The following is a 288,358-nucleotide window of genomic DNA, read 5'->3' on the forward strand; positions in this document are numbered from 1 at the left end:
GTCATCGAACTGGTAGTTGTGCATCAGTTTCCAAGTTTGAATTTTAAAAGCTGCTTTGGCCAGTGGGATGATTAAATAAATAAATAAATTAATGATGTTTGATGACAATAATATAAATGACAACTGTTCATCTATTTATGAATGAAATATGTGTGAATGCAATCTGTCTGCCCGCGCCCGATCAAATTCACCAAAATGGCGTCCGTCGAAATATGTCTGTATGATATGTAGGGAAGACGAACATTTCATGAAAAATGTCGATACGTGAAAATGGGGATTACTGTACTGTGGTGAAAATAAATCAATAATGTCATCGATTGATCGACTTCGACTCAGATGTCACCACATTATTATTGTGGACAAATATTTGGTTGTTCAAGCCCAGTTATTAAAGGTTTGATGATGACGATGACAGTCGTTCAATAGGACTTAAAACAATTTGATTGAAAAAATTGTATTCAAACTCATGCACTCGCAGCCATTTTCACTGAAGCAACCCACTTCGCTCCCGGCTATTTTTTACTGGATTTTGACTGATTTTGCCAGGCCCACAGAAAATTGTGTTCTGTTGCTATAAAAACATGGAACCTACCAAAAGAAAGATTAGCTTCTTCTTCCATCAGGAAAAAAATATATTTCTATTTGTTTCTGTTTTGCAGCAGTTAGCATTAGAATATAGCTAAATTTCATCATTATTCATAAATCCATTTAAAACAGTGGGGGAAAGAGCTTTTTTTCAACATGGCCCTGGTTAATCTCTTATACTCTGCTGCCACCTGCTGGCCGTTTTTGTAATAACTACCATTGCTTCATCCATTCTCTTCAGTTCAGAGGCTAATGGAGGCATAAAAACATATAAATACATTTTTGGGACACTGGTAATATTTAAAATAGAACATATTAGTTTTTTTTCGTATATGTTTTTGGGAGCATGGTAATATTTAAAATATAACATATTTATACATTTTTGGGAGCAAATGAGTGATCATGTTGCACATGCAAATGAAGGAGAACAAATTTGATCTGATTCTCCACAACGGTAAGAAAAATGCTGGCGCCGCGCCAAAATTGGAATGAAATGAACTTGTGTGGAAATTGATGAAGTCGTTTTTTTTGGCGTTCCTGCTCACACGTACACCGCTTCGTATTCTTCATCCATGCTGACAACAGAATTCAAATATTCAGGACTTTTTTTTTCTGTTTACAAGACATTGAATAAAACATTCTCCCGCCTACGGAATATATGAGCGTCGCATTTTAATGTGTAACAATTTGTGAGATTAAAACATTTTAAGAGTGGATCAGTGGAGCTTCGTTAGACTCTCGGAAGATGTGGGAATACCTCTGAAGAAGAAAGAAAAAAAAAAAAGTCATGCTAGGGTCAATTAAGGTTTTTCGTTGTTAATGAGGTTCTTTCTTCTCGGGGGTCTTATTCCACTTTGGAAGAAGCTCGCAAACTTAGCGTCTGTTTGGAATTGAAAATGACTGGCATGTCCGTCTGTGCAATTAGGTTGCTTTTGTTACAGCGTGTGCGGGGGGGGAGGCTGTATTTCCGACCGCACCCGCACGAGGAGACAAATTATTTATTGCGGAAAACGTTCGCTGAAACTTGCGAAATCAACACGACATGTCATGCCAGTTATTCAAATGAAGTGTAAATCAGGAGCGTGCAGTGATGCAACGAGTCAATAAATGTGGCGAAATGGCATTTTTCTTTTTTACATTCCAAACCACACACGCAGCACTATACTAATGAATTAGCAAAGTCGGTTGCAGAACGGCATCCTGGCGCAATCCATATTCCTGGCTTGCACTTCCAGGAGATGGATTCCCATATTAACAAATGCTCAAAGTGATTTTTGTTTAGGGGATGGCACTTCCTTTGGCAGCATGAAGGCTAATCCTTTAATGGCTGCCACATTACTATGAAGAGGTAGTAGCTCCAGCAGATCCTGTTAGTTTCAATTTTCTTCCTGCTGCTGAGCCAGCACACTGAACTGAATGATAAGGGGCCGCAATGGAGCCTAATCCCTCGAACCCCCCCCCCTCATTCACCATCACCCCCCCCCCCCCCCCCCCGGCTACGGGGAGGATGCCAATAAAACCTTCTTGTGGGCATCATGTCTTTGACATGAGATTTGGCCACAATCTCGTCTTCTATTCAAGGGAAAGCGCTCGGCTGCCAGCAAACACGTTGACCTTTTTCAAGCTTTCCCTTGCTGTGTGACATTATGCACGGGGATGGTCGGGTTCGAGAACAGAACAGCAAAATAAGACCCCAGTCACCGGCGTGTCATCCTCGTTAAGACTGCCGGTGAACGGTAATGCGATGTCACTGATGTAACAGATGAGCAAAAATGTACGGAGGAGGATTAGGGCAAGTGAAGAGAAAAAAAAAAGTTGGCAGGATGCGGACTTTACTCAATTTAAATTCAGAATTTCGACTTAAAAGTGAGAAAATTCGGACTTTGTGAGAATTCTGAGAATAAAGCCAGAATTCTCACTTTAAAGTCAGAATTCTGAAAATAAAGTCAGAATTCTCAAAAGTGAGAATTCTGAGAATAAAGCCAGAATTCTGACTTTAAAGTCATAATTCTCTAAAGTCAGAATTCTGAGAATAAAGCCAGAATTCTCACTTTAAAGTCATAATTCTGAAAATAAAGTCAGAATTCTCAAAAGTGAGATTTCTGAGAATAAAGCCAGAATTCTCACTTTAAAGTCATAATTCTCTAAAGTCATAATTCTCTAAAGTCAGAATTCTGAGAATAAAGCCAGAATTCTCACTTTAAAGTCATAATTCTCTAAAGTCAGAATTCTGAGAATAAAGCCAGAATTCTCACTTTAAAGTCAGAATTCTGAAAATAAAGTCAGAATTCTCAAAAGTGAGAATTCTGAGAATAAAGCCAGAATTCTCACTTTAAAGTCAGAATTCTGAGATTAAAGTCAGAATACTGATTTTTTTTTTAGAGTGTGTGCGTCCATGTTTGTACCGCAGGAAGCAACGCAGCTTATTTTTTAAGACCAGTTTCCCAAGTCTTTGAACGGACAAAATTGTCGTGCTATATTCTAAAAAGCATTTGTACAAATAAAAGGCGACACGGTGCACCTACTGGGTAGCACCAATGCCTCACAGTGCTGAAGTTCTCGGTTCAAATCTCAGGTTGGCCTTCCAGTGCGGAGTCCCTAAAAAAAAAGCATATTATTATGAAATGTAATTGCTAACGAGCATTTATTCATTTTATGGTTCATCACCGTTTCAAGTCCACGACAGCGTCTCTCTTTGCACTCGCACGGAACTTCTTGTTCCTCCGACTTCTAAACATACTCGGATGCATGCCGAGAAGCTCTCGCATTGTGCGTGAGCGAGTATGTCATCATCATCAACTCTTTGGCCGCGCTGTCACCAAACAAGGCACAAGGCGCTCGCTGCTGCGACAACAACAACGCTCCTTCTGTTTTTGGCTCTCCTGTGAACATTTTCTACTTGTGTGCGCCGGCGCTGCGTTTGAAGGCTGTCAGGAGTCGTTTCATGTGCATCGCCACCATCAGCAGCGGCGGTAAGCTTCTGTTGTGACGGAGCACCTCTGAGTGAACCTCAAACTGCGGGGGGCGACCCAGAAAGGAAACGCGTGCACGATATTTCATCAAGTGGCGGGCCTTTTATTTGGTGGATGGACCTGAAATAATTGCATGCACCTGTGCCACGTGGTGCCACGTGGTGCCACCTGTGGTCGCGAGGGCTGGGGATCAAATACACAATACACTAGTTGGGAGACAATCATGCTACCGCTGAGCCATGCCACCCCAGTAATTCATACACTAGGGGTGTCAGGAGATTCCAATTTTTAATAGTAATTAATTTCACGATTTTTTGGGTGTAAAGCACTTTGAGTTGTTTCCTTACATGATAAGGTGCTATATAATTAAAATTGGCTTGACTTCAAAAGTGAACTCAGGATTAATCGAAAATTTGAAAGTTTTCACACTCTTGTTCTTTTAGTCGTTGATACAATAATGTTATAATAATGTATACAATTTAGTTTAAATTAAAAAGATGTAGTGTACTGTAAAAAAAAAAAAAAAAAAAAGGACTGTGATATTGATTTGTGGTGAGGTCATTTTTCTGCCACTAGATGGCATAATTGCATTTGTAAGACCTTGGTGACAGCTCAGTGCATTTTTCTTTTCATATTAAGAGCTTTCTAATTTTTAACATGCAGCAACTTGTGAAATTCTGCACAGTTTTAAAATTGTAAAATACAATTTGACCCCAGTCTCCACAAATACATGCATCATTATTAAATTTATTATGGCTAAATTTTGACGTGGATGTGTCTGCTGCCCCCAGTACAGGCTTTCCAAGTAAGGGGCGGTCATTAACTCATTCAAACCCAAAAACGTATAAATACGTTTTTAATGGGTTTTATTTTTATGCTAGAGCATACAGAAGGCTTTGCTACAGCTTCTGACCTGAAGAGGTCGCTGAAAGCAATGGTAATTATTACAAAAAACAGCCATCAGGTGGCAGCAGAGTATAAGAGATCAACCAGGGCCATGTTGCAACAAGCTCTTTTTGCCAGTATTTTCAACAGGTTTGTGAATAATAATCTAATGCTAATTGCTGCGAAACGGAAACAGATATAAATATACCCCCCCCCCCCCCCCCCCCGATTAAAGAAGAGACTCTAATCTTTCTTTTGGTAGGTTCCATGTTTTTTTTTTATAGCAATAGAACACAATATTCCGTGGGCCTTGTAAAATTAAAAAAATCAATATCCAGTAAAACAGCCGGGAGCAAAGGGGGTTGCTTCAGTGCAAATGGTTGGGAGTGAATGAGTTAATTGCAAAAATTAAAGTCTCTTTAAATTAACTCAAAATGAACGCACTAATTGTGCCAACTTTTTTTTTCTGGGTTTCTTCCATTGCTTTTTCTAGGTGCGCCGTTTAATTACAAAATAGATCATCGGCGGTTCAAATGGGAACGGTTGAAACGCACACCACGATAATGCACATGCATTATGCAGCGGCTATTGGCTATAATCCGCCCAATGGGGATGATAATATCATGGCTGTGGCGAGCTAGCGAGAGGGGATGTGAAGCATCTCGCGGTGGACTTCTCAGCAGATGCTTGTCTGCATGCTAGCGGTAGCGCGCTGCCCCCCCCCCCCCCCCCCCGCTGACCCCGATGTCATCCGTCATCCTCCCCCAGCGTGGAGGGCAGCTGAAGGCCAGCGATTTTTCATGGCGACGCATCCCCTTGGACTGGCTTGTAAGGAATGCCTTCACGTGTGCTTTATTGCACCCGGGTTGTACTTGAGCCTTTAAAATCCCTTCAAAACACATCCCGGCTCCACACTTGGCTTTTATCGCCATTAATTCGTCCGCACCCTTGTTTTTACCTCTTTATTGCATCATGAATGCGCTGCCTTCTTTGATGAGATTTATCGAAATGGTTGAATAAGTTAGGTGGACGCCCCGCGTTATTTAAGAGAATGATTTGTGGGAGACAATATAGATGTGAGTGATGGCCTAATAATATGCCGTAGCGACGCGAATGTAGAAAAAGGAAGGATCAAATATTCATGAAGTGTTTGGAGGGAGCAAATCCCATCATGTATTCGTCTGTGCAATTTCCTCGCAGAGAGCGAAAGAGGAGGGCGCGCGCTCGCTCGCTCGCTCGGCGTTGTTCACTCCAGAGACGCCTGTAGACAAACACCAAACTTTAGTGATTGATGTGACACGCGAGTGACGGGGAGTGCAAAGTGCAGGCAAGGGAGGGGGAAAAAAAAAAGAGAACCTCTCTACTGACACCTACAGGCCTGGGAATATCAAATATTCAAAGTGGCTCCAAATTATTGAAGATGACTTCTACACATGCAAAGTGGCCTCCTCTCAACAGCAGGGCTCCACTAAATTATTCCATCGGGTTTGACCCACTCCTTTTATTTATTTACAACACAATATCCTCGCTATAAATAATAAGCATCCTCTTTGCGCTTCAAAACATCATTTTTGGGGTCGCTTTGACATATCGCAACTCTATTTACATCCGTATTTGTTAAAAAAAAAAAAAAGTTAATATTTTGTCCAGAATGAATTTGCTACCTTCATTGTTTTTCATGTACAATTAATACCTTTAAATACACATTTTTCTACTTGCCGTCGACTGAAGATGACGTCACCTGTGGTGAGGAAATAGGTAACAACCAATCATGGCTCAGTTTGGTGACGACCGAACCCAGAAAACAGTTGAGCCATGATTGGTCGTTAGTCATTAGCTACTTCCAAAATATACAGTATATAAAAAAATAATAATTATTGCTGAAAATGGCTCAATGAGTCAAGTATCCCTTTAAAAAGAAAGATGACACCTACTACTAATGATAATAATAATAATAATAATAATAATAATAATAACATGCACATCTACTCACAGTTCAAAGGTCATGGGTTCAAATACGACCTCTGTTGGAAGTAGCAACATGACAGGAGACACTGTGGCAGCCATCTTGGTGGAATTTTCTAAAAACAAAAACAAAACATGGAATGAGCACTCCGGGTGCCTTTAAAATCCTTCTTAACAAATACATTTATGAAAAAAAAAAAACCTCCTTAAGTGCATGACTTATCGTACTGCCGACATTGCTCCTCAAAAATAATCTTACATTTGTGCTATTAAAACGAGGAAGTCAAGTCAAAGCATTTTCTTTACAGTAATAATCAGCGGGGGCGGCCATTTTGCCACTTAATGTCGACTGGAAATGACATCACAGTGCCAAAGGGCTCAACTTGCAAACATCACATGACCAAGCCTAGAAACCAATGTGAGCCGTCTTTGGTCGTCACCCGAGCCCTGCAACTGTGATGACATTTTCAGTAGACGGTGAGTGACAAAATGGCCGCCCTCACTGATTGATAAAAACAGGCGGATTTTGCTGCTTAATTCATTATCCACAAATGCAATATTAATCAGAATGTCATGTTTAGGCTAATGCGGGCGCATAGAAAATATTATTGTAAAGAAAAAAAGTGTCAACCGTTTTAGACCTCATGGTAATTCTGACCCTTAGACAACTAATCATTTCTATCTTCAGTTGCATATTTGCTATACATATTTATAAGAACCTTGAGGACTTGCCTGGTCTTTGAATCAAAGTTTTAAGTCTAAAACAGAGGCGAAAATTCGACAGAGCGTCAACATGGTCTGCGAGTGAGTGTTTTTTTTTTCTTTCTCTCCAGCTTTTGAAGGTGAATTATTCAACACTTCCCTCCCTCCCTCATAACAACCCCACCACACACCCACCTTCAAAAAAACAGCATGGAAGCTCACTGTGCTGCTTCATCTTCTCCTCTAATTCCCACAGAGAGTGTCAGGAGTTTAAAAACTGCTGTTGAACATTAATTGCAATGTGCACGTCTGGAGCCGAGAAGAAAGGCGATGTAGGACAAATATCACCTCCGCTGCTAACGGAGCAACGCAGCGATCAGCGGGATGATTGCAATCATCTGCTCTTTGTTCGTTTTACTTTCTGCATGCCTAGTGAGGAAGCAGCCTGACTTAGTATGCGGTTGCATCGCATTCGAATGCACAAGTAGCCTTTAAACAATTGATTGAAAGCAATTAGGAAAATCTTCGGTGGATTACTTCCTGAAAGGTGCAAGGTCAGAAATGTTAATACGAAGGTATAGGGGGAAAAAACGACTATCATAAAGCTCTGCAGGTGATCAAATCTACAACATTTCTAGGAAAATCACAATATCATATCACTGTTGAGCCTTTTTTATTTTAAATAAACAGTCTTGTGGGCAACTCGTGTTACCCTTGGGGGCCACCTGTTCGCGTTACTGGTGGCCCCGATAGACTATTCTGAGTTTTTGCTGCTGTTCTCGTCCACTTCCGGCTATACAGTTTTATATAGGCTACGAGATTATGATACCAACAAAATAAAAAAATAAAAAACTGACCTCTAAATGGAATAAATTAGCGTTAGAAAAGGTAAGTAATAGAAAATAGTAATCACATTTTAATTACGAGTTCATGTTATTATAAACATGTAGAATAAAATTTGGGAAAACTACTACATATATATTATATATATTCACGGAAATAAACATATACAAGCTATTAACAAAATGCATTACATGAGCAACGTTGCATCATGACATACTAAAGAGAAGGAGAAAAATATTGCATCAGTTTTCCGGGTGACGTCATCATCCGTCACAGCCGCCCGGCGCTCGTCGTGACAGTTTGGAGCTCGCTAACCCGTGAACAAGTCGCTCAAAGTGGGGCAGTTTGCCACACGTTATGACTGAACACACCGTCGTGGAGAAAATGAGCCAACTCAACGTGGGCGAAGGTCAAAAGGTAACGTTTCGCCTTCATTTCAAGCAACGCTGATTCAATGTAGCCGGTTAGCTTAGCCTAGCCGCCGCTACGTTCACGTTCACGACAACTAGCAATGCTTTGCTAACGTACTCACTTTCGGGAAGAACGGATAAGCTCACATTTCTGATGCTAAAATGCTGCATGTACAATTATGGCACCCTTTTAGACCAACTTATCTTAACGTCCTTCTTTATCTGCACGTTTGACTTGAAACTGAAAGTGGCAAGAACTGCTTGAAGTTGGACTGTAATTTTTTTTTGTAATCACAAATAAAAGTAAAAAGTTGTAGCGTATTATTTGGGCTTAGCATTTCCCCGTGTACTTCTAATAAACTGCTTTCAGTCTCACAACTTTGTAATATACCATCAAGTAAGTCCATTTTATTCAATAGGGACTTGTTCTGTATTGTAATGTAATTATGTGGAATATACTGCGTGGCATCGAGTAAACTCGTCCTGTGTGATTATTTGGACAGGGAGGAGCATTGAATGGTAAAGAGGGAGGAAAGAAGAAGGTGAAGAATAATGCTGGAGATGCTGGAGGCAGAGCGGAGGTGAGCAACACAACCATTCCATTTAGTTGACATACTTAGCACATTTGTTTTCTTCCGCTAGCTTTCACCAGCACCCGAGTACATCGACAAGCGGCTGACGTTGTACACCAAGCTCAAAGCTGAGCACGATGCCCTCACGGCAGAGCGAGCCGCCAAGGATTCCCGCGCCATTAAAGTCACCTTACCCGACGGGAAGGTGGTCGACGCGGAGTCTTGGAAGACCACGCCCTACCAAGTGGCTTGCGGAATCAGGTTATTTGCTGTTGTTGCATATTTTACTTACGTAGAGAAATGTTCCCCGCGGCGCTGCCAAACACGATGATAAGCATTGTTAAATGAGCTACCGCTTAAAACGGACCTTAAAACATTACCTTTGAATGAGGTGTCTGATAAGTCATCGATCGGGAAATAATGGCATTATAGCCAATCACAGATTTTGCATAATATCAGATGATCACATTGGTGTAAAGTTTATCTCCCATATAAATTTACTACCATTTTCCCACCCCTCTCTCAGTGCTGTGAAACTTCCTCATTATTATGCTGTGCTTCGCTGTAGTATATTTTGCACAATGCCAGGGCACTTTTGAACTACACTCGTCTCTTTAAAGTGGACCTGTCAGCATAACTCAACGTCTGGGCGTGAATTGGATGAATATGTCTCGCTCTGCCATCCAGCCAAGGCCTAGCTGACAACACCGTGATTGCCAAGGTGAACAAGGACGTGTGGGATCTGGACCGGCCTTTGGAGGACGACTGCAGCCTCGAGTTGCTCAAGTTTGACGATGACGAAGCTCAGGCTGTAAGTACATAAAAGCCAAGACTGAAAAACACAACAATTCTGAACACAAATTCTACTGGAGGTATATTGTCAAGGTTAACTGTTGAATTTTTTTAATATACTGCTCAAATAAATCAAAACAATTAAGGCAACACTTCGTTCCTTTAATTTTTTTTAGCAGAATATTAATGTAAGATATAAACTGCTTCAAAATATTTGTTATTCTAAGTTAAAAAAAAAAAATTGTTTAGTTTTCTTTTCACTCAGTATTTTGTGCACGAGTGCGATTCTCAAATTCACAGAGGACGCAAATTCAGCTTCCAATAAAATATCTGTGCTAGCAATACTAAGCTAGCATTAGCACTGTAAACAAGATGAATTTAGCCACGGCTGCTATGTTGTTAGCATGATTTATTTGTCATGCAGAGTTGCTTACCACTAAAATGTTATCAGTTTGTAGCTCTATTGTGTTTTTTTGGAGGGAACTTTTAAAATCAATTAAAAAAATAAAAAAAATTGATAAGTGAGCTGTCAAGCAGCTAGTCAACTAGTTGTTTGGGACACAAGATGGGACCAGATGGGTTGTTTAAAAAAATAAAAATAAAAACATCTTCACAGATTCTTTTTGCTAGGCCATACAGACAGTTTTGACAAATTTAACAAAAAAAAGTCATTCAAATAAATAGAAAACACTATCATTAATGCGCCGGTTTAAAACCTTTTACAATTTGGTAAATTTCATACTTTTGCCACAAACTATACTATTGGTCAGTCCACAGGTGTGGGTGTTCTTTTTTTATTTTATTAATATATATATTTTTTTAATTATTATTATTATTATTTTTTTTTACAAATTATTGACCCATCTAAAGTGTTCAATGACTTGCTGTCTTTGATGATGCAATGTTAATGGTAGGACTAATATGCTGTTGTGCGGGTCTCCTGAAAAGTGCTGATTTTGGAGGTGCGAGAACTAAGTGCATCTCAATAAATCAATAAATCGAGATCAAAGATGACATTTTCGTCTGTTGCCTTGATTGGTCAAACAAACGTGCAAAGATGCCGCATCGTCCAATCAGCTCGAAGAATTGTACCGCAAGTCCCTCCTTTCCCGAACGGATCTGCAGAATGAACTCCTTTGAGGGAATCCCAATTATCAACCTGGCTTGTGAGATTATGTTTCTAATACATTCTTCTAATTTCTTGAGATGGATATTCGGAGGATTTTGATGTCGTAGCCTATGCTTTGACGAAGACGTGACCTTTGGCAGTATACGCACGCCATTTCCATTGTATTAGTCTGTCACAAGGCAAGTTATAGCAAGGAGGGAAAAGCTTCCATGGGGGGTAAAAAATCAATTCTAACCAATGCAGTAAAAAAAAAAAAAACGTGCTTGACACACATTGTTATGGAAGCTGAAAAAAATCAATAAAACAATTTCATAAAAAAAAAAAAACCTTTCGGTAGCACTATTATGGAAGAGAAAAAATCCATTTAAGAGACCTTGTTTGAGAAACCGCGATGGAAGTGTGAACAAAAAGCTCATTTTCTCTATCCTTGAAGGTTTACTGGCACTCGAGTGCGCACATCCTGGGTGAAGCCATGGAGCGAGTGTACGGGGGTTGCCTGTGCTACGGCCCGCCCATTGAGAACGGCTTCTACTACGACATGTTCCTCGACGGCAACGAGTGAGTGGCCTCGCCTCGCCTTTTTTCCAAACGGTCATCCACGAGCTGCACTGGAGATGAACCTCTTTCTTTACAAACAGCCTTTTCCCAGATGCGTTCCCTGCGTGCTGCAGGAGAGGAGAGTGCTGTCGAATTAATTCCATAACCCTTTTAATGAAGTCATGTTATGCAAATGGCATCCCGTACTGGCTGATTCGTACCAAGGAGCTTTTGACATTGCAGGACCCTTCCAGCCAATTACTCTTGACTATTAGTCCAGCTTTCTCAAAGGTTCCTCTCTAATCACAACGGGGCTGACACTTAACTCTTTGACTGCCAGACGTTTTCAGAAAAGGGATGCCGTGGGTGCCAGCCGATTTAAGCATTTTGACTGATCTTTCAAGGTCCACGGAAAATTATGTGTTTGGACTATGGAAACACACATTCTACCAAATGAAAGATTGGACTCTCATCTTTCATCAGAAAAAAAAAGTTTGTTTCTACCTTATTCCGTTTTTGAGTAATCAACAATAGAAAATGGTTAGTTTCACCTCTGTTTTGAAACAAACGTCTTTTAACGTCTTTGGCACTCCTCCATAGGATTTTACTAAACGTTATTTAACGTTTTTGGCAGTCAAAGAGTTAAGATGCCCTTTAAACACCAGCGTGCTAAATTTAGCAGCGTCTTAAAGGTAGTTTGAATATCAATGCCAGATCCAAAAATCGGCCTTTCTCTTTGTGGAATTTGTGTGCAAAGGGGCGTGTCGAGCAACGACTTCACTTGTCTGGAGGGCTTGTGCAAGAAAATCATCAAGGAGAAGCAGCCTTTCGAGAGGCTGGAGATCAAAAAGGAAACTCTGCTGGAGATGTTCAAGGTAGGCCGCGGAAGAAACAATGTCACATCGCATGAGTAACTCCAAGTCAATTCAACTGAGCCGTGCTGCGAAAAAAAGCTGAAATCGGTGAATAATTGATGCAGAAGAGGGTGTAATTGCTTATGATGCCACAAGATGGCGGCAAAGCACTTAAAAAGAAGAGGATTAAAAAAAAATACATGCATCTAGCATGCACACATTGATGTATCCATGGTACATAAACGACAATATTTAGTAGTTGGATTATGCAATGAGGCTCATCAATAGTGTTAGCTAACACGTTAGTCATTAAACTCACTTACGGACATTTACACACACCAATAAATGTTAGTTAAAGGGGAAGTCAACCCCCCCAATTTTTTTGGGACAATATGTTCTATGCAGTCTAAATATGCTATTCTGGTTGATATTGTCTTAGTGGAATATGAATAGCAAAATCCAGCTGTTTTTAATCCATCTCAAAATGGCCGCCCCCGCTGGATTTTTGCTCCATAACTCATATTCCACAAATGTAATATTACTCAGAATGTCATGTTTAGACCCGTGAGGTCACATATAGCATATTAATGTCAAGAAATGTTTAAGGTTGACTTTCCACTTTTTAAGTTTCAGTCTGGACAGTGCATGAGGTGCATTCAAGGACCGCCAACAAAACAAGGAATATCAAACCCCAAGTGAAGAAAAAAAAAAAACACCATCAGAGAATTAACCCTTCACGTCTTCCTCTTGACAGTACAACAAGTTCAAGTGTCGCATATTGAACGAGAAGGTCACCACAGCCACTACAACCGTTTACAGGTGAGAGAATGTTGTCACGGTAACCGCCGTTGGCGTGCCTTGTTGATTTCAAACGCCCTCCACAATCTCACACGTTTCAGGTGTGGCCCTTTAATTGATTTGTGTCGGGGTCCGCACGTGAGGCACACAGGAAAAATCAAGGCACTTAAGATCCACAAGGTGAGCCGTAATTACGGGTGATGTCATTTGCAAGCATTTTCCTCTTCTCTAATCTGAAATTGTTTAAATAATCCTAACTTCATGGTTTTTGATTGTGAAAGGCCGGTGGATTTCCCGGCCAAAACCGTGAACGTTTTTATATTTTTTTTACTGCCCAGAACTCCTCCACATACTGGGAGGGAAAAGCAGACATGGAGACCCTCCAGAGGATTTATGGAATCTCCTTCCCAGACTCCAAAATGCTGAAAGAGTGGGAGAAGTTTCAGGAAGAGGCCAAGAACAGAGATCATCGCAAACTGGGCCGGGTATGAACTCAAGGAGGTGGTGAGCTCACAAAGTAGACCAACTATCAGCGCTTCTTTTTTTCGACCAGGAAAAATGACCGTTATCAGCTTTGAGTCATGATAAATTGGCCAACTCTGGTTTCTGAGGCCGATTGAGTTAATTGGGTCTAAATTGCTAGAAAGTGAGCTTAGAACAACAAATCCGCATTCCAGCACGGGATGAGCCGCTTGAAATGAAAAGCGCTTTGACCTAAATGCAAATGTCTTCCTGTATCCTCAGGAGCAGGACCTGTTCTTCTTCCACGACCTGAGTCCAGGGAGCTGCTTCTTTCTGCCCAAAGGCGCCTTCATCTACAACACCCTGATTGAGTTCATCAGAGTAAGTCGCAGTCATAATTGGACAAAATGTCAACTGAGGAGACTAGAAAAAAGGGAGTTTTGGTGGACGCCGGCCGGTATCATACTGAGAGCTGCTTCGAATATTTCACACTTCTAGTGTGGCGAAATTAGAAAAATCATGAGAGAACTCTCGTTATGATTATGCACAGTTTTCCACCTAGACAAACTATAACGATCCAGTATGTGTTCAGTCAATGCAAATTATGTCGCATCTACAGCGCCTTGCCAAATTATTAGCCCCCCCCCCCTTGAATTTTTATTAGCTTTTGCCAATTTTATAAAATTAGATTTTTGTGTGTGAATATTTAAAAAAATAAAAAATACATTGTGTAAATGTTTAATATTATATAATTAATATTTGTTTGAAACTTGAAATGTGGTTAATAATACTTTTGCAAGGCACTGTTTGTTTAAGCCAGATAAGCACATTCAAAATACAAATTTCCAAATACCAAGTATAATTTGCAGTCATGGCTTACGAATCCACCTGGAGTTAATAGCAGCAATCAAGTAGTTCCAACTAAACATTTGCTCCCAAAATGTATAAATACGTTCTATTTTGTGTCCCAAAGACGTATTTATGTGTTTTTTTTTATGCTAGCGCATACAAAAGGGTTTGAAGCCTTTGAACTATAAAGAACGGGTAAAGCAATGGTAATAGTAACAAAAAACGGCCAGCAGGTGAAAGCAGAGTATAAGAGATCAACCAGGGCAATGTTGCAAACAAGCTCATTTACCCACAGTTCTAAAAAGATTTGTGAATGATGATGGAACTTAGCTATATTCTAATGCGAATTCTTGCAAAACGGATACAAATATACTTTTTTTTTTCCCTGATGAAAGAAGGGACTCTAATCTTTCTTTTGGTAGGTTCCATGTTTTTATAGCAATAAAACACAATATTTTGTGGGCCTCGCAAAATCAGTCAAAACAGCCGGGAGCGAAGGAGGTTGCTTCAATGAAAATGGCCGAATTAATGAGGTTATACAAACATTTTGATTTGTTTCCTCTGGCAGAGTGAGTACAGGAAAAGGGGCTTCCAGGAGGTGGTGACCCCCAACATCTACAACAGCAAACTGTGGCAGACCTCCGGCCACTGGCAGCACTACAGCGAAAACATGTTCTCCTTCGAGGTGGAGAAGGAAACGTTCGCCCTCAAACCTATGAACTGTCCCGGCCACTGGTGAGGCCTCTTCTTCTTCTTTGGTACTTTTTTTTTTTTTTTTTCCAATTTGAATAAAAAATTGCCAATGAAATTTCAGTCTAATGTTCGACCACCGGCCACGCTCGTGGCGAGAGCTGCCCCTGCGCATGGCCGACTTTGGCGTCCTGCACCGCAACGAGCTTTCGGGAGCCCTCAGCGGCCTCACCCGCGTGCGCCGCTTCCAGCAGGACGACGCTCACATCTTCTGCTCCATGGATCAGGCGAGACAAACCGCAACTGCTGAAACGCAATCAATTTGTCAACATGCACCGGGCCCGCCGAATTTCTGAAGCGCGTCGATTATTTTTGCGCTCAGATCGAGGACGAGATCAAGGGCTGCCTGGACTTCCTGCGCACCGTGTACGCCGTGTTCGGCTTCTCTTTCAAGCTAAACCTCTCCACGAGACCCGAGAAATTCCTGGGGGAACCCGCCGTCTGGGAGCAAGCAGAAAAGGTAATCAAAGCGCCTCCTTGTTTTTCTTGCTTAGCTGAAAATGTCAAGCGCTCGCACAAAGTCCCCGGAGAACAAAAGATGGCCGAGCTGCGATGTTATCGAGATAGAAATTGAAGAGGCTGGGCGCAAATGGATCGTGCTTCTCCCAAGACAAAGAACATCTATATTTAAAAAGAATGTGCAGCGTTGTGCACATCTGCTGTCAGCTAAAAATGCGCTCTGTTCTCCTGAGGCTTTACCCCACCACGGAGATTTTTCAACATTTGTCAGCTCACTAATAGAGATGAGAAAAATACTGGATGTAGTTTAGGAATCCACAACAAAATTGAACATTGTCTTTACAATAATATAGAGCTGCTCGATTATGGAAAAAATTATAATCACGCGGTTCACTTTTCATGGCCTCGCTGTTTTGCGGATTTTTGTGTGCAATTCTGCATTCTTTTTTTTTTTCTACAGTAATGTACCTATTTTATAAAATTTATGAAGGTTTGAACATTGAGAATGTTTAAACGAGAGAAATGTGAGAAACGAAAATGCCTCGATGGGAAAAGTGTAGTGAGGGGTTTTAGAGCCTTAACAGATTTATAATAAATGTAAAACATAAAAGTTAACTACTTTGCGGATTTCATTTATTGTGCGTATTTTTTTTAACCTAACCCCAGCTGTATTCTGGCAATAATTAAAATCACAATTATTTATTTTTTGGTACAAAACAAGAAAATGTTTAAGCATTTAAAAATTATAGTAAGACCAATTAGATGTATGGGAAAAAATATATAAACACTGTAATTATGTAAGTTCCTTTTGGACTAAGCAATTTATCATAACATGTATTTATTTATTTAGGCAAAAACATGCAACTTGTGCACTGTGCATTAGGATGATTATTTTATTTAAAAATATTAAGACAAATTAAAAAAATAGAAACACTATAATTTATGTAAGCTCCTTTACAGAATTTATAATAATATATATTTATAATATTTATTTATTTATTTATGTTGGCAAAAACTTGAGGTTGGAGTGCAGCACGACGCTCATTTATTTTTTGGTACAAAACAAGAAAATGTTTTAAACGTAAAAAAACAAATATTAAGACAAATACAATTCTTTGAAACTTTTGGATGAAACAAAAGATATAAAATTTGTTATTTTAAAATTTTAAAAAGGTGCAAATATATAAATTCATTCACTTCCAGCCCGGTTAAAAAGGATCTTTGACGTCATTGGCACTGAATGTGTTAAACTGAAAAATGTGTATTAATAATCTTTTTTTATGATCATGCAGATGTTTTTAATTGTAGCGTGTAATAATTGAAATTGTAATTGAATTTTGATTATATTGCCCACGCGAACCTTGTGGGCAGTCACGAAAATGGATGCATGTATTAATTGCGCAGCCCTACAATAATGTTGCGTGTCTCAACTGCCTCCGTTTGGCAGCAACTGGAGAACAGCTTGAATGACTTTGGGGAGAAATGGATTCTCAACCCGGGCGATGGAGCTTTCTACGGGCCAAAGGTGAACCGGCTAACAACGCCATTAACGGCCAGTCAGCGGGCGGGGGATGCGCGCCTTCGATTAACCTCTCATCTGCGCACAGATCGACATCCAGATCAAGGACGCCATCGGCCGATACCATCAGTGCGCCACCATCCAGCTGGACTTCCAGCTACCCATCCGCTTCAATCTCTCCTTTGTTAGGTGCTTAATCCTGCTCGCTGGCTCACATTCACCTTGAAGAAAATCTATTAAAAAAAAAATCTCTTTGATGGATGCTTTGTAGTGCTGTAATGTGCAAGTCTTTTTCCAGAGACCATTACAAAGAGGAGGGGTGGGGAATTTAAAATGGAGGGTTTGGGAGAAATTAGCAAGTGCATATTTCATTTCTTGCCCTCGTTTACAGCCATGATGGAGACGACAAGAAGCGACCGGTGATCATCCACAGAGCCATCCTGGGATCAGTAGAGCGCATGATCGCCATCCTGACCGAAAACTACGGAGGCAAATGGTTCGTTTACCATCCGTGATTTATTGATGATAGTTGATATCGCAAGAAATGAGCACTAACAAAATGTCCTCCAGGCCGCTGTGGCTGTCACCTCGCCAAGTTATGGTCGTACCTGTGGGGCCAACCTGTGACGAGTACGCTCAGAAGGTAAATACAGTATATTTTATCTAGCCATCAAAAGTTCCTTTTGTACTGTAATAAAATCTTTGAAAAGTGTAAATATTACGTAAATGTTGTGTACATCAGCAAGCTTTTAAATCCAGCATGTATGCATCAGCAAGAAAGCAAGATAATATATGCTGCCTAATGAGGAAGTAAAAGCAACATCAGAGAGAAAAGTAGATGAGGTCAGCCCTATCAGCTGGGAGGTGCATTACTGCCACCAAGTGGACTGGAGACTCATCGCAAGCACATTCACCAGCAAGGAGCCGTGTGAAATGACACTGCACAAGTTGTCTATTTCAACACTTTTTACAGTGTATTTTTTTATTTTTTAACTGTCCAGGTTCAACAAGACTTCCACAACGCCGGCTTCATGAGCGACGTGGATCTGGATCCCGGATGCACTCTGAACAAGAAGATCCGAAACGCTCAGCTGGCACAGCACAACTTCATCCTGGGTCAGTCAGTGACTTCATCACTCCTCCCTCCTCTTCTTTCACCTCCTCAACTTGCCTAATGTCTTTTTTTCTACATATCCCCCCCTCATGAAACAGTGGTGGGAGAGAAGGAGAAGACGAGTAACACGGTGAACGTGCGCACCCGGGATAACAAAGTTCATGGCGAGCGCGGCGTGGACGAGTGCATCCAGCGTCTCAAAGAGCTCAAATCGTGCAAAAGTCGGAACGCAGAGGAAGACTTCTGAGCTCTTTGGTTTCATCTCAGCAGCATATGAGTCAATTAACGTTAAAAGGGGCTTTGCCTTTTTGTTTGTTTTGTTTAAATCAAAAGAACCAAATTGGTCAACTGTAGTTTTTCAAAATGCAGGATGTTATTGATCATGTCCATCTCTATTACAACTGTAATTTCTTTCAAAGTATCTTGGGTGATTTATTTTTGCTATATTTTCAGGGAATTGTACATGAGTTGCAATTTTGGTAATTAAACAGTCTATTCTTAGTTTTTGTGTGTACGAGTGGATGTTTTTAAATTATCTTGACCTTTTTTTTCCAAAATGATCTTCATGATTCAAAGAACAGCATCTATGGTATAGAGGGAAAAACTGTTTAATGAAAAGGATAATGCAACTGAACATTTCATATCGCCACTTTTTTTTTTTTAAGCATGTCAAAATGTAATGTAGTCAACTTAATTTTCAATATTTTAGCAAAACGCCTTCAGTTGATATAATCTAAATATATCCTCATAGGGTTGCAAATGAGCTTACATTCACACCTGTGAGGCAGACGGGCTAACCACTAGGGTACGGTATACTAAGCGTATCATTAAATAAAATCGTCAAAGCCCCAACAAGTTCCAGGTATTGAATTTATGACTTCCGCTCACTCAATATCCATCCTTCAATCCATCCATTTTTGGTATTTGCTCCAACCACTAGTGGGCGCCCTTTCTCTGCACTTGCACAGCTGGAACGCATTAGAAGAGCTTTTGGCTGACGGGGAAGCGACCCTGCACAGACGTGCTTTCAGGTGGAGGAAAGAAAACAACATGCAAAGCCCAAACCAAAATGTAGCCGTAACCTTTTTGCAAAACGACTCGAGCGCTCAATTTACCGCCGCTGATATTCACAAGACTCTGCCGTAAACACGTAAATGTGTAATTAAACATCTGTTCTGCCGCCGGCTACATGATGTGGCCCCTGTTTTATTTGGAAACGTCCCCTTTAAGTCAATCAAATGTAGCCCCATTACCTTTAAGTGGGAACATTAAGTACAAGTTGGAGTAAAATAGATTTTCACATTTGTGATAAGTGAGCGCTGGGCCAACGCAAACATTAATTTTGGCTGCTCTGACACTTACAGGTGATTAAAAATTAAGAGAGGCTGACAGAGGTGCTGGCCTCTAGGAAGTTTTCAGCACCAAATAAAGTCAGTTTGGTTTCTGTGGACTGAACTTTATGGGTGCAAAAAAAAACACACACAAAAAAACAGGCCTTTTCACATGCTAATGCTCAACATTAATTCATGCTGAATGTTTAGTTTTTTACTACAGGGCAATGATTTGAAGTCATTCCTTCAAGTCAACTTCTATTAAATATTTATGAATTCTTTTATGTTTTGTATTCCATAAATCGTTGGCTGCTGGTGTACACCCCCCCACCCCCACACACACTCAACTGCAAATTTATCACTGTTAGCAGTATAAACAATGTTAGCAGCATATTCCAATTGATGTTAAATGAAACTAGTTTAGAACCAAAATAACTTTCTATTATATGCGCCAAGTCCCCCTAATTTAATTTTAGTGTTACTTTAACTACCGCAACAGAGTTGCAAATAATGCTAATACTGTACATTTTGTTGTGGCGTTAGCTGCTATGCTAACTGGTCATGAATATGCTACTTATATAAATGTATAACTAAAAAAAAAAAAAAAGAATAAAAACTTTGATATTAATGCCTTTTTTAAATTAACTAACTAACTTTAATTAGCTTTAGTGGGTGTGACGTCAAAAAACATCAGCCCATTGTCAGAGCAATTAGCTTGATGATGTCATTTGTGCTAGCGTTTTTTTCTCTTCTAGTCTAGATGGTGAAAAAGCTCGTAAAAATGTGTGGATTTTGGAAAAACAACTTCAGAGCACAATTATTATTGTTCAAACTATGTCTGTGATTAAACAAAAATGTTTAAACAATTACAAGGAAGAAATCAATAAAATCATGCTTAAAAAAAAGCTGATTTAAAAATGACTTGGCTATATTTGATGCATAAGTTGGTCATCAAGACGGAGTGACAAGTGATTTTTTTGGGGGGTATTTTAAATAATATTTAGAAACCTCGTCTTGTCATGGATTATTGGATTATTAGAAATTTCATGAAGGACAGAAAATGTCCTCCAATTCAGGAAATGACCCCAGCCCGCCATACTGTATCAAATCCCACCACAAGGGGGAACAACAGAACCAGGCAGCAAAAAAAGGGTTCCATGAGTGAAGGGTGGGAGTTAAAAAGAAGAAGTTAAAAAAAAAACAACAAAAAAAACAATTGGATTAGGGGTTAATGAAAGAGTCAGTGGAGTCGGAGCGTCAACAGACGGAGCGGAGCGGGTCGGGGCGGCATATGTGGAGTCGGGAATCCCTGCTGGATGCTTCAATGGCAGTCTGGCCTCCAACTCGAAGGGTCACAACGCTTCAGTGAGCTGAGCAAACCTCTCCTTCTCGTCACACACGTGCATTTATTTGCTAAGTACCACACGCTCAAGTGGTCCCTCTGCAGCAGCCTGCCATTTGGGGATGACGCTGCGGCGAGACTCCGCTGATGCCTTTTATACAATCGCATACTTACTCACGCTTTACTACTGAAGACCTTCAGCCAGTAAATTACTGGAGAAAGTCAATGAGGACCTCTCCTGGGCTTTTACTTTTTTTTTTTTTTTTTTTTCCTCCTGGGCTTTTACTGTATATACTGTACATTGTACCGGCGATCAAAATGTGATAAGCGGGCACTCTCTAGTGGTACACAAAAGAACTACTGATTTTATACAATTTACATTTAAATACAGTACAAATCTGCATATTGGAATGAAAAGATGACAAAATATATACAGCACAATAATAAATACGAGAAAATTTAAAAGACTTAATCTACTCTAAAATGTCCCCCAATATGTAGCTAATGTTTAAAAGTTAAAAAAACTACTAGCACAAGATGATATGACCACCTTTTCAAGCAGTCGTTCAACCTTTCAAGAAGTAGGCCTATTTACCGTTTGTGCCGTAGAAAGAATACAAATCTTAATTTTACATAAAATAAGCCGTTAATGACAAAACAACGACAAAATGCAAACAAAGGTAATTAGTCCAATGAAAAGCTCATAGCTAAGGCAATTACTTTTCATGTTTACACACGTTTTGAAATTCCCACCCGTTTTTAGTTGTTATCCTTTGCTAAGCTAACTAGCGACCGGTTGTTACTGCATATGGAATTTGTTCAATGACTGTGACTATATTTTAATTATATTTTAAGTTAATCCACTGGAAAGAAAGAAAATGAGGACATTTACACAAATTTAAAGTATTCCCCCCCCCCCCCACACCAAAGGCTATTGCAAGCTAATGCTAGCTATCTTAAACATTTGGCTTGATCAAATCCAACTTTTAGAACGGTAGGAGCAGTTTATTGATTTGTTTTAACGCACAGAGTGAAATCACGCCAATTTAAACAAGTCTATAAATGCTCTATATATATATATATATGAGTACCTTAATTTAATCAGCAATAAGAACATCTAGAAGGCTTAAAATGAAATAATATTAGGCCGACCTAATTCCTACAGTTTCCAGAATGTGTCCACAACATCCATCTACCAATGTGACACTTCATTTGGTCATTTGGTTTAAAAACAACAACAACGATAACAAATTTCGGTTTCTTCACAGATGCTAGTTAACTTCTGAATGGTTCTAATCTCAAACCAATATGAGGCAATAAGTTAACCGTTCATCCGTTTTCTAAAGTGATTGTCCTCTTTAAGGTCGCAGGTGAGATGGAAGCGCATCCCAGCGAACTTTGGGGGCGAGAACAGACAAACAACCGTTGACACTCACATTGCTGGACTATCTGGAGAAAACCTGCATTATTATCAGCATGGGGAGAACAACTCCACGCACAAAAGCTGGAGCAGAGATTCGAACCCTGAACTTCAACTGCGGAGCAGACGTGTTAACCACTCAATTCAACTATTATCAAATTAACAAAAAAAAAAAAAGTTCCGACTATGGCAGACAAGACTATTTTAACAACTTGCGTATGCTAAGCTAATTAGCATGTGGTTCTCACTCCATATTTACACAAAAATGTGAGTTTTCTCTCATAATTGCCGAGCAGGGAGAAGATAATTGCATTTTCCGAGATGCAAACTATTCCTGTAAATCTCAACAGCTTTTTCAGTTGAGATTTGTCAGCCTTCATTTTCCGCTGCGGTTTACAGACGGTTGTTGCGCGTCTTGTTTTCTTTGTCACCATCGCAACCGCTTGGATAGTCACTGTGTGTGCAATGTGGGCCAATACTGCATTTTAAAAAAAAAAATCACACACACTGGCATCCAAAAGCCTCCGCTGACAAACTAGCGACTCCGCCCCGTTCATGCCGGACTCATGTTGCTTCTGGACTCCAGAAATGCATTTTTGAATTGCTACCAACCATTTGCAATTCACAACACATGAATGCACGCACAGTCTCCCTCACCTACAACCCTGTGCGTGAGTGCAACCGAACCCTAAATTATGGGTCAGCTTAGATTGGGCGAACCGAGCTGCCATCTTTATTATCGTTATGTCGCCAAATTATACGCTTCTAATTGGGACTCGTTTGATCAGACGTTCCACGATATCGAAGAGAGGATTTTGTTTTGTTTCATTTCACGTCAAAATATGATGTGTGCTCGTGCATAAATTAGGCAAACCACTTCACACTCCTGCAGTCGCACCCCGCGCGAGGCCAACACCAACATTTCCCGCTAGCGCGGACGATGATGTAGGTCTGGAGGAGCGACAAACACAATACAGCTGCATCATGTCAACGCACAACCCAACAACAGCGCTCAAGAGTCAGCAATAAAACTTGTAAAAGGCACAAGAGGAAAGTAGCGTGTTCTTTTGAAGGTGAAATGGATAGCATGGTTACAGTAGAGCTGATGTTAGCTAGCAGGCTAGCAATTTATGTTTGGCTAATTACTTAAAGGTGATCCAACCAAACACAACAAATTTATGTCCACATTTTCACTTCAGGTCAGTGAGTTGGCAGTAGTCAATCACTTTCTGCTAGCGCTAACGCGAGGCTAAGCTAGCGCATATACTAGCTGACTTTAGATGGGAAAGCACGGGTACACCTTGGGCTGGTAACCAGCTAATCCCAGAGCATGTACAGTGTAGACTGTCTTTAAAATATGATGTGTGCTAAAATTAGCTAGCAGGCTAGCAATTTATGTTTTGCTGAATTACTCAAAAATGACCCAACCAAACACAACAAATGTATGTCCACATTTTCACTTCAGGTCAGTGAGTTAGCAGTAGTCAATCACTTTCTGCTAGCGCTAACGTGAGTGTGAGCTAGCGCATATAACTGTCTTCAAAATATGATGTGCGCTAAAATTAGCTAGCAGGCTAGCAATTTATGTTTTGCTGAATTACTCAAAAATGACCCAACCAAACACAACACATTTATGTCCACATTTTAACTTCAGGTCAGTGAGTTAGCAGTAGTCAATCACTTTCTGCTAGCGCTAACGTGAGTGTGAGCTAGCGCATATAACTGTCTTCAAAATATGATGTGTGCTAAAATTAGCTAGCAGGCTAGCAATTTATGTTTTGCTGAATTACTCAAAAATGACCCAACCAAACACAACAAATTTATGTCCACATTTTCACTTCAGGTCAGTGAGTTAGCAGTAGTCAATCACTTTCTGCTAGCGCTAACGTGAGTGTGAGCTAGCGCATATAACTGTCTTCAAAATATGATGTGTGCTAAAATTAGCTAGCAGGCTAGCAATTTATGTTTTGCTGAATTACTCAAAAATGACCCAAACAAACACAACAAATTTATGTCCACATTTTCTCTTCAGGCCAGTGAGTTAGCAGTACTCAGTAAAATACACACACAAAAAAACAAAAAACAAAACAAACAAAAAAAATATAATATATATATATACTGTATAAAAAAGGAGAGCAATGATGATGACATGTGAAATCGGTAAAATTACCGAATGAACAATACTGAGCTCTCCAGAAAAAAAAAAAAAGCAGTACTCAGTAACTTTCAACAGTCCACAACAATTTCCAAAGCTTGAAGTGAACTCACTGCTAACTGCTAATCACATATTTAGTCTTTGCCATTTTTGATTCTGCTCGCCTGCTGCCGTCGCTAGACTGCAACGCTCATAGGGTCATTGCCGCTTCTGGCAGGGCCACCTGAAAGTTAATGATGTCATTGATTGATGAATCAACTTCAACTTCATATTGTAGTGGACGACAACGCTTAGTTGAGCTGTACCGGAAATATAGCGGATCTTCCACGGAGCAGCTATCGAAAGCACTGAAAGGTGCGCGTCTTCCGACAGAGCAGGTCGCCCGTTACTGCTTCATGAATGACTTCTTTCTCACCTTGCTTCAAGTCAAACAGCGTCTTCCTTGCGTGCAGCTGGCCAGATGTTTAGACTGGACGCTCTCCACAGAGCGCCGCTTGTTATTTATCCAAATTGTATTTGTCTCCGCTACAGTCCTCCCGCCCCGCCAGGCGCTCCGCTCTCAGGGGTGGCTCACGATGACCTTCAAATGGGAGGCGCTTTGGCGAGAGGGCCTCGCCAGCGTACCCACAATTCACCGCTGGCTGACAGGGCTGATGAAGTTGAAGCTGACAGCTGCATAAATCACCGGCTCACGGTGCTAATAGGGGGCAGTATGAAATCAAGCGTGGACCACCCAGGCTGCGGGGCGGGAACGGGAGCATCGAGTCATATCTAGCGTGCAGCACTGTAAAGCCAGCTGAAGTGCTTAACCCCCCCCACCCCCACACCGTTGCCACCCGGCCGGTTCGAGTGCAAGGGGCTCTCTTAGCAACACAGGAAAAGCCTGTCTGGCATCCACGGAGCACTGATTCATATTTGGCACTTTCATAAAAGTTCCAAGCTGCTTGACTTGTTTGGGGGCAAAACAAAACGAAAAAAAAAAAAAAAACGCCAATAAACTTTTCAAGGCCTTTAATTGAACAGAAGCCTGCACTTTCTCCTCTTTCATATGGACCACTCAATACTTGCTCTGCTCCTTACAGTCGCGAGAAAGAGCTGCCCACTCGCCATTCATCGGTTTTGTAGCGTGTGTGGTATATTTTCCCGCATGTGAAAGGAAAGGGCTCGAGTTGACTGAGTGGCGCTGCAAAGAGAGGTGTGAAGGTCGCCTCTTTCTTTGTCAAAATGCACATACAAACACAAGCGGAGCAAGAGGGGGGGGGGGGGCGGGGCATCTGCCCCCACAAAAGCCCGGCGATTTGTTCAATAACAACGCTTGGACCCCCACGCTAAATTGGGGTTGAACATACATGTGGGGCCGCTAATCTTCACCCCGCCTTCACCTTGTTTTCATGCATGACCTCTGCCATGTTCTGACCGTTGAAGAAGGTACATGTTATCAATGGCGGCTGGCCAATAGAGGATGCTCGGGTGCCCTCCCACCACTGATGGTGGTCACCAAATGACTTTCCTTCAAGACAAAAAAAATAATAATTTTTTTTTTAACAAAACAAAACAAAACAAATATATTTCTAACTAGACTAAATGCAATTTCTGCAGAAATTGTGTGGGAATGCTGAAAGCTGAATGCTAATAGCTGAATTCCAAGGTGAATGCTGATAGCTGAATAAGTTCATTGAAAGATAAATTATGTGAAAGTTACAAAGTATTAATTGTAGTTGAAAGATAAATGAATAAAAAGAACAGTTGAACCCGAAAGGTCGTGAATTTTTGAAGCAAGATGGAAAACTGGAACTAATGCTTCCAGCATTCCCACAATAAATAATGTTGAATGTCACTGAATGATTTGAAATCATTAAATGATAATGAACAATATAGAATGACCTTGATTGGTAGTGGTAAAAATACATGCATTGAATGATGTGCAATGATAATGAATGATATTTAATTATATGTGATTAGGTGATTTTGATATTGATGTCGGTGAAAATGTGCAATATGTGAGTGAATAATGTGGAATTGTTATGTGGGAATGCTGAAAATGGCTCCTAAGGTGAACTGAATGGAGCTGAACATTTTGAATATGGAATGGAAAAAGGTTTTGCACATGTGAAATAGATTTCATAGCGAGGTGAATTGAATGAGCTGAAAATAGAATTTTGAATATGATACTGAATTTTGAGTAGAAACGAGACGAGCCCTAACACAAACCCATACCCTCGAAATGAAGTGGGCATTTTTTTGGTGAAAATGTGCAATATGCAGGAGAAAAATGCAAAAAAAAAAATGATGTGGGAATGCTGAAAATGGTTCCTAAGGTGAATTGAATGAGGTAAACATTTTGAATTTCGAATTGTTGAAAGTCTCATTGGAAATTGACAGGTATTTTTGGGGCAAATGTTAAATTGTGGGAAAACTACGAAAGTTTGGAATGAGAAAAATAATAGCCCGCAAAGTGTGAATTTTTGGAACACGTTGAAGTCGGAATGGTTTGAATCGGTTGAGAAATATCGAAGTAGTTGAAGGGCGAAACGTGGCGGAATAAGAAACAGTTTAATAATGTGTGGGTCCTTTCAGCATTCACACAATAATGAGTGACGTTGTGTTAATCATTTCTCTATTGTCAGTTTTTAAGATGTGACATCACAAAAATCTTTATCCGTTGACTCTCGTTAAAAGTTTCTATTTATTCATTTATTTATTTCAAGTTTTACATCTCATCTTACCTCTGCAATATTCAAGACAAGGTTGCTAACGTTGGTTGCTAGCTTGCTGTCATGCTAAACTTGTGTGACGCTCACAACGTGCAAGTGCGTGTTATTGCTCATTCTCCTATCTCGATATCTTCAGCACATCGCTCTGGCAGTGCTTCGCAATTATTTTTTGTTACGCCCCCCCCACGCCAGGAAGAAAAATTTTTGCACCCCCCCAACTCTCTGCGGCGACTAGCATCATTTGTTTAGAAAGCGGTTGTAAACACACCACTGCAGAGTAGCTAATACACCCTTGCTAGCTCTCTGACAATGAGAGCTCCAGAAAAAAAATAAAAAAATAAAATAAAATAAAGAGAGCGCCAGTGCCACCTACTGTAGTGGATATGCAATTACACTTTATTCTAGCATCTATATTCCCGTGTGGAATTCAACAAGTATTTGAAAGCATCGCAGCAGGCAAACACATCCCACTACTTACGGCTACATTCTTGACCTGCGCCTTGGACCTTTTGCGCCGATGCACTCAAACCTCAACGGGGTCTTTACAGCCTATAAATGGCCCCAGGGTCATCTCTCATTAAACTAGTGTAACAAAATACCTTGCGCCCGTATGGGCCCCAGAGTGTTTATGACAACTGCAGAAATGCTCTTAAGAGACATTTTTTTTACCTCAACCAAGGAAGTGATGGTTTCATGTCTGTATATTTGTTGGTTAGTTTGGTGGATTACGCCAAAAAAAAAAACGACTTCAGCAAACCTTCTGTAAACTTTGTGGTGGTGGGAATAAATATTGATGTAGATCACTTTTCTAATAAGGGAAAAATAGCACTCCTTAATATAAAAACATACAGTAATGATATAATTAAATGGAATAAAAAATGTAATTAAATTTTTGTCACACTGCATCGATTGAATGGCCGTTGTGCTGCTCCTTCTGGTGTGCCTGTCGTGGCCACCTGGGGGCAGCATAAGGCCAGACAGAAGGATATATTATTGTGGGAACGCTTGTTATTGTGATTTTTATTCTCTACACTTTTGCCGTGTAACAACTCCCAAATAATACTTCCGATTTACACCGTTGAAATTTCAACTTGATTCAAAAAAATTTACCGGTTCATTTTGAATGAAGTCCCACTTTCATACATCCAACGTATCATCATTACCTGCCTGGTACTGGTACTGCTCGGTGGCGCAGTTGGTAAAGTGGATTGTCCAGTAACTTGTTCAAACCCCGCTTGGGCCACATTTGATTACTTGAGTCATTTATCTTTCAATTTACTTCATAAGCACATGCATTCAAATCTTAGCATTCAGATTTTCAGCATTCCCGCCACAATTTCTGCAGAAATGGCACTTTATCTAATTCATTGAGACATCCTAACTTCTCTTTTCAGCTCATCCTTATGGCCCTAATATAGGTTTTCTTCGCAGAGGATAAAGAACGTATGAATGTGTTTTATTGTCTGTCTGCATTTTTGTCCCAGGCATTTTAGAACCTTTGGACTGATGTTTCAAAGACAACAGAACTGTGTGTTCTATTATTATACATACACTGAATTCACGTAATGAAATAATTTACAGTTTGATTCTACTTTTCTTCTGCTCTTTAGTAATGAACAAAAGAACATATGTTGGTTTAAAAAAAAAAAATCTCCCAGGAACTGGCGAAAAACAGCTTTATGTGAAAAGAAACATCAAGCAGTGACTGACGCTAATAATGTTTTTGAGCTACGTCGTCATCGTCCTGTTAGCAACACAAATGCTAACCAGCGCTTAGGCGACATACACACTCTATTCAATGAGCCATTTCCTTCCTTATGGTCTGGTGTACTCACAAGATGGACTGATCTAATATCTGAAGTGCTACATCGCAACACAGATGCTATTAAGGGGACTATAAAAACTCAATTTTTCCGTCCTTTTCAAACCGACTTACTACAAAGAGTACATTGGAAAAGAGCATCCGGCGCATTGCTGATGAGCTCAGTCGTACGCCGTCCACATGGCGGCAATCTGCCGCCGCCAGAAAAACACCTGACGCGCCCACAGTGGGCCTCGCCTGTTCATGTTTACATTCCGGCTGTTGGCAAAATATCCAGTTGCTACGTTGGACTGAGCCATCTCCTGTTTGGGAATGAACGCGGTGCGACTTAATTGGCCGGCAGTCCACACGACGCCTCCCCCCCCTAAATGCACCCTGACGTGATGTCACACCCTAAAGTGACATCATGCCTTGAGATCATTTTGCCAACGACTTGGCTGCAGCTTTTGAATGGAGTCATGGGAGAGGCCAGTGCATTTACTGCGGCCAAATAATAGAGCCTTTTGTAGCGCACCCCAGGCACGCCCCCCCCCCCCCCTCCCATCCGCACATCTGTCCGGAATCGCTTCCCCTAATTACCCGAGTTAGTCTTTGGGATTGTCAGCGTAAATGTTAAACTGTCAAACGTCTGCGTGATGGCGACACGCTCCAACATGACTCATTGACTGTCGAGCTGGAAGGAAAACAAGGCTTCTAAATTCTGAGGTGAAAACCTTCGTGTTCAGTCCTCTCTCATAATCACATTCGCACTTTCTGTATTGTAGATAGAAAGAAAATGTTGCACACTAATTAGGACTGGGTATCGGTTCTAATTTCTTGAATGGATTCAATTTAGATTCACAAGAGTTCAGTTTGATTCGATTTCGATGATTCCCGATTCGCTTTAATCCGATATCAATTAATTATGGAACATAAATTCTTCTTAACTATCAAGGACATGATAAAAACGCCACAAACATTAAATTCCAAATTAAATTTTGCACTAACTGGTTAAATGATTTAGTTTATTAATGAAAATGTAATCACTTCCGTGTTACACAACCGGATGAGATGAAAATATTTTCATAATTTTAACTCAATAATTGTAAACATAAATACAAAAAAAGATTCAGAATTCTCTTAAAGTGCAATAAGTCAGATACTTTCACAAATGTAAGAAAATACTTTTAAATTCATGTGAAGAGTAAGAAAACAGTAAGATACAAAAAGATTCAAATTCTATTTTCTTATGAATTTATGAGAAAAATAAATATTAAAAGATTAATTCATGGTTTTATGAATCAATATCAGGCTCGAAAAGGAAAATCAATCAATTGTTTAACCGCAGCCCTAAAACTAAAATTTATATATTTCCTACTAGGGGTGTTAGAAAAAAATCGATTCGGCAATATATCGCGATAATACAGCGCGCAATTCTCGAATCGATTCGATATGCGGCCAAATCGATTTTCAAACATCAATTTTTTTATGGGAATATTCAACAAAACGTCTTATTTAGAGTTAGGATTCATACATTAAGCATAGAATAATGTTAATATTTTTATTTCAGCGCCGTTCAAACGTCAACAACCTGAATTTTCAAAAAAACAACAACAACATTTTCACACAAATCTTACCGTGTACATGTACAAGTTTACTGATTAGTATTTTCTAAATTTGAGTAAAAAAAAATTTGGGGCCGCAATATTCAATTTATAGATTTCAATTCTCGAATCGATTCGATATGCGGCCAAATCGATTTTTAAACATCAATTTTTTTTATGGGAATATTCAACAAAACGTCTTATTTAGAGTTAGGATTCATACATTAAGCATAGAATAATGTTAATATTTTTATTTCAGTGCCGTTCAAACATCAACAACCTGAATTTTCAAAAAACGACAACAACATTTTCATACAAATCTTACAGTGTACATGTACAAGTTTACTGATCAGTATTTTCTAAATTTGAGTAAAAAAATTTGGGGGCCGCAATATTCAATTTATAGATTTGTATCAGGATTAATCGGTATCGAATCGAATAGTGACTTATGAATCATGATACGAATTGAATCGCCAGGTACGAGGCAATTCACACCCCTATTTCCTACCTTGTTAAATCCATCCATGATTCAATCATTGCTTATAAAAAAAAAAAAAATCATTAACATGACAAAACGTTTTTGCACCCTCTTGAGCACAGCAGGTGTTAAAAGAAGAGCAAATTTACAGACTCGCAGCGACAGAAGCGCGTTTTCTTTGCAGCCGCTCATGTTGGCCTTAATCATTTTCCCAACAAAAGGCGAGCGATGGCGGCTGAGGAAACGTTCTGGCTGGGGATCTCTCAGCGACAACCTTTTGAGACGCGGCTGATACTTTGAGAGGGAGCGAGGCAAGCGTATTGACGGCTATCAAAGCGAAACAAACTACGCTGACAAGACGGAGAGCTGTGCAAACACAAGATTAGAGAGCAGATGAAAGGAAGAGGAAACGCGCCGAGTCGGGTCGCTGCCAGCGCTCGCTGGCTTTTCTTCCGCTGCCGTTCGCAAGCTCACCTCACTGAATAACATTGACAGAAGAATTGAATCTGGGCATGCCCTTTTGGTTTGGTGGACGTTTATTTCTACGAAGGCCGCGTTAGAGGGCAAATATTGACTCATTCGCTGCCATTGACGGCTATAGACGTCAAAAATTCATTTGAACTATTTCTATTAGTTTAACATTTTTTCCACTTGTGTTAACAAGAGTATCAAAACCTAAAATTTTTGTTATTGTACATTTAGAACAAGTAAAATTTGTGATTAATCGTGAGTTAACTAGTGAAGTCATGCGAATAATTACAATTTCAATGTGGAATTTCTATGCCTCCTTCATCTTTCATTACATAAACAATATATATATATATATATATATATATATATATATATTTAAAAAAATCTATGTTGGGTTTAGTAAAAACTTTTTAAGATGTGCCCTGCGATTGGCTGGCGGGATTGTGGCGCTCTAACTCTGTTCAAGGTGGTCTCTCCAACTGATGGTTCACAATTTTTATTAAACCGTCCTTGTGTGAACACACCGTAAGAGCTACAATACAAGTAAATAGAAAATGCCATTAATAACTCAAACTATGAATGAATTGCCTTAAATGATTACGTTTTAGAGCTTTGACAATATCTTCTTTGAGTACAATGGACATTGTATGTAAACATTTTAAAACTTGCCCTTTGCCTTTGTAAATATATCACAACTAAAATAAACCACACAGAAAATAGATTTATAGTAAACAAAACCGAATCCTAAACAATAGCGTTGCTAAATATTTACCAAGGTGCGTTAGCACCCTCCAGTGGATGAAAACGGTAACGTTTTTACTTGGCAGTAAATGACACAAACACCGTGAAATATCCAACGCGAACCTCGTTACCTTCTCAACCAGGTGCTAAAGAATCGTTTGGTGAATTACTTGAAAAAGTTGACTTTTCTCAGTTTTTCTGTGGCGCACACACGTCATCTCAGCACTTGGAAGATGGCGCTTCCTGTGGCACTACGTCGGTTACTTGCGTCAGTTTCTACCGGTTTATGAGACCTTTTCCTGTATCCTCCAAAATAAAAGCTTCGACTATATTAGAATAGCACAATCAAACTAAGCAATTCTGCAATACAAAAATTCAATAACAAAAACAATAGCAGGCTCATTTCCTTGGCTGACAAAAAAAAGTGTTTACAATTCTGATAAATGAGAATTGAAGCAGATTGCAGCGACACCGCTGTCCACTCCGACTGCGCTTTGCGTGCACACTCGATCTTCCCATTACGGGGTGCCTTGAAAGGACACATGGTGTGGTCTCCTGGCCGCTCCTCCTTTTTCACCGCGGCGACAAAAGCAGCCGTCGTGTTGTTTGGTTAGCGTCGCTGTAACCCGCCAAAGCGACGCTCCATCACACGGCCGGCAAGCGCAAAACAACAAACGCTGACAGCCAGCGCGGGTTGCTAAACAACCAAGCTAGGCATGTTTGGAGATGCGCGCTCTCCAGCGACCCCTCACTGCGCTGGGGGGGGGGGGGGGGGGATTGGTTGGCCGCATCTTGCTTGCCGAGAAGTGTGACAGAGGGACCTGACAGCTCTGATGCCTTGCCCGAGGACACGGTGTCACGGGGGCACAATGGGAGACGACTGAGTGGCCCCGGGTCCTGAACAACAGCGCGGCCCCTGCTGGACGCTCAGAAAGGCCTCGCGACAAAAGAGCCGCTAACAAAAGGGCCATGTTAAATTAGGCATTCAGGCCACAAGGGCAGGAAGAAATCATAAAAAGATATGAAACGGACAAGTGCAATTATAGCCGATGAGCAGGAGCGAGCGGGCCGGCGAGGGTCCATCAGGCGACGACAAAAGAGCTTCACGTGTACGCTTAGTGTATGTCAGTGAGACGGGAGAATCAGATTAAAAGTGCTAGCCTGTTGTAACTTGTCATCAGCAAAGCAAGTGTCACGTTACACTGGCCTACTCCTGCTACGTACGCCATTGATTTGTGATACACTGTAAGCAGAAGTGGAAAAAGTACTTACACACTGTATTTAAGAAGTACAAAAAAAAAAGTACAAGTATTGATTCAACTGAGCGCTAGCTAGCATTGCCTTGATTGGCTTTAATGCTATCAAAACAATAGCTTCGCTCACAATGTGAGGTAACAAAAAAAAAGCTAAATTGCTGGTAGCTAACAGTAACAAGTGAACCCCCCCTCATAATTTACCAGTTAATGTTTCTCTAGAGTTGCCTAACATCTTTCACATTAATGGCTAATCCTGGATTTGAGTATGCTAACCGCTAGGCTAACCATGTGTCGCGTTACACTGGCCTACTCCTGCTACGTACGTCATTGATTTGTGGTACACTGTAGGCAGAAGTGGAAAAAGTACTTACACGCTGTATTTAAGAAGTATTGATTCAACTGAGCGCTAGCTAGCATTGACTTGATTGGCTTTAATGCTATCAAAACAATAGCTTCGCTCACAATGTGAGGTAACAAAAAAAAAGCTAAATTGCTGGTAGCTAACAGTAACAAGTGAACCCCCCCGATACGTTTTTAACTTCCTCCTACTCCTTTTAAACATATAAACTCTTTTCTTTCTTCCTATTCTTGTTTTTCTTTTTTTACTTCAACTTGTATTTTATACTTATAATGTGTTTAGTGTTTTCTTTATGTTTATATGTTCAATAAAACCGTAAACCAAACCAAACCAAATCCTAGATAAGACTATGCTAACCGCTAGGCTAAACTTCCACTCTATAGGAATCAACTTCTAGAATCTAGAATTCTTGAATGAAGTCACAAGAGTACAAGAATTAAGTGTATATTGAAGGATAAATGAGTTACATTGTCATAATTCTACAGAAAATAACCCTTTCTTGTATTATTACTAATTTGTATGGCAATAAAGTTAAAAGATTGTTTTTCCTACAAAAACAAAAAAAATCACACTTCACAAGAATCACCTGTAACTGCCTCACGTTGAGGACTTAAATTTTAGTATACATATCAATAGTGTGCTAAAGTTACATAATTCATGCCTTTGAATCATAAAACGTGGTTAAAAAAGATTTAAAACAGGGCTAAGAACACATAACCCCAATGCCGCATGATTATGATTTTTTTTTTTTAAATGATGATAGTGGAGTGAATGAGCTGAGTTTTATTATTTGTTGTGTTCTAATCGTTTGCCGTAGAAAATTAAAAAGAAGATGGACTATGAACTTTTGGAGCAAAGAGGTTGCAAAATCTGCTGGAACGGTGAGTGCGGGTGGTGGTATGCATGGTGAGCAGAGAACAAAAATAGGTTTGGGTCTTACCAATGAAAGATTTTTTTTGTGTTGTTAAAAAACAAATATCAGTGTGTCCATTTTTGGGGGAAGAATACAAGATTTTAGCCAACAAATTAAAATAACTTTTTTCACGTGTACCTATTAAAATAACCTAAGTGTAATTTCTCAAGTTTCCTCATGTGATTGAATGTCTTTTTTTTTTTCTTGCAGTATTTGCTTTATGATTTAATTACAAGTGCAAAGCTGCGAGATATAGCGAAGGGTTGAAGGGGGGCTGATGTCGCTGCGCTCGAGGATAATTACAGGGAGGGGGAAAAACCTCGTCAGAGTCAGAGGAATTCACTGGGATTTATTCGAGAGTGAAAGGATTCCTTGTGCGCCTTAAATAAATTTTAATTGCAGTAAGCTGTCCAATACAAGAGACTCCCCTCCTCCCACCAACCCTGATGAGTGCAAAAAAAAAAAGAAGAAAAAAAAAAAAGACTGAGGCGGGTATTAAGAACCACAGGGATTCATACATTCACACACAAAAAGTCCAATTATAAATGGGAAAGACGTCACCCCTGCACTCACATAACACATACTGTATTTCCATAAATGTCATTAAAAGAAAAAAAAAATGACGATCATGTCAATGTTGGCTTCCCTTAAATGAGAAGCCAAACTGTAATCAACAGACTTTGGAATGCGCCGTTCCGATATCCTTTGGCAAAACAGCCCGGTTGCCCTCGTGTCTCGCTTGTCAAAGCATGTTGTGGTATTTATAGGGATCATTTTCAGCTTTTCGCTTCCACTTGATCCTTTTGACACCTGCGAGTTCACGCATCATGGTGTCTTTCGGGAGGCATTTTTGTTGCTAAAGTCTTATATCGTTCCTAATATATATATATAGGCAATGAAACTTTACAAACAGGTACAAGTTTATTCTGAAAACTTGATGAGTGAATGCTGATATGCCAAAACATTGACGAGCTCATCGTTTGTGAAACTTAAAAACTTGACATTATATATAATAAATATATTACTATTCACGGAATTCTTATACATGTATTATTATTTTTTCTCATAGTACAACTTTATTCTCATTAGGTATTAACTTTTCAATTTGATTCATGTGTGAGATCAAGACTATTCTTGTCTATTCAACTTTTTTCTTTTCATCCAGAACTACTATAAAATACCATGAATAATACTATTTTTTTTGGCAAATGAATAAATGAATAAATACTTTAAAAAAAAAATCAAAGGGGGTACTATAGAGCTGAATATTACTACTATAAAATTCGAGGAATAATACTTATTTTTTTGCAAATAAGTAAACAAATAATTTTTAAAAAAATCAAAGAGGGTACTATAGAGCTAAATGTACTATAAAATCCCATTAATAATACTGTACTATTCTTTTTCGCCAAATAAATAAATAAATAAATAAATAAATAAATAAATAAAATAAAGAAATACTTTTAAAAAATCAAAGGGGGTACTATAGAGCTGAATATTACTACTATAAAATTTGAGGAATAATACTTATTTTTTTGCAAATAAATAAACAAACAAATAATTTAAAAAAATCAAAGAGGGTACTATAAAGCGAAATGTACTATAAAATCCCATGAATAATACTATTCTTTTTCGCCAAATAAATAAATAAATCAAACGACGTACTATACAGGGGGCTAATAAAAAAGAAAAGAAAAATGTACACATTAAAAAAAAAAGAGAATCACTGATTTATAGCACATTCCATACACAGCCTAACAATATGCTTCGCATTCTGTAATAAAAGTACATTTAAAAGCAATTACAAACAAAATTAAAGAGATCTAAAAAGCAAAGTAGAGAAGTAAAAAAGATAGCTTGCTAAAATTTAACTAAAAGAGAATACAGTGCAAGAACAAGATGTTTAAAAATGTGATTTTTAAAACACTTTAAATCTAGGTATGAGAAAAGAGTGTAGTTGTTAACCTGGATTTAAAAATATTCTCAGTTAATTGGTATGCTATGAATCTTCATTCATATTATTCACTCTGATGAAGGTCAGCAAATCGTGGCACCGTATTATATATAAAAACTAGAAAAATTCCCGCGGAAATTTTGAATGGGACTGCTGACTCTTGCAAAGAATGAAGAGGAAAAAAATGCTTTCTGAGGGTGATTTTGAGGTAAAAAAAAAAATGGCTCCGTTTAATATCGCAACAGCAAAACTTCTCTATTCTATACTTCTTCATCGCCTTCTGGGTCAAGTGAAAGGTCAAGTTTCCTTAAAATGAAAAAAAACAAAACAAAAACGTCCGATCAGTGGCAATCTTCCAAACGGGGGATGAGAACAGACGGAACTCAACCTTCTGGGTTTTCAGCACCGAGAAGATAAGCGCTTCGCTCTGTACGCTGCTGCCTGCCTGCATGAGGGCGCCTTGGAAAAAGTGGGCGAGTAAAAGTTATAAACGAGCAGAAGACAGGTGTCTGCAGTCTTTGAGGTCAGACGGATCCGTCTGCAGCGTTCAACCCTAACCCCAGAAAATGACAGGAGGGAAGAGTGTGGGCGGACACGGAGACAGATAGAGATGGATGGACATCGAGAGAAGGAAGGCCAAGACTTCACCACATCTCTTCTTCTTTTTTTTCAAGCAGTGAAAGTATTATTTGATATATATAGAACGGTTTAAAGCTGCAGCAATGATTGGTTTGCAATACCACAGAAGAACTCAGACTTACCGGCAAAGTCATTTACTGACTGTCAAGAGCGGAGGAGTGAAAAATGTCATTTGTTTCCGACAAATGTCCTTGTCTTTGGCTCAATTCGCGTTTCAACCCCCCCCCCCCCCGAACAAGCTGAAGCCTGCCGCTGGGAACCTCGGGAGTGCAAAGGCCCATAAATGGACTGCAAGGGAAGGAGGGGAGTCACATTCCCGCAATTAGTCCGATACAAAGCTCTGGTTGATTCGCCTCACGGTGCAATCTCATTGAAATCTTAAGCGTACTCATTTTTATTTCCTTTGTTTTCGTCTGTCAAGCAGCGGCAGTAGAATATGGATCACTTGAACCGCATATCTTTTCTTGACAATAATATGTTATATGTGACGTCACTAAACATCTCTAAACATGACATTTGTGGAACAAGAGTTATGAAGAGCAAAATCCAGCCATTTTTATGTCATCTCAGGGGGCGGCCTTTTTGCCACTTGCTGTCGACTGAAGATGACATCACAGGTGCTCAGGGCTCAGGCAACGGCCAATCACAGCTTACCTGTTTTCTGAAGCTGATGGATAAAAACGGCAAGATTTTGCTGCTTAACTCATATTCCACTAACGCAATATTAACCAGAATACCACATTTAGACCAGTGGGACTGCATAGATATGAAGGACCAAAACTGCCAACATTTAAAGTAAATAAATGACTAGATAAATAAATAAATGAATAAAAGTGAAAATAAAAATGGATATAAAAAGTCAAAAATTAAATACAATTTATATATATATATATACACACATACACATATATATCCCTAAATAAATAATAAAATATATATAATATAATATAATATAATATAATATATAATATATATATATATAAATAAATACAAAAATAAATGTATGAATAGAATCAAATATCAACCAATAAATAAAAATGCTATAATATTTATTTCATGCTGCAAACGCTCTGTCAGGTCAAAATGTTTTTTATTTATGCATTTATATATATATATATATATATATATATATATATATATATATATATATATATATATATATATATATATATATATATATATATATATTTGTGTTTTTAATTGATCTATTTATGTTTATTTTTTGGTATTTAATTTTTGAATTATATTTTTTATATTTCTTTTTTCCCCCCACTTTTATTCATCGATTTATTTATTTATTTTCAATTTTTTGGTCGCCCATACTTAGAGCATATTATTTATTATTATCAACCCAAAAAATTGGGGGTTGACTTCTCCTTTATTCGAAGGTCTGGAACAAAGTTGAGGATCAACAGAATGCGAGGGTCATAAGGCCTCATGGTGAGGCTGCCGTGCATAAGAGACAAGGATTCAATTTGGGAAGAAAAACTCTCATTTACACTGTGACCTCCGGGGGTCAAGGTAGGAAGACGCGAGTGGAAATGGCCCTTGGGGCTGCGGCGGTTGGCCGATTGATCTGAGCCTGTCAGAAGTCTTCAGAGAGATGGAGAGAGAGTCTTGTGAAGGCTCAGCAGTTTACCACAACAGACGGCTCATTTTGCCTGCGCCTGCGGGGGTCGCAACCTGCACGGGACAAAAAACAGCCTGCGGGCCCTGCGATCACACAGCTGCCGTTAACATAAAAAAAAAAAATAATAATATTTTTTTTTACATTGATCTAATCCAGGAGTGTCGTTTTCATTGTGGGCCACATCGTAGTTATGATTGCCCTTGAGGTGTAACTGTATGCAAAATATCACTGTTTGCTACAACTTGTTTTTTTTAAAATGGAGCCAAAATGTGTTTTTGTAAGAATATGTTGTATGCGCCACTACAAGTCTAAACACGGTATTCTGATTAATAATTCATCAACCCAACAATGTCGTCATGTCGTCAACACGTAGGTACGCTGCTTATTGCGTTATAGGTTCGCTAATCTGCTGGTCGCGTGGCATTCGTAACGCAAGAGTTGTAACGTCCAGTCAACAGCAGAGGGCGATATTGCCAAACATGGCGGCCCCTGAAATGAATGTAAATCGATGACTTCAATTTACGATATTCATCAGACATGAGCGAACGAAATAACCAAAACTGAAAATACATTTTACGAAATCAAAATCAACTTGCTTTTAAGAAAACAAAAACCAACTGAAGATACGTCTTATGTTCTAATATATAGCGAAAATATCCTCTGTTTTTGTTTTTGTCAATTAAATATCATACATGAGCTTTCGGGGTTGATTTTAAATCTATTTACATATTGCTGTCATTTAAGAATTGTAGTTTACTGCAATTCACAATACTTAACGACCTTTTTTTTCCCCCAAAAAAAATCTTGCACTCGATATATACTCATATTTAAAACTAAAACTCCTTATATTTAAAACTTAAACTAATACTAAAACCATTAAAACCTGAACAAAAACAGCATTTTTAATATTTTTTTTTTCTTCTGGAGAGCAAAAACAACAAAACAAACAAAAACAGCATTTTTGAAAAAATAAAAACTTATTCAGTAAAATCTAACAAACCTTCTCAAAAAAACAAATTAAAACTAAATCAATGTAAAAAGCAAAACTCAAAATGAAACAAAAAAATAACCATAATGAAAAATCCAAAACTATTCTAACCGTGATATGTATTCTTGTAAATACATTATTTCCGTTTAGAACAGATACTTAAAATGAAACATCAACTATTTAAATCTTTGCTCTTTTAGAAAGTGTAAATTCTATAAAACTATTAACCATGGCAATTGTTATTTCTTTTTTTTTTTAATAAGTGGGTGCACTGCACTGTGTTTGTTTACGGAATAAATGTGGATTGAGCACGGGGCAATTGCCCATTGGTTGATAACGACAGTCGAACTGAGCACAAGTCAAAGAAAAACCTCTGAAAGTTTTGGCCCGCGTAACCTCCGCGCCTCGAGTTTGAAACCCTCCTAACGAGCCGAGTCGTCTTCAAAACGGACGTTTTTGCCCTCAGGAGCTTTGCTCGCCGTTTTAGCAGGCAGCTGCGAGCGAGGGGATACATTCATAGCTCAGCGAGCTGTCAGAGAGGTCAGCGTCTTGACAGCTTCACTCACGCTGAGCATGTGCAGGTAAAAAGGCCAGCGCAACCTCCCCGTTGATACGTACAAGGACTTGGACTATGATGACGAGTCCATGGGAGCAACGGGACCAGGACAGCCACTTTCACTTTTGCTATCTTTGCCCATGCAAAATGGTACTGGTGTTGTCATCCATCATAAACAAGAAAGCCTACTAAAAAAGCACACAAAAAAAGATCAATTCTCTCAGACCCTCCATATCCTGGTCATCACCTCTTGCAGCTCCTGACATTCCAATAGCTTCTTCCCTCTTAGCATCAATTCCCTAAAGAGTTGACTCAAAATTTCCATAGTGGCACTTTGCAAATGTTTGCCAATTTTGTACACCCCCGATGTGACCGTATAACTGTATTGACACTTTTGCTGCATACTGAAGTTGACGTAAATTAACTCATTCACGCCCAGCCATTTTCACTGAAGCAACCCCCTTCGCTCCCGGTTGTTTTAGTGGATTTTGACTGATTTTGCAAGGCCCACAGAATATTCTGTTCTATTGTTATAAAAGCATGGAGCCTACCAAAAGAAAGATTAGAGTCTCTTCTTTGACCAGTAAAAAGAAAATTTATCTGTTTCCGTTTTGCAACAATTAGTATTAGATAATAACTACCATTGCTTTTAGTGACCTATTCAGGTCAGAAGCTGCGTCAAAGCCTTCTGTATGTTCTAGCATAATAATAAAAAAATAAAAATAAAAAAAAATAAAAAACGTATAAAAACGTTTTTGGGAACATGGCAATATTTAAGAGAGCGTTTATAAATTTTTGGGAGCAAATAAGTTAAACATACCATTTTGAGAAATCATCGGCAGATGGATCAGTGGGTGTCACAGAATCTGGGTTGCTCGGGCATATATACCGATTTCCAGCTACTGCTAGTCCCAAACTTGGAAAAAAATGTGTTGGTTGCATCAAGATATATAAATATATCTTTTTTGGGCGATCCCTGACAGGTGAACGTTGCTTCGTCTTCTATGAAAATGCTCGTTTTTAAATTAGTATTATCTTTAACCACATCAACTGTTACCCTGGTGACCCATTTCTTGGTAGCTTTCACTAACCCGTGTGGGTAGTTTGTATCCTTTGTTGGATCAAAAAATTTGGACCCATTATCATGAGTCAAAACTCAAAGCAAAATCCAGCCGTTTTTATCCATCTCAGGGAGCGGCCATTTTGCCACTTGCTGTCGATTTAAGATGACATCACAGTCGCTCAAGGCTCAGGCAATGACCAATCACAGCTCACCTGTTTTCAAATTATTGTCTTTTTTTTGGAGGGGGCGGGGGGGGGCATGCGCGGAATTCACGAACTGGGGTCGTTTTCACTGAAAAGAGTCGCAAACAAAATGTCTATCTTTCCCTGTCTTCATCTAATAAAATAAGACAAAAACTTCCGCTTGTCCCGAGGCTAATTCTTCTCCTCACAAAAGCAAGTTGTTCCGTGAGAGGCACAATTAAAGAGGGGGAGTCAGGAAGATTATACACACGCTTTATAGGCTCCTCCAAATGACTCAAGAGCTGACTATTCACCAGCTGCAAAAATGATCCACCATTGTCACGAAATCTCTCATCTCCTTTCGCATTGCTTCACCTTTGTCTGATTATTATCATTTTTTTTTAAGTGCAAGTTGGATTGAAAATAGTTCTGACACTCGGTCTGCTCGCTGTCAGAACAGATCAAGTCACCACCGTCCCCAGACGTCGGGGGAGCAGCGGGCCAGATTTGTGGCGAGGAATTGGGTAATAACTTCAAACATGTGACACTGTCCCACTTTCCATCACGTACGGAGCTTCAAAGTGGGGGAAATATGGCATTTATTGATGGAGCCGTAATTCAGTTCTCCTCTAAAGCCGCTCAGGTTTCATTAGACAGGGCAGGGAGAATGAAAACCAGATGACACCGGCCGGGCCTGACTCCGGCTGACTTTTCACTTGAAACCCGCGGGTTGCCGGCTCCAATCCTGATAGGTTCGTGTTCCCTTCCTGCCCCGTCCAAACTCTTGAAAGACTTTGATTGAAAATGTATTTCACCCCCCCGAAAGCAGTAACTCAAAACAAGATCATTTCTGGCATCGCTCGGCTTGTTTATGCCGTAAAGAAAGGCGGAATTGTGTGTCGCCCCGCCACACACACACACGCACACACGCGCGCGCACGTCCAACTGAAAACACGAAGGGAGTCCTCCGTCTCCTCTCGCACTGCCAACGCCAACGGGATTTCCACAGAGCAAACACTGGTTAGCCTCGAAAATTTTGTGTGGAGAGCCACCGCAGTCGGCGAACTCGCTTCCAGACTTCTCATGAGGCAGCACGGTGCGTGTGCGTGTGTGCGTGCGCGCGCGCGTGTAATCCATATGATTCCATGTCGGCCCAGATAGTTACAGCAATGACTAATTTGCTGGCAGCGTTCCAAACTGGATGAGGTTTGACTTTGCTGGAGATTTTTGGATCGGGGGGGGGGGGGGGGGGGGGTGGAGGTTCGGGTATCAATTACAGAGGTAACTAACAATCTGAGCTCCTCACTCATCATCTGCGCTACGCCTGCACGCTCCACTGCTATTCATGCTCCCTTGCCGTAATCACAGACAGGAGAAGAAAAAAAAAAGAAAAGAAGGTGTGTTCCGCTGCCTGCATGCTGTCAGCTCTTCTGCGTTGTTTACAGCATCATTGATCAGCTGTGAAATTTCAGGTAGCCGTCCAAATTAGCGATATGAATGTTCTCTTGTTCAGCTGTTTGCGATGCGGTACTTTTTCCCAGGCATTAAAAAACAATGCCAGGATGTCATGCGGCCGAAATTACAGCCCCCTTTTCCGATTTAGCAATCGCATCCATCTGGATGAAGTTGGAAGCTTTTTGGTCACGTCTGAACGAAGGTCTACACGACTACCTGTCTCCATAGTTTTCCAAAATAAAAGAGTTAAGCCATTCAGTCTGCTATTGTATTGCAGATGATGACGATTTCTTGATGATGTTTTTAATTGTGATGGCAATTTAAATTGAAACATGGCTTCGACTATTCAAGTTCCAGTCGGGAAAAAAAGTTAGCCACCAGGCTACAACGTTCTGCCAAGAACAATTCATGTCTGTGTTTTACTCTATTTGGGAAGACTTTATTTTGAAGTTGGCAGCATGTTACCATTAGCATCGCTAAGGCTAGCGCGACTGTCTTCCCAACCCTTACAACAACAAATAGTAGAAAATTCCGTTTTTGATTTCAGGAATTTATCACCCATCCCTCTGGGAAGAAAAGCCAAGTTGTTACACAAAATCTATCAGCCGTGTTGTGTTGTTCTTTTAATTGAGCCGCCTCATATACGGCCGTCCTTCATTGGAGAGCAAAGAGTGACTAACCCTGCAATGACGTTCAGCGCTCGACGAAACAGTCATTCACGGCCCATCCTTTGAATACTCGCTGGACAAATTTATATGCAAAGAATACGAGCAAGGCCTGCCTGCACACACGCACACGGGCCTCTTATTGTGGAGCTCAGCCATCTGTCTCTCAGCGGTGGGTCCTTGTTACCTGTTGTAGGCTTTCTTAGCGAGCTCATTCACACACACGCACGCACACGCACACACACACACACACACACACCATCTCCGTGCCAGCAGAGCATTTCGCCAATGTGCTCTCGAAAGGGCTCCCAAACAAGAATTCATTCCACAACTTTAACCGAGTCAAAAAATAGGAGAAAGTTAAACGGCACTCATGAGACAGCGGACGTCCATCAAGGCCAAACTGTCCTTATTTGGATCAGCACTTAACTCATTCACTGCCATTGACGGCTATTGACGTCAAAAATTCATTTGAACAATTTTTTCCACTTTTGTTAACGAGTATAAAAATCTAGAATTTTTTTTATTGTACATTTAGAACAGATAGAAAATGTATAATTAATCGTGAGTTAACTATTGAAGTAATGCGATTAATTCCAATTAAAAATTTTAATTGCCTGACGCGATTAAAGAAATGAAAAGATTATTAAAAATTAGGAGCGTCAGGCGATTCCATTTTTTAATCGTAATTAATTGCATGACTTCACGAGTTAACTCACGATTAATCACTAATTTTATATCTGTTCTAAATGTACAATATTTTTTTTCTAGGTTTTCATACTCTTGTTAACAAAAGTGGAAAAAAAATGTTAAACTAATAGAAATAGTTCAAATGTATTTTTGTCAGTTTTTTGTTTTTTTTATGCATCAAATGTACTAGTGGTATCGGTACTTGGTATCGGTATCGTGACTACTCAAGAGTTGAGTACTATGGTATCGAACATCTCTAGCATTTTGCCACTAAAGAAAATTAATTAATTTGACTTGATAAATGTAATAAAATGTAAAAAAAAAATGTGAATAGGTAGGATTTTCTTTGAATAAAGGGAGATAGAGAAAATAATCTGGTAAATAGCAAATATGTGGGGATCCACTGCATATGCACACCAAACGGGACAGAGGCTTCAGATGCTAAGTTTATACAGCGCCACTCGGCTTCAGCCTTAGAAGTTCGTGGGATGACGGCAGCCGGTGCACATGGACTTGGTTAGCAACAGAGCAGCGGCCCTCGGGCCTTTTCTGTCTCATATACGTACTCGAGCAGCAGCGAGCCGTCGTCTCAGTCAGACATTTTCCATTCGCTGCAGGCCGAGTCCAGCTTCAAAGATTTCGGTCAAAGTTTATGATTTCATTTGGAGCCGAGAACAAAACCTTCGTGAGAGGGTGTATCAAAGAAAGATGGGAGTCCATAAGCAAGGCTGATTTTAATATTTGCGTTTAATCCTGCTTTGCTGACAAAAGCAGATGTGTGGATGCAACGTTTCTTAATGACCCTGAGTTAACTTAATGTGGTCATTTTCATTGAATAACAGGAAGTTCATTTTCCTGTTCCTAAACTAGCCAACCTCTTCTGACCAATGACCTCTCCGAATAAGAGGTCAGGGCCAATTATAAGCTGGCTTCTAATAGAGCTTTAGTGAGTCCAGATGTTGTTAGCTTTAGCCCACGTAATAAATGACTCAAAAACAAAGACAATCTGTCCGCTGTCTGGCGAGAAACAAGTTTGTTGTACCAAAACACACCTAATTGAATCATGTCCTGTAGCCCAACTTTACACTGACAACATAAACATGTTATTGTACGCTAATTATTCGGTGCCTTTACTAAGTATGTGTGAGCCACAGCGCATAGTACAAGTATTGTGCGAGAAGAAAGCTTTAAAAGGTATCACATGTTGCCAATTTGGAACTTGAGCGAAGATTTACATGACTTTACTACTAACGCTTGGAACTTTATTCATTTAAGACAATGGTTCGATATTCATTTGCCGAGAGAGCTCATCAGTGGGAAAAGTTCATTTGATTGGCTCGAAAAATCATTATTTATTCACTACAAATGTATCTTTGTTCATCTCGTATTTATTTATGCCAGTGACATGTAGTGACAGGCAGAAGGATTAAATGCTCTTAAGCTAGCTATCGCTAGGTTCCTCCACCCGTTGCCTTTCAACTCAAGACATGCTAACAAACAAAACTCCATAGAGGGAGAATCGGTTCAAGAAACAGATCTTCGGTTAAACTCACAGTTTAAGTTGACTGTTAATCAGTTAAATAAACATGAAAAAAAACACAGAATGTTGTGTGTTTAAAAGAAGCACATAGCTTTGCCTTAGAGCTATATGCTAACGGTGTAAAACGACATGCTAACGGTTAGCATTGATTGTTGCAGTTAAAGAACAATTTGGATATTTGAACACAAACAGTGGACAACATATGTACACAGATTATATCATCATTTCATATAAGCATTTTTCCAGCTCAGAGGGACATTTTGTTTATTTTTGTGTGGCATAAAACCAGAAATAGAACTTAGAAAGCAACACTTCAGTGTCAGCTGTGTTAACTGCGAATGTGAAGACATTTGAAAGTTTAATTATCAATGGACTCCTTTTCGCGTGGCTCAAGATTCAAGTAAATTCAAAAACATATTTCACATACAATAAGCTAACTTCATTTTGCAAATGACTGCTTAACTCATTCACTCCAAGCTATTTTCGCTGAAGCAACCCCCTTCGCTCCTGACTGTTTTATTGGATTTTGACAAATTTTACAAAGCCCACAGAATATTGTCTTCTATTGCTATAAAAACATAGAACCTACCAAAAGAAAGTTTAGTCTCTTCTTTCATTAAAAAGTATATTTCTATCTGTTTCCGTTTTGCAGCAATTAGCATTAGAATATAGCTAAGTTCCATCATTATTGTTCACAAATATGTTTACAACAGTGGGGGAAAGAGCTTTTTGCAACACGGCCCTGGTTGATCTCTTATACTTTGCTGCCACCTGCTGTCCGTTTTTGTAATAACTACCATTGCTCCATCCATTCTCTTCAGATCAGAGGCTGCATCAAAGCCTTATGTATACGTGCATATTAAAAAAAAAAAAACAACAACAACGTATTTATACGTCTTTGGGAGCAAATGAGTTAATAATTTTAAACATTGCCTCTCCGGTTAACAAATGTTTAAATTGAGATACTGACAGTTTGATTATGGAATGAATTTGTATTATACCATACTGGAAAAGTCAGACATTTAACAGTGAAGGTTTTACTGGAATAGTAATTGTTAGGAAAAAGGAGGATTACGCTGTAAAAAATGTCCACCTGTGCTCAGTGGCCAGTTTTGGGAAAGGGCACAGGGAAAGTTGGGGTCTCGCACAGGGTGCTACTTCAACATACCACTAATACTACAAGGTTGTTTTGTTTTTAGCGTTCTTAAATGGCCGGTTTGTTTTTATCATTTTTTGGCTGATACAGAATCACATCAATTGAAATGTTGGCATGGTAACATACTGTCTCTGTCAAGAAAAAACTCACCAGTACATTTTGTTCCTTCAGGGTCTTCCCCCTTTGTTGAATGAGCTACAGGCTACAAATAACTTCAAATTGTACAGTATGATATACTCATGGAACTATATGTCAAGTCAGATCGCTTTGGTTACCAAATAGTAGCTCCATTTTAGACGAACAACCGAAAAAGAAATGGTGCTCATTATAATTGTGTGATCCAAATGACGTCCCGCAGAACCGCTTTTAGGCTTTTGGTTTTCGAGGCTAGTTCATGAACCATTTATGTGCTTTTTTGTTTGTTTACTGCGGTTTGCCTCTCATAAAAATAAAGTCAGCTGAAGGATTGGTTCTCCGTCTTGGCGGGCTGTCAGAACCCTCCGAGCCATGTGGAGCGTCACGCCCGCCGGCGGAAATTGAGTGAGCGAAAGAAAAAAGAAAAGAAAAAAAACCAGCCGCACTGTATTGTACAAATACATCAACAGGTCGTCACTTGTGACAGACGAGTTGCCTCCTCCGAATGATGAGAAGTGACACGGGTTAAATGGTACGCTGCAGAGTGGAATTTACATGAGATCACTGACATCTTGGATTGGGGCTGGTTAACAATAGCCTCTTTCACATAGATGTCGCAAAATTAACACCGCAGAAGTTAAAAATGTTTGAATTTTTTTTTTCTCTTGCCACTACCACCATATACTTGAAAAACTGAAAGTTGATCCTACATTAACTTTTGTGTTACTAACTAGTTGGATTGTGATGTTACCAGCAAACCTCCTTGTTCAATACTAGCTGTGAAATCAGCTGAATGAGAACGTGACGCAAAGAAATTGGTCTGAATCGGTGATCCATTGGAACGGAATTAAACTGAAGCTGGCGGCGCGGCTCGGAAACCGATGCAACAAGTTGTATTTAGCGCCGTCGACATAACTAGCAGTTGCGACGTTTCCAGTGCGGTTTGGGAGGGAAAAACTGACACTGGGTGGAATCACAATTCCGCTTGCGGTTTCCACGATCAAAATGTTCACTTTGACGTTCCTTAAAGGCGCCTCGGAGAAAACCGCTGAAAGTTCCCGTAAAGGTAAAATAAATGTCTTCCTAATTTGACACACCACAACGAAGAGTGTTAACATGCTAAATTTAAATGACTTTCAAAGATATCAAATGAGGCTTCAAAATCAAAATGTTTGAGGTACCGTAAGACATCCGATGCAAAGAGAGGCAAACTGCAGAAATTTCCCGGAAAGTTAAAATAAATGTCTTCCTAATTTGACTTTCAGTCTTTTCATGTTTTCAGTAAATAAAAAACGTGTACGGTGTATTTACAACCCCCCCCACAGCTGAATCCACTTAATAGTGTCTTGACAGATTTTAAATCGCATGCGAATGCGACGCCGTTAAGACAGCGCCATCAGCGCGGCACATCTCCGGCATTATGTTTAGCACATGGAGACTTTCGTTGAAGGAAATTGAAAAAAATTGCAGACAGAGGAAATTAAAATCACCAAGTCAGGCATTTTAGAGGCCCACATTCAGAACATGAAGGAAGGCCTTTTTTTTGCCGGGAGACTTTTTTTTAATAACCGACTGTACAGTACGTGCTCGGCTGGGGGACGCGTTATGAAAAGCAGCTGGCAAACGCTCCCCGAGGCAGAACATGTTTGAAACGGGCCGTGTCAGCTTTCTACATCTCACTTTTGACTTTGACCTCGCTTTTGGTTTCCCAACATCTGTTTTTATCACAATAAAATAGCGCATGTGGCGCAACTATGTCCACTTTGGTTTGGCGAGCGCAGCACGGACGGACGGACGCACTCCGTTCCATTTAAAAAAAAAAAAAAAAAGAAGATGAACACCACCAACGTTTTGTTTACAGACTCTAAATGATGAAGTGCGGAGAGGGACAACATGCATGTCATGACAGTCTCGTCTTATCTGACTTATCTCACGCTGCCGCTATCTTCCACTTGTGGCAAAGAATGTCTGCTGCTGAGTCAGGGAAGAAGCGGGATGAGCAAGCAAGCAGAGGGAAAAAAAACGAGGCGACATAAAACAGACTCGGGTCTTTGGACGTTCACAAGTTCACACTGAGTTTAAATGCGTTTTTTTGCACCCCCCCCCCCCCCCCCCCCCAAAAAAAGAAGAAAAGAAATGAAACTAAAATGCAGCTGTTAAATGAAGATGTATTGTGCAACATTTTTCTTTGGTCTACATAAACGCCACGGTTATTGGTTACGACACCAGCTGGTTGTACTAAATTGAAGTTGGCTGGTGACCTTCTGACGTCATGTAGCGAAAAGTACCGAGTCAAAGATGGCGGGCCTCGGTCACATAAAGTCTTTATAACCGCACATAAAGAGTCAGCATGCTGCCTCTCAAGTATCGTTTCTTTTATAGCGCTCACCAAAAGAGTTGACAAGTCTTGCCAATGCAAAGGCCAATCATCGCATGGGAAATCTGGTGTCTGGGCACAAACAATGATCAGGATCAATTCAAGTAATGAAAGTCGACTAATCACTGTCAGTGGTTGAGGGATGGTGGACCCAAATGCGGGGGGGAAAAAAGGCAGTGAGACAGGAATGAAGTGCAGGATGAGGAACTTTAATGAAACATAGGGAGCAGACAATCATGACTGGAACGGGACGAGACTGGACTGGACTGGTCTCCATGACTGGAACGAGCGTGACGTGACAGGACCTGATTTGCCTTGACTAGCTGTGGAGTGACTTGACTTGGCTGGAGCTATGACTTTTTGGCTGTGACGAGGACGGCTTGTTTAGCTGTGACGAGGACGATTTTGTTAGCTGTGGCGAGGACGGCTTGGTTAGCTGTGACGTGGACGGCTTGTTTAGCTGTGACGAGGACAGTTTGGTTAGCTTGTGACGAGGACGGCTTTGTTAGCTGTGACGAGGACGGCTTGGTTAGCTGTGGCGAGGACGGCTTGGTTAGCTGTGACATAGACGGCTTGTTTAGCTGTGACGTGGACAGTTTGGTTAGCTGTGACGAGGACGACTTTGCTAGCTGTGACGAGGACGACTTTGTTAGCCGTGATGAGGACGACTTGGTTAACTGTGGCAAGGACGGTTTGTTTAGCTGTGACGATGACGGCTTTGTTAGCTGTGACGAGGACGGCTTGGTTAGCTGTGGCGAGGACGGCTTGTTTAGCTGTGACGTGGACAGTTTGGTTAGCTGTGACGAGGACGACTTTGCTAGCTGTGACGAGGATGACTTTGTTAGCCGTGATGAAGACGACTTGGTTAACTGTGGCAAGGACGGTTTGTTTAGCTGTGACGATGACGGCTTTGTTAGCTGTGGCGAGGGCGGCTTGGTTAGCTGTGACATAGACGGCTTGTTTAGCTGTGACGTGGACAGTTTGGTTAGCTGTGACGAGGACGACTTTGCTAGCTGTGACGAGGACGACTTTGTTAGCCGTGATGAGGACGACTTGGTTAACTGTGGCAAGGACGGTTTGTTTAGCTGTGACGATGACGGCTTTGTTAGCTGTGACGAGGACGGCTTGGTTAGCTGTGGCGAGGACGGCTTGTTTAGCTGTGACGTGGACAGTTTGGTTAGCTGTGACGAGGACGACTTTGCTAGCTGTGACGAGGATGACTTTGTTAGCCGTGATGAAGACGACTTGGTTAACTGTGGCAAGGACGGTTTGTTTAGCTGTGACGATGACGGCTTTGTTAGCTGTGGCGAGGGCGGCTTGGTTAGCTGTGGCGAGGACGGCTTGTTTAGCTGCGACGTGGACAGTTTGGTTAGCTGTGACGAGGACGACTTTGCTAGCTGTGACGAGGACGACTTGGTTAACTGTGGCAAGGACGGTTTGTTTAGCTGTGGCGAGGACGACTTTGTTAGCTGTGGCGAGGGCGGCTTGGTTAGCTGTGGCGAGGACGGCTTGTTTAGCTGCGACGTGGACAGTTTGGTTAGCTGTGACGAGGACGACTTTGCTAGCTGTGACGAGGACGACTTGGTTAACTGTGGCAAGGACGGTTTGTTTAGCTGTGGCGAGGACGACTTTGTTAGCTGTGGCGAGGACGACTTGGTTAGCTGTGGCGAGGATGGCTTGGTTAGCTGTGACGAGGACGGCTTGTTTAGCTGTGACGTGGACAGTTTGGTTAGCTGTGACGAGGATGACTTTGTTAGCTGTGATGAGGACGACTTGGTTAACTGTGGCAAGGACGGTTTGTTTAGCTGTGACGATGACGGCTTTGTTAGCTGTGGCGAGGACGACTTGGTTAGCTGTGGCGAGGACGACTTGGTTAGCTGCGGCGAGGACGGCTTGGTTAGCTGTGACATGGACGGCTTGTTTAGCTGTGACGTGGACAGTTTGGTTAGCTGTGACGAGGATGACTTTGTTAGCTGTGACGAAGGTGGCTTGGTTAGCTGTGATGAGGACGACTTGGTTAGCTGTGACGAAGACGGCTTGATTAGCTGTGACGATGACGACTTGGTTGCAAAATCTGATCAAAAGGTGAAAATTTTTACAAAGACTTTAAGACTATGAAAAAAATGGCTATTTCTTTTCTTTTTAGCCCCATTTTACAATTGACACATTAATAATACATTAATTAATAACACATTAATACCATGTTAATACCATAAAAATGCAAAACCCCTTTCACAAACTTTTCATACTAATTGAAACTGCTTGGACTTGGACTGCTATGAGGCCTAACCTGGAAGAAAGACCCGTGCGTGTTCTCAGATATCACAAAAAGCAGATTTGACTCGGAGACTACATTCATCAGGAAATATTTGTGTGTATTTATTGGAGGACTACTCTTTCCTTGGAACCCGCCACAAGATAACAGAGGCGACTAAGGGCAGGAGACAAGCTAATGGGAGGGAGATTTGGCCGACCAAACGACTCACAGCTGGCCATCTGCAAAAAAAAAACAAAAAACGAAAAACTACAAAGCGGCAAAACGTGCATCATCACTTGAAGGCTAACTTGGGATGCGCACATCAGTTTGCGTTACTGTGTGAAGTGGCCTCTGTAAAAAAAAAAAAAAAAAAAAGTTTGTTTTTTAAACACTTGCTTCAGGTAGTAAACAAAAAAAAAGTTAAGAATTCAGTTTTATATTTGACCACTATATTCAATAAAAAATATTTTTTACACATCCATCCATCCATTATCTAAATTTGAAGGCATTTTTTTGTATAAAATTCCATCCCCCAAAAAATGATTGGCAAGATTTTCCAGGTTTCAAAGCCCCAGTAAGGCGATTTGTGAACGACACAACATGCCGGTAAGTAACTCAAATAAAAAGGTTGCTCTGTTTTAATCGCTGTATTGAGCTTTGTGTGCCTGCAGGTGATTTTCCAACACACGAGCTAATCCCACATGGAAAAAGAAAAAAAATCCACTTTGAGTACCCGCTAATCGTAAATTTGTAATTAGGTTGTTCTTCCAAAGCGGGCCATAGTAACACATCAAAGCCCCCTAAAAACATCTCCACATGCAATTAGAATTAAAACACTTATTAGAGTGAGTTTTAGTGCAGAAAAAAAAAAAACGTGTACGGGCACATTTAATCACACACACACACACAGACAGCCGCTTCCAAAGAAACCGCTGCAAAGTCTGTGGTCAGCAAGAGGAAAAATGTCCTTAAACACGAGTGCGGGTTTGCCTTGGCCGGCGTCTTTCTCTCGTCTGTGGTGAGCTAATCTTTTTGGCCTGGCTGCTCTCCATCTGGAATCAGGATGGACCGCTCATCGGTGAAGGTGAACACGGAGATTGTCAAAAGAAGTTTTGGTCTGTTTCGAAGAAACCGCCTCCCATCGGCAAATGAATCCCAATCTGTTTGCAGTAGATGTTGATCGAATGTCGGTGGGTCTACAAGGAGGTGTCATGAGCGAACGTGAGTGGATGAGGGGTGGTGGACCCAAAATGCAGGGGAACAGGAATCAAGTGCAATGCGTGGTACTTTTAATAACTATAGTGAGAAAGGTGAGCAGACTATCATGACTGGACTATACGGTATAAAACGGAAAACAATCTCAATTCAGTGCAACAAACAACAACAATGGAGAACAATTCCAATTCATTGTGCTGCTGTGCCCACCTTGGCCACCGAGAGGCAGTATAATATAGTCATGCAACTAATAAACAAGAAGAAGAGTACTTCCACTGCGAGTGACTCAGCTGTAATATTTGCTGTTTTTCATAGAAGAAAATTAATATACGTCTATTGTTAAAGTGCATGTATTTAAATAAATGAGAAAAAAATAACAAAATAAAATTCACAAAATATTGTTAATGAAATAAATAAAAAATTTAAACGCTTTAATTTTTTTTAAAAAAAAGTACCTGCATTGGATTGTTTTCCAAATGTTTATAAATAATACTTGTTGAATTTTCACGACACAATTCTTACCGTGATGTTTATTGGGTTTAGGGTATTCCGGATCTACTACAACCCTGATTGCTACACTGTTTGTGCTCAAATATCCGTGACTTTGATGCAAACTCTTAGCATGTCAATGACGTTTTCTATGATATGCTAGCATTAAGCTAAAAAGACATTTTTAACTCTTTGACTGCCAAAAACGTTAAATAACGTTTAGTAAAATCATATGGAGGAGTGCCAAAGACGTTAAAAGACGTTTGTTTCAAAACAGAGGTGAAACTAACCATTTTCTATTGTTGATTACTCAAAAACGGAATGAGGTAGAAACAAACTTTTTTTTTCTGATGAAAGATGACAGTCCAATCTTTCATTTGGTAGTATGTGTGTTTCCATAGTCCAAACACATAATTTTCTGTGGACCTTGAAAGATCAGTCAAAATGCTTAAATCGGCTGGCACCCACGGCATCCCTTTTCTGAAAACGTCTGGCAGTCAAAGAGTTAAGGTAGTGTTGTTTTGTTGTTTCGAATACACAATATGTATTTCTCTTTGTTCTACGGTTAAGTTTGGCAGCAGACTTTAACCGCGAGCTGGAATATTGTACCTTCTTTTACCAAATGTTACTGGACGTGCAGGGGGGAGTTCGAATATGTCTTTTTTGAAACGTTCCCACCTTCTGTCTTGGTATGATTTTGTGGCGCTCGCCTGTCAGCAAAAAGACTTCAGGCAGCCCAGCAGGATTTGGAGTCCATTTCCTGTGGTGCGGCATCATGCGACATGATTGGCTTTCACGGGACTCTCCCCTCCAAGAATCTGAGAGTTCTAAATCGGGCCACATCGGACTTGTCCTCTGTTTTCACTTAAGTGTGTGTTCGCACACTGTTTCACCTCCTTCGTGCATGCTAAGCGCTCCCTGATATTTACGTAGCGTACACCTCTTGTCTCTCTTGACTCCAAAGTGGCTTTTCAACACTTTCCTCACTTTAGTGCTCAAATTGATTTTTTTTTTTGGCGTTTGCTTAAACAAAAACAACATAAACTTGCTGAAGACTACAAAGCCAAACACACCTGGTTACAATTTCTCCGCCGCTTTTCCTACACTAACAAACCTACCAGGGCGACCTGCAGCGTAATCTTTTCTTTCTTTATAAGCCAGCTTTGGATAATTACTTATCTTTTACAGTGCAGTTCCCATTGAAAATAGCTTTTCAAACAAAGAGCTTTGCAGGGATTTTGCCAGGCTGGTACACTGTATGTGCTGCTTGCTTTCAAGGTGCAAGACGAGGCAGTTTACTTTGGCGGCCGCTGAGTAAAGCTCAGTTGTGAGGGGATTTAGGAGGAGATCCGAACGTTTTATTTTACGGTCGCCACCTTTGATTGCTCTTAATTCCTCGAACACGCTTCGCTTTGTTGACATACTGTGAGGTGAAACCAAAGTTTGCTCGTTAGATGAAAGTGACAGCATTAGGAAGGCATTTGCTAATAAATAAATAAATAAATAAATAAATAAATAAATAAATAAATAAATAATAATAATAATAATAATAATAATAATAATAATAAGTCTCCCACAGGCGGGGAAAAATAATAAACAAATAAAGGAACAAATGGAGTTTTCTGACGGGGTCCAAGATTATAAAGCAAAAGGTTAGAGAGATAAAAGAGTCCGTGTGACCGCAGCTCCTCTCATTAATTTGATAACTTCATTCTTTTTCATGAACAATCAATACCATTAAAAACTAATTTTTTCCACTTGCTCTCAACTGACGATAACATCACCTTGTGCTGAGGAAGTAGGTAACGACCAATCATGGCTCACCTGTTTTCCGGGTTTTATCAGCAAACTGAGCCATGATTGGTCATTACCTACTTCCTCAGCACAGGCGATGTCATCGTTAGTCGACATCAAGTGGACATTTTTTTTCTTAAAAGTAACAATTGTATATGAAAAATAATGAAGTTATCAAATTCATTCTGGATAAAATCTAAACTTTTTACTGCTGAAAATGGCTCAATGAGTCAAGTATCCCTTTAAAACAACCAAACCATGTTGACTTCAACCGCCGGCTAATAGTGGAGCCCGGGTGTTTGAAGCAAACATGGTGAAACAGCATATAGCTGTTATGCTACACGCAAATGGAATAAGCCGTGTGTATTTTTTCGAGGCTTTGCGTCATAAAGTGCTCGCCGAAAATGCGGACACACTTGCCGAAAGGTGGGCATCCGTCAATGACGGGCCGATAAAACGATGGTTTTGCACACCTCTGGTAATTAACTCATTTGCTCTCAAAACGTAGAAATACATTCTATTTTAAATAGTACCATGCTCCCAAAGACATTCTTTGGGATATGTTTGTTTTTTTTATGCTAGAGCAAACAGAAGGCTTTGATGCAGCCTCTGAACTGAAGAGAATGGTAACGGCAATGGTAGTTATAAAAAAAAACGGCCAGCAGGTGGCAGCAGAGTATAAGAGATCAACCAGGGCCATGTTGCAACAAGCTCTTTTCCCCAGTTTTAAACAGATTTGTGAATAATGATGAAACTTTTTTTTTTTAATGCTAATTGCTGCAAAACGGAAACAGATAGAAATATACTTTTTTTTTCCTGATGAAAGAAGAGACTTTTAATCTTTCTTTTGGTAGGTTCCTTGTTTTTTAGCAATAGAACACAATATTCTGTGGGCCTTGCAAATTCAGTCAAAATCCAGTAAAACAGCCTGGAGCGAAGGGGGTTGCTTCAGTGAAAATGGCTGGGAGTGAATGAGTTAAGAATAATCCGCTCAAACTGGTAAATTCAAAAATATGATTAAAAATCCTGAATGTTTCAAATAAAGATGATAGGAAACAAGTTTCATTTGTTTTGTTCGACAGAAGGAAGAAAGCTTTCAGCAGAGTCTCGCTGCTGAATGACTCAAGTGAATTCACAAGATCTTTCTTAAAGGATGTTTCACACCATCAAACAGATATCAACAGCTCCTGTTCACCTGCTACAAGTGTGAAAACTAAACATTGTGGTTTTCTCAGCAAATGACAGAACTTGCAACACTAGCACTCTACAATTAGCTCGTATTGTACAATAATAATGATTATCCCTGAGGGCCCTTCAACTACACGATAAATGTATCCTCTAACCACATGAAGAAAAAAAAAAAAAAACATTGTGACTGCAGTCTACTGTCAGAGAAAGCCAGACTCAGATCTTCACAGCGTCTCCTGTCACAGCCAAACCACAAACAAAAACATCACATTTCGCAGTTACAGCAGAGTTACCACAGGCTATTGTCTTGGACAATTAAATATGGCGGCATCGCTCATCCCTCGGCTGCCTTCTCGGCTTCGTTTGTCTGCACGACCCCGCCGATTCATCACACTGACAAGAAACGACGGATGAACTGTGCCAATCGGCTTCTGTGGCTTGTGGCTTCCAATGGGTTTACCCACTTAAGGGTGTCAAAGAGAGAGAAAATATTTGGAGGAATTAAGATCAAATTAAAGCTACTAAATAGAGCAGAGAGAACGTTTACCATTAAGATGATTTTTTTATTTTATTTTTTGGACTACGAGGTGTCTTTCGGCAAAAGTATAATTAGTAACCCATTCAAATTGATTTGATCAGTGTTTAAATGGTAAACAAAATGCAAATGTGGATTTGGTGTACGAATCCAGGCACTAACCATTAGAAACATTCTTAAGGAGGTATCAATCATTTGTGTTTTTTTTTCCCCCTCAAAATAGTGATTAGTTTATTTCTTCATGATAAAAAATTAGTCAGGTTTCCATCCAAATTGTTTCAAAATTTTTAAGCAAATTTACTGAAAATGCGCAAAACGGACTTATGCCCGTTTCCATCCGTTCTTCTTTTGCGAATATTGAGAAAGGACTCCGTCGCTGTAGGTGGCGCTATACACCATCATGGAGATGTGATCCACCAGTAATTTAAAAGAAGAAGAAAAACAGGAAGCGACTGCGCCGTGCGATGACATCATACGAGTTTGCTTTTGTAATTCTTTCTAAACCGTAGCGTTTCTTTGCTGTTTTCATCTAAAATTGCTTTCATATTTGCTAATTTAATTAATTCCCCCCAAAATTTGGTTTGGTCGTCCAACCCCAAACATTCCTTTACTTTATCGTCTGACATTGCTTTGTGACTACAAACGTACGTGTGACTTGATATCCGGTCTTGTGAGTGTTTATTTGCAAAACCTATTTCCATCGCCAAAATCTTCCTTTTTCCGATACGCTTCAAGCGTAAAAACTTTTTTTTTGCAAATTTTGTACCCTTTATTCGAATTTCTCGCGTTTTCATTCAGTTTTATTTCCACATTTCTTGAAAACTCGAATAAAACATGGGTGGATGGAAACCCCACTAGTAACTGCGAAGAGTAAGACACAGCAACATTTTGTTTCTTTGATTTCATTTTTTTCCCGTCAAATCTCATTTCCAGGGGCTTTAACATGTAACAGAGTGCCGACGTGAGATCTGCTCCGCAGAGACAAGAAGGCCACCTGTTGAAGGGGCCCGCCGAGAGGGCGGCCGGCCAAATATCCAGCAACATGTCGGATTCTCTGATTAACATTCCTGGCCGGGACTCATTTAGCAAATCTGTCAGCAGGTGGACGGAGGGGAAGCAGGAGGCTCCTTGGCACAATAATTGGAAGAGAATTCTGACTGTGTCCTTCATCGCCGCTCATAATGAAACAGGTGAACTTGGGAGAACGACTCGGGAGTTGACCTCGCCTGCTTGTATAAGTGAGAGAGCGACGCTGGACAAAAAGCTCCGCTGGTAGTGCTGGTTCGTTGGCAAAAAGGAGATTTTTTTGTTTTAAAGAGTGGAAAAAAGGGCTTCCCCCACCCTTGCACAAGAACTCCGGGTTCAGAAATCCTGTGAAAGCAACAGCTGTTGTTTCCTTCTCCCCAAACAAAGGCCAAGGACCCTCTGGAAGCTGATACTCCGCTGAGGGGCGCTTGTAAAACGAGCCGGGCCGCAGAGAAATGAGACAGTTCTTCGATTTGTCGCCTCGGGCGCAAAAAAAAAAAGTCTGACGAGAAGAAGCCCTTTTGAGCGTCGCGCAAAGAAAAGACAAGACCTGACAGCCCGGCGCGGACAATCGGACCGCGGCCGTGAATGCCTCGGGGCGAGGTGGTGCCACCCAAATGGACGACAAAGACGTCCTTTTGGGTTTTGTCGACGCTTCTCGGGGCTATGGGGGAAGTCGTATATCTTCTCTCCAGGCAGTGCCACTTGCATTAAAAAACATAAACCCTACATTAAGTGTTTGGTTTTGAAAATCCGACACTGATTTCCTGGTCCATAAATCCTCTTGTCATGAAAAACAAAACAAAAAAAAAACACACAGGAGAGTATTGAGAGCAGCACATCCCACAACGCGGACCTGACTGACGCCGATTGTTCAACTAAAACATGTGAAAAGGTTTGTTGGATAGCATGAATGATGTTATCCCTTTGCCTGCTGCCACGGGAGCAGCTGTAGCTTCACACACGCTTCGAAATATTGACATCCGTTACACAACAAATGCACTTTGAGCCTTTTGTGTTTCACGATCTCGATTTAGCCAAAAAGACAACCTGGGTTTCTTTTGCGGTGTTTCTCGTAATTATACGACACTAATTTATGTTTTGGATTATGCTCATCCAGAACAAACATTTAAAGTGGAAGTCAACCTTAAACATTTCTTGATAATAATATGTTATATGTGACTTCACTGGTCTAAACATGACATTCTGATTAATATTATATTTGTGGATTAAGAGTTATGAAGCAATATCCAGCCATTTCACAGCTCACCTGTTTTCTGACGCTGAGCTGTGATTGGTTGTTACCTGAGCCCGGAGCAACACTGATGTCATCTTCAGATTGACAGCAAGTGGCAAAATGGCCGCCCCCTGAAATGGATAAAAACGTTTGGATTTTGCCGCTTAACTCATATTCCACTAACACAATATTGACCAGAAAACAATATTTAGACCAGTGGGGCTGCATAGAACACATTATTGTGCCAAAAATGTCTTAGAGTTGACTTTCTCTTTAACTGAGGGACAGTTATCATGAGTAGCCAACAGAGTCTTGCTTAAATCGCTAGCTCGATATTAAGCTACATTGCTAGCTAATAGATATTTAGTTTAATCGCTAGCTCGATATTAAGCTACATTGCTAGCTAATAGATATTTAGTTTAATCACTAGATAGATAGATGGATAAATAGATAGATAGATAGATAGATAGATAGATAGATAGATAGATAGATAGATAGATAGATAGATAGATAGATAGATAGATAGATAGATAGATAGATAGATAGATAGATAGGAAATTGAAAGCTATTAGAATGACATCTCGTGTTTAAAACAAGCACGCACATTAGCCTTTTTTTTTATGTGTAAAGCACTTTGAGTTGTTTCTTTACATGATAAGGTGCTTTATAAATAAAGTTGACTTGACTTGACTCAAGTCAACTAGCTTAAAGCTAATGCTAACAAATAATAGGAAACACATTTATAAACCTTTACTATACCGCTATAGAAATAAAGTTGAGCTGAGCTCTATGTAGATCTTCGTCAATCCGTCCATCCATTTTCAGTGAAACATTCAGCTATGGAAAGGTAACGGCCCCTCATAGGAAGTTTTCAACACACACAAACGAAACCAATTTTGTTGATATTGACAATATACTAAAGTTTTCACCTTTTCCGTGTTGCGTCCGTGAATGGAGGTTGGGTATCTGAAGAGAAAACAGCGGCTTCCAGAGGTTCTCCTCCACTGTTGCTGACCCGGAACTGTCAGGCTGGCTGATCCACAACAGGCGCTTCAGTCCTGCAAAGAATGGCTGATTTAGTTTCATCCAGAATAATCCATTTAAAATTGCCTACATGTTATTGTACATGTACACATTGTTCAAAGTAGAACTTTGTCACCCAGCAGGTCGTGATGCAATCAAACAATAACTTCCAAACTGAGGACAGGAATGCCCCATATCGCTGCTAGCCAACAAATCGTTTTAGGCAAGAGTTTAATTTGGTAACGAATTTTTGGGTTGGCTAAAGCTATGAACAGTATGTTTCTGTTCGTGATTTTGACACTTCTTGGTTGGTCTTGTTGAAGCTGTTTCTGTCCAAACCAACTACAGACGTTTAGCTTACCGTAGTTTAGCTTAGCTTAACTAAACACACTAGTGTAGCCAAGCTAAACTAGGCTAACTATCTGAAGCATGTGGCATCAAGCAATTTTATACAGCATTTCATAACATGTTAAAAATCGTTTTCGGCAAGAGTTTAATTCAGTAACACATTTTTTGGTTGGCTAATGCTATGTACAATTTGTGATTTTGACACTTCTTGATTGATGTTGTTGACGCTATTTCTGTCCAAACTAATTACTGACGCTTAACTTGGCTTATATTACCGTAGCTTAGTTTAGCTAAACTAAGCACACTAGTGTAGCTAAGCTAAACTCGGCTAACTATCTGAAGCACGTGTCATCAATCTGTCAGCAAGAAAGCAATTTTATACAGTATTTCCTAACATGTCAAAAATACTCCCTTGCTTTTTCTCATTATTTTCTGTAGTTTGAGACTCGACACCATGTGTGCTTCCTCTCTTCTACTGATACACACACAAAAAACACTCCCTCTGTCGTCGCAGATCTTACATCTGTTCTCTTTCACTCCTATGTGTCCTGCTTTACCCCCCCCCCCCCCGTGACACACAAACACAGAGACACAAATGGAACAATTTAAACTTATACGTTCTCTGTTTCTTATTGAAGTTGTTTTTTTTTTTTTAATGGAGAAGTTACAAGACGAGACTAAAATCATAACCGTATGAGAAAAAAGTCATATTTGATTGAGGTAAAAGTCCTTTTTCAGATCAAAGGCTTAATATTACGATAGCAAAGTTGGAAGTTGTATATTTTCTACATTAAAAAAAAAAAAGAGGCATTTTTTTGGAATAAAGTCATGATACTATAAGCATGAAATGAAACACTATTTTGCCGCAATAACGTCAGATTTTTCTTCACATGATTTTTAACTTTCCAAGTTGAACTAGGACTTGAAATTATGCCATTTTTTCTCCAAAGCATTTGGGTAATACAACTTTATTCTTGTAATATTGCAACTTTACCCACCCCCCCACCCCCCAAAAAAAAATGTTTTCCAAATATTATAAAACTTTATTTGCATAATTGCAATTTTTATATTGAAAATGAAAAGATTTTTGCTAGAACTTACACAAATAGTTTTCCCTATAAAAACTAAACTACTTTATTCTTGTAATATTATGACTTTAACCTCATACTGTAAATTTACTTGTTCGCTGTAACCCGAATAGTACTTCATAAAAAGAGGAAAAGATGCTTTTCCGTACAGTTTTATTTTAACATTTAAATCTAGCATTTTACTAGCCCATTTTTAACCTCAAAAGGAAATTTGAAATGGGTTATTTTGTGACCGAAGACCTACTTGGTGACCCCAAATGGCTCCACTTCCTAATTTTAGTTTCTGCATTAAATTCATCTTGAAAAAAGAAGACGGGAGAAGCGGCGACATGTGAAAACCTTGCTGCTCTGCTCCATTGTGAACGCAAGCACAAAGAGGGCTTTATTGATGACCCTGAATCAGCGGCCTTGCTCTGGGCTGCTTCACTAAACTGGACCATTGTGCGGCCCTTTTTGCAGCCAAAAGTGGGGATTATTCATTATGTGCTTAGCTCATGTCTGATGCATCATGTTTTAGTTTTTTCTGCCACTGAGACTCACAATTTAGGAAACAAAAGACTTTGGAATTATACTTGCTTTAAAATGTTATTTTAGGGAGCATCTGAGCCACGTGAAACTGCAAACGTGTCAGTTTACATAAAGCACACGCTTCCCTTGGCCCGGTCGGACCTTAAACAGAGACGTCCTCCTTGCGCTCAGAGGTGAAGTGCAGCCTGCCGGCGACCTTCGGCTGGGATGTGTTTGCTCTCGGGATTTCACTTGAAGATGTTTACAAATGCCACCGCGGGAGAACACAACAGGAAAGAAAGTGACCTCGACCAGCCCAGTGAATGGACTCAAGCTTACAGAGATCAGGGGCTAATCTGCTGAATACACAGATCGCTTACAATCACTTTCGCGCACACCTTTTTCATTCAACTTATTTTGGCAACTGAAATGCAGAAACTTGTCCGTCACTCGGCATCATTTGGACATTTGGCTTTGATTAGTATTACCGCATTTTGTAATGCTTAATTCATTCACTCCCAGCCGTTTTTACTGAAGCAACCCCCTTCGCTCCTGGCTGTTTTACTGGATTTTGACTGATTTTCCAAGCCCCGCAGAACATTGTGTTCTATTGCTATAAAATTATGGAACCTACCAAAAAAAAAGATTAGGGTCTCTTCTTTAATCAGGAAAAAAAAGTATATTTCTATCTGTTTCCGTTTTGCAGCAATTAGCATTAGAATATAGCTAAGTTTCATCATTATTCACAAACCTCTTGAAAACTGTGGGTAAATGAGATTTTTGCAACATGGCCCTGGTTGATCTCTTATAGTCTGCTGACACCAGCTGGCCGTTTTTTTGTAACATCTACCATTGCTTTAATCGACCTCTTCAGGTCAAAGGCTGCATCAAAGCCTTCTGTATACTCTAGCATTAAAAAAGAAACAAACGTATAAATGCGTTTTTGGGACCATGGCAATATTTAAAATAGAAGGTTACTGAATGTTTTTGGGAGCAAATGAGTTAATGACTCATGTGTGTGTGTGTGTTTATGTCCTAAATGTATATTTTGTAGCTATAGTGTCTTTTTAGTTGTCGTTCTAAATTCAGTTGAACTACCATAGACAAATTCCATGTATGTTTAAACGAGGGCTGAGCACAAATAGGTGGTGACTAGAATTGAGTAGCAGCGAATTGGCTGCTGAAAAGGAAGGCCAAATCAGAATTTGAGTCATTAGTTGGGTTTCCATCCACCCATTTTTATTTGAATTTTCAAGAAATGCGAAAATAAAACTGAATGGAAAAGCTAGAAATTCTAAAGAGGTTCGAAAATTCGCAAAAAAAAAACGTTTTTACGCTTAGAGGAGGTGGATTTGAAGCGTATCGGGAAAAAAAATCAGTTTTTTTTTAAATATTTTTTTTCAGTTTTTTTCAATAATTTTTGAGTTTTTTAATAATACCTTGACACATCCCCCCTGTTTTTCTGAAAAAAATCAGCCTGTTTTTATGAATATTTTTTTGACGAAAAATATTCAGTAAAAAAGAAAAAAAATAATCTGAAATAACAGAAAATTTTAAAAAATACTCAAAAAACAAACAAAGCTCCCCCAAAAAATTAGTCAGAAAAACAGGAGCTGTTTTGTTTTTTTCAAGTGAATGCAATATGCTTCCGTAATATACCAATACCTCTGCAAGTTTTCACATAACACAGCCACTGTTGAGAGAAGCGGTTTCATGTGTGGTGTCAGGGAACACTAAAGCATTGACCCAACAGATAAGATCTGTTATTAAACATTTCAAAAGGTACGGGAGTCCGACTAACCCACACACACTCGCTCTCCAAAGAGACTTAACTCAGCTGTGTGTTGGCATTCAAAGCGTCTTCTGTCCCACGCCTGCCTTTTCATTAATTACTTTGAAGGCTCCCGTTTGTGTTTGGCTTAACAAAGCCGCCCGAGCTCACACAGCATAGCCAACATATTTATGACCTACAGTCTGTGCAAGAGGCCGGCCTGCGTGAGCCCACGCTCCTGCCTGCGCTGCGCTCACACAGGCAGGCAGCATAAAAGGAGGAAATGAATGTGTGAGGGATGAATGCGTGGCCCTGGGGGTCAGCTTAATGGAGTGAGATCCCGGCCCCTATTGACTTCCACAGCCAAACTATTAACTCCCCGCAACTCCCGAGCTACGGCCTCATTATTCATTTGGGGGTGAAAGCACATTCCCATTTACATATTTAAGTTTGCCGAGTTGTTGGAGTGAGGCTGTGACGAGACCAATGGATTTCTGAGAGGGATTCAATATCATCATCGCACCAAGTAGTTTGCGAACAACCAGAGGTGGCAAATCCAGGTCCAGAAAGTAAAAACCCTGCCACAGTTTGGCTTTAGCCCCAGGTGCTAGCTAGCTAGCTCCCCGGGTGTTTGTTTACCTGCTAGGGAGCTAGCTAGCCTGCCAGTTTGGCTTTAGCCCTAGATGCTAGCTAGCTAGCTCCCTGATTCTTTTTTTTACCTGCAAGGAAGCTAGCTAGCTCCATTGAAAAGTGGCATGCTCATTTCCCTGTTTCCAGTTAATGAAGCAGCAATAAATGTTGCCGGTCCATCATTCGCCAGCAGTTTTTCTTTATCGCCAACTACTGGCCTGGTGTGCATATTACAGCACTGGTAGCCATCAAGTCCGTCAAACTAGTGTCTATTCCACTATGCTGTTTAAAAAGAACAAAAATAATTTAAAAAAAACACACACAATAATAAACACAACTTTTTGACAGTGTCAATCAAATCTGTACATTATCTTTGCAGTGCAAAACTGGTCTTAGAATCTCATTAGATTGTGTTGGACCACCTAATTGGGGGAGAACGGAGAGGGGGGGGGGGAATCCCCCAACTTCCCCCTCCCCAAACTTCCATCTAATTGGCCAACTTTTGTAAGCCTGAGGAGGAGGGCTGTCCTTACACTTTGTGGCCATATGAGGTAGATTAGCATATAAAGCATGTAGAGCTATCCATCCATCCGTCTATTTTCTATAGCGCTTGTCCTCATTAGAGTCGTGGGTGAGCTGGAGCCGATCCCAGCTGACTTGGGGCGAAAGGCGGACTACACAGTCAACTGGTCGCCAGTCAAAAACAGAGCACTTTCGGGCAAAACAGCCATTAAAACATGTTGAGATCATCATTGGAAGATATTGACTTTACAGATCGACAGAGAAACTATTCTTGTCATATCACAAATTTTTAAGCATTTTTTTTTTTTAAAGTGTAGAGGCAACTCCGAATTTAGCGCTGCACTCCTAGCGTCATACCTCATGTTGAAACATGCAGTACTGAGATCTACTGGGGAAATGTATTTATTTATTTTTGCTTTAATGCCACTGCCAGTTGTCGTTTACCATCCACTTAAGACAAAGGGAATTCCACATAGTGTATTTAAACAACCAAACGTTGCCTTAAGCACGACTTGCTAGCTTCATGCTAATGTAATGGAAAATGTCATTGCCCTGCTAACTGTTAGCATCGACAGTTGTGGTTTTAGAATCTTTTAAGCAACATCCCTACTAACATCAAACGTTTAAAGAACATCAGTATTTCATTATCTAAAGATTAGTTAGAACAAAACAATGTGCTAATGAAACAAAGTGTGGAATCCACATGCTAATTTTAGTTTTAATCATCATAACATCAAACTATTCTTTATCTTCACGAAAAAATTACTAATATTACATTGTCTACTAAGTCAGTGTGAGTAGTAGCAGTAGTAGTAGTAGAAGAAGAAGTCTTCTTCTTTGGATGTGTCTGCCTTATACTGCCTCCCAGTGGCCGATGCAGGCACACCAGCAGCAGCAGCACACTGAAATGAAATGCAGCATTTAAAAAACGGTATCATTCTTTATATTATATGTAATTGAGTCTTTTTTTTTTGTACGCACAATTTTATAAAGTCCTATTTTTCATTACAAAAAAATAAAAAATCTTTTTCTGGATTAATGGCATTTCCACTCATTTGAATAGGGGAAAGACGTTTTAAGTTACAGGTGTTTTGAGTGGCTAATTAACGCCATTTTAACACAATTAGTGACAATTGGAGTGATTTAAAAGAGCTTTGTTAAAAGCGTAATGTGATATTCATACATATTTTAATGGCCTCTCGAGACGTCAGAGTTGTTAAGAAATTCCTTCTGTGGATGTGTGTGTGTGCGTGTGTCTGAGCGTGGAAGGGTGTGCGTGTCATCAATAACAAGCGAGAGGGGTATGTTTCTTTAAGACAAGCCCATAAATGGTGGCCCGGTCAGCACCTCCTTCAGTGGGAATGAGCTGGCTGTGGTTCCAGTTTTCCTTGGCGGGTCAAGCCTGCCATTGAAGTGTGAATGGGCTGCCATGGCAGATTACACTGCACAGCTGTCCCCCTACCGTGGAAATTAAGTTATGCCCCGTGTCAGCAAGTTTTGTGTTTTCCACTCTCTGTCTCTTTCTCTCATCCCCGCACCCCCCCCCCCCCACTGCCATTATCTCCTACCCCCTCCCCTCGTATTCCTTGAAAAGTATGGGCCTCTCGCAAAGGGGTTAGGGTTAGGCTAGGCTTTAGGCTGCCGGGGTTGGAGGAATAAAACACACCCCTTAATGCAATGCGTAACCATCCAGCGCCGATGACTTGTTTTTCTTAAGTAATCAGAAAGTTCTGTTGACGCACACAAAGTCAGTGGCGGATTGTTTGTGTGCATCTTGTTGGACTGCCGCTCGGCGTGTGGCCCCTTCCCTCATGTTTTGTTTATCTGCGGCTGAAGCTGTTTGCCTTGTGGTCAAAGTAAAAAGAAAACACTCGGGTTCCTCTATAAGTGACGTATGTGAACATGCTGGGAATGTCCCCCTGAACTCCAGAAGCCCCGCAAGCAAACAAAACCTCATTTACACTTGATAGGCAAATGTATTGGAGGACAATTTGAACAGTTTGAGGAAGATACTTACTACTTACTAAAGAAGCCTCCCTTGAATACATTTGATTTCTCAGCTGCGTCTTTTCACGTTATTTTGTAGGGGTGTGACAAAAAAAAATCAATTCTCACAAGATTCTCATTTAGTACGATTCAGAATCAATTTTAAATGTCCCAAAATCGATTATTTTATACTGTCTTGCCTTTGTTTGTGTGTGCCTTTATTAGGAGCGCTGTTCATGTTGTACTCGATTTAGACACTTAGGTCTATTACACTGTTAAGTTGTAGCCACATTAGAGAGTAGAAGGAAAAAGTCACGATCAAGTTATTCCAATAAAAGTTGTTTTTTTTGCAGTGTGGAGACGTTCTTTTGAATGATAAAAGTGCCCCAAGTATCGCACTAATTAGCATTAGCGAGTCAGACTGAAGTACTTTGGATCATTACGATTCTTTGCACATTTATAAATTGAAGCAAAAATCATTGTCAATCAAATCATTTCGAATCAGAATCATACCCTATTTTAACTACCGTATTTTCCATACTATAAGGTGCACCTAAAGGCCTTAATTTTTCCCAAAAACCAACAGTGCACCTTATAATCCAATGTGCCTTATATGTGGCTCAATATTGGTTAATTAAGCTCCATCTAGTGGATGCTTAACGCAACACCAGCCATTACAGTAGCTACTATTCTGTGCGCCTTATAATGCAGTGCGCCTTATATAAGGAACCCTTTTTTTAAAAAAAAAAAAAAAAAGGCCATTCATTGAAGGTGCGCCTTATAATGCGAAAAATACGGTGCACGTATTATCTTTAGTGCATGAACTAACAGGGGTTAATTAACCCCTTAACATTCCTGCCTTTTTTTGCCAAAAACGCCTAAAAAAGGTGCACCCAAAGTCAATCTGAAGCTGTTTTTGAACCATTTGGAGTATCAGCATAGTTTTGGTCTCTTTTTGAAGATAACACTTTGAATTTTTCTCCCAAACAGTCAGAATCTGTTTAAGTGCTACTAGCACGCTATGCTAAACAGTTAGCAATCACGATTAGCATTAGCGCAATAGCGGTTACCATTTAAGGTAAACAAACACTAACCACCAGTTCACACATATAGTATATCATATCTACAGTACACATGCAATAATGTCTTAGTCACTTCCGGACAAACGGATGGAAAATAGTGCCAAGTACATTCAAAATGCCCAGTAGTACAGTAGTTGTCAAAGTCTGTTAGTTCCAGAAATGGCTGCTGTTGATCATGTCTAAGAGGCGGCCATGTTGGCAGGAAAGCGTGGCCATTAGCTTAGCATCAATGTAGGTATGCAGTTCAAAATAAGTTTGTCGTATTGGACCTATTTATATCTATGGCTGTTGTTTACTTGCGCGAGTTCTCGTCTTGTAGTACCTCTCGAACATGCTATGCTGTGCGGTGTAGATTTTGGTACAGTATTTCGTCAAGCCTTTCTCTATGATATCCAATTATAACTAAAGGGTAAAAAAAGGAAACATTTTTACAAAAAAAAACTACGAAGAGCAACTTTAGCCCCCCTTTTGTCCAACGCTCCACAGCGACATTTTTAAACAGGGAATATTCGAAATGGCTGCCACCGCCAGTCAGGTAGCAAAGCGTTCCTCCTAGTGACAGTGGGATTAGTGCTGCAGGTTTTGTCTCAGGACCCGAGGAGTGGGCCTGCAGCTCGGGTAACTGGATTACAGGCCGTTTGCTCATTTCAAAGGGTTGTGAACCCAGCAGTGGTCTTGCATGATGAAATCAAAGTGGCAGCTGAAATAGAAGGGAGAAAAACAACAAGGCTGGCTAGAATGTCTTCCTGCAAAGCTGCTAATGAGAGCCAGGCAGAAACCATGGTCTTTCCCTGGTCCCCGTTTAGTCTTTTGACTGACATAATCGTGTAATCGACAACTACTACTACTACTGCAATCAAAAATCTCAGAAAACAAGACAAAACACTTCTTTTACATGCACCCCTCAGAATACATGCACGACTACAGCGGGGAAGCGCACAGCGGGTCAAGTTGGAGCCCATTCCACCCTACACTGTGGTAACTTCAGGGGATTATTTCCAAATCCTTTCAAATGAACTTTCCATCTCAGTTCCGCCTCCTCCTCCTCCTCCATCGACGTCTCAGCCATTCCAACTGTCCAACCTTTTCGACATCACTTTCTGCACATGAGCCTTCACGGAGCCACCACCCAAAAACATCGGCTGCGAGAAATACGGCTAAATAACGCCAGTGGAACCTCCGAGGACAAACACAATCGGTGACCTCCGATTTGTTGGGATTTTAAAAGATAATTCTCATAGGAAAACAATGAAAACAGACAACATTTTTGAGAGCAAAATGAGTGAAATATTATGAGTTAGTAGATTGGGTTGAAGATTGGTATTTTAGGCGGGCTAAAGAGAGGAAGATGGTGGCAATTTTTGACAGTTTTGTTCTGTATCGAATGTTAAATTAAATTTAAGGTAAGAATCAACAATCAGATAGTAGACATACTTTTTTTTTTTTTTTTTTTTGCTTTAGAGGGCCACAAAAAAAAAATGTGACGGGCCGTATTTGGCCCCTGAGCTGTGACATGTTGCATAACTTCCAGCATACTGTACATTCTCGTTCTTCTCTTCCCATGTCCTTGTCTTAATCCCACTTGTTGAAGGTGGACCAACTTTTGAACGTGCCACAGAGAGTTAATCCTTTGCTGAAGTGAACACTAATGCAGAGACGGGGGGACTTGAGTCAGGTGACTTCACTCAAGTCAGACTTGAGTTGCCATTTTTTAGAACTCGCAACTTGTTCGCCAAAAACTCGGGACCGACATGAATTGAATTTAAACTACGTGACTTGACTTGTCATCTGATTTGTGGTTGGAAATATGAATTTTAACACAGCTTTCCTTTGCAGGAAGGGAGGGAGGAGTTAATCCTTTGCTGAAGTGAACACTAATGCACAGATGGGGGACTTGAGTCATGTGTCTTCACTCAAGTCAGACTTGAGTTGCCATTTTTAGAACTTTAGAAAAAAAGAAAGAAAGAAAGAAATAAAGAAAGAAAGGAAAGAAAGAATGAAAAACTTTATTGTTTTTTCCATTCACGCCAACCTAGCAACCCAGTTAGCATTACTGCGTACATGCTGGTGTGAAGCATCAACAGTGACGGGAGTGGCTCCAAAGATCATTCAATTTGAATTCAATTATCTGGTCGATCACGTTGGCAAAATTAAGTCAATAGTTTGCAACTCACAGAATGAAAACACAACGTCTAACTTTCATTCATCACTACAAACCCCACAAAGAACAGGTAAGCTAACGTCACAGTTTAGCTAGCACGTTGTCATTCCATTCAATTGGTCAATGGAGTGCGTCTCATATTCACTTTTTTTTTTTTTTTTTTACCGTTTTTTCGTTTTTAGCTTAAAATAACTTACTTCAACCTCCAGGATCCCTGCCTTGAGACTTGCACATTATGACTCACTCTCACCTCTCATGACATCATGCTTAATCATTCAGTCATTTGCATTTTTTCCCCCCAACTGCAATTCGACTTCCATATTTGTATTCAACTTTATAGGTTCAGCTGACCTTCCAATAAAGATGAATGAGTATGGAAAAACTGACACACGAGGACTGCAGTTGAGAAGCTCTGACCTTTTGATGGATTATAGGCGAGTACTCCTAAAAAGTAAAAACGCAAGCAACGCTGTGGACGCAGGACTCATTTTAAGAGAACAAACTGGAACACTTTGGAGTTTTGGGGAGAAGGGGGCAAAAACTCCTGCTGAGATCACATTCCATGTCAGTTTTTCATTTACCTCAACAAGGGGGGAAAAAAACGTCACCCCAAACAGATGCCAAGACTTAAGTGAAAACATTGCAAGCAAAAGTGGGGCTAAGGTTAAACATTCCATGTGCTGGAGTATCCCTATGAGTAATAAAGTCCTGGTAATTATTTTTGCCTTGTCCTCAGGCTAACTTATTGAGCCGGGATCCAAACGAAAACATGAATTTTAGCTCCGACTCGCTTGACAAAATGGTCGCGGGGATTATTGGAGTTCTTTATTAGAAGCAGGCCGCATGCGGCTTCCAACCGCAACATCGACGGCGAGAGACCGCTGCGGTTTTGCAAACATTGACCTGCGACGGTGCGCTGGAGGTGAGGGGGCGAGGACATCCGCACGGGTGGTGACGTGCGGGTCGTTTTGGTTGGGCGGCCGGGAGAGAACGAAAAAACTGATGTTAACATACAGTGGATATAAAAAGTCTACACACCCCTGTTCAAACGGGAGGTTTTATTTAAAAAATAAAAATAAAATAAAAAATTCTAAAAATTCTTCCACCATTATGTGACCTATAACATTATCAAGACGGAAAGTAAAAATTAACACTTGAAATAATATCATTGCAAAAGTGTGCACACCCCGTGGCCGTGTTCAGAATGAACCAATCGCTCAAACGCCAGACACTTTTCAAAGTGCTTCTGAATCAACAACAAATACCAGGAACGCTACTAGAACATTTGAAATTTGATTTGGGGTCACTTTTGAATGGTGCCATCTGTGTGCTGACTACCATTTAATCCAGTTCTTCTCAAATTGAGAAGCGGGCCCCCAGGGCAGCAATGCCAGGAAAGGCGGTTGGGACCCCAGGGAATACTGTATGCCTTTTTGTTTGTTTACTTTTTTTTAAATATAAAGTGTAATTGCACATCCACTACAGTAGGTGGCAGTGGCGCGCTCCTTGTCAGAGAGTGCGCAAGGAGTATTAGCTCCTCTGCAGAGGCGTACTTACAGCGGTTTTACAGACAAATGAAAATTCTATTATTTAGAGGGTTTGGGAGGAAAATATTTTCTTCCTCCTGGGGGGTGTTATACATTATTAACATTTTTAATTCTTTATTTCATATATTAACCATGTTGAAATGTTTTATAGATGTGAAGTAGGTAAAATAGTGTTGAACTCAGTATAATTTGACCTTAACCTAAGATAGTACACATTGTTTGGTCTAGAAGTTCCTTCTCAGTGTTCTGTGGGAAAACACATTCTGTTCGTGAGAGAGCGCGCACTCCTACAACTATACTACATTAGGAGCTGTCGAGTTCAACTTGCTTGTGAGATTTTGTTATGGGAAGAAGTACGAGAAGTGCCCTGAAAGTATATTTTGTCTAAAAAGAATGAACACAGGTGCAACTGAGAATTCTGTTTTTGTAATCTGTTTTCTTCTCTTATATAACATATTTACTTATTCATGAGGAGGAGGAGGAAGAGGCATTTTTCTTTTAGACTTGATTGTAATAAAAAGCTGGCTCTTCGAAGGAGGAGGGGCATTATTGATCTGAAACTGCTTTGAGTTCTATTCAATGACGTGACTGGAGATCTCCGGAATAAATCATCCTTGCGCAGGGACTCTGTTCATGTCTTATCTCATCATTTGATTTATTGGACACGCAAAAGTATGGATTTTTAATATACACCCTTCAGGGGCAGGGGGGGCATAGCAAAAACTAATTGATAAAGACTGATTCTAACAGATACAGATAATGCTTGAAATAGATTATTTCGGTATTGTAGATTATCTGAAATCTCTCCCCCCAAACATTTTAAACGATTTTTTTCCCTTTACATGGGGTTGGTGGTGGGGGTCAAGGGGTTTAGTGCCCCCTGGGTGTCATCCAAAGTGGGTGTTATTTTTACAGTTGTACTACAGTGGTGTCAAAAGACTTTTGCCTCCTAAAATTGGAAACACCTCCCTGTAACTCCCAAATTGCTATTGAAATGTTTGTGAAACCTCTCAAATAAAAAACACAACTAACCAAAAATCTATTACAATAACTTACAATCATTATCAGAAAATCGATTATAATTTCACTGAAATGATTTAAGCACATGCATTTACATCTTAGCATTCAGCTAATAGCATTCAGCTAATAGCATTCAGCTAATAGCATTCAGCATTCCCACGCAAATTCTGCAGAAATTCCACTTTGTCTAGTTTTAGTTCAAATAGTAGAATAAAGGCCTTAAGTGTAACTCAGTCCAACTTCTGGACTCAACTGCGAGTTCATTTCCATTTTCATGACAAGAACCAGAGCAGTTATTTTTTTTTAGGTTTTCCCTTTTTCCACGTTCATCCATTTACACCCTGCACATTATTATGTGCATGCTGTGCTTTTTTCCTATAAGTGTCGAATCTGCTTGTGTGAGTGTGAGAGGCAAAATAAAGACGAGGAGGAGGAGGAGAATGGAGGAGGAGGGGAGGACATGCTGGGCTCCTGAGCCTTTCTCCTGCTGGAACACTGCACGGCGGACTGCACGCTGATACTGCACGATGGCGGGGAAACTTTTTTGCGAGGGGACTTTTTGACGCACACAACATTAAAGAACACTTTGGCGACAAAAACTGGCCTTTTCACTTTGTTTTTTTGTTGCACCGTCACATGGAGGCCGAAATGGCAATTACTCATGGAAAAAGATCATTTCACAAAAGCATCTCTTGCCAGGATTTGGAGGCAGAGGCAAGATCGTTTCCCACATGCTTCCCCGCCGCTCGCCTCTCCAGAGGTGTCAAGCCGGCCTGAAAGAATGAAGTGCCTCGCCATTGTCCCGCTCAACTATTATGTGCTTAACATTACCATGACAAAGATGCCACTCGACTTCTCCTCCATCCATTCAGCTAGAGGGTCCTCCAGCACCCCACCTCCTTGGAAATAAAACATTTTTCCGCAGATCATTGACCGAGGACGTCAACAAACAGTTGTAGACGTGCATTATAGTTGCATGTAAACACTCAACAAAGGATTCGTATGATTAGCGAAGGAAGACGTGATTTTAATTGTTATTGTATTTTCCTCACTTTTTTGCCGTGTAACAACTCCCACATTATACTTCCGATTTACACCGTTCAAATTTCAACAAAAATTCATGCCTCGCAGGGTATATATATATATATATATATATATATCGTCTGATTTCACATTACTTACAGTATTCAGACAATTTAACATTAACTCATTCAGCCATTGACGGCTGTAGACGTCAAAAATCCATTTCAAATATTTTTTTTTTTTGCACTTTTGTTAACAGTATGAAAACCTAGAAAAAATATTTTTAAATGATCATTTAGAACAAATATAAAATTTGTGATTAATCGTGAGTTAACTAGTTTAGTTATGCAATTAATTACAATTTTAAAAATCAATTGCCTGACGCGATTAAAAAAAGAAATGAAAAGATTATTAAAATTTAGGGGCGTCAGGCGATTATTTTTTTTAATCGTAATTAATCGCATGACTTCACTAGTTAACTCACGATTAATCACAAATTTTATATCTGTTTTAAATGTACAATAAAAAAATTCTAGGTTTTCATACTCTTGTTAACAAAAGTGGAAGAACATGTGAAACTAATAGAAATAGTTCAAATGAATTTTTGACGTCTATAGCCGTCAATGGCATTGAATGAGTTAAATATCAACTTTTCCCCATTCATTTTCAATGGGACTGACATTGAACTTCTTCTAAGTCCCACTTCCATACATACAACTTATCATCATTATATCACCTGTCTGATACTGCTCAGTGGTGCATTTGGTAAAGTGCATTCATTGTCCAGTAACCAGGAGGTCGTGGGGTCAAATTCCACCTTGGACTGGACATGGCAAATATATCCATGGTCCAATATGCTAAGTGATATACATGTATACCAGCTAACTGACCAACTGATTTTAAACAAGTCACATTAGTTCAGTGGTTAGAGCATTTGCCGTCCACCAAGGAGTACTTGGGTTCAAACCCCGCTTGGACAACATTTGAGCACTTTAGTAATTTATCTTTCAATTTACTTCACAAGCACATGCATTCAAATCTTTCTCACCATTCCAACTTCAACTTAATCTAAAAATGTACGCCGTGCGGGCTAATATGTATCTCATTCCAAAAATGTACAGTTTTCCTGCAATTACATATTTTTTTGCCCCCAAAAAGTCCTATTCATTCTGACTGACACAATTAAAAAAAATGACTCACATCATTCCCGTTCAAAATTCAAAATGTCAGCTTTTTCAAGTGAACCTGGGAACGATTTTCAACATTTCCACAATAATTTTTTTTTTACCAAGATCACATCATTCTGTATCATTCCGTTTCATTTCATATCATTCTATATTTTTCCAATATCATTCACCACTAAAATTTTTCCTGTCACAATATCATTAAAAAGTACGAATATGCTCGTTAGGAATTGTGTTTTTTTTCCATCCAGGTTCTAATGATCCACAAAGTTTGAATAGTGACTTCTTGAGTTTTATCATTTGTTGTTTTTGTTTCTCAAAAACGTCAAAGAATGACTTAGGCTATCACGTCAGAATTACACGGTGAGCACCGTGGTGTGCTAGCGGTTAGCATGTCTGCCTCGCAGTCAAAAGGATCCCGGTCCTGATCTCACCCTTCATGTTTAAAATGTTCATGTTCTACCTAAATTTACGTTTCCAATTATTAGATGTGGTCGAGTCCATACTAGTCATGTAATGTTTCACTGTGATCCCAGCCTGTGATTGGCTGTCAACCAGCCCCGCCTCCGGGGCCCAAATCAGCTGGGTTAGGATCAAGCTCAGCCGTGACCCTACTGAGGACAAACAAGTGCTACAGAAAAACGGATGGGTGGGATTCCATACATGGCCCACGAGGATCACGGCGGCTCAGATCCCGGACTTTCCTGGCGAAATTGTCAAACATTTACCGTAAGTTTGCCAAGACTGATACGAGAGCGAGGTCGAGGGACACGGGTGCGTTTTGTTGATTTATGGTGACAGTTGCGTTTGACAACAGCCGGCTAAATCAAGACATAGTGGCTCATTAGGCTATCCCTCAACATTAAACATCACAGTGAATGGTCACGTCTGATGACGTCGAGCAAATATACAAAACAGTTTGACATTCTCTCAAGACTAGATATTGAATTGATTGAATCGTACTTCCCAAAAGCGCCCCATTTAGTTTGAACCAACTTTTTACGGAAATAGGAGTTGATCCCAAAGTATTAAACCACCGTAAAAACAAGTCACAGTCAAGGATGACGTATTCAAGTTTTCCTTTATGCCTTTTATAAAAGTATATCATTAAGGCAACCATACAGTGGATTTAGACATTTCTTTTCTATAGGCTACACACAGTCAACAAATCAGCACATAGCCCGCACCATAGAGGATTCTCAAATCGATATCAGCTATACACATGTATACAATGTACAAGAGAATACAGACCATAATAACTTCCCTTTAAAGCTGGAATTCTCAGTCTTTTATTCACACGACGAACATTTTGGATGTGACTAGTTGGCATGTAATAAATTATTTCCTCTTTAACCCTTCTTCTATGTACATTTTTTTTTTTAGATTCCAGCATTAAATACTTGTAAATCAGATGCCCAAAAAGGCAACAGTCAGTCATATAAAAATAGCTTCTTTTTTTTTTTAAAGAAGAAAAAAAAAACTGGAAAAGTTTGGCAGTGCACAGCATATATGGATTTAAACACTGCTGCTGGACTCAAAAAAAGCAGAAGAGTCTCACGTGTGAGTCGAGCAAAAGGGGAGTGTGAGCTACAAAAGTATCCCTCTGGTGCCATTTGCATAGAAAATACAATCCGCTAAAGTCTGTATTCAAAAAAGGTCCATGCAGTCCTTCCCCTCCCGCTGATGATCAAAAGAAGGGCCTTAGGGCCAAAATGGATGCCAGCAGCAGGGTCCAAACCCGCTGGACGTCGGGGAGCGAGGCTCCACTCTCCGTCTCGAACCTGTAGTCCGAGTCGGCGTAGTCCTCGTCGTCCTCCGCGTCGTAGCCATCGCGGGAGCCGCCGTGGGAGCCGCCGCTGCTCTCCTCCGGCTCGGGCGCGTCGAAGCAGCCTTGCTTCATCCTGCTCTTGACGACCTCGCAGATGGTCCTTTCGTCGCCGTCGCACATGCACGTGTCCAGCTGCTGGCCTTTGGGGATTTTGCGCATTTTGTCGATCACTTTGCGGCACGCGTCGGTACACACGGAGCTGCTAAAAAGATGGCCGCAGTGTTTCATGTAGTCGCTCATGGTGGCGCTGCACTGCTGGTCCCTCAGGCACTGGACCCGGGCCGCCGTGCAGCCCGAGCTGGTAGTCCGGGGCAAGCAGGGCTCGATGGCCCGCTTGGTGCGCGTGCACAAGGCGTCGTGGCCGCAGCTGCAGTCCTCCAGCGCGGGTCCGTTGCGGGTCAAATTGAGCTGCACCAGGGACGAGATGCAATGGCTGGGGCACTTCTTCCTGTCGCCGTTCAGGACCGGCGCGCACGCGCGCATGTAGTGATCGTACGCGTAATTGCACTCGGGCTCCGCTTGGCAGCTGAGGATGGCCTGCCAGCATACGAGTCTGCGGCCGTGGGTGGGAGAGGCGGCGGACAGCGCCGCCAGCAAAAGCACGCACGTTAGTGGGCCGAGCGAGCGGCGGAGGGTCCGAGCCAGAGCCAGCGCCGGCGCGCCGAAGGTTACCATGGTGGCTGCCGTGTGTGGTGGACGCGAAAACTCACAGCAGAGTCATAAGGCAAACTTGAACCCCGCTCCCGAGAAGGTTAATCCGAAAATGTGAGCCCGTTCAACAGGCTGCCGTGGAATCCCGGCGGCGTGAACACTCCGCGTGCCCATTTATCCCAAAAAACACGAGTCGCCCAAAGTTGTTTGCGGGACTTTTTGAGTGGACAAATCATTCCATCTCAGCGCTCCGTTGCATTCCCCCCCTCTTGCCCCACTTCCTCTCCACCACCACCACCCGGACCTTTGGAGAACAACAAAAAAAAGAACGAGAAGTCCTCCCCAAAAGTCCTCCAAGTGGATCGCGTGGGATCTTTGGAGAGTCCGTGCGCGCTCGGGAGCGCAAACAAACTTGTGCAAAGGAGGAGGAGAAAACAACAAGACTTATATTTCGCAAAGTGGTCCAGCGCTCTCTCGCCTTTGGGCATTTTGTGTGCGAGTTCGCCGGCCCCTCTCCACTCCGGAGCCCGCAGCAGCTCATTGGTTGCCCCCACCCCCCTCCCTCCCCTTGTTGTGGCTTTGACGTGTGGAGGGCGGGAGTTCGGCCCAGCAGGAGGAAGGGGAGGGAGGGGGGGAGAAAAACAAAACTTAGGGCTTGAGCTTACTTACTACTCTTTCAATTCAATTGATTGTCTGGACCAGCGTTTCTTTGCTTTGGTCAACCCCCCCCCCCCTTCCATGAAGTACATCACACTCTGTGGGACACAATTGTGCGATATTTTGATTTTATAATCCTGCCGACTTGAACATTTACACTGTAATCAATAACTCTGCAACCAACAATACTAGAACAGTTGAACGGCTGTTTATGAATATTGAGACAATCATAAATTTTTATTTTTTATTTTTTAGGTTCTTGCAGAAGCCTGAAGGTTTTATGTTAAAACGGACTGCTATTTGACACTCCCCAATTCCTTCGACCTTGCCCCAATTCCAGCTGAAGGTTCAGATAACGGATGGATGGAAAACAGGCCCAAAGCTTGACGATGCCACTGCCACGTCTCACTGTAGGTATGTTTTTCTTTTGGTGTCTGTTTAGACCATGTCTAGCTATCTATTGCTAGCTTATGGCTATCAATATATCGCTAGCTTATCGCTATCAATCTTTTGCTAGCTATCTAGCTACTTTAGGGTGATCAAATGTTCTCTTTTACCTTGTCAAGTCCACTTCTTTTTTCTTTTCTTTTCTTTTTTTACATCTTGTTTAGGTTACAAAGCAGGTTTACAAATTCATGAAAATGTCCAGTTTTTCATCCTTCTACACGGAACCAATTAGCATATGTTGAATCTGACTGCCATGTTGCGTGACAAATGGGAGGCGGAGTGCAACGTGTTGTTAGCGGAGACTGGTAGACCGCGGACTGCTCCCAAGTCGATTGCGAGATTCGATTTGAGAAAAGTCAGGTTGTGTGTACGCATGTTATTTTTATGCCTCTTTAAAAAAAAAAAACAACAACAACAACAACAAAAACCATTAGGTCAACTTTTTACGTACTTCACTCCCTCACTTCTTGAGCATTCAAATATAGTGCTGAGCTGCATCGGCAAGCCAGAGTTTTAAGCTCACTGGTAACGCTTTGTGCTCCCAAACCAGAGACATGATCGCGGTGCGGGTTCGATCTCCCCCCAAAGGAAAATATATATATTACAAGAAAACAAAAAGATTATGTCCTAAGACTTCAAAAGAGAGTCATGTTTTTTTGCTTTATTTTCCATCTATCTGTCTGTCTGTCTGTCTATTAGGGGTGGGAATCTTTGAATGTCTCACGATTCAATTCGATTCCGATTTTTGGGTCTGCGATTCGATTCAGAATCAATTGTCGGTCAAGAAGGATATTTCATTCAAAATTATTTGAGTGACACTGATTTTTGCTTCAATTTATAGATGTGCAAAGAATCGTAATGATCTTCTCCAGTCTGACTCGCTAATGCTAATTAGCGCGCTACTCGTGGCACTTTTATCACTCAACGGCTCCACGCTGCAAAAAAAACCCAACTTTTATTGGAATAACTTGATCGTGACTTTTTCCTTCTACTCTCTAATGTGGCTACAACTTAACAGTGTATTAGACTGCGTGGAACCACACTGCCCCTCAGTGGCCAAACCGGGTACAACATGAACAGCGCTCCCAATAAAGGCACACACAAACAATGGCAAGGACAGTATAAAATAATTTAAATAAAATCGATTTGGGGACATTTAAATTAGATTCTGAATCATACTAACTGAGAATCAATTTTTTTGGCACACCCCTTCTATTTATCGATACATTTGAACAGGAATTAAAAAAAAATAATATATGGATGCATGAAAAATGTCTGCTAATATTGACAACCTGGGATCTGCAATTCTGTTAATTGTGTATACTCAATAACAATTAGTTTGACCTGATTCAACTTTGAAAGGCATAAAAGGTCAATAAAACCTGAATACTATCTGCTTTAGAAACCGTCGTGATTTCCCAGTCTCTCTCAAAGAGACCGACATTGTCACCATCCACATGACAAACGAGTGTGCGCTGTGTATGCATGCGTGTGTGTCTATGGGACGCCAGTAAAACGATAGCCCACATGTTGACACACGAGCCGGAGGAGGCCGTTTAGCTGCGGAGGCTTGATGTGGATGAGGGAGTCGGGGAAGGAGAGCAGCCGGGGCACAAAGACTGTTTGTGTTTCGGATCTGTGGAATGTACCTTTAGGCCACGGCAGCCGGCTTCCCGCTGCAAACAATGCACTCAATGTCAGTTACGGCTGGCTAGCGGCGACGCTGCTGGCGCTCCTCCAAGGTCCCAACTCGTTCAAAATGATGGATTCTGGCAACCCAATACCTCAGCGGTCCCTCCAGCACAAAGAACGGAACCCGGGGCAGCGTCGGAAGAAGATTTCCAAACATCAACACGGTCGCAGTTTCGAGTGCTTTTAACTCATCCACTGCCATTGACGGCTATAGACGTCAAAATTTCATTTGAAATATTTAGTAGTTTCACATTTTTTATAGAAGAGTATGAAAACTTAAAACTTTATTTTTTTACTGTACATTTAGTACAGATATCAAACTTGTGATTAATCGTGAGTTAACTAGTGAAGTCATGTGATTAATTACAATTAAAATTTTTAATCGCCTGATGCCCCTAATAAAAAAAATTATAAAAAATTAGGGGTGTCAGACGATTACATTTTTTTATTGTAATTAATCGCATAACTTTAATAGTTAACTCACAAATGTACAAAAAATAAATAATCTAGGTTTTCATCCTCTTGTTAACAAAAGTGTGTGTGTGGGGGGGGGGGGGGGTGAAACTAATAGAAATAGTTCAAATGAATTTTTGACGTCTATAGCCGTCAATGGCAGTGAATGAGTTAAGCCCAGAGTCACAATTCAGTCTAAATTGTAAACAACCAAATGGTTTGACCAGTTACTCCCTCGTCGATTGGACCTCTCTTCACTCATGCAGACAATATTCACGACTAGTCCATGTTTGTCAATAAAATACTCACTGGCAAGACCTCTCATCCTACCTTTGCTCACCAGGCATACTACCACCCGCACACCCTGTTCCAGCAATTCTGTTCCTCTTTTTGCTCCCCAAATCCGCACAAATTTTCGTTAACAAATCAAATTCACCTCATTCACCCCAATTGCAACATTTTTAGCAACTTTTTTTTTAGCTTGTTGCTAATATGGTATGTAAATATGGAACTATATCGCAATGTCTAGTTCCGCTGTTACAAATGTACAGCAGATTGAGCACTTGATGTCATCTGAACATCAGCACACACAACTGCTCCCTTTTGCATTTTCCTAAAATGTCACCATTTTGACAAAACGGATCGCAGCTAATGGTCATTCCATCTCATAGCACACCGTGGGAACAAGCGTGATCAGGTCCGCACAGTCTCAACCATACTGACCCCGGATAGCTTAGTGTTAACATTGTAAGGGTTCCGAAATGTTTGATTGCACGAGTAGCGTTCAGAACTTTATCCAATGCCACAACTCGGGTGAAAATAGTTTTTTGAGAAGAAAAGGCTTCTATAAATGCCACAAATCTTTCATCCCAAAGTTAAAGGAGGGGGGGGGGGGGTGGTTGATGGAATCTTCCAATACTTTGGTCCTTGCCAACATCTGTATGATGAATAAACCAGATGTGCTGCACTGAGATTTGAGCCAACACAGGAAAATCCAAGTATTTGCTAAAAAATCAACGGGCCCAACTGTGGGAATGCTTCATGTTATTATATATACCTTTTTAATATTTCCGATTAACGCCGTTCGAATTTCAACTTGCTTCAAAAATTCACGCCTCTCTGGGTATACGTAGTCTGATTCCACATTAATTACAGTATTTGCACAATTTAACGTTAAATATCAACTTTTCTCCATTCGTTTTCAATGGAACTGATATTGAACCTTTTCTAAGTACAACTTTCACAACTGACGATCATTGCAGTTGGAGCAGTTACCAGTCATCCAGTAACCAGGATGTTGCAGGTTCGAATCCCACCTCCGACTGTACATTGCAAATATATCCACGGATGTTATGCTAAGTCTAACTTTTACATGTATACCAACTGATTATCATATCAGGAAATGGATTATAAATTTCTCTAAAATGATTAAATGCTTGTTAGCTTTCAGCATCAAGTGACACTTTTCAAAAATAGATACGCCATTAGTCATGATTTTGAACAAGTCAAGTTAGGTCAGTGCTTAGAGCGTTTGCCTTCCAACACGGAGAACCTGGAATTAGGGTTCACATTTTAAGCATGGAAGAATGTTATATTAATGGAACATTAAGCCTTCAAATTTGATTTCAATACTCATGAAACATGAAACGGGTTGCAACCGGTTTGTTAACTACGTTGCAGCAATTATAAGCCTGAAGTCGATTTTCATACAAATCTTACAGTGTACATGTACAAGTTTGCTGATTAGTATTTTCTAAATTTGAGTTAAAAAAAATAAATAAATCGCAATAATTGACTTATCGGGATTCATCGAATCGAATCCTATGAATCGTGATACAGATCGAATCGCAAGCTACTAGTATTCACACCCCTACTAGTTACTATTAAGTTATGGCTATTACTGAAAGGGTGCGAGTATCATATTTGGGTCATGTTTGGAGACCTTTTAAGCGTCGTCATTGCTTTGATCTGAAGGGCTGCCCGTGTCGTGAGGAGCTGATCGGCTATCGGACAGCGGCGTCCCGTCGCCATGCGGAAACATCCAAATACAGGAAATGACTTTGGAGGAAGCGTCCATTCAAATTGCTTCCTCCGAGGGATTTCAAAGCAGTGATAACGGCAAGTGAGAAGTTATTTGGAACAGAACCAATCAAGATTAAGCATTCATTTCCTTTCTCATGTCTGCCTGTTAATTTGTCTCGGCGCGTTCCGGAGATTTCCGCTTGGAACTGCGGAACGATGCATTCGAGATGAAAACGTTTCGACGTGGTCGACGACTTGGGGAGTTTGCGATCACGATTCCACCTCTCGGTTACTCCACTTGTGCACGCGACCCAGCTGGCATCTGTGATTACTTCCTCAGTTGAATACAAATCTTAAATTCAAAGTGTCCCTTTTTCCTAATCCTTACTAAATGAGGTTAGTGTTAAATGAAGTGTTCTAAGGAGTGTGCGCGCGAGTGTGCGAGGGTTCTTTAATCACTATGATTAAAGTCATCCATCATGTCAAATAGGCAGCAGTCCCGCCGACCCGTATTTAATACAGTCCATTGAACATTGTTGTGCACCAAATACCTTAAGACTGTCCCAAAACAACACACGCCTTTTTGGGTGCTTTCCGAGCGCACACTTGCAACGAGTCGGGATTCACAATGAAAATAAAAGCTCATTAAAATAAACGGCCTATGCGCGAGCGCCAAGTCAAACAAACCGTAAGTGAGAAAGCACCAAAGCCACTCCTATCATCTGGAGTCCAAATGAAAAATGGGAAGACACTTAAAAGCATTTCTAGAACGAGAGCCGTGAGGTCAAATGAGCCGTTCGTCAAAAGTGGAACGTCAGTGCTTGATCAGGAAAAGGGATTGAACCAAATTCCAAAAGTCTCGCAAAGAGGAAGGAAGCAGTGTAATATTTTTTTACTTTTCCGCATCCGGTCATATCTACAAAGATGTCCCGTTTGTGGTATTGGTTGCAATCATGCTCTGTCATTTAGTTTCTCGGCAAACCTCAATCTTACAGTGGAAGTTAACTTCTATTCTGATAACAGGAATCTGGTGCGTCTTCCCAAAAGGGTGTTGGGCATTTTTTCTTCTGTTACTCCAATAAAAAAAAAAAGGCTATGTTGAAAACCAAAGAAATCTGTAAAAAAATCTAAGAAAAAATGTAAAAGTTCAATTTATGTGACAAGCTCTCCAATGACACAGTTCAATTGTCTCTTTTTGGAATGACGGCCAAAAAGTATTCATATTCCGATCAGGGTTTTTATGCTGCCGATTTCGATACAGATTATCCATGAGTGTCATCGGCCGACACGGATTCCGATCAAATGGATTGTCTGCACGTTTTTCAATTTTAGAGCTGCTCACTAACAAATTAGTTTTTAATTATAATCTGTCAATGATGTTTTCGATTAATTGATGAACACCTTAAGGCATTGATCAACATATGCCGATCACGTACACACCATCACAATTGGCGGCGGATTTTAATTGAGGTGTAAAGGTTATAGGCCACAATAATGGTGGCAAAAGTTTTGAAATAATTTATCTTGCTCAAGTCTTTTTTTTCAGGCGATACCATTACAAGTACTCAAAATGAGTACTCAATGATACCAAGTAGCGATAACACTAGCACGTAGAATTCCGTTTCAAGGGGGTCTTATGTCCCAATATAGCATTTTCTTTTTGCATGAAATTAATTGAAATGTATTCTTCTCATTTCTGATCGTAAAGCGTTCACAACAGGGCAGCTGATACTGGTATCGAGTACCAAAAACCTTCTGTACTAGTTTGGGGGGGGGGTGTAAATCTTTAATATCCACTGTATGTTGACAACCAACATACCACAATCGTGAATAAAAAAATGGTGTGCCTACTTGCTACGCACAGCATTTTACTCTGACACCCAAAACCAATTGATCTGTGACCCATTTTCAAATAATCATTGCAACGCTTCTGCCCACAATCCAACAATTGTGTGCTCTTCGTACTGAAATTGTGCATTCATTTTCTTGGAAACGCCTGATCGGCTTTCCATCAGTTGAATGTGCTGGTGAGCGTCCAAGCGATCGTCCAACAAAACGTCTCAACTTCTCCACTCGAGACTGAAATGTTTTGGCTCGTGAATTTCTTTCCACTGTGTGTGTGTGTGCGCGCCAGGTGTACCGAAGAGTCGGGGGAGTACTTTTTGAAACCAGGTGAGTTACACACAGAAAGACCTCTAAAATCTGCTTTTGGGCATGTGACCACATCAACAAGCTGTTTGTCATGTTTCGGTTCTGTGAGGGTTGGGGTTTTGTTTGTTTTGTTGTAGCGTTCGTGTATTTAGTCTGTTGTGTTTGTCCAGTCGGTGTGCACCCGCATTGTCTTCGTTATGCGTGGAAGTTAGTGTGTCGTCATCGTCACAGTCAAGCCTTCATCTTCGTCACAGCCAAGCCTCCGTCCTCGTCACAACCAGGCCTTCGTCCTCGTCCAAACCAGGCCATCGTATTCGTCACAACCAAGCCGTCGTCTTCGTCACAGCCAAGCCGTCGTCTTCGTCACAGCCAAGCCGTCGTCTTCGTCACAGCCAAGCCGTCGTCTTCGTCACAGCCAAGCAGTCGTCTTCGTCACAGCCAAGCAGTCGTCTTCGTCACAGCCAAGCCGTCGTCTTCGTCACAGCCAAGCCGTCGTCTTCGTCACAGCCAAGCCGTCGTCTTCGTCACAGCCAAGCCGTCGTCTTCGTCACAGCCACGTCGTCTTCGTCACAGCCATGTCTTCGTCTTCGTCACAGCCAAGCCGTCGTCTTCGTCACAGCCAAGCCGTCGTCTTCGTCACAGCCAAGCCGTCGTCTTCGTCACAGCCAAGCCGTCGTCTTCGTCACAGCCAAGCCGTCGTCTTCGTCAAAGCCAAGCCGTCGTCCTCGTCACAGCCAAGCCTTCATCCTCGTCACGCCCAAGCCTTCGTCCTCGTCACGCCCAAGCCTTCGTCCTCGTCACGCCCAAGCCTTCGTCCTCGTCACGCCCAAGCCTTCGTCCTCGTCACGCCCAAGCCTTCGTCCTCGTCACGCCCAAGCCTTCGTCCTCGTCACGCCCAAGCCGTCTTCGTCACGCCCAAGCCGTCTTCTTAGTCACAGCCAAGCCTTCATCCTAGTCAAAGCCACGTCGTCTTCGTCACGCCCAAGCCGTCTTCGTCACGCCCAAGCCGTCTTCATCACGGCCAAGCCGTCGTCTTAGTCACAGCCAAGCCGTCGTCTTAGTCACAGCCAAGCCGTCGTCTTAGTCACAGCCAAGCCGTCGTCTTCGTCACAGCCAAGCCGTCGTCTTCGTCACAGCCAAGCCGTCGTCCTAGTCACAGCCACGTCGTCTTCGTCACGCCCAAGCCGTCTTCGTCACGGCCAAGCCGTCGTCTTAGTCACAGCCAAGCCGTCGTCTTCGTCACAGCCAAGCCGTCGTCCTAGTCACAGCCACGTCGTCTTCGTCACGCCCAAGCCGTCTTCGTCATGCCCAAGCAGTCTTCATCACGGCCAAGCCGTCGTCTTAGTCACAGCCAAGCCGTCGTCTTAGTCACAGCCAAGCCGTCGTCTTAGTCACAGCCACGTCGTCTTAGTCACTGCCACATCGTCTTAGTCACTGCCACGTCGTCTTCGTCACTGCCACGTCGTCTTCGTCACAGCCAAGCCGTAGCCACTTCATAGCAAGTCAAGTCAAGGCAAATCAGGTCCTGTCACGTTCCAGTCATGGCGACCAGTCTAGTCACGTCCTGTTCAGTCATGGCGACCAGTCTAGTCTAGTCACGTCCCGTCCAGTCATGGTTGTCTGCTCACCTTTTTCCTCTATGTTTCATTAAAGTTCCTCATATTGCACTTGATTCCCGTTTCACTGCCTTATTTTCCTGCATTTGCGTCCGCCATCCCTCAGCCACTCACGTCCCGCATGACACTGTTGTGACCATCAGCCTCTCTCACGTCACTGAACACATGACCTCTGACATGCCGAGCATAAAATGGTGAGAATGCTTGAAAAGCTTCAATCAGACCAGACAAATCTTGGAATGGAGTCAAAAATCTCCAGGCTTTGTCTTTCCATGATGCAACGCAGCCTTGATGCCTTCACTTGAAAGGAATTCAACACAATAAATCCCACAGGATGCTCTCGTCCTCGTCCTCAAAGCTCCAAAAGTACCAGTTTACAAGATCAGGCACACAAGTCCAAAACAAATGGGGCCGAACGACTCCCAGTAGATCTCCCCCCCCGGCCAACCTTTGGCATGGCACTCGGCTATAGAGACGTCAAGTAGTGCGGCCGGGAATGTGAAACCCAAGCATGTTCCCCCATTTGGCACAGTTATGAGGCCACTTCATAGGAGTGTAAACTGTGTATTTAAAAAGCCGTCATTGTGGGACGAACGCTGGCCCTCAAGTAGGTTGTTAGAATAACTCAATGACACAATGCTTTCTTTTCTAAATAAACAGATGTGGGCAGGCTGTTCAAACTGTCAGCTTTTTTTTTTTTTTTCTGCTTCCCCTCCTCCATCCCATCTGTAAGTGCACTCGCGCGCACACACCCGCTTCCACATGTCTAAGAAAGGCAAAGGGCTGCTCTTCCTGCAGCTGTTCAGGACAGACAGACAGACAGACAGACAGGCCTCTAATTCCAGCGCCAGCCTCCTCGCCAATACTGGTCGGATGCTCGGCCCGATTAATGATGATTTTTTTTTTTTTAAGTCTTAATCTTCAAAGACCACTGCCCATTTACAGACAACACACACCAACTGCTCATGGCCTTCAAGAGGAAATGAGCTCACCAAAATTCTGCCGGCACTGGATTATTAAGATTAAATGTCAAAAGATGATCGTTCTGTTTCACAATGGCTACCCCATATCTCTAAAAACAGTTGGGTCAAAAGTAACCCAATTAGGGATAAAAAAAAATGGACCGATCCACTTTATCTTGGTTGTTTTGTACAAAATGACCAAATTATTTGACTCAAGTAAAGGATCTGACCAATATTTATGAGTTTTGGGGGCTTTTTTTACACTAAAAAGAAAATTTCTTGACTCAAAGTTGGGCCTAATTGACCCGAGTAGCGGATCGGTCCATTTTTGACCCAACTGTTTTTAGGGCGTAATAAAGTGGATCCCCGCTATTTGTGGGGGATGGAGACCAAGCCAGCCTGCAAATGATGACAAAATAAATAATGCATATAAATGCATTGATGTCGGTTTTTTTATGATTCCAGCCTAAAACTCGAATGGGATTCATATAGTCATTCTTCACAGAGGATAAAGAATACAGTACAGTGTTCTCTCAAAATACCAGCAAGAAGTGAAATCTGCAAGGTAGATTTTTGTGAAAAAAATGCACAAAATATTTACACTTAATGTTGGTTTACTGTATGAGGTACTTGAATAATAAAAAACTGAAAAAAACAATATGTGATTATTTTGATGTTTGGTTCAAACCCTTTGTTGTTGAACTTTTATCCACGCATTGACAAATCATTCTGAAAAATAAAATACATTAAAAGCCCGTACTTTGCACATATTTTGTCCATATAGGAAATAGCCTTTTTTGTTGTACATCTGGTCAAAATAATGTGCTCCGATCCATCTCGCACCTATCATAACCAACTCAAAAAGTTGGAGAACCACTGTTCTATTGTTTCAGAACCTGAACAAAACATGAGCATTTGTTAAGATAAGATACAGAACGCAAGACCCCGCGGGAGAATGCCTTTTAAAGTCAACCGCTAGTTGCCAATGTCCCCGGCAGACATTTGCGGGGGCCCGTTCCCTTCCCGGCAGTGCTGATAAGGCCGCCTGGCCGCTAAATAAAAAGCACATGTCTAACATAACAGAGATGCATCATTCCTCCATGAACTCTTGACTCCGGGTGGATTACGGTGACCAATCCACATGTTACACACTCGAAGCACAAATCACTTGGCGAGGAAAGGTCATATACGGTAATCAGTAATCACAAACAGATCTGTGCCAAGGCCGTCCGTGCCCGACATGACAACAGTCTGAATTCTCCATTTTTTGTATTCTCCTCTTTTTTTGGCAGCACATCAGCAAAGTTCATACCTGATGTTTTACCACAACAACGTGTTTTCAGCTGATAACAGCCCGGCAAATAACTCTGCTGGGCCCCCAGATGACTTTGGACGGATTCATGGCATTCGACACCCGAGGTCAAACGCAGGTAATCCATCAGGGCGCCGGGCTAATTCAGCAATGTCAGGTAGGAGCGAAAGACGTCACTTCAAGCCACGGGGTTACGACTCCTCGGCGGAAATTTATAGCTTCTTCCCAGCGGGCAGCCGCGTCGCCAAAGGTTGGGGCTGAGCACACTTCGTACCGGGTTCGAGCACAGATAAACAAAAAGAGAAGATAATATTCCTCCCTGTGTAAAGATAAATAAAGGTTTGATTATGGAGTGAGCGATTCTTCTGTAAACTCCCGGGAGGAAAAGTTTTCACTGCGTGTTAAATGACGCGATGCTCAAAATCGCAGGAACAACTGACAAAAATAAACAAGTCGACTCCCTGGCCGCGACTCACTCGGCCTGTTCCGCTCCTAACATGGCAGCGGGAGCAAAAAAAGGACGCCACACTGACTGTCGGCTGGTTGCTCGGCGCAACAGCTTGCGGGGACTTTGAACAAGCGACAGTTTGAATCAGTTTTTTTTTTTCTGGAGAGCTCAGTATTGTTCATTCGGTAATTTTACCGATTTGACATGTCATCATTGCTCTCCTTTTTTATTTTTTTTTATTTTTATATATATATATATATATATATATATATATATTTATTTATTTTTTTGTATTTTTTTTTTTTTTTGTATGTGGGTGAATATGTGTATGTGCGTGCGTGCGTGCATTCATTAGTTCACCTAAAACCTATAAAAAAAAAATTTAAATCCCATACCGTTTCCCTAAACCGAACACTTCCAGCCAGAGTCGTGAGGCCGTCAGGAAACCCAAGAAAGGACCAAAGAAAATAAAGGAAAGGGAAATCCAGCAACGACCAGACACCACCCACCAGGCCACCAACCAGAGTCCTTCACCAACCCCAGAGACATCTAAATTTCAACAAATCAGGGAGACCTCAAGAGACCAAAGGAGTGAGGAAAGGAAGTTGGAATCTGGACAAAAGCTTGTAAATCCTTACGGTGGACTCGCTTATAATTCCTCAAGATGCAGGTTCGTTTTTGGAATGGGTCCAGCAGAATTCATGGCGCAAACACAGTCTAATGCTTGAATTGAATCAGCATAGCCACAGGAAGAGGAAGGAAAAAAAAATGAAGTCAACCCTAAACATTTATTAACAATAATATGTTATATGTGACCTCACTAGTCTAAACATGACATTCTGATTAATATTACATTTGTGGAATATGAGTTATGTAGTAAAATCCAGTCGTTTTTATCCATCTCAGGGGGCGGCCATTTTGCCGCTTGCTGTCGACTGAAGATGACATCACAGTTGCTTCGGGATCAGGCAACGACCAATCACAGCTCACCTGTTTTCTGAAGCTGAGCTGTGATTGGTTGTTACCTGAGCAACGTAATATCAACCACAATACCATATTTAGACTAATGGGACTGCAAATAATATATTATTGTAAAAAAATATATATAATTCTTCCTTTTGGTTGGGAGTTTGACCCCTGGTCACCCGTCATTCATTCCAATGGGGGGAATTTGACCCTTATAATTATTATTTTATTTTATTTTTTTAACAGACACATATGAATCTTTATTATTATTATTATTATTTTTTTTTTTTAAGTTTCTGTATCCAGTCAGCATGAAAATAGTCACTTTAGTTTCATAGTGATTTGGCTCCCAATTATGAAGCTTCAAAAGTCTTCTGGTGGACTTGTGAGATGCTTGAGCTGTTTGATACTACTTATTTTGGGGTAAAAGAACCAATGAGCTGGATAATGACGTTAATGTTACCTAGAGTGAGCAACCAAATGTGTCGTAAAACCAAGCACAACAGTGAGATGATGAACAAAAGTTCTTTTAAATGAAGCCAACTCATTCTCAAATGTTCTATTAAGATACAAAGAAGTAAATCAAACTCTAAATAAAAACTACTTTAAGACTGGGATGGCCCGAAGGAATTTGTTTCGTCTTTTTCCAAAAGTCGGAAACTGCCCACACTTGCTCACTGTAACCGGAGATGAGAAAAATGCACTTGCATAAGTCATTTGAAATGAACGCATTTCAAGTATAAATTGTCGGTTGATTCATAGTTTGGGCCAGCGGTTGAATCGATGTTACAATTATGAGAGGGTCCTTGGAATAAATGTCTCCATTGTAAGGAATCCTTGGACTCAAAAAGTTTGAGTGTCCCAGCTCTGAACATTCAAACTTTTAGAAATATTGAAACTAATACATCGTGAACAGACCTGAGCTTTTACACTGCAGCTTATCGAGTAGACTAAAAACTCCTAAGTCACTAGAATCTCAAGTTGACTCTAACTCCCAAATGACTGTTGGTGAGTCCGACGGCCAAAAAGTTGATGACTTCATTCCGTGCCGTCCTCTCCTTCCTTCTGATCGCTCACCCTCTGGCCGTCCTCTCAGCTGATCGGAATGCAGGTGCGGATGTGCACTGGCTTGCTTTAAGATACTTTTTTTTTTTTTTTTTTTAAATGATGCTTTGAGGGCCTGCTAACTCGTTCACCTTCACAAACGTGACCTGAAGGCTTTTGGCAGTATTCAACCGAATTCCAGTGCTAATCCACCGATACGGATCAACATCTAGTACAGTGGAAAGTCAAGCGCCTCCGGGACAATTCGGAAAGATGGTTCTACAGTAGAAGAAAAAAAGTTCAGTGACCATCAAAATATTTTGCTTCTTCTTGCGCTTTTGTGAAGACACAATATTAACTAATTTGCTCCCCAAAATGCATAAAAACGTTCCATTTAAAATATTGCCAAGGTCCCAAAAACATATTTATAAGTTTTTTTTATTATTATTATTATTATGTTTTTTTATGCTAGAGCATACAGAAGGCTTTGATGCAGCCTCTGTACTGAACAGAATGCTTAAAGCAATGTTAGTTATTATAAAAATGGCCAGCGGGTGGCAGCAGAGTATAAGAGATCTACCCACAGTTCTAAACAGATTTGTGAGTATTGATGAAACTTAGCTATATTCTAATGCTAATTGCTGCAAAACGGAAACAGATAAAAATATACTTTTTTTTCCTGATGAAAGAAGAGACTCTAATCTTTCTTTTGGTAGGTTCCATGTTTTTATAGCAATAGAACACAATAATCTGTGGGTTTTGCAAAATCAGTCAAAAATCCAGTAAAACAGCCGGGAGCAAAGGGGGTTGCTTCAGTGAAAATGGCTGGGAATGAATGAGTTAATCTGCGATAAATATATACAAAAACAATTCCTCCATTATTGGGTTGTTCATTTTCCTCAGTCGATTGAGGAGGTGTGGTCAAATTCTCCGCCCAAAAATGAACAATAATCTGGTTTCAGTCCAATGGCAGCGCTAAAGCCTCGAATGCATTACACACCGTATCAATCACCATGGACGAGAAATGGAGCGGACATCTGGCATAATGGCAGTAATTTCCTGGACTGGAGCTGTCTATGGATGGAGCCTGGCAGTCTGGGCCCACATGGACAAACTCCCAACAAACACACTCATCCATCCAGCACAAGGCAGACCTCTGATCCATCTCCGAGCCAACAATCTCGCCCTTCTTCTTTCCAGACATACTTTCTGTGACAATCCGTCCACAGTGAATGAAGATAAAGGAGCAGACCATCAGTCAGCATGGGGCCATCACAAATATGGAGATGGCTGGATAATACCAATTTAAAGCCCTTTCTCCTCCCCCGATGATTCCCTCCATCAAGCTCCTCCAGACAGAATACTCAGGAGGAGCCCTAATGATACGCTTTTAGCTTCAAACTTAGATGCCGGGGATTAAGAAAGAGGCCTTCTGCGTCTCTGGTGACTGCAGCCGCAAAATGGAGAGGACTGCCAGACAAGAAGTTGCAAGAGTAGCCGTTAAAATAAGCGGGCAGTTTCCTCTCATTAGAAGCCTGTGGTGACGTTCGGTTCTAAAATGGCCGGCTCTCACCAAGCGGAGCCGATAAAATTAGGAAAGGATAGAGAAGGCGACAGCTGCTGCCCTCGGCTTTGCGTAATAAAGTCGAGAGCGCTGTCGCATGCGAACCTGGCTTTTGTCAACATGGTTGTTTCAAAAGGCAACGACGCTAATCACAGGAGTTTACGCAATGCGTTTGTCTGGTGCTAGTTTACCATTACAGCAGCTAGTAAAGGTAACCTCATAAACGTCAGAAAGGTGATATTTACGGGACTTTTTCATGGACTGAAATTTGAATGGATTTAAGGGACTGATTCTGGGTAGGGCTCGTCTGTTTGAGTTGATTGTCTTTTACATTGAGGTACTTTTTTTTGGCTGGCCTTAACTCATTCACTGCCATTGACGGCTATAGATGTCAAAAATTCATTTGAACTATTTTTATTAGTTTGACATTTTTTCCACTTTTGTTAACAACAGTATAAAAACTTAGAATTAATTATTTTACATTTAGAACAGATATAAAATTTGTGATCGATCGTGATTCATCTATAATTAATTACAATTAAAAATTGTAATCGTCTGACACCCCTAATTTTTAATAATCTTTTATTCCAATAGTTAACTCATGATTAATGACAAATTTTATATCTGTTCTAAATGTACAATAAAAAAAAAAAATCTAGGTTTTCATACTCTTAACAAAAGTGGGGGGGGGGGGGAAGTGAAACTAATAGAAATAGTTCAAATAAATTTTTGACGTCTATAGCCGTCAATGGCAGTGAATTAGTTAATACACCCTAGTTAGCTTAGCGCCTAGCATTATAATATACATTATAATATTTAGATGGCTTGTTTTGTGGTAGTACTTGAATTGCATCCATTCATAATTTCAGTTCTATTATCTCGCAAGAAAACATGACATTTTCTGGATATTGTTTCTTCTTTTACTATTTGAAAGATTATCTGAAAAATCCCAATTTGTTATCTTCTCAATAACTAGAAATCAAAATGATTCAGGTCTTAAAAATAGAACTCCAGTTCCCAGCACAGAGAAAAGGTCAGCGTGATTAGGTCTTAAATGTCTGATATCAATCACAACAGCACAATTAGCTCTTATCATAAAAGCATTTTCAAAGAAGAGAGACACCCGGGCTTTGCTTTGAACTTAAGATAACAAGTCTCAGTATAGTCTGTGTTAGGGAAATGGATTTGTGTGTGTGTTTGATGTAAAAATGCAAATGTGAACACACAGACACACGCAAAGCCAAAGAAGAAGCGTTTGCAGACTTTAGAATCAGCATACAGAGGGACCTTTAAGGTCAAATCTCCCTATCCTATACATATATAATAAATCCATTTTCTGTATCACTCTATCCGCTAGGATCAGGGGAGTGGGAATGGGGGGCTATCCAAGCTGACTTTGGGTGAGAAACCGGGTATTGATTATGAAGAAAATTATTGATAAAATTAAAAATAAATAACTAAATCAATAAATGAATACAGGTGAAAATAAAAATGGATATAAAAAAATCATTGAAAAATTAAATACAAAAAAAAAAAAAGAATATAAATGTAAACAAAAACACAGATATATATATATATATATATATATATATATATATAGCTGGCGAGACTTCCCTGTTCGCTGACCCGCTCACTCAACCATTGAAAGGCAGTTTGCAACGGCAGAGCCCAACCCAAGACACGTTAGGACCGCCCCCCCCTCATTTGAATAACATTTTGACCTGACAGAGCGTCTGCAGCATGAAATAAATACATGTGAGAGCAGAGAGTTTTTATTTAATGATTGCTATTTAATTATATTTATTTTTTTAATCAAAATTTTTTTTTGTACGTTTATTTATATATATATATATATATATATATATATATATATATATATATATATATATATATATATATATATATATATATATATATATATATTTTTTTTTGAATTATATGTTTTATATTTTATTTTGGCAGTTTTCGGTCATCCATAGGAACAATGAAGATTAAGAAAAAAAATTAAATTAAGGATTTTAAGGCATCAAGACCGCCAAAGTTTTCCAAAAACATTCTTCACAAGTGGTCTGATTTTACCATCACACTTCCCTCGGGTTTGCTTCCAGCCGGCCCTGATATACACATCATTCTGTTCCTCCACCGCTTTTCCCCCCTCCCTTACCTGACAGGAGCAGCTGCACCTCATGACAGATAGGCCATGTCATCTCCAAAAATTCCACCAGCGCTGCCCTCCTCTACATTTTTTTTCCTGTCAGCACTCAGAGTGATGTTCTAATTTTACCAAGGCTGACAGGCCCGTGCGCGCACACGCCCTCACACACTTATACATATGCATGAGTGTAAAAACGTGAGAATAAACAAACAAAAACAGATGAAGTCATAAAAATGGAACGATCCACCTGTTAGCATTAAAATGATCCCCTGGATGGACGTAGAGAAAAAAAACAAAGCCCACTAGTGGCATGACCACGCACAATCCTAGATGTGGTCTCATTAAGGCCATCGAATAAGCCGCATAGCCTTCTGGGTAATCGAGTGGGGATTTGGTGGAAGGAAACCAGAGCCGTCTTACCATTCTGGGCAAAATGCCGCAACAGCAGCAGCGGCCTCTTTTCCCGTATCGATGACAAAAGCAGGGAGACGACAAGCAACCATGCGTAAAACATGAGCCTGAGAACATTTGCACAAGTCGGTCAATTATAACTTGGACATGTAATGATGCGTTGTGCTAAATGAGAGCTTGCGAAACCACACTGACACCAAAGTACGCTGCTATTACTCGCCAGTGTTAGTGTACTACGAATGCAGCCATTTCAAACAAATGTGGATAAAGGGCTCGCATGTTGCGAAGGTTAGTTTTGAGAAGTAGAAAAAAAAAATAGATTAGGTGGTCCAAAATTTTGATTTTGAGATTTCTCCAAAAATACACTATCTTAATTTCAAAAATTGTATTTAACATGTATAAAAACAAGTGATTAGTAGACAATATGTACCATTAGCTAGCTAGCCGACTCGTAGCAAGCACGTCTTCGGAAACCCGCAAATTCCTCCCTTGGAGCATCATTCCATAAATGACGCAATCCGACGTCAGCCAAATGTGACCGACGCCCACCGCCTGTGGAGTCGGCCTGACCCTTGGCACAAATACACACGCAGCAGACATCGGTGACAAGTACCATTTGCGCATGTGTGAGTAGTAATACCCCTCCAAACCACTGGCGGCAGTAGTCACTATTCCTCATTGTCAGGAAAAAGGCAACCGGAAAGCTCTTTATAGGCGCGATAAATAAAAAATGGATACGGCTATCTTTTTCATTCACGATTTACTTCCACACGAAGCACAACCTCAGGTTCAGTATTGCGTGATATAGAAATCTTGTCTTGTAACTTGATTGACATACCCTTTAACCCCGTTAAAGCCAGGAAAGCGGATACGTTATTTTGTTTTGACCAATTCTTGGTCTCTTAGCCGATTAAATGCATCGGAATATGCACGATAGGGTGACGTGAGCCTCGTAGCATGTCCCGGAATTTTATTGAAGCATATATGGTTGACGCAGTTTCGCGGGAGTTATGAAATAAATGACGACAATATGGGAGGAAGTTGACAGTGACATACTGTTAAGAAATATGTTTGTAGCCAATGACGATGTGGAAACGGCTTATTAATAATTACCATTCGATCCAACGAGGTTATTACAACTGCGCTCCAGTGTTGAAGGTAAATATATATGCAGTTATGTACCTGCAGATGCGACATTTGTTTGTTGTTTGATTTTTTTATATTTAAGGCATATAATAATAAACTTAGGTTTGTGTGAACATCACAGGTGTAAGTTCTCAAATCTGAGATATCAATTATTTTTAATGTGGTGAACTTCCAGGAAAACGTCCGTTTTCAGGGGTGACTCAAAAAGTCACCCATAGGTTTTAGAGGCATGTTTTGCCAGGCGCTTTAGGCCTTAATGGGTTAATTCGCTAGCTAATCGCTAGCCAATCAGAGTGATCAAATGTTACGACGGTTCAACGCCAATTCAACAATTAGAATCCAAGCCGCAACAGCTCTGACGTTACGACAGCGATTTATACATTAATCAGACGGCGCATATCGACGACCGGCCACTTCCATACATGCTAATAAAAATTAGCATATATGTTACATCCTTAAACGATTTTAAGTAGCGTTTTTTTTTTCTTACGTAAGCATTTCAGCTATAATATCTATCGTTACGAATCTGATGCAGTCAATTTTGCCTGATCGATCGGTATAAGAGAAACGCTTGCATCAAGGTCGCGTGTCAAAGCGTGTAACAATCACAGCGTGAACGATAGCTTCGTTAGCACGTGTTCAACGCTAACGCAAACTCGTCCAAACAAGTATCAAGTCAGACTACTGTGCAGTCCGCAAAGATGCAGCGGCTCTGTATAAATTCAGCTGAGTTGTTTTGCTTGCAACCATATGGGACTCATTTGCGAGGGGAACTTCTGGCACGGGTTCCAGGCATGGTTTTGATGTTCTTGATAGGCACGGCGCACACATTACGGCCGGCATCAAAACTATTCCAAGATAATTGTGGCCCTGTCGCCACAATGATGAAGAAAATTCTACACCTCCAGTTCAATCTGTTTTTGCCAGTTCCATATTTTTGAATAGCAATGAAAGTTTTTGTCAGTTGAGCTTTTTACGGCCACATATTCCAGTAATTGAGGGGGGAGTGAAAATATTTGTGCCTATTCAGTTACTGTTCTTCTGTTCAAAGGTTAGCAGGCAATTTTGCGTCTGCTTTTCAGTCCAGTTTGGATGAAATTGGATGAGAGGCCTTTTGAGGCAGAACTTTGGGCACTGCAACGTGTACAGACTTTAATAGTAAACGGTTTAAACCTATAAATGTTCATTTTCCCACAAATAAATATCCAAAGAATAAGAAAAAACAAGGGCAAAAGTAATGACTATAGATTACATGTAATCTGGGTAATCGTTGCTATAATGCTGCTCTTTGACGACGGTGCAATAAATTCAATGTTGGAAATGAGCTCGCCATGCTGTGATTACAATCTGACAACACCATTTGCTGAGTTTGGACTTGCGTTGCGTGCTCAATTGCACAGAAAACACATACATTACAGTTAAATGCAGATGCGTAATGCCAAAAGTAACTCATTTCGCACCGTTTTGTAGCATCAGAACAGTACTTGCATTATATCGCTTTCGGGCAGTAATCGGGAAAACTCAACACAGTCTTTTGGGTCTCTAAAAAACCAATAGACCCTCTGAGTGTTGCCTCCAGCTGCAAGAGGAACCTCAGCGGGTCAGAACTACCTTAAGTGCTTTCTTGGCAAAGTGAGAGAAACCTTAGCGAGAGCAATTTTCTGCTTTTCTCTGGAAACCTGACCCTGAATGCGAGCACCGAGTACCAGATGGCAGTATTTGTCCATCTCCACAAACGGTCAACACATCAACAGTTGTTGGGAACACCACTCGCGTTTATGCTTTCATGCTACATAAGCCTAAAACTGTAGCAGAGTTTATGAGGCCTTTTCAAAAATAATCGCCGATATAATCTTACTTTCGCATGAAACGACAAATGCTGTTAAGTACGTATAGGAAGTTAAGTAATGGCTGACAGGACGATTAATCGGATATCAGAATAATTTTTAGTAAAACATCAACGATTTTGAAACATCCATTTTGGCCGGTCCCCGAGAGCGGGTCAACCATAGGATCTCGGCGTGCGCATAGACAAGACAACAAATCTTGTTCTTTGAAATGTGAAGCAGGCCCCAAATCTTTCAAGCGGTAAGTTCAGTCCACCAGCAGCTGCACACCCGCATAAAGCGACCTCCATGAGACCCCCCCCCCCCCCTGCCTGCATCCGCCAGAGAACGAGACGCAGGATGAAGGGACAGGTTGGGTTTCATCTTCACATCGCAAGGAGACAACAGATATTGACACTTTCAGAAAGTACTCTCTATGCTATACTGCTAGCGACCACATGTTGCAAAAATGACCATCTGTGTTACAAAATGCAACAATGTCATCATTTGTATGGTTCTTGCATTGAAGTTTGGACAACAGTGCCCAGAAATCTGATCATCATCAAACTACAAGTAGTTTGGCATTTCAAATAAAATTGACATTAACATTTTGAATGAAAAAAAAAAAAAGAGAGGACGGTTTACATCACTACACACATGCACTGTCTAGAAATATAGAGCCTTATATGTCATACAAGTGTCATGTTTCTGTTCTGTGGGGGTTGGGTTTTCATTTGTTATGGGTGTTTTTTGTTTTTGTCTGTGGTTGGTGTTTTTTGTCTTGTCTTGTGTTCCTGGTTTCTTCCCCTTGTCTCGTTATGTCTAACCACGTCCACCTGTGTGTGTCTTCCCTTCCCCAGGAGTGTCTCATTAGTGTTGGTGTATTTAGCCTGTTGTGTTTGTCCAGTCGGTGTGGGTGCATTGTCAATGTTATGTGTGGAAGTTCGTGTGCCAAGTCATCGCCACAGCCAAGTCATCGCCACAGCCAAGTAGCCATTGTCACAGTCAAGTTGTCTGCGTCACAGCTAGGGGTGCTAAAAAAAAATTTTGATGCAATATATCGTGATATTACAGCACACAGTTCTCATATCGATTCATATGCAGCCGAATCGATTTTTAAAGATACATTTTTGATGGAAATATTATAGGACATAAGCCTTAATATTTTATTTCAATGCTGTTCAAACGTGAAACAGATTCTAACAAATCTACAAATCTTACAGTGTACATGTACAAGTTTACTGATTAGTATTTTCTAAACTCTTGTTTATAAAAATAAATAAATTGACTGTTCGATTCATATCAAGATTAATCGGTATCGAATCGTGACCTATGAATCGTGATACAGATTGAATCGCAAGGTACTAGGCAATTCCCACCCCTAGTCACAGCCAAGTCGTCCGCGTCACAGCCAAGAAGCCGTAGCTCCAGCAAAGTCATAGTCACTCCATGGCAAATCAAGTCACGTCACGCTCGTTCCAGTCATGGCGACCGGTCTACTCGCGTCCCGTCCAGTCATGGCGACCAGTCCAGCCCAGTCCCGTCCAATAATGGTGACCAGCCTAGGCCCGTCCAGTCATGGCGACCAGTCCAGCCCCGTCCAGTCATGGCGACCAGTCCAGCCACATCCCATCCAGTCATGGCGACCGGTCTACTCACACCCTGTCCAGTCATGGTGACCAGTCCAGCCCAGTCCCATCCAATCATGGTGACCAGTCCAGTCCCGTCCAGTCATGGCGACCAGTCCAGCCACATCCCATCCAGTCATGGCGACCAGTCCAGCCCTGTCCAGTCATGGCGACCAGTCCAGCCACATCCCATCCAGTCATGGCGATCGGTCTACTCACACCCTGTCCAGTCATGGCGACCAGTCCAGCCCAGTCCCATCCAATTATGGTGACCAGCCTAGTCACATCCAATCATGGTGACCAGTCCAGTCCCGTCCAGTCATGGCGACCAGTCCAGCCACATCCCATCCAGTCATGGCGACCAGTCCAGCCCCGTCCAGTCATGGCGACCAGTCCAGCCACATCCCATCCAGTCATGGCGACCGGTCTACTCACGCCCTGTCCAGTCATGGCGACCAGTCCAGCCCAGTCCCATCCAATCATGGTGACCAGCCTAGTCACATCCAATCATGGTGACCAGCCCAGTCCCGTCCAGTCATGGCGACCAGTCCAGCCACATCCCATCCAGTCATGGAGACCAATTCAGTCACGTCACGTCCACTCATGGTTGTCTGCTAACCTTTCTCTTTAAGGTTAATAAAAGTACCACACATTGCACTTGATTCTTGTTTCCCTGCATTCAGGTCCACCATCCCTCACCCATTCACGTCCTTCATGACAACAAGTATTTAAGTCCGGTACAGTTAATAAAGATTTTATGATTCCAAAGAGCTGATTCTGGAACTAATTGTTTACTGTAAAGGACTTATTTTGGGAAAAACTGTTTTCAAATTTAGTTCTTTGCATTTTATTATTATTAGTATTTTTAAACTGACTAGTTGAAGTGAAAGGAGACACAGTTTCATCTGGTAGTGACAGCTGGTTAGAGAGATAAAGTGCAGTGTGTGTGTGTACGTGTGTGTATTTGAGAATGCAGCTGCAGGCTGGTGACATGATGGTAGGAGGCCATAACATCATTCGAGGGTTTCAGAGTGCACAGCAACTTGATAGCCATTAGGAAGTACCCACATACAGTACATTATATAATAAATAACACTCCCATATTTCCAAGTTGTTGCAAAATAACTCTACATGCTGGTAACATTAGTAATAAAGAGGATTTATGCCACCTAAGTGAAGTTACTCATGTTATATTTATGGTTCTGCGTCTTGTTCAAAGAAAGCTTCTTTTTTTTTTTCTTCCTCCATGTGGCCCAAGGCGCGAGCTGATTATGCGGCTCGAGGGTTGGAATCCAGATTTGAGTCCAAAGACAACAGGCTTGAAATGACTCAAGCCATCGGCATCCCAACTAATGGAAACCTAATATTAAGAACGCTCCCCCGTCCGTCCCCTTGCTCTGCCATTATGGCTTTTAGCTTGTAACCTCCAGAACGCCGGCTAATGATAGCTGTAAATTAGGTTTAGTAACAACGGTGTAGGAAATGTATGGCGGGCCAATGTGACGAGGTGGAAGAGGGGAAAACAAACTGTGATTACTGGAAATTGAAGCTATTGTTTATATCTGCAGAAATTTTGTCACAGTTTTCGTAGCTCCGTTTGGTTTTCGTCGGTTCGAAAATGGTCCGTACCAAATTTATCCTCCTCGAGCACCATATAAAGCATTCCTTTGGGCAACTTTGAGTGATTTCTTGTAGTTTGTGTCAAACAGGACATTGTGAACGTGTCGTCACGTCGCCAGTGAAACAATGGCTTGTAATGTACCTCAAAAAACTAAAGTCAAGGTTTGATACTGAAAAAAAATGTTCATCACGATTATTTGGATCATAATTGCAATAAAGATGATTTAAACCATTTGTTTTTTGGTACCCAAAAAATGTTTTAACAGGTAGAAAATATTAAGATAAATTTAATTATTTGAAATGCTATAATGTAAGATCCCTATGGACCAAACAACAAAATTGATCAAATTTGTTATTTTCAAATAAAAAAGCTGCAAAATGTATACATTCAAGTATGGTATAGTATAACACTGAAATAAACTATTTCATTGGATGTCTCAAGTACAAATTCTGAACTCAAGTATGCTTACTATAGTATTAGACATTGTAAAATTAATAAACAATGATGACAAAAGTGCAACTTGTAAAAAATGTAAATAAAAATACTGCATCAACATAGTCTGAATTAGAAACAGATGTAGGACATGAGAACTCCAAAGCTTGCCTCAAAACAACTCAAAATTTGTAATAATTGTTTTGTTGTTTTACAATTATGCCCGTTTTGTAATCGTGGCGTGTAATAATCGAAATCGTAACTGAATTTCGATTAATTGTGCAGCCCGAGTCGAGGTACCATTGTACATTTACAATTAAAACACAAAATGCAATTAAACAGTAAAATGAAGCTTATAGCCATGCATGAAACCAGTTTTAAGTATTTTTAAAAAACACTTTACAGTACTTTACTTTTTTTACCTTTTATTTACAGTATTTGTACAGTAGGTAAGTTTTACGTTTGTATTTTAATCTTTATCGTTCACTTGACTGTACCTGGAGAGCGAAATATTTTTAATGTTGTGCCACTGATTTAAAGGTTTTGGTTGAGTTGAATTACATAGCAGCTAACTATTTTTATTTTTAATTTTTTTGCACTAGCATGACAGTCCAAAACATCAAAACAATGGTTTGATGATAGTGACAGTTTGGCCCTGAAAGTTGAAGAAATGGGAGGTCAGCCAGCGAGCGGAATGTGTTTAACCTCAGTCGATCCATAAAAATAAACACTGATTGACTCTTTTCCGAGTCCAATTTCTACAACTGAGACCGAAACAGTTCAAGCCAGACCTTGCTGGACCTAATAACGGATTGTAAAAGTCCCAGTAAAGACGAGCTTGACCCCATGAGGCCGAAGCCCCAGAAGCTCACTGGAATGTCATCAGTCTCCTGCCAAAGTCTCGGAGATTGCTTGTAGCTTTCTCATGTTTATCTCGCGTGACAGCTCTGGGAAAAATAAAAATAACCTCGACTCCACCAAAATCCAGGATGAACTTTTCTTTCGAGGGGGAGAGCAGCGGCCAGATGATTGATCATAATGCTAAGCCCCAGTACCATTTGCTTCACATTAATAATGTTGACTAAAGATTTCATTTGCAGTGAAGTCATATTGGTAATATTGAGCGGATAGTGGTGCCTTGAGATAAGAGTGACCTGACATACAAGTTTTTAAAAACAAGCTGTTGCAGTGAACTCAAAAGTCAGGTCACTTTATAAAAAGCAACAGTTTGAGATAGCGAACAAATGTAAAAAAAAAAAGAAGAAGGCTTCAAACAGCTTAAGGCGACTCCCAGTTAAAATTTACTGTCAAACTAAATATAGTATATAACAAAGAGTAATTGCATGTGTAAATCCACTAGCTTACTGCTAACAAAAAATAGGAAACAACCATCGACAGGCTAAAGTAGACATGCAGACAGACAATAGAGCCATACTCACAGGCTTATATTCTTTATCCTCTGTGAAAATATGAATTAGCACAGCTTACTGAGTCAAAATAGTTCTACGTTTGTGTCAGCATGACTGTATTATACTGTCTGGTGGCCAAGTCGCAAACACCAGAAGTTGCTGTCATTAATTATTCATGATGTGCAAAAATGTTTTAAAAAAAACACTTTCTATTTAATGATATTAAAAACGTAACACTTACTACTAATTATTGGTAATTCCATTCATTCTAATGGGTATGGATGATTTGACATATGAATGTTTTCAATTACCAGAGTGGTCGCGTAACAAATTAAATGTATGCTATATTTTTGGTAAGATCAGAGGTGGCATTTCCAGGTCCAGAAAGTAAAAACCTTGCCACAGTTTGGCTTTAACCCCAGCTGCAAGCTAGCTAGCTCCCTAACGGGTAAACGAGCACCATGGGAGCTAGCTAGCTAGCTAGTGAAAGAGGAATAAAATATTTGTCCTCTTTGCGTGTTCCAAAACTTGAAGACAGATTTAATGTAAGAAAAAACACCTTTGCAAAAATGATTTTAATCTAACAGAGATCTCTGGACATCGTAACAGACTCCAGTTCATCACTGAACAGGTGGAATTCAGAGCGCCGAATGTGCCTCTTCCGCGTGTAAAATGGCTTCTTATAGTTAAAACCGACCGCCTCTCTTTCATTTGTAGACAAAGCATACTCTCTGGGTACTTTTCCATGAGCGATGGCGAAAACAGAGTCAGGGGTGCGTGTTCCAAACAGATTCTGTTCTCAAGGACCAAATGTGTTTTCCCACAGAGAAGGAACTTCTAGACCAAATAATATGTCCCATGTTCAGGTCAAATTATACTGAGTTCAACACTACTTGCTTTACACGTCTATAAAACCTTTCAACATGGTTAATATAAAGAATTAAGATATTAATAATGTATAACAATGGTTAATATATGAAAATAAAGAATTTAAATGTTAATAATATCTAACACTAGCACCAGGGTCTAAAGCCATACTATGGCGAGGTTTGGCTTTATTGGCAATTCCATTCATTTTAATGGGTATGGATGATTTGACATATGAATGTTTTAAGCAACTATGACAAGGTTTGGCTTTAGCCCCAGGTGCTAGCTAGCTAGCTCCCTAGCAGGTAAACGAGCACCTCAGCTAGCTAGCACCAGGGGCTAAAGCCAAACTGTATTAGGGTTTTTACTTTCTGGACCTGGATTTGCCACCTCTGGGTAAGATGAGTACATTTACCCTCAAACTCGCCTACACATTATTGACAAGAGCACGTCCAAGCAGTGCACCCGGACAGGAGTTACAGCAGCTCTAATGCAAAGGCTGTTGGCATTTTATCACTCCAATTAGAGTTAAAAAACACCCGCAATAGAGGCCGTTTGAATGGCCGTGGGTGAGAAGAGGAAAAATGTGAAGAGCCTACAACCCCCCCCAGCAGGAGATGTTTTATTAGCGCTGTTTAAAAGGCCGGCTTGTGAAACATCAAGCAACAGGCGAGTGGCCGCTCAACCGTGGCCTCGGGTTCGGCGGCGCGGCTACGTCGCAGGCTATTTTCACCCTCTTCGCGGCTTTATTTGACATGCTAGCGCGTAGACATTCTTGTTTCAAGACACAATAATCATTTTTAACTGGAGCTCCAAGTCCAGAGTCCCACCTGCGAGGGGGAGTCGGGATGGATTCGGGTGGTCCCGGCTTCTTTTGGTGTCTTTGCAACGTCATAGAGAGGAAGGAATAGGCCGAGCAGAAGAGGTTAGATAAATAGGAAGTATTGGAGGACGTCAACACCTCAACGTGGTGTAGAATCGACTTACAGACCCAGCGTGGATTCATACACACAAGGTGTACGTGGTATCTTTCCCTCACTAACAAAAAAAAAAATCGGACTTTGACATGTCATACGGATATTATTGCTTGGCCCCAAAATAAAAAATGAATTCCAGGCGGTCAAGATAAATCATGTTGGGGAATACTAAAAAAAACTGTTTAGCACTCATGATGCAGACCTCCGCCAAGGCTTGAACTCAGAACAAAAATGTGTCACGTTCGTCCATTTTTTGTTAGTTATGATTCTGGAGTAGGATGGATCTTTTGCTGCCATAGTGACCGAAACACACATATACATACAGTATACAGTAGATCACTTGGAGAACTTCTACAGCAGGAATGTCAAATTCATTAGTGTTATGGTTTCCCTCAGAGAGCCCGTTAATGACGGTGGAATTATTTTAAACGTGTCATCATCTCCTCATATTAACATATATACACGCTCGCCACTGCATTTCATCGTTGTAATCAAGTAACGATACTGTATAAAAGCGAAAATTGCAATACTCTACTGCTACATCCGGTGGTGGTTTGCGTGTCTTTCTTTGCTCTGGTTACTCAGCTAGAGTTTTTTTTTTTTACTTTCTATTTAATTGATGTTATATTTCCCTTCTTCAAAACATAACACTTTTTCTGTTTATTTCTTTGTTTTTTGGCATTGAGATTGGAACGGATTATTGGCAATTCCATTCTTTTTAATGGGGTTGGATGATTTGACATATGAATGTTTAAAGTTGAACAAACTAAATTGATGGTACATGTTTGGTAGGATGGGTACAGACAATTACTTGGAAACTGCAGATGTGGCTGTGTTCATGATTAGCCAATCACACACTCAAAATCATGTTAAATCGGGAAATCGGAGAACAACTTCCATCATTTAACGTGCCTCTAATTAATGCCAAATAAAATATTAGCTGTTCTAGTAGGCTTTTCGTGATATTTCCAACAGAAAAAGATGTTTTTTTAATTATGAGGCACTTAAAAAAACCCAAAAAAAAAACATTTAAATTGTACAAGTTATAGGTCACAATGCTTTTCTATGATTAAAGCTACTAACTGCAAAAAATTTAATTTCAAATCGCTACTGCCACCTGTGGCCTAAAAATTAAACTGCATTTTCCTTTCTTCACGTACACAAACACGCACACGACGTCACATCCGCGGACAGAGGGCGGGAAATTCGAACCCAAATCCAGTCCGGAAACTATTATCCCATTATTAACAGCTAAGGTGTTAATCTACTCATTAAAAAAAAAATTCAGTCATTAATTATTCAATAAAAAGGCTATTGTAAAGATATTTTGGGTGCAAATTGTTGCAAAGTGCAGCACTAATCATGCTTTTTTTTTTTCCCCCATCGCAAAAGAAATGGCATTTAAACAGGGGTGTGTAGACTTTTTTATTTTTATTATTATTTTTTTTATCCACTGTAAATGGACTTGGCACCCGCAAAGACATGGTCATCATTACAGTAATTTGAACACATGGGTTGTTGCAATGTTATCCTCATAAATCCACCTGCAAAGTCTAAATAGAGCTGAGTTGGAAGAGTCGCAGAGATGCTGTGCAACGGCTCGTTTGCAAACAGTGAGCACTAAAGGGTGGTCCGCTGTGTTTATCATGGTTTACCGTGTCCTCCTTGGTCTGTGTTCACTCCACGCTGTCAGTGTGGGTGTTCTTCATTTACGCCTTGGACCAAATGCCCCAGGGACGGATGCGTCGGCGAGGACACTCGTGCGACCTTCAGTTTGAAAACAGATAGAAAGACGGCATTGAGTGGACTGCCAAGGTTTGCCATGATGTGTTTTGTAAATATTGTGTCATTATTTTTGTCATGTTAAAAAGGATTCACAGGGACCAACAACCTTTTTCTTTTCTTTTTTTGCCCAAACATTTTGAAGTGATTCCTTCCTTTGTGAAACTATTGTGATAATTAAAAGGGAGACTTTTCACTTGAATAGTCTAATTTGTCAAAAGTCTCAGTCTAAACTTGACAATAGTACATTAGCAGCAGAATGGATATAACCAACAAACAACTCATACAATTTAACAATTTGATGGTGACAAAGGTTGCAAAAACGGTGAGGGGGGCTTCAGTTTACTTTTGCAGACTTAACATAATTCAGGTTTCACATCTTCTATATACAGATAACAGAAACAACCCCAGTTCAGCCGGACCTACAAAATGCTCCCCCCCCCACACACACACAAAAAATGCTATATACTGTAGGAGTGGGAATCTTTGAATGTCTCACGATTCGATTCTGATTTTTGGGTGTGCGATTTTCGATTTAGGCCGATTTTTTTATTCAAAATGATTTTATTGACAATGATTTTTGCTTCAATTTATAGATGCTCAAGGAATCGTAATGATCTACTCCAGCCTGACTCGCTAATGCTAATTAGCGCGCTACTCGCGGCACTTTTATCACTCAAAAGAACGGCTCCACGCTGCAAAAAAACCCCTACTTTTATTGGAATAACTTGATCGTGACTTGTTCCATCTACTCTCTAATGTGGCTACAACTTAACAGTGTATCAGACCGCGTGGAACCACACTGCCTCTAAGTGGCCAAACCGGGTACAACATAAACACCGCTCCCAATAAAGGCACGCACAAACAAAGGGAAGACCGTATGAAATAATTTAAATAAAATCGATTTTGGGACATTTAAAATCGATTCTGAATCGTGCTAAATGAGAACCGATTTTTGGGCACACCCCTAATATACTGTATACGCCATACCGCTGTCAGGAAACACTACCAACTATTTACATACAATGTAAACAGTAATACTGTACTGTTATTTGGAACTCAGCCTTAGATAAGATAAATGGAATTATGAACAGTTTGAAATAGCAGTAAGAGTTAGTACGGGTTAATCAGAGGCCCTTTAACACACTCATTTAACATGCCAGCACGAGTCCATAGCACTGTCACTGAAACACAACCTGCATGTAAAACTGCTTAAATGGAAACAGTAATGCTACATTGTATTTTTTTTTCTTTCTTTCCAGGCTCCAAAATGCCATTGTCCTCTAAACAAAGGGCCCAAAGCGACACTCTTTCATCTGCCTTCAGTTGAGTCGTGTGTAAACATTCGCTTAATCATAGCAAACGTCACATTTACGGGCATCCCCGTGTGTGGTGACAATTGTTACGTAAGGGCGACCTCACAAAGCTGCGTTTGCACGTGGACATAAGCACCAGGTGGGCTCCAGCTCATTGTTTATACTCATTTGGGAGAGGGGGAACCTCCTTCGAGCGACATCAGCTCCAACCAGACAACCACCATACGAGAGTGGTCTCTTACTGTAAATATTTTCTTAGCTGTGCATTTGTCAGGCTCCCTCCTAAGAAGGTGTGAAGTTGGACACCACTTAGACAGCTGCGTTATCAAGTCGAGAGTACATCACATGTTGATGAAGACGACTATAGCGGATTCATTAGCATTGTTGTCGTAGCCACGTCAGCTTCGGAAAAACTCCTCAGAGTGGGCAACCAACTGATTTCAAAACGGGGGATAACATCGTTAACTCGCTGATGTAGGAAATGGGCAATGAATGTTTTTTGTTTGTTTGATGTAGACTGCTTTGATAGCTTCTCGTGCTAGCTATCAGATAGCCCCCTGTTAAATTCTTACTTGGCATTTTGGCCTGGGACAACAACATTCGTAAACTAGATGAAGCAATTTCTAGAGAAATTGTGTGTGAATGCCGAAATGCTGAATAAAAAATATATAGAAACATGGCAACATACAGAATGATGTGGAATGTTATTGAAGATATGGAATTATGTCAAATGGTATTGAACGATTTGGAACGATAGTAAATGATATTGAATGTTTGTGAAAGGCAGAGGTGCTAACGCTGCATTCAAGGATGTGGAATGATATTGAATATTTAATGATATGAAATGATATTGTGAAAATGTGCAATATGTGAGTGAAACGTGTGGAATTTTTGGTATGTGGGAATGTTGAATATCATTCCCACATTTTGAATGTTGAATGGAAAGGAATTGCTAAACGTGTTGTTGGAAATGAATGGGGAATCTGTGGGTCAAAAACGTAGAATTATGTGGACCGTGGAAACATTTTGCACGGGTGAATTATATCAGATTGAATAGCAAGGTGAATGTTTGAATAGGAACGATACTGAATTCCTAATAGGAACGATTTGAACGGTAACCTTAAGTCCTAACCCTAAGAAATTTTGATGGTGAAAAATGTGCAATATTTAGCGGATAAATTGGGAATTTTTGCTATGTAAGAATTGGGGGAGTGCTGAAGATTGATCCCAAGCTGAATTGAATGAGCTCAACGGTTTGAATTTCGAAAGGGAGGACTTTTTTGAATGTCTCATTCAAAATGAATGGGGATTTTTGGGGTGGAAAATGTTGAATTGTGGGAAAATGGTAAAAGCTCGGAATGAGAAAAGTAATAGCTCACGACGCGTGAATTTTCGGAACATATTGAAGTTAGAATGGTTTGAATCGATCAAGAATTGTAAAAGTAGTTGAAGGATAAAAAGTGGCGGCATAAAAAGATATAATAATAAAACTAAAGGTAGAATAACAAACAGTTTATTACAACCATCAACCATGGATGATGCAATATGGACAGTTGGACACAATGAGAAATGGAATGAATAGATATCTTAAAATGTTATTTACTCCCCTCCAGTCCAACCTACAAGACAAAGAGTGGCTTCTTTTTTCTCTCAAGATAAATAATTATTTGCGATAGCGTAGCTGAAGGGAAAATGTGATGTTGCAGGATTGGAATGCCTCCGTTGTGTACTGCCAAAGCTGAGCTGGAAGCATTTAGCAGAGAACCTGTACTCGGAACCGCTAATAACTCGCAAAGAGGAGCACACATCTGGTCGGACGTCTGAGGCATGAGAGGTTAAGATGATTGAAACTGGGCCACCGATCTCTGCCATTCGCAGCCTGAGAATGAGGCCTAATGTTCAACAAAAATCTTAAGTACAGGAAATAGGCCTGTTATCATAATACAGCCATGTGCCTTGGCAGACAACCAAACGAAAATTGCTTTGTGTTTACTATTTTTGAGTTGGGCCAAACGTTTATGGGTGGATAAATCACAAATCCGCAGCAAAGATACCGCCGTCGCCGAGGTGTTTATTTTGGTTGCCGTTGCTAAAAAGTGTATCAGATAGATAGAACAAGTAGGAGTTTATTTATGCAGCTATCAGCTTTGTTAGAGGGTTTAGATGATAATCCGAAAAGTTTCGCCCTCTAAGCTACTGGAAAGCTTCTTCGAGAGACAGAAATACATTTCAAGTGTCTTGACATTTTGAATAGAACTTAAATCCAACAACAATTCTATTTTAATATTGGTAAGTCTTTTACTTTCAACGTGAAACTCACTGCATCGTACCGTCTCAAACTGAGCCGTGCTTTAATAAATCGCATCGTAATCCCACATAATCGAACCGGATCAAATGACAATTTCAAATGTACCAACCTTGAATCGTATCACGCTCCATTTATATATGTACTGTGTGTGCTAGCTAGCTGCCTGTTCCTCCACAAATGCTAATTCAATAACATTTTCAATAGGGTGCCAAAAAAATTTGAAAGTGGAACGATTCAATTTGGTTTGACTAATTGCTATTACGAATCGATTCGATATGTTACAGTTCAATGATTGATGCAATGACTTTTTTGTTGTCATTTTACATTTGAAAGAACTTGACAATACGGTAAATGTGCCATTTCCGTCTAGATATAGCTCACCAATAAAAGACGGATAGATACACATTTCAAAGTGGAACTATTCGATTAGGTTTGATTTGATGCACTCGCATCTTTTACCCTAAACAATTGAAGGATGCGCAGTAGGATACATTTCACTAAGCCAAAATTGACAATCCGTGCACACACTTTATATAATTTTCACTTAATCTACCTAAAGACCAAACAAAAAATCACAACTTCCTCATTTGAGGTCAAATTTTGACAATTTTCAAGCGCACACACGTTCACACGGGTAGAACAATTTGCCGAAACCTTTTAGCATCTTTTCCCCACCGAGTCGGCCCTCAGGAAAGTGTCGGGATAATAATTGCGTGTCAAGCATTTTTGCGTTTGATTCCCCCCCGTGTGAGGAACTGGCGCTTGGGGGCTGCTGCCACTTTATCGTCCGCCAAGAGGAACACTCTGTTGAGGCCTCTTTTCATCTGGCCCTTGGGCGAGGAGGATTTGATATTTATTAAAAATAGAGATCAGTGTATTTCCTGCAGTTCTGACTCCATAACCTCGGGTTATGTCAGTGAGGCGGACCACACAGCGACTGGATGTGAAACACCTCCGCTGCATGTTTACCTGACCTGCCATTTGAATTTTGCTTCCTAAGATGTGCAAGTCGGGACTTCATTACGCTTGGAATCCGTTCCGTGCTGCCTTGATCTTAAAAGTATGCTTGGTCTTTGTCGCATGCATTTCAACTAGACATATTTGCATTGAATCTGTTTGGCTTGGGTCCACCACTAATGGGTTCGAGCACATTGTATTTCCATATGATCCTGGAGAGCTGCCATACTTTTTAGGGACCACTGCTTTTTTTCTAATTTTTTTTTTTAAGAATGCATACATACATTAAGCATACATGCCATAGAGAAAGAACAACTGCCAGCAACCCTCCCCCTAAAATTCACTTTCGTCTGCAAAACATCTGGAATTCATTGGGAGAAGGAGGATGAGGAGGTTTCAGGGGCGGGGGGGAAATGAACTCCAAAAGGAGTCTGTAGATTTGGACACAGCCCCCTGACTTGAGCTTCCCTCGAATGGATTGGTTCGGCTTGCAAACAGAAACTTTCTGATTAGATGTCTTCAAAAGACTTTTGCTTGGCTCTTGTTGTGACAGCAGTGGGGAAAAAAAACCCTGCTTTTGTTCAACACAGACTACAAATGTATTATTTAACATTTCTATAAGTAAAAAAAAAAATAAAGCAGAATATTTTTTGACTGATGTGATCCACCTGCAATCTGCTCACAACATGACTTTATGCAAGGTTGACCATCTAGTCTTAGTCATATTTATTTGTAAATGTCTGCCATTACATTGCCCCCTCAACTTCATTAAATGGTAGAAAAATGAGTCAGTGTGACCCAAAACCTACCGGGAAGTCACGTGACTATTACTTTTGTCTATGTGATCAATTCATTTTTTTTTTTTCTGGAGAGCTCAGTATTGTTCATTCGGTAATTTTACCGATTTGACATGTCATCATCATTGCTCTCTTTCTTTTTTCTTTTTTTTTTGTATGTGGGTGATCAATTCAAATAGGCCTTTAGTAGTGATTATTTTGTTTTCTTCAGTGGTTTTAAATGTAATAATAGTTTTTTTTGTTAGAATGAATATATATTCACTGGGATTCTGATTCAATATGTTGTAGCTCAGTTCGATAAGGCATGACACAAAGAGTTTCTTGTTGTCAATTTGTATACATCAATAAAATTGTCAGTGCTGTAAATCCGGCATTTACTTCAAAAAGGTATTATCTCTCCGGAAAAAGACGATTCCATACGTATTTTGATATATTTGAAAGTGAAATGATTTGGTTCTGTTCGATTTGATGCACTCACATCTTTAAAATCAAAACACCCCTAATATAGACATATGTACACACTCACGGCTTTGGGGAGACTCGAGACAACATTAAACATGGCTGAGTTAAATACAACCGCTGATGTATGCTCAACAAGTTACTCGCATCACAGGTCAATTGGTTTGTGTAAAAAATGTTAATCAGTTTCAAGAACTGCACCTAAGCCACGTTGTGTAGGTGTACTTTTACTGCCAAAATATGAGAGAAAATATTTGTCTAGAAGTGCTTGTTAAAGGAAATAAAGTATGTTGCAGTGCCTAAAGCAAATAGTTGTGCAGTAATAGCGGGATGCACGCTGCATGGTGGCCTCTATGAAGTGAATTACATCTGTTTTTTTGTCGGTCTGAGACATTAATCATAACCTGCTGCAATGGTCTTTACAGTGCAAGACAAAATACCCACATTGTACTGAACTTTTTTTTTTTTTTTACCCACACCTGTTATATATGTAGGTGACATTTTTGTCTGCAATTATCTCAAAAAAAACAAAAACATCATAAACTCCTGTTTTATTGTCATATCGTGGTGCATAGAAAACAAACTGGCTCAAAATGACAAAAAAAACTTATGGCATGTGCAGATGTACCCCATTAAACTTAAAAAGTGTGAGGGAAAAAAAAAAAAAAAAAAAAAAAAAAAAAAGTCAAGACCCTGATTTTATTAAGTTTTGAATTTTGGCGTAATAAAAACTTATATTTTACTTATGGTGATAATTAGCATAAAATTCACTACTCCTTCCCTCAAAATACATACCTAATGAAAGCACTACAAGCATCCTGAATACATTTGACCTCTCGCTGCAATCATGACTTCACAAAAACACTTTTTTTCCCCTCCACTCGAGTTACTCAAGCGGGAGAGCGCCCTAATTGTTTGCTTTGCTTCCTGCTAGCGGCACACGTCTGCTACCGCGCATGACACTGGCAGCAGCAGATGTGTGCCGGGTTGCAGAATAAATAAACTGGGCCAAGATGATGCTGTCCGCAGAAGCTAAATATTGACTTAACGACCTGTAATCAGATTCACTCACATGACAGAATGGAAATAAACAGCAACACGGGCCCAAGTCGACCCTCCCACCACAACACAGGAACACTTGCCGGGAGCTGGCGAGAAAGAAAAAAAAAAAAAAAAAACGCCACTTGGGAATCTCAACTCAAGCCGGTCGGTCGCGCAGTGGGAACTTGCCTGTGACACAAAAGGCTGTGCTTAGCCTATGGCAGATGTAGTTTCATGTGTGGCAGTCCTGCGCATTGCATCTTTGGCTCTTAATATAAACCTGTGGAAGTTTAGTTTAGAGGTTTCTTTTTAACTAAGACCAATTCTCTTCATCTGGTTCCACGATAAACACAACGTGCATTCTTTGGGGGTTCTATAAATTAGCGCTCTAAAATAAAGAGGGGGAAAAAAAAAAACTTCATGTGGCTCGAATTTGGAGATTAAACAATTGTTGTAAATCAGGAGCATCGAGGGGGCAATAAATCTGTCGTTCCATCTCTCTTGAGGTCCATGTTAGCCGAATGTGATGTACAATGCTTCACTCTGGGAATCACTCCTGGAGATCCCGATGGGCCAGTAACCGGCCGGTATGAATTTCATAAATGAATATGAAAAAAAAATCAACACTTGCATTTTCACCCAAATATTTTGACTTGTAAATCGATCAAGCTATTTTCCCAAAACTACACATTTTTTGTGCATGTCAAATGCTCGTTAATTAGCCAAAATAGGGATAAACAGTAAACAGCAATATTTTTTTAAGCAAATGGATTTCGCTGTCAAGGCCGCTGCAGCAACTCGCTCAGAGTAAAACTATTCAGGCTAAATCTATGCAAAAAACATTATAATTTCACTGGAGACTCATGTTTTCAATGCAGAGCAAATTTACTGAACTTCTTTAATTTGCCCAATTTCTTGTAATGTATAAATTCTGTAAACAAAATTGTCACATTTATTATTTATTTAGAATAGTGACATAGGGTCAAGACATCATTTTGAATATATTCAACATCAAAACTCAAATTAAGAATTTTTTTTTTTTTAAATTAAAATAGTTTGTCACTCAAAATTTCAAGTACGTTTTTTTTTGTTGAAAAGTTAATTTGTGTGAGTTATAAATTTACACATGTTATCATTTTACATGTGTATTATCACGGCTTTACGGGGCCAGTTCCGGTTCTAACGGGTCCATCACCTGGCCGCCACTCAAAAAGGCTTTATGCCGGACCCAGGTTTAACTGACAAATATATCAAATGTGTCATAAATCATATTAAAAAGTGTATTTTTCTAACTGATGCATGCATGCAGGGAAGCGTTACATTATGTGAATCACATGAATACAAATTGTTTCTATGACCTAATCCGTTTTGCAAGCAATGTTAAAGTCTGCCGTCTCTATTGTTCAGACGGAAACAGCCTCCATATGTTTGCTTTTGTAGAAGCGAGAGACTGTAATCGTCGGATGTTCTCACTTGAAAACGATTTTTTTTTTTTCACAGCCATCTGGACCATTAGTCGTCTTCCATCTGTGAACATTTTTGGCCTCACTACACAGAAGACCAGATAGCGCTTGAAAGGTAATCACGCAAACTTGAATAATGTATTTGCCTTTGGCGCAAAAGACCAAACTGATAGGTCAAATGATATGCACAATCAAAGCCAGGGTGAAGATTTGAATCAGCGCCTGCAGACTGCTTCGGGCTGGTTGAGTGTCAACACAAATGAACAAATTCCTGATATAATGAAAAAAATAAAGTTTTAAAAAATGTCAAAACACCTTAAACTGCCCTGTACCATTGCTATTCATTTATTATTACCTTTCTTCATGGTAAAACTGTTCACATTAAAACTTTAACATGAATGCATAGCGTCAAACCTGCTAGCGTCAACATTTTAGCATGAAGTTGGTTAGCTTCAAAAATTGTTAGCATGGAGGTTGTTATCATACCATCAAAATATTTACGTGACATAATCAAAACTTTACCATTTAAAATTCTGCAAGGATCAAAAGGCTCCAACTGTTAGCTTGCTAGCATCATCAAAACGTAAAAACAAACAAACTCAGTAACCAAACTTTAGCATGAAAACTGTTAGCATTAAAATTTTAGCAGATCGACTGTTAGCATCAGAATTTTAGCATGCAGGTGGTAGCATCAAAACTTTAGCATGGAGGTTGCTATCATCGTAATTGTTAACAGCAAAAATTTAACATGTGCTATGTTGTAATCAAAACCGGAAGCAAATAAATTGACCTTTACCATTCAAAATGTAGCAAGGATGGTTGTTAGCATCAACAAAACGTAAAAACAAACAAAACTCAGCAACCAAACTTTAGCATGAAAACTGTTAGCATCAAAACTTTAGCATGGAGGTTGCCATCATCGAAATTGTTAACATCAAAAATGTTTTCATTGCCTCGGAAATTTACTGAACTTCCTTAATTTGCCCAATTTCTTGTAATGTATCATTCTGTGAACAAAATTGTCACATTTATTATTTAAAAATGTGCTATGTTGTAATCAAAACTGGAAGCTGAGAAATTGACCTTTACCTTTCAAAATGCAGCAAGGATTGTTAGGATCATCCAACTGTTTATTTGCTAGCATCAACAAAACTTGTCAAATTAAACTTAACCATTCAACATTTAGTATGAAAACGGTTAGTATTAAAACTTTAACAAACTGCTGGCATCAAAAGTAGAGTATAAAGTTTAAAAACAATAAAAACAGCAATTATTAGTGTCAAAACTATTGGCATTGAAATCTTACCATACAAAAGCTGACAAGGTGGGACATTCAGGGTAGAATAAAATGTCAAAAAATTTATAAATATCTATTTTCATGCATCACAGCAGGCACCACAACAATCTGCAATCTGATTAGAAAAAAAATGAATAATGTTGATTTTGTGTATTAATTCAGAGGAGTGCAACAATCACTCTAATAATGCGCTGTGAAAGAAAACACTGCGACGTGACCTTGCTGCTACCTAATGAATCAAACGTTTATTGTTATTTCGCGAGCCTTGATGTCATTAGCTCATTTATCACTCGCAGCTGCTAAAAGACTGATTAACACCAAAGTGTCACCTCATCTGCAGAGGTGGCAGCAAGAGGTCGGAAATCCTCTGCGGCTCAACACTGTTGTTTCCTGGGTGACACTTCTTTTTTTTTTTTTTTTTAAAGACGACCCTCTGACTTCAAATCCGCCTGTTGTCTTCACAGACACTTCTTTGGCTTATACAGCTGGCACAAGGATGTGTGTGTGTGTGTGTGTGTGTGTGTGTGTGTGTGTGCCTTCTCTTTTCAAATGTTCAAGTGCTGATAAATGAAATGGTGAAACAAATATAAATTCTTCTAATCGTAATGTAAAAAGAGGCAACCTTGGAATCAGATTAACTCATTCACTGCCATTGACGGCTATATACGTAAAAAATTCATTTGAACTATTTTTATTAGTTTTACACTTTTTCCACGAGTATGAAAACCTAAAAAAAACGTTTTTATTGTACATTTAGAACAGATATAAAATTTGTGATTAACCGTGAGTTAATTATTGAAGTCATGTGATTAAAAACTATTTTAAAAAATTAATCGTGACGCGTCAGGCGATTAACATTTGTAATTGTAATTAATCGCATGACCTCACTAGTTAACTCACAATTAATCACAAATTTTATATCTGTTCTAAATGTACAATTTAAAAAAATCTAGGTTTTCACAGTGCAGTCGATGGCAGTGAATGAGTTAAAAGGAAAAGTTGCCAACACATACTGTATACTAGGGGTGGGAATCTTCGACTGTCTCACGATTCGATTCCGATTTTTTGATCAGTTTTCGATTCAAAATGATTTAATTGACAATGATTTCTCTTTCAATTTATAGATGTGCAGTCTGACTCGCTAATGCTAATTAGCGCAACTACTCGCTGCACTTTTATCACTCAAAAAAACAACTATTCATACAAAAAAATTCAGGAACGTATACAGAGGCGCATCTTAACATTACTCATCGGCATATGCTCTTCCTACGCTGCAAAAAAACTTTCATTGGCTGTAACTTGATTATGACTTTCCTTCTACTCTCTAATGTGGCTGCAAATTAACTGTATATCAGAACGCCACACTGCCCCTAAGTGGCCAAATCGTGTACAACATGAATAGCGCTCCCAATAAAGGCACACACACAACATAAAATAATTTAATAAAATCGATTTTGGGACATTTAAAATGTATTCTAAATTGTACTGAATGAGAATCGCGATTCTTATTAGAATAATTTTTTGGGCACACCCCTACCGTATACGCTTTTACTTTTAGTCAAGGCACTAAAGAAAAGGTCAAAAGGTCACTGTAAAAAAAAAAAAACAGACATCCTTTGTCTGCTCTATCATTGCATTCTGTGCCCACATCCTTGTGCTCTCCCCACCCTCTAAATCATAGAATATTCCGGAATCACAATGACAAGTGCAGGATAGGGTTTCCCCTCTCAGACCTTTCTGTCAGAGAGTCTTAAAAAATGTGGTCTCGGCCCATCCCCACTCCCTTTAACATGAGGCCCAGCACTGACTGATGAGTCCTTTGGTGATTTAATGGGGTAGTGAAAATCCATAAAATGTTTAAGTTTGATGATACTGGCGTTTGTAGAGTTTTTTTCCCCGTCATAATTTGAGGGTTTTACATTTACTCATGAATGCACTAAAAATGAATCCACAGGCCAAATTATTCTCATAAATTTTTCCGTATTTGAGAAATTCATTTTGAACAAGCCTGGCCCGCAAAGTCTGTGAACTCCTCGCCATTTCCTGTCTCCTACTCTCGGCCTTCCTCCGCGCACCTCCCTTCTTACCCTCCCCGCGCTGGCCCTTTATTGGCTGCCAGCGGCACGTCATGTGGTTCTGCGGGATCCTCCCATGTAAACAGGCATGTTTTACCACCGGCCGACTGCCAAAACCCCTCAATTTGTCACATCCGAGTCACTTAGTGTTTTGCGGCTTGCAAGGTGCAAAGCAAAAGGTAATGAGGAGGAAACCTCAGGCAAACTTATAAACCGCCAAAACGCCTCCGAGAAGAACTGAAGCAACCTTCGTCTGCTCTCACTTCAAATGAGAGTTGGACAGATGCTACACGTTTTAGCATGTTAGCTCGACGTCGTCGTGTGACTCTCGGTGCACTCCGATTGTCGCCAGCAGGCTGCGTGTGCTTGGCAGAACCTGGCATGCGTCTGCAGTGAGCCACAAAGCCAGCATTCATTAAAAGCACACGGCCCAGGAAGGTTGCCGTGCATGGAGAAGTAATATGGTGCGACGGATAAGTCAGCTCACAAGTCAAGGAGATGTCAAGACTATGATCACAACATTTTAAGATGGTGATGTGCCGTCTCTCAGGGTACTTCGTTAACGACGATGGTACCGACATTCATTTCCAGGTTAGGTTGCGCAGCGGCAAAGGACAGGTAGGGAGTTGTATGATCTTTGTTGGTCACTGAATTGTTTTCAGCACAACAGGCCAGGCGGCGCCGTGAGCTAATTGGTTAGCGGAGTTTGGGGGGGTTCCAAAAGGGCCATCACTATTGAATATATATGGAATTGATTATTCTATCAATTAAAGTGTATTATAAAACTTTTTTTTTGTTTAAAAATCGATTCAGCAGCATATCGAATCGATTCGAGAATTGCACTCAGTAATATCGCGATATATTGCCGAAGCAGAAAATTGCGTGGCAAAATATGAGCGATGTACTTCCTGTTTTTCATTTAATGTTTTATGGACAGACTAATGTTTTTTTGTTTTTTTTTTAGGGCCGATAGGTAGTCAAGGTCGCTGATAACCGGTGTTTGGAGCCGATATCCCCTTTCACTAAATAGGAAAATATTGGAGTAAATTATTATATATTTTTTTTTACTTTGTGCAAAAAAAAAAAAATATATATATATATTATATATATATATATATATATATATTTATTTATTTATTTATTTATTTAACACAAGCACAAAGTAAAAAAAATATATATATATTTTTTTTTGGCCAGGCCCTAGTATATAATAATGTTCCCAACCATCTATCAAATACAATTCTATCCTAATTCTTATGTCAGAGTTATTGGTACGTTATGACACATTTCAGGAGCCTTTTTCAGACGGCTTGGAGACGCTTGTGGCTTTTGTGGGTGAGAAGCAAAAGTTCATATGAAAATCCGTTCAGATGGGATTTAGCTGACGAAGACATCCAGCTGCCTTTGTCGTCTGCGCACGTGCACATTCATGTGCACGACCCCCACACGCCTACACACTTCTCCCATTACTTGTCTGTTGTCTTTGCACGCCTCATGTAGGCCAGATGTACACACACACACACTTATGAGACATCCTGATTTCAAACTACGAGGAGACAACTGGAAAAGAAATGGAGACGGGGGGGTGGGGGGGGGATGTGGATAGAGATATGCGGGTGTCTGACGGTTCACGGCTACAAGGTGAGGGAGCGCAGGGGTCGAGGGGGCAGAGGCAAAAGAAGACGATGGCAAGGGAGGCGGGGGCTGCAAAATGGCGGCTTCCTGAGGGTGTCCGCCGTGGGATCGGCCTAAGCACGTCACTTGGCTTTCTCCTCACTTCCTATTTTCACACACGCTTTTCGCACGCCACTTGCTCGATCATCATGCACTTGACCCCCTCGCTGGTTACGACATGGCGACTTGATGCTAGTTTCATTTGTTTGTTAGCATTAAACTTAACTGACTTTTTGCCACTGTACAACGCTCGCATGTCAAATTTCTTGCTCCCAAGTCAAGGCAAAAAATAATTATTCTTAACTAATTAATAATAATCATAATCAACCGGACAACAACTTGTATGAAACAAAAATGGGAGTGACTGCATTGGTGCTTTGCTAGCTAGCACTATTAGCCTTTGATAAGCAGAGGCGGCAAATCCAGGTCCAGAAAGTAAAAACCCTGCCACAGTTTGGCTTTAGCCCCTTGTGCTAGCTAGCTAGCTCACTAGCAAGTAACTGAGCACCCGGGCAGCGCGCTAGGGATCTCGCGAGCTAGCACCTGGGGCTAAAGCAAAACTGTGGCAGGGTGTTTACTTTCTGGACCTGGATTTGCCACCTCTGTTGAGAAGTACCACATACAAACGCTTCATTTGTTCATCATCTCCACAGACAATTTGAATAAAAATATTTAATGCTGTCTATAGCCGTCATCACATTTTTTTCCCCGTTTAAACAGTCGAGTGCAGTGACTCTGAAACTGCTGTAGCACCAATACTGGAACATGGGCTCCCTCTAGTGGTATGCCAAAGAATCACTGAGTACATTTAAGTCGTAATGGTATGATACAGTCGCCCAAATAATAAATGTTGTTTTCAGGAACATTTGTGTTGTCTGAGATTTATTTTAACATTGTTGGAAAAGAAATTTGTATTTATAAAAGCACATCTCTCCCTCGCTCTCTCTCTCCCTTCACCCTCACTCCCCCCCTTCTCTCTCTCTCTCCCCTCTGTCTCTCCCCCTCCCCACCTCAAGAATGTGAAGTTAAGAGGCTGCTTTCTCGCGCACACGACTCTGTTTGCTTAGTCTGTGACACGGAAAGACAACTGAATAAAAGATGGAGAGGGAAGAAAGTGGCGCGGCGAAGCAGACTCAGTCTGGTTATTGAATTGGATCGGGGTTCCATGAATTGGAAATAAGGTTCATGTAGACTACTAAAATATATAGAGTACATAATTGGCCGGCAATTATAGATGTGGTAAACGTGACGACAGGCAGCGTAAAGCTGATGTGATTTGTAGCAAATGTGTTACATGATAAAAAACAAAACCTTTTCTTTCTTTTCAAAACACATGTGGATTTGGCCCAGCTGAAACCACCTTACCAAAGTTGATTTCAAGACAGGGGGTGGGGGTTTCTGGAAGGTGGGGGGCTCTTTTGAAGTAGTGTTACTGGGTCAGTGAGCCAACACCATCGCTGGCTGAGGAAGATTGACGAGCTCATCTTCCTCACAGCTGCTTTTACGTTCTGCGCTGGGGAGAGGCCAGCCACAGAGCTGATGATAAAGGCTCATGTAAATACCAAAAAAAGCTATAACTAAGTAGTATGAATTCACCACAAGGGGGGAAAAAGGTAGGAGTACATTTGAAAATGTTTTTGTAGTTAAAGATCTTTTCGGCATCTTTGTAGCTATTATTTAGTCAGCTGTCATCAGCTTTCCTTGTTTTATTTCTCTTTAAAAAAGGTGCAATATGATTGAAATGTGAATTGAATCCAATTTAAAGCTCACAATGCCTACGAAAGCTGAGATTAGTACCATTTAAGATAACTAGCGCCCCCTGCTGGCCAAGTTAGGTACTTACTCATCAACGTCTTTATTATGTGGAAACAAGATGTCAAATTTAGTTTTAATTACACCATTAACTTTTTTTTAAATGATTTTAAAGAAACCAATTAATTTAAAAAAAAGATAATAAAACAATTTAAATTAATAATCGAATGATTCCTGTTAATAATAATAATAATGTAACCCTAATATGTTGTTGTCGTTTCCTGAGGCTGGGTAAAAAGGCGGGCTACAAATCGAACGAGGCTCGCTCGGTTACACCTCTCTCTCTCGCTTGCGCTCATGACATGCGCAGTAGTACACAAAACACTTCAGCATGTAAAAAACTAAAATACAATACCAAAATGAATCATTTACAAAACAAATATAGGCTATTTCAATTGCAAGTAAATAAAAATACACATTGGTAAACTACGTGCTACAATAACGATAATAATAATAATATGTGGGCCGGATTATAGAACAGAGCAGGCCGTTATTCCTGCTATTCATCATACTGTATGTTTTTAACCATGTATTTTTAATGATGGTCATGTCAAATGGCAAATGCCAAATCTCAAGGCACCACTGTATATATACAGTTGGAATATTGGTGTAATGGTGAGTAATTTAGGCAAAAGCTAAACAAAACAGAAAAAGAATTCAAAAATCCATCCCGCACAGTGTTTTGTTTTTTCACTTGTTCACTTCTATTGAATGAGCTCTATGAATTCCGGTTCTACGTGGTTATTCTAGTAAACAACAAAACTAATGGTGCATTCAATTTTGCAAAAATGATATTCGGGGGAAAAAGAGAAGTAGTAATCTGCAATACAGTGGTGTATTTCTTTTAAGAGAAATAAAAGGGAGGAAATGCTCCATCACTTTTTTTTTCACCCTGCAAAGAAAAGATTTTTAAAACCATAAACGGAGCCTTTTCTTTCTTCTTCTTGGTTAGGTGGTCAATATTTCACATTAACAGCAGGCTGATGAATGCTTCCTCCCCGCTGCAGCCGGAGCAGCTTTAAGGGCACCATTACCTCCGCGAGACATATTCTCACTGCAGGCCAACTAAATTATTGCCACATTTTCGCTGCTCGCGCTCAAACTGCACTACTGAGAGGAGAACATCCATCTTCGTCCGTCTTGGGAGCTGGAAGAGTCATTAAGTTATACAGCCCGTCTAACCTTGATCAGCTTCGCCCACAAAACTCATCTTTTCAACTGTACATTTTTTTTTAGAGATGACCTTGAAGTAAACACTTTTGTGGCTGTTTGGATTCTGTTGAGAATCTTACGCTGTACTTTACTGTACTCAGAAAGTAATGGCATTCATTTTACAGCTTTTTCCTATAATGGATCATTAACTCATTCACTGCCATTGACGGCTATGAACGTCAAAAATTCATTTGAACTATTTCTATTAGTTTAACTTTTTTTTTCACACTTTTTCCACACCTAGATTTTTTTAATGGTACATTTCGAACAAATATACATTTTTGATTAATCGTGAGTTAACTAGTAAAGTCATGCGAATAAAAATTTTAATCGCCTGATGTCCCGAATTTTTAATAATCTTTTTTTTTTTTAATTCACTGCCATTGATGGCTATAAACATCAAAATTCATTTGAACTATTTCTATTAGTTCAACATTTTTTTCAGAGTATGAAAACCTAGAAATTTTTTATTGTACATTTAGAACAGACGTAAAATTTGTGATTAATCGTGAGTTAACTAGTGAAGTCATGCAATTAAAAATTTTAATCGCCTATCACCCCTAATATATATTTTTTTTTTTTTCATGAATTCATGGCAGTGAATGAGTTAATAGTCATGTTATTTTTTAATTCATTCACATCATTAAATGTGTTCATTGGCTTGTTGTAATATATATATTCATAAAATGTATGTATTTTAATAAATAATTGTTTAATACAGAATGCTAAGAAACAAAGATGTCGGATTTGCTCCTCTTTGAATGTTCCATTGTATGACGTGTATGCACAATTTCATTCTTTTAGTAATAAACCTAAAGAATGTTAGAGGAAGCAACTGTAAACGTACAATCTCTGGGTTGGGACGCGAATATACCGCCTTAAACAAATAGGGAAATAAAAGAAAGCCAAATCAAAATTGGGGTCTGCAAATTGCTATGTTTGCAACCATCAAATTACAAGGCAGCATTAGAGTTTATACAGCTATAAAAGCATAATTACGTACGCCAGCTTTTATGAATCATGTGGTTTTCAAACACCATGTCCCTTTAGAAAAGTTAAAGACCTTTCTGGTAATTTGCTTCCTCGCCCCCTGGCCGTCGACTGGCTGACTGCAGTGACTTTACCGTTTAGAAATGACAGGGTTGACCAAGCGGCATACTTTGAGGGCACGAGTCGAGTGTTGACGGGGACGGATATGGTCGGGATTTTTAGTGTGCGTTTGCCAGCCAACGCTAATCGTCGGGGAACGCTTGTGAAAAGATGGATGGCTTTCTCAGATGTGGCCTTGAAAGGCTTTGTTCCCAAATTTGTTAAATCTTTTCGATTAAATAAACAGACTCCTTTTGGGGATTTTTATGCATTTTTTTGCCTCACGAAACATTGGCAGATGTTTTATTCAGATTGACGTGTGTGAAATGTAGAGCAGAGCGAAAACAAGGCTGATGCGGACAAACAAATTTGACAGATGGCAAATAATCAAATTTACATTGTTTGATTTGCATGACATTGACATGTCACTTGGTCACTATACTTTCATCAAGAGATGCACATCTTCAACTTGTAAACACATAATTGTTGACAGTCTTAATGCCAAAGCGCGTTAACAAGCACAGTGCGGATCAGAGCAAGAAAAGGGGCCCCACGGGCCCCTCACCTGCTGGGGATCACAACCTCAGATATTTATGTCAGCGGTGTCACTTGTGCACCCTTAAACTCGCATAATGAACTGCGCAACTTCTAAATTCCAACATCTTTATTGCCGTGATCTATTATCGTGGTCTAAAATATGCATCTATGCAACTTTCACACGCCCAGCGGGGGCACTCGGGTCAGAGCATTTCCTGGTTTAAAAATGAGGATGGCAATAATTAAAACAAGCGCAGTTAAAAACGAAACAAACCATACAGAAATGTTTTGTCACTGAAACTTTGAGTACACTGCATTAAATTGTGCAACTGTGGGCCTACCTAATGTTGTGGCAAAATAACCTAAATTCATGTAATCAGCAACCTCAGTTCAATCAATCAAACAACATATGTCTGGCCCACTAAATTAAATCGCAACTATTAAAACAAGATAGCCAAAATAGAAGTAGTAGTTAATTAAAACAACTAGGAACGTGAGCTGAGCACATGCACGTGGTCAAGCAGACAACATGGCTGCCAACACAAACACATTACTATCATAGTTTCTCATTTCTTACCTTATAGCTAAATACAGCACCTCAAACATGACGTCATTAATCGATGGCCACTGTTTCAATTGTGCCATAAATTCATCCTCAATCTTCAGGTGGTGAGCACTTAAACGTCCTAACTGTGGAATGTTAAACTTACTTACAATACAAACAGTCTGGACCAATTACAGCTTGAGGTTTAATCACGTGTCTAATTAGTAGCCACCGTTTGGCAGGTGGGTAAAACAGAATGGACTATATGCCACGGAGACTTTCGACTTTCGGGTTTTCACCCATCAACTTTGTTTCCGTTTCCGGTTTGCGACGTGTGGGCCGCGTCCCAGTACTTGCGCTTCCACCTTTGTGCCCCTCGGTTCCCGATGAGCGGGAGCGTGCGGTTGGGGGGCGCAGGGGTGGGGGTGCGAGTGTTGGAACGCGGCCAGCAGTGGCCGGAAACTGCGCTGTTGGGCAAAACCCGGAAGTTCGTGGCATCTACTCCACAGGGAATGTTGTTTTATTCAAATATACCTGACACGGGAAGAGTTTTATTTATTTATTTATTTATTTGGGGGGGCAATTTCATAAAACCTTGGGAAAATGTCCACTAGATGGCGACATTTAATCTGATGTAATCTTTCTTGATAATTATTGACTTAATTGTAATGAGTTATAAATCATCCTCTGTTGCATGTCTACATCATTTATATATATTATTATTATTAAATTATTTAAACAGCCACAAGGTGGAATTTCAATGAGGAAATTTTTTTTTAAAGATTACGTTTTCTAATTATTTTTATATCCATATATTAGTAGTTACACAAATTTTATTTGTTCCAACTTTGACTTAAACAACTTTAATTATTGACTTTAACTGAACTATTTGTCTTTATTACGTAGGCTATAATTCAACACAATTTCATTCCTGAATTACATAGCAGATGCAGAAGCTTAGTAGTGTGGTGACTTGCAACCTAATATCAGAAAGGTTAAAAAACAAAAATCACTGAGGTAGTTTATTAGAACTGAAAATAAATACTTTTACAGATGCATGAACCAAAAGAATCATAAACAACTGTAGTTTCTTCACAACGTTGAATTATGTTCACCGTTCTACTATTTACAGAGATGTAGCTTATCTCAGCTGGTGAAAATGCGCTCAAAATCTTGTCTCAATGATGAAAATAAATAAATCCATCCATCCATTCATTTCTGATAGTGTTTGTCCTCATTAGGGTCACGGAGGAACTGTAGCTCATTTTAGCCAAATATCCATCATAAAAATTGAAGGGGCAATTGTGTAATATAACAGGGTTATACTATATCATAACATTTCCCAGTACAGAACTTATTTAGGGGACAAAATGCGTAACTGTCTTACACTTTAGAAACAAGCACAGTCCACAAACAAAGAGTGCAGCTCAGTTTGTCTCGCGTCCGTCGTGGCTCCATCGTGAACTGCTTTTGCTAGAAGCCCAAATTCGTTAATTCATTTGAAATGGCAACACATGCAGCAGGGGAGGAAAGGTTACAAAAGCAACTTCCACTGACATTTAAACAGGTAGAGGCAAAGCAATACAAATCCAATTATTTGTGTTTTTAGAGAACAAGTCATCCTTGTACCATGACTTCCCCAAGCGATTACAAATTTATACCTGGCCTCCTGAGAGCAATCATAACGAAAACTTACTTGACACCCCTGATTTTGTGTCATTTATGAATCTCACATAAATGTTTTTGGAATGTGGACGGAAGCTCGAGTACCTGAAGAGAATAAAGACATAAAATGCATTCTCCACATAAGAAGGCCGAGGGTGAGATTTTCGAACCCCGAAACATTACTACGCCATGCTGTCCTAAAAAAAATAGCAGTTCAGACCCGTTTTCTGGGTTTGGTCACGTGACGTCCACAATGTGAGCCAATAGGCATTTTGACGTCAATTTCAGTTGACTGCAGGTGGCAATGCGGGGCAAAATGGCAGCCCCCTGCGATGGATAAAAGCGGGTACATTTTTCGGCTTAATTTTTATTTTACAAACACAATATTCATCAGAATATGGCGTTTAGAAAAAAAAAAAAAATTATTAATTTTTTTTAATTTATTTGGGGTTTTTTTTGAAAAAAAGGAAAAAAAAAGAAAACAATATGGCGTTTAGACTCGTAGGGGCACATAGAACATATGGGAGACACTTTCTTGACGACTTGTGATTGAAAGCCTAAATAGAAGAAAAAAAACTGCTACTGGTACGTAGAAACAAATCTCTGAATTCACGTTATAGGTCTGTAACTGGAGATTACTTTATATAAAACATATGGAGGTAAATTTGGTGCAAAAGCAACTTGTAGAATAAATTTGTAGTTGTAGAAACAGTAACTTGTAAAAGTCTCGGCAAGGAGTCACAGGTGCACGAGGGTTATAATAGTTTTGGGTTTTCCATTATAGCTATTATTTCCTTTTGATTTTTTTTTTTAATTCAGTAGTTTTAATTAGTTTTTTCAAGCAAGTGTGTTGGTTTTTATTAGTTTTCTTTCTCTTTTTTTTTTTAAAGAAAAAGCTTAATTTATTTAATCATTTTAATAATTTCAGGTAGTTTTAGTGTTTTTTATATTTTTTTAATATATTGAGTATTTGTTGACAGCAAGATAAAAAAAACGAATATTGAATAATATAATAAACTACAATTCTCAAACAACTATTTTCACTACGATTATAGTGAGTTTTACAATTCAAAGACGTGCTGCAGTTTTAGTTCATTTTCATTTCCTGAATTTCATGTGCACTTTTATTTCGTTAATGAAATTGTTGTAGTTACTTTTGTTAACTATAAAACCTTTAGTACTTATACAGGTTAGGGGCGGGCACTGGGTAAAACACAGGACCATTTTGACCAATCAAAAGAGCTCGTTTGCGGCGGATCTCATTGCTTCATTGCACGTTAATTTTGCTACAAGTTGTTTTAGCTACAACTGAAAATGTATTTTACACAAAAGTATTTTTGCTGCAAGTTTCATTTGCTGAAACTTCTTTTTCTAAAACTACAAGTTAGCTCTGCACCAAATTTACCTCTACAGCTGCAAGTTAGTTTGGCTACAACTACAAATTTCTTTTGTACAGTTACAAGTTACTTTTACAATACAAATACAGTAGAGTCAAACGCTAAATGTTCATATGGGTTAGAACACGTTCCTCTCCCCAGATGAGGCAACGTACAGCATGTTGCCTTCGTGGACCCTCATGATGTGGTTTCTCAGCACCGGCAGGCTACTGAATCCCGCCCCGCACGTGGTGCACGAGTACGGCTTCTCCCCCGTGTGGACTCTCAGATGAACCCTTAGCGAAGAGCTCTGGCAGAATCTCTTCCCGCAAGTTTTGCAAAAATAGGGTTTCTCACCCGTGTGACACCGCATGTGTATCTGCAACCCTTGCATGCGTCGGAAGGTCTTACGACACCTGCTGCAAGAGTACGGCTTCTCCGCCGAGTGGGTGATCATGTGCTGCGCCAGATAACGCTTGAAGCCGAATCCCTTTCCGCAAACGTTACAAACGAAAGGCTTGGCTTGCGCGTACACGTCCGAGTCGGAGTGGAAGACACTTCCGTGGAAAGGCTGCTCAAAAAGTTGCACCTGAGAGTTGATGGCGTTCTCCAGGTTGTACGCCCTGTCCTCCTGCTCGTGATGTTCTGTTTTAATACTCCGAGCGGACGTCGAAGCCATGTTGTCACTTAGGTAATCTTGGTTATTTTCTGGATAATAGTCACGGAAGACCATTTGATTATCGCTACTCGGTTCTGATGCGTCAAAGTCGCCGTTTTCCGCAGCATCGGTGGCGTCTTTGTCCGCTTTGCTTTCATTCTGGTCACAGTTCAAAACCAGCGGCCAGACTGCACAGTTGGAGAAATGCTCCTCTTGTTTCACTTTAATGCGCGAAGGCGCTTGCTGCTCCTGCGCCACAATGCCGATGCTCTCCTGGGTACACAATCCTCCCTCTGGGGACTCTGATGAAACAGACCAATGTCTTGTTAGTAATAACAACAACAAAATCCAACTACGTAAAATGGAACTTATATATAAGAAATGATTAGAATTAAAATTGTGAGTTGACTCAAAAGCTCAATTTCATACAGCAGTGACCTACCCCAATATTATACACAAATGTAAATGTTCCACCTATGATCCCTAATGTAAGTTAAACAGTGGCAAAGTCATTATTACAGCAAATATTTGAATGATAAACACATCTCTCTCATAAATGTAATAACAAATGGTTCTAGAATAGCAAGTGTCTGAGCGTCTCTTGTGCCACGTAACTAGCCTCACGCCTGCAGTGTTCTTACAATTTAGGGTTTAGCAAATAATCTAAATGAATGAATTATTCAACCTGTCCTATGTGAATGTCCAGCGGGTTTGCAAATGACGTCAAGAAGCCTGCGCTGACGGTCCATCTCTTCTTCGTAGGCGACGATGGTTTTCTCAAAAACACCAAATATTTCTTCAGCGGCGGCAGTCAGTCGCTCGTTGACGAACGTCCTAAAGTGATGGAATTTGGACGTGGTCGATTGCGTCACCGACATGGCAAACGAAACTGTTGTTTAGCCCAAGGAATAAGGAATTGAGATTGATAGGTTTCGTTTCGGTTTGTTTAACTTCCGGTAGATGTTACACCGCTCAGTTCCGATGGTGCACGTGAGGCACTAGGTGATTCCGCTTTTTGTTTTATTTTAATATGTGCACGTACTCTCGTAAGATTAAGAATTTAATTTGAAAAAAAATATGACTATAGTTTCAATAATATACGACCCCCAGCCTCCCTCTAAAATATACAATTGTCTCGAAATTAAACACCTGGCATGTGTGACACTGTTTACCTTCCGACCACGACAGGAAGAAAATTTTATTCTCAAATTAACTAAACTTTATTTATGGAAACTATACCTACTTTAAAATTCTATATTATTATTATAATTGTTGTTGTTATAATTTAAATGTGAGTATTTTAGCCCAGGTAGTTATGTATATCTAACGGTTTCATCATTATCAACAATAACAGTTCCACATTATTGTTTCTAGGGGGATTCATAGCGAAACGGGATTTCCTTCTTTGGCATTTTGCTACTCTACCTTTGACAATTTGGTCCATTGCATTCATCGTTGATTAGACGAGTATAATTCAGTTGTTTGTTAGAAGCGTAAACTAAAATGTGATCACTATTTTGTTAATCACTTTTTATTTGACTAGATGGGTGCGTATTACTGCGCCATATGTAGGCAAACGGCTTTTAACGGGAAAGGACATATCTTCGGGAAACATCACCAAAGCAGACTCAGGCTCGTGTTAATGAAATTCATTGAAAAGGTGAGCAAATAAGGACCATAACATTCATTAACGTGAGCATGGGAGCAAACACCTCTGTATTTTTTCACTGTGCGTGTTACTTGTTGATGCGTATTTTATGAACGTAAACGTCTCATTGGCTTAATTTTTAATCCTTATAGTACCACCTCAATATATAATATTATCGTCCACTGCAACATTATGTGCATATAAAGATTACACTTCGAGGATCCGTTTTTTAGAATGCATTTTTAGGAAGTTTGGAGTTTTACGCTGAGTAAAGGTGGGAAAAAAAGGAGCTGAAGTTCAAATTTTGGTTATCTTACTGTTCAGAGCAACGGGGCGTGTGGAAAATGTGATGGAAAAGGATGATTTGCTGTGGCGTTCCCTGATGGGGTTTTACGACATTGAAAGAAGTAGAAGACTCGTGTCAAAATAAAAATAAATGTTTATGAAGATGTTCCTCTTCTATTCCAGGTGAAGGAAGCTCGAAGAACACTTAAAAAACCAGAAGTGGAAAAGTTTGATTGCACTCAACACAAAAAAACCTTCTGGTGTTACTGCTGTGGCCGGGAAGTGGAACGAAATGTTTCTGACGGCAACATGACCGTGTTACATGGAGGATTGTTGGAACACATGGCCACGTGAGTAATCTCTTTTCCCAAAGGTTCAAATATATACTATATACTCCCAAAGTCAGATAGGATAACTAGTTCTAATAGTATTTTCATCTGCAAGCATCAGCAGATAATAATGTGTCGTGTTGTTGGCTGACCTTTCAAATGGATCCAATTTCAGGCCAGAACACAGAAAGAATACCCACAAGTTCTGGTGGGACAACAAGGCAGATCCAAAGTTGAAAGACAAAGTCATCATCTCACAGGAAGAGACTGAACGGTGAGCTTGGCGAACTTCATGGAAATAGGAAGAGATGTGTTTGTAAAAGTCAAAAGTACGGCTGTAACGTGGTGTTCACATGTTCATTTCATTGTAGTCAAAATTATCCATAAGTGTGAAATAAATGCTAAAATTATTATGTTAAATGCACTTTTTTTCACCCAGTAGGTTCAAAGCTGAGGTGGCCAAAGTGTTGGAAACATTTGTGGAGAAGGAGGATGTATTCATCAAACAGGTAATACTAACCTCGATGGTTGAAACATTTTCCTTATTAGGAAATAATACAAGGTCAAACTGTCACCATTACATCACCTTTTATTGTGGCAAAGTGGCCGCCCCATGAGAGGAATAAAAATGGGGGGGATTCTACTTCATAATTCATAGTCCACAAACGCAAAATTTATCAAGATTCTTAACTCTTTTACTGCCAAAGACGTTAAATGACGTTCTGCAAAAACCTACGGAGGAGCGCCAAAGACGTCCTCCCATTTTTATTATTTTTTTTTTAAACGGGTGCTGGGAAGGCTTGCGGAGCTCTCCTGAAAGTTTTAAGCAGGTCTCGTGAGCCTAATGACTATTTTTGGCCCCTAGAGGGCAGCGATGACTCTCTTTTGACAAGATCGGGTGGGCGTCAGTAGAGGCGGAGCTAGAGCGTTGAGCAGGAGATCAGAATGGAAAACAAAGGAAAAATGGCGGCCGGTCGCGAGGAGCTAACGCCAGAGCCGTTTTTTTCAAAGACCAAAAGCATCGCTAAAAGAGCACATTGTTGATGACGATGATCATCATCGATGATGAAGATGATGGTGACTCCGTGGTTGGAAAGCATTGACGCGGCAGTAGAAGACGTTAGATGGAGCTAGATGGAGGAGGGAACGGGCAATGGCGAGCGTTTGCAAGCAGCTCTACACTTACAAGACGAAAGGCATCGACCAACGCTAAAATAGTACATTGATGACGACGATGGTCATCATCGATGATGATGAAGGTGAATCCGAGCTTGACGGCGAAATTGGAACCGCTGACGCGGCGGCTATGACGGTGTCGTAACGCGGAGCGCAACCGAGCACGCACAGGCGGACGTTCGATCGGACGACGGAGAGTGCCCCGAGTCCAATGCATATTCATCGGAGGAAGTGTGTACAGTCTGCTACTTGCTTTTTATTCCCCGGAAAAAAAGGCCGTCAAGAAAGTGTAACGTTTGCACGCAAAACGGACCAATGTGAAAGTGAAAGTAAACTGTTGTGCGCGTCCTGGCGTCTCCTTGCACGCAGGAGAGCGTTACAAAAAGAAAAACTGTATTTGAAACATCCACATAATTGTAAGTAGTACCACAGTTGCACACATTTGTAAATAGTTTGCGAAATTGTTTTGTCAAATTGTTACACTGTTGAATGGAAATAAACGTATTTTGCAATCAAAAAACACTTTTTCATTGTTGGTGAAAGCGTTTTACAGAAGTAAAGCACTATTTAGGTGTTTGTGGCATCATTCATGGACAAAAAGAAGTGTACAATTCACTAGAGTGCATGAAATAACATCGTTTCACAAAAAGCTCTTTTTCTCCGTTTTTTGTTTCAAAACAGAGAATTTCGGTGAAAGTAACCATTTTCTATTGTTGATTACTGAAGAACGGAATAAGGTAGAAACAAACTTTTTTTTTCTGATGAAAGATGAGAGTCCAATCTTTCATTTGGTAGTATGTGTGTTTCCATAGTCCAAACACAACATTTTCTGTGGACCTTGAAAGATCACTCAAAATGCTTAAATCGGCTGGCACTGGCGACAACCCGTTTTTGAAAACGTCTGGCAGTCAAAGAGTTAAAAAAAAAACTTGTATTAACTAATGCTGCATTGTTTCAATTACAATGTCCAGATTTGAGATTTGCCGTTCTGCTTGTCTCCTTTTGTCTCCAGCAAGCCGAGTTGATCCGGGCCCAGGAGAAACGGCGCCAAGAGTTCCTTGAGTCTCTTCTAGAGGTTTGTTTCCAAGGATGCACCCGGTATCCATAACTGTGGTCTTGACTGTCAACTGTCGTCATTTTCAGATGCATAGCGGAGAAGTAGAATAGATTTCAGCTAGAAAAACCTTATGTGGAATGTTCTGCTGTAGAACAATAGTGTTTCTGTGAGTGGTTTTAAAGTCAAAATCAAAGGGCAAAATACTTGCCAAATAGGAGTACAATTGTTTGATACTTGTTAGTAAAGAGGGGTGATTAGCGGTGAGACTTCCTCTGTGAACCACTGTTGGCTTTTCCTGAATCAAAATCAGCATGAAGCAGAGTCAGAGTCGACCAACGGACCAAACGGAACAGAAGCGGCAGCGCAGGTCGACGTCAGGTAACATCATTTCGTATCCTCAAATGCATTTAAGTGTTTTTTTTTTTTTTTAAATATGGTTTGTGCTCATCTTCTTGCCTGGCCGGGGGGGTGGTGGGAAGCAGCTTTCAAGGGACGTCATGGGGAGCCCACCGGCAGATGGCAAGCAGCCTTGTCGACTCGATGGTCGACGCACAGCAGCAGGGATTGACTTTCATTGGTTATCAGGTAGATAAAATGTCTCGAAACTTGTCAAACACAAACACACAGGGATGTGATTTTTCCGCTAATTCGCGGAATTCCGCTTTTTTTATATCCCCCCCCAAAAAAAAAAAATCCGATTTTTTTTTTTTTTAGTAGTTCATTGTGTATGCACATGACTCCGACAGATAACATCTTCTGCTATAACAAAGACATTTGTGGTATGCTCTAATATGAGTTACTTTTCATTTGGTCATGATACAATTATTTGTTCATGAAATTTGAACTCTTCAACATTATTTATGTCTTAACTTAGTAATCACATTAGTTAGATATGATGATATTCTGAGTGATAGTTTTTAAAAGCAAAGGCAGTCCAATGTTTTTGAATGTGACTGGTTTTGAGTTGACTAAAACTGCCATTTTATATGGGATAGTTCAATATACATTGAAAATTTATGCTGTTGTTTGGTCTATTTCTTTGTCATGTGAGTGCATTGAAAGTACTTAAAAACACGGAAAACCCATGAGCTCCGGGGGGCTACGCCCCCCTTGTCCCCCCACCAAGGCACTGCCCTGGACCCCCGGCTAAATTTTCAGATAATTTCACTTTGGTCAAATCACATCCCTGAAACACAGCATTCACTGGTGTTGTTTTCTTTGTTGTAGGGTTCATCAAACAGTGGAAACGTACACACAGGTACAGTAAGAACAGCAACTTTTTTCCCTTTTTTTTTTTGCTTTGACTTGCGAGCAATGCCTTGAGATACGAGTGTTTTTTGTTGTTTTTATGGAGCAATTTAAGATGGAAGTTGGGTTCACTAACTCCCATCCCAGTTGAAGTTTACTTCAAACTAAACTATAGGAAAATCCACTTAGCTTAATGCTAACAAACAATGCAAAATGCCATTGACATGCTCAAGTTTAGCAATGGGAGTCGATTTTAGAAGCAACAGAGCAGCACATGATGACAGATAATATAACAAAAAAATACTATTTCAGCATCTTACTGTGCCACTTTAGTCGTTATGGTATTCTTCTTCTTTTAGGACTGCATGACTGTATCATATACTGCCTCCTAGTGGCCAATGGAGGCACACCAGGAGAAGAAGCACAAATTCTTGAATTGCAGCATTAAATTTTGTTGTGCTTGTTTTCCTGATTAAAGATATTTTGTGGGGAGGGAAAGTTGGAACGGGATTAATGGCTTCTTAACTCTTTGACTGCCAGACGTTTTCAGAAACGGGTTTAAGCATTTTGACTGATCTTTCAAGGTCCACAGAAAATGTTGTGTTTGGACTATGGAAACACACATACTACCAGATGAAAGATTGGACTCTTATCTTTCATCAGAAAAAAAGTTAGTTTCTATCTTATTCCGTTCTTCAGTAATCAACAATAGAAAATGGTTACTTTCACCGAAATTCTCTGTTTTGAAACAAAAAGCGGAGAAAAAGAGCTTTTTGTGAAACGATGTTATTTCATGCACTCTAGTGAATTGTACACTTCTTTTTGTCCATGAATGATGCCACAAACACCTAAATAGTGCTTTACTTCTGTAAAACGCTTTCACCAACAATGAAAAAGTGTTTTTAGTTTGCAAAATACATTTATTTCCATTCAACAGTGTAACAATTTGACAAAACAATTTCGCAAACTATTTACAAATGTGTGCAACTGTGGTACTACTTACAATTATGTGGACGTTTCAAATACAGTTTTTCTTTTTGTAACGCTCTCCTGAGTGCAAAGAGAGGGAGCAGGATTCGCACAACAGATTACTTTCACTTCCATTGTCCGTTTCGCGTGCAGACGTTACATTTTCTTGTCAAAAGAGAGTCATCGCTGCCCTCTAGGGGCCAAAAATAGTCATTAGGCACAACAGACTTGCTGGAAACTTTCACCACAGATGCGGAAGGGTTCCCTCTACCTGTTTCAAAAAAACAAACAAAAAAAAAACTGGGTGGACGTCTTTTAACGTCTTTGGCGCTCCTCCGTAGGTTTTTGCAGAACGTCATTTAACGTCTTTGGCAGTAAAAGAGTTAATAGGGAAAGACATGCCGCTACATTTAAAAGCACAACACACAAATACTGTGCTATTTTTCTTTATAAAAAAACAACTAAAAAACATAGAAGTTAGGTTTTTAGAACAAGCTCACGCTAATTAACCCACCTTATCGTAGGTACCCCAAATTTTTGTATTTGATGTTGTAGTTTTTTTCCCTATGTAACCCTCACAAATTCATGGTATTTTAACTCCTTGTGCATTCCAGGTGCTCTCCCTCCTTGGCTCCAGGATGATGATCCTCTAGAGGGGGCGTCTACGAGCGCAGCACCTCCAGAGATTGGCCCATCAGCTCAGGAGTTCCTCAGACAGAGTAGCATATTTTAGTTATTTATTTTACTTGTCGGGGGAGGGGAACAAAATGTCTTAATTTATGACTCACATGTATTTATTTAGCGCACAGGAAGGACGTACACCAAAAGTTTGCATGTAAACACTGATATAAAGTCTAATCTGAAATCTGTTGATTTTTCTCAGAGGAGCAAGAGAAGCTGAGGAAGCTCCCCCCTAACAGAGTGGGGGCCAACTTTGACCACAGCTCACACACGGACGCTAACTGGTTGCCCTCTTTTGGTCGCGTATGGAACAGCGGCAGGCGCTGGCAGTCCAGGTGAGATTCCAACACGCTTTGCTTTAGTACGAAATTCACTTTACTATATCCTCTGATGTCTGGGGTGGACTTTTTTTTTTTTCTTTTTGAACAGGCATCAGTTCAGACAGGAGGAAGGCCGTAAGAACAAAGATAAGAGGAGGAGGAAGCAAGGTGCTGAAGGGTCCAAGAAAGCAAAGGCAGGAGCAGTTGACTAATATCAACATTTCAAAAACTTAAGAGACAAATGAAGGAGATGGTTGCTATGTAGTGAACGTTTGTATGAGAAACACTCTTAGGCTATATAAAAAATGTTTTAAATCAATTTGTTTAGTTTTTTACTTAGAGATTTAATTTGGGGTATTATTGCGGTAACTATTATTTCTTTGTCCTGAAACGCGGGAAAGACAACTTTCCACAAAGTAAAATTTTAAAAACCGGTAATTGCCCAACTTCAGATATTTTATCTGTTGTTACCTTGACGTTTTTAGTTATATATATTTTGTAATTTATTTTAAGGGTAATTTATTGCATGTTCTTCATAACCTCCATACTGTCGGGCCACCCAAAGTTCAGGGATGCTGGCCCCTCCGGCCAGTAAAAAAATAAATACTATGAACTGTACACATCTTGCTTTTTTTTTTTTTTAAATATAATATTTTGAGTTATTGATCATTTTACAGCGCTGCACACGTCTTGCATGTCAGGTTAAATCTTTTCAAAAAGAATGGCTTGAAGATGTAAAGGCCAGAAAATGTCAAACGTTAAAAATACAGTTAGATGTTAAACTGCAAAAAAAGAAGTGAACTATGCAGATGTAATTATCATTACGCCTCAAGGCAAGATGGCGGTCCAAACTAAAGGCATTTTGGTTTCAAAAGTTAGTTTCAAATAATGGCACCAATAAACCAGTCCAACGACCAGTGTGTTTTTAACAGTGGTGGAAACTAACACTACACAAATAATTTAAAGTATTTCTACTTGAATATTTTTAACCTTTTACTTTTAGTGCATTTAAAAACAGATGTGTGTTTCCTATTTTGTACTTTTGTCAAAATACTTGTCAGCATCTGGATGATGAGCAATTGACACCTCATCAGTCATGCCTTCTCTCTGATTGGCTGTTTTTCCTTGGTGCGGTGGTTTCTTGTCAATCAAATTATAGGCAGATGATTGGGTCTGAGTGGGCTGATGATTTTTTTTCCCCCGCAGATCATTTTAATTCATTTACTCCCAGCCATTTTCACTGAAGCAACCCCCTTCGCTCCCTGCTGTTTTACTGGATTTTGACTGATTTTGCAAGGCCCACAAAATATTGTGTTCTATTTCTATAAAAACATGGAACCCACCAAAAGAAAGATTAGAGTCTCTTCTTTCATCAGGAACAAAAAACTATATTTGCATCGGTTTCTGTTCTCCAGAAATTAGCATTAGAATATAGCCAAGTTTAATCATTATTCACAAACATGTTAAAAACACTGGGGAAAGGAACTTATTGCAACATGGCCCTGGTTGAACTCTGCTGCCACCTGCTGGCCGCTTTTTCTAATAACTACCATTGCTTTAAGCGACCTCTTAAGGTCAGAGGCTGCATCAAAGCCTTCTGTATGCTCTAGCATATAAAAAATGTATAAATACGTTTTTGGGACCATGGCAATATTTAAAATGGAACGCTTTTGGGAGCAAATAAGTTAATCATGTACAGTACTAATATCAAGTCAAAGTTTTAACGAATATGACCAACTGTGTGAATACTTTCGCCACCTGATTTCTTACTTTTTTTTTTTTTTCTCAGGAGAGCTCAGTATTGTTCATTCGATTTGACATCATCATTGCTCTCCTTTTTTTAAAAAAACTAATAAATTAAAAAAAATTTAATGTTTTTTTTTTAATATATATACATATACACACATATATATATTTATATATATATATATATATTTTTTTGTATGTGGGTGAGTATGTGCGTGTGTGTGTGTGTATTCATCAGTTCACCTAAAGCCCATTAAAAAAAATCCCATACTAATAATATAATATAATAATAAATTGCCAAATGCAGAAACATCAATGTAAGTTATCACGATGTAGTGGCTCTCGCTAACAGACAGAATTAAGTAACCAGAATTAGGTTAAAAAATTCTATATACGTAGACCATGTTTCTATAAATTTTGATATTTGGTTGATTTCTTACTGCTATCCTTTTGTTTCGGTTTTTCCAAGAGATGTCATGTGAGTACATCGAATCATATTGAATGGCTCAACTTCAAAACATACCTACCGTCCTTGAATCTTATCGCACCCCATGTATCAAGATACGCAACCAATCGTCTTTTATTGGACTGATGCACACCCCTGATAAACAACTATACAAATTGTACACGTAATTTTCTTTCAAGTGCGCAGACTAACAAATTCTGCAGGGGATCAATTCTCAAGCGTCCTCAAGAGAACTCTCCGCTGCGTGCACCCTCCTCCTGTGGATGCCCAAATTGCTGTTGGCGCGGAACCTTCTCCCGCAGATGTCGCACACGTACGGCTTCTCTCCCGTGTGCACCATCACGTGCCTTTTCAGCACCGACAGGTCGCCGAAACTTCTGCCGCACGTGTTGCAGACGAACGGCCTCTCCCCGGTGTGGACCATGACGTGCCTCTTGAGGATCGACAGCTGCGTGAACCTTTTCCCGCACGTGCTGCAAGGGTACGGCTTCTCGCCCGTGTGAGTTCTGCCGTGCGTGATGACTTCGTGCGTGTTCCTGAATTGCTTCCCGCACGTTTTGCAGGCGTACGGTTTCTCATCCGTGTGGATCATCAAGTGTCTTTTCAGATTGGACGTCTGGTTAAATCCCTTACCGCACGTCTTGCAAGAGTAGGGCTTCGCTCCCGTGTGCGTCATCATGTGCCTTTTCAGCTTGCATCGGAAACCAAACGCTTTCCCGCAATAGTCGCATCTGAAAGACTTTCGGTTCATCTCACTGCGTACGTTCACATCCTCCGACGGACTTCCACCAGGACTCGAGTACAAGACAGGCTCTCCTCTCGTGTGACGGTCGTCGACGACAGGAATGCTTAAGAAAGTATTCAGTTCTTCTTCTCCCTGACTGGTGCCGGGTTCCTCTTTAATCTGCGGAAGCTCTGGCTCCTCTTCCAAAAGGGAATTTTGCTCCTGCCAACAAGGCTGCTGGTCACGAAGAAGCTGTGGTTCCTCGTCAACGTGTTGTATGTCTGAAGACCATACAAAGACCAAGAGGAAAGGTTTTTAAGTGTATAGTGAACATAAATCTGAGTAACATTACATTACATGTGGAGTACCACAGGGATCATTATTAGGTCCAAAATTATTTATATATCAAAAGGGTAACTTTGTGGAACAATTTGTAGATGCACATAAATAAAGTACAGTATTTTGTGTTTATTATTTTTGTGGGGATGAGATAGTATACGGGTAAGCTATACATTTATATGAATATATAATGTATCTATATTTCTATGTAAAATTTAAATATTTAGTGTTATCTAAGTAAACTTACAAAAGGGTAGGAGTTTAAAAAAAAAGAGGGGGGTATACTTTCTTACTCTTCTTTTCAAACATGTATGTTATGTTGATATTTTTTTTCTTTGTTTTGCTTTTTTGTTTTATACACGTTTGATGTAAAAAAATAAAAATAAAATTCATTAATTCATAGTGTTGCAAAGCAGCGGAAGATTACCAGTTAACTCATTCGCATTCTTTTGTCAAAAGCAAACATCTACTAGATTTGTTCTTTTAGCACGTTACTTTTTTATTTCTTTACATTATTTTGTTTGTTAAAGCCTTTAAATGAGTTTGTGTTTTTTTGTTTGTTTTTTAAATTAAAGCTATCTTCTCTTGCCTTGACTAGGGTCGTGGATGATCTGGAATCTAATCTACTTTTTATTTTACACACCTAAATGTAATTCATGTCTGGAGACCCCATCCAGAAGAGGTTCTGGTTCTTCTTGGTCTACACACGAGTCGTCCTCTTGCTTATAAAGCAACTGCTCAGTGCAAATCCGCTCGTTGTCTCCATGTTGGACCTCTGAAGGAAAAGATAACAGTAGAGATTAAAACAAGTCAATAAAGTCTTCTCCATGTGATGCTAACATGGTATCTTGCAGTGGAGGAATGATTTTAGTCACCTATCCTGTGTAACTTTATTTGAGGGCTGCTGAGGCTGTCCACCATTTGACGCTGACGCTGAAGCTCCTCCTGGTACTCGACGATGGTTCTTTCGAACACGCCAAATATTTCCTCAGCGGCAGCAGTCAGTCGCTCGTTCACAAAGTGCCTTAAATACTGAACGGACGCCATCGTTGCCTTTATACTTTAAAGGGACGCCGGGTGACAGAGTTGCTCATGTACCTATCTGTTTATTTCCGCTGGGTGTCACACTGAAGTACTACCGGCGACGTGGGTCTATGGTTCCGATTTCGCTTGTTTGTGACAAAATTTTTGCGTGGCAGTTCAGTAATGTGTGTTACAATTTTCTTGATATTACGTGTGTCGATAATAATAATAATTTTTCACATGTCTATTTTAAATACATACATATATTTGATACTAAAGAATTTACTTTATTTATTTTATGAGTCGTACCATGACATTGGGGCACTACTTTTTATTTATTTATTCCCGAAAAACGCACGACTGTATTTCCTTTCTGTTTTTTTATTATTTTTTATTGTTTTGATGAAAAATAAGTAACATAAATATCTCTGTGTTAAAATAAACTGTTAAAAAAAGTTTTATAAGTATTTAAGTAATCTTTATTTATTGGTGGTAATTGTCATGATATACAATTGATTGATTTGATAAGAGAAAAGGGACATTTTAGGAAATCCTCAAGTGTGGTTAATTTAAATATTGAATCTGAACAGTATGGAATCACTTTTACTTTAGCAACTTACATTGTGTCTCAGGGCAACTATAATTAAAGGTGAATGTTTATTTTGTGCATGGGTTATTTATTCGAAGAGTCAGGCAAGGTGAAGATGGGGGGCAGAAAATGTCCTCAAATTCTAGAATGAACCTTACTGTGGTACTGTTGTGTTAACATAACAGCAGATGGCGCCATACACAGCACTTCCAAAGTTAACATGAACACGAGTTAGTGAGCTATCTTGTACAAATTCAGATTCAGATTCAGAATATTTATTGTCATTGTCACAAGGGAACAACGAAACTTCGTTTGGAGCATCCATACAGCAGAGTTGGTAAAGTGCAAAAATGTACACTGTCAAAAAGAAAAAAGGGAGGGTACGTTAGTCAGGTTCTCCTCCTTGTGCAAACTAAAAGGTACAAGTCTGCACTTTTTTCAGACCAATGCACATTCGGTAAAGTTTTCTTTAAAAAAAAAAATCTAAAATGAAACTGCATAACTTGATTTTGTTTTAGTTATTTATTTTTGTATTGTTTTTAGATATTATGTAAACCCATATAGTATTCCATCATAACTTATTGCACATCCCAGTCATTTTACATGCCACATTGTTATAAAATATTATTGCCTATTGTAATGTAATGTAATAATTGTTGCCTATTGTAATTCAAAGAAATGATGTGCTATGCCCGTTATAATTCAACAACAATAGTTTTCTAAAGACAGGTGTCGTTTTTTTGTGTTTCACGTCTTGATCTTCTGAGAAATAAATAAATATATGTTCTCCACATACTACATTTCATAATCATTTAAACAGATCATGAAATGAGCACTATGCTCACAGGCTCTCAAGCAAATTATAGGCATAATGCATATAATTCTCATGCAATTGGGCCTCTGTGGTGGCTCTATCGTTTTGTAGGTCGTTAATTTGAGGTTCTGGAAATCGAGGAGGTCACTAGAGTATCATTATATCTGCAACTAGACCACAGTAAGAACAAATAAGGTTGCAATATTAATAAAGCTGCTATCTGTACAAGTCCATTCCACATTGCAGCGTTATCAGCTTGGTTGGGTGCAGTGCACACTACAGCTGCAAATGGGGATATAACGTCTATTTTTAGCTCAGTGACAACACGGCTATTCGGTCCAAAATGAGAAAAGGAAGAACGTCACCACGTTCTTGTGACAGAGGATTTAACAAATGACGTAGGTGTGGCAGCATCTTAAAACCAGACCTGTGGTGTGACGTTTTACAAAAAACGCAGATGGCTATTCTGTTTCTGTCACATATTTTGTTGTTGCTCTCTTGGATTTTATTGACCACAGCTCAGTGAAGAGTAGACTTGGGGCTTGGAGGCTAGAACAAACACACGTGTATTGGGCGTTTCTTTAGTGAATCTGACGTCCAGTCACAGACCAGTATTTTTTAATAAATCTGCATATTTTGAAACAGGCGTACTCCTGAGAGCTGATTGGCTACAGTGACTAAGAACAGCCAATCGAGTAAATGACAAGCGCTCAGCTGGCAGTGAAGTCCCGCCTTTTATGTATTAAGTAGTAAACCCCGGAAACGCTGTCGTTTAAAGGCACAGGGGAGAAATCTCTGGCGAAAGGTTGGAACAACGAAAACAGCTGCGAGCACTCAAAAAAACAGACAGCACAAGAGACGACGGGTAATGTGCTACGAAAGAGTCGGAGGACGACCCTAACATCCTCCCGAGAAGGCTATAAGACGCGTATTTAGGGCATTTGACGGTAATTTAGTTGCTTTGAACTCGATTTTGGCCCTGTACGGTTCTCGAACCTACCTGGAATCCGTCAACGCGAGCAACACGACAAAAAGCTACCTAAAGAGCCAAACGACACGTCAGTGGAGGTCATCAGGCCGGGATTTTCCTTTCCGAGTGGATAATTTACCCGGTAAGTACCCATCATCATCTTTTTTCACCAGCTAGCTGCCTCATCTTTTTGTTTGTGGCAACTTGAAATATAGCATTGTACGGTGGAAACAGGTTGACGCTCTTTGATGATTGTTTTTGTACCCTTCACACGCTGGTCATCAGTTTGCCATGTATATGATCGATTAATTCATACCTTCAGTATAAGAATGTCTGGAATCCAGCCTGAACCAGTTGATGGCCCTGACAGCAGCTTGCTGGGCGGAGGGGGGCGTTCCCCTGCTTTGTCTGCCTCACTGTGCCTTTTATGTGTGCAGTCTGCAGTCGATTGGGATAAAAGTGGTTATAATCCCAGTGTATTCAATATTTAGTTGCGTTCCATCCAATTGTGTATATTTATGGATTCTGCATGAAACAGCACCGATACCTGCTATTTTACACATTTTCTTTGCTAAGACAGATGGATGAAGCAATTATCCCTGGTATATACCTCAGTGGGTAGAGTGGTGGTGATGACTGTGGGGGGGATATTGCACATGGGGATTACATGCAGTGCTCGGATGCATTGGTGCAATAGAGAACAGTGAGTCCTGGCAATGATATAATGCTCACATGCTCTGCAGGGTCTTCCCTTGTCCTGACAAGCAGGGCATGATGGCATTGACGTATACTTTAGCTCACCAGTCTGTATCAGCCATACACATGCACACCACATCCACGAAGAGGGTGGATTTCATCTTGCATCTACAAGTCGACATCTTTTCCACCCTTCTTTAAAGCCCCCTCTCCCCACCTTTCTGTCTGGGAGAAACCAGTGGGCTTTGTCCTCAGCTGAGTGCGAACGTCATGTGCGTTTTAGCCATCAGCTTGGAGGCGAAGTGAATGTTGATGAGTAGGGTTAGGAGTGTCTGGCCTGTGAACAGATCCCTTTCCAAGAATGTATTTATTGTCAAGCACGGGACACCAGAGAGTAAAGTCATCTTGTGAAAGGATGCGAGTACAAAGAAGATTCCATGGATGCATTCATTTTGTCTTCATTAGCCTTGCAGGTGAGCTGGAGCCGAACCAAAGTGATTTTGTGTAAATGATGGGCCGCACCCTGGACTGTGAGAACAATCATGCATACTCATATTCACACCTATGGACAATTTAGAGTCTTCAAGAACCCTAACAGCATTTTGTGGCAGGAGGTGCAAGAGTACATGGAGAAAACCCAGGCAAGCACATTGAAATTATGCAACATGAAGATTTGAACTCTGAACCTCAGAGCTGTAAGGCAGAAGCGCTAATCACTAGGTAAATAATAAATAAGTGTCCTAAAATACAATGGGACTTTAAAGGTTGCTATCTAATCCAGGATTCCGATTTAATCTGATCCTCCCCCACAGGAAATATGTATGACAATAAATTACAAATTTGCATGATCGGGGGTGCAGGGCAGTGTCTAATTGTCCACGTCACATGCGCCACCAACTTCATCATCCGCGAGGGGAGATTTTGCAGTTTCCCTGCATCAACACATTTTGCACACACCAAACCCACCACCCTGATTTTAAAGAGAATGAGGGGAGCCGCTTCGATAGGCTGGGAGTCGGCTGCCTTCCATCCCACGCCTTAGTCTATCTGCACTAGTCAAGCAAAATACCAAAACAAAGAAAACTCCACCCATACTCAAAGTTAGACTGTGCTATGCACTAGACTTGCACTAGGCACAGAAATAGGGCTCTCCAGCTTTTGTCACATTTACACCATGAAAATTGAAATGAGATCAGTGGTGCCCAAGTTTGGTTTCTCGAGAGCCCCCATGCAGCCTGTTTTCCGTGTTTCTCTCCACCAACACACCTGATTCATGATCAGGATTGTTATCAGGCTTCTGCAAAGCTTGTTGATGAGCTGATCATTAGATTCAGCTGCGGTGAAGGAGGGAGACATGGATAACAGGCTGAATAGGGGCTCCCAAGGACCGGACTTGGGCACCACTGATTTAGATCTTACAAGATTTGCTGAAGTCCCATGTGGTGGCACACATAACTCGGCCTATTAAGAGTTTTGTGCTATTGTTTAAGGCAATTTTTTTTCCAAAATACTGTAGTTGCTTTGAGTGGTGCCACTGTAGCGTTTCTCAACATTTATTGAGCCAAGGCACATGTTTCACATAAGAAAAAGTCTAACAGTAAACCACATCACAAGAAAATGGATATTATAACTACCTTCTGTCATCTAGTGCAATAGGGTAGCATTTGATTGTTTTGTCTGTTGCTACACGTTGAGGTTACATCAATTAACCACAACAGTTTTTTTTAAATTATAATGTTTGATTTTGTCAAATTAATAGGCAATGGTTACACACTGGTTGAGAATAACTGCACTAGTAGATAGCGAGTCTGGCTCCCAGTTCATCGGCTCTGGGTTCAAATCTCAGCAATGACCTTCCTGTGTGCAGTGTTTTCCCCCAACATTCCCAAAACATGCATGGTGAGTTCATTGATAACTCTTAAATTAGTAATTGGTAAATGGTAAATGGACTGCTTTTTATATAGCGCTTTATTTACACCAGTGGTGTCAAAGTCCGATCCTTGAGTGCCCGAGTCCTGCATGTTTTAGAGCAGGGTTCATCAATTCTGGTCCTGCGGGTTTTCAATGTTTCCGCCCACTCGATGTTTCCGCCTACCAACAGGCCACTAAAGATCAGGATTTTTATCAGAAATGCGCATGAGTTGATTACATGGATTAGGTGTGCTAGTGGGCGGAAACATCTAAAACCTGCAGGACTCCGGACCTCAAGGACCGGAATTGGTGAACCCTGCAGTAGAGAAACCTCAAAACCATGCAGGACTCAGGCCCTCGAGGACCGGACTCTGACACCTGTGATCTACACCATATGGTGCCCAAAGCGCTTTACAAAGCCTCACATTCACCCTTTCACACATAATCAGTGGTCGACGGCTACCAGGTGTATTGAGAGCAAACCGGGGTTGTGTCTTGCTCAAGGACACTTCGACATGGTTACCAGGGGTGAGGATTGAACCCACAACCTCACGGATAGGAGACGACCACTCTACCACTGAGCCATGCCGCCCCCTAAATTGAATGGGAAATGTGAGTCGAATGCTCGTTTGTCGCCCAAAGTCACCTGGGATAGGCTTCAGTTAACCTGCGACCCCAATGTAGAGAAGCACTATGTAGAAAATGGCCGCGTGGAAGAATGTGATTGGCCTATTTCCAAACTGCTCAACTTTTTGAATGTTCGCAGCAGTCACGCTTCACTGTGTCTTTGTGCTCCGCTGACACGGCGAAAGCAGCGTGGCAACGACGACGAGCTGCCAGAGGTTCCGCGTACACGCACAACGTGGCGCCTTCAGGATCTTGTTAGCTCGTTTTCACGTTGCCATACATCATGAGCAACGTGAAGCTGATTACCAGGCGAGCCCGTTCGAGTCCTCTGGCTCTCTATGAAGAATAGACGAAACAACATCTCGCCCGCCATTAACTCTCTGACTGCCAAAAACGTTAAATAACGCTTAGTAAAATCCTACGAAGGAGTGCCAAAGACGTTAAAAGACGTTTGTTTCAAAACAGAGCATTTGGGTGAAACTAACCATTTTCTATTGTGGATTACTGAAAAACGGAATAAGGTAGAAACAAACTTTTTTTTCCTGATGAAAGATGAGAGTCCAATCTTTCATTTGGTACTATGTGTGTTTCCATAGTCCAAACACAAAATTTTGTGTGGACCTTGAAAGATCAGTCAAAATGCTTAAATCGGCTGGCACCCACGGCATCCCTTTTCTGAAAACGTCTGGCAGTCAAAGAGTTAAGATGCGGCACATTCATTCACGTGAAGGTCAGATGCCGTCTGGATTGAGGGCCGCCATCCACCCGCTGTACAGAGCACACTCCCAGCATTGTATGTAAAGTACAACTGGCAGTCGTAACTCGTGTGCTTATCTTATATGCAAAACTGTTGTTAAAACACGATGAAGGTTTGTTGTCAGCACTCCAGTGTGTCGCCGCAGGATTTGATGTCCGAGATTATGCATGATTATGCGGGTTAGATCCAGTACTCAACACTGCTACGGGGCTTTATTGATCCCCTCAGTATGTGGATGAAAGAGAGTGACGTGTGCGCATTGTACTCGCTGTAATTAGAGTTTTAATACCTCCGACGATAAAGAGTTATTGATCGGTAAGGGGTCATTGTAACATTTAGATAAGGGAACGTCTAGCCTATGACTTTTTCTTCTCTCAATCAATATAAACAGTCTTGTTTATCAATGAATTCCTAATGATTTCTCTCTAATGCCACTTTGCCACGATTGTACTTGGCTTGGTTCTGCTTGCCTTGGTTTGGGACTATTTCGTCCACTTTGCACTTTTAAATAATACGAAGATAAAAACCAACCAACGGTAACGTAATACGTTTCATTGATTTTACTCAGGCGGAGATTTGCGGCAGCTAAAACACAAGACAGCTGCGGTAGACTGAAGTGAAATTCTGCCACTTATTCCATGTACAGTCGGGTCCATGAATATTGAAACAAATATTGGAACGGATGCGCGGCCCTTCCAAGACCAGGTGGGCATTTATGGCTGCCAATGGAACTGGTTCCTTTGTAGTTAGTGATGACGTGACGCAGCAGGATGAATTCTGAAGTGCTTTTTGGGTTATATTATCTGCCCATATTGAGCCAAATGCTTCAGAATTAATTGGATGGTGCTTCACAGCGCAGATGGACAATGACCTGAATTATATGGCGAAAGCAACCAGAGAGGTTTTTTCCAAGTCAAGTAAGTGAGCTGATTTGCAACCAATGGTTGGTAAAAAAAAGAAAGTTTGATTTATAATAGTTAATTTGTCCTTTACTAGCAGGCATTGTTTCATTTCAAATAGAGATAGAACGATATGTTTTTTTCAGGGCCGATGCGGATCCCAATTATTAGTAGTCAAGGAGGCCAATAACCGATATTTGAAGCCGATATTCATTTTCTGTGGAAAGGGGGTGGTATTGGTATTTTTTTTTTAAATACAAATACTAATCTTGACTCCATTGTAATGTTTTAAAGCATGTTTATTGAACACATTTTCAGTCTTTTTTCGAAATTTAGAAGTTTTTTTTTTTTTAATCTTAGACAACTGACACCCTTTTAAATTTTTAACAAAATGTTCAGGGAGCTCCCAAGTTTATCAGTACGTCTTAAAAAGTTAAATGGAAACTTAAGCAAGCTACCGTAAATAGTTTTCCCCAAAATTTAAAAATACCTGAAATCTTAAACTTTCACATTTCTTCGTTTTATTGTCGAACAAAAACAAATGGCTCAGAAGGTTCCCAGGGTCAGTAGCATCTCTTATACAATTAACTGAAAATTGAAATAAATAGATTAAATTGGTTTTAGATTTACCTTATCGGGCTGTCAGATCTTGAAAAAGACAGATTTTCGTTAAAATGCCCAATATCGGCGCAGATTATTGGTCTAATCAAATCCATTGTGGTGATTATTGCGTCTTAACCTGACCATATTTATTTTGGTCATTTCTAGCCGTGTATCCTTTAAATGACATGGTGATTTAAAAACATGCTCTTCCAATGAGCGACCAGCAGTGGTGTATGTCAGCCATATGGCACTGGCTCAGCATGCCTGGAACCCTGGTGGACCGGGTACTAGAAATAGAACGGAATGGTCAAGGAAAAATGGGTCGAGCTGAGTTTTCAATTTGCAATACAATACAGTATGTCAGCACTTACCGTCCACCTTGAAGAAACCAGTACTGCATTGATTCAACTTTAGCAGCCTGACATACTTCACTGTTGTATGAGCTGTTTCCGATTCATAACTATTTTCAGTCAATCCTCTTCCCTTGCAATGGTGCAGCCTTAGAACTCATCATCTTTATTTCTAATCGGCGTTCCTGATGCGTCTTATCATAACAGTATCTCATATTGAGTCACAGGGTAAAAAAAAAAAAGATGCATAGATTATAGATTAATAACGGCCATTCAATCTCCCCAAATGGCTTTTTGTCCTCCAATGTCACCGAATGTGTGGGAGCTGAAAATCTATGCATTATATAGGTCACCGTGGAGCTTATTGAGCTTAGACTTTTTCACTCTCTGGCCCTGTCGCACTCATCCTGGGCCTTCTCCCTGTGTCCGTTCCTCCATACCACTGTAGCCATTACTCGTATTCTTATTCCTAGTCCTCCATCGTGACCGGATGTCCTTTTTACAGAGCACCTTATTGAGATCCGCTACTCCTTAGAATGAACAACATGAAATGCTATGGAACAAATAGTTACCCGACGCCATGGTCTTCTTTAGACCGAGGTGAGATTCGTATACGCCTCTGATGATGTACAGACGCTCCCCCTACTTACGAACATTCGAGTTGCGAACAACGGTACATACGAACATTCTGCGCGTACAGTATGTCGAAAAATGTTTAGAAAGATGCTGTAAGTTCGATTTTGTATTGCGCGTAGTGCTTCTTTCCGCCGCTAATACCGACGATTGGCGCTGTGAGAGCTCATTGGAGGCTGAGCAACGTGTCGAGGAGGAGGAGGAAGAAAACGCCGGTCCCCATGAAGGAGGAAATAACTTTTGAAGCCGATTCCAGCGACGACGAAGAATCTCTCATTATATAAAATCCTCCTCTTCCTCCTCCTCCATCATCTCCTTAAGCATCGAGTACATCTTCCAAAAGTAAGTTAAACTTCATTTTATTTATCTTATTACGTACATGTACATACTGTGTGTGTCTCTCTCTCTCTCTCTAACATATGTAGTACAGTACAGTACTGTACGTATTCTCTCCATTTTATTAAAAGTTTTTTTCAGTACAAACCAATGCAGGTTACTTGTACAAGCCTTAAACATACTTATATCAGGGATGTGATTTTTCCGCTAATTCGCGGAATTCCGCTTTTTTTATCCCCCCCCCCCGCAAAAAAAAAAATCATTTTTTTTAATTATTTTTTTTATTTTTTTTTATTTTTTTATAGTAGTTCATTGTGTATGCACATGACTCCGACAGATAACATCTTCTGCTATAACAAAGACATTTGTGGTATGCTCTAATATGAGTTACTTTTCATTTGGTCATGATACAATTATTTGTTCATGAAATTTGAACTCTTCAACATTATTTATGTGTTAACTTAGTAATCACATTAGTTAGATATGATGATATTCTCAGTGATAGTTTTTAAAAGCAAAGACAGTCCAATGTTTTTGAATGTGACTGATTTTGAGTTGACTAAAACTGCCATTTTATATGGGATAGTTCAATATACATTGAAAATTTATGCTGTTGTTTTGTCTATTTCTTTGTCATGTGAGTGCATTGAAAGTACTTCAAAACACGGAAAACCCATGAGCTCCGGGGGGGCTTCGCTGGACCTAGCTGGGTGCCAGCGGCCCCCAGACCCCCGGCTAAATTTTCAGATAATTTCACTTTGGTCAAATCACATCCCTGTTATATAAACCTTCAATATACTTCTATAGGCTTTAAACATAAATTATAATACAAAATATAGCACTGAAGCAACTTACGAACAAATTCACCTTACGAACGATCGTCCGGAACGTAACTCGTTCGTAAGGTGGGGAGCGTCTGTACTTCATTTTTAGGACAGTTGTAACCAGAAATGTATCAATTCCACACGAGGGATAGAATTATTAATGAATTGGTTATTCTTATAGTTATCCTTTTGGCTACAAGGCATTACCAACCCTCATGTCCTACAAAAGAGTTTAAAAGCTGCGTTTGTGTATGTGTGTTTCTTTTCCACACTTAAAGCCAAAGTGAAGTGAGTGCTGCTTCCACGGCATGCACACCATTAAAAAAGAAAAAAGAAAAAAGCAAAGCACAGCCTTCGAGCTGTGTGTTTCTCTTGAGGGAATATCTCAGGCCTTTTATTTGTGTGCTTGTCTTTTGCGGTGCATTAGTATATTTTTGTCCAAATGTTTGTACTCTATTTGTGTCCTTTGCCGGCATGTCAGCATTAGGATTCAGAAAGCAACTCGGCTGCTCGATTGCTAACTGAACTGCTGCTATGCATCAGTTCTTGGCAAGTTCCTTTGCGTTTTTTGGAATAATGCAACAACCAAGGGACAGCCGTGCTTGTTGATGAAATGTTTTCATAGGACAATTATGGATTGTTATACATCATATAGTACTTGGGGAAAAAAAAGTTTGATTTGCATTTACCGGTCCATCACATAGATAAGATTTTACCAAGCACATTTGTATATGTGTATGGACTTGTTTACAGCTGTTGAACCAAGATAGCATTAGCATTTAGCATTAGTTTTGAGCCTGAATGACTGGCGAGATCCTTTAAACATGTAAACATTACAAGCAATTCTATATTTTTTTTATTTCCCTATATTTAAGTGCAGTGTTCATTTTCAAACTGAATATTGTTACTAGCCTTTCCAGTAAGATGAATTCTTGCAGTATTTGTGAGTTCACAAACTTTGGAGAATACATCTTGTTTGCAACCGAGCTTTTTTTTTTAGGTCGGACCAATCAGGCATTGTTTAGGGTGGGACGAAACCAAGGAGCCCCGATGACGGGGTGGGGTGGGTGGGGGTGGGGGGGGGGGGATTACACACTGTTTCCTTAAGAATTTTGAACAGCGAGAGGCGCTTCATGCATTTATCTGATAAAAATATTGTTTTTGATGAACACTTTTATGAGAATCGTTTGAGAATCACCGCTCTACAAAATTTAGACAAGGTTTGAAACTTTACACCTGCCAGATGTGGGTAACGGTCCACCATTTGTAGCTAAAACACATTTGGGAATCGTATTTTTGTCCTAATGAATTCTGGGATACATTTGAAATCAATAATGTTAACAACACGTCAGATGTCCTTAAGAATTTTGAACAGCAAGAGGCGCTTCATGCATTTATCTGATAAAAATATTGTTTTTGACGAACACTTTTATGATAATCGTTTGAGAATCACCGCTCTACAAAATTTAGACAAGGTTTGAAACTTTACACCTGCCAGATGTGGGAAAAGGTCCACCATTTGTAGCTAAAACACATTTGGGAATCGTATTTTTGTCCTAATGAATTCTGGGATACATTTGAAATCAATAATGTTAACAACACGTCAGATGTCATATCAGAGCAAGCAGATATTATTGACAGTCCAAGGTCAGACAAACAAACAAAATTAGACGCATACATTTATCCTAATCGTCTAGAATTAACATTCTAGTTGTTTTTCTCAGTTCATCTTTTAAGCGCTAAGCATTTTCTCGCCATACAGTTTGAGTCCCACAACCAGGTGTGCTCACTGCCTCGTCCGCAGTTCGTTTATGTAGCTCGAAAAGTTCTGCCTTCGGGCGCAAAACAACGCTGCCACTCCAGTGACATTAAATCTTCTAACTGCTGCTTAAGGACTGGGTTTGTTTTTGTGCGTTGTACTGATCTCGGGATTAACCCTTGCACGGCCTCTCCCTGCACTTCATCCCCTCCTAGCTCCACCCATGTGCCTATCTATGGTGTTTCCCCATTCTATGTTCGCGTTAAGATCGCAGAGGCTGTGTCGTGGTTTTAAATACACAAAGTGTTATTCACTTTGTTACATGTTTGTTTTGACAGTAAACTTCAGCTGAGAGTGATAACAGCTTAAAGTCTGTTTGTTTTTTAAGAATATTTACTAATGTTATCTGCCAAACTGCTGCTTGTTGTGAAATGAGTCAAATCACTTGCCCTCATACTTGTTGTATCTCAAGTTTGTGCTAGCAAGTCAAAGCACAATACTGGCCAATCAATAGCTTTTATCTGTCAAGACTCTTAAATCAGGTTACTCATATCTCAAGACGCCAAACTGCTGCTTGTTGTGAAATGAGTCAAATCACTTGCCCTCATACTTGTTGTATCTCAAGTTTGTGCTAACAAGTCAAAGCACAATACTGGCCAATCAATAGCTTTTTTCTGTCAAGACTCTTAAATCAGGTTACTCATATCTCAAGACGCCAAACTGCTGCTTGTTGTGAAATGAGTCAAATCACTTGCCCTAATACTTGTTGTATCTCAAGTTTGTGCTAGCAAGTCAAAGCACAATACTGGCCAATCAATAGCTTTTATCTGTCAAGACTCTTAAATCAGGTTACTCATATCTCAAGACGCCAAACTGCTGCTTGTTGTGAAATGAGTCAAATCACTTGCCCTCATACTTGTTGTATCTCAAGTTTGTGCTAGCAAGTCAAAGCACAATACTGGCCAATCAATAGCTTTTATCTGTCAAGACTCTTAAATCAGGTTACTCATATCTCAAGACGCCAAACTGCTGCTTGTTGTGAAATGAGTCAAATCACTTGCCCTCATACTTGTTGTATCTCAAGTTTGTGCTAGCAAGTCAAAGCATAATACAGTACTGGCCAATCAATAGCTCCTATATGTCAAGACTCTTAAATCAGGTTACTCATATCTCAAGACACCAAACTGCTGCTTGTTGTGAAATGAGTCAAATCACTTGCCCTAATACTTGTTGTATCTCAAGTTTGTGCTAGCAAGTCATAGCATAATACTGGCCAATCAATAGCTCCTACTTGTCAAGACTCTTAAATCAGGTTACTCATATCTCAAGACGCCAAACTGCTGCTTGTTGTGAAATGAGGCAAATCACTTGCCCTCATACTTGTTGTGTATCAAGTTTGTGCTAGCAAGTCAAAGCACAATACTGGCCAATCAATAGCTCCTATCTGTCAAGACTCTTAAATCAGGTTACTCATATCTCAAGACGCCAAACTGCTGCTTGTTGTGAAATGAGGCAAATCACTTGCCCTAATACTTGTTGTGTATCAAGTTTGCTAGCAAGTCAAAGCACAATACTAGCCAATCAATAGCTTTTATCTGTCAAGACTCTTAAATCAGGTTACTCATATCTCAAGACGCCAAACTGCTGCTCGTTGTGAAATGAGTCAAATCACTTGCCCTAATACTTGTTGTATCTCAAGTTTGTGCTTGCAAGTCAAAGCACAATACTGGCCAATCAATAGCTTTTATCTGTCAAGACTCTTAAATCAGGTTACTCATATCTCAAGACGCCAAACTGCTGCTTGTTGTGAAATGAGTCAAATCACTTGCCCTCATACTTGTTGTATCTCAAGTTTGTGCTAGCAAGTCAAAGCACAATACTGGCCAATCAATAGCTTTTATCTATCAAGACTCTTAAATCAGGTTACTCATATCTCAAGACACCAAACTGCTGCTTGTTGTGAAATGAGTCAAATCACTTGCCCTCATACTTGTTTTGTATCAAGTTTGTGCTAACAAGTCAAAGCACAATACTGGCCAATCAATAGCTTTTATCTGTCAAGACTCTTAAATCAGGTTACTCATATCTCAAGACGCCAAACTGCTGCTTGTTGTGAAATGAGTCAAATCACTTGCCCTCATACTTGTTGTATCTCAAGTTTGTGCTAGCAAGTCATAGCACAATACTGGCCAATCAATAGCTCCCATCTGTCAAGACTCTTAAATCAGGTTACTCATATCTCAAGACGCCAAACTGCTGCTTGTTGTGAAATGAGTCAAATCACTTGCCCTCATACTTGTTGTATCTCAAGTTTGTGCTTGCAAGTCAAAGCACAATACTGGCCAATCAATAGCTTTTATCTGTCAAGACTCTTAAATCAGGTTACTCATATCTCAAGACGCCAAACTGCTGCTTGTTGTGAAATGAGTCAAATCACTTGCCCTCATACTTGTTGTATCTCAAGTTTGTGCTAGCAAGTCAAAGCACAATACTGGCCAATCAATAGCTTTTATCTGTCAAGACTCTTAAATCAGGTTACTCATATCTCAAGACGCCAAACTGCTGCTTGTTGTGAAATGAGTCAAATCACTTGCCCTCATACTTGTTGTATCTCAAGTTTGTGCTAGCAAGTCAAAGCACAATACTGGCCAATCAATAGCTTTTATCTGTCAAGACTCTTAAATCAGGTTACTCATATCTCAAGACGCCAAACTGCTGTTGTGAAATGAGGCAAATCACTTGCCCTCATACTTGTTGTATCTCAAGTTTGTGCTAGCAAGTCAAAGCACAATACTGGCCAATCAATAGCTTTTATCTGTCAAGACTCTTAAATCAGGTTACTCATATCTCAAGACGCCAAACTGCTGCTTGTTGTGAAATGAGTCAAATCACTTGCCCTCATACTTGTTGTATCTCAAGTTTGTGCTAGCAAGTCAAAGCACAATACTGGCCAATCAATAGCTTTTATCTGTCAAGACTCTTAAATCAGGTTACTCATATCTCAAGACGCCAAACTGCTGCTCGTTGTGAAATGAGTCAAATCACTTGCCCTCATACTTGTTGTATCTCAAGTTTGTGCTAACAAGTCAAAGCACAATACTGGCCAATCAATAGCTTTTTTCTGTCAAGACTCTTAAATCAGGTTACTCATATCTCAAGACGCCAAACTGCTGCTTGTTGTGAAATGAGTCAAATCACTTGCCCTAATACTTGTTGTATCTCAAGTTTGTGCTAGCAAGTCAAAGCACAATACTGGCCAATCAATAGCTTTTATCTGTCAAGACTCTTAAATCAGGTTACTCATATCTCAAGACGCCAAACTGCTGCTTGTTGTGAAATGAGTCAAATCACTTGCCCTCATACTTGTTGTATCTCAAGTTTGTGTTAGCAAGTCAAAGCACAATACTAGCCAATCAATAGCTTTTATCTGTCAAGACTCTTAAATCAGGTTACTCATATCTCAAGACGCCAAACTGCTGCTTGTTGTGAAATGAGTCAAATCACTTGCCCTCATACTTGTTGTATCTCAAGTTTGTGCTAACAAGTCAAAGCACAATACTGGCCAATCAATAGCTTTTTTCTGTCAAGACTCTTAAATCAGGTTACTCATATCTCAAGACGCCAAACTGCTGCTTGTTGTGAAATGAGTCAAATCACTTGCCCTCATACTTGTTGTATCTCAAGTTTGTGCTAGCAAGTCAAAGCGCAATACTGGCCAATCAATAGCTCCTATCTGTCAAGACTCTTAAATCAGGTTACTCATATCTCAAGACGCCAAACTGCTGCTTGTTGTGAAATGAGTCAAATCACTTGCCCTCATACTTGTTGTATCTCAAGTTTGTGTTAGCAAGTCAAAGCACAATACTAGCCAATCAATAGCTCCTATCTGTCAAGACTCTTAAATCAGGTTACTCATATCTCAAGACGCCAAACTGCTGCTTGTTGTGAAATGAGTCAAATCACTTGCCCTCATACTTGTTGTATCTCAAGTTTGTGCTAGCAAGTCAAAGCGCAATACTGGCCAATCAATAGCTCCCATCTGTCAAGACTCTTAAATCAGGTTACTCATATCTCAAGGCGCCACTGTAGTTGCTTTATTCTCCATCTCTATAATGAGTCATTCAACACAACAACTGACATAATGTAACAGTCTTCATGGTTAAGTGACTCATTTCCCTGTGACCGACCGGTCTGGTCTGCACCACTAAGGAAAGATCATTTGGGAAGATTAAATTGAGATGCCCAAAAGGGGATTTGAGGAATGGCAAACCACAAACGTTGGCAAAAGCAGTCAAATGAAAGGCCCAGAAACGTGAGGGTGAAGAGGTGTAGAGAGGCGGCTTTATTTTCTGTCCTTCATGAATAAGGAGCATATTTCTGTGGAACATTCCATCATCCTGTGAGCTGGGCCGGCCTGTCACCAAAGATTCAGGGTGCCACACTCCTCCCCGTTGCTGCGTTTCCTCCCTTGAGTGTCTCACTAAGTTTCTACCGCTGCATATCAGTCATGTGGTTTTGTTTTTCTTCTCCACTAAAGTTTCTTCTGCCTCATATTTCCTTTGCAATGCGAGAAAGTATTTGAACAATTTGTCTTCTGTGGGTGGAAGAATTTAATACAGTAGAACCTCTAAGGCCCAACACAATCCCTTCCAAGAAATTATGGCAAATTGTGGGCATCAGTTATTCTTGTATCGGCTGTGTTTAATGACCCTGTCAAGTGAAATGAGATTTTTCTAAATATGCTTTTACTTACTCACTTCCCTTTCTTTTCTTTGGTCCTTCCTCGGGTCTCCTGACGGCCTCACGGCTCTGGCTGGGTTCTGAAGTGTTCGGTTTAGGTGAACGGTATGGGATTTTTTTAATTAAAAAAAAAAAAAGAGAGAGCAATTATGATGACATGTCAAATCGGTAAAATTACCGAATGAACAATACTGAGCTCCCCAGAAAGAAAAAAATAAAATAAATAAATAAAATATAAATAAATATGCCTTTACATGTTTGAAGATAACTACTGAAGATGTGCAAAGACAGAGAACGTTTTCATACTGACATGTGGAGGTACAGTGTTGAATTGATTTCATCATTTCAGACGTCCACTTTAACTTAAAATATGCCCAGTGATGCACTTGGGTGTCCGGAATGCATCCTCCCACCCTATTACATAAGAACTTGAAGTCGTTCATTCGCAACAGTGGTTATCCAGCACAATTGGAGTTTACTTAAAGTAATTTCTGGACTATAAGCCGCAACTTTTTTTTTTTTTACTTGCATTCGACCCTGCGGCTAATACAAAGGTGCGGCTTATCCATCAGATCACTATAAAGGGAGCGCCAGGCAGAGCAAATCAAACCAAGTGAGCTCAAATACAGTAGGAGAGACAAAACGAGAGCGACATAATTTGCGCCCTCATTATGGAAAAAAAAGTGGCGGCAAACCCTTATATACCGGTGCGGTAAAATTAAAACAACTGCGGCTTACAGACACTGGCAAATGCCATGTCACCAACAAACAACAACAACTTGAGCCACAACCATAACCGATGCACAAACGTGGCATGTCGATTTATTATCGGCAGATTTCTTTATTATCTGGTTTATCTGTATGACATCAAATTGTTCGATAATTGCCGATAATTATTGGCCACCGACATTATCGTGCATCACTACCATAAATTTATAGGACCTTTTAGCTCAGTCCAAATATAAGCTTTTGCTTTTCTTGTTTTTATACTAGGGCGTTCAAATTTGCAGAAGAATTTCATTTATTCTCACTTGAGACCAGCAGGTAGTGATGGTCAATTTTTTATAACAGGAAAGGCAGGTTGATTTCATGTGCTAGTAGAATAAGAAGATAAAATAAGGACTGTGTAAAGATCTTGCCATCACATCGAGGTTTAACACCTGGCTGGAAAAGGGCACAAGGTCTGTCGTTTAGATTATTACAAAAATAATCATGTTTTAGTGTATGTGCTAGCAAGAACTATAATGTGTGCGTAGTAGCTTGTTGATCTTTCATCGAACCTGTTATTTGTTGGTACATATTGAATGTTAATATGCTTTTCCTTAGCTCTAACAGTATGTTCACTGCAGCCCAAGAAATCAAATCTTGTAGAGCAGACGCGACACTGCCGTTTTCTAGGACAATACAATCCATGCTAATGCTATTTGAACCTGTTTGTTTCGCACTTAGTGTGCTTATGTATCCACGCCCAGCTGCTCAAACATGCCTTCCCATGGAGACCTCAAATCACCCAACTGTTACACATGAGAATATAAAGAAGACAGTGTGGGTGGGATACAACCTGGAATTTTTTTTTTCTTTTTTCTGGAGAGCTCAGTATTGTTCATTCGGTAATTTTACCGATTTGACATGTCATCATCATTGCTCTCCTTTTTTTTTTAATATATATATATATATATTTTTTTTTTTGTATTATTTTTTTGTATGTGCGTGCATTCATTAGTTCACCTAAAACCTATAAAAAAATAAATAAAAATCCCATACCGTTTCCCTAACAACCTGGAATTTAACTTGTGGTGATACCACTCAAAATAAATGTGTGCTGTAAAACTCATTGTACCATAACAATGTTAATAATGCTGTGACATTGTAACAATATATTACAATAGCGCTTGCTAAAACTCTGACTCCGAGGCAATATTGCCTCAATATTTCTACCTGGTTACATCATATTATAAATTTACTGTTAAACCAAACCCATTGCATTACACAAATGTCCAAATCACCATTGCTTGTAATTCATCTTAGTGGAAATGTGAAAAACACTCCCAACCTTTTAAGTCCATGAATAAGAACACATGCTTGTATACACTTATAAATATGTTAAGTATGACAACCAACCAAGCATCCCCTTCACATACCTAACCTTTTTTCATGTTATAAAAAATGATCTTCATGCATTTCCAGCCCCCTAAATTTGTTCATATGGAAATCAAAACAAACTTTCAATGTATGCTAATAATGGAATGTCAATGTTGTTTTCAATGCTCGCTGCACTCCGCTTGCTATTGAATGGCTTTATGGAGATGACACGCCTCTTTTGACCGTACACGGGTGGCAACATGTGTTCTTAAATGGTTAGTGGAAGTGCAGCAAACCAGCAGTGCCCTGTTAAATTGTTTTTACATGCATTGCTATGGAAGAGCAGCAGTGAGCCACTGAATCTGTCGATTTCCCTCATTTCTAGTTTTCAAACATACCTTCCACGCTTGATGCGGGTCAATAATTGCATCTTTGTGAAACAAAGTAGCATGGCTTTCCCTCAAGGGCCGGATGTCTTCCCACATAGTTGAAGAACTACTCACTACCTCAGTAAAGCTAGAATTATTCCACGAGAGACGAAAGCTCTAAGCTGTTTAATAAATACTCTCCGCAATTCCTTTACTTGGCCAGTCAGTGTATTTCTATGTGGCTGATGAAGTGTGTTTTTTGTTTTATATACAGAAGTCAACCTCAGTAAGCGTTTTGTGCTGGAAACGTCGATGGGGAGTTAGGCAGTCGCACGGTCGCTATCAATAGCTTGCTCTCACATGTCAGGACCAGCACACGTCTGATAACGATCCTCAAGTTTGCTAAATAAAGATAAAGCGCAACCGGCGAGGTGTGTTTGTTTGTGTGTGAAACAAAGCCAGACGGGGAAAGTTGTGCTCTGGTTCGCCTTCTTGACGGCTTCTGGCGTGTTTCTTGTGCACTTAATCTCCACCCCACCGGCACCGCCGCGCTGCTGTTGAAAATAGTTCTTGCCTCGTCAACACCGTTGCCCCTTATTAGCACACAGATGGTACAATGCGCACGTTCCCAACACGCTGCTCCTGGTGCTCAGCTGATTAACTTTTCCACATTCTCTATCTGCGCTCCTTGCCGCAGATAAGCCCTCAGCTGGTGCAGGCCGGAGGCGCTGTGTTGCGCATAACATGTATGTGGGCAAAGAAGATAGTAAGGGGAGGGGAGAACGTATTGATATTTGCATCTTGAATTTTCAAGCGAGGTCCGTGACTTTGCGGAAAACTCAGTGTGAGCAGTAATAAATAGTGGTACTACTGGTGTCTTGAAACAAAACATCACAAGAGTTTCCCCATTTGACAGCAAGTTTGTTTTGGTCGTTAATTCTTTTAAGGTACAAACACAGTCACCAGCTTTTTACATACATACATATGGGGGTTACCTGAATTTTAACGTCGCTAACCTATGCTAACGCTAGTGTGCGATGTTATGATGCAGTGTATATATATCATAGTGTGAAAGTTTTTTTTTTGTTGTTTTTTTTTAAATGTCTACCATTCAATAGAACCCTGTATGTCGTAATTTTGGCGTGCGCGCTATTGGGTTGCATTTGAGACGATAACACAGCAGCATTCTATTTATGGATCTATTTAAATTTCCATTTTATAAAATATGCTGACACCGGGAACTCCCTACACTTATTTAAAAAAAAAAAAAAGAAAAGTTAAAATAAAGAAATGTTGACATTTTGGAAAACTTTATTTACAGCAGAAAACTTTAGGGAGCTATCAACTTGTTTAGTATTTAAATGAGCTCAACACATGCTGATGACCCTAGAAGCTTTTTTGCAATTTTTGTTATAATTTTTAAACAAAGCTGTCAATATAGTTTAAAAATAAAACACAAAGTATATATTTTTTATTTTGACACTAATATTTTCTCTTTTACTGCAAATCAATATCAGCTTGAAATATTGGTTATCGTCCTCTTTGACTACTAATAATCGATATCGGCCATGGAAAAAGCCATAACGGTATTTCACTAATTTAAGTGAAAAAAACATCCCAGATAATGTCATTTAAAAACAACAACAAAATGATTATATTTTCTTCATTCCTGTGGGTGACTTGGACACTGCAAGGATTCATTGCCTGCTGATTATAAGTGAAAAACATAGACCATCATAAATGGCTGGCCCTGTTTGGTTGGTGGTGTTGTTAATATAATATCCGCCACGTAAAGAAAGTTATGCACGTGACGCAGTACTTCTCAATTATTTGTTGTTACGCTCCATCACCGGCAAGAAGAAAATGTTTGGCACCTCCCAACTCTCCTGTAAAAGTATCATTTGCCTATAAAAATTGTTGTAACTAAGTACACCACTGCAAAGGAGCTAATACTCCTTGCACACTATCTGACAATGAGAGCGCCACTGCCACCTACTGTAGTGGATGTGAAATTACACATGATTCTAGTCATCCAGTCATTATTGCCAACTACTGGCCAGGCATGCACATTACAACATTTCATCAGTTTAATAAAAATAAGGATCATTTCAAGTTGTCATCTGTTTTTCAAAACTGTATACTGTATCAAACTATTTAAAGGGGGGTCACATATTTACTTATTGTTGTGAACATGCCCTCAACCATTCATGGAGCGAGGCTCCGCTGTGCTTGAATCTCTCCTCTGCATACATTAAATGCAAACACATGCTCACTTTGTTTAGAGTGCTCCTTTTCTACTTCAACATAAGCCAAGCAGGAGCAGGTGGGCGGAGCTTCAGTTGCCCACCCCGCCACCCCTTCTTTTTCAGTCCCTCCCCTGGCCTATCAGGATCCCGACTACTACAGCTGGCCCCCCCTTTTCTCTGGCCAATCAGCTGATAGACAACTCACCCCCCCCCCCCCACCCCAACTTCCCTACTCTGTATATGTCCTCTCTGCTGAGTGAGCAAAGCAGGCCTCGCTTTACTAACAGCTGAGAGGAAGGAAGAAAACAGTAAGCGAGTGCTGGGGAGGGTGCGATCCTGAGAGACGCTTTTAAAGGAGGTGCTGAGGGCAGTATGCGAGGAAGAGATGAGGGGGTGAGGACGAGAGGACCAAGCATGTGAGAGGGGGCTTTTGTGCTCGAGATGGTGTGTAGAGGCGCGAATAAGAGAAAGAAAAAGAAAGAGGGGGGGGCTAGAAAGAGAGAGAGAGAGAGAGGCAACGACGAGTGGGGGGGCTGAGAGTTGTTGATGGCTTTTTGAGTTGTGCATGTGTGTGTGTTACTCAGGGAGGAAAGCCAAGGCTCAAAACAAGCAAGCAAGGCGACTCCCAACACTTCTGGAGGAAGTCGAGCAAAGAGGGACGAGACGACCTGAAAAGACAACCCCATCCGACTGAAGAGAGGAAGCGGACGAGAAGCTTGGCCGCAGTCGAGGGTGAGTGCCACAAGTTCTCCTGTCGTCAACATCGCCAAACTTGGCAGCCCGTTAATTGCCGTAACGTTGTCAAGCCCAGCTCGCTCGACTCTCCCAAAATGGCCACATGACAGAAAGACAAACTGGGAGGACGAGACAGAGTGGAACCCTGTGTCAAATAGCCTTCTCAGCAACTATGTCCTCACTGATCCAGCTTAGTTTAGACGGCTGTCGGCTCCCCTGCCTGGCTATTGTTTGTGTGTGAGTCACCGTGTCACTCCGAGCTTCACAAGTTTCACTCACTCTTCTGTTTCTTTATGTCACGTTATGCCCGGCTTCCTGTCTGTTTTTCTCACACAAACACACACTCTCAAACACACACACACACACACAGTCAGCTGTCATTCCATCCCCTTGTCCACAAGGCGACATCAGATTTCCAAACGGCTCCTGCAATCTAATCACCAGGTTGATGGCTAAGCTCCGAGGACAGTCTCCGCTCGTGTTGCATTTGAAAGTATGCACGCGCGTTTGACAAGTTAAAGAGCTCAACGTGACTCGGGTGGGGTCTCACTCAAAGGCTGATGAGACAATCAAGAGGAATTTGGGAGGCTGGCTGCCGACTTGCCTACTGATGCAATCGCATCTCTGCTCAGGAAAACCGGCAATTGATGACGCTGAATAAGAGAGTATTGTCATGTTGTGGTCTGTGGCAGGATGGAGAAGACTAGTAAAAGTCTGTAAACACCTTTTTGTCTCTGTCATGTGCATAAATGTGTGTTTAGTAGGGATGTAAAAAAAAACAACAACAAAAAAACTTTTTGAATAATAGCCAGATTGATAGTCGTGATTCACTCAAGGGAGTTTGTCACATTTTCAATCTGGGACTGCCCTAAGGCGATTTGCTCGGGAAAGGCGGGACATTCTGTACACTACTTGCAGCTGATTGGACGATGCGGCATCTTGTGCACGTTTGTTGTGACCAATCATGGCAATGGATGAAAATGTCTTGTCTTAGGAAAAAAAGAAAAAAAAAAGCGCAAACATCTTTACCAGATTAAATCGGCTTTTTATTTATACTGTATATCTTTTAGCTTTGACAAGTTTATTCACAACGGTAAAGTAGCAAGAAACTCATTCCTCGATACCCCCGCAAACTGAGCCGTATCGAATCGGAACACCACTGTATCGAGCCAGTTCGAACCGTTTCACTGTAAAATTAACTGTCCTTAAATCCATCGGACCCCATGTATCGATCTACTTTAACAATCGTATTTTATTGGTGAGATACACACACCTTGCAGTGTTTAGGATGTGGATCAAATCTTCAGTTCGTTTTAGTTAACGTTTAGCCTAGCATACAGTTTTCCATACAACTGAGCATGACAACAGGGGTCACCAATATGGTAACCACCAACACCCACTAGGTGACTCAACACCCCCTCCTCTCCACATGTACAAAAAATAGCTTAACAATGATGAGATTGTGATTTCCTAGGAATATTGTGCAAGTCATTGTTTAAAAATGGAAACACCTGTAAAGATTTTGCATGTTGGTTGTTGATATTTCCATTTCAGAAATGTGTTTCAAACTTTTTAAGAAGTGAAATGTGTGTTTAGTAGGGATGTAAAAAAAAACAACAACGAAAAAACTTTTTGAATAATAGCCAGATTGATAGTTGTGATTCACTCAAGGGAGTTTGTCACATTTTCAATCTGGGACTGCCCTACGGTGATTTGCTCGGGAAAGGCGGGACATTCTGTACACTACTTGCAGCTGATTGGACGATGCGGCATCTTGTGCACGTTTGTTGTGACCAATCATGGCAATGGATGAAAATGTCTTGTCTTAGGAAAAAAAGAAAAAAAAAAGCGCAAACATCTTTACCAGATTCAATCGGCTTTTTATTTATACTGTATATCTTTTAGTTTTGACAAGTTTATTCACAACGGTAAAATAGCAAGAAACTCATTCCTCGATACCCCCGCAAACTGAGCCGTATCGAATCGGAACCCCACTGTATCGAGCCAGTTCGAACCGTTTCACTGTAAAATTAACTGTCCTTAAATCCATCGGACCCCATGTATCGATCTACTTTAACAATCGTATTTTATTGGCGAGATACACACACCTTGCCGTGTTTAGGATGTGGATCAAATCTTCAGTTCGTTTTAGTTAACGTTTAGCCTAGCATACAGTTTTCCATACAACACATCTCTTGAGCATGACAACAGGGGTCACCAATATGGTAACCACCAACACCCACTAGGTGATTGTGATTTCCTAGGAATATTGTGCAAGTCATTGTTTAAAAATGGAAACACCTGTAAAGATTTTGCATGTTGGTTGTTGATATTTCCATTTCAGAAATGTGTTTCAAACTTTTTAAGAAGTGACCCCTGAATTAGGTTTGGAAGCTTACATTTTAATTATTGGCTCAATATAATATAATATAATATAATATAGGAAAATGTCATACCTAACTTGTACAAACTCATTGATTGGTAAGACACCAGCTGAAGAAGCCGCCCCATCAAAAAAATCAACTAAACTTTTTAAACATTTTTTTTAAGGAGCATGGCTTAATTAGTGAAATATTACTCTATAATAATGTACTTTTTTTTTTCCAGTAATGATACAATTGAATAAAATGTTAGAACTAAACAGATTAGACAATTTTTTTTGCTATAGTACAATGGACATGTTGCTGCTCTTTCTGGTGTGCGTACCTTCGCCATTTGGAGTCACTTTAATACCGACATACGGACAAATGTGACGGTCACAATTGCTCAGTAACCTGCACTCATTTTTAGCGTTCTTTGCAGATGATAAAGAAAATATGCCTGCGAGTGTTATATTCTCTGTCGACATGTATAGCTGCACTTTGTGTTTAAAAAATAATAATAAATCACACTAATGACAAGCTTGTTTCTTAAAAAAAAAAAAAAAAAGCATGTCAAGGCAACACTGTATCATAGTAACTTTTTATCTATTTATTCATTGATGAACAGGACTTTTTGTATATTGTTTAGCACTTCTGCTTCTGCTGTCCTGGGTTTAATTTCAGCTCAGGCCTTCCTATGTGCTATTTGTATGTTTTCCCTGTGCAAGCGTGGGGTTTCTACCGCCACTCAATCTTCCTCCCACATTACCAAAAGGATGCATGTTATGTTAATTAAATACTGCAAATTACCCACGGGTTTGGTTGTGGGTGTAAATGGTTGTTTGTCTAGCATGTGCCCCGCGGTTGGCGGTTGAAAACTCCGGGGTGTCCGCCGCCTCTCACCCAAAATCAGATGTATAGCAAATGGATGGCTAAAACAGGACTGACATATTTTAAGTGCTGATCTGAATTAGCATTCTTTGGCATTGGCCAGTGTTTTTAATAGGGACGGACGATTTAAAAAAAAAAAAATAAAATAAAATGTTTTCACTTTCAATATTGTAATTGCGGTTTAATATGCCATTATTATTTTTCAAGGCACTAGTCCCATGTATTTTTTTAAACAAAAACACTCAATTAATCTGTATTACAATTTATAAAAAAAATAAATAAAAGAAAAAGGGTTGTTATACATGAATGGTTTATGAAGTCATTTTGTTTATCTACTTCAATTAGTTGTTAACTTTCTGAAGAGCTTGACTTTCAGTCTTTTCACCGTTCACTACGATAACTTCACAAAAATCTGCCAAACAAGTGTGGCATAAATTCAAATCAATAATCCACAAGTCAGATTACAACAACAATGTACACAAATCTATTGCTTTATCACTTCTGCTTTTCATGTTTCATGAAACAATATGTGAACTGCTCTTTTTAAGTACTCAACTTTAGACACTATATAAAATATGTAAATCCATTGTGTGTTTTTTGCCGCTTTTGTCATTTGTAAATTACATTCGACTACATTGCGATATATATTTGAATTTGATTAGATGTTCAACCCTAATGTGTTTATAAATTTGAGATTCCATTTTGAATAGCCCACTTTTTTCAGTTTAGTGTTTGTTTGGTGAACTTTGCCCCACTGCTCTCCTCCATACATCTTCCTGAGGCTTTAGCATAGCTGCTAAAGTCACGTTTTTTTTCTATTGTGTCGGGAAGACTTTTGCATGTTGCATGTGTTTTGTTGCCGCAATCGATGTGTAATGTCAAGCATATTGCGGCGTTTCATCTCCTTCATGAGTGCGGCTAGAAATGACATGTAGTATTTTTAGGGAGTGCTTCAAGTGAAAAGTCTCCCACTGCTCTGTCCAAATACTGAAGCGGGACTTACAATCATATAATCGTGAAATGACCAGCTTTGGGTTTGCACCCATGATTTTTCATGAGAAGCAGACCATATTGTTCTCATTTCTGAAACAGTGATTTTCTTCATTGTATGTTTGTGGAACTGCAGAATTCGAGAGCAATTGTTTTGAAACTGACCGTTTCATCTCCTTTTGATAGTCGTTCCGGTTGTCTTGTTCACTTCTGTTTCTGTGTCAACTGTTTTTCTTTTTATTTCGCTCAAAAATCACTCCATTTCTGCCACTCCTCTTGTGGCTTCCCCTTCCTTTGTGGATGCCAAAAAGCAAAGTAAGCCACGACCCGTGTGACTTAATCTATTAACAATGTATGCAACATATTCCATAGCTGATTATTCTGCCAGATATTGTTTTGTCGCTTGTTTCCTGGACAGTAATTGGATCGGACCAGATTGTATCATCCTTTTTTTTTTTTTTCTTCTTGGAAAACCTTGACAGCCTAATGTTTTATTCTGGATTAAAGTTGTGAGCAACACAGAACCTCGCCTCAAGTGAACCTCCTGGTTTTTTTTTTCCGTCGGCGGCCAAGTAGCTTCTTTATCCAGTTCAAAATAGGGTCAGAAATCAAGTGGGACCTAACCTAGACCTAGACAAGGACTATAAATACTCATGGCCGACTCTTGGTTCCCTATCGCTCTTCTTGCCCATCCCCCAGCCTTCTGTCCAACCCTTTTGGGGCCTTCGCCTCAGGGGACCCCACCTGCTTTGACAGGAGATAAGAGATATGTTTTGTCTTTACATTTGTTAACTGGAACTGTGTGAAATAATCCTTTCGGTGGTTCCTGTCGTACGCGTATCCATTAAATCAACAACTTTAATATCTTTTTTTTTTTTTTTTTTGTCTTTTGTCAATGCATGTGGCCTAAACTTCAACAAGATTCTGTTTTCGATTAGGCATCATTATGATTGCGTGGTAGTTTGTTTGTTTTCTGCGTGTGACTGAGCGTGCTCCCTCTATTTCCCAAAGGAAGACACTTTAATACTGCCATATGTCATGTGGGTAATTGCAGGTGACGAAACGTTCACCTCTCGCCTTGTCTCTAGGTGATTTAGTGTGTGTTTGTGTGCCATACTTTCTACTATATCCCTCCTATTTGCCAGACATTTTATCCCTTTGAGGAATACACATGCACACATTTTGACAGCGAATTAGGATCTATTAACTCTTTGACTGCCAAAAACGTTAAATAACGTTTAGTAAAATCCTATGGAGGAGTGCCAAAGACGTTAAAAGACGTTTTTTTTTTCAAAACAGGTGAAACTAACCATTTTCTATTGTTGATTACTCAAAAACGAAATAAGGTAGAAACAAACTTTTTTTTCTGATGGAAGATGAGAGTCCAATCTTTTTTTGGCAGTATGTGCGTTTCCATAGTCCAAACACATAATTTTCTATGGACCTTGAAAGATCAGTCAAAATGCTTAAAATCGGCTGGCACCCACGGCATCCCTTTTCTGAAAACGTCTGGCAGTCAAAGAGTTAACTTGCTTATTATTCCTTTTTTTTTTATGCCGTCTTTCCACCAAGCAGTCTAGTTGAGTTTACCTTTGTAAAATAGTGACACATTAGCAGAAGCGCAGCGTGTGACGACGGTCCCTTAAATTAAATGAGGAGCATCAGGAAATCATACAGAACCTTGTGCCAGGCGAAGAAAAGAAAAAAAAAGCTTTTCGTCATCTGATCATCAAATTATGTTTTTTGTTTTTTTCGATCAGGGAAAAGTACTGCACCGAAAAATACTGCCATCCGTTTGATTTAAGCACCAAAGTGGCGACACTTAGTGTGTTGTATTCATAAAATTGCATCGGAACGGTTCCAACAGTCAACATGTCAATGCTCCGCGACCAAATTGATGGATAATGCTACGATCAACACCCCAACGAATGCTTGCTTAAAAATGTGAATAAACCAAGTCAGATATGGAAGCCTCTGCCATAACTCCCAGACACGTGAGCGAGAGTCGTAATAGCCCAACCAGTTAAATTAGCCAATATCCAATATGACCCAAAAGGATGAGGATCAAAAACTAGTTCAGATTCCCAGAAATATCGATTCCTCTTACGTCGCAAATGAGTGACGACTTCTGTGCTATATATCGCACAATATAAAAACGTCTCCCGTATGATATATAACCCGCTATTGTCTTTAGCATTATTTTGACGGAGCCAGTAGTTTCTTTTTTTCAGCCTCTCACTGATGAAATTGCGAAAAGAGAGGTGGAATTTAAGCTTGTGAATTGTTTGAATTTCTTTGGCAATTAGACAATGCCTATATTGATATTTTTGGGCTACATGAGAAACCCATGCATTAGTGACAAGTGGCAGCTTTTTTTTACTAATGCTTGTCAATATTTTCTTCAAGTATTTCAGCCACACCATTCCCTCCCCCTCGAATCCCCCCCAACACCGACACCTCCGCTACTCCCTCTGCTTTTCTTCTTCCTCTTTGTGGTCAAGTACAAAGGAACCGTTATCCTTGGGCTACTTGTTGCCACAGCAACATTTGACTGTGACATCCCCCCCCCCCCCCCTTAGTACATTCCCAAGTTCTGGTCCAAGTGGGTCAGGCATGCCTCGCCAGTCGCCAGGCTTCATCGCAGTTCGTTCCCGTTTAGCAGCAGCGCTCGATAATCGTATGAAATGCTCTTAAGCGTTTCTCTGGAGCGCATCTAGTTCCTCTCTCTAGAGTTTAAATGCAATATATGTATTGAGGGCGGGCCCATGTATTATTATTATGATGTATATCTGCACAGATGTTACTTAACTTCCCATAGCTTTTTTTTTTTTCTTTTTTTTGGAGAGCTCAATATTGTTCATTCGGTAATTTTACCGATTTGACATGTCATCATCATTGCTCTCTATCTTTTTCTTTTTTTTTATCTTTTTTTTTTTAATATTTTTTTATTTTGTATGTGTGAGTGTGTATTAACTTCCCATAGCTTTTTTTTTTTTTTTTTTTTTTGGAGAGCTCAATATTGTTCATTCGGTAATTTTACCGATTTGACATGTCATCATCATTGCTCTCTATCTTTTTTTTTTTTTTTTTAAATCTTTTTTTTTTAAATCTTTTTTTATTTTGTATGTGTGAGTGTGTATTAACTCTTTGACTGCCAAAAACGTTAACTAACGTTTAATAAAATCCTATGGAGGAGTGCCAAAGACGTTAAAAGACGTTTGTTTCAAAACAGAGGTGAAACTAACCATTTTCTATTGTTGATTACTGAAAAACGGAATAAGGTAGAAACAAACTTTTTTTTTTCTGATGAAAGATGAGAGTCCAATCTTTCATTTGGTAGTATGTGTGTTTCCATAGTCCAAACACATAATTTTCTGTGGACCTTGAAAGATCAGTCAAAAATGCTTAAATCGGCTGGCACCCACGGCATCCCTTTTCTGAAAACGTCTGGCAGTCAAAGCGTTAATTAGTTCACCTAAAACCTATTAAAAAACTTCCCACAGTTGACGTCCGGCTGGCCTTCGAAAGCGAACCAGTCGAGACTCACCAGCTCCCCAAGTGACTTTGTGTCCTTTTTGTGTCTTCAGGGATTCCTGGGTGTTATGACCCTGTCATGATGTCACAGCCATTCTGCAAACCACGCCCAGGTGACGAAGGCGGCCGCGTGTGGCTGTCGGCCAATCACAGATGGAGTCCTACTAGAGTCCCCACTGGTTCAGGAGGACCTTCACTCAGGAGCCTGATGCAACACTGACGTATCACTTTGGTAGGTGTACAATTCGAGATGCTTTACAAACATCCAGAAATAAATGTACACTATTTAAAACCAATTTTATGGCAAGGCATTGCTTGTGGTCTCGGGTTTCTAAAACTTGTGCCCGATGCTTCCGCTTGTTCTCCCGTGAACTAATTTCTAAACTTGGAATGTCTTTCCTTGGCAGATGCTTTGGTGGTAGACATGTTGCTTTTGTAGACCCTTTTTTTTTTTTTTCCGGACACAACTTCCAGATGCTGTGTGTCTGCGTGGGCCGAATTAGCGAAGGACAGGCACAGAGGTGAGTTGCATATGTGATTGTTTTTTCCACGTTGAGACATACCTGTATTTCATTCAATGAGACAATTTGGTCTAAATTTCATCATGCCACAGTTGAGCACCAAAATATTCATACTGGCACATTCTGTGTTAAAGTAAAGTAAGCTTATCTTCTGTCTGGGAATGACACAAAATGGAAAATGACTAAGACGCGAAGTAGGAGAAGTATTTTCCATTTTTGCCAATTTTATATTACTCATCAGACAAGGGTTCTGCTAACTTCTAGACTAAAGCATTCTAATCGACTTAGACTTGGAACATTTTCATAAAAAAATCAAGAAGTAAAGGAAAATAGTGAATGCTGTATTACTGTTTCGCTTGAAATGTGACTACGTACAGTCTTATGCACGTTCTTGTGTCATTCCCAGCTCAAACGTACCTTAACTGCCTGAAGTATTCAGAATCTTTCAACATGAATGTGAATGAAACAGGTGTCCTTCTGTATATTATTATTCAATCATTAACCATTCATTTTCAATAAAAAAAATGGTGGCGGTCAACTGCAATTGCTTGTAGTGGTATAAAATGATTCTTCTCCTCTGGAAGGCTGCTGTTACTTTTAAGAAGAAGCAAATGCATTCTCATGGTAGTTGGTCATCTAAATCGTGCCTATTTTAGGGCAGCGTGCTGGAGAGCATTTCAGAGAATAATGCTTTGCTTCCAAATATTCATGCAAGTGCTTTTGTTCCGGTCAGGAGCTGTGCAACTCGTCTTGCTGTTTCACGCTGGATGACAGGCACACAACAGGAACTATAGGACTTCCCAGTTCTGTGGAACCTCCTTCTCTGGCTTGTGGGGCTTGTGGGGACCCTGTTGCACACACACACAAGCCAGTTCTGTCATCTTGCAGACAAAGGAAATATGCGGCACATTCATGTGGAGCTTTCTCACAAAAAAGCTCCGCTCGAGCTTCCAGCCCAGGAGGGGGACCTGCCTCCTCCGACGGCGCCTGCACTGGGCCCGGACTCGGGGGTTCGACCCGGGGCTGCCAGGCACTTTGACCAAGAGGATTTGCGACATCAAAAGGTCTATCAGCTTTCCATTTTCTCACAGTTAGGTGGATTTGCTACCTCCACGGAGTCCCACGGCGATGGCCAGCCCAGGCCTGTTCGTTTGGGCGTGAAAAGGGGGCTAGAGGAGCCCCAGTTGACTCACAAGCGCCCCCATGTGGCGGACTGCTCTGATATCGATGTACTAGAGGGAGGGGTGCTGTGTGGGCCAGCTCCGATGCCAGCAGTGTTGATGGGGCTAGTAAAGAGCTCTGGTGGCTGTGGTTCTCTCTATTCTTGCACACAAATGGAGCACAGAGACTCTGAGGGCGGAGTCTTGCCCAGATCCCCCCCACTGTCCCCGAGCCACAACCCCTCCCGTCGTCCCACTCAGCACAATCACGACAGGCCCATCCCCGATGTGTTCTCGCCAAAATCCCCCCCGATGTGTGACCCTTCTCTGGGAAGCTCAGCCAGACCCGAACCACCGAATGGGGGGCGCACACCCACCTATTCCATAGGAAGCCCCGGAAATGAGAGTTGTAGTACTGGCACAGCTGGGGGCCAGCCCAGCCCTCATTTGTACGACATGCCCACGTACGAGCCCCCGAGCCCCGCCAGTCCCACAAGCCCCCCGGGCCCCTTCTCCCCGCCGCACCACACCGAACTCCAAGAGCCAGGAGAGGCCACGGAATGGGACGTGGGGCTGGAATCCTCCCCACCTGAGCGAAGTGCCACCCAGACTGCTTCCTCCTCCGCTAAGGGCCTGGCTTCGTGGGAGAAGACCCCCAGCAGCAACGGCCATCGTTTGTCATCTGCGGGCCACTGGCCGGCAAAGAAGAGGTTGCTGTCCCCGAGTGAAACCGCCGAGTCGTGCTCTGAAGATGAGGGACCGTCGACCTCCAAGAGGAGTAGGCTTTCCTTGGTGGCTCCGGGGCTGGGGTCGTGTCGTAGCACTGATGCGAAAGCTGCTCCTTACTGGAATCACCTTCTTCCTTCTAAGGTCAGCGTACACTCCCACACACAAAAGTGCCCTTTGACATGTGACACATGCACGTTTATTCTGCATTGCAATCATAGTCTTTGTGTGGTGCGATTACATTCAAATGTGTGTTGGATCAGGATTGGAATCTCTTTTGAACGAGTTATAGATTCCATTTCTTCTCATAAGGTGTCGTTTAGAACTTTATATCACAGGTGTCAAACTCAAGGCCAGGGGGCCAGATCTGTCCCACCTAAGGTTATTACAGGTAATGAAAACTAACAAAATAACAAAAGCTAAGATTGAAGTAACTGAAGCTACATTTTACGTTATTTTGTCATTTTTATTTCTTGAATTTGATAAATATCCCATATATTAAAAAAGTAAAACTAAAACTAAACTAAAATGAAGCAAAAAATAACAAAGTAGCTATAAAAAAAACCGAATAATTAAAATTAACTCAATATAAAAAAGAAGTTAAAACAAAATACTAATTATGATGATAAATCCAAAACTAGTCTATGCCATTTTCTTCAATTTTACCATACTGTATATTACAGGCATTTTTTTCTTTACCAAATCTACATAAACTTAACTTAAACATAAATATTTTGTTACCACTATTTTCCATGATTTCTAATTTCAAAAGACATTTGTTGTTAAAACTATGATAATGAATTGCAGGGCCAGTTGAATACTTCAGTGGTTCTCTATAAGTTTTTACACCAAGTACCGTCACAAAAATACTATAAATGTTTTAAAACAGTTCTTAATGATAATGTACAAGCGTTTTGTACTTTTAAGTTAAGCATAACTGAACTATAATAAATATATATACTGTACTGTATAAAAAAAAGAAGCTACTTTAACATTATGTACGGTTTGAATATTTCGTTTAGTGATTCTCTAAGTTGCTACTACCTCTTTGACTGCCAAAAACGTTAAATAACGTTTAGTAAAATCCTATGGAGGAGTGCCAAAGACGTTAAAAGACGTTTTTTTCAAAACAGGTGAAACTAACCATTTTCTATTGTTGATTACTGATATACGGAATAAGGTAGAAACAAACTTTTTTTTTCTGATGAAAGATGAGAGTCCAATCTTTCATTTGGTAGTATGTGTGTTTCCATAGTCCAAACACATAATTTTCTGTGGACCTTGAAAGATCAGTCAAAAATGCTTAAATCGGCTGGCACCCACGGCATCCCTTTTCTGAAAACGTCTGGCAGTCAAAGAGCTACAAGGAGCCCACATACCACATTAGAATTACTGGTGAACAGTATATATCATAATATGATGAGGTAATTATAAATTGATATGATTTTCAGTCATAATGGCTCTTTGAGGGAAGAATAACATGGCCTGTGACGATAATGAGTTTAAGACTCCCAGTTTACAACCCCATTGTTAATGACTTTAAGAAATATTTAATAGTTGGCCGCTCAATAACTAGCTAAAGTCCACTTGTGATATTAGTTATATTGAGCTATGGAAATTGTCGTAGAAATAATATATTTTGTGTATAGCCAGGAACAATAAGCAAACGTGAAAGATTGCCATGCCCCTCCAGAACAACGCGACTATCTCCAGAATGAAGCCCATTGACGTGTTTGGCGTCCATTGTTCCGGCTCGAGTGGGCTCGTAACGCGTACAGAAATACAAACAATGGCACACGTACACGCATCCTCTCGTACAACAGTTCTGGAAGTGAATATGTGAACACAAGGAAGACCAGAAAGCGCTTTGAATGTCGGTTGCGACCGGTGGCGTGATGTGACTATAATAGAGTTCAGGGGTCAATAAGTAAAGTGGTGCGAGGCTACCGGGGCCACGTGCAACCACGCAGCAATTGAAGGCGGGGTTGAAAGGTTGAAAGTGATGACATCGTTGTCATCGTCGGCCGTTTGGATCTTTGGCTTTGAATAATGACGATGTGTGGCGCGACCAAGTGATGAGGCTAAGATGACGAAGAGGGGCGATCGGGGAAAAGAAGGAACCGACGTTCTGAGTGGCGACCGATGACGTAGACGGGGGGGTCACCTGACAGCTGGGTGACCTTTAGGATGAATGGCGTTGGGGTAAGCGTTTGTTCATGTTACACGGTGGCAGTATTGGCCAGTCAGGATGACGGTGACAAGGTGGGCAATTCAGGAGTGTCAAGCTCGTTTTCATGACGGACCGCATAGTAGTTATGGTTGCCCTCACGGGGACATTTATACATACTGTGGTTTTAAGGTTCACATGAGGTACACTAAGAGAAAATCAATATGTTTTTCAATTGTCGTCTTTCTGTTAAATGAAGGATGCAGACAAGTGCAATGGTAACAAATTGAACAATGTGAATTAGTAGATGGATAGAAATCCTAATTCTTTTTCTTTTTTTTTAATTTTCAAGAATTGCGAAAATAAACCTGAATGGAAAAGGGGGGGAAAAGGACTAAAATGTTTTTTTTACACTTGGAGGGGGTGGATTTGCGAATTTTGGCTTTGGAGACAGCTTTTGCGAATAAACAATGACAGGCCGGATACCACGTTGCACATTTTGACCGGGTGTTACATCACACATGCATATTGTAATTTTGTACAAATAATGACGGCGGACAATAAAGTAAGGTATGCTTGGTGGTGTGGACGAATAAATTGAAATATTTCTTCAATGAGTAAAAGAAGTGAACGTAAATTTTTTGTTGGCGGTCAACCGAATGTTTTGTGGCAAAGACGCGCTCATGACGCTCTCAGTATTCGCAAAATAACACCGATTGGACACAGGCATAAGTCGCATGTTTGCCAAATTTGCATCCTCATTCGCTGACTTGCACTTCAACAGGCCAGGCCTGCCTTTTAAAGGCACGCACGCATTTAATGTCGCAGATACAACAGTGTAGAATGTGAAAAATGGTGGTCCCCCAAGTGGACAAAAGTCAAACCCTGCACTTCACATGCATATATTTTGGTATTATATGCATAAACATTTCAAATATATGCAATAAATATTGTAGTAATTTCCCTCATTAATTACATAATAAATTGCCTTTGATTTTGATGGTCATTTTTATATAGATAACTAATTTTGAACAGAAGTCAGGGAAACTGTGCGGCAAGATTTTCGGGGCCACAAAAATGACGTGGAGGGCCAGAGATGTCCAGTAGACCTTGAGTTTGACATTTGTGATGTCCATCCACTATATAACAGTCGTTGACCTGTTTCCTAAAAATATATATATTTCTTCTTTATTATTATTATTTTTTTTTAATAAAATAATAATAAAAAAAAAAATAAAAAAAAGGGAGAACAATGATGATGACATGTCAAATGATCAATACTGAGCTCTCCCCGAAAAAAAATAAAAAAATAAAATAAAAATATATATATATATATATTTCTAAACTTGGAGGCTGGACTCAATCTGGTCAGTTTTTATTGCCTGATTAAAATGCTGGGGAAAAAAATGTATCCATTTATGTATTGATGGCACACAACTCGTTGGCTAATATTAATGTTTAAATTTATGTTTCATTGCTATTGAAGGGTTTATAATTTTGATATTTAAGATGCTGTCTTGGAAAGGAATGATCTAATTTGGGTCATAATTTGCTAATGATGACATGAGCCTTCAATTATCAAAATGTAACTTTTTTCCATTATTGTGTTTAGTGTGCCGCAGACTGTACGAGGTCAGGGAGACGACTGAAAAGTGGTCCGCGTGTAAAAAGGTAACTATGCATTATCAACAACATTAAAAGCTTTTTTGAGATTTAATAAATTGAGTCGAGTTAAGTGGAGCCTGGATGAGCGTTTATTCTGTATACAAAATATCATGTGAACATCCCAAATAGTCATGTCAAGTATATGACATGTTAAAAAAATGACTTCAGACTTGCATCCTCCGTGTTTTTGTGCTCCTTTTCAGCCGGCAGCTGCGTAGCGGAAGACATGCGGACAGCAGAACCTTGGCCCGCTCCAGCTGGCCCTCTTCTTCCATCAGCAGATCACTTTTAGGAAACTTCGAGGTAAGAAAAAAAAAAAGGTCAAAGTTACTGCATAATCTGCAACCAAAAAGTTACTGTAAATAAAAATTGGACCTAAATACATGATTAAAACAGTTCCTGAAGCTGTAATGTAACTGTATTGAATGTCAAAGTTAAAAACAATAAAGTGTACTTGAGCAGTGATTCTTTGGCATAGTGGCGATCATGCAGGTTCCCCCTCTCATGCTAGGAGTCCATGCTAAAGGGACGCTTCTCGCCGTCGGGTCGCATCGAAGGCTTCACGGCGGAGATCGGCGCCAGCGGCTCCTACTGCCCGCAGCACGTCACGTTGCCCGTGCAGGTTACGTACTACGACATCTCCGAGCACAGCGCCCCCTCACCCTTCCTGGTCAGTGGAAGCATTCAATCTGCTTGACCTCTGCTTGCCACTTAATAGTATAAAAGTGGCTTAGTATGTCGTCCTTACATGCTTGTGTTGACTTGTTTATCTCGTCTTAATTGGTAACATAAAAATACGGGGGAAGGGGCGGGGGTGGGGTGGGGGTTTGATCACTTGAGGCTGTTCTTTGAGGTTTTATCTACTCCAGACTTTTAGTTGAAGCCCATCCAGGTCAGATCTTTTGAATTAGAGGTCGAGAGGTTCTTGAGTTCACTGCCTCTGGAGCATTTTGAACTCAAATAACTCATCTTTCAAATATTTAAATTGGCAGTTTTTACTATAGATTTTTCAATGCTAATTTTATTTACAGTGAACCCCGTCAATTAGCTGATTATTATTATTATGATTCTTATTTTTGGTACAGTTTGGAACGTTTTTGTTCTGCCTCTAGTTTATTTATGGGTGCAATTCTATTTTGGACCACTAGATAACGGCACACTATTTTATTTGAAACTAAGTTTGAAAGAACAATGAAAGCAGGAAGTATTTCAGCCTAGTCCATTTTTTGTTGCATATTATTAGATGTCAAATTAGGGCTGTGCAATTATTCAAAATGTAACTAAAATTTCAATTATTACACTCTACAATTATAAAATCGGCATAAAAACAAAAAAATATAAATATGAGTTGTTTAAATTGATATATTTGCACTTTTTCTATATATATATATATATATATATAAAAATGACAAATTTAATAAATCTTGTTTGGTCTAAAAATAACTTTTTAATTTTTTTTTATTTGTCTTAATATGTTTTACATGTTTAAACATTTTCTTTTGTACCAAAAAACTAATGCTTGTCCTAATCGTGATTGCAATTATTACCAAATTAATCGTGATGAATATTTTCTTCATAATCGAGCAGCCTTATGTCCTCTTTAATCCTGCTTTTTGCACCTACATAAAGCAACGGCCGTATGTCATGTATGTTTTGATTCATGTTAGGTTCATTGAAGATTTTAAATTGCCAACAGGTGTTCATGGATGTGCTTCAGTTCACCCGCAACTCTACTGAGAAGAATGTTGTAGAAAACGGATGTATAGATAGAATAACATGTATTATACACTCATGGGAATATTGCTTACCATACGTACGTCACGATGACAGATGGCCTCTCTCGCTGTCTTGTTACAGGGTTTGATATCCCTGGAGCAGCTTGGAAAGAAAGGATACAGCATACCCAAAGCAGGGACCATTCAAGTGGTAAGTTCATCATTTTTGTTTGAATCATCTTGTAACATAAGAAAAAGACAAAATCAAAAAAGAAAATCCATATAAATTATCCTAATTTGAATACTGTACTATGAGAGAACATCGGGGCTGTAGTAAGAAAGCATCCAATTGACTTAATTGGTCTGAAAATAGCTTTATTTACAACAAGTAATGCACAGTGTGCCTTGAGATATGACTTGAATTCATTTGGTGACCATGCTTGTAACTCAAAATCATCTTTCCCCACTGAAATAAATGGAAATACATTTAATCCATTCAATTGTTTTTTTTTGGAATGTCGGTTGGCATCTTGTGCATTATGATTAACTCGTTGAGGCTCCTTCTGGTGTGCATGAAATGGCCACCAGGGGCAGAATTCTACAGTCATGCTGACACAAGCAAAGACGTTCTGCTGCTATAAGTCTCTATAATAATGAGTCATTGTAAATGACTGTAATCTTCAGTATTGTTAGTTGTTTTTGTTTTATATTGCTGTCCTGCTTGTGCTCAAGTATATGTCGCTTAAAACGTTAACATCGTCACATGATACTATTCATTAAACCGGCTATGGAGGTTTGCATTTTTAGTTCACATTAAGCTAAACTGACATATTGTAAGTCGCAAGTTGTGGTGACAGTGGACAAGATTGCTGGAGCTCAGACTTCCTCCTTTGCCGACCCGCTCGCTCGACCAATGAAAGGCAGTTTGCAATGGCACAGTCCATCCCAAGACGCGCTTAGGACCGCCCCCCTCATTTGTTTTTTTTTTTTGTTTTTTTCTTTAGAGCTCAGTATTGTTCATTCGATTTGACATCATCATTGCTCTCCTTTTTTTAACAAAAAAAAAAAAAAAAGTTTTTTCTTTTCTTTTTCTTTTTTTTTTAAATACATATACATATATATATATATATATATATATATATAATTTTTTTTGTATGTGGGTGTGCATGTGCGTGTGGGTGTGTGTATTCATCAGTTCACCTAAAGCCCATTAAAAAAAATCCCATACTAATAATATATAATAATAAATTGCCAAATGCAGAAACATCAATGTAAGTTATCACGATGTCGTGGCTCTCGCTAACAGACAGAATTAAGTAACCAGAATTAGGTTAAAAAATTCTATATACGTAGACCATGTTTCTATAAATTTTGATATTTGGTTTTTATTTGAGGCAGATATTTTTTCCATTAAAATGTGATTTATGAGGAGGTTAGACCATTGGTCGATATTCAGAGTTTGTTGATTTTTCCAGTTAACAAGAAGTTTGGAGATAAAGGTATCCTACAGTCCAAAATAGCGGAAAGTTTTTCTAAGACTTTAGTCCAGAAATACATAACCGGAGTACATAACCATAAAGCATGAACATAACACATAACACAGCATAACATAACATAACATAACATAACATAACATAACATAACATAACACAACTCATTTGAATAACATTTCGTCATGGCCGTAAGGACCCAAACTGCCAAAATCAAAATTAAATAAATGACTAAATAGATGAATAAATAAATAAATAAAAATGGATATAAAAAATATAGTTTAAAAATTAAAGACAAATGTATGTATATTATTATTTTTTATTTCCATTTATAATTTTCGATTTTTTTTTTATTACAGTATATACGGTTTATTTTTCGCGTTTAGTCATTTATTTATTTATTTATTTAGAATTTTGTCAGTTTTGGTCCTCCATAATAACCTAGCCTAAAACCTGCAACCGCTGTGTGTTTATCTCCCTTCCAGACCTTATTTAATCCCAACAAAACTGTGGTAAAGATGTTCCTGGTGACCTACAACTTTGACGACATGCCTACCAATCACATGACCTTCCTGCGCCATCGCATCTTCCTGATGCCCGTCGAGGAGGAGGGAGACGGGAAGAAACACGTATCGGCAGGGAGCGCGCCTCTAGACGGCAGGAAGATTCTCTGCTACCTGATACATCTCAGGTATGAGTTCACAATATCACTAAATCTGAGAGTGTGGCGAGATCAAGTTTTCCAAAATTTCTACATAATTTCTTAATTTTTGTAATTTGCTTTATTTAAAAAATAAAAAAAAATTAAAAGTGTAGTGAGTTCCCAGTGTCAGCATTTTTTTTTAGGAAATGGAAATTTAAATAAATCCATAAATGAAAAGTTTCCTGTATCTCACTGAGAGAGAAATGCATGTGAATGCAGCTAATTTGGGGTTTTCGTCAGGGTTCGTAAAAGCTTTCAAAAGACGGTAAAAAATTGTCAGAATATGTTCGAAATGGTTTTGTGAAAAGTCAAAACTGTGAACATCTTACAAATCCTGATGAAAACCCCAAATTTTGCTTCGTTCGCAAGCGTTCCCCACTCGCAGCTTTATCGGCCTCCAGATTAGTAAAAAGGCCGATGCCGATATTTGTCAAAATGTCAAATATTGGCACCGATAATCGGCCTGGCCGAGAATCGAGTCACGTATTCAAGTTAGTCGCGAATGTAGTACAGACGCTCCCCACCTTACGAACGAGTTACGTTCCGGACGATCGTTCGTAAGGTGAATTTGTTCGTAAGTTGCTTCAGTGCTATATTTTGTATTATAATTTATGTTTAAAGCCTATAGAAGTATATTGAATGTTTATATAAGTATGTTTAAGGCTTGTACAAGTAACCTGCATTGGTTTGTACTGAAAAAAAATTAATAAAATGGAGAGAATACGTACTGTACTACGTATGTTAGAGAGAGAGAGCGAGAGACACACACAGTATGTACATGTACGTAATAAGATAAATAAAATGAAGTTTAACTTACTTTTGGAAGATGTACTCGATGCTTAAGGAGATGATGGAGGAGGAGGAAGAGGAGGATTTTATATCATGAGAGATTCTTCGTCGTCGCTGGAATCGGCTTCAAAAGTTATTTCCTGCTTCATGGGGACCGGCGTTTTCTTCCTCCTCCTCCTCGCCACGTTGCTCAGCCTCCAATGAGCTCTCACAGCGCCAATCGTCGGTATTAGCGGCGGAAAGAAGCACTACGCGCAATACAAAATCCAACTTACAGCATTTCTTTCCAAACATTTTCCGACATACTGTACGCGCAGAAATGTTCGTATGTACCGTTGTTCGCAACTCGATTGTTCGTAAGTAGGGGAGCGTCTGTACTGTAAAACACGAGGATGGTCTGGAACCCCCGCAATAAACAAGCGTATTCTTATTTATCAAGACGCACCTGCATTTTCATTACTGTACAATATTTCTGGGAAATCCCACAGTTGTATTGCTTTATAGTGAGGATGACCAAATATGGTTCTGTTGAACTGAAATCCCCGTTTTGTCTTTTTTTTTTTTTTTTTCCCTTTTGTTGGCAACTCAGATTCCACAGCTCCAAATCTGGGAAGATCTACTTGCACAATGATATCCGGCTGCTATTCTCCCGCAAGCCCGTTGAAGTGGACACGGGGATCCCTTACGAGCTGAAATCTTTCACCGAGGTGCCAAGTAACCCTAAATACTCTCCCCGTGTGTGAGCCTCCTGCGCTTCCTAACAAAGAGGGAGACAAACAGACTGGATTTGACAGGGACAGACAGACAGACTGACGGACTGGGTTTTTGATCCAGCCCGGGGTCAAAAGTGTGTACAAAGAAATGCACAAACACTGACACACGCGCACACACGGCTGACTGAATTCAGACTTGACACATCTGGTGGTGACTCACGTTTAACTTTGCATGCCTTGTGACTTCAACACCTGAGTTTTCCTCGAGTGCCGTACGTAACACGCTGTCCTTCACTCTGCCTGCACGCGTAACCCAAAATGGCATCACGCTGGCCACGAAATTGAAACACACGGTGTGATTGACAAACGCTAAAACGAGAATTTTGGTCAGTCATGAAGAGAAGACCCCGACGTTATTTGACTTTTCAAGCCAGGAGGGTCGTCCCTTGTGACAAAAAAAAAAAAAAAAAAGCAAATCAACTTCCTGCTATGTAGCCAGAATGAGGGACAATGTGCTATTTCTTTTTTTAAAAATTTTATTTTTTTAGATTCTGTTCAGAACAGTCTGATGTCCGAGCAGAAGAATGAAAAATGTGTAGTATTTTTTAATTTATGGATTTCTTGTTTTTTCGCAAATGTCTTAAGAAGCAATATGCTGCACAAGAGTAGAGTGTGTTCTTAAAGCCAGACGACCTTTCTCTCTCTGGAAGGAGACGGGACTTAAGGGAGGGAGGGAATCACAGGGGAGGGGAGGGCGGGGGGGGGGGTATTTAATGACGGAGAAAATATATGTACATATGAATAAACTTTGCGACTGTCGAGAACAACCTGTTTGTTGAGCCTTTTCTTTTGGTGTCTACAAAAGACAGTACAAGATTGCTTTGATGTACGCTAGCTTATTGCTAACACATAACTCTTTGACTGCCAAAAACGTTAAATAACGTTTCGTAAAATCCTATGGAGGAGTGCCAAAGACGTTAAAATACGTTTTTTTCAAAACAGGTGAAACTAACCATTTTCTATTGTTGATTACTCAAAAATGGAATAAGGTAGAAACAAACTCTTTTTTTTTCTGATGGAAGATGAGAGTCCAATCTTGTTTTGGCAGTATGTGTGTTTCCATAGTCCAAACACATAATTTTCTATGGACCTTGAAAGATCAGTCAAAATGCTTAAAATCGGCTGGCACCCACGGCATCCCTTTTCTGAAAACGTCTGGCAGTCAAAGAGATAATGGAAAGCAACCCCCTTCGCTCAAAGCTGTTTTACAGGATTATGATCTCTTATACTTTGCTGCCATCTGCTGGCCATTTTTCAGTTCAGAGGCTGAATCAAAGCCTTCTGTATGCTCTAGCATAAATAAATTTCAAAAAGTATAAATACGTCTTTGGGAGCATGGTAATATTTAAAATAGGATGTATTTATATGTTTTGGGGAGAAAATTAGTTAAGAGTTAGTGCTCACTTGAAAGCCAAAGCAAAAAGGTGTGTCTTGAGCCTCCTCTTAAAAATATTAGAGATAGACCGATACCAATTATTTGTAGTCGAGAAGGTCGATAACCGATATTTGGAGCCGATATTCATTTTGCATAAAAAGGGAGCAAAAAAATATTGACATAAAAAAAAAAAATACAAATGCCAATCTAGACTTTTTAATGTCTTAAAGCATGTTTATCAAACAATTTTTCAGACTTTTTTTTTCTACGTTTTTTTTTTATATATATACATAATTTTAGAAAATAGAAAATCCATTTAAATTTCCAACAAACTGAGCTCCCAATGTAATTAGTAAGTCTTAAAAAGTTAAATGGAAACTTAAACAAGCAAATCCAGAGCTCTATATAGTTTAATACAGTACATATTTTTTCCCCAAATTTAAAAAAATACCTGAAATTTTTAACTTTCACATGACTTTGTTTTAATGTTGAACAAAAGCAAAAGGTTCAGAAGGTTCCCAGGGTCAACAGCATCTCTCATAAAGTTAACTGAAACCGTACCCTGAGATTGAAATGCCCAATATCGGCACGATAATCCGCCGATTATTTGTCTACCCCTAAAAAATATCTCACTTTTCATACATAAAATTGCAAATCAAAGTGCTTATTTGGGCCAGATAACAAATTACAATCATAGGCCATAGACAGCAACTGTAGGTGTTACTTAAAACCTTTTATAATAAAACGATTCTTCACAATGAAATAGTTCCAGTCAAGTGACAAAACAATCCCTCTTTTTTTTTTTTTTTTGCATTTTTATACAGGAAGTAATTAGAAAAAACCTGAGAGGCTTTATGTCATCTATATGACGTCGCGCAGCATGTGGGCGGCACCCTCGATGACCTGGCTCATCACCGACACCAGGAGATGCACTTGGGCCCAAGCGCTGGCTTTTCCCGACGACATGGCTCCGGCGTAGGCGTCGCTCAAACCGGGGAAGGTCCGCGTGGTGATTTGGATTGGCGCCCAGATGACGTGTCTAGCGAACACCACATTAGAAAGAATTTTCCACGTTTTTCTTTAATGAACTACAATCACATTATCACTGAAGCAACCCCCTTTGCTCCCGGCTGTTTTACTGGATTTTGACAAATTTTGCAAGGCCCACAGAATATTGTGTTCTATTGCTATAAAAAAACATGGAACCTACTAAAAGAAAGATTAAGAGTATCTTCTTCCATCAGGAAAAAAAAGTATATTTCTATATACAGTACCATATATAAGTTTTCATCATTATTCACAAATCTGTCGAAAACACTGTCAAAAAGAGCTTGTTGCAACATGGCCCTGTCTAATCTATACTCTGCTGCCACCTGCTGGCCATTTTTTTATAATAACTACCATTGCTTTAAGCCACCTCTTCATGTCAGAAGCTGCATCAAAGACGTCTGTATGCTCTTGCATAAAAAAAAAAAAGTGAAAGACAAAAGTATTAAAAAAACGCATTTACACATTTTTTTAGTTTGAATGAGCCAAAGATCAATTTTTTATTTGTATTTTGTTTTTTAAGAAGCTCAAGATTTCGATTGACTGAGATCTGAATGGCTTATTCCCAAAATTGAGTTTTTCTTCCTTCTTACCTGAATTTACCCAAGGTCACAGGGTTCAAGAAGGCGCGGTCCAACAGCATGAGCTGGTCATTGATCGTTCGCAGCTTCAGCGGCCTAAAAGAAGAGAGAAGTGATTGTTGCCGCTTTACGTGAGAGAGGACATACGTATGTGTGAGTGAGTGTGCGCGCGTATATGTGTTACGTTTCATTTGCCAGGTCTGAGCTTCGAATGACTTGTTCTAGGTGGTTCGATGCACTTCGAAAGCTGGCCACCGCATGTTTTATTGGTTCTGAAATTTGATAAAAGTAAACAATTCCACATGAGTTTCAAAACGCGTGTGGGAACATTCGATTCTTTTACCCATGGAGATATTCATAGCAAGAAGCGGGTTTTCAAACTGGCTCAAAGCCTCGTCAAGGGAGGCCTCCAGACTCTCCGCATAATCGCTGCAGTTCATCGGCAACAACAGACTGTCGGCCAGTCGCACCAGGACGCTCCCGGCGGTCTTGCCGACGGCCTGGTGGGTGTAGAACCCTGAAAGGAAAAGTGTAGGGCAGATTGATCGGGAAATAGATTTGAACACCTTGCGGTATCATTAAGGATTGGAAATAAATGCTTCTTTTTTTTTTTTGTTGCTCTCCAAGCTACATATGAAATTGTAAATATAGTTATGTTTTATATTTGTAATATATTTGTCCCCATTCAAGTTTAAGAATTTATCTCTTACTTTACTATTGTATCTTAAAATCATCAATAATTTATTGAAAATCGGACTTCAAGCAAAAAAAACAAAACACACATTGAAGTCGAAATCTAATCTAATGAAGACATGACATTTTTAACTAATTCACTCCGAGCCATTTTCACTGAAGCAACCCCCTTCGCTCCCAGGTGTTTTAATGAGGTTTTTTTTTGCAGCAATTCACATTCAAATTTAGTTAAGTTTAATCATTATTCACAGATCTGTTTAAAACAGTGTGGAAAAGAGCTTTTTGGCAACATGGCCCTGGTTGATCTCTTATACTCTGCTGCCACCTTGTTGTCCATTTGTGTAATAACTATCATTTCTTCAACCGTTCTCTGTAGTTAAGAGGCTGAATCAAAGCCTTCTGTATGCGCTAGCATTTAAAATCTAATCTAATAAAGGCATGACTTTTTTAACTAATTCACCCCGAGCCATTTTCACTGAAGCAACCCCCTTCGCTCCCAGGTGTTTTAAGGAGTTTTTTTTTGCAGCAATTCACATTTCAAATTTAGCTAAGTTTAATCATTATTCACAGATGGGATGTGGAAAAGAGCTTTTTGGCAACATGGCCCTGGTTGATCTCTTATACTCTGCTGCCACCTTGTTGTCCATTTGTGTAATAACTATCATTTCTTCAACCGTTCTCTGTAGTTAAGAGGCTGAATCAAAGCCTTCTGTATGCGCTAGCATTTAAAATCTAATCTAATAAAGACATGACATTTTTAACTAATTCACTCCGAGCCATTTTCACTGAAGCAACCCCCTTCGCTCCCAGGTGTTTTAATGAGTTTTTTTTTGCAGCAATTCACATTTCAAATTTAGCTAAGTTGAATCATTATTCACAGATGGGATGTGGAAAAGAGCTTTTTGGCAACATGGCCCTGGTTGATCTCTTATACTCTGCTGCCACCTTGTTGTCCATTTGTGTAATAACTCATTTCTTCAACCGTTCTCTGTAGTTAAGAGGCTGAATCAAAGCCTTCTGTATGCGCTAGCATTTAAAATCTAATCTAATAAAGGCATGACATTTTTAACTAATTCACTCCAAGCCATTTTCACTGAAGCAACCCCCTTCGCTCCCAGGTGTTTTAATGAGTTTTTTTTTTGCAGCAATTCACATTCAAATTTAGCTAAGTTTAATCATTATTCACAGATCTGTTTAAAACAGTGTGGAAAAGAGCTTTTTGGCAACATGGCCCTGGTTGATCTCTTATACTCTGCTGCCACCTTGTTGTCCATTTGTGTAATAACTATCATTTCTTCAACCGTTCTCTGTAGTTAAGAGGCTGAATCAAAGCCTTCTGTATGCGCTAGCATTTAAAATCTAATCTAATAAAGGCATGACATTTTTAACTAATTCACTCCGAGCCATTTTCACTGAAGCAACCCCCTTCGCTCCCAGGTGTTTTAATGAGTTTTTTTTGCAGCAATTCACATTTCAAATTTAGCTAAGTTTAATCATTATTCACAGATGGGATGTGGAAAAGAGCTTTTTGGCAACATGGCCCTGGTTGATCTCTTATACTCTGCTGCCACCTTGTTGTCCATTTGTGTAATAACTATCATTTCTTCAACCGTTCTCTGTAGTTAAGAGGCTGAATCAAAGCCTTCTGTATGCGCTAGCATTTAAAATCTAATCTAATAAAGGCATGACATTTTTAACTAATTCACTCCGAGCCATTTTCACTGAAGCAACCTCCTTCGCCCCCAGGTGTTTTAATTAGTTTTTTTTTTGGCAGCAATTCACATTTCAAATTTAGCTAAGTTTAATCATTATTCACAGATGGGATGTGGAAAAGAGCTTTTTGGCAACATGGCCGTGGTTGATCTCTTATACTCTGTTGCCACCTTGTTGTCCATTTGTGTAATAACTATCAATTCTTCAAACGTTCTCTGTAGTTAAGAGGCTGAATCAAAGCCTTCTGTATGCGCTAGCATTTAAAAAAAAATAAAAAATTAAAAAAACGTCTAAATACGTTTTTGGGACCATGGCAATATTTAAAATAGAACCTTTTTATACATTTTTGGGAGCAAATGAGTTAATTAGCCGTTGCATCTGCGACGTTGCACAATGTGTCAGTTCAATCATGTTCAGCTGCGTCGCTCTCTGTGCAGTGGGCTTTTGTCACAAATCTGCAGTGAGCTCATAAATGGCCATGGCGTCAAGTTGTGTGTTTGTGTTCCACGATTCAGGGTCACTCACCAGGATCAATGAACTTAGAGGAATAGTCGAACGTGTCGTACGCAGTGTGATAGGCTGGGTAAATCCGAGCACTCGTTTTTGTCTGGGAAGAAAAACAGTTGGAAATTGGGGGGGAAAAAAGATGAATAATACAGAGCTAAGATGCGAGTGAATTGAATCAAACCGAATCGATGGAATGTTCTTATTTATTGGGAATTTTCAATACCCTGTCAAAAGTGTATGAAATATCCAAGGACGTGATTCCCAAGTAGTGGACAAAAGGGGCGTAATCACTTCCGGCTCCTGTCAGGTACCGCAGACTGTTGCAGAAACATGAACATTGAGTAAGATGACAAATCTTAACCCTATAAAGCCAAACGTATCGTATTAAATACAAGACATTTTGAGCCCTCTATTTCATTAGTCCAATTTTTTTTTCTCCCATTAAAATCGTGACGTTTAAGATCTGACACATGCATTGCGCGGATAGTCCATTAGAGGGCAGTATCGCCCAGCCACCTTGCAAGATCGCCCCAATTGAGAAAGGAGAGACACCTATACTTTTGAACTCATTCACTGCCATTGACGGCTATAGATGTCAAAAATTCATTTGAACTATTTCACATTCCCCCCCCCCCCCTTACACACACTTTTGTTAACAAGAGTATGAAAACCTAGGGGGAAAAATTATTGTACATTTAGAACAGGTATAAAATTTGTGATTAATCTTTAGTTTAAATAAGTAATTAAACAAAAAATAAAATATTTTTTAATTGTAATTAATCGCATGACTTCAATAGTTAACTCATTGTTAACTCACATTTTATATCTGTTCTAAATGTACAATATTTCTTTTCTAGGTTTTCATACTCTCTGGAAAAAAATGAAACTAATAGAAATAGTTCAAATGAATTTTTGCCGTCTATAGCCGTCAATGGCAGTGAATGAGTTAATAGTGGGAAATGTTCTTTCTGATTTTGGGAAATATTTTTTATATGTCTGTTTATTATTATATGTTTGACAGTGTAGGTTTTGGGAAATATAATAATAAACAGATATATAAAAAATATGTTTGACAGTGTAGGAATTTAAAGTATTGTGACCAGATGTATCAAATATGACACAAATCAAAGTCATGTGGAAGTTGATAAAAAAAAACAACAACATTGGTTTGTTCAAAAGGACCAATAAATACTGTATTTACAAATAATTAGAATTTTCTCTCATATAGTTCATGGTTTAGGCTTTATAGGGTTAAAATAAAGAAAAGAAATCATCGATAACAGACAGGAATAGCTAACACTAAATCATTTATTATGAAAACGACAAGAATGGATCAAAATGGGTCACAACATAGTGACTCTGCTTTCCTTTTATGTTTGAAGTGAAAATGCAACACCTGGGAATAAGTCCATAGACCGGGCTGGTTCTGTTCGAATAGCGGATCCACTTGTCATATACAGACATTGAATCCAGTCCAGGAGCTTTGACCTGTCCGACAGAAACACTCGGATCACACAAAACCATCGAACCATGCTGTCTTTTTTTTTTTCTTTTTTTTTCAATCCCCTCCAGTCTGCTCTTGCTGATTTTTCCCAACATCGAGACCTCGGACAGACTTTTTTTTTTTTTGAGAAATCCACACAACACATCCTGGATCAGGATATTGAACTTGGCTTGATATTGACCTGCTTAGCAGCTTTGAAGATGACGTTCTGTAGCGACGGCATCCCTGCCGCTTGTAGAGAGGCATTGCCTGAGGATGTGAAGAGGAAAACAATACTTGTGAGTTAACGTTCCAACCTTTCTTGTGGTCAGTGAACACAACCTTTACATTTTTTTAGTTAACCATTGGAGATAAAAAAAAAAAAAAGGATCAAATACATCCCAATATTTGTCCCCGGTAAAGTTTCCTTGACTTGAACAAAATACAATTTAAGCTTGAGATTTCAATTTCTTGTGAACAATCGGCATAACAACCCTTTATGTTTTTCCTCAGTCGTAATGCCACTCTGTAGGGAACCATACGAAAATGAGTCTTAAAACCGCTTTTCTCCGCCAGGGAACTTCACAGCATCAGTTCTAAAAGTCAAAGTAGTAGTAGGTAAGTGGGGAGCTTCTTACCTTGAACAGCGATATCCACGTTGATATAAGCAACGGTGCGTTCACTCAGCTTGGTGAAGTATTGCTGTAAAATACAATAATAAAAAATAAATAAATAAATAAAAGCGTACACGTGCTTCCATTTGGCCAACACTTGCTGATCATAAGTTTGCCGAATTCAAAATGGTTACCTCAGTGTATTCACTCGACCCGATAAGGCCGAACTCCTCAGCCCCCCAGCTTCCAAATATAATGGACCTGCGAGGCCTCCATTTGCCTGCAGCGCAGATGAGCTAAAAGCTTAAAAACTCCAAGCCAATCCAATCCACTTTATTTCTACAGCACATTTTATAAACAAGCGTTTCCAAAGATCCGCACATTATCATATACATAAAATCTAGTAAAACCAACTCTAAAAATAAAAAACAGTCAATAAAATACTAAAATAAAATAAGTTTTCTATATATTTTTTTATTTATTTATTTATTTTTACTTATTTTATTTTAGTATTATATTGGCTTTTTTTTTTTTTTTTAGAATTTATATATATATATATATATATTTTTTTAAACAGTCAATAAAATACTAAAATAAAATAAGTAAAATATAATAATAAAATAATAATGAATAAATAAAAAAAATAAAATATATATATATATATATGATAAATTTCAAAACAAAACAAAAGTTCAGAAGTTTGAACATGTTGAAGTTTGAACTCCTCCTCACCTTGCTTGACCATCTTCCCGAGCACACGCGTCAGCTCCAGCATGACGGACGTCCCGCTGCTCGGGTCGATGGCGCCGTGAACCCAACTGTCCCTGTGGTTGCCGTAGATCACGTAACGGTCTGTGGACAGCCAAGCAATGTAGCGTGATCGCTTGCAGCCAATGATGGCCAATAGGGGTATGTAGTATGTAACCAATTACTTTCAAATTTTTAGTAATACATTTTTTCAAAAGTAATCGTTACTATTTTCCCAATTTTAATGCCGATCAGATACAGGTTTTTTTTTTTTTTAACAAGTCTAAATACGGAATTCTAGTTAATATTGCGGTAGTGGAATTTGAGTTAAGCAGCAAAATACAGCCATATATATATATATATATATATATATATATATATATATATAATCAGAAGGCAGCCATTTTGCCACTTTCTGTCACGTGAAAATGACATCACAGTTGCTCAGGTCTCAGGTAACAACCAATCACAGCTCAGTTTCACAAAACAGGTGAGCTGTGATTGGCCGTTGCCTGAGCTCTGAGCAACTGTGATGTCATATTCAATCGACAGCAAGTGGCAAAATGGCCGCCCCCCACCCCGAGATTGATTAAAAATGGCTGGATTTTGCTACATAACTCATATCCCACAAATGTAATATTAATCAAAATGTCATGTTTAGACTAGTGAGGTCACATATAACATATTATTGTTAATAAATGTTTAAGGTTGACTTTGTTTGGTCTGGCTGAATTTGACACTTTACCAGGCTCCACGGCGCCCCGAATGACTCCCATCACGTTGGAGGAGTTCTTCACCTCGCCGTAGTTGAAAATGTCCAGCTTCACGTCACTACAAAACAGAAACATTGCCTTACAGAAGCATTCTAATTTAGTTTGGACTGATTTATTATTCTGTTATAGGGCATTTCATATTGAAATTTTATTAGGGAGGCAAAAGAACAAAGCTTGCCAAGTATGTGTAACTACCTGTTGTTGAAGGCAGAAGAGGGTCGAAAGCCTGGACCGCCATAGTTGTATGTGCAGTTAAAACCTCCTTGCCATTTTGCCGGCGCTGCTTCTCCGCCCAGCTCACTGAAACATCCAATGTATTGTTTCTGTTTGCAATTCTCTTTATTTTTGTTTAATTTGACAGTAAACTTCACAAACCAGATTAACATGTAGGCATCCTCAAAGCCAATAGGTTGAATTGGAATGGGAGGAATCCCAGTGATGTCCTTCAGTGGAATTCTGTATGTTTCTTCTGCAAAATAGTGGCAAAAGTGTCGACACACTTTGAAGTGATTGTGCACTTTGGTGTGGCCTCTTGCAAAAAAAATAAAAATAAATAAATAAATCACGCTTGTGTCATACTTTATGAGAAGAACAATAAAACACAAGCAATAAAAGAGCATTTTGCGTCACATCCCCATTCCCTACGTTTACGTGGCTTACCTTTTGCTGCCAAATATGGAGTGAGCAGGTCTCCGTAGGTCGAAGCGTATGCGCCTCTTTCCACGCCGGATGGGGGCATGTACCAGGAATGTGGATATGTCTCGTTGGCGTCCGACATGAAGCCGTCGTTAATGTCCGATGGGTCCGTGTAGACCAGCACGCCAAGGATACCGTAAGGGGCTGCATCGATGGCCTCGGATGATACGCATGAAAGTATTGTGGAGTCGTTCAAAACAAAACCAAGCGTTTTGAAGAGAAGCGCATTGTGGGACTGCAGTAACAACTTTGCGCCAATAGAGGGTGCCAATTGACTGAAACGGACATGAGTAGACTAAAATGTGAGTGTAGATGCTGGAACATGGTGCCCAGCACTTGCACTGAACTCAAGCCCCGAGTACTTTTGATACATAAAATCTCCCCACTCCCACCTCCACCAAAAACTAAATAAAGACGGATAATAATAATAAAAAAAAAAAGGGACCTATATATCCCAATAAAGCATTTTCCTTAAAATGTAATGAAATTAATGGTGATTTTCTATTCTTCTAATTTATTTTTGTCATTTATTTATTTATATATCCGGCAAATGAAATACAATAAATGGTGCAACTCACTTTGTCTGCTCTCCCCGTTCCACCGGATTTTGTGATGGCGATGGTGTTTTTGAGAGGCACTCTTTGGCTCAGATCCTGGTAGTCAGACGCTCTCCCATAGTTGGCGTACACAAGTTTGCCCTTAAAAACAGTGAAAAACAAAATGATACAACAACAGTAACGATGTCGAATAATATACTTTTTAACTAGACATCCATGATGCTTTATCACCGAAAGTTATGTAATAATTCCAAAGGTCACAACTTCCTATTGTAGGTTAATTTAAGTTATTGCTTTACTTATATTGGTCTCTCGTGAATTTTTTTATTGTTCATGGGCTTAATATTTAACCGAGGCATGTTCTGTTTTTTTTTCATTTTGCTCAAGTTCTCACTTGAATGTTAGACATTGTCAGCATATTTTGATCAATTGTAATTTACCTGAACTTGCCCAGCTGGAGAATAGCAAGCATAAGGTTGAACCACAGCAGGATTCTCCTGGTCCGGCGTGTAGGCCTTCTCTTTCTCTATGACCGTATGCAGCACGCCATTGGATGGGCTCACTATTAAAAAAAAAAAATAATAATAATTTTTAAGACAGAGTATATACAGTAGCTACTGTACGATGTTATCTGTACATCAATATTGTAATCGTGATGACAACTTACCAACAGTGACCTTGTTGGGCTTGTCAGGATCAGGAAAGGACAGGTAGACCATGTATTCTTCTCTCCACGCCTGGTCCAGACCCGTTTCAGGATCGCGCCATCTGTTCAGCATCAGCTGCACCGTTTGCTCGTCTCCGGCTGTGGTGGCCAAGTGAGGCACTTTAGTCAATTCCCTGTAGATATAAAAAAAAAAAAAATTCTGGGATTATAACTTTTTAAGTTTTCAATGAGTGTCCTATTATAGGATAAAGCCCATTGCCTAATATATAAACACTGGAATATTTTGCTTGATTTTGATTTGTTATATTTGAAGTTTTTTTTTTATGCGAACTGACCTGAGGTTTTCTTCAATGCGTTTGTTGTCCAACTCGGACAAAAGATCCTCAAGCAGGTTCTCATCCACATCCTTGGACAAATCCTTCACCCAGGTTGGCGCAGAGTCGCTACTTTTGTCTATGCCGTAGTGTCCGATCAGGATTCCGGCGGTCAGCACGGCTGCACCGCACAAAATGCCAATCAACACACTCTTTATCATGTTTTTAAGCTTTCATTAACTCAATTAAATTGAGGTATTAGTGATGAATGCTGATTTTAAAAATATTCCAGAGAAAATATTTGCATTGTCCCAAAGGATCTGTTCAACAGCAGCGACCTGGCGACACTGGCAGACACACTCACGATAGCAGTGACGCTGATGTTTGGATGGGGTGGATCCTTCTGAGTATGTAGGTGTGTTCGCATGTGTGTGGGCTTTTTTTCTCTTAAGTTATGTTCATTTATTTTTGCCACATTTAATACTCCTCATTTTGGGCACCGTTAGCTCCCAAACTTTAGTGAGTCTCTGAATGATGTGAATCTTTTTTGAAGTCAAACAGAATGAGAAAATAATCCATCCATCCATTTTCTTGACCGCTTGTCTTCACAAGGGTCGCTGGATATAAATATAAAAAAATATATTTCAAGGTTCGTACCAACCTATCAACAAAATTACTACTATACTACTACTACTACTATACTAACTATAACTCAGATTTTTTTTTTTAAAAAGTACTCTTTTTCATAAACAAAATAAAATTAAAAAGTGTGTTTAAAAAAACAAGAACTAGTTAAAACTACATCATACTTTTATCAAATTAATTGAAAGTAAGTAATTTTAGCTAAGATGTCCTTGTCGTTGTCAATGAACTCTTTTACTGCCAAAAACGTTAAATGACGTTTAGTAAAAACCTACGGAGGGCCGCCAAGGACGTTTAAAAGACGTTCTCCAATTTATTTATTTTTTGGGGGGGAAACGGGTGGAGGAAAGCCTTGGCCAGCTGTGGTGAAAGTTTCAAGCAGATCTCGTTAGCCTAATGACTATTTTTGGCCCCTAGATGGCAGCGATGACTCTTTTGACAAGATTGGGTAGGCGGCAGTAGAAGACGCGAGGCGGAGCTAGATGGCTGAGGAAGCGAACAATGGCGGCCGGTTGCAAGCAGCTCATCGACCAATGTTAAAGAGCACAGTGATGACAACGATGATGATGATGGCGGCTCCGAGGTTGACGCCGAAGTTGGAAGCGTTGACGCGGCGGCTATGACCACGTCATAAAGCCTCACCGGCTAGCGATGCTAACACCGGAAAACGCGGAGCACAACCGAGCACGCTCAGGCGGACGTTCAATCGGACGACGAAGAGTGCCCCGAGTCCAATGCATATTCATCGGAGGAGTGTGTACACTCTGCTACTTGCTATTCCCCGGAAAAAAAGGCCGTCAAGAAAGTGTAACGTCTGCACGCGAAAGGGGCAATCGCAGTGAAACGAATCTGTTGTGCAAATCCTGCTCCGTCTCCTTGCACGCAGGGGAGTGTTACAAAAAGAAAAACTGTATTTGAAACATCCACATAATTGTAAATAGTACCACAGTTGCACACATTTGTAAATAGTTTGCGAAATTGTTTTGTCAAATTCTTACACTGTTGAATGGAAATAAACGTATTTTGCAATCTAAAAACACATTTTCATTGTTGGTGGAAGTGTTTTACAGAAGTAAAGCACTATTTAGGTGTTTGTGGCATCATTCATGGACAAAAAGAAGTTTACAATTCACTAGAGTGCATGAAATAATACCGTTTCACAAAAAGCTTGTTTTCTCCGTTTTTTTAAAAGCAGAGCATTTCGGTGAAACTAACCATTTTCTATTGTTGATTACTGAAAAACGGAATAAGGTAGAAACAAACTTTTTTTTCTGATGAAAGATGAGAGTTCAATCTTTCATTTGGTAGTACGTGTGTTTCCATAGTCCAAACACAACATTTTCTGTGGACCTTGAAAGATCAGTCAAAATGCTTAAATCGGCTGGCACTGGCGACATCCCGTTTCTGAAAACGTCTGGCAGTCAAAGAGTTAATTTAATACTTTTAGGCTTGATTTTAAATGCATTTTTACTATTTACTTGCTCAAATTCCATCCAGGAAGGCCAAAATTAAAAAATATAAAATCTCGGGATTCTAACCCAGAACCTGGCATGCTAAACACTAGTCCGACCTGCTGTCCATTACAAATGTGTATTATTTCAACCCAGAGCCGTAGATAGACGGCCCTGTTTTAACCAAAGCGATGCTGCACCCTTGTGGCGACCAATGTCATTACATAACATTTTTTTCTTTTTCTAGCAACTTTTACAGTGCTGCTCCTTGTGTTGAGACATGGAACTGCATACCCAAACAAATGAAAACATCACACGTAACCAGAAAGCGACACAGTTGTCTTTTTTTTTTCTTCCTTATTTAAGTTTTTTTTTTTTTTTTTACAACTTTTAAGTTTTTGGCATCTCTGAGACAAACTCCGCGTTGATATCTGATGAGAAGCACAAGTTGAATTCTCCCAGCATGCATTTGCTCTTCCAGCCCATTCGCTTTCACTTGCTCCCGTCCTGTCTGCCGGGCGCGTCCAAATCGAAACGGTAACTATTTTTATTTTTACACTGTATGATTTAAAAGAGCATCTATCTGGACCTAGTTGGCAAAGTCGAGTTTGCGTTGTAGAAAGTTATCGATGTTATGCGTATATTTTACAAGGGCTTATTCTAATCAATGTTGATCGCTACGAATCAATGCGAAAATAGTTTACTAATCAGTTAATGTCATTATTAAAATGGCGGGTGACGCGAGCCTGTAATCAACACAGTGTTAACCTTAAAACAGTCACTGTCCTTTTTTTTCTTTACTTTTTAAATCATTAAAGTGTAGCTAGCTACCCGATCACACAGTAAACCAGAAGGAACAAGGAAACGTGAATTCACGAAGGCTTGTCCTAAAATTAGTTGATCACTTGTAACAATTGGACTGACTTATTTGATCAAAACTGAAAAAAAAATAGAGAGGCGACGTAACAGTAAAAATGCATTAATTATTATTCTTGTTGTCCTACTCTTATGTCACATATGTTTTCTGTGATTTTATGGCCGGAACTGGTAGTCATTTAGATGAAAAACAGTTCAACTGCATTCATATACTCACTCACTCTAATCAATGTATTAATTTTCTTTTCTTTTTTTTTTCTTTTTTTTTTTTTTCTTTTTTTGGGAGATGTACGTATGTATGTATGTATGTATTCATTTTCTAACATTCCTTTTCAGGGTTGCAGGGCCCTGGAGCCTAAAGCAGACCGCAGAGCTCATTTAGGGACAATTACCATTCACACGCAAGCTCTTCTTCGAACCCAGTCTCATTTCAAGGTATGTGAACTGAACTCAGTTCACGTTATGGAGCGAGCAATTTAAAAGTCATTACTCTCTGTTTCGGGCAGCACGGTGGGTGACTGGTTAGCACGTCAGCTGACTGGTTAGCACGTCGGCTGACTGGTTAGCACGTCGGCTGACTGGTTAGCACCTCCGCCTCCCAGTGCTGAGGACGTGAGATCGAGTCCGGCCTTCGGCCTTCCTGGGTGGAGTTTGCATGTTCTCCCCGTGCTTGCGTGGGTTTTCACCGGGTACTCCGGTTTTCCTCCCACATTCCAAAGACATGCATGGCAGGTTAATTGAACACTCCAAATTGTCTATAGGTGTGATTGTGAGTGTGGTTGTTCGTCTCTGTGTGCCCTGCGATTGGCTGGCAGCCAGTTCAGGGTGTACCCCGCCTACTGCCCGAAGCCAGCTGGGATAGGCTCCAGCACCCCCGCGACCCTTGTGAGGAAAAGCGGCCAAAAAAATGGATGGATACTCTCTGTTTCATACTCATAAAGAATAACAGTGTGACATACCATATAATGCAGGGGTGGCCAAGTTCGGTCCTCGAGAGCTACAATCCAGCCTGTTTTCCACGTTTCTCTCCCCTAACACACCTGGCTCATGATCAGGATCGTTATTAGGCTTCTGCAAAGCTTGCTGATTAGCTGATCATTAGATTCAGCTGCGCTGCAGGAGGGAAACATGGAAAACAGGCTGGATTGTGGCTCTCGAGGACCGAACTTGGCCACCCCGGATATAATGAATGAACACTTCTTGCTGGTTTGTACCCCAACAGGTCCTGTTTGAGCAGCCGCCATGTTTGTGGCTCCTCTTCGCTTGGTGGTCTTTCTTTACCTGGGCCGGGTGTTGGGGACGCAGCTTCCGCAATCCAACCTGCAAAACATAACCGGCGCTCAGCCGTTCCCGTGGCATGAGATGAGACTCCCTCAAAGCGTCGTACCCGTCCACTACGACCTGGCCATTCACCCCAATCTGACCACCCTGACCTTCAGCGGCGTCGTTCGCATCCGGCTGGACGTGCTGGAGGACACCAACGCCATCGTTCTGCATGCCAAGCAGCTGGAGACTTCTAACGCAAAGCTGAAGACGCCCGAGGGGGTGCGGCCTCTTCAGGTTGTGGACAATTTTGTTCATCAGCAGCTTGCCCTGATGTCAGACGAGGTGATCCCCAAAGGGCAAGACTACGAGGTCTATATGGAGTTTTCGGCCAACCTCTCGGACAGCTACCACGGTTTTTACAAGAGCAGCTACCGCACCAGCGGCGGGGAACTCCGGTAAGCTTTTTATTTGATTTGATGGTTTTTGAAAGTCTTTGCAAAGATAATGATTAGGGCCCGACTGATCTGGATTCTTTGAGACTGATGATGATTCCAATATTTGGCAGAATAAAGTTTTCATAATAATCAGTTGAGTTAACTTTTAAAATATTTAATGAATAGGGGTGTCAGGTGATTTTTTTTTTTAAAACTCATTCACTGCCATCGACGGCTATAGACGTCAAAAACTCAATTGAACTATTTCTATTAATTTAAAAATTTTCCCACTTTTGTGAAGAGTATGAATACCTAGATTTTTTTTGTATTAGAACAGATATAAAATTTGTGATTCATTGTGAGTTAACTAGTGTAATCATGCGATTAATTACGATTAAAAAATTTAATTTTTAATAATGTTTTCTTAAAAAAAAAATATTATTAAAAATGCAAAAAATAATAATTAAAAGAAAATATTATTATAAATTAGGGGCATCAGGCGATTAAAATTTGTAATCGTAATTAATCGCATGACTTCACTAGTTAACTCACGATTAATCACAAATTTTATATCTGTTCTAAATGTACAAAAAAATAATTCTAGGCTTTCATACTCTTAACAAAAATGGAAAAAAATGTTAAACTAATAGAAATTGTTCAAATTAATTTTTGACGTCTATTGCTGTCAATAGCAGTGAATGAGTTAATTGTAATTAATCGCATGACTTCAACTCAGGATTAATTGCGTATTTTATATTTCTTCTAAATGTACAATAAAATATGCAATAAAATATTCTGCATCTTTTAGTCATTGATACAGTAATTTCATAATAATTCATAAAATTGACTTAAAATAAAAAATATGAACTATGCTGTAAAAAAACAATGCGATATTAATTTGTGTTGGTCGTTTTTCTGCCACTAGATGGCAGAAAAATGGCTCAGTGCATTATTCTTTTCATATTAATCTAATCTTCAACATGAAGTAACTTGTGACATTTTAAAATGTATAAAATACAACTTGACCCCAGTCTTCACAAATATATGAATTATTATTAAATGTATTACTGCAAAATTTCGATGTGGACGTGTCTGCTGCGTTACGACGCACATGAAAAAAATAGTGGCATTAAAGGAACTTTAAATGAACTGAAAAGTAGAGCACTAATTTTGATGCCCCTGGTAATGAATAAAATAAGTTCTTTTATGGTCCCTTATTGCTTATGACGAGGAGAACATTTGACTGTTTTACATTACTTAGCCCTTTAGCATTAGTTTAACTTTACGACGGAGAGAAAAATCAGCCTTGGCGGAGGTTCCATTCCCGTTGTCAAGGCAGAATTTTTAACACTGCTGAATTTCTACAGGTGTAAACAAACAAAACAAAACCAGAAAAGTTGCAGTGATACATTGATCTGTCAATCATTTTTTTGATCATCTGTTACTGTTTATACATGAATGTGGTTATTAGGATTCTGGCATCCACGCAGTTTGAACCCACCTCTGCCCGAGCGGCCTTCCCTTGTTTTGACGAGCCCGCCTTTAAAGCGAACTTCACCATCTCCATCATACGGGAGGCTCAACACATCGCCATCTCCAATATGCCCAAGGTCCGACATGCCCACCACTACTCCACTGCATCCTGTTTCCGACGTCTGTAACTGACTGTACTTGTTCTTCTACTTTTGTCACTGTTTGCGGTATATCTCTTACCTCACAGACAAAAACAGTCGCGTTACCTGGAAATGTGTTTGAGGATCATTTTGCCACCACAGTCAAGATGAGCACATACTTGGTAGCCTTCATCGTGTCGGATTTCCACTCTGTGAGCAAGATGACCCAAAATGGCGTCAAGGTGAGGGTGAAGCCCTAAATCCATACATGTGTAACAATTACAGATGTCCCAAACACACATTTTTGGCACGCAAGTGTGACCAGTACATTTGCTGTTTTTTTTTTTTTTTTTGATGTGTTAAATTTATGTTCTTACCTTTTTGAATTCTTGAATAGTTTTGATTTCTGACAAACTTCTGCTCCATACATAAGTTAATTTATCAATAATATAACAAAAATGAGTGAAAATGTGAATATTTACAGTTTAATCTATTTACATTGTGCGCGCCAAGTAAAATAAAAAAATAAATAAATACAAATATAAATAAATATAAAATACATATAAATCAATATAAATAATATATAAAAATAAAAAAGTTACTCTGGAGTAAGCATGGGCTGATATTAAATTCTGACAGTATAATAACTGACCAAAAATGTTGCTAAAATAAAAACAAAAATGGCATTTTTGGGGTAAATAAAAATTTTAAAAATCCTTTCGTTTTTAAACAAAATATATAATCATTGGTACAAAATAAACGTGTCCCAAGTTTATATACATTGATCTTCTGTTTTATTTTTTCTTAGTAAGTCACAATGTCACATTACTGGAGAGCTTTATTTTTATTTTATTTTTTAAGAACTAACCCTTGGGCTACTAGTGTTGTCCTTGAGGCTAATTAGTACCCTCTGGCACCATTTATTTAATTTAATTTAATTGTATTTAATTTTATTTTCTAGGAAAATGCACAAGAGGAAAAAAAAAACCCTGTTTGCAGAGGAAAAAAATGAAGGGAATGAACTTAAAATATGTTTACTCAAATTGCCTACTTCTAGACTAGATTTGATTAGCTACAATTCTCATGAAAACATTTTGAACTCCCGTTTTTTTGGGGCAACCTGGGACGGATTACTGCTATTTCCATTCATTTCAATGGGGATGGAAGGATGTGCGATGTAAAGACTTAAATATGCATTCTTGCTTGCCATCAGATTTCCGTCTACGCCGTAGCAGAGAAACTCAACCAGACAGACTTTGCGCTGGACGCCGCTGTCAAGCTGCTCGACTTTTACGACAACTACTTCAATATTCCTTACCCGCTCCCCAAACAGGGTGAGCATGTTGTTCGGTAGTTGACACAGAATGTGGGATGTCGTAACATTTAAATCTCATATGTAACCTTACGTCACAACATGACTGCCTCACACTTTTTGTGTTAAATATACATTTTCTACTTAAGCATTCGACAATAATTCACAATATTTGGACTGACAGATACTGGTGATTTTAGTCTGTCACTCTTTTGGATTTATTTTATTTGATTATAGATTATAGATGTTATTGTGCAAGATTATCATGAGTGACAAATTAAAGGAGTGGTTACCTCAATTATGCAATAGTACATCCCATGCGCGCATATGTCCTTGCATGACCGCGTGCGCTGAGGTAATTAGTTTTTTTTTTTTTTTTTTACTTTGACTTTTTGTATTCATTTATTTGTAATATACCAAGTGTCAGTCATCATCAATAACTCATTCACTGCCATTGACGGCTATAGACGTCAAAAATTCATTTGAACTATTTCTATTAGTTAAAAAAAAAAATCCACTTTTGTTAACATGATTAATCGTGACACGATTTAAAAAAGAAAAGATTATTAAAATTTAGGGGCGTCAGGCGATTAAAATTTTTAATCGTAATTAATCGCATGACTTCACTCGTTAGCGCACGATTAATCACAAATTTTATATCTGTTCTAAATGTACAATTAAAAAAAAAAATCTAGGTTTTCATACTCTTGTTAACAAAAGTGTGGGGGGAAAAAATGTTAAACTAGAAGAAATTGTTCAAATGAATTTTTGACGTCTATAGCCGTCAATGGCAGTGAATGAGTTAATTGGCACCTAAATGGAAATAATCATCTAATAACACATGATACAGTGCCACCAAAAATGTGATGTCATTTTGTAGTCTAATTACAGCCGGTGCTCATTCAAATGATCTCAAACAAGATGTTGAAAACCAAATGTTAGTTTAAGGGTTTTTTTGTTCTTTGTTAGATATGCTCGAATACAGCCCAAATAATTCAAAACCTTTGAGTTCTGATCTTTTATTTTTCAAGGTGAAGTTTATTTCATATTGTATTTCTCCGACATAAATAGACCAAAATATTTGAAATGATACATCCTGTATGTTGACATGTCCAGTTTTGTATTTCCTTTTGGTGTCTGCTTGTGGCAGACCTGGCTGCTATCCCGGATTTCCAGTCGGGGGCGATGGAGAACTGGGGTTTGACAACCTACAGAGAGGCGGCCCTTTTCTTCCATCCGGAAAAATCCTCCATCACAGACAAATTGCAGATCGCCAAGATTATTGCTCACGAGCTCGCACACCAGGCAAGACCACCCGAATACTAAATTACCGGGAGACCTCACTTGTTGTCACAATCATCCACAGTGGATAGCAAAAGTCGATACCGCCCTCTTTAAATGGCAGGTATTTGTGATGAGAGAAAAAATTGGAGCAAGATAAATCATAAAAAAAAACATGAAGCTATTATCTTGAAGCCCATTCCCACCAGAATTTAGAAGCCTTTTTCCGTCAGTGTGTTGTTGTTTTTTTTTAGTTTGGGAAGCCCTTTTGACTTTTGTTTTCTTTCTTTTTTCTTTACTGGATGTAGTCTATTTGCACCAGTTTTGTTTGTTTGTTTGTTTGGGAAGACTTTTTCTGCCAGAAAAAAAAAGAATTTGTTCCTCTTTTCTTTCTTTTTTTTTTTTACCATAGTAAAGACCTGTTCCGCCAGTAAAAAAAAAAACTTTTTGTCTTTCTTCCTTTTATATATATAAATAAATAAACACCTTTTTTTCTTTCTTTGTTTATTTAATTTAATTACTGGATGTAGCCTATTTCCACCAGTTTTGTTTGTTTGTTTGTTTAAGACTTTTTCTGCCAGAAAAAAATTAAGAATTAGTTTTTTTGTTTTTTTTTACCATGGTAAAGACCTATTCCGCCAGTAAAAAAACATTTTTTTCTTCTTCATTTATATATATATATATATATATATATATACCTTTTATTTCTTTTTTGTTTTCTTTTTTTAAATTTAAGTTTAACTGAAGAAGCCCGTTTTTTTTCTTTTTTTTCTGGATGTAGCTATTTCCACCATTTTTTTTTTTTTTAGTTTGGGAAGACTTTTTCTGCCAGAAAAAAAAAGAATTTGTTCCTTTTTTTTTTTTTACCAAGGGAAGACCTATTCCGCCAGTAAAAATTTAAAAAATAATCCCTTTCCTTTTTTTCTTTCTTTGTTTTTTTCTTTCTTTTTTAAATTTAACTGAAGAAGCTTATTTCCACCAATGGATTATTATTATTATTATTATTATCTATATTTTTTTCAGGCAGGAATGAGCTGCCAAACCTCTACTTTGTAGTACTCATTTTGGTCTCATATTTTTTGTATCACAAAAACCTGACGTACGAACAGGGGTGTGTAGACTTTTTATATCCACTATATATGAAAGTACTGTACATTTGTCGTCTCTGCGCAGTGGTTTGGCAACTTGGTGACGATGGAGTGGTGGAACGACCTGTGGCTCAACGAGGGTTTTGCCAAGTTCATGGAGTTTATCGCCGTCGACGCCACCTACCCGGAGCTCCAAGCGGTGAGAGCCGCGCCCTTGCGCGTTAGCCATTGCGCGTTAGCCATTGCGCGTTAGCCATTGCGCGTTAGCCATTGCGCCTCCTCATGAAGGAATCTCTGTCTTCTTAGAATGACTTATTCTTGGGGAAGTGTTACAACGCCATGGAGGTCGACAGTCTCGCCTCATCGCACCCCATTTCCACCCCTGTGGAAAACCCCGCCGAGATACAGGAAATGTTTGACGACGTGTCTTACGATAAGGTTCATTTTTTTCTGTTATGACTTCCTTGATCAGTGCGTCTTTCTTTGTTTAACAGTCTGCTGTTTTTTTCAGGGAGCGTGTATTCTGCATATGCTGGAAGATTTCCTGACACCTGAAGTGTTTGAGGTGGGGCTCGTCCGCTACCTGAAGCGCTATAGCTACCGAAACACAGTCAACAGCCACCTGTGGGAGAGCCTGACCAATGTGAGTGATTTATGTGTAGGAGGATATCGCCACACAATTTTATTCTATTATTCTATATTATCTTCTACAGAAAAAAATATTATTAACTCATTCAAACCCAAAAACGTGTAAATACGTTTTTTAAATGTCCTCCACTCCAAAAACGTATTTATACGTTTTTCTTATGCAAGATCATAAAGAAGGCTTTGATGCAGCTTCTGACATGAAGAGGTGGCTTAAAGCAATTCTAGTTATTACAAAAAGTGGCCAGCAAGTGGCAGCAGAGTATAAGAGATCAGCCAGAGCCATGTTGCAGCAAGCTTTTTTTTGACTGTTTTCTCCAGGAATGTGAATAATGATGAAATTTAGCTATATTCTAATGCAAATTGCTGTAAAACTGAAACAGATAGAAATGTACTCTTTTACTCTAATCTTTCTTTTGGTATGTTTTTATAGCGATAGAACACTATATTCTGTGGGCTTTGCAAAATCAGTCAAAATCCAATAAAACAGCCGGGGGCGAAGGGGGTTGCTTCAGTGAAATTTGGCTGGGAGTGAATGATTTAAATATATACATTTTCTTTTCTTAATCAGGTTTGCGATCTGAATGATCTGCCAGGCGTTTCATCGAAGCAAAAAGCATTTTGCTCAAAACACACCCTTCGATCTGGAGAATATGTAAGTTGTCACGCACGAAAATGAATTTCACCAGGTGCGATGTGCATGTTGTGATTGATTTGTGTTCGGGCACAAAACAGTACGACGGCGACAAGTTTGACGTCAAGGCCATCATGGACACGTGGACGCTGCAGAAGGGCTTCCCGCTAGTCAGTGTGGAAGTAAAAACTCGCAAGATCATGCTCACCCAGCAGCATTACCTGAAGATAGAACCCAAGCCCACCATCACTAAAGACACCACTGGAAAAAATAAAGACACCACTGGAAAAAATAAAGACACCACTGAAAAAAAGTAAATAAGTAAATGCAGATTCTATTAAAGTAAAAAAGTAAATGCAGATTCTATTACTGAACACATAATGAGCAGTGTTTCTCATGGAACATGGAATTAGCAAACTAGCTTAAAAAGAGCTACAAATATGTTACCGTGCCAAAAAGACTCATTATGATGTACCTGCAACATTTGTATGTCTTTTTTGCAATGTCATTTTAATCGCGATGATGTGTTCAAGGCTCATTTGGAGGATTCCACTAACGTACAAGACAAGCGACTCGCCCACAACACATCACGTACTGATGAAATCCGAAGTGGGTAAGAGCCTGATTTATTTATTTATTTTCTGCTATGGCACAGATATATATATTTTTTTATGCTATTGAGTTTCCCCCTGCCCCCTCCCTCACAAAATTGCAAACAGGAAGTCAACCTCAAAAGTGTGTGTCCCCCTAGTCAAACACAGCATTCTGATTAATATTGCGTTTGTGGAATATGAGTTAAGCAGCAAAATCCGCTCCATCTCGGGGCGGCCATTTTGTTTTTTTGTTTTTTGCTGTCCACTGATAATGACATCACAGTTGGTCAGGGCTCATGTAACAACCAATCACAGCTGAGATACAGAAAACAGGTAAGCTGTGATTGTTTTTTGGGGGGGTTTGAAATTTTTCCTTTTGCTGTCCTGCGTAATTTTTCTTATGAAAAATTTCAATGTTTTTTTTTAAATTTTTCAATGTTTTTTTTTTCTTTATTAGGTCGTGCGTGTGACCTCAGGATGTTTTTTTTTTTTTGCTATACTAGTATAAAGTGTAATTGCGCATCCACTACAATAGGTGGCAGTGGCGCTTTCATTGTCAGTTAGTGTACAAGGACTATTAGCTCCTTTGCAGAGTTTTATTTCAAACAATTTGACAGACAAATGACTATTTATAGTCGCAGCAGAGAGTTAGTTGGGGGGTTGCAGGGGGGGCACAACGAAAATAATGTAACTCCTCCTTGTCCACAGATGTCCTGCGCCTCCCAAATCAAGTGGACTGGATCAAGTTCAACGTGGACATGAGCGGCTACTACGTCGTTAACTACGGCAAAGATGGCTGGAAAGCCATGATTAAACTGCTGCACAACAACCACACGGCGCTCAGCGGAAAGGACCGAGCCAGCCTCATACATGACGTCTTCCGGCTCGTCAGGTCAGAAAACATGGACGAGTTGATTTCAAGTCAACCTTAAACATTTCTTGACAATTATATGTTATATGTGACCTCACTAGTCTAAACATAACATTCTGATTAATATTACATTTGTGGAATATGAGTCATGCAGCAAAATCCAGCCGTTTTTATCCAGCTCAGGGGGCGGCCATTTTGTTACTGGTTGTCAACTTAAGATGACATCACAGTTGCTCAGGGCTTAGGCAACGACCTATCACAGCGCACCTGTTTTGTGAAGCTGAGCTGTGATTGGTTGTTACCTGATCCCTAAGCAACTGTGATGTCATTTTCACGCGACAGAAAGTGGCAAAATGGCCGCCCCCTGAGATGAAATGTTTTTTGTTGTTGTTTTTTTCCCCCACCCCGGGAGAGCTCAGTATTGTTCATTCGGTAATTTTACTGATTTGACATGTCATCATCATTGCTCTCTCTTTTTTTTTTTTTAAATTATAATTTTTTATTGCGTGCGTGTGAGTGTGTACTCATTAGTTCACCTAAAACCTATTAAAAAATCCCATACCGTTCACCTAAACCGAATACTTCAGAATCCAGCTAGAGTCGTGAGGTTGTCAGGAGACCCGAGGAAGGATCAAAGAAAGGAAAGCGAAATCCAGCACCGACCAGACATTACCTACCACCCACCGGGTTGCCAGCCAGAGTCTTTCACCAACCCCAGAAGCATCTCAATTCCAACAAATTAGGGAGACCAAAGGAGAGACCGAGGAAAGGAAGGAGGGACAGACGAAGCAGAGTGAATGAGATGAAATGCTTAAGATTATATTGGACGTGTATGGCACATTATGTTGTATCAGTGCAGTTTAATTGTGCTTATTAATCTAGAATACGATGCAAATCCTGTTGCCTTGGCTTTTCCACATGTTTTTTTTTTTTTTTATCGTGTGCGTTTCAGCATCAAGATGGTGAGCCTGGAAACGGCTCTGGATCTGGCCACATATCTGTCCAGAGAGACGGACATCATGGCTGTGACGCAGGGCTTTCGAGAGCTCATCCCCATCTACAAACTGATCGAAAGGAGGGAAGTTGCTTTTCTCGACGAGGGCATGAAGGTTAGCAGAGGCAGCGGCGGCAGTTTGGGACAAAACACAATTTGGTGTGCAGACATTCAAGTGACACATGAAACGATAATTAAGTTGAAATGCTGTCAGACGGGTTTGAGTTCAGTTTTCGTCTGGCTGAGACGCGTCTGCAAACTTTTGTCTTGGGGGTTGGGAGCGGTAATTGACTGCGGGGCACAATTACTGTGCTGTTGAATTGTCAAATATTGTACATTTAGTGTTGCCATCGCAATAATTCAGTGCACAGCCGTTAATGCCGAAACTAGGATGTTTTTCAGGCCGATGCCGGTTCAGATATTTGGCGGAATACATTTCTGATTAATTAAAAAATGTATATAATACATTAAATAACTTCTTTTTTTTGGTCCCTTAACTCATTCACTGCCATTGACGGCTATAGACGTCAAAAATTCATTTGAACTATTTCTATTAGTTTTCCACTTTTTCCACTTTTGTAATTAAGAGTATGAAAACCTAAAAAAAAAAATATATATTGAACATGTAGAACAAATATAAAATGTTTGATTAATCGAAAGTTAATTATTGAAGTCATGCGATTAATTACAATTAAAGATTGTAATCGCTTTACAACCTTTAATTGTAATTTAATTATAATTAAAGATTGTAAAGCGATTTAAAAAGAAAAGATTATGAAAAATTAGGGGCGTCAGGCGATGAATTTTTTTAAATTGTAATTAATCACATGACTTCACTAGTTAATTCACGATAAATCGCAAATTTTATATCTGTTCTAAATGTACAATAAAAACAATCTAAGTTTTCACACTCTTAAAAAATATGTTGAATAGAAATAGTTCAAATGAATTTTTGACGTCAATGGCAGCGAATGAGTTAATGTTTACAAAAATTGAATTACAAGCAGGACATTTGACTGTTACGTTTTCCTTTAGTATTTATTTATTTACATTAGAAAAGAGATAAAAATCAGGAAAAAAATCATCCAACTTAATTTTTTCCCCTTTGGGCGATGTTGCAATGTCATTATCTTTGTCTTATGTGTAAAAAGGCCAGATTTAAAAGAACTCATTTTGGCCGATTAAATCAGACACTCAATTAAATGGGCCCTAGTCAAAACCCCTGGCAACAAAGGTGAGCACACCCCTAAGTGAAATGTCCAAATTGGGCCCAATTAGCAATTGTGCCTCTTATGAATTCATTCAAACTATAAGCCGTTCCTACTTTTTTAATGTTAAGCTTTTTTTTTTTTCAAGTTCATTTCATAGTGATCATTCTGATCATTGTTGCTTTTGTCTCTTCTTGACAAATTCTCTCCGTCTCCAATTAGCTGAAAACACTTCCGCTTGTCTGTTGTCTAGATTCCTTAGGTTCCGCCACATCACTGTTATGTTTTTTTTTTTTTTCACCAGGATTTTTCTCCGATTGTTCTCACTGTTCAAACTAATGACCGAATGAAAAGCGAGCATCTCTGTTTGTCCAAACCAAGAAGCCAACTCAAATTTGCGGTCGAGGGAACGGCTCCATGATTTAATTCATAAACAAAGAACGCCACAAGATTGACAATTATTTGCTCATTATCCTTTTGTTGTGTTCACAGGCTTTCATGCTGGACCTGTTCAAGAACTTGATTGACAGCCAGCGGTGGGACGATTCGGGTTCGACGTCCGAACGAACGCTGCGCGGCTACCTGCTGCTGTTCGCCTGCGTCAGGAACTACACGCCTTGCGTGAGCAAAGCCAGCCAGCTGTTCAACATGTGGAAGGACTCGGATGGCAAAATGAGGTCCGATCCGACATCATCCCCTCACGTTTGATTGATGATGATGATGATGATGATGATGACGAAGATGTCTCCGCTTCTCAGCCTCCCCGTTGACGTCACCCTGGCCGTGTACGCCGTCGGGGCTCAAACGCCGGAGGGGTGGGACTTCCTGTTTGAGTTCTACCGAGCGACCTTGCAAATGTCCGTTCAGAGCCGCATCAAGCTTGCGTTGACGATCAGCCCATTGCGGAAAAAGCTCAAGTGGTACGTATTCGATCAAGTAAGTTGCGGACGTCCATGTCGGTGAATATGCAAGAGGAATACGCGCATATTTGCAATTTGGGGCTTTATAAATGTTTTTGAATTTTGTGAATGGGAGTAAAAAAATCAGATGAGCTTGAATGAACTGCACATGATGAAGCTGGAATCGTTTGAATGGTTCAAATCATGTTGAGGAGGGACGGACGAGTGTAGAATATGTCTTAATACGGGAATTTTTGAGAAAGGAAAAAATGGGAATTTTTGGTATGTGCAAAAATTTGTTGTGGATTGATTAGGCAGAATTATTTAAATACCAAATGACAGGGATGTGATTTTTCCGCTAATTCGCGGAATTCCGCTTTTTTTATCTCCCCCCCCAAAAAAAAAATTATTTCTATTTTTTTTTATATATTTTTTTTTATTTTTATTTTTTTTTTAGTAGTTCATTGTGTATGCACATGACTCTGACAGATAACATCTTCTGCTATAACAAAGACATTTGTGGTATGCTCTAATATGAGTTACTTTTCATTTGGTCATGATACAATTATTTGTTCATGAAATTTGAACTCTTCAACATTATTTATGTGTTAACTTAGTAATCACATTAGTTAGATATGATGATATTCTCAGTGATAGTTTTTAAAAGCAAAGGCAATCCAATGTTTTTGAATGTGACTGATTTTGAGTTGACTAAAACTGCCATTTTATATGGGATAGTTCAATATACATTGAAAATTTATGCTGTTGTTTTGTCTATTTCTTTGTCATGTGAGTGCATTGAAAGTACTTAAAAACACGGAAAACCCATGAGCTCCGGGGGGGCTGCGCTCCCCTTGTCCCCCCACCAGGGCACTGCCCTGGACCTAGCTGGGTGCCAGCGGCCCCCAGACCCCCGGCTAAATTTTCAGATAATTTCACTTTGGTCAAATCACATCCCTGCAAATGAGGATTGTCTGAATGTGGCAATGGAAATTCGGCCTCAATTGAAATGAAAAGGGGTTATTCTAAGACAAAACATGTTGAATTATGGGAAAACCGTGAAATTTTTGGAATGAAAACGATAGAAGCCCCACTGGCATGAATATTTGGAACATGTTGAAATTGGAACGATGTCAATCGGATGTATTGCGTGAATGGAGAAGAGCGTCAAATATCGTCATGGGAAAAAAAAATCTTCCCATTTTTTTTAATAAATCAATGGATTTCATATGCAAAAAAAGATGAATAAAAGGTAAAGCAATATGCAAATTGCTGGCAACGATTCTACCTTAATTTTTACAAATAATTATTTATCCACTTCATTCGTATTTATTTGTTTTTGTATGTAGAGCAATAGTTCTTCTCATTGAAATGTCTTTTTTTTTTTTATTACATGTACGTTTGAACGTACGTACCGCTACATACGTACGCAGCGTCCTATCATATCATAAATCATATTCTATTCGGTCTCGTCTTTCCTCTGCAGGTTGCTGGCGCAGAGTCTCCTGGGCGAGGTGGTGAAAACTCAAGACCTCCCAGATCTTTTGGTCTCCATCAGCAGGAACCCGCGAGGCCACCGACTAGCGTGGGACTTCCTGCGAGCCAATTGGCCGACGCTGATCAAAAAGTCAGTCGTGAGCCGAGATTCGTTTTGTTATCACTGAGCAACAAATGGGACACGTGTCGACATGCCGACGACTTTCTTGTCGGCACTTTACTTGTGCCCGTCTGATTTCCAAAGTCTCAGGGTCTGTTAGGTAAGAAGTTTTATCTTTTTTTTTTTGGAATGATAGCGACACTAGATAGTTGAGTGAACTGAAATCAGGTCAGGTCTGGGGCGTCAAATGAGATTCATTATGTCATCATTTGTGTAAGTCGGAATGATTTTTCACACTATGGGGATAGCACTGAAGGACTTTGAAATCATCCAATTGCAATTGCTGATGAACTCATTCACTGCCGTTGACGGCTATAGACGTCAAAAATCCATTTGAACTATTTCCATTAGTTTCAATTTTTTCTTCCCACTTTTGTTAACAAGAGTATGAAAATCTAGATTTTTTTTCATTGTACATTTAGAACAGATATAAAATTTCTTATAAATCGTGCGTAAAACTAGTGAAGTCATTCGATTAATTACAATTAAAACTTTTAAATAAAAATTGACACCCTTAATTTTTAATAATCTTTTCTTCTTCTTTTTTTTTTTAAATGAAGGACTACAGAAATCAGTCATAGTTGATATGCTGAAATCAGATGATTTGGACAGTTTTACATTAAAAAATGACGACTTGATTATATATATATATATATATATATTTAAAAAAAATATATATATATATATATATATATATTTAAAAATTTTGGGGTGTCAGGCGATTAAAATGACTTCACTAGTTAACTCACAATTAAAAAAAGATTATTAAAAATGCAAAAAATAATAATTAAAAGAAAAGATTATTAAAAATTAGGGGCATCAGGCGATTAAAATTTGTAATCGTAATTAATCGCATGACTTCAATAGTTAACTCACGATTAATCGCAAATTTTATATCTGTTCTAAATGTACAATAAACATTTTTTTCTAGGTTTTCATACTCTTGTTAAAAGTGGAAAAAAATGTTAAACTAATAGAAATAGTTCAAATGGATTTTTGACGTCTATAGCCGTCAATGGCAGCGAACGAGTTAATATGCAATTCTTTTTTCGAGGCCCATTTATATGAATTGTTGTCACAGTGACAATTCCTTTGGGTACGCACTGTTGTCAGGGTGCACTTTCTTAGTTAAATATCGGAAATATGTTGTAAGACCATCAAATAGTTGACCTGTTTGTATGGATATTGCAGGTTTGAAGTTGGCTCCTCCTCCATCGCGCACATGGTGATGGGAGTGGCCAGCCCGTACTCCTCCTCGACGTTGCTCAAAACCGTGAGTGCACTTCATTTCCTCGTTTTATTACCTTGTAGGGATCAAAAATTAAGATCACTGTTGTGGGCCTCTTTTTTTTTTTTTATTATTATCTATTTTTTTTTTAATGTATCATAACTACTAATGGTATCGGTCTCTGTGAGTACAGTAAATTTGAGTATCGGTCTAAAAAAAAAAGTGGTATCGGACATCCCTAAAAAATCCCATCAGGCTGTGAGTTATTGTTTACATTTTCATTTTCAAATCCGCATCTCACGGACGTTCCGAACTGCCGATGTGCTTTTGGCGATGCCACTTTTTTGTACGTTTGCTCAGGTGGAGAAGTTCTTCGGCTCTCTGACGGTGGAGACGGGTTCCAAGATGAGATGCATCCAGCAGGTCTACGACGTCATCAAAGATAACATCAACTGGGCCGAAACCAACTTCCCCATTTTGCAGTACTGGATGAAAAAACGGCAGAAATTTATTCATGAGGACTTGTAAAGACGTTTTTTCAGATTTGTTACCTAAAATGTAACATTTTGTGAGAGCAGGTGGAGAGAAACTTCCCAAATGAGACGTGTTCTAATTGCCTTAACACCAATTTTACTGCTGTCAGTCAGTGCAGAGTATCTTTGGGTTATTTGATTCAATAGCTCAAAGATCAAATCTAATTGACTTTTTTTTTTTATGTTAATGCTCTATTGCTTGCGGTCTTTAATTGATTTTCATCTGTGCTTTTATTTATGATCACAAATTGTTGTTTTAGGGCTTTTGGGTCGACCCCAGGAGTTTGTCAATGTGAAATCCGTGTCTGTGTCTCAATGTTTGGATGTCCGAGAGGTCAAAATGTGTTTGTCCAGAGAGGAGTCCTTATTTGATTTAAATTTTTTTTACTTGACATGTTTTATGGGTTCTCACCCTTGAGGTTCACCCTGTGCTTATGTGGGCTTTCTCATGCTACTCCGTTGTTACCCAATCCTAAAAACGTGCATGTTAGGTTATTAGCAGATTCTAAATTGTCCATAATGAATGTGAGTGTGAATTCTTCTTCTTCTTCTTTTTTTAACTCAATCACTGCCATTGACGAGTATAGACGTCAAAAATTCATGTGAACTATTTCTTAGTTTAACATTTTTTTTCATTTCAATAATTTTTTTATGAAAACCTAATAAGAAGAAAAAAATATTGCACATTTATAACAGATGTCAAATTTGTGATTAATCGGGAGTCAACTGTTGAAGTCATGAGATTAATTACGAATACAAGTTTTAATCATCTCACGCCCCTTATTTTTAATATATATATTTTTTAATTAGGGTCGTCAGGCAATTACATTTTTTAAATTGTAATTAATCGCATGACTTCACTAGTTAACTAATGGTTAATCACACCTTTTATATCTGTTCTGAATGTACAATAAAAAAAATCTAGGTTTTCATACATATAAAAAAATGTGAAACTAAAAGAAATAGTTCAAATGAATTTTTGACGTCTATAGCCGTCAATGGCAGTGAATGAGTTAATATCATTAACCAAAGTCATCAGGGATAAGCTCCTCCTCCTCACCATCCTGAACAAGATTAGCGCTTAGCAAAATGGCTTAACAGTGAACGGTGCCAAGTTTACAACTATCCCTTTGATATTTATTTGTTTATGGAAATGAATGCTCATGTTTTACGCCATGTTTTTGCTAATGCACTGATATTGTTCATTGATAGATACTGTGATATGAGATGTCACTTTTTTTCGCTTGGTTTTAATGTTGTTTTGGTTTATAACTTGAACTTGTTGAATATTGAAGTGCTAAAAAAATATATATATATATTGAAGAGCTATCCATCACATATGTGTCACATTGTGACTATTGAATTTGATTGAAACGTCTTCTAAATTAGACGTTTATCCACTTGCATATTGCAATTCATGAACAAGTCCAGATGTCCTATGGGTCATACTTTGCATTTTTTCCAACAAAATATTGAGGGCATATTTTTAACTGTTCTTAATTTTTCTGTGAATAATGCATGACTCTTATAAAAAGACAGGATGTATGAAAATCTGCCAATTTGTATTGATCCCCATTAGGATCGTTCAAGAATATACTTCTATTTATGTGCAATTCCAAATGTATTCATATCCTGCTCAAATTCAAAGTTAAAGTACTGTAAACTACCTTAACGTTTAAAAAAAAACATTATTTTGTGGAAAAATGTGTTTCGGAGATTACAGCTACTGTATAGACGTCAAAAATTAGTTTGCACTATTTCTATTAGTTTAAAATTTTTTACCCCAATTTTGTTAAGAGTATAAAAACCTAAAATTCATTTTTCTGCGGGGCATTTAGAACAGATATAACATTTGTGATTAATCGTGAGTTAACTAGTGTAGTCATGCGATTAATTACGATTACAAATTTGAATCGCCTGATGCCCCTAATTTTTAATAATCTTTTCTAAAAATCTATATATTTTTATTTTTTTATATATTTAAAAAATAATAATTTAATTTTTTTTTTACCGTAATTAATATATAATATTAATATCTGTTCTAATACAATAAAAATACATCTAGGTTTTTATACTCTTGTTAGCCAAAGTGGGAAAAATATTAAACTAGGAGAAATAATTCAAATGAATTTTTCACGTCTATAGCCGTCAATGGCAGTGAATGAGTTAAAACAAAATGGTTCAAAAGGGGGCCCTTAACCAATATTAATATTACGTAGCCTATACTTCGTTTGCCAAGTAAAACTGCCCCAATTTGACTTTTTATACCGACTTCAGCATACTGTATAATTTTAAAACGCCAAAACTAAATAATTTGCGTAACTGTTCATTTGTTTTTGACCGATTCTGAACCTAAGTGGTCTGAGGTGAGGCGGTGTGGCCGCTGGTAGCGTTTACTTTAAAACCTCTGCAGCCGTCATAAATTCTCGCGTGGACCTTTGGCACATGCCAATAAAAGGCGCCATGTACTATCATAGAAAAGGGCACATCTGCACAATCCACGTGCGAGAGCTCGGAACTTGCATTCGAAAGTCGACCTTCTTCTTCTTCTACTTTGATTTTTTTTTGCGCCGCGGGTCGCTCCCTGGCAGCAGCACGGCCAAATCGGAACGCAACCTCAGCTGTGCCGAGGCCTGAGCCCACACCTGACGAGAGCCCAGACAAAAAGCGAGGTGAGCGTTCCGTCTTTGTCCACTTTACAATGACGAGTATGATGAGCCAGTGACAGAACTGTGAGTGCTCACGTTCTTTTTTTCTTTTTTTTTTCTGATGTGAAATTGTTGTCATGGAGAGGATGGGGCCTCGTATTTAATATTGTTTATACATTGGTCAATCATTTGTACGAGTGTGGTTGTATTTTAGGATAAGGAATTTGATATCTTATTTGAGAGGAAACGGGTGCCATATGCCTCACACTTGCGATTATGTAAAGAAAGTTAATTACAAATAATGGTAAATAGGATTTTTCTTTTCAAAGAGCACATGTTATGGGTAACGTTCATAATAGTATTGATGCTCAACTTGAACGTAACGTCTACATTAGAATTCAAAAGAACTGACCCAATAGTGTGCCAACACCCACTTTTGTCATTTACAACTGCTTATTAATGATTTACAAAGCATTTACTAGGAACGAATACTTTCCACAGGTGCGGTACCACCGCTCTTATGACCAAATTTCCTACGGGACCAATAAAGTACCGACCTCCCTATTTAGCTACCAACTACTGCTACAACAAAGTCTATTGACAATGGGGGGGTCGGGGTCACCCCCCCCCCCCCAGCATGCAGTAGTACAATCATAATATGATGACTCAGATGCTCATGACAGTGTCATGTGTCTATCTAAAGGTTACATAGTACTGTGTTTTTATTTCTTTATTATTATGTATCCTACTCACGTGGCCATATTTGGTTGTCGTCTTCTGTTAAATAAAAAGAAACGCGGTGGCAACTGAAATAATTAGAAATCAAGGTTGATTCAAGAGCAGATCTTTTTTTTTTCCTTGTATAATATATTTATTTAAATGGATTGTCTTACATAAATTGACTTGATTTTTCATGAGACTGTATTTTAAAATGGATTTCTTATACAGGACAAATTAGACGTTCGTTGACCCAACCTGCAAGGATGTCTCTCAGCAGCATCCCCGCTCTCGAGTAAGTACATTTACGGGCAGCGATTCGCAAAGTGTCAAGTTGCAAATCTAACACTTCATTTCCCTTCCCAAGGATCTTCCTGGCAATCCTGGGCATCGGCCTCCTCATCATGTTCTGCACCACCTTCTGCAGGGCGTGCAGCCGCTTGAGGGAGGAGGAGATCGAGAGGGAGGCGTGGAGGCGGACCGAGCACGATGGCCGCCCTCCTTCCATATATTTCATCCCCTTTCATGGGAGATTGTCGCAGCAGCAGCAGCAGGAGGAAGAAGACCACCATGGCGTGCCTCGGTACAGCCAAGAAAACGTTACGCCACCGCAGTATAACGCTGCCGGGGGCTACTGCGGACCCCCACCTTCATATACAGAGGTAATTTTTGGCTTGATTTAAATACTACCACTTTTTTGTTAATCACATTTGTCGCACCTGTTTTTAAGTTGTTTAACTCAGTTAAACCCAAAAAACGTATAAATACGTTTTTTAATACTTTGTCTTGCAGTACCAAAAATATAGTTATTTTAAAAAAAAATATGCTAGAGCATACAGAAGGTTTTGATACAGCTTCTGACATGAAGAGGTTGCTTAAAGGAATGGTAGTCATTACAAAAAAAACAGCCAGCAGGTGGCAGCAGAGTATAAGAGATCAATTGCTGCAAAACGGAAACAGATACAAATATATTTTTTCCCTAATGAAAGATGAGACTTGAATCTTTCTTTTGGCAGGTTCCACCATGTTTTTATAGCAATAGAACACAATATTCTGTTATATTATTATTATTATTATCATTATTATTATTATTATTATTATTATTATTTTATGGCCTTGCAAAATCAGTCAAAATCCAGTAAAACAACCGGGGGCGAAAGGGGTTGCTTCAGTGAAAATGGCTGCGATAAGCACTATTTTACGATAATAGAAACACATTTAAAAACATATTGAGAGCAATGGATAACATACATTTATTGTACAGTGTTGTTCACCCCCCCCCCCAACTAATATAAAAAAATGAATGCTCAAATGTGTAGAGATTATAAAATGAACCATTCAATAAAATCCATCAAAAACGAGGCTGAGCTTGAAATACTTCCTGTTTTCACTGTTCTCTTTTAAACTTATTGTCCAATTGGATTTTTTTTTTAAACAGACGGATGTGCCAGCTCATTTCAAGATGAAAGGAAACAAATGTTCATCTAAGATACTTTCGATCATTTTAAAATGTGTATTTATGCATTTATGCATCGCAGTCGCTAATAGTTAGCATATCTGCCTCGCAGTTCGGAAATCACAGTTTCAAATCCGGCCTTCCTACGTGGAGTTTGCACGTTCCCTCTATCTTCTTGTCTTCAGTTTTAGATTTTTGTCTTCCCCTCACATTGCCAACATGCAAATGAGTGTCTTTGAGTCTGCATTCCCTCGTGTGACTGCCATCTTGTCCTTCTGTTTCGTCCCAGCTGGGTTGTAAACCCGACGATCTGCCGCCAGCATACACAGAATACAACGTGAGCCCCGTCATGGCGCCGGCTCACACGGAGGCGGGCCAATCTTCAACGCAACCTTAAGACGCCGCAGCGGTGACGTCATCGATGTCTGATTATCGCACACTGGACTTTATCTTGGATGCGAGCGTGCACGTGTGGCAGCGTGCGTGCGCGCGCGCGCGTCCTTTTGAGAGAATGAGTATGAACAAGATAATGGACGCTGCTGACTTGGCATCATTGTTAGAATGACCCGGAATTAATTTAACAGTTTGCTAAAGCATACATTTTTGGGAGCAAGTAATTGTATACATTTATATTAATATAAATATTTCAACTAAAGTAGCTGGTCTACTAATTGTGAATGCTCGAAACCAAAGATACCAATGTATATTTGTTCAAGAATATATTGTCACGTTAGACAATAAAATATTGCTGTGATCACTTTTAAAGGGATTAATAATCCTTTTTTTTTTTTTTTTAACAGATAAGCAATTTTAGAAAGAATGTTTGGAGGGTCCCGATGAACAATTAGGTCAAATATAATCAGACGAAGTACCGTTGAGTTCATTCTGACTGGAATGAACTAGTCTGGCGGTTGACAGTGGAAAGCTGATAGTGCTACTTTATCGGGCGAGGAACCATATTTGGTTGCTTAAGATGTTGAACCCGGCACGTCCCACACGTCCCCAATCGATGATGTAATGCAATATAGTCCAACATAAAGTGTAACCTATATATTTTTCTGTAAAAAAAAAAATAATAAAAAAATAGGCAATGTTGACAAGATTGAACTGCAATTTAGTGTACGGCCTAAAAATAAATAACATGCTGTACATACAAAATTGACTTCATATTATATTGTGCTTTGACATTTTATATCATTTAGTTAGTTTAGCAGAAATAGGTTGATTTGAGTTATTTGCGTTTTTTGCAGTCCACCTTTTTTTGGAGCACATTTTGATGAATTATTCACCAAGAAATTAAGTAAAATGTAAAATAAAAAATAAATACCTGCAACATTGTTAGCCAAAAAAAAAAAAAACATACTGCAATATTTGATAAAATCATACCTTCAATTTTTATTTTTTAATTAAGCCATATAGTGTGACATAGTGACAAAATGAGAAAAACATTTTGTAATACTCTCCAATGGTTGTCTTGGCATGAAAATGTAAAGTTATGCTTATATAATAATAATAATAATAATAATAATAATAATAATAATAATAATAAGAAGAATAAAACTCTAACCCTTCAAGCAATGGATATAATAATAATAATAATAATCTAAAAATACTCACATGCATATATTTTCTATCCTCCATTGAATTAAAGAAAAAGAAAAAAGAGGCCAAAACTGTTAAAAAATAAAATTAAAAAATCTTTCATGAATTAAGTCATTACTGTATGTTTTTATAACGTACAATATTATATAGTGCTATTTTTATGAATAAAAATAACATGTTAGTATTTTTTTGGAACAGTTTAATGGCATTTCCATTCATGTCAATGGAGAAATATGTTTTGAATTGGCACCACCTCATTGTAGTGATTTTGACGGTAATGAGGCATAAACGGACCACTTCACTCAACTTTGCAAAGTGGAACGAATATGAGCAATGGGGGTGGGGGGGGGGGGGTAGGCTGGGCGTTCAGGAAGACAGAGTTCATAGTTCGAGGGTACTTGCGGAGGGAGTGGACTGCTCCGCTGCTCTCTCATGTGAGATTAACAGCACATGAGCTGGATGTTGACAGACAGGAAGCAGGTGGCAGCCCCGGTTCCGGAACCTGATGACGGCAAAGAGAAAAAAAGAGAGAATGGACCAGGGACAACTCTGGTTAAGAGTTGACACGAACAGGAAGACGCTTCCCTCCAAAGCAGTCTTCAAAAAGGAGCTCTGCTGTAGGGTTGAACTATTTTGAAAAATAATCAATTGTAATTGCAATTGTTAATGTTATAATTGTTAATTAATTAATTCCATTATTATTGATTAATTGTTCAGCCCTTCTCTTGTCGGGCTAGATTAGGCCAGATAAAAATGAAGACATCATTATTGGGAAGTAAAGAAGTATAAATATTGTACGTGAGTAGATTTTTTTAGGCAAAAAAAAGCAACAAAATTGTTTTTTTAAATGTATTTATTTTAAATGTGCGTGTGTGTCAAAGCCACTAAAGTATGATGAATTAGAAAAGTGGACGCAAAGGTCACTTCTTGCAGTCTTGTTAGTGTTTAGCCCACTTCAATTTCCCTCGTTTACTCCTCTTGAATGCTGCTTAGCCCTCGAGGACCAATTCAGGGTTTCAGTTACAACTTTGAGCCACAGGGTGTCACTGCAGGCCATCCCTGAGCACGCCGGCGGGCCAACTCTTCCCCTTTCTGAGAAAGACCTCTTGACTGCTGATCTTCATTTTCTCCCCAGTATGACGTGTCAGGAAACACACACAGAAACCTCCATGTAGTATGTATCTCATTCATTGTTAAACTTTATTTATAGAGCACTTAAAAAATAAAAAATAAACAAAGCTGCAAAAAGTGTTTTACATAAAGTAAAAATCAGATATATAAAATCAAAGACAGTCAAAACAATAAATTAATAATATGAAGACAGTAAATACAATAAAACACTATGAATATAATGCTGAGTCATTTTCCTAGAGATAAATTATTTCTCTCTGAAGACTTTGGAGGAAGCAGGGCTATTAAAGTTAGGGAATTTCCATTTTAGTTAGTTTTTATTTCGTTTTGTTTTTTAAAGTTAGTTTGAATTAGTTTTCAAGGTGGTGCTGTAAGTTTTTATTAGTTTTAGTTATTTAAATAATGCATTGTTTTAGTTTAGTTAGTTTCAGTATTAGTTTTCGTTTAAAAAAAATATTTGTGTGCAATATTTAATAAACACTAAAATAAAAAAAAGTAACAAATTTCTTACCTAGCGTTGCATTTCGGCTGAGTTAAATGAAAAAGCAGGCGAGCCGAGCCATTGGAGTCAAAAGTCAAGCACGCAAATTTGTCGCCTGGGACGACGTCACCCGAAGGTGCTTTTCTATTGGCTGCTGCTAGATGACGTCATACACGTGTGACAAACTTTCAAACGTCCTTATTCCGGTTAAATAAATATACTTCAAATCACATTTAAAATCATCCCCAAAGGCGCTCATGTATTAAATTAATTACCAAAGACTAAAACGAAGGACATTTTTGCTATAATTAGCGTTAGTTTTAGTTAGTTTTGTAAACATAAAAAAAAATGTTTCAATTAGTTTTCGTTGTTTAAAAAGCATTTAAGTTTTTATTTTATTTCATGAATGAAATTGTTTTTTTAATTTGAGTTTTTTTTCGTTTGTTTTTGTTTACTTTGTATTTATTTAAAAAAAAAAAAAAAAAGACAGGCAGTGCTGGGTGATTTAATTGACTGGTAGTAATAGTGGTTAGCAAATGTGCCTTACAGTTCTGAGGTTCTGAGTTTGAATCTTGTCTCCGGCCTCCCTGTGTAAAGTGTTTTCTCCGTGTTCCCTCCCACATTCCGAATAATTCATGTTAGGTTTATTGCAGACTAAATTGTCCATGGGCAGGCTTTTTCCTGGCTCAAATTGTGGCCGCTACCATACTGACCATTTATTTATATACGTGTGCCCATTCCCTATGCCGGTGCTCATGTTCTCACATTTGACTAAAACACAAAATACAACTTCAGGAAGCCTCCGGATTATTAAATTAAATAATGACAACAGTGCGTTGTGCATACAGTACATAAAATGTTAATGTTTGTGCCTTGCAATTGCTGGCGACCAGTCCAGGGTGGAGCCCGCCTCTCACCCAGTCAACTGGGATCGGCTCCAGCTCACCCAAATGAGGTTAAGCAGTATTGAAAATGGATGTTTGGAAAATGCCAGCCAAATAAAACAACAATGGAAACAAGAACAAATATGGATCTGATTTGTTATTGGACGAGAGCAACGTCCCATTGCGCAGTTAAAGCAGATGAATGTTAAAGAAATTCACTTTGTGTTGCTTTAGTGAGGATTTATTGAAGCATATTGGTCTGATTACAGATTCATGGGCTGAACACACAACGCGTGTACTGGAAAGAGCACATCATTGATTGATTAAAATACTTTTCATGTTGGAAAACGCCTGGCCATGATGCCAACAAAGTTATTTCATTAAAATAACATCACTCAGCTGTCAGGAACAATCATTCAAAAATGCGTTTTCACTTTTTTTCCCACGCCATATGGAGACTTTTGCCCTCTCTTTTGTACATACCTCGAGTCTCCAGTGCTCCTCAGACAATCATGATCAAATATTGGTGGCTGGTGCTTCTGCTGCGGGTGCACAGGAAGGTCCTGGCTCCAGGGAGACAGCAGGTGGGCTCTGTTGAGAGGAATAATATCGCGCTTGCTATTCTTAGACCGCAAAGTTTGAAGCTTTTGGAAAGTCTTGCAGATCTCTCCGAGTTGGCACCGGCACTTGGCGCGGGTTTTTGCTGCTGGGATTGTTTTGTTTTGCTTGGTCATGAGAAAATCTGTGGTGGTTTTATGGAAAGGTCACGTCGCCTCACAAAGTGTTAGCAACATGTAAAGATTAGAATGCGGCAAAGCGTTGGTTGCTTTGTGAGAAAACGATCACCTTTATGTCATTCAACAACAAGGGGAGGATGCGTTTATTAACATGTTGAACGGCCATTTCGATGAGTTGGTGACATTTGCTTGTTTTTAAATTACAACGTGATCTTAAATGTGGGACTTTTTTACAACTCGAAATCTGCTAATACTGTCTATACAGACGACGACTCATATTGTGTATTGAAATCCTTATTTCAGTCGCAGAACTCTATCTATCTATCTATCTATCTATCTATCTATCTATCTAGCTAGCTATCTATCCAGCTAGCTATCTAGCTACCATTAGCATTAAGCTAGCAGTGCTTTTCAACAGTACACTGTTATCCCCTTGAACGCAGGCATGTCGTGTCCCAGCGAGACGACAGTAAAACACATCTGGCAACTTCCTGGAAGTTTGCTGGCTATATCGCGCATCTCAGTGCGAGCCACATAACAATTATGCTTCCAATTCACTGCTTGGAATGCTGTATCTGTGCCGCTATCTTTTCCAGACAATAACCTCTGAGGCTGAGAGCGAGGCCCTCCGTATATGATGCGTCAAGTAAAAGGCCGTAAAACAGGGAGGCCTCCCTTCCTAGCGGCTTTCATAAACATGCAGGACTGAGAGGATCTAGTTGACTTCTTCAACCCTTACATAGGCTACTGTTCATTTGCTATGCACCCAGAGTATGATTGTTATGGTTCAATTTTGACCTGGGCCAATAAGGGAATTCGATTTTGTATATTTAAAAATGAATGAGTTTGAAATGAATTTCCTCCACAGGGTGTCTGGACTCTCCCTTAGAGATAAGGTGAGAAGTTCGGTCATCCAGGAGGGACTCAGGGTCGAGCGGCTAGTCCTCCACGTTGAGAGGAGCCAGTTGAGGTGGTTTGGGCATCTGGTTCGGATGCCTCCTGGACGCCTCCCTGGAAACGTGTTCCGGCCATGTCCCACTCGCAGGACACGCTGGAGAGACAATGTCTCTCAGATGGCCTTGGGATCCCGCCGGAGGAGCTGGTTGAAGTGGCTGGGGAGAAGGAAGTCTGGGCTTCGCTGCTAAAGCTGCCGTCCCCGCGTCCCGACCCCGGATAGGCGGTAATAAATGGATGGATGGTATTTAAAACAACCACATAGTTTGGCCTTTTACTCCACTAGCTTAATGCTAACACATAATGGGAAACACCATAGACGGGCTAATGAATAGTGTTTATATTCACACAGGTATATATTATTTATTCTCTGCACAAGGCATGCATGTTTTATTTTGTTTTTAAAATATATTTTTACATTTATTATTATTATTTATATATTTAGAATATATATATATATATATATATATATATATATATATATATATATATATGTATAAAAATACATGGGAAGAGGATCTTGAAAAAAATACTAAATCACCCCAAAAAATAATGCAATGAGATGAATCATCTAAATCGCTCATCTCCAGTCAAATGAAGACGACATGATGTGGCGACCCTCCTGCAAGTGTGCAAGCATCTCGCATGAGTTGGCGGTCAGCACTTTTCAGCTTACATCGCATGGCGTGCGCCAAGTGGTGATGTTTCTGCACACTTCTGCTGACAGGGTGGAAAAAAAAAAAAAAAAAAGAGGCCGTTTCTCCACGTTTATGGAACACAGACGTTGCCGAGCGTACCCGAGCGCCGTCTGTCCAGAAGCCCCCCTGCAATTGCGACGGGCGGCTGGCAGAGGATCAAACGCGGGAACGCCTCTGCCTCCTCCATCATGAGAGCTGAAACATGCTTCCTGATGATGTCAAATCGAATGAACAATACTGAGCTCTAGGAAAAGAAAAAAAATAAATAAATAAATAAAAAATAAAATGAAAGATGCTTCCTGTTCTCAGAGAACATTTGTGAAGAGACAAGACATCTATGCTAATGCCGCTATTTTTGTATTTTATAAGACACAAGAATATATATATAAAGAATGTACATAAAGTACAAATAACAGTTAATTAATGTGCCTTTCGTTCTCTTCCTCTTTTTACACATCTGAAATCAAAATCAAAGTTTTCCAAAACAAGCCGGTCGTGACCAGCTGTGGAAAAGAACAGCTTATGTAGTCACATCTGGCGCAGGAATGAAGATATATGGAAGAATGTCATGTTTAAGAGCTGCGGTCTCCATGTTGTGTGCGAGGCCGAGATTTATGAAAATTGAAGTTAATACCAGTTGCGGGGCTTCAACGTGTGACGAGACTCGCTTTGCCGAGCTCCGAAAGGAGATCGTGTGGATGATGTCATTTTGGAAAAGCGTGCAGTGATAATGAGTGGCTTGTATAACTGATTGGTAGAAGAAGTTGGCGGCCGCCACGTGGGGGTTCAAGGGCGAATTGTTTTACTGCCATTGAGAATAAACTGCCGAGTGAGCAGAAAACGGGAAATCAATGTGGTTAACAATGGCAAGAGGTTGCAGTTAACTGAAGCGTGCTCCTTTGTTTGGTGCAGTGATAAGAAGTAACAAATTGTCGCTGTCCTGTGAAAAAAACACTTATGTCCATTTTTTTCCACACTTTTACATTTTTTTGTTGTTGATAAAACTGAACACAGATATTCTAAAAACGTACACACAAATATAAAAAATAAATTCGAGTGTTTTTGACAGTGACGAAATATTGAAAAAAACGCCCCTCACTAACATATATCAAGCATGACCCATTTTGTGATGTCATGCGATTATGAAAGTGCAAATTCACTGAAAAAATGAGGAGTGACATTTACCTGAAAAAAACTCTCCTTGTAGAATTTCTTTAGAATTTCTGAGTAGATAAAATGCATTAATTTAAAATAATTGAAAATAAAATAATGTAATTAAAAAAATAGATTTTTTTTGAAAAATAAATATTTAAATTATTTTTCTGCAACTATTTAATTAAAAAAAAATTTTTTTTTAGTTTAATTTAGTTTATTTGGTCAAAACAAAACTTATCCTGACGAGAGTACTGAAATGGGGAATTTACTTACTAAACTCTCCTTGAAAAATTTATTTAGAATTTATGAGTAAATAAAACTTTATTAGTTTATTTTTCAAATAAATAACATTCCCCATTTTTGTTCAGTACTGTAGTCATGGTAAATTTTTAAAGTTTTGACCAAATAAACTAAAATAGCAATTATTTAAAGAATTCTTAAAAAAATAATAAAAACAAATTGAAAATGCAAATTATTTAATTTAAAAATAAGTAAAGAAAAATATTCATAATAATATAATCAGTTTTACAGTTGGTGGACAGAATACCAAACAAATGAATGTAATGTTATAGTTAACTCAGAATAATGGTCTGGTTGGACTTAAGGTCCTAAAATGGAGGGCCAAAGACAATTTTGTTGTATCGGCACCATGACATGACAAAGAAAAAAAACACAATTGTATTGTATTCTATTCTAGTCGACACACTCAAATCTAAAAGCGCTTCACCTGTCACATGAGACCGCTCCATAAGTGCGGATGGAGGCCAGATCATTTGTTGACGGGTGTGATTTTTGTTGATTGATGTCCACTTGGCGGCCCACATCAGAGAAGCCCCGCCGGGGTGGGGGGCAGTAAAGTAAGGGAGGGCCAAACGGGCCAAACGGGAGGAAGGGGGTCTAAAGGCAGACACCAACCGCTGTTTCAGGCCCTCTAATCTCCGCCTGCGTAATCAGAAACACATGGCTGCCATAATGGCCGCACTGTTGTCCCGTGCGCTGGAGCCGAGACGTCGAGGCTGACGTAGACGCAAAGCGCACGGCCGCCGTCATGTCAATATGTTTCCTACCAACAGCGCTGGCGGGAAATAGTACCAATACTTTACTGTACTTAAGTAGATGTATTATGTATTTGCTCCCGCTCTCGATATGGAGCAACAGTCCCGGCGCCGTTTTCCAATTCCATCCGGCAGAGAAAGGAAGAAGTTGAGAAGAAAAAAAAAAAAAAAGTTAGGTCAGCCTGTGGGATTGCGTGAAAGCCGAAACCTCAAGCCACATTAAGTCGTACGTTCGTGTGCAGCTCGCAGATGGATGGCGGTGCGAGGAAATAACGCACACAAGCACATGATGGGACGAGTTGTGAAAGAAAAGAGCAGAAACAAAAAGAGCACATATTTGACATAGTCGATGACCTCAAAATCACAATTTGCAGTTCCTCTTCTTATGATTTCCTTTTACTTTCTTTTGCGCTCGTCCTCAGGGCGGCTGGTGAACCGGAGCAGATGCTAGCTGACTTTAGTTGGACGATCGCAGGATACATTTAGACAAACAATACAAATACGCTCACAATCACATGACACCAAAATCCAACTGCCATTCTTGGAGTAACGCAAGAGGGATCCCATGTGCTGGAATCTCCGTTAAAACTCTTGTGTTCCCCACTAATGCTACATTTAGAAAATATCGCCACGCTACGCTAGCCTTGCGCGTGTTTGTTGGCGGGGTTCTCAAATGGGATTTGTTTCGCTCCGCGCCGAAACGGAGGAAGAGGAGGGATTTCCGCTTCGGTGGGTGGTGCTAACTTTATTCTAGCATTGCTAGCTTGCTTCACACTTTGACAACTAAACAAACAAGCTCACCAGGTAAGCCAATATCCACGCTTGTTCTTCCACATAACTCGCCGTGTTGTACAGCTAGCTCCGCGACGATCAAGCTACCCTCTATTGCTATGCTACACGTTCTGCAAATGCTTCCTGTGTTTTGTCTGTGATGTATTTGCTGACGTGGACTGTCTCGACACTGATTGGCTGTCGCTGACGCGATGGTGTCAAAAGTTCATTTCAACGCCGAAGTAGCAAAATGATCGGCGGAAACGGCCCAAACGCGCCGTCCGGCACGCCACAGCCTTCCCCCACTCGAAGTCCGAAATTGACTACAATGCAATCGCGCCGCTGGAAACGCCTCCCCGAGTGTTGGTCTGAACGTAGCATTAACGTGGCACAACAGAAATCTTAGCCATTTTAGAGATACATTTATCCAGAGAATTGTGTCAACTTGACCCAAGGCATTTTTAAAGAGCATTTATGGCCCTTTAAGGTCTTTAAACACACTTTAAAAATAACAAAAACACATTTAAACACAAATAATATATTAAATATTTTTCAAAACTAACAAACTTTGCTTATCATTTCAGAACATACACCAATATTGATGCCAAAAGATTACATTATAAAATCAACCTACAGCTGTCGCTTTCTGTAGGCGTAAAAAACAGGATTACAGAGGTTGCTGAGTCATTTTCAGGATGTGCTGAAACACTTCCTGTTTTCACTCTTCTTCTTTCAAATTTAGAGCTAAATATTATGCCGCCATCTAACAGTCGACAGTGGAATTACACCCAAAGTAGACATCAATTAGACCAAAATAGAGTTCGACCCCCAAAAATCTGCAAAACAGTGGGACTGCAAACGTATACACGCACAATCCGATAACTAGCTTAATCCTGGTCAAAGGCACTCTCAAAAGCGCACAAGCTGGGAACCTTAGGTTGACCCCGACAGGAATTCAATCCCACATTAAACAACAAAACCTCAAAGGAATTGTTTAACCCACAAACATTTGACCTACAAACGCTGGTAATATACAACAGTAAACATTTTTGTGTGTGAAAAAAGAAATCCCAAGCCATCTTTGTGAGCTACAAACTAAAAGGGACTTCTTCTTTTTTTTTTTCCGGACATGAATCCATCCCAAATTGAGGCTCCTTGTGGCCGAGTGTCACGACATCATTACTCGTCTGAGCGCCCGTTTGGGAGGTCGGCCCGCTGTGCGGTTTCCCTTCATTTGTGCCGTCAAGTGTCGCCCATTTTAGCTCGCTGCCGCCGCCGCTGCGAGAGAGTTTGGGGTCTACGGTAATGACAGTGTGCAGTAAGTAGATGTGACTGTGAATGTAAATACACACGCACATGTTTAATGCTGGCATCGCCGCCGCAGTTTTGGCTTGGGAGAAAAAGTGGCTCCCTTTTCCAGTAAATAACCGTTTGGACTTTCTGCATTTCCACAAGGCCAAGAAAGCAGAAGTGGCAAAAGCACTCAAACTGTGGATTTAAGTTGCAGCTAACTTTTTTTTTTCTCTCTTTTTTTTTTTTTTAAATTATTTTACATATTTACGACGGCTACGTATAAATATATATCTTTTTAGAGGGCGGGGGCAATATTCTGAGAAAAAACTTCAGACTTTATAAAGTGTTGAAAAAACGTTGAAACTTATGAGAAATACATGTTATAGTCTAATCATGTGAGGATTTGTTAGTGTTTAATGGGACACTGTTTATAAAATGAAAAGGCAGGATGGAGACTGATTCATTCTTAAATTAAAACTTTATTCGTCATTCATCGCAGCTAGAGCGACAACACTTCCTGATTCCCTTATCAGCTGACTAACACTATCCAATCAGATGCTAGCATACCATAGATAAATGCAAGTGAATGACGGAGAGCAGAAGATTCGACACATCAACTTAGATACTTGTACAAAAAAATAAAATAAAATGTATGAACGTGTAAATAATAATTTTGGAAACATAAACGTACAAGTAAATATACATTTCAACAAATTCGCAAAACGAGGCGTCTTTGTCGCTGGCCAGTGGGCGTACACAACGCTTCAAAGAATGAATGCTTAACATCAAATGGTTAATCTCTGCTAAAGCAATTACTATCTTCTTATTTGGGAACCCGACCAAAAAGTAATGGCACAAACAGTCGAGCAGTACGCTACGTGTAGTTCTCGGAAGTTTCTGAGTTTTTTTCTCGCAAATCTTTATTTTTTTTACTTTTTTAGTTTTTAGTTTTTTTTCTCTAAATATTGCCTTCACCCTCTAAAAAAATATATATTTATACGTGGCCCTAATATGCCGTCATACATAGTAGGGCTACACACACAGAAGAAAACAAAATCGTGCTACCAGAGCTAGCTTGGCTTACCTTTTATGCTATCAAAACAATGAGCTCCCGTAGCTTTGCTAACATTGTTAGCTAGCCAAAAGTGCTAAACTAGCTGATGCCAACGGGGGGGAAAAAAAAAAAACACCTTACTTGCGTTTTGAGATGTGAGAGCAATGTTTGTAATGTGTTTTAATAAAGTGTTTTCATTGTTTGTTAGCATTAAGCTAAATGGATCTAAGGTCAAGCCTGCAGTTGTTTAAATGCACATTACTTTCCACAAGCTGTTTAAAAAACCCAAAAAAAACCCCGTTTATGCTATGAAAACAATGTGTTCCCATAGCTTTGCTAATGTTGTGAACTGAGTAACAAAAAATGCTAAATGAGCGACTTAAAAGAACTGAAAAAACACACCCTAACCAATCAGATTTCAGATTCCACAAACAATTAGAGCACATTTACATCTCTCGCAGACACAGATTAGAGATAAAAAATAAACCTCCTCTGCTGGCTAAAGGAAATGACGGCAAAGCAGGAAATGACGACACCTTTATATCTGATAGGAAGGCCTTGCAAAAGTCGGTCAACAATGAAATCATTCCTGCTGGCAGAGATAGTAAAGAAGCTCTTGTGTGAATCTTAAACGTTCCTTCCACTTGCACAAGTTTGACTGAAGCCTCATCCATCATCGACTCGCCACTCGAATGAATATTTTCGAGCGCTTTCAAGTGTAACTCGACTCCGCTTTCTTTCTGCTTTGCATTGCAGAAAATATTTGTCTTTTTCCCCCTCGCTCATAAATTTCTTTCTTCCTCTCCTCGCGGGGACTCAAATGGCTGCCAGATGTGGTTCCAATCGGCTCCGGTTGCTATGGAAACACTAGGACCGGAGTAGGTTTTTCTGGGTCCGGAGCGTTTTTTTTTTTTTTTTTTTTGGGGGGGGGGGGGGGGCTGGCTCATTGGTGGCTGTGCTGCCTGGCGTGCTCCATGTCTTGTTTGGACTGGCAGACAACATGTCACTGAGCCCCCCCCCCCCCCGTTCCCACATGTCTAACCACAACTGTTTGACCACACTTTGCCTTGCAGCGTATAGTCGCTCCTTTGTGTGCTGTTGGGTTGCAGAGCCAAAACAATTGCACAAAGTCAAGTAGTAAAAAAAAAAAAAAACCCGAAAAAAACTGACAGACGAGATTGATTCGGAGATAATCAAATTCAGAGCGGTGACAGAGAAAGGAAAGACTCAGATCAAAATGTACATACTGTACAGTATGTGCCAGTGGTGGGTGGTCAGGGCTAGCAAGAGTCTCTCTGCTAGCCTCAATGCTAACAAAAGCACTGACCTACATTTACGACTCAAATTCTAAATCAGTGGTGCCATGGCTGACTTTAATTTGGACAATAATATTTCCACATTAAAATGAATGAGAATGCCAACAATCTATTCCAGTGCCCCAAAAAATACCCCCCCCCCAAATTTTTTTGACATGTTTTTTCGATAAGAAAAAACAGTATTGTACTTTATAAAAACATACAAAAGTGACGTCATTTATGGAAGCATATTGCATTCACTTGAAAAAGAAATTGTAGTTTAATAGAGTAACTTATTTATTATATATTTTTTTCTGTTTTTTGTAGTAATTTATTTTCTGTTTTTCAGGATTTTTTTTCTTCTGTTTTTCCTGAATATTTTTTTGATTTTGTTTTTTGAATATTTATTCATCTCTCTTTCGGAATATTTGTTTCTGTTTTATTTCAAAATATAATTTCCCCCCTCTTTTTCAGAATTTTTTTCTCAGTTTTTTGGATCCCCCCCCCCGTGTTTTTTCAGAATATATCTGATTTTTAAAAAAATATATATTATTTTTCCCCTCTTTTTCAGATTTTTGTTTGTTCTTCAGAATAATTTCCCCTCCTGTGTTTCACATTCTGAAAACCAGGGGAAAAATTCTGTAAAAGAGGGGGAAAATATATACAGTATTAAAAAAAAATAAAAAAAATAAAAATAAAAATATATATATACATTTTCTTTGTTTGAATGTGTATGCATTCAACCCCCCTAAAAATTGCAAATTAAAAGAAAAACCCAGCGCTTTGCCCGCTTTGCCTTCTGGCTGTAATTAGCGAGCACATGACCTCTCCCATCCATTCTTATGTGCATCCTCTTCCTTCGGTGTCTTCACAGCCTTGACTACGCGCCTCTAAGCAGGACATACGCTGCGCGTGATTGCGTCCCATTACAGACTTTCCACTGTTTCCACTGTGAAAAGAGCTCTTGTCCCCCAGTCCGGAGTGATCCAAACTAACAGTCCCCTGGTCTCCTCGGCCTCTTTTGAAGGGCCGCCGCCGCCGACCCCGGGACCCCGTGGCCCAGACCCACAGGAAAGGGTCACATATCAAGGATAAAAGAAAATTGGAGGTTTATTAGATTATGAGTCAATATGTACTTTCTTTTCCCACAGCACAGATGTTCTAGCGGAGTGTTGTTTGTAATAATAGCCGTCTCGAAGCTGAATGTGGGTCACATGAGAAGGCCCACAATAAATGATCTGGCGATTACAAACTGATTCGATAGGCAGTTATTGAAACTGTAACACAAAATGGAGATTTGTGGTCTCACAATAAGTGACATTGTTTTGCTTTTGCTTTTTATTCCAGGTAAGTAAATGAGACCATAATGACCATACACAAATATGCTTAAAAACAAACCACAAAGGACACTCAAAAAACAAAACAAAAAAAAAAAACAGTTTACAGCTGCTAACAGTGTTGCAGCAATTTGAGCCCTTCTGTACACAAATGCAAGCCTGTCAAAAAACAGGCAGGGTCCAGTTGGATTGAAAAATTGCCACGTCACGGTTTGTCGTATGCAATGTTTTGGTCAGTGGTATCATCGTATAGTACAATCATTTCTGTAATGAGTTCATTGTATGGAAAAGGGCAACGTGGGGGCTTACACTTTTCCTGCGCAGCTGTTAATGCCATGTAATTGTACTCTGCATCATGCAGTTAAGTGTTGCACAAACAATAACATCAACAGAGAACAACATTGTGAACTTTACAGGATGGAATTTAAAAAAAGTAAATAAAAATAAAAATACAAAGGAGTATTAGGTCAACACTGTAAAGAAAAGGTTGAATTGTGAATCAGGTGTAGCTTTAGGGAAGCGGCGTTTATTTGCAGTCTGGACGCGGAGTGGTCAAAGTACATCAAAGGCGAAAAGGTAAGCAGAGCTGCAGTGAGTTTTGTTGGACGCATATATCAGCTAACATTAGCTTCCCAAAAACAATTTTTTTTTTTAACATCTAGGAACTTTTAAATTGTGGGAAAACGATGCAAAATGTTTGCCAAACGATGAAATGTGATCAAATGTGATTGTGCAAACGTTTGCATGTTCCTGAGAAAGAACGAAACACCGAAATCAACTCTTTTGTCGGTTTTCATCAACGTGAATTGTTTGAACGATATCGAACAAACATTACACGATGAATCTGTCAGGAAAGACGGCAGCGGTTAGTCTTTGCAAGGTTATTATAGTTCATGACAACAAACAAAATATCAAATGAAAAATGTAAAAATTATTTAATTGACGAAAGAAAATAAAGAAATGCTTTTAAGAAAACGAAAACTTCATAAAACTATAATTATGGTGAAAATGTCAATTTATTTCATTTTTGTCAATTAATATCTTACATGATTTTTTTTTAGATTCAGTTGAAATGCATTTTGGTATTGTTGTACATCCTTCCAAATGAGAATCGTACTTTCCTTTCCTGTATTACGCTGTAATTTTTTTTGGTATCTAACGAATACACCATATAATAAAAAGAAGAAGCTAAAACTAAAACTAAAGCTAAAACTAATACTAAAACTAATAAAAACTAAAGTGAATAATTAAAAGAAAAAAATCTAACTGAATATAAATCGAAATGAAATCAAAACTAGCTACAATAAAAAAAAAATCCCAAACTATCATAACCCTGAGTCTCAGACCTTGAAGTTTGTGTGGCTACTTTTCCTCGTATTTCACAATGATTCTTTACAGTGTGGCCCTCATACTCCTTCGTAACATACAACATGAAAGCCAGCTCATTGACACACACACACAAAGAAAACCACCAAAGGTCATATAAGCACAGCTTACAAAGATAACAAATTGAAAGTACACAAAGTATACACGTTGAAAAAGCTGCAAAAGTAACATAAGAACTTGTACCTTAAAAATGACAAACTTCCAACGTGGATATCCAACAACACCCTGAACAAAGAACCGTTTCCTCTTGAAAAACAAATGGTTCCAGTTGAAGTACCTGCGAGTCCGCCTTTTGCTTCAAAGCGACACAAACAATGCAGACTAGCTAGCTAACAAGCTAATATCGCTTAAACTGATCCACAGTCGAGGCTCACGTCAACACGCTACCGTCACCCTCCAAAAGCAGCTTGTTTCCTCAGCATTTCATAGCAAAATGATCCTGGATTCTTTTTAAAGATCTTTATTATAACCTGACCGGCGCGACAAAAAGCTCCTCATCACATTCATTGATCTGTTTTCGGAGAGAGCGGTCGTTACTTGACACATGCGTTGGTAGACAAAACATTCGGCTGAGGTTATGCTTTATTAAATGCAGCTTGCGCGAACTCCACATGACTGTGGTTTGGGAAAATGGACGCTTTAAAGTGTTTTATAAGCACGATGAAAAGTTCACACAAGCCAACGGTGGCTTAGGGTTTTCTCATCTTCAAAAGTGGATTTCGGACCCGAGAGCAACATTCTGCTGATGGGTTGCATGTCCAGACACTCACAATGGAGAAAATCTGCTGACCACTTTGTAAACTTGGAGCGTCTTCTAACTGGCTTGGACGTGTTTTCACAGTTAGCAACAAGTGAAACACTATACATAACAAAGAAAGCATGCCGGGCTTTCTGTTTATAAGACGTGAGCGTCGAAACGGCAAACATGACTGTAAATTCCGGACAAGTACACAAATCTACGTCTTAATTTCGCAAACTGCTGACCCCATCTGTAAAATATCATTTAGTTGGCTATAAAAGGTATAAAAAAAAAAAGGTGTATGCTGGTCCACAGAAATGTGAGAATAGTTTATAATCTTCGAAGGAATGTTTAGTACCTGTGAAGAGTATTTATAAACGGAATGATCAACTGCAGAGCTGCTCGTTTGACTAATGCTGCATTCCAGAAAACTAGGAAGTCGCACATTTCTCAACTCCAAACCAGGAAAAGGTGCATCAGATCGTAACTTGAGTTGAATTTGAGAAGAATCCATACATTGGATGGCGAAGAATAATAGAAAAATGTACTTGCACTACCAGACTCCAACCAGCAGAGGCGCTGTTGGTTCAGAGCTGGTTTGCGGGCCAGTGACGAACGATTCAACTGGTCACGTGCTCTTCCACAACGTTTGATCTCGTGCAGACATTCTTCGTAGTTGTTTAAGGGTTTAGGGAATAAACCGGACACGGTTATCACTCTTACACAAGTCGCGACTACAGCAGGACGGCGGTTAGTCGATCGGGATGACGGTTATCACTCTTACACAAGTCGCGACTATAGCGTTGAACCATTTTTATAATTTTTTCCTTGTTTTTGGATAATCACGCAAGGCATCGCAAAACTCACGTGCCGACGCAGACATGACGTTTTGGTTTACAAGGTCATGCGGGGGCCGTGGTTTATGGTAAGGTCAATTTGGACCAGGGATCTCTGGAATGGCACCGTATCGCACCCTATCATCTTTTATAGGAGAAAATGCACTACAAGCAATACTAGTTGATCACAGTCGACAAGTTTTTTTTGTTTTTGTTTGACTTGAATGAGATGGGACCAAGTTTGCACGGGTTTCTTGAATGCAGCATTAATTGTGATTTGAAAGTGATACAGATGACGGGATGCGCGTCGATATGAGACCGTCTGATGATCTCTGGCTTAAAACATTCTTCACTTTTGGTAGGCCCTGGTGTCAGTTTGCAACAAATCCATTTTGAGTCTCTCTACATACAAACGTTACGCACTTACTTGACTATCTGCGGCGGCATGATGGCTGTCTTTTGCTGCGGTGTTTTGCTCTCCGGCGGATCCAAAGTAGCCTCTTTGCCTTTCTTCCTCGGAGGCTTTTTAATGGGAGTCTTCTTTGGTGTGGCATCCGCCGCCAGGTCCCCCGTCCTCGAGCCGTTCAAGTCCTGCTTTTCCGGGCTCTTGGCTTCAGGGGTCCCGTGGTCGGTGGTGACGGGCGCCACCATCTTCTGGAGGCTGCCGGAGGTGGGAAGCAGAGGCTTAGTGGATCCCTGCTGGCTCAAGCCGCCGGAGGGGGTCCGCTTGGCTTTCTGCGGAGGCGTGGGCCTCTCCCGGGTTCCCTTGGGCGTGGATAGTCCGTTGGTCTTGGTCAGGCCCGTTCCCTCGTTCCTGTTGATGCTTTGGGTTTTCTCCTTGAGCTGAGCAGCGAGGAGGGTGGCGGCCTCAGAGTTCATGTGGGGATGGATGAGCTTGGGGCTTTTTGGGGGTTCCTTGGGGGCCTCCTTGGAAGTATCGGCGCTCTTCTTCTCGGACGAAGAGCCGTGGAAGTTGCTGATCTTCCTGAGGGCGTTCTGAACCACGCCGTTGATGTGCTCCATGTGACCGGCGCTGCTGTGCTCATCCGCAGACTTCTTGCCTCGCAGAGGTTTGTGTTTGCTGGGTGAGCCGTCGGTGTCAGCCTCCTGCTTCTTTTGCTGATCTTTGTTCTTCTCACTCTTGGCTGAGACGTCACTGGAGCTACGCTTTTTCTCTTTGGGAACGGCAAGTGATTTCACGCCAGCCTGCCCTTGTTGGTCCGGCTGCGGATGGCTTCCGTGGAGCCACGATACCTTGGGCTTGGTCGAAGGGTCCGGCGGTCGCGGCTTGGGCCTCCCAGGTGACGGCGGTGGTTTTCCGTTGCGCTTGTACTCTGGGTTTGGTAGTTCGCCGTCTTTGCCGCTGTTTTCTTCCTCCTTGGACTGCTTGGAGAGGCGGGCAATACGGGCGTAAAGAGTTGCAGCTGCGTACTCGGAACCGCTGGTAGAGCCTTCGCTGTCCGAGGACTTCATCGCAGGTTGATCAGCGCCCTCTGGTTTCATGACACTGGTGTCCTTTAGGGAGGTGTACTCTCCTGCGTCGTCATCAGTGGGGGCAGATTCTGGTTTCTCGGTTTCCGGACTGTGGCTGTGTTTTTCCTTGCTTTCATTCACAGATTCTGCGGCACATCAACAGGAATTTGCATTACTAATCAAAAACATCGGCGATCAGATGAGAAATTATAATAATAGTTTATATGGGAAATGATGTGACTTAAGAGATATTTCCGAGTGGATTCAGTGCCTTGATCTTGCTCTCAATGTCTGATTCTGACGCTTGCTTTTAAGGGAGCGTCATTTCTCAAGGGACGACACCTCATCAAACGCAAATTAAAAGCTTGATGATGGGCAAAGCAATTATACTACAGTTAAATGCCAATGATGTCATGGCTTTACCAGGAATTTACAAAGTGTCCAATCAGATAGCTCCTATGGCACGCCCACAGTCTCTGGAGGATTGCGTGGTATTTTGCCTTGACAACAGAATTTGTGGCAGTGAGGCCGGTGGGCCTCAAAGGGCTATTTTTTCACGGGCCCCCAAATCATAAAATAGCAGTTAGTCTTTAATGGCACAACGTTTGGAGGGTGCTTATTGTTACATAAAGATCGATATGGTGTTTTAACGATTATTAGTAGTCAAGGAGGCGGCTAACCGGTATTTGCAACCGATAATAATAAATAAATAGTTCCCCCTGGAGTAAACACAGTTTTAAATGGATCTTTTATCGGCCGCCAGATTAAAAAAAAAAAAGGCCAATACTGAATGTACCTGCTTACGATGTAAATAAACAAAGCAATGTGGCTCCAACACTGAATATCAGCGCCAATAACTGGCCTTTCCCTAACCCTGTACATATTGCAAAAAAAAAAAGTGATTTTCTGAAGTAATTATGTTCTTTTAAATGTATTTTTACGTACTGTATTTGGATCTGGTAAATCCTGTTTGGCGACATTCTCGTCATCAACACATTCAAACAACGATTTCTATGCAGACACACACATGAGAGTTGGAAGAAATTTGACCCGGTAGATATTATCAGTCTTCTAATTCCCTTTATGTTGGAAAGAATCAGAAAACTAGAGCGCGCTAAATCCAACAAATCCAGTACTTCCTGCATAGAAAGCGATGGAAAGTGTTTTGTTTTTTTCTTCTTCCGTCAAACATCAAGAAGTACACTTTGGATTTGAGCCACATGCTGACTTGACCATACTGTTTCCTGTTTAGACTCCTTTTGCTCTCAAAGTAAGACACAGATGGCACATGATGAGAGGCACGGCTCACATAATGAGATTTGCAGACGTGAGTGAGTCACACAATCGGGGGATCTTCGCAAACCTCGTGTGTCAGCAGCGTGTGCGAATGTGAGCTTCTCATGCCAACAACACATCGGGCATGTATACATAATTTGTTTATTTATTCCCCGTGATGACTCACCTTCGTGGGGCACGCAGTAAACCGGGCCCTCGTCGCCGCTCTCAAAAGAGGAGAAGGACTCCTGGGAGGACCAGGAGGAGGGGGAGGGCTGCTCGGCCACGGAGGGGGGCTCGATGAAGCTGCAGTTGAAGTTGTGCTCGGGGTCGTGGTGGGCTACTGGGAACACAAAACAAACGCAGAAGCCCGGAGGTCAGCGAGAGGGTATCCTACCACGTTACAAGAACAACAGTCTGCTCTCCCAGCGGCGGCCGAGTGGTAGGAAGCCGACTTGAGGATTGGTTTTACATGTCAGTTAACAAAGCGAGTGTGATTTTCAGGATTTGGTGTTTTTCACTGTGATCGATGCCACATGCCATCCGTAAGTTGGCCGATGACTACGAATCAACTACGACAGCCAGACTGAAATGTGCCGCCAATAACACAAAGACAACACTCTTCGAACCCTCCAAATTGTAGGCCACTACAAAGAATACGTTACTCCTTTGAAGAAAATATCAATCGCAGATGTCAGTTTTATTGTTAATGTGTGTCTTTACAGTGGAATTTATGAAGCTGAACCCCTGTGAGGTCATGCAATTTTGAATTTTGACCTCATTTTTTCGGGAAAGATACGCCTCGAAAGTTAAAAAAAAGGCCGTCATAAATCATGCATACGTTGGCAGTCGTCATCTAAACTGTACTGAGTGTTAACTTGGCATGACCACTTGGATTCAGTTTGAAAGATCTCGCAAAGTCACATGATAGATTTGTTTTCAAAATTCATCATACATGTTTGAGGCTAACTGATGAAAACTTTATTGTGCTCAGTTGTGGAGAAGTACAGTTCATCTATTTTTCACCTTTTCTCATTTTTCGTCCTCTCAGGACTTGGACAATTGGCATGAGTGTATCTCAACACGTACAGTTAGCTACTGTGCAGTTAGCTAGCTAGCGATGTTTTACCTCCAAAAATATATCTTTCCGGTATTTCACAATTTACGGACCAGCTTGGTGGTTTTATTTAAATTCACAAGAGAGGAAGTGACACCACAGACAAACCCGCCGCCCCTCGGCCGACCATTTGGAGCCCCACGGGGTTGTTAGCTTGTTAGCTAGCTAGTGGCTAGCACCTCTCATCGCGATTTTGAAGCCGAAACGTTTTTTTTTTAATCATTCATATAATTGATTAAATTATGTTTACACAAATGTACAACTCACTCTACAATTAACAGAGACATCTATTTGAGTAGGGGCCACTTTTTGAGGAAAAGCGGTACTTTCTTGTTTCCTTCAAAAAAACGTGACATTCTTATGTTCCTTTTTTCCAAGTCTCAGGTCAACACAAGCATGTCAAATGTGTTGTTTGCTTGTGTTGCAGGGACTTTGTGTGTACTCATTTGCGAGCTAAGCGGGATGAATGTGAGAGATTCCTTGTTCAGGGTCATCATTTGTAGGAGCTTTGGAATGCCAAGCAGCTCCTCTCCGCAAGCACCGCAGTTATGTTAGTCAACAAGACAACACATGGACAATTTGCAACGTGATCGACAACTGCTGCTCTTAAAATAAGCACGTGCACGCCCTCATGGGTCCTGAGGGGCGGATTATTCTGCAGACTGGACACCGTTGGGATGCTTGTCCACACTAAAGGGCATTACTGACACGTCGCAGCTGCGGGCTCAACCACACAGTTTTGCTCGGTGGGGGAAGGAAGGGGTCCGTTTTACAGACTTGGAGTTAAAGCTGGAGTTATAACATGGGGGCATGCTAACTTTTTGGGTCTAGAATCCGGTTTTCTTTCTAAACACAACTACCATGTGTATCTTTAACCCTGGAGAACCCACGGGGTCAAATTTGGCCCCTAAAAATTCTGCTACTCAAATAACAAAGACTTTTTTTTTTTTTTACAAATTTAACTTCAAAAGTCCAGAGTGCCACTTCTGACCCCTGCATGGGGCCATCTAGTGGATGAATATTGCACTTACATGAGCCAGAGTGGTGGTGACAAGATGGCTGGCAACAAACATGCTGTTTTGTTGAGCTGGAAATCAATCCAAACAAAACCATCTTCTCAGCAAACCATCAGATGGTAAAATTGTGTTTTTTTAATGAATCTATTTCATATCATGTTGCAGAATGCCTAGGAGTATGTTTCATATATATATTTTGATAAATTAGCAACTCTGAGCTAGTTCAAAAAAAGGGTTAAAATTGAAAAAACATATATTTTGGTGTTCAGTGAATTTATAGCAGTCATTTAATGTATAATTCTTAATTTTCCAAAGAAGAAAAGGCTTCTTAGGGGTTAAATGACAAATAATTATTATACCTTTTACTGATTTATGTGATAAAATGTCTCAGTTATATCAGAGTTTTTAATTGGCCCAAAACTAAGGTAGGGATTAGTAAGTATACTTAGCTATGTTAGTTAGGAGTTGAACCAATTAGCCGACTAGTCGGCGACTACTCTACATGGATGTTTAACTGTTGAAGTTGACTAATCACTAATCCCGTGTCTTTTTTCATCCAGTCTTCTAATTGGAGGACTTTTCATTTGCCGGACTATAACACTGCGTAGCATAGCCATGCTTTTGTGCAAAAATAAACAAGTTGTGGAAGGACATAATGGTTAGCCTCACGAGCTTAAACTATTCCGATTGCCGCAAGTCTAAAAATGTTAAAAATAGCAAGGAATGAAGGCGGCGGCGTGAAGTGAAACTCCATTTAAGTCGCCAAATGGTGATTGGTATGGACAGACAACAACTGCGTGCTAACGAAATTTTATTAATCGTAGAGGTTGCATGATATTAAACAACAACTGATGCTATAGGTTTTTGCAAATACGATACTGAAATACAATAAAAGCACAAGTGAAATTGAGTAAAACAGTTTTCAATTTTTTGGTGGCCTGGAAGGTGAGTAATATTTTTAAATGATTTCAGCATTTCTCTCTATAACGACCCATTGGATATGTGTCTATGGGGGAAACTGCGCATAGCGTAGCATAGCATAGTCCATAGCGCGAAAAATGGGGGGAAAAAATGCCAGGGATTTTGGTTTTGTGCTGAAAATATGACAGCGACGTCATCGATGAATTGACTTCAACTTCATTTTCATCACATTATAGTCGATTACAAAAAAGCTGTAGGCGTTCAACTCTTGGTATGTACTTTTTTTTTTTTAATGACGCAACATAATTTATTGAAAGTTATGTTGTGGATGCCCCGGCTACATTCGTGCACCCCAGTTGGAGATTTCAAGGCTTTATTTATCCTGGGTTTAGAATATAAATATTCCTGACTTTTTTTTTTTTTTCCAACAGCATAACAACTCCAGTCCAACCTGAGCATCGTCTCTTAAGGGGGAGCAGGTCTTAAGGGTGTGAGAATGTTTTCCGCCTGATTTTATTGGGCAATTAAGGGGCCGAATGTGAAAAGGAATGTTGCTACAAACGCACACATCTGCAATCCCGGTCAAGTGTCCTGGGATGAATCCAGCTGCAGAAAAAAAAACAAAAAACAAAAACGGGTGGTTCTCCATTCAAGCACTCACCCGTGAGGAAACATTTGGACGCAGAAGGACGGGAGGAATGCTACGCAGACGTGAAATTGGAGGGCGTGGGGTAAATACGCTTCCAGCGGAATGCCAAAGAGCGCACACATCTTTCGTGATGCCAGAAGGGGGGGCTAAGGGGGGGCTCGGTGACACACTGTAGCGTCGCCACTCGTCCCTCCCGATTCCGTTTTCATTCTACATTGCCACATCTGTTGCCAGTGGCCCTGGCGGGGATAAATCACAGCTCTGACACGGGCTGGGGTAAATTTGACCACTTCCTGTTTCCAGCCCCGTCGGGCCCCCTCTGGAATGTGTGTGTGTGCGTGTGTGTGTGTGCAGGACTGCGTAGCCTCAGTCAAGAGTTTCTAAATGCTGGCAGCCACGCTTCTGTGGCCCAAAATTATGCATAGGACGAACCAGGAAGTACAATAAAGTCTTACATTCAACCATAATCGTTGCATTTGGAAGCATTTATGGAGGCTGTGCATTTTTCTTTATTTGCACTGTAAACGCTAGATAGCATTTTTTTCTTTTTTTCTGTCGAAAACAGACTACTCCTTATTCCCGACTTATATGGCGGAGGAGACACGCTCGTCTAAAAACAAGCGTTTTGATATCCAACACAGTGATGACAAAGACATGCCTGTCTCGGCGCAGAACAAGGTCACAATGGAGTCAGACTGGAGCTTAAATAATCAGCTGGATCACTTAGGAAGCGCATGCCGCTCAGACCTGGAAAAGAAACCAGGTCACCGTCTTTTAACTCTTTCGTCACTCACTTGGAGGTTTCGCGCTATCAAATGTAGGCCGCAGTCAGGGAAGCGCTGCGTCCACTTTCCGGCTGATGGATCGACGAGTTGTGAACGGGCAAATGCCGTTATTTATTGTGTCAAGTTTTTGTATCCGTTTGTATATAGTTTAAACAAGACCAAATGGGTTTAGGTTAGGACGCTAAATGCTGCTGAGGTCCTACAGTCTGGAATTTGGCTAATATTTTGTGGAAAAATGCATTTACTGCCAGCCTTCCAGCTAACAGAGAGAGTTGACATCTTTAGCCGTCAATGGCAAGAGCGAAGCACGGTCTTAAGTCTAAATCTGCACAGGGGCAAATTAGACCAAGTGTTAATAGTAAATGTTTTATTGTGTTTGTTTGGCCATTCTGTGGAGACAACCGTTGCAATGATGCCATTGGGACTCAAAAACAGTCACTATAAATTTGTACCTTTATCCAAATCCAGATATATTTTTTTCCTTAGTCCTACTGTCCTAATTGACTAAATAAGAGTTGTTGAGTATGGTCAGTTTTGACCAAGGTTATTTTTAGTTAACTAAAATTATTACTATTATTTTTTTCGTTAACGAAATAAAATAAAAACGAAAATGCTTTTTAAAGAACGAAAACTAACTGAAAATACATTTTCTGTTTACAAACCAACTAAAACTAACTATAATTATAGCAAAAATGACCTTCGTTTTAGCTTTTGGTAATTAAAACATGAGCATACATGGGTATGATTTTAAATGTGATTTGAAGTATATTTATTTTTGGTATTATGTCACATAGAAGTGAAATAGGAGGTGTTTATTAAATATATTTATTAATACACTTTTTTTTAAAACAAAAACTAATACTAAAACTAACTACAACTAAACTAAAATTATTATTATTTTTTTAAATAACTAAAACTAATAAAAACTAACTGAACCCCCCCTGAAAACTAATTAAAATGAACTAAATTTAAAAAACAAAACTCAAAACGAAACAAAAACTAACTAAATTGAAAATTCCAAAACAATAATAACCCTGCTTTTGACTAAAGACATTAGAATAACAAATCAACGACTACTACGAAGCCCATTCACTCGAGATACAACGGTAAACTCAACTTGCCTCTGGCACAACGGCTCGACTAAACTACTCATTAGAGTTGAACAGATCAGCATCTTTCCACAATATACGAGAACGAGGTCGGAGACGGATCCGTCACAGACCACGAGACCTCCACTTGGACCCGACGAGTCCACGCGAACACTGAAGCCTTTGATGACTCGTTTGTCAGCACCAGCGCCAGCGGGCCTCAACCTTTGCGCGACGACCGCCGGCCTTCTTTTAATAACACACGCTCCACCTCAACTCCAGAAAGCCTTCGCTCGGTGAAATACAGATGCGGAGTACAGAAACCGGGGGGGGGGGGGGGGGGGGGGAGCGCGGAACTTTGGGGCTGGAATAACACGAACACATGGCCGTCGGAGGGCACCAAGAACAATAAGTAAGTAATAATAACTTTTAAATTAAAAGTCCATATTTGTCTGGCAGTTAGCTCACTTCTCAATCATCATCAGCTAAGACACAAACTAAGGTAGCAAAGAGCGCCATTGTACGTAGCGGCTATGCTAATAACACGTGACCCTCTATTCGCCCGTTAGGAACCAAAATTGGTAACGTGGGTGAGCATTCAATCTTGTTATACAAGCATTGACTACAGTACAGTTGAAAATGTGAATTTCCAACTAAGCTCTGAAATCAAACAATCCCTGGATCATAGAAAATGTAACTTAAAAGCACCGTTAGCCATGACGTCACCATAGACGTCAGTTTATTGCTCAACATATAAATTGAAATCTCAGTTTTAACGGGCATCAGAGGATTAACTCAGAGTGTGTGTTTGGCTTTTTATTTGACTTTTTTTCTCCAACTCCTAAAAAAAAAATATACACCTGAGGTTGTTTGGCAGTAAGACTCTCGTTATATCCCATAATTGCTAAAACGTTAAAAAAAAAAAAAAAACTTTATTTGTACAGTTAATATGGGTGTAAGAAAAACCGAATAGAAAAAAAAAATGCTTTTGATTTAAAAGATGTGTTTGCATCGAATTTTCAAATGTACCGTCACACTCCAATAAAAAATGACTTGATACGATGAAACCTTGTACCTCCAAAATGGCCACTTATCAGGAGAACCCATGTTCAACCATTAAAATGGCACTAAAGAGAGCAAGCCATTTTCAACATTTTAGATTGGTCAATCATTCGTAAAAAAACTAACAAAACACCCACACGTGTAAATTGACCAAAAGTATAGATTTTAAAAAAAAAAATCTTACTGTAAATTTACCAAATTGTGACTTATGAGGTTTCGGCCCGACGCCAGCGTTGTATCATCACTGGAATATATATATATAGGCGGGTTAGAAGAATTTTTAAAATCTTAACTTGCATCTCACTTTATTTAAAACTCTGTTTCTATTGAAGTCTTCACTTTTGAACAAAGTCAAATGATCCAAAAGATGTGGTTTTTAGCACAGTAGTTGCAAAAAAAGAAAAAAAAAAGACAGACAGCGTCTGGCGGCTCAGTGTGGGATATGAAAGAAAGTTTTTGGGGCTTACCGACTACTTTTGGCAGTTTCTGTCTCCTCAGTGGAATACGGGGAAGTTTAGTGCTGATTCGGCTGAATCGTCCACACAGGATCCGCTTGGCTTTTTTGCTGTTGGAAGAGCGGTCTGGGTTAGCTCTGAGGTAGGATGACAGCATGGAAATCCAAATGAATCATTTAAAAGAGGCTTTATTAGACTTGGCCCCTGCGTTGAAGCTTGCTCATTTTGCTCCCGACGCAGCATTATCAACACGTAAAACACTTGCTTTGCATTTGGCATGTATTTACCCGCTAATAAGCTACTACCTGGTGAGACAGTAACAACCCCGCATCCATTTTTTTTTTTTTTATGTTTTTTTTTTGTTACTGTTTTCAGGCTACCGGGACACGAACTTGAGCCGAAGACACAAACTTCGCGCCACTCACTTGTGGTCGTCTTTGTGTCGACAGAGGCAGCAGCAGCACAGCAGGGAGAGCAGGACGATCAGCAAAAAGGAGACCAGCGTCCCGGCCGCGATCACGCCCATCCGCTGGTTCGGCTCTGCAAAAACAGGAGACGCAAGGAGTTCTGGATGGTGCGGTACACAAAAATAGAGTCGCCCTAAATAAAAAAACAAAAAAAAAAACACACTACCCGTGTCTCTCACCGTTGACTTTGGGCCTCAGGGTACTCCAGCTTCCTCCAACATCCCCAACACATACGTAAGTTAGATCCACTAAATACTTGAAATAAATGTAAGGCCCCAAATTCAGATGTGACCCTTCTGAGTTCGTATGGTATAAAGATGCAGTCTATCATAATTCTAGGTCGGTCGGTATCAAGGCTGCCATTAATTGCAGAAACGCATGAAAAAAAAAACATGTTGCTTTTTCAGTCAGGATTACTACTAAGAAGGCCCTGAGGCGAAAGTGACTAATGATCTTCTCCTAGCTAAGGATTCTGACACCTCATCAATATTATTATTACTTGATCTTAGCGATGACTTTGACAACGCTCGTCATAACATACCATTAGAATGCCTGGAAACATGTATTGGTATTTCAAGCTTAGCACTTGCGTGGTTTAGTTCTTATCTCTCAGCGAGGACGCGCCGTGTAACCCGTGCCAATGCGACTTCTGAGCTTTATAATGTTACTTGTGGAGTCCCGCAGGGATTCGTACTTGGCCCTCTATGGTTTAGCATCTACATGCTTCCTTCCCGCTTGGTGATATTGTACGTAAATCTAACATCGCGGCCTGTGATGTGACATCAACACGGGCTGCCGCCACCTTCCCGAACGTGTCATCATTTCACAAACTTGCCCAATTTTAATGGCGCAAATATTCAAGTTTATTTCTCATAAATTTGACACTTTATAATATTGCAAATACTCAAGTTTTTTTGTCTCGTAAATTTGTGAGTTTTTTTTCTCGCAAATTTGCCATTTTATGATGTTGCAAACATTCAAGTTTATTTCTCGTAAATGTTCAAGTTTATTTCTCGTAAATTTGTGATTTTTTTCTCATAAATTTGACACTGTATAATATTGCAAATACTCAAGTTTTTTTGTCTCGTAAATTTGTGAGTTTTTTTTCTCGCAAATTTGCCATTTTATGATGTTGCAAACATTCAAGTTTATTTCTCGTAAATGTTCAAGTTTATTTCTCGTAAATCTGTGATTTTTTTTCCTCATAAATTTGCCACTTTATAATATGGCTAATATTAAACTTTTTTTTCCCGTAAATTTGTGAGTATTTTTCTCAGAAATTTGCCACTTTGTTATTACTGAGTATATATATATATATATATTTTTTTTTTTTGTTTTTTTGTGTGAATTTTTTTTCTCATAAATTTGCCACTTTATAATATTGCTAACATTCAAGTTTTTTTCATAAATTTGTGAGTATTTTTCTCATAAATTTGCCACTTTGTTATTACTGAGTATATATATATATATATATATATATTTATTTTTTTTGTGTGAATTTTTTTCTCATAAATTTGCCACTTTATAATATTGCTAACATTCAATTTTTTTTTCATAAATTTGTGAGTATTTTTATCATAAATTTGCCACTGTTATTACTGAGTAAATATATATATTTTTTTATTTTATTTTTTAATTTTTTTATTTATGTATACGTGGCTCTTGTGTATATGCTAATGACACAGATCATAATTCATGCGTTTGCTATGTCTCGCCTTGACTACTTTAACGTATTGCTCTTTGGTCTCGACTCCCGACAAGGACGAGAAAGTTCGATCGATTTTTGATTAATCGTGCAACAAGCTTCTCTCAGCACATTCAAACAGTACTTGACAGACAGCATTTGCAGGGCCACGGTAATGGCAGAGTTGACATTCTGCTAGCTAGTAGAAGCCAGTGCAGATTGAGATCAAGTTCCGTATTGTAGCTTGAACAGGTAACTTGCGCTGCCCCTCGGGCCTTTATCTGTCTCATAAAAACAAGATGAATTGTTGTGGCGTGTGGTCACCGATGCTTATTCACAGTCGGGTAATAAAGGACAGGAAGAGGCTTGAGGGCATCACAAGGTCTGAGTTGATCAACGCCAGCCGGCTGCTGGGACACTTGAACCTTTTTCAACAATGTCCTCTCTGGCTGCTGCCAGCATGACTAATTACAAAACAGCCCACTCATCGTTCTTCTTTCCTCTTCCCCGTTTTCTCCCGTCCCCTTCCTTCCTATCGCTCTGACTGGACGGGAAGGGCGCCAAGAAAACGCAGCGCACCGGGACACTCGTCTGGAAAAGCTATCAAGGCCTTTTGCTGCGTAAAGTCTCCCTCTACACACACAAGGCTGCACAAGTTGTTTGTTGGTACTGCGTGTACAGCCAACGGTTCGTCACTTACGAGCCAGCGAGATCGAGAGCGGCTTATGGCTTTTTGGACAGCCCAAGAAAATGTGCTTTGCGTCTCAATCGCAAAAACACGCGCTCCCCATTTTGAGGTCGGAAACAAATGCTATTTTCTTACGAAGATAGCAGGCGCCGGACACGGGGTCGCAGTTCTTGTCGTGGCAGGGGCAGGTTTGGTTGCAGTTCACTCCGTATTGTCCGGGTTGACAGCTCATATTGCAGCTGGTGGAGGAGGGAAACACGAGCTTGGGTTAAGATTCACTTTACAAGATCACATTCAAGCAATTTGTAATCACATCAGCAAGGGAAAATGAAAAAGCTTTGGCAGACTGGGCGGAATTCATTTGAATGCATGTAGCTGCACCGAACATGAAAACACAGCAGGGTGAGAACCGCAACTTTTTCTTTTTTTTAATCTTAATGCTACATTTCCAACATTTTAACTGCAGGTTTGTATCTATATTATTGTATTTTATTTTTTGTCAGAAAAACTTGTAAAAAGCAGTGCCTCACCTGTGACAACATTGTTTTTCCTTCTTCCCATTATGTATTTTACAATTAATACAGAATAGTGATTTAATTACAAAATAAACACGTTAGGATTGTCTTATAATGTTCAATTGTAATTCTTGGAATTATTTCTAGCTTTATGCATATGTTCAAGCAGCATATGCAAAATGAGTTTTCTACACATTTTTGTTACTCAAAAAAATAATAATCCCTAAAGTGTGATCTGTGAGAGAATACATTGATTCAAATGGTTTATTATGAGATTTAAAAAAAATATTTGTTGAAATTTTTTTGAGAAAAAAAAAAAGAACCACAGGATTTGTTAGTGAGCAGGACTAGACACACACAAAAATATTTCTGGCACTTTTGGATAATTACACATGACTCCGGGTCAGTTTGACTCAGGATGTTATAACTAATCATACCAAATGAGACACGAGTGTTGAAATTTTGAAATCTTTCTTACTCGTGAGTGTGTTTCCACATACAAAAAAAAAAAGTTTCTGACACTTTTGTACAGTATAATTAAACATGCCTCTGGGTCATTTTGACCCAGATACATCTTTTCCCTTCCCAAGAAATTTGAATTACACTCATTTATGATGCATAAATATGACTCGGGTCAAAGTGACCCAGGGACATTATTGCTGTTCCTCTCAACCTAACAGGTGGGTTAAAAAAAAAAAAAGAAGTCAAAATGCATTTTCCATCAAATGCCCATTCCTACGAGATTGAACTGGTTATTGCCTCCGTGTGATTGGATAGATGCTTGAGAATTCTCTCAAACCTTACTAGGTTCCGTAGAATCCCGGGTCACACAGGCACTCTCCGGTGACGATGTGGCAGTTTCCATTGAAACAGTGACTACAGTTGTTCTCGCAATTCTCACCGTACGTGCCGTTGGGGCAGCGCACCTCGCACCTACCACAAAAAAAGAAGAATGCAACCATGGCGGTTTATTATTGAGCTCAGCAGCGTGAGTCGCAAGGCGTTATTGCAGTCTGTGCACTGGCATTAATGCAGCTACTAGTTAAAATCGCGACACTGTACTACAGCACATTCTTCAGATCTCTGGACTTCACTTGAGTATTTTTTATTTGTGACGACTTTATAATTTATCATTCATTTAAAGACAGATATATGTTCTTTGTATGGCTAAGTGGGTCAAAAAAAATCTATGACAATAACACAATAGATTGACAACTTTCGCGAAGCTATGGGATCGTTTTGATAGCATAAAGTAGCTAGCTTGCAAGTTAGCTAGTTAGTGTTTAACAACATGCTACATGTAATGTGATTTTTTTTTCTGCTTCTCAAGTTGAGCACTGTTTAAGTCTGGATGTAAAAATGGTAAAAAATTACAAGTAAGTTGCACTTTTTCAGTCGTTATCGTTAGCTAATTTACCTTTATTTCAGTTGACAACTTGCGCGAAGCTATGGGATCATTTTGATAGCATTAAGTACCTAGCATGCAAGTAAGCTAGCTAGCTTTTAATAACATGCTACATGTAATGTGATTTTTTTTCTGCTTCTCAAGTTGAGCACTGTTTAAGTCTGGATGTAAAAATGGTAAAAATTACAAGTAAGTTGCACTTTTTCAGTCGTTATCGTTAGCTAATTTACCTTTATTTCAGCTGACAACTTGCGCGAAGCTATGGGATCATTTTGATAGCATTAAGTACCTAGCATGCAAGTAAGCTAGCTAGCTAGCTTTTAATAACATGCTACATGTAATGTGATTTTTGTTTTCTTCTTCTCAAATTGAGCACAATCTAAGATAGAAGGTAAACAATTTTGTTTGCAGAACTGTTTTTTGTTTAAAAAAAAAAAATATTCCAATTACAAGTACATTTCAGACGTTTTAACTTTGACTCAAGTACAGGAGTTGAATCAGCACTTCTGGGGGGGGACCAACAAAAACATCCCTCTCCAGCCCTATTTCAGAGGCTTTTCAGAGGTGGAAGGACAACAGGCAGCTAAAAAGATTCATTCCTGCTCGACAGATAATCATCACTTCTTTCTTTGTGATTTTTAATTGATTGTACAATCCCCAAAATAAAACTTTAAACCAATAATATTTAGGGCGACTTTTTCATCAATTCTGTGCGGCACATGCCATATTTCTGCATGGAGGCAGGTTAGACCTGATGTTGGTAATTTCGCAGGCAGGAGTGATCGCAGCTGACTTTTGGGTTCAAAACGGCAAACTTTAACCACAAAAACGACAAGTTTCCGAGAACATGAAGAGACAAGCTTTCCCTACCTGTCCCCAATCCAGCCGGGGTTACAGTGCGAGCACTTGCCCAGAATGTGGTCACAGTGATGGCCGTCCTTACAGGTGGGACACACTTCCTGGCAGTTTTCGCCGAAGAAGCCTTTGGCGCAGAGCTGGTCGCAGCGCGTCCCGTTCCAGCCTCTTTCGCACGTGACGCAGCGTCCCTCCGTCACCTTGCACGGCTGCTGGCCTTTGCAGTGGCCGCACCTGTGGCACAATTCTTCAAATTGATTCCTCCTCGGTGAAGTCGTTATAATGATGCAAGGGGCCACAAGGTTGATTTAAAACTGCGTTGCCCTGATGATCGTTTAATGGGCCGAATAACAATGAATTGTAACTTTACTCTTTTGGGTTTATAGCGTCTGAACGGCGCGAGGTGCGCAGTCCATGAAAGGTAAATCACTTAAGGCTTAAATGGCTTTTACGTCTCGGCTTAATGGTTACGGGATAATGTGAACACCAATTCCCAAATCTTTACGGCGGCTCCATTAAGTCTGTTTTAGGGGTGATCAGCTGCAGCGTATATCATCACATCTTATTGAAACTATAAAAGTGCGAGCAATCATGCAACACATAAGGTAAGTGAACGTTTAGCAATTGTAAAACGGCGCGTTGCGCTTGATTTAGCCTCTTGGCTGTTGCCACCGTGTATTTTACTGTATTTGGACCACAATATATATTTTAAATGACATGTCTATTTTCAGATTGCTCTTTTCATTACCTTACCTTCCGACTTCTCTGTATTTGTACTGCAACTTATTTTTAGATATGTAAAAAAAATTTTTTTACATTGCTCTTTTTTATTACTACCTTCCACGGTATACATGCTATTTAGCTGATGCTTTTTAGAACATCGAAAACTTTTATCATTGCTGCTGCCACTGTGCACTCAACTGTAATTGGATGACTATTTTTAAATCATGAATTATAAACATCTTTACACTGCTATAGAGCCGTGTCTTTATGTAGTGTATAATTTAGGCATCTTGTAAAGGCTCTTAGCAAGGAGAGTACCAAATATATCTTTACTGCCTACATGGTGCACTTAACTGAACATTTTTGTCCATTTTTATATTGTTTTTTTTTATTGCTATGGCCTAGTTTTTTTTTTTATGTTGTTAAACATGATACACCTCAGAATGAAGGAAAGTTGGTTCAGTATGAATTAGAACTGCCACTTTATTCTAAGTCTATTTTCATTGACATATATTTACATACATATATATATATATATATATATATTTACATATACACACACATATATATATATATATATATATATATATATATATATATAAATTAATAATTAAAATTAATTAAAAAAAAACATGGACTGAAGACTAAAATTTGGTTCTGCTTTAAGAAAATGACGGACCGACGATGATGGAAGGGTGCCCAGGGACCAGCACAATTTTCAAAAATGGCCACCTCTGTATACTATATACATATATATATATCTCACTGGCATTGGGTGTAATCCTCATACTTTCAAAATCCTAATTTTTCAGGAGAAAAAAAAAAGGCATGTTTGTAAAAATAACACCGATTGGTGTAGACTGACCAACAGTAGAGATTTGTGAGAAAATATTAAATTGACCAAATTGTGACGTCGATGTATAATGCTATCTTTGATTTATGTGTATTTGACATATCCCATAGAGGAAGAAAGCCTTTCATTCCAATAAGGGCATTCTGACTCCCTTCGTTCCTTACTTGTTCTTGCAGTTCTGCCCGTAGAAACCAGCAGGACACGACTCTCTGCAAAACTTGCCACGGTAGCCCGGCGTGCAGGTACACGAGCCGTCCGCCAGGTTGCACTTGCCGTGGATGCACTGGCAGTATCGGTCGCACCTGGGGCCCCACATCCTTTCTCGGCACTGGCAGCGCTGCGTGAACTGGTCGCACGGCGAGTTGTTGCAATTGCACTGGATGGCGCAGTTCCGCCCCGTCCAGCCGGGGCTGCACAGGCAGCGTCCCGTCATGGGGTCGCACATGGAGTTGACGCTGCAGTAGCAGTTGTTGTTGCACTGAGGGCCCCAGACCCCCGGGTGGCACGTGCAGAAGCCCGTGTCCTGGTCGCATTTGCCCTTTTGGCACATGCACGAGTTCTCGCAGTTGGGGCCCCAGCGGTTGTGGTTGCACGTGCACTTGCCGGTTAAGTCATCGCACTGGCCGTTCGGGTGACAGCTACATTTACCCTTGCAGTCTGGACCCCAAAACTGGGCGGGACACTCTGTTTAGTGACATAAAAGAGGCACAGTTGACAACTTCAACGTCAAATTCGGGGCAAAAGAAGAATCTGCGAAATCATCCCTTTTGAAATCTGTGGAAATGCAATCAGTCCAAGCCCAAGTTTTAACCATGTAAAAAAAACAAAAAAAAAAAACACGTTAATATTGTATTTTATGAAAACATATAGTATAATTCATTGCTTTTTTAACCAGGTAAGATAACTGAATACGGATTCTCATTTCCAGGGCAACTTGGGGTTCAATATCTTTCTCAAGGGCCACTTTGACTGTGAACAATCGGACTCGAACCGGCAACCCTTTTGGTCACTGGATGACTCGCTCTGCTAACCGAGCCACAACCGCCACTTTACACAGAATGTAAGCGTTAAACAGTTTATGCTTTGGGGGCTTCAATTCAATGGACATTGTGCTTCTCCTTCTGGTGTGTGTGCCTTGGCCACATGGGGGCGGTATAAATCATCCAGAGAGACATATAAAAAGAAGAGTTTCACAACTGACTCTGTAAGATGCACCAATACAAGGATGTATATTCCTGTGAGTATTATTTTGTCAGCCAACCTTGGGGTTGTAAAACTGCGACATCGGCGCTATTTGTTAGCCTGTCTATGCTGTTTTTTCACTTTTTGTTAGCATTAAGCTAATCCGACGTTCTTAATGCCAAGCTATGTGGTCGTTTTAAATACACAATTCTCTTAGTTTTATACTTATTTTGACAGTACTCTGGGTGAGGCAATTAACAGATCAAAGCCTCTTTTTTAAGAGTTGATTGCATAACTGTATTAGGTAAGTAAATAAGTAGCTAACTAACTAGCTAGTCATGTTGATTGGCTTCAGTGTAAAAATTAAATCAAAAGCTAATTGTGGCTTAAGACTTTTGCACAGTATTGAATTAAAAAATAAAAACATGTTTACAAGGTCACGCATTGTGCCTTACTTGTGTCACAGCTGGCTCCAAAGTATCCATGGCGACAGCGGCATTCGTTCGGCCTGACGCACACCTCGTTTTCCTTGCAGGTGAAGTTGCCTTCACAGAGAGCTTTGGGGAAACGACAAGTGGCCGCATTATTCATCAGTTCTGCATTGCATGATTGGCAGAGGTGTCCAAAGTCATTTGTAGCACGTTGCACGTTTTTGTTGGCTCGCCGCATATTTCAATAACAAAACCAGAGCCGCCATGCTGGGATGTTTTGGCATAAGAAAGTTGCTAACAGTATCATTCATTTTTTCAGTGGAGTGTGGAGACAACGGTTAGGTCTCATTTGATATACTTGTCCTTTAATTTTTTTTTTTTTTAATTATTCAAATTTGGCAAAGCCGTCAACAACACTTTTCTCTTTTGAAGACATTCATTTTCCACTTTACAAGTACTTTAAATATGTTTAACTGCTTTGCCCCGGATGAAAACATCGTTGATTGTGTTAAATAAATGCAAACGTTATAGTAAGTTTCATGGACAAAAAAATTCTGTATGTGGCCCTCAGCAGAAAATATGATAAGAATGAATGAATTGCGCCGTGTGGTACGTACGTGTGAGGCACTCATCCCCTAGCTGAGCCCATCCGCTGCAGCACACCAACCCCGGAGATCTGAAAAAGATTTCCCAAAGTGTAAATAAGAGAGGGAGGGGGCTAATGAGGCACCTGCTGTGAAACATGCAGACGTTTCAAAGTTGCTGCAACCACACCCAAGTCTGTTGGTCACATCTGGGGAGATCAAACACGTCAAGGCATTATCACTGTGGTGCACATGCTGAGCACATGGTGGCTTAATTATATGAATCATGCACTCGAAAAAGAGTTTGGTAAAAAATAACCCAATATGGGTCAAAAAGGAAGCGACCACACATTATGGGGTTATTTGTTTAACCCAAAAAGTTGGCTTAAATTATTTTTAAAACACTTTTTGGTTCGAAAAACAGTTGAGTCAAAAATAACCCAATATGGGTCAAAAAGGGAGCGACCAGAACTTTTTGGGTTATTTTCCAAAAAGTTGGTATGAATTATCTTTAAAATACTATTGGTTCGAAAAACAGTTGAGTCAAAAATAACCCAATATGTGTCAAAAAGGGAGCAACTAGAACTTTTTGGGTTAGTTTCCAAAAAGTTGGCTTAAATTACTTTTAAAACACTTTTGTTCAGAAAAACAGTTGAGTAAAAAAAAAAAAATCTAATATGGGTCAGAAAGGGAGTGACCAGAAAATTTTGGGTTATTTATTTATAACTATATATTAAATTTTTTAAAACACTTTTTGGTTCATTTAACCAAAAAGGTTCACGCTTAAAAATGCTAGATCAAAATTTGGACCTTCCCCTAACTTGGGTCAATTTGACCCAACTTTTGGTTGTTTTGTAATATTGTTTTATCCGACAAAATTGGTTGCTTTGTATAAAAACGAAAGTTGGGTCAAATTGACGCAAGTTAGCGGGTTGGTCCAAATTTTTACCCAAATTGGGTTGTTTTTGACCCAGCAGTTTTAAGAGTGTTGGGTCAAATGAATAACCCACAAAACAGCCTAACAATTTGGTTGTTTTGTGCAAACCCCCATTTTTTTAATTATTTTTTTGTGGGTTAAATGAATAACCCAAAAAGTTGTGTTGTGTCATATTGTGTTATTTTTTACCCCACTGCCCCACCAATACAGCTCGTTCAAACACCCTCACTACTGGAGTTCTCTCTACGTTTATCAGCCTTTCTGGGCCTTTTGGAGGGAAAACAGTGAAGGAGTCTAAATATATAACAGTTTGCCTTCTTTTCTTTTTTTTTTGGGCTGTCAGGAAAGGACAAATTTGTCTCCTCTTCCTCCCACGACCGTGACCTTTGCGGGGCCTCTGCAACACATCATCTGCCCCCAAAGTGTTTGAGGAAGGCTGCTCGCTTCAGAGTCAGCGTGCAGGGAGTGACGCCGTTTTTTTTTTTTTTGTATTCTGACAAATTGGCGTGTGGTAAAGATCAACCTCTGCATGCTTCCCCTTGCAATGAAGGAGGAGTTTTTGGAACGATGCACTTCCAACTTTATTATGCATGATGCTGGATTGATCTTATTTTGTGCGACTGTACCACTCAAATTTATGACAAGCTACTGCCAGTGTGTACAGAGTCGACCCTTGCTGACCTTTTAATACAATGCCGATCCCTGTCAACGATCATGGAGAACGATTGTGTGTTCACAAGCACTGCTGCAGCATAAAAATAGTACTTGGGAGTGACTTTGACCATTTTCAAAAGACCACAAGTATTTTTAAGAACTTATATTTTTGTAAGCGTTTCAGCCTTTCATCCAGGAACTTCCTTAAAGGTCACTACAAATTGTCTTTCCGGTAACTTGGGCCCACAACTTCTGCCTATTAATTTATTTTTTGCCCTTTTCTCTTCGCTAGCCATTAGGGCTAGACGTACGGTTTTGAATGCTGTTCATCGATTTGTTCTTCAGTTCACAGGATTGCGCTTTGCTAATTATGTGTAGAGGGGTATCTGCTGTACTGAACAAGAATTAAATAGATTTTCGGTGAAGATCCAAATTAAAATGTAAATACAGGAGATGACAATTTCTTAACATAAACATAACATAAAAATGTGTTATTCGGTCTGCGTTCAAATTTCAGCTCTATCCATCTATCTATAGCTAGCTTATCTATCGGTAGCTTACCTGTCTATCTATCTATCTATCTATCTATCTATCTATCTATCTATCTATCTATCTATCCCTATAATTAACAACAGCGCCCCCTGTAGTGCAATGCAAACACTGCTACACACAGATGTACACATCTGTAACGCCACTGTAACCAAATGGACTCCTCCTCCTGCTGCAGCGATCAACTGGACTGTGGAAAAACTGCTCGAATCGAAATAAAGCTGTTTGAATGAAATATAACAATTACCGGAATTTTAAACGAGTGAATGTTTCAACTCACACTAACGCTCGTGTTGGGAGTTCAAGAAAATTAAATGAGCCATATGTGCAGGAGAGGCCATATAGGTCACAAAGTATATACGCGTGCAAATAGTGTGTTTTTCCGAGGTCATTGTAACTGACAGGGTATTCGAACAGTGAAATAGTGCGCAGAAAATGGAAAGAAACGTCCAAAAGAAGCACCAGAAGCATTAAAATGACGCAAAAGTTGATCCGATGCTCTTACCCAGCTGCTCTGCAAACATTCCTGCCTTTGGGACGCAGCTTTTGGGTCTTAGCGAAGTTTAAAAGGAGACAAACCACCGACACAAAAGCAAGAAAGTTCTTCACTTCCATCGTACAAGCAGCAGCATCCTTTCCTTTTTATATTCCACACAAAAACGTTGGTTTTGCGCACTTAATCCAAATCTTTCTCCAGACGAACTGTTCAAAAGTCCTGCAACATCCACGACAGCTCCAAGCTTGGAAAAGTCAAAAAGGGAACTTTTCCTCATAAAAGTCGTCCTCGCATGCTGGACCGTTACTTCCATGAAATGATCTTCTAAAAAGAGGGCAGCGTGCAAGACTGCTGGTTCCGGACTCGTTTTGAGGACAGAAAAAACAAAACAAAAAAAAAAACTTCCCTTCCGATTAAAAGTCAAATGAAGCAGAAAAGTAGAAGGTCCCGCTTCAGCTGTCCCTCTCTGAGGAGAACTACTTCACTTTCGTCCTCTCTTGCGCTCTCAGGAGTGGCAGGAGGGAAATTCCTGATTTGTTACTCGTCTTTGGCGTGCGCCACCAAATTTACATAGCGTGCGCGCCACGGGCTCGGCCCCGCAACTTATGGAAGCAAAACGGCAACATGTGACTCTTCAATTATACAACAAAGATCGTGCAAGTTATGGAATATAGCCTACTACTAATAACTAATAACATAAACTTGACCCACTTTGGCTAATGTTGTTATAGAATAACACGTGCAAGAACGAAAGGTAACATTTTTTTGTAGTTTCTAGTGAATTGTGTGCTTAGTATGCATGACTTTTAATTGTCGTTTGAATGTGCGTAGCAGTGACGCAACAGCGCCAATTGAGGGTTGTTCTCGGGGTGGGGCAAGTGCGCCCCCTATTGATGATACTGCAGCAGTGGTTGTTTTCAAACTTATTTTCATTTCAAATAAATAAATAAATAAAATATACAGACAGAAGGACAGTCTCACCATCATAGTTACCAACATAAAAATACAGTAAAGTATGGTCTTATCATATTTAATATACTGATCGTTTTTTAAGTTGTCACACTATGAAAAAGAAGAAGAAGAAGAATGAATTGAAGCAACTGTACTCTTTTTTTTTTTTTCAACAAAAATCACTTAGGAAGATTTTGCAATTCACCAGCAATAATTCATTATTAAAAGTCAGCAACATTTATGCAGAGTTGGAACATTAACACTGTGCCTAAATATAGGGGGAACAAAATTTTAACTTGAATAATAATTTAATTACAATGAATTGTAAATGAAAGTTAAATAATTGTATAATTGATGTAAACAGTCCTTAAAGATTCCAAGGAAATATTATACTGTGATCGAAGTTTAATACAACTTAACTGTACTCAATCAATGTACTGTATTAAAAAAAAGTTACCGGTAAGCAGCTAAGACATTGTGCCGGCATTACTGTATCGGTAAATAATAATACATAATTATTAAATTCCACTGTATTGCACAAAAAAAGTTAAACAACAATATATATTTTTAAACAGTTCATCAACATTTAATGCTAATGTATTTTTAGTGTAAATAAAAGTTAAATGCAACCGAACTACACTTGAAAATGTACCGTACTTAAAAAGTTAAATCTGTACTATACTGGATTAAAAAGCAATAAACAGGCTACAAGCTCCATTCTAATATGTTTTAAATATTATTAAAAATATTTATATTTATAGGCTATTGGTAATTCAATGTTTTTATTCATGTACGACCAGACAGAAAATGTGTGCTAAATAGTAACAAAAAACTGTTCAATCTTAAGATTAATAATCATAAACTTATTATTTCGATTGTAGAACCTTCTTCGTTTTTTAGAGTGTACCAGTAGGGGGACTCGTCCCACACTTTGAGAACCACAGCCCAGTGCTACATTTACACAGCCTCACACTTATACATTTAATGTCCTTTTTTTTTGGTCTCCAGCCTCATCCCTCCACCACGGAAACAAGGCTGCAGTGTTTCAAGTACTCAGTGCTTACAGACACACAACATTACCCTCCTTGACAGAGGTAATGATCCCACTCAAAATGTCCTAAAACAAGAAAGAACTCCCAGATGGATTCTTAAACGTGCGTAAACGAACCCGCAGCGAAGCAGAACGTTATCATGTAGTGCGTCATTATGTACGCTTGCGTGCAAATTAAAAAGTCTTCACCACAAGCAAATCATTGATGTACTGATATAATACCTTAAGTGTGAATTCAGTATACCCTCTGAGAATATTTGGGTCCAGATGAAGGTGAGGAGATGAGTCACATTTTGCATACTCACATCAACACAACAGCAACCCGAGGTTATGTCCAATTGCTAATTTAATATGCTAGAAATAACGCTATTTAATTTAAAATGGTATGAACAGAGCTCTGTGCTGGCTGACTCACCGACTTCACTTGACAAAATGAAACACCTGCTTTAGGTCATTTTCTCAAACTCGTATTCAAAGGTCTTAGAGCCATGACTAATGCAATAAATACACCAATCGTCCGAATAACTGCATATTAAGCAAATGTTAATCTGCACTCGCTCACTGTACCTACCTTGTTGGTTTTGTTTGTTTTTTCTCTGTTTCTGAATATATTTTTTGGTGAACTTGTGGGATCCATGCAATACATAAAAAGGGGGGAAAAAAACATAAATATTATGATAAAACAGAAATTGTCCATGTTAGTGAACCAGAGAGCAAACTGAATACGATGGCAGCGCAAATGAGCAATGCTGTAGGCCTATAACAAAATTACTGACACATCAAATTTTTATTATTAATTAAAAGTTTATGCCCATCAATCCCAGCTGGATCATGCCTCATCATCAACAATCGCCTACGGTGGTAACTGCCCCGTTAGACCCCCTGCTTTGCACGCCCCTGCATCAGCACACTCGGAGTAACATATATTACATTCTTTTATAACCATATATAATACATTTTTGTTTTGGTTACAATGATTTTATTGGCCAATTTCTGTGCAAGTCCCTATTTTAAATTGGGTGTGTATTTTGTTCATTTTGTGATCAACCAAAAATAATTCAGACTCACTGGACTTTTTTTTTTTTTTTCACTCACACTCTTGCTTAATTATTTTTGAGGACTTTTTCTTGAAGTACCAGTACTCTTACTTGAGTACAATTTGTGGCCACTGTACTGGAGCTAGCAGTAGTGATAAAAGTTCTACAGCGAAAGGGTGTGCCATCCCAAAAAGTCAGCAAAACAACTCTGCATCAGACACGCCCACTTATGCAAATAAGAGCGTGAGGTTCCTTTGTGCTCCGTAAACTCGCCACAACACGCCGGACCGGAGATCCGATACTCTGGTGACTTCTCATGTTGCCGGCAACAGCAGCCACGCGAGCCCGGGCCGAGGCGCCCCTCAGGCGGCTACTCACCAGTCGAAGAGCGCGGCTCCCCGTTAGCACCGCAGCGGCCAGCCGAGCCCAGCACACGCAGCAGGTGGACGATGGAGGTCGACATGTTGACCCAGAAGGACGTCGTGCTGGTTCGGGACGGGCCAGCAGAGGGATTTGTGTGGACTTTGAGCAGCCCAGAGAGGCTTATAAGAGCAAGGACTCGTTGGAGCTCCTCAGAAGTCTGCTGGTTCTCAAGATGTGCTCCTTTGACTTCCTGGTTGATAAGAATCAAGAGGTAACCACGTACTAATACTGACCTTTAGTAGTTTCCCCTAATGGTGGTGTAAATTATGCCAAATTATAATTATAGGCACCATTATACAATATAAAGATTTCTTATGCCACTGTACAGTACAGGGTGCTGAAACAGGAAGTACTGCATTCCGAAACTATTATAAATCATCCACAATGTGATTCTGTTCTCTCATTCTCTTAAAATAAATGAAATGAAGCAAACTATTATTATATCAAGTAAAACAAGATTAGTGATCATGCCTTCTTTACATTAGGTGCTAACACGAAGCAGCATTAGGCAACTAATGTGTCATGCAAAGTAAGAACATATTGTACCCTTACAAGACACTACATTAGGTACACCCGAACAATATCTACTAAGAGGCAACTACAATTTGCATGAACTACTCTTGAACATTTATTTGTTGCTGACAAACCTCTGCTCCACATTTCAGCCATTTATCAGTAATATAGTGAATAAGAGTGGTATGAATAAATACTTTGCAAGCCAATTTACAGTGCGTGTCCCTAAATATTGTACTTATGCCCTAATATTTATTTTAATATCAAAATGTGATGCAATTCCGTTTGGCTACTATAACAACCTGCCTGGTTTGTATGCTAGGCACAGGCAAAAAGCATTACAATTTACGCCGTTTGTTTTCAATGTGTAAAAGAAGCGTTGCATTGCGGAACTATCAGAAATGCCCCGTTGTTCGGAATTGTCCATTGACACTCCCAGTTGATGTTTACTGTGGAACCAACACAAAATAAAGATAATTACACATTTATTTGATTAAAAAACAAACAAACACATAACTTCGTCTTCAAAAAGTCTGCTAGCTTAAACCCAACACAATATACAAAATGCCTCAATGAAATTAGCATCAATGTTGTGGTAGTAGCATTTAATTAACGAATATTGGAACACAAAGGACACGGCAACATTTACAGAAAGATAATATAACAATACTTACAGGTACTGTATTCATTCTACATGAAAAAATAGTTATATTACTGCAACTTAGCCATGAGTATCTTCTTTGTGTCTTTTGTTCAAAATGTAAGTATTATCTGCATGTATGCACCACACTGCCTCCTGGAGGCCAAGGCACACATAACAAAAACAAGGAAGCACCACATTTACCTTCTGTAAGCCGTAGCGATACTTAACTCATTCACTGCCATTGACAGCTATAGACGTCAAAAATTCATTTGAACTATTTCTATTAGTTTAATTTTTTTTCCCCCATTTTTGTTAACAAGAGTATGAAAACACAGAATTATAATTTTTTGTACATTTAGAACAGATATGACATTTGTGATTAATTGTGAGTTAACTAGTGAAGTCATGCGATTAATTACGATTACAAATTTTAATCGCCTGATGCCCCTAATTATTAACAATCTTTTCTAAATATATATATGTTTATTTTTATTTATTTATTGATATATTTTTAAATAGATATATAATTTTTTTTAATCATAATTAATCGCCTGACTTCACTAGTTAACTCACGATTAATCACAAATTTTATATCTGTTCTAATACAATAAAAAAATCTAGGTTTTCATACTCTTGTTAACTGAAGTGGGAAAAATGTTAAGCTAGGAGAAATAGTTAAAATAAATTTTTAATGTCTATAGCCGTCAATGGCAGTGAATGAGTTAAAAATTGACATTTTTAAATGTAATTCCTTTTTTTTTTGGTCAACGAGGTGTATTTGATTAAACCATTATTGTGTGATCGGTGCTTCACTATCAAGTAAGAGGGGCTTCTTTCTAATAGTGGCTATCTTCTAAGCTACATTAAAGGGGCAAAACATGACATGATGACATCATTCAGTACTGCATACACATTAAGAAACTACAACCACCATAATAGACTTTGTCGCATTCAATCCAAACCAGCCTTAGTAGAATTTCATACTTGAACAACCCAATAACTACATGTAGACACAATACAAGACATTTGCATAATCAATGACATAACAGTTCCTCAGCCATGACTACAAAAGATCATCTAATTTATCACAAGGCCTATAAAAGCTATTTCACGATTTGTTTTCAAACGTGAGACGTGCAAAATAACTTCGGGCTAGCATTTAACACTCACCTCTCAAATTACAACTTGTTTTTCCAGACAAGCCAGCGGCCCTGCTTGTGCACGCGTTGCTTTTATTTAGTTTCACCCCCTCGTCTGTGTTATACAGGCCGACTAGCCACAGCACAACATCTAGGGCAGGGCGAAATGGCCATAAAATACATCTCGATTTTTTCTTTCTTTCAGTCATTGAGGATGATTACGATTTTTAATCGATTTGAATCCAAATAAACCCAACAAACGTTTATTTAAGGCTTTAATTTATTCAAAAATAATTCCTTTGCAAAATATTCAGACAATAATGTATGCTGATTGTAAATGTATACGTTTATAAACCCCCACCGCCCCCCAAGTTTTAACATAAACTTAACATTCATAGTTTATGCCTAATTGCCACAATTAAAACTCCCATCCATTTTCACTGAAGCAACCCCCTTCGCTCCGGGATGTTTTACTGGATTTTGATCAACTTTGCAAGGCCCACAGAATATTGTGTTCTACTGTATTGCTATAAAAACATGGAACCTACCAAAAGAAAGATGAGATATTATTATTAGATATTTTCCAATCTTTCTTTTGTTAGGTTCCATGTTTTTATAGCAATCAAACACAATATTTTGTGGGCCTTGTAAAATCAGTCAAAATCCAGTAAAAGAGCTGGGAGCGAAGGGGGTTGCTTCAGTGAAAATGGCTGCAAGTGAATGAGTTAAGTAACCAGTACCACCCAAGCAGACTACGGAGGTGCTTAGCCACACCCCAAAAATCTGAAAAGCTACATCGCCACTATTTAGCACAAAAAGTTTTCAGTCATTTCACGTTTTTAGTAACATATACTGTATAACATGTTCAGAAACCATTCCCTGAATTCACTTTAAAAGTTTGAACAAATTGGGAGTCGACCAACATCACAGAATGGATTGCGTTTGATTTCTGAGGTACCTCTCATTGTGTTCAGGGTCACTGAGTAGCTGCAGACTACCCCAGAAGGTATTCATTTGCAAGCTGTATTATTCTTACCACCTCTCACTTTACTGGATAAGTTAAAGGGGTTACTTTTTTATGTGTCCCTGTTTTAGAGGAAGTTCTACCTCGAGACTTGCAAAGAGGCTTCTCTTCCTAATAAAGGTGTCTATGGCTGCATTAAAAGTCTTCCTCAAGCACTCTTGTCAGGCAAGACTGATGCGTTCAAAACATGCCGAGACACAACCTGCCGCTGCAGGGACATTGTGACTGACGTGAGCGCCGTAGCGTCTTCCATCATCCAAGTGTTGTCAAATACTCCTGATGAGGCGTCACAGGCAACCGCGATGTTAGAATATTCAATTAAAAAAAAAAAAAGGGATTCCGCAGTGGTTCTTTCCAACTCACCAGGCTGGATGTGTTTAAATGATTCATGAAAGCTCTCAGGTTACATCATCCTGTACTACCTCTGCTCAGATAATGGATTTCGGGAAGAAGGTGCTGGGTCAGAAAGCCTTTGATCAGCTGATGAAGATGACGTTTTACGGACAGTTTGTGGCCGGCGAGGATCACAAGGCCATCAGGCCGCTCATCCAGAAGAACCTGGCCTTCGGGGTGGGATCTGTGCTGGACTACAGTGTGGAGGAGGACGTTAGTCAGGAGGAAGATCCACAGACAACAATGCAGTAAGAAAGTTGCACTATTTTCCAAACATTCTTTCATTCATCAGGTATAATTATGCAGTAGCTTATTTCAGTAACCGTCATCTTCTGCTGGGAAACTTAAGTTCAGTGGCATTATTATATTATGAGCGGGTAAAGCAAAAGTGCCCCTCCAAAAACAATTTTGTATTTTTATGACAACTTGTACCCCACAATAGCAATGTCAAATTTCGTTTAAATAACATACGTACATACATTAAATATACATATCGTCGCTTTGCCTGTGAAAAACACTTATGTCCTTTTAATTTTTTTTTTTTTTTACGTTTTTCAGTTTCATCCCATAAATAAAAAAAAAACACACAAAAAGACAAAAATGGACATAGGTGTTTTTCACAGGACAGTGATGATATATAAAATCGCATATACAATAAATTTAAAAAAGTGCTTTTTTCTTTTTTATGACAGCAGTCCCGCCTGCTAGATTATGCCCTTATTGCAAAATTGTCCACAAGTTCACAACTAATAGTACAGATTTATTGTGAGATTGCAAAATAATTTTTCAACTAGGGGTGTCAGGCGATAATTCTTTTGAATCCTAATTAATTGCATGACTTCAATAGTTAACTCACCATTAATCACAAATTTTATATCTGTTTTAAATAGACAATAAAATGTACAATAACATAACATAAAACTTAAAAGTGGGAATTTTTTAAAATATTATAAATTAAATATATAAATACGGTTGCCTCTTTCAGTTATTGATACAATAATTTCATAATAATTCATAAAATTGAGTTAAAAATCAAAAGATGATGAAAACTTGAGTGTGATAGTGATTTGTGTTGAGGTCATTTTTCTGCCATTAGATGGCATAAATGCGTGTAAAATGTTGACAGCTCAGTGCATTTTTGTTTTTCAAAGAGCTATCTAATCTTCAACATAGCATTTTTTTAAATTTTAAAATGCAACTTAAACCAAGTCTTCACAAATATGTGTATTATTATTAAATTTACTACTGCTATTTTGACGTGGACGTGTAATTAATTAATTAATTGTGCTTTTTTTTATTTATTAATTGTGGCGTTAAAGTAACTTTAAATCAACTCAAAATGAACGCACTAATTTTGACACACCCAAGTCACGTTAGATTATCTACCTAATGCAAAATTGCCCACAAGTTCACAACTAATAGCACAGACTTGCAGTGATATTGCAAAATAGTACTTCAACCTTGTTTGATGCCTAAAACATACAGTAAGAATTTCCCTCATGGGATTGGCTGCTGCAGAGAATGTCTCACTTGTTTGGAATTCTGTCACATGAGGAGCGCGCGTTTGCTGTGACCTCATATAAAGGCATGCGAGCGCTCCGTCCAGACAGCAGCAGCAAGGACACTCCATTTGGAGCGCTTCAAAAGGCCTTTGAACAAAGTAGATGTCGTTTGACAGATGGACTTTCCTGCTTTAATTCTTATTATTAACGTTGACCTTTTACTTTTCAAATGTTTTATTTTTTTTTGTTTAATGAAGGTCAGAATAAAAGCACGCCTGCAGTGTGTCTTTACAAGTGTTTAAGTGATGCTGACGTATAGGCGGACAGCTGACTTAAAGTTCAAACGTTATATACGTTACATAAAAACATCAGGCAGCTCAATGGGAACTTTTACTACGATTCTCAACACGTCATTAGTGTTAATTTGATCAGCCATTTAAAAAAAAAAATCATCTCACTTTTAGTCTTGTTTGAATCACGCTTGATAGTTTTTATCATAGTTAGTCAACCTCATCCCATATTATTTAGTCCGTTTTCAGTCAGCTATACATGTAGCATTTTAATCTTTATTTTAGTCCTAAAAAACATAATTTTATTCGTTTAATTTTAGTCAACAAAAACTCAACATTTTAGTCAAGTTTGTATTTTTTGTCAGTAGATAATGTTGACCATTTCGGATCTAAAAAATTTCACGTAACAATTCTCTCATCTTTTTGATGAAAAATAACTTCACACACAATTACAGTATATCAATGGCTACTTAGCTCCTTGCAATGGGCTAGTAAGTTAGCGGTCGGATTAACATAATTGATGGAACATTATAGCCGTTTGGTTAATGTTACGTTATAACTATAATTTACTTTTTGTTTAACCTTTCATTGTGAATCCACCTCCTGCGTTTGTGCATGTTGCACTCGCTCAGCTGCAGATTTGAAAGGGGGTGTGTCACTGTGTGTCACATGACAGTGTCACGGTGACAGATGAGCAGAGACAAGATTTGACAAAATCATATAGTTTTCGTCTCATTTTTGTTCATGAACTAAAATGTCCACAATTTTTTTTTTTTAGAGTGAAGTACATTTTCGTCTCGTCTTCATTAGTCGACGAAAATGCATACTGATTTAGTGCAAATTATTGTTTATTAATGAGGGTTTTAATCTAGTCTAGTCTTAGTGAAAAATGTGTGTTGACGAAATTATTTTTGCTTAGTTTTCGAAATTAACACTACACGTCATGTGTTACATGATATCATCAAGTGCCAGGATGTTTGCCTTTTCCTTCTGCATCTCAACAGAGTTGCATGGAAATCAACGGTTTCATACATTTCGTGTACTCCTAAATAAATAAATAAGGTGATGAAAGCATAGCAGAAGTGATGTAAACAAAACGTTACATGTTAAAGTCTGTAAGGGGTTGATTCACTCGTGTTTCTTCTCATTTAGCTCAAGTGCATCCAGTGCAGAGAAAGGTCAGTCACCTCACCTAATTGGCTTGTACAACATACTGCACAGTAGTCTTCATTAAGTTTGCTTGCCTTAAGGCAAATTAAATTTTGCTGTCACCAACAGGCGAGGACTACAAACACATGTTTGGTGGATCCCAAACCTATTTCTATGCGGATGAGAGCAAATGCGACCAACATATGGAAACATTCATTAAATGTATCCAGGCATCTGGTAAGCAAACACAGGTTCTGTACATGTCAAAAAAGATCTGTAAAACAGAAACGTAAACTGTATCACCTGACCAATTAGTGTATAACACACAGCATCTCGGAATGCAATGTCATAGCTAAAGTGTTGTCATGTAGCTCAGGCAGTATACTTATACTGTATATCTCATTTGAATGAGTTTTAGGATACCATTTTATGACACATAATCAGTGGTATGTCTAAAAACTTTGACTGTCTTGCCGCAGGTTATTATTTCAGTCGTACTTTTTCGTACGGGATTAATAAAATATCTGTCTATCTATTTTAGCTCCTCAGGTATGTTTACGTCTCAACCGAGAAGGGCTATTGCCTTAAGTAACAATCTGGCAAAGCTTTCAATCATAAAAGTTTAACTTGTCACGAGGTGTTTTAAGTCTTTGATTATTTGGAATCATTTTAGACACTACAGTTGACTGATAGGTTGATTTACCTACATGTTATATGTAGAGAGGCCGTTTCTCAATATCAAGAACACAGAGTACGTTCTTGTGACGCAACGAGTCGGGTCTTGGTAAGCCCGGTCTCAAGAACGTACTTCTCGCTGGCGTATTTCCGTAATTCATCGCAGTTTTATCATGTGACTAGGCAAAGTTATGGAATTATTTGAAATCAAATGTGAAAAAAAGTCTATCCCACATCTCCAATAGGTGGGAGTTCAATGGGCGGCTTCTCTGCCATCAAAATGACCGCCCTGGGCCGACCTCAGTTTCTGGTGAGACGTTTCAGCTCAAGGACATCAATGCGTCATCATAATCACCCGACTTGTTGAGTAGCATTGTGCTGACCTGGCGCCTTTGTTCTTCAAGCTCCAGTTCTCTGAGGTCCTCGTGAAATGGCGGCGATTTTTCAGCTTCCTGGCAGCCAAGCAGTGTAAAGACGGCATAGATGTCTTGGAGCAAAAGTTGGATCTTAAACAGATGCAGGTGACTTGCTTTTTTCTCATATTGAGCTTGTTCATGCAAATGGTTAGTTATGTTGATACACATTGACTTACTTTGAATGCTAATGTATCCGTTAAGGACTTTTTGAGCAGTGTGGGTGCAAAAGATGACTTCTACAATATGTTGACTGCACGGCGAGATGAAACTTCAGGGTGAGTATGAGTGTAGTAAAAAGGAAAATGTTTCACTTAAAAAGTTTCTTTTTAGGGAAGGGCGAGTACTGATATTAGATGTCGGCATATCAACGTTGTAATTTCTGATGCTCTGTTTTGGCAGAACTATTGACCTCCTGGATTGGAACAGCCTCTTTGATGACAGAGTAAACCTGGCCGAGCTGCTTGTTGTCCCCAATGTTGAGGTCAGTCAGGCTGAAATATACAACTCGAAAGTCAACAGAGCGCAGAACTCTGCCTAGCCCTTTCCTGCGTTCGTTTGTCCATCTGTCTTGTCAGTTTATGCTACGTGGGTTTATAATTGTGTACGTGCTATATGCATGGTGGTGGAGCTTTACGATCCTCTCTCTCGGCCGCCATCTTGAGTGCTGAAGATATTTTAATCATTCCTGGTTTATATTGGACTGTTGAGTCCAAAAATGATGTCTGTTTCTTGGAATTGGCTCTAGTTTTTCATAAGGGGACATCAGAAATGCTTGTTGTTTGTCTAATGAAATTGAAACAAGCCCGGTAGTACAACATCCATGTGGTCACACATGAACTGCAAAAGAAAATATGTAAACTAACATCCACTAATTTTTTCTGGTATTATATGGTTGATTAACTCATTCACTTCCAGACATTTTCACTGAAGCAACCCCCTTTGCTCCCGGCTGTTTTACTAGATTTTGACTGATTCTGCAAGGCCCACAAAATATTGTGTTCTATTGCTCTAAAAATATAGAACCTACCAAAAGAAAGATTAGAGTCTCTACTTTCATCAGTTTTTGGGACCATGGTAATATTTAAAATAGAACGTATTTATACGTTTTTTGTGAGCAAATAAGTTAACAATATCACATAAAAAATAAAAGAATACTTGCTGTTCGAAGACAGTTGGGACAGGCTCTGGCATGCCTGCGACCCTTGTGAGGAAAAAAGGTTTAGATAATGGATGGCTGGACATGCTTGAATAGACATACAGCCTCATCGAAGCTGGAGCATAAAGAGAATACCAATGTCAAAATGTGCATATTTTAGCACTTTTTTTTTTTAAAGGAACCCCCGACTGTCACGACAAGTTTGCTCTATAATCAGGGATGTGATTTTTCCGCTAATTCAGCTTTTTTTTATCCACCCCCCCCCCAAAAAAAAAAAATTCCGATTATTATTTTTTTTTTTTAGTAGTTCATTGTGTATGCACATGACTCCGACAGATAACATCTTCTGCTATAACAAAGACATTTGTGGTATGCTCTAATATGAGTTACTTTTCATTTGGTCATGATACAATTATTTGTTCATGAAATTTGAACTCTTCAACATTATTTATGTGTTAACTTAGTAATCACATTAGTTAGATATGATGATATTCTCAGTGATAGTTTTTAAAAGCAAAGGCAGTCCAATGTTTTTGAATGTGACTGATTTTGAGTTGACTAAAACTGCCATTTTATATGGCATAGTTCAATATACATTGAAAATTTATGCTGTTGTTTTGTCTATTTCTTTGTCATGTGAGTGCATTGAAAGTACTTAAAAACACGGAAAACCCATGAGCCCCTTGTCCCCCCACCAGGGCACTGCCCTGGACCTAGCTGGGTGCCAGCCGCCCCCAGACCCCCGGCTAAATTTTCAGATAATTTCACTTTGGTCAAATCACATCCCTGTATAATATTTATTTGGTTGCTTTTAGCACAACTGTGAGATTTATTTTTCAAAAATCATTTCCAGTTTAATACATTTTGTAGAAACTTTATTTGGACGTACACCGCCATTGTTATTTACGTCGCAACGCATTCAGTGCGTAGTGACGTAGAATGTCGGCAGGCTCTCTGCCGAGCAATGTGAAACGCCTATAAAGAAAGCAGGGTAAGTCTCCGTAGCGTTCCTAAAGGGACGATCGAAACTCTTGAATGTGTCTGGTGAATAACGAGAGCACTGCGTGAGGGGAGGGTGACTCTCCTGATCGCATGTTGTTTCTTTAGGAACGCTACGAGGCTTACTTTGCTTTCTTTACCAACAACAATCAAATAAATATTATTGAGCAAACTTGTCATTACAGTCGGGGTTCCTTTTAAAACACAAATGTGGAATATCTCAAAAACGAGAGATATTTTGTAAAACTATTGCCATTTTCGGATTCAGTGACATCAAAATAGCCTTAAACCGTAAAATATGAGAGTGCAATTCTACAATAGCTTAAAACGGAATAAAGAGAAAATTAGATGCAATCTTCATTTAGCTTCTCACCAAATGGTTTATGGAAATCAGCTGTGTGTTTTTTTTTGCGTGATCCTGACAAGCCAACCGATAACACAACACCTCTTGCCTTTGGCGGAGGTAATTATACTAACCAAATCACACTTTCTGTTCGTGAATGATAAGGAGTTTCATTACTACCTTGACTTTGTCATTCCATTAGGGCCCATTAGTATCTAATAGTCCTCTTGCTTGTTTGCTCAGCTTGGTGAACTGGAGCCTCTGCTGAAAGACTTCACCGCAGAGGAGGAGGGACAAATGAAGAGGATATTGCAGCGCATGGATACTTTAGCCAAGGTAATTTCGCAGAGCCTGATCACATGGCATCACTGTCTGACAATTAGTAACTACTATTTTTTTCGCAGCACGCTGTAAAAAATGGCGTCCGCTTGATGGTGGATGCAGAACAGACGTACATGCAGCCGGCCATCAGCAGACTAACGCTGCAAATGCAGAAGGTTTACAACAAAGACAAGCCGGTCATCTTCAACACATACCAGTGCTACTTGAAGGTCCGAACGCATCATCACAGCTGGAACATTCTGCTGTTGTGAAGGTGCTGTGAGATCTTGATTTGGTCATCTTCAGTCTTTGTACGCAGGACGCTTTTGACAACGTAACGTTGGATGTGGAGCTATCGAGGCGCGAGGGCTGGCTCTTTGCTGCCAAGCTGGTGCGAGGGGCATACATGCACCAGGAGCGGGAGAGAGCATTAGAATTTGACTATGAGGACCCCATCAACCCTGACTACGAGACTACCAATGCAATGTACCACAGGTGAGCCTGAGAACTTGTTAACATTTTGTGTTTTCCTCAATCATTTTGTGACACTGCATTAAAAGTGTATAGTGGAGAAATGAGCACCATTAATTTTGCAAAATTCCCCAAAATGCTACAGACTCCAGTTTAGGATGGACTTTTTATGGTGGAGTTTTATATCTATGGCAGCAAGGTAACATGAATTTGTATTAAGCTGGAACTTAACGTTGCCTATCACTAACCTATGCTAACGCAGTGCTGAAGTCATAATTACAGACTGTGTATTGACTATTTGTATTGTACATGTACGATAATGTAGGAAATTCCAATAAAAAGACGTGGGGAAAAAAGTCATAATTACAGTCAACATTTGTATTAAAAACACTTCTGGGCCATATAAATGAATGAAAAACAGTAAGTATGGTGGCAACTGAGTGTGCTTTCTATGCCCTGTGACCACATATTGTGCACAAACTAGTTCATTTCACATCATTTGTAGGTCTCCGAGGTCTGGTCGGGTCAATTAGTGGAGCAAGCAAACACGGTGCAGCAGCATTTAGCTGTTATGCTGCACGCAAATGTAATAAGATGCCAACAATTGTAAACGCTTTTAAATCTAGGTAAAAAAATCAAAAATAATAAAATAAATTAAGGTCTTTTAAAGCATTTTAAAAAATATATATATAAAAAAAAATCAATTTTTTTTCAAAAATCTAAATTTTAGTAAGATACTACTACATTTATTTACTTAGCTTTTAAAAGTCTTTACCTTTTTTGTTTGTAAATGTTTTTAATGGAGAGGTCAACCTATTTTTATTTTTTTTAAATTGACAATAATATGTTCTATGCAGCTTTGCTCGTCTAAATATGGTATTCTGGCTAATATTGCGTTAGTGGAATATGAGTTAAGCAGCAAAACCTAGCATTTTTTTTATAGTGATAGATCGTTGCCTGAGCCTTAAGTAACTGTGATGTCATCTTAAGTCGACAGCAAGTGGCAAAATGGCCGCCCCCTGAGATGGATTAAAAAAAAACGGCTGGATTTTGCTTTATAACTCATATTCCGCAAATGCAATATCAATCAGAATGTCCTGTCTAGAACTAGTAAAGTCACATATAACATATTATTGTCACAAAATGTTTAATGTTGACTTCCTCTTTAAAAGCACATTGAAGCACAAAGCTGCCTTGCCTTGCAACCTGGCTAAGTCTCAATTACAATAAAATATTTGTATGAACCGCATATGTGCCAAACAAACCTGAGCTGTGTGTGCTTTTGCTCAGATGTTTGGATTACGTTCTGGATGAGATCGCCCTTCACAGGAACGCCAACGTTATGGTGGCTTCTCATAATGAGGACACCGTGAAGCACACATTGCAGAGGTACGTTTTCGCTTCTCCTCATCATCCTCGTGTGAATCTTCCTAAATGCGTATCTCCTTTTCTTTCTTTTTTTTGTTGGCCTATCTGGCCATCAGAATGAACGAGCTGGCTCTGTTGCCCAGGGAAAACAAAGTGTTCTTTGGCCAGCTCCTGGGCATGTGTGATCAGATCAGCTTCCCACTGGGTGAGTAAAACACACATATGGAGTCACAGCGAACCTTATGATGCCCTCCGAAGCCTTAATGCGATAGTTTAAGTCCGAACCGTGCCTGGTGAGAATCGGCAGTCTGACCGTGACCGCAGATTGCCGGCCCACGCGGTGACATATGAAGTGAGGCACCTCGGCATTGACGAGTTGTCTCCGTGAGCCGCCGCTGTCGGTTCTCGCCCTGTTGTTTGTCAATCACGCACGCAAGCGGCTGCAGCAGGAAGTTGTCAGTTCCACTTGAAAGGGTCTCGCAATTCGTGTAAGACGTCTGGTTCTTTGTGGTTTTCTGGAGGGACAAAACAGCAATTGTGGACAGGCTTTAAAAGCCAGGACTTTTCATTGTATCCTAAAAGAATGTAGCGCACAAATGTTAATAAAAAAAAATCATTGTACATTTTATTGTATTGGATAGATACGGAAAGAGGATGAGGGCCAGTGAAGAGCAAAAAGGTTGGCAGCATTCTGACTTTAAAGTGAGAATGCCGACTTTAAAGTGAGAATTCTCACTTTAAAGTCAGAATTTTGAGATTAAAATAAAATTCAGACTTTATTCTCAGAATTCTGGATTTAAAGTGAGAATAAAGTCAGAATTCTACCTATCACAGAAGTCAGAATTCTGATTTTAAAGTAAGAATTCCAAGAATAAAGTGAGAATCTTGCCAAACTTTTTTTTCTCTCTCTTTACTGGCCCTAACCCTCTTCCGTATGGATGTATTGTGAAATACATTTTAAGAATTTATGATTACAGTCACTTTATTGAACTAATGTAACAAAATAAACATTAGCACATATTTGTACTCATCACTGAGAGTGGCTAACGGATTAGCCAGTTAGCAGCCAGCTAAGTTTACACACTCATTCGGTGACTCCCACGTCCCTCAACAGGCCAGGCCTGTCACACGTATTCAGTCACAGATACTACAGTGCTATAAAGTGGACAAAAATAATACCCGCACCCTTCACTTTACATGCAACCCCAGGCCAGGCAGGCTTTCCAGTCTACAAGTATGTCCCCTACGGCCCGGTGAACGAGGTGATGCCTTACCTGAGTCGGAGAGCCCAGGAGAACCGAGGCTTCATGAAGGGTGCCCAAAAGGAAAGAGAGCTGTTGTGGAAGGAGCTGAAACGCAGATTGGCCTCCAGGGAGCTTCTCTATAGGCCGACCTACTGAAACCAGTGAGGAAGAGCTCGTGTCAACTTTTCTTCTCTTGTTGTCTCCTTACTGTCTTTATGGTTCTTCTTTGGGTGTTTTATTCTTTTATTTCTCCCATTGCTCTTACAGCCCTTCCCTCTCCCCACCACCATCACTTGCTGATGTTTCCCCACATGCTCTATCCCCCTTTACATTTATGTCCATTCTTCATTTCGCCCTCCTTTTGTCTGCAAAGCACTCGTATCAATCAAGTGGGCATCTTAAGTGCTCCAACAGGACTCGTGAAAATGTCAACAAGTTCTGGCCAGTCGTTCCTTTTCATGCACCTATTCATCAGGCACAAGGACAACAACGCGCACAACAATAAGAGGCTTTATTTTAATGGTCATAAATGCATTATCTGTTGTTCATCTATTTATTTATTTTTGTATATTTGTGTTTTTAAGCCTGTTCACGAGCCAATGTGTCCTCATTTCATTGCTAATGTTGTTATTGTGCCTTATGCTCTGTACTCAGGGAGGGAATCTTATTTTTAGATAAATGCCTGCAAGTCTGTGTGCTTGTTCTCAGCAGCTGTCTTGCACATACCACACTCCAAAAAACACAACTTGTATGCTATTCTTGTATTTCAGGGAGTATTTTAGGAGTCCAACCCAAGACACCCTTCGGACCGCCCCCCTCATTTGAATAACATTTCATCCTGGCAGAGCGTCTGCAGCATGAAATAAATAAATGTGAGAGCAGAGCATTTTTATTGATTGATTGATATTTAATTCTATTTATATATTTATTTTGACATTTATTTTTTGAATCTCGTTTCTTTCTTTCTTTATTTATGGATATATATATATATATATATATATATATATATATATATAAATATATATATACAGTATATATTATATATATATATATATATATATTGCTATTTTTATTTCCATTTATATGTATTTTATTTTATTGAATTTTTGAATTATATATTTTTTATATCCGTTTTTATTTTCACTTTTAGTCATTTATCTTTTTAATTAGTAATTTCTTTATTTTGAATGTTGCCAGTTTTGGTCCTCCATAGTTAAACAATGTTTCATGCTCTATAATATTATTGACCCTCAGTCAGAAATTTATTGCAACCCATCCTCACAATAATTACGGCTTTGGATTTGGGCCATCCGCATGCTGTAAAATATCGTTTTAATACTTTGTTCAATGCACATCACAGAAGTCCGTTGCGTTAATCATCATTCAGAAGAAACTTGTGAAGTTTTACTGTGGAGCTGCCAGTCCCGCTGTATTCTATTGGTTTAATTAAGAACCGTGTTCTTTTTCATGCAAGACTTGCCTTTTGGCCATCCATTTGCCAACAAATTCTGTCTTACAGACAGCTGCAGTTTTCACTTAGGAAGATAATTTTGTGTGGAAAAGGCCACAAGTCAGTAAACTCAGCAAATTCTCCCTAAATTAAAGCACGTAAGGCAGTAATAGAGGCAGCCAGAGCTAATTGACTTTACATAATGAATGTCGACCTTGTGTTATGCAAGATTGACTTTAGGGTCCCTTGAAGTTGGCTGCTGCATGCTTCCACATAGTTTGATTGTTTGTCGGACTGCGCTCTTGGCATTACGCATTCGCTGTCCATAGCGTTTCTCTTTTTGATCTGCCGAAACTGCCCCGATGTGAAATGAACTCAACAATTGAAAAGACCAAAGCAAATGTGACGGATTTACACGCCGCCATTTGGATTCCACAAGCCAGTAAATCCTGAACTTGTTTGTGTGCCAATACACAGACAGACTAACACCAGCAACAATGCAGGAAATGTTTGGCATTTTCTCTTGGCAGCAAAACACTATGAATGAGATGACATATTACATTTATTGCTTCTATTCAGGCTGGCGATTAGTGGTTAGCACATCTGCCTCACAGCTCCAAGACTCAGGGTTCGGGTTTTCGCTGTCCTATACTCTAAAAACAGTTGGGTCAAAAGTAACCCAATTATGGATCAAAAATGGACAAATCCACTTAATGGGTCAGTTTGACCCAACTTTCTGGGTTGTTTTATACAAAATGATCCAATTTTTTGACCCGAGTAAAGGATCTGACCAATATTTATTTGGTTATTTTACACTAAAAGACTAATTTCTTGACTCAAAGTTGGGTCAAATAGACCCAAGTCGAGAGATCGGTCTATTTTTGACCCATTATTGGGTTATTTTTGACCCAACTGTTTTTGGAGTGTATATGGAGTTTGTATGTTTTCCCCGTACTTGCATGGGAATTTTCCAGTTTAGCATCACCGAAGGCTCTAAATTTTCTAGTATTGTTTGAAAAAAACTGATAGAAAATGGATGGACAGATTAATTTTTATTAGCAGCTATGCAGTGATGCCTTGAGAGTTGAATTCATTCCGTGACCACACTGCTATCGCAAGTGATCTTTCTCCATTGAAATGAATTAAAAAGCTGTTAACCCATTCAAGCCCCCCCCCCAAAAAAAAATTGTAAGGTATTTTTAATTAAGAAAATAGGGCTCTATAATATTGTTTTTTATAAAAAATGATGAAAGTTTTGGACGGCAATACTGACTCTGCATGTGCTGAACAGTTTCAAGATGGAATGTTTTGAATCGACCAAGTGACACCGAAATGACAGGTAAAAACTCTAACATTTAAAATTCTGGCTTTTACATTGAAATTTTGAAAAAAAAAATGTAATGGGAGTAAGCTGAACAATTTGAAGTTAGAATGATTTGAATGGATCGGGAAAATGTCGAAATTAGAGGAGAAAAAAAAATCTATATTTGACTTTTACTGTGAAATTTGAAGAAAAATTTGGGTGGGGACAAGTTGAACAGTTTGAAGTTGAAACAGATCAAATTGAATCCCAAATGTTTAATTTTGTGCCTTTCTTTAGAAAGAAAAAAAAGAATGCCCAAAATCTTTTTTTTGCCTTTTTATTTTTATTTTTTTTTACATCAATTCAATTGACAATTGTGCTCTTCCTTCAGGTGTGTGTATAATAAAAAAAATATATATAGTCTAGTATATAAATTTAAAAGATGGTCCTCAATAAACTGCAGTTGTTATATCAGTTGTTTGCAGATAGGATAAATAATATTTGCCTGTGAGTATTATTATTTTTTGGCCATGTGTTGCTGCATTGTTTGTCTTCAAACAGACATTGCCTAAAGGGTTATACCACTGCGACACAGATATTCGTTAGCCCGTCTACTGGCTTTGGCATTGTTAGCATAAACCAAAATTGACGTAAAATAAAGTTTGTTTTGAACTAGCCACTGCTTCTTATCAGTTTTTTTAATTTACATTTATTTAACACACCTGAACGTTGACTTATTTTATTTATTTATTTTTTTTAAATCTTTGAGCATACATGTACAGTGGACCAAACCTTTTGGACTCTCAAAGCATCTTTTCCTCTCATTAGATTTGAAATGATTACATAATTTAAGAAAGGGTGTCGTTCAGTGAAACTATTAATGACTAACATGATGAATCAGTGTGCCAAATGAGAGGATACGACCGCATCTGTACCCAAGGAATCCCCCTGGCCACACGGCAATCTGATGTGAGCCGGCGAGTAAACAAATGAGTCCTCGGAGTAAACACAACAGATGGGACAGACGATGACTAATCTCGGCGGCCTGTGCCGAGAGGCGCAGCGTACCACGAATAATAAAACTGCAAAGGGAGGGGTGGAATGCAAAGTGTGTGAATGGAAATGTGTACATTTCACACAGTGGACTTAATCATCTTCAATCATCTCCACCGCTTCAAAGTTATTCAAATCAACTGCATACTTTGATTCTTTTCCAGACAGCCATCATTACTGGCAAGTTTGTTTTAAAGCAACTACTTTTCGAAGCTGTCAAAGAGCAATAGTGTGCTAAAGTTGTAGGCAGCCCCTAACTTTGTTGTTTTAATGAGCTTGGATGCAATATAAAGGTAATTAGTAGGACAGACTTAAGTAGCAATGATAGTAGACAGTCAGGTTTCCATCTTCTTTAATTATAGTAAAGGAAGGTTCTTAGCTATTGCTCAACTGTTGAAAAACTCAGACTAAATATTTGCTTCTTTTTTTTTTTTCTTCCTTAAAAATGCAGGCACAAAACTATACAAAGAGACCGGGGCTAGTTGTATCACTTTTTATACTTTTATATATTTCTTGGAATCAATACATCATATATAAACAAAATGTATACCAGATGAAAGACTAAAGTTTTAGGTATATGTTTTGTATTCATGCCATTTTCATACTTTGTGTCAGTGCAGAGGTATAAGCCATCAAATGGAGGGAGTAAACATGTGACATGTTGCCCCACCAACGGGTAAGTTGTCTCACTATATGGGGTGAGATGTCACATTGGATTTTGCAACTAATAAAACAAGGACAAAATTATCCTTGTTCTCCGGTGTTTTTGTTTGTTTTTACAGCCAGAGAAATTGTTTATCGTTTATCTTACCATAGTCATTGAGAAAACTTGAACATAAAATATTATGAAATAGACTAAAGTCCTTAGGAACTGCTGGCATATAGATCATAACTATCAGCCTCAAATGCCTGTTTTGCTCCCTTTAAACTGGAAATTTGAGATTAAATTGAATTTTGGTTAATAATGGATGGATTGATGGATGGATTATGAAACTTCCTCACTCTCAGACTCAACAATTCTGGCATACGTAAACTGAGTTGCCAGAGGTGCATTTTTCATTGGCCCATTCTTTGCATATGTGACAACAAACCTCAAAATGACCGTGTAAGTTTCTTCAAACTACTGGTTAATACTTTCTTTAGTTTAAAGTTAGCTTAAAACAGAGCCATGACTGAGGCATGACAAGGTACCTGAATCTCTCTACTAACGAGTCCACATGATTTGCTGCTAGAATTTGTCTATGTGCGACGCCTGTTTCGAAATATATGAAATTGAAAATTTGGACTTTGTGTTATGCTAAACAGATAACTGCCAATCATGTCAGCTCACAATGTGCTATGCTCTTTTCAGACAGCACACAACCCCTGACTATTAATATGAAGAAAACTAGTATTCTATTTCGTAGCATGCTCTGGTGGAGAAGAAAATTGCAATGTGACAACTTACCCATGATACAACTAGCCCCGGTCTCCCCTACTGACTACTTCCTGAATGAGGCAAAATCAAAATCAATATAAGGCATGATAGTGACACAATTTTCAGCTCAACTCAACTTTTTTTTCTTTTCTTAAAATGACCTTTCAACATCTGAACAATCACCAGAGATTTGAAAATTTCACAAAAGTAGAATTGTACATGGAGACACAATTTTTGGTGACAGTGCGACAGATTTATCTGTGGGGGATTTTTCAGGGTGTCCGTGGACCCTTGGTTTTCCAAAATGAAGGATTATCCTTACAAATTGCATGTTAATCCTTAAATCCACTGTTTAGAGGTCTTAAAAATGCCGAACAAGCCAATGATAAAAATAACCTAAATCATTAATTCATTTCGTTGACTAAGGTAAGTTTGATTCTTAATTTAGGCACTTTTCTATTTTTAAAAAATGGTCACTTTTATATAACACATTTTTTTCTTAATGGTTGTAAACCATAAGCACCAGAGGCAACAAATCTCCATTATAGAATTTGTGAATGGCATCTTTTCACAGTTATGTATAAAATGATTGGTTGAGTAATTCAACAAAACCGAATAGCAAGCCTGCTAGCAAAAAAAACCCATGCGTTATCCATTAAAAAACAAAGCAACAGAAAAGTCAATTAACTAGTCAGTTGTTCACTGATCATGTTAACTATGAAATCTCAATTTTCACCACATCTATTTTTTTAATCAACTTGTCTGTTAAAATGTGTTTTGTTTTCCTCGGAAGCAAATTACCTCATTTCCCTCTATGGCAGTCATAAAGACAGCAAAAAACTTTCTATTTTATCAACCGCTATTTTTTTGTCTAATGACATTTAATGGTTTGTTTTTTATGAGAATGCTTGTGAATATTTGAAGTGACTATCTTTAGGCAAGAAACCTGTGACTATAGCGACATTTAGCTAGCCCGCCAGCTTGCAGTTAGCATAGTTCGCCTTAGAACCGAGCCCATGCCACAATTTTGACTTTGGAGTTTACTGTAACAAATCTGATTCGGTTAATGAAGTTATACAATCCACATTGAGATCAATCTGCATTTTGAATTGAGTTAAATGCTAGCTGTGTCAAACGTTTACATCATTCTTACACGCTACATAAATGGCAAACTCTCAACGTGACATGCTGTTACCTCCCTCACCCGACACCTAAGCCTTATTTTTCTGTGCCAATGAGTGGCGTCCATGTATTATAGATCATTAGACCACTTTCATCTCCTCTCTTTGAGATGCATGCTGTTTTCCCTTTGAAAGCAATAGGCAATGGCTCAGCACGAATTAGCCTCGACCGGATAAAAGAACAGCATGTGAGCGTAGAAACGTGTAGAAAAAAAGCCATTTCTATTTCCCACCAGTGTGCTGAGACACACACAGACATCTGATCTCTGCGTAACATCCATACATTCAATACAGCAAACTCATCGATGTTTCTGTTTTTGTATTCTATTCAGTTAAACATTATGAAGACAAAAGGAGGTCAAAGTTGCGTTGATGCTGCCTCTTTTGTCCTCGCTGATACCATAGTATTAGATACAACATCTTCTGTTTGGTGGACTCCAGCTGCGTCAATGTGGAAGATAATGATAACCTGTTCACGTTTGTATCTTTGACTGCACTGTAGAAAAATACTGTAGGCACCTCTTTTGTCTATGACGGTTCACATTTTTCTCGTGACAGTTTCTTTGTCGTTATTTCAAAAAAAGGTGTGCAATCATATCAGTCCACAGCAGTCTGGAGATTCAAACACATGCATCGATTTCTCCGTTATTTATCATGTCCATCTCTTGGGGGTGAGAGATGATTTGGAGTGGCTCAGTGTTTTGGTCATTAGTTTGGACTCGTGGAGTGCTGCAGCGGTGAAAAATGACTGCTGTATGATAGCCGCCTGTTGTTTTAAGAAGAACAGTAACGACAGCCCACAACTGGACGCCTTGGCTAACCGATTGATTGACGACTTGCAGCCACTTGCATACTTGTGAATTCAAGAAACAACAACAACAACAACAAAAATCAAATTGGATAACTGAGTCAAAAGAAACAGCAGGGAGCAATAAGAACGATATGATTGGTTGATGAGACCAAGTCAAACCAACCACAAACAGACAAGAAGTAATGTACAAAAGACAATGAAATATTTAACCTTTAGCGTAAGTCAAGCCCCAAAATTCGATACAATAATATAGTCTACAGTAAACACGGTATTCTGATTAATATTGTGCTTGTGGAATATGAATTAAGCAGCAAAACCCACCCGTTTTAATCCATCTCAAGGAGCGGCCATTTTGTTACTTACTGTTGACTGAAAATAACATCACTGTAGCTCAAATTTTGCGGCCTAATTCACATTCCACAAACAATATTAATGATAATAATAATTAAAATATTAATCATGCCATGTTTAGACTAATGGGGCTTCATAGAACATATCATTGCAAATAATGAACATTTTTAGGTTGATTTACTTGATTCATTACAGTACTATACAACATACTGTACTCTAGCGTGCCCTTTACAATATTGAAAAAAAAATTGCATCATATTTACAGTGATATCCACCCCAAAAAATACAATTTATATTCACGCTCCAGTGACCGTCTACATTTATTTGCATAATAGAGTCTTTCAAAGGCAGGAAGAAAGAACCGGTCAAGCATCGTGGAAGGTCAATAAAGTAGATTGTAGTTCAACAGTAAAGATTATTTCAATTACAAACACATTGTGGCTGACTTTAGGGTTTTGGACAATCGTATGCATTCAAATTTGTGGGAAGGCCCCCGTGTGCATGGTGCATAAAAGCATAATGGGCTATCATGTGTAAGTGACAAAGGTGACGCTCTCTTGCACTTACTGTATTACAGAATCAAGAGATCATAAAATGCGATTGTGCTGAAGGCAAAGAGCGAGACATTCATTTCAATGTAAGAGAATTGACACGTAAGCACAAAATGGAGCAAATCCTATGCTGGCTTTGGGTGAGAGGCAGAGTTCTGGTTGCCAAACAATCTCAGGGCACATATAGTCAAAGCAGCATTCAATTAAGAGCAGGGGTCAACAAACATTCTGAAACTAGGTCATGGATCCCCATCCCATTCATGATGGCGACAACAGAACAAATGAATTCACTTTTCATTAGTTCCGAAGAATTGTTTTGCAATCGGAACAATTTGGAAATCGAACCGCGTGACAGAATTGATTGTGTTTGGCCTTTTCGCTTCTGCCGTCAGGTCACTGCAACTTCATACAGAAGCAATCAATGGGAAATGAATGTGTGGTTAAAAAGAAAAGGTGTTCTGCCTACAGTAAAAGTGTTTAAAAAGTCTCATTTTTGTTTTTATAAAAGACTAAAAAAAAAAAGTTATAATTTGTATTATGTTGTGCTAAAAGGGTCAATGTGTGACAATTTCTATGCATTCAACATTCATTTTCTTGTATCCTATTTTGAAGGCGTCATCAGTAACCGCAATGCGTTATGGGTAGTAGAAGCCGCGTTTAGTCAGACGAGAGAAAACCACGTCCTGCCTGTAACCACCCGAACTGGTCGTCCTGTGTTATCTTTCATTTTCATACACTTTTGAAAGCAATGGCTGTAAGTTTAATTGTGTTTACAAGGGGGTAGGCATCTGTTTTGGAGATCGTTTTTGTGAATTAGCATAGCAATGCTGCTAACGACCTAACGATCGGGTTAGCTTATTAAAAGAGTCGCGAAAATGCCTTGTTTACATTTGATAGTAGCTATTGTTAGCATTTAGACTCTATGCCTGTTCTTGTTATTTTTTGTGGTGCATTTATTTACATAGCAACAGCTTCTGTTTATTTTAGTTTCACTCAACCTTTTCATCGAGCTCATGTGACAGTTGTTCACTGTAATCTGTCCCTGAGAAGAGCGTAATAAAGGAGCAAGACGCTCAATATCCTTCCTAACTCATGAATATTGAGTTTGGCTTGCTGTTGACCTGCGTTAACATACATAGCGTATCCAACACGTAGTGATAAGAGTACACCCAGCACAATCATTTTACATATTAAAAAAATAATAATCTCATTCATCACTCCATCATGCGCGTTCAATCCTGTTATTGCAAATATAGGAATGCTTATGAAAAATACAATTTGATAGACGTGAATCCAATTTGACCCTTTGGTGACCTGTCCAGTTAATGTTCCAAGGGAATCTATCAAACAATAAATAACCTTCTATTTAATAGTGTAGAATAGGTGAGAGGCGAACAGGGTCAACAGTATTAACTTATTTGATCCGCCTCCAAACTGGTTTGCATGTTCTATTTCCAGGAACGTGACTCACAAAGCGCCTCCCGCCTATTCCTACACAACCTCGTTCTGAACGTGAGGCGTCGGCTTCGAGCCGCAACGATCCTCCGGATAAGACACAGAGAGCCCAGTGCAGTACGTCTTCATTGATTCTCCCTCTTTTGTGCTTGTGGAGGATTTGCGCTCTGGTTTTGTATCAAGTGAGGCCATGTGAGGGGGAGGAGGGCGCTCGCCGTATCCGCTTCACGTTTTTGGAAGCCCACATCTTCTCTGAAGTCGCCGTTGTGACGACTATATGAGGAAAGAGAACCCACACGATTGTCTTGCCAAGTGCTCAGAGGAGGGCAGCATCTGGATGGGAGCCCAAGAGGGGAATATATGTAATGCCAGTCCTAAACATCGGGGGGCAGTAGTAATCTTCAGTGTCTTCTGTACAGTTTGCTTTAGCTCTGTGTGAGTGTGAGATCCACAGCGACACTTCTCCTCCACAATCCTGAGTCCTAAAAAGCATTTCTTTTAAAAAGGCTGTATGAAAATTCAGCGCGCTTTCATACTGACCTATTTCGAGGATTGTTGGCTTGGCTCGGTTCTCTCTGTCTGTTATAGTTCCCCTCCTTCCCTATTCTCTGCTATTAGGATTTTGAGAAAGCGGGATAAATAAATATTGGCACAAGTTTCAAGGGCAGATTTAAACACAAGGAAATCTCCGGCAAAGGTTTGGATGGCTAAAAATAGAATCGTAATACCCTTGATGGATATTATTTCCCATAAAGAACACGTGGCAGCTGCACAGTAACACATCCAAGGGTGCGAGATGTTCACATTCACACATTTCTTGCTGCTCACGCATTAGCGTTGTCAAACTCATTTTTGTTTCGTTCCATGAACATTTAACTCAAACACCAACAGGAAATCATCAAATGGGTGGAAATGCCATTAATTCCATCCAGCCCTCCAAAACAGCCACATTGGTGTCATGTGTTTTTAATAAGTTAAATTGCACTCTATATTATTGTACTTTGCAAAAACATACAGTACTAATGACATCATTAAACAGAATAAAGCCGTTTTTGCCACATTTTAATGGACATTGTGATGCCCCTTCTGGTGTGAGTGCCTTGGCCAGCTGGGGGCAGTATAATACAGCCAGAGAGACACACACGAAGAAGAGTTTCACAGTTACTGCCGTTACAAAAAACTGGCCTCGGTAGGAGTTTCGCCATTTTGTATTGCACGCCCACTGGCGCATCTGACAACTTGGTGACCAAATATAGATGAGATTTGACCTAAGATAAAAGCAGGTCTAAGTTGTGGCACAGGTTGTGTAACGCAATTTTGTTGGATTTCATTGACGCACAGGCAGACGGTGGTGGATGTCATCGTATTTCATTCATGAATATGGCAACAGCAAGGGAAAATCCCTCAAAATCAATGGTGGAAATCCATTCATTGACCGAATTATTAAATCAATTCATTGAAAGAATTAATATAATCATCTTAAAGACATTTTTAATAGCAGCCACTATGGGTGGTGCACAAATGCACAATTGGGGGTCTTCTTAAAGTTCTTTTTAAATGTACTTGGCATGCAACGATTTCCTGCATCTACGTGCCATGTAAACCATGCAGCGCTCTCTGTGCTCAATTTAAAGGAGTTGGGAGTTGGCTGCTTAGCCTCCCACAATGGCGGATAATGGAGCAAACCCCCTTGTCTATCCGCGCTAGATAGATACCCAAAGAAAGAAAATTGCCAAAGACTTGCGCAGAGCTCAAAGTGTGTTCAAATTTACATTGGTAAAAGGGTTATAACAACATGGCAATGTTAAAAGTTTAGGAAAATTTGAAATGTTGTCATCGATTTAAACGAGGCACATCATTTGCATTAATAAGCCACATAAAAGCACGGCAGGCCTGATCTGGCCCCGGAGCCTTAAGTTTGACACTGCACCAGATTGCACTGGGTTCCCGCACACTTGTAAACACAGTAATCCCCTCCCCCACGTTTTAGGGATTACTATCAGATTTATTCATAGCCGGAAGTGTGCTGCTGTGCATGTAAATGGACACTTATAGGCTGACATCTAAAGCGCCATGGCTGGACCGCACGCTGGCACATTTCCAGCATCATCTGCGGGGCTGCAAATTGATTTGGTGCGAGGAGAGAGAAACAATCATATCAAAGAGGAAGTGAGAGAATAAGTAGAAGGAGGGAGGGGACCCCCGCCTTTTGACGTGATGGATTCAGCTCTCATCGGAAGGGACACACTTGTGACACATGGGAGGGAGACTTCCCTTCCTTTTATCTGACGAGAGTGGCTATACACTCCGGTGTAGGCGTGACACACGCACGCACGCACACACGATACTCTATATCACAATGTTCTGTCTTCAAGTATAGGATCAAATGATACGAAATGAAAGGAAGTGCCACTAATCCTTTTTAGCTCCTTTCCAGTCCCACCCAAAAAAACAAACTAACAAAAATAAATAAATAATACATTTAATTTAATTTAAATAAATGTACATTATTTTTGCCAAATTTTAAAGGCATCCGTCAATGTTTCCATCATCTGTCATTAAAACGGGCATTCCGTCATTTAATTTTTTTCAGATCCGTTAGAACTGACTGGCTTATTGATGATTACATTGACAAATGAAAACCCACTTCTAGCAATGCTTAGTCAACAAATTTAAATTCCTCGTTAATCATTAACAAAATGGGCGGATTGATGGACCTCCCGTCAATATTGACGGAATGCCTACCTCTAGTTATAGCACTGTGCCACCAATGTTATTATTAGCCTAACTATGGCTAATAGCATTGTTTGTTAGCATAAAGCTAATCTGATTTTCCTAAGAAATACTCAACGTGTAATACTATTTTTTATAATTAGGTTAACAAAACTTTTTAAGCAACTTGAAGCCTCTCTGTTGCTTGTTTTGAAGCGAGTTGAGATGTTACTGTGAGCAAAATATTGTATTGTGAGCTAGTCTGCAATTCCCATACTCAACTGTCCTGCACTCAGCTCTTGCCCTGTCTTCAGCTATCTGCCTTTTTATTCTGCTTAAGAAAATGTCTTTTGCTAACCAGCGTTGGGCTCTTGGGTTGCTTTAGTGAGGTCTTGGCTCCAAAGTCCTCGATACTGCCATGACAGGAAAGATTTCAAAACGGCGCTATCTGGCTGATTTCTCATGCGATAACAGAGCAAAGTAGTTAGGAGTGCAGAACCAAGTGGAGCAGTGCAGAAGGTGTGCATCATCATAACAGCCTTCGAGGGGCCACAAGTTCGACTCCCGGGGGGGACGAGATTGTTCAGCTCTGATTTCCCTGCGTTCTCGGACTGATAAGACGCAGGCGGAATACGCGGGAGGGGGGCGGATTGCTC

At 39.6% G+C, this 288,358-nt stretch overlaps 11 protein-coding genes and 3 long non-coding RNA genes across 22 annotated transcripts in view; 7 read left to right on the forward strand and 7 right to left on the reverse strand.

Annotated features, from left to right (window-relative positions):
- Window positions 1-5,236: 5,236 nt before the first annotated feature.
- Window positions 5,237-126,387, reverse strand: LOC144048469 (uncharacterized). Its single transcript, XM_077560480.1, has 8 exons — window positions 126,126-126,387; window positions 107,385-107,496; window positions 90,322-90,406; window positions 89,236-89,554; window positions 60,482-60,610; window positions 59,621-59,683; window positions 6,436-6,523; window positions 5,237-5,703 (listed from the first exon to the last, which is right to left on the reverse strand). The coding sequence occupies exons 4-8, from the start codon at window positions 89,360-89,362 to the stop codon at window positions 5,574-5,576; spliced, it is 537 nt and encodes a 178-aa protein (XP_077416606.1). The 5' UTR covers window positions 89,363-89,554; window positions 90,322-90,406; window positions 107,385-107,496; window positions 126,126-126,387; the 3' UTR covers window positions 5,237-5,573.
- tars1 (threonyl-tRNA synthetase 1) lies at window positions 8,195-18,698 on the forward strand. The gene is made up of 19 exons (XM_077560479.1): window positions 8,195-8,369; window positions 8,866-8,943; window positions 9,005-9,195; window positions 9,622-9,745; window positions 11,289-11,413; window positions 12,150-12,267; window positions 13,001-13,065; window positions 13,146-13,224; window positions 13,383-13,529; window positions 13,789-13,887; window positions 14,924-15,090; window positions 15,170-15,332; window positions 15,428-15,565; window positions 17,012-17,089; window positions 17,172-17,272; window positions 17,475-17,579; window positions 17,654-17,726; window positions 18,085-18,199; window positions 18,296-18,698. The coding sequence occupies exons 1-19, from the start codon at window positions 8,310-8,312 to the stop codon at window positions 18,442-18,444; spliced, it is 2,175 nt and encodes a 724-aa protein (XP_077416605.1). The 5' UTR covers window positions 8,195-8,309; the 3' UTR covers window positions 18,445-18,698.
- Window positions 76,063-86,071, forward strand: LOC144048470 (uncharacterized). The gene is made up of 3 exons (XR_013293354.1): window positions 76,063-76,173; window positions 78,836-78,990; window positions 85,600-86,071. It is a non-coding gene; the product is annotated as an uncharacterized LOC144048470 (long non-coding RNA).
- Window positions 76,507-78,430, reverse strand: gas1a (growth arrest-specific 1a). Its single transcript, XM_077562582.1, has one exon. It carries the CDS (start codon window positions 77,945-77,947, stop codon window positions 77,132-77,134), a length of 816 nt encoding a protein of 271 aa, XP_077418708.1. The 5' UTR covers window positions 77,948-78,430; the 3' UTR covers window positions 76,507-77,131.
- A 2,192-nt stretch (window positions 126,388-128,579) lies between the features above and the next one.
- On the reverse strand, window positions 128,580-141,927 carry LOC144048702 (uncharacterized). The gene is made up of 5 exons (XM_077560943.1): window positions 141,655-141,927; window positions 141,423-141,554; window positions 139,933-140,721; window positions 130,477-130,680; window positions 128,580-130,093 (listed from the first exon to the last, which is right to left on the reverse strand). Exons 1-5 carry the CDS (start codon window positions 141,824-141,826, stop codon window positions 129,273-129,275), a joined length of 2,118 nt encoding a protein of 705 aa, XP_077417069.1. The 5' UTR covers window positions 141,827-141,927; the 3' UTR covers window positions 128,580-129,272.
- On the forward strand, window positions 131,183-138,122 carry cenatac (centrosomal AT-AC splicing factor). 4 transcript variants are annotated; one of them, XM_077561695.1, is made up of 11 exons: window positions 131,183-131,451; window positions 131,908-132,074; window positions 132,229-132,327; window positions 132,493-132,562; window positions 134,242-134,304; window positions 134,597-134,664; window positions 134,766-134,871; window positions 135,514-135,544; window positions 137,118-137,222; window positions 137,387-137,519; window positions 137,614-138,122. In XM_077561695.1, the coding sequence occupies exons 1-11, from the start codon at window positions 131,335-131,337 to the stop codon at window positions 137,714-137,716; spliced, it is 1,062 nt and encodes a 353-aa protein (XP_077417821.1). In that variant the 5' UTR covers window positions 131,183-131,334; the 3' UTR covers window positions 137,717-138,122. The 4 variants fall into 4 exon arrangements, with proteins under 4 accessions (XP_077417821.1, XP_077417823.1, XP_077417822.1 ...); XM_077561697.1 differs by having other exon boundaries at window positions 134,769-134,871; XM_077561696.1 differs by having other exon boundaries at window positions 132,496-132,562.
- A 2,055-nt stretch (window positions 141,928-143,982) lies between the features above and the next one.
- On the forward strand, window positions 143,983-183,641 carry atosb (atos homolog b). Of its 2 annotated transcripts, none has more exons than XM_077562345.1 (11): window positions 143,983-144,317; window positions 163,591-163,738; window positions 171,570-171,748; window positions 171,924-172,037; window positions 172,771-174,067; window positions 177,703-177,761; window positions 177,959-178,058; window positions 178,267-178,425; window positions 179,613-179,681; window positions 181,446-181,651; window positions 183,042-183,641. In XM_077562345.1, the coding sequence occupies exons 5-11, from the start codon at window positions 172,937-172,939 to the stop codon at window positions 183,193-183,195; spliced, it is 1,878 nt and encodes a 625-aa protein (XP_077418471.1). In that variant the 5' UTR covers window positions 143,983-144,317; window positions 163,591-163,738; window positions 171,570-171,748; window positions 171,924-172,037; window positions 172,771-172,936; the 3' UTR covers window positions 183,196-183,641. The 2 variants fall into 2 exon arrangements, with proteins under 2 accessions (XP_077418471.1, XP_077418472.1); XM_077562346.1 differs by lacking the exon at window positions 143,983-144,317 and adding an exon at window positions 163,277-163,422.
- A 1,764-nt stretch (window positions 183,642-185,405) lies between these two features.
- Window positions 185,406-198,992, reverse strand: naaladl1 (N-acetylated alpha-linked acidic dipeptidase like 1). Of its 2 annotated transcripts, none has more exons than XM_077562246.1 (19): window positions 198,921-198,992; window positions 194,679-194,851; window positions 194,452-194,573; window positions 194,033-194,152; window positions 193,419-193,611; window positions 193,134-193,227; window positions 192,954-193,058; window positions 192,731-192,816; window positions 191,971-192,090; window positions 191,433-191,518; window positions 191,263-191,326; window positions 190,827-190,894; window positions 190,538-190,629; window positions 189,365-189,458; window positions 189,160-189,241; window positions 186,572-186,745; window positions 186,413-186,500; window positions 186,241-186,324; window positions 185,406-185,639 (listed from the first exon to the last, which is right to left on the reverse strand). In XM_077562246.1, exons 2-19 carry the CDS (start codon window positions 194,788-194,790, stop codon window positions 185,462-185,464), a joined length of 1,962 nt encoding a protein of 653 aa, XP_077418372.1. In that variant the 5' UTR covers window positions 194,791-194,851; window positions 198,921-198,992; the 3' UTR covers window positions 185,406-185,461. The 2 variants fall into 2 exon arrangements, with proteins under 2 accessions (XP_077418372.1, XP_077418371.1); XM_077562245.1 differs by lacking the exon at window positions 198,921-198,992 and adding an exon at window positions 195,014-195,213.
- Window positions 197,480-215,772, forward strand: erap1b (endoplasmic reticulum aminopeptidase 1b). 2 transcript variants are annotated; one of them, XM_077562244.1, is made up of 20 exons: window positions 197,480-197,622; window positions 198,298-198,396; window positions 199,184-199,682; window positions 201,133-201,271; window positions 201,382-201,516; window positions 202,488-202,608; window positions 203,737-203,891; window positions 205,041-205,154; window positions 205,262-205,393; window positions 205,467-205,598; window positions 206,172-206,255; window positions 206,336-206,547; window positions 206,768-206,847; window positions 207,536-207,719; window positions 208,651-208,807; window positions 210,393-210,577; window positions 210,659-210,820; window positions 212,286-212,426; window positions 213,648-213,729; window positions 214,045-215,772. In XM_077562244.1, the coding sequence occupies exons 3-20, from the start codon at window positions 199,204-199,206 to the stop codon at window positions 214,210-214,212; spliced, it is 2,862 nt and encodes a 953-aa protein (XP_077418370.1). In that variant the 5' UTR covers window positions 197,480-197,622; window positions 198,298-198,396; window positions 199,184-199,203; the 3' UTR covers window positions 214,213-215,772. The 2 variants fall into 2 exon arrangements, 1 of the variants encoding a protein (XP_077418370.1); XR_013293544.1 differs by lacking the exon at window positions 214,045-215,772 and having other exon boundaries at window positions 212,286-212,556; window positions 213,648-213,728.
- A 551-nt stretch (window positions 215,773-216,323) lies between these two features.
- Window positions 216,324-219,638, forward strand: LOC144049341 (uncharacterized). The gene is made up of 4 exons (XM_077562186.1): window positions 216,324-216,889; window positions 217,814-217,877; window positions 217,950-218,244; window positions 219,328-219,638. Exons 2-4 carry the CDS (start codon window positions 217,849-217,851, stop codon window positions 219,433-219,435), a joined length of 432 nt encoding a protein of 143 aa, XP_077418312.1. The 5' UTR covers window positions 216,324-216,889; window positions 217,814-217,848; the 3' UTR covers window positions 219,436-219,638.
- Window positions 219,639-220,408: 770 nt separating this feature from the next.
- On the reverse strand, window positions 220,409-222,418 carry LOC144049492 (uncharacterized). The gene is made up of 2 exons (XR_013293579.1): window positions 222,283-222,418; window positions 220,409-221,142 (listed from the first exon to the last, which is right to left on the reverse strand). It is a non-coding gene; the product is annotated as an uncharacterized LOC144049492 (long non-coding RNA).
- Window positions 222,419-233,483: 11,065 nt separating this feature from the next.
- Window positions 233,484-258,851, reverse strand: scarf2 (scavenger receptor class F, member 2). Its single transcript, XM_077561707.1, has 11 exons — window positions 258,320-258,851; window positions 255,708-255,766; window positions 255,115-255,216; window positions 253,642-254,161; window positions 251,917-252,135; window positions 250,446-250,574; window positions 249,262-249,365; window positions 246,713-246,827; window positions 246,300-246,397; window positions 239,382-239,537; window positions 233,484-238,065 (listed from the first exon to the last, which is right to left on the reverse strand). Exons 1-11 carry the CDS (start codon window positions 258,427-258,429, stop codon window positions 236,870-236,872), a joined length of 2,808 nt encoding a protein of 935 aa, XP_077417833.1. The 5' UTR covers window positions 258,430-258,851; the 3' UTR covers window positions 233,484-236,869.
- Window positions 258,852-261,602: 2,751 nt separating this feature from the next.
- On the forward strand, window positions 261,603-276,304 carry prodhb (proline dehydrogenase (oxidase) 1b). Of its 2 annotated transcripts, XM_077561709.1 has the most exons (15): window positions 261,603-261,983; window positions 265,524-265,732; window positions 268,429-268,454; window positions 268,555-268,662; window positions 269,346-269,410; window positions 269,505-269,621; window positions 269,718-269,791; window positions 269,916-269,997; window positions 272,258-272,350; window positions 272,419-272,565; window positions 272,655-272,830; window positions 274,097-274,195; window positions 274,291-274,379; window positions 275,384-275,579; window positions 276,189-276,304. In XM_077561709.1, exons 1-14 carry the CDS (start codon window positions 261,666-261,668, stop codon window positions 275,572-275,574), a joined length of 1,794 nt encoding a protein of 597 aa, XP_077417835.1. In that variant the 5' UTR covers window positions 261,603-261,665; the 3' UTR covers window positions 275,575-275,579; window positions 276,189-276,304. The 2 variants fall into 2 exon arrangements, with proteins under 2 accessions (XP_077417835.1, XP_077417834.1); XM_077561708.1 differs by having other exon boundaries at window positions 275,384-276,304.
- Window positions 271,405-288,358, reverse strand: part of LOC144049084 (uncharacterized) — a 75,376-nt gene continuing 58,422 nt past the window's right edge. Inside the window, exons 3-5 of one of the 2 annotated variants that reach the window (XR_013293474.1) lie at window positions 275,449-275,570; window positions 274,584-274,689; window positions 271,405-272,723 (exon numbers count right to left, since the gene is read on the reverse strand). This is a non-coding gene — a long non-coding RNA (uncharacterized LOC144049084). Of the gene's footprint in view, window positions 272,724-274,535; window positions 274,690-275,448; window positions 275,571-288,358 lie in introns of both variants that reach the window. The other variant, XR_013293473.1, reaches the window with a different exon arrangement.

The sequence above is a fragment of the Vanacampus margaritifer genome, chromosome 3 (assembly GCF_051991255.1).
Source record: "Vanacampus margaritifer isolate UIUO_Vmar chromosome 3, RoL_Vmar_1.0, whole genome shotgun sequence".
Classification (NCBI taxonomy): Eukaryota; Metazoa; Chordata; class Actinopteri; order Syngnathiformes; family Syngnathidae; genus Vanacampus; species Vanacampus margaritifer.

Bases quoted from the DNA above. Each gene is read 5' to 3' on its own strand.
- tars1 (XM_077560479.1), top strand. From the start codon at position 8,310: ATGACTGAACACACCGTCGTGGAGAAAATGAGCCAACTCAACGTGGGC. The intron at 17,090-17,171 runs GTGAACCGGCTA...ATCTGCGCACAG, and splicing joins GAGCTTTCTACGGGCCAAAG to ATCGACATCCAGATCAAGGA. The intron at 17,273-17,474 runs GTGCTTAATCCT...CCTCGTTTACAG, and splicing joins TTCAATCTCTCCTTTGTTAG to CCATGATGGAGACGACAAGA.
- gas1a (XM_077562582.1), bottom strand. From the start codon at position 77,947: ATGGTAACCTTCGGCGCGCCGGCGCTGGCTCTGGCTCGGACCCTCCGC.
- LOC144048469 (XM_077560480.1), bottom strand. From the start codon at position 89,362: ATGGATTACCTGCGTTTGACCTCGGGTGTCGAATGCCATGAATCCGTC. The intron at 59,684-60,481 runs GTGAAAACTTTA...TATCCATTTCAG, and splicing joins ACGGACGCAACACGGAAAAG to GGGGCGGCCATTTTGCCACT. The intron at 6,524-59,620 runs GTAACAACCAAT...TTTTGTTTTTAG, and splicing joins CAGTGTTGCTCCGGGCTCAG to AAAATTCCACCAAGATGGCT.
- cenatac (XM_077561695.1), top strand. From the start codon at position 131,335: ATGGGTGCGTATTACTGCGCCATATGTAGGCAAACGGCTTTTAACGGG. The intron at 134,305-134,596 runs GTTTGTTTCCAA...AATCAAAATCAG, and splicing joins TCCTTGAGTCTCTTCTAGAG to CATGAAGCAGAGTCAGAGTC. The intron at 134,872-135,513 runs GTAGATAAAATG...TCTTTGTTGTAG, and splicing joins TGACTTTCATTGGTTATCAG to GGTTCATCAAACAGTGGAAA.
- LOC144048702 (XM_077560943.1), bottom strand. From the start codon at position 141,826: ATGGCGTCCGTTCAGTATTTAAGGCACTTTGTGAACGAGCGACTGACT. The intron at 140,722-141,422 runs GTGTGTAAAATA...TATGGTCTTCAG, and splicing joins CAGACATGAATTACATTTAG to ACATACAACACGTTGACGAG. The intron at 130,094-130,476 runs GTTGAATAATTC...CTGTTTCATCAG, and splicing joins TGGACATTCACATAGGACAG to AGTCCCCAGAGGGAGGATTG.
- atosb (XM_077562345.1), top strand. From the start codon at position 172,937: ATGCGGCACATTCATGTGGAGCTTTCTCACAAAAAAGCTCCGCTCGAG. The intron at 178,426-179,612 runs GTCAGTGGAAGC...GTCTTGTTACAG, and splicing joins GCGCCCCCTCACCCTTCCTG to GGTTTGATATCCCTGGAGCA. The intron at 179,682-181,445 runs GTAAGTTCATCA...TCTCCCTTCCAG, and splicing joins AAGCAGGGACCATTCAAGTG to ACCTTATTTAATCCCAACAA.
- naaladl1 (XM_077562245.1), bottom strand. From the start codon at position 195,213: ATGATAAAGAGTGTGTTGATTGGCATTTTGTGCGGTGCAGCCGTGCTG. The intron at 194,153-194,451 runs GTAAATTACAAT...ACTGTTTTTAAG, and splicing joins CTCCAGCTGGGCAAGTTCAG to GGCAAACTTGTGTACGCCAA. The intron at 192,091-192,730 runs GTAAAGTGTCAA...GGCTGTCCACAG, and splicing joins TCGGGGCGCCGTGGAGCCTG to ACCGTTACGTGATCTACGGC.
- erap1b (XM_077562244.1), top strand. From the start codon at position 199,204: ATGTTTGTGGCTCCTCTTCGCTTGGTGGTCTTTCTTTACCTGGGCCGG. The intron at 208,808-210,392 runs GTTAGCAGAGGC...TTGTGTTCACAG, and splicing joins TTCTCGACGAGGGCATGAAG to GCTTTCATGCTGGACCTGTT. The intron at 213,730-214,044 runs GTGAGTGCACTT...ACGTTTGCTCAG, and splicing joins CCTCGACGTTGCTCAAAACC to GTGGAGAAGTTCTTCGGCTC.
- LOC144049341 (XM_077562186.1), top strand. From the start codon at position 217,849: ATGTCTCTCAGCAGCATCCCCGCTCTCGA. The intron at 217,878-217,949 runs GTAAGTACATTT...TCCCTTCCCAAG, and splicing joins AGCAGCATCCCCGCTCTCGA to GATCTTCCTGGCAATCCTGG. The intron at 218,245-219,327 runs GTAATTTTTGGC...GTTTCGTCCCAG, and splicing joins CCCCACCTTCATATACAGAG to CTGGGTTGTAAACCCGACGA.
- scarf2 (XM_077561707.1), bottom strand. From the start codon at position 258,429: ATGGAAGTGAAGAACTTTCTTGCTTTTGTGTCGGTGGTTTGTCTCCTT. The intron at 250,575-251,916 runs GTAGGGAAAGCT...TTTTTGTGGTAG, and splicing joins CCCGGCTGGATTGGGGACAG to GTGCGAGGTGCGCTGCCCCA. The intron at 239,538-246,299 runs GTAAGCCCCAAA...TTGTGTTCCCAG, and splicing joins GAAACTGCCAAAAGTAGTCG to TAGCCCACCACGACCCCGAG.
- prodhb (XM_077561708.1), top strand. From the start codon at position 261,666: ATGTTGCCGGCAACAGCAGCCACGCGAGCCCGGGCCGAGGCGCCCCTC. The intron at 269,998-272,257 runs GTCAGTCAGGCT...TTGTTTGCTCAG, and splicing joins TTGTTGTCCCCAATGTTGAG to CTTGGTGAACTGGAGCCTCT. The intron at 274,196-274,290 runs GTACGTTTTCGC...TCTGGCCATCAG, and splicing joins GTGAAGCACACATTGCAGAG to AATGAACGAGCTGGCTCTGT.